The sequence below is a fragment of the Bufo bufo genome, chromosome 2 (assembly GCF_905171765.1).
Source record: "Bufo bufo chromosome 2, aBufBuf1.1, whole genome shotgun sequence".
Taxonomy (NCBI): domain Eukaryota; kingdom Metazoa; phylum Chordata; class Amphibia; order Anura; family Bufonidae; genus Bufo; species Bufo bufo.
The window spans coordinates 506882387-507170744 of NC_053390.1; the positions used below are offsets into that span (position 1 = coordinate 506882387).

At 44.1% G+C, this 288358-nt stretch overlaps 4 protein-coding genes across 6 annotated transcripts; 2 read left to right on the top strand and 2 right to left on the bottom strand.

The window, feature by feature from the left end:
- Window positions 1–19100: 19100 nt before the first annotated feature.
- DNAJA1 (DnaJ heat shock protein family (Hsp40) member A1) lies at window positions 19101–28683 on the bottom strand. The gene is made up of 9 exons (XM_040417841.1): window positions 28549–28683; window positions 23875–24033; window positions 23619–23799; window positions 23430–23534; window positions 22221–22448; window positions 21602–21716; window positions 21401–21516; window positions 21192–21292; window positions 19101–20486 (listed from the first exon to the last, which is right to left on the bottom strand). Exons 2-9 carry the CDS (start codon window positions 24004–24006, stop codon window positions 20265–20267), a joined length of 1200 nt encoding a protein of 399 aa, XP_040273775.1. The 5' UTR covers window positions 24007–24033; window positions 28549–28683; the 3' UTR covers window positions 19101–20264.
- A 106-nt stretch (window positions 28684–28789) lies between these two features.
- APTX (aprataxin) lies at window positions 28790–101626 on the top strand. The gene is made up of 9 exons (XM_040417842.1): window positions 28790–28861; window positions 33237–33341; window positions 61045–61186; window positions 62593–62639; window positions 65231–65533; window positions 74210–74272; window positions 79979–80205; window positions 97240–97343; window positions 100068–101626. The coding sequence occupies exons 2-9, from the start codon at window positions 33330–33332 to the stop codon at window positions 100217–100219; spliced, it is 1050 nt and encodes a 349-aa protein (XP_040273776.1). The 5' UTR covers window positions 28790–28861; window positions 33237–33329; the 3' UTR covers window positions 100220–101626.
- Window positions 101627–114597: 12971 nt separating this feature from the next.
- On the top strand, window positions 114598–115845 carry ACTL7A (actin like 7A). Its single transcript, XM_040419842.1, has one exon. The coding sequence runs from the start codon at window positions 114598–114600 to the stop codon at window positions 115843–115845; it is 1248 nt and encodes a 415-aa protein (XP_040275776.1).
- Window positions 115846–117097: 1252 nt separating this feature from the next.
- On the bottom strand, window positions 117098–236232 carry ELP1 (elongator acetyltransferase complex subunit 1). 3 transcript variants are annotated; one of them, XM_040417844.1, is made up of 37 exons: window positions 236173–236232; window positions 234951–235120; window positions 234402–234554; window positions 232136–232217; window positions 229119–229199; window positions 228921–229006; window positions 225993–226092; window positions 224277–224367; window positions 216679–216802; window positions 201372–201462; window positions 199581–199808; window positions 199067–199237; window positions 198880–198973; window positions 197069–197227; window positions 196862–196968; window positions 196436–196539; window positions 194351–194404; window positions 193561–193666; window positions 193350–193465; window positions 191807–191880; window positions 187928–188006; window positions 187759–187838; window positions 185022–185159; window positions 181519–181604; window positions 157094–157239; window positions 155600–155723; window positions 146150–146247; window positions 145703–145904; window positions 145557–145618; window positions 137876–137938; window positions 133752–133812; window positions 133536–133649; window positions 132464–132575; window positions 132263–132390; window positions 130747–130901; window positions 122232–122310; window positions 117098–117395 (listed from the first exon to the last, which is right to left on the bottom strand). In XM_040417844.1, exons 2-37 carry the CDS (start codon window positions 235098–235100, stop codon window positions 117328–117330), a joined length of 3966 nt encoding a protein of 1321 aa, XP_040273778.1. In that variant the 5' UTR covers window positions 235101–235120; window positions 236173–236232; the 3' UTR covers window positions 117098–117327. The 3 variants fall into 3 exon arrangements, with proteins under 3 accessions (XP_040273778.1, XP_040273777.1, XP_040273779.1); XM_040417843.1 differs by having other exon boundaries at window positions 196862–196971; XM_040417845.1 differs by lacking the exons at window positions 224277–224367; window positions 225993–226092; window positions 228921–229006; ... (3 more) ...; window positions 234951–235120; window positions 236173–236232 and adding an exon at window positions 201855–201950 and having other exon boundaries at window positions 196862–196971; window positions 216679–216792.
- Window positions 236233–288358: the final 52126 nt, after the last annotated feature.

Below are 288358 nucleotides of genomic sequence, written 5' to 3' on the forward strand. Positions count from 1 at the left end.
TTCAGACTGATCAGGATCCTGATCAGTCTTACAAATGCCATCAGTTGGCATACGTTTTGCCAGATCCGGCAGGCCGTTCCGGCGACGGAACTGCTTGCCGGATCACTCTGCCGCAAGTGTGAAAGTAGCCTTAGATCTTGGAAATCCTTTTTAGTGTCGGTGGCAGAAGTCTGGTATCCATCTATGCTCCCGGACGTCAAAGTGGTCTTGGACTTTCTTCAAATAGGCCTGGATGAGATACAATTGTCAGCATTAAGTGCCCTCATGGGAGTAAACTTGGCAGATCTAGAATATGTTAAAAGGTTTTTTAAATGGGCAAATAGAATTTGTCCTACTTTTAGAACAAAAGTACCTTTATGGGACTTAAATCTGGTCCTTTTGGTTTTGATGGAATCTCCCTTTGAGCCCCTTGCAAATATCTCATATAGGGTATTGTCCTTTAAAACTGCCTTCCTCCTGGCAATTACTACGGCCAGAAGAGTAGGAGAAATTCAGGCTCTCTCCATCTCCTCCCTATTTACGTTTTTGGAAGATAGAATAATCCTGAAGCACTCTTAGTTTTCTTCCTAAGGTAGTCTCAAAATTCCACTGCCAACAAGAAATTTCTCTTCCTTCCTTTTGTCCTCAGGCAGCTTTAGAAAAGGAAAAAAAGATTCCAAAACCTGGATGTCAGAAGATGTGTCTTACAGTATTTAGAGGCAACAAGAGACCTTAGAAAGTAAGATCAATTATTGTGATTGGACCATGTGATCTGACGTCACCACAGGTCCTTTAGCCGGCAGCTCATGATTAAAGAAGTAAGAAGAGACCGGCAGCTATGCGATCAAGAGGAGAAGGTGAGTTAATTATTTTTTAACCCTCAATTGACCACCTACTAAGCATTCTGTATTAAAGAATGCTATTATTTTCCCTTATAACCATGTTATAAGGGAAAATAATATCTACACAACACCGAACCCAAACCTGAACTTCTGTGAAGAAGTTCGGGTCTGGGTACCACAGTCACTTTTTTATCACGCGCGTGCAAAGCGCATTGCACCCGCGCGATAAAAACTGAACGGAACGCAATCGCAGTCAAAACTGACTGCAATTGGGTACCTACTCGCGCGGGTTTGCCGCAACGCATCCGGACCTTATCCGGACACGCTCGTGTGAACTCAGCCTAATACAGGTTATTTTAATTGCATTGCGAATTCAACTTAGAGCTGGGTTTCTAATGGTTGTATTGCTAGAATATAACAAAGATTGAGAATATAGTGCTATATTTGTTATGTTCGTCAATTCTAGCAATACAACCATTAGGAACTTAGCTCTAAGTTGAATTCGCAATGCGATTAATGCAGGTTATATTAATCGCATTGCGAATTCAACTTACCACACTCTGCATCAACTACGTAATTTTCCATGGGAGTTTTGCCATGGATCCCCCTCCGGCATGCCACAGTCCAGGTGTTAGTCCCCTTGAAACAACTTTTCCATCACTATTGTGGCCAGAAAGAGTCCCTGTGATTTTTAAAATTCGCCTATCTATTGAAGTCTATGGCGGTTCGCGAACATTTGCGTTTGCCGTTCTCGAACTGAAAATTTTATGTTCGCGTCATCTCTAGCCTTCAGCCCAAGATGCTGCCAATGCTCTGGTGGAATGAGCCTTCAGATTAGCAGGAGGAGCAATCCCCCTCTTTTTCATAAGAAAGAACAATACAAGACTTAATCCACCGAGCAATGGACGCCCTGATAGCTGCCATCCCCCGATTAAGTCCAAGATACTGAATCAACAGATGGTTTGACTTCTTCAGGTTCTTTGTAGATTCTAGGTACTGAAGCACACATCTGATTTCCAGGTTGTGGAATAACTTCTCTTTTTCTGAAACCGCCTGGGAACAAAAGGAAGGGAGAGATATTTCTTGTGGACAGTGGAATCTAGACACAACTTTAGGGAGCAATTCTGGGGCATGTCTCAAAACAATTCTATCCTCAAAAATTGTTAGGTAAGGTGGCATGATAGAAAAGGCCTGAATCTCCCCTATCCTCCTTGCCATTGTAATTGCAAACAAAAAAAACATCTTTAGTGTCAACATTCTCAAGGGTATATCACTGATAGGCTCAAAGGGGGGATGCATCAAAACAGAAAGGACCAGATTTAAGTCCCAAGGCTGAACAGAAGATCTAAGCTTTGGGCGTATTCTACATGCTCCTTTAAATAAGATCCAGGTCTGCCAATTTTGTCCCCATGAATGTGCTCAATTCTGCAACTTGAACCCTTAGAGTACTCACTGTCAGACCTTTGTCAAGGCCTGTTTGGAGGACGTCTAGGATCACTCCAATGTTTGGGGCTATGGAGGAGTCCCAGGCGCCATCCACAAACCGCAAGAAGGCTTCCCAGGATTTCAGGTAAATTTTCGAAGTTACCGGTTTCCTGCTCTGCATAAGGGCTCATGCACACGAACGTATTTTCTTTCCGTGTCCGTTCCGGGATTTTTGCAGATCGTATGCGGAACCATTCACTTCAATGGGTCCGCAAAAAAAAACGGAAGTTACTCTGTATGCATTCCGTTTCTGTTTGTCCGTTCCGCAAAAAAATAGAACATGTCCTATTATTGTCCGCATTACGGACAAGGATAGTACTGTACTATGAAGGACCAGCTGTTCCGTAAAATACGGAATGCACATGGATGTCATCCTTTTTTTTTTTTTTTTGAGGATCAATTTTTTGCGGGCCGCAAAAAACATAGTCATGTGCATGAGCCCTAAGAGTGGAGATTACCGCATCGGAAAGGCCCTTACTTCTCAAGATGGCCCTTTCAGCCTCCAGGCAGTTAAATGGTTTTGAGGAATCCTGGGATGAACCACCGGTCCCTGTGATAAGAGATCTGGAAGGAAACCTTTGGAATTAACACCTTAAGGACCAGGCTGTTTTTTGGAAACTTGACATGTCACTTTATGTGATGATCACTTTGGAATGCTTTTACTTATCCAAGCCATTCTGAGATTGTTTTCTCGCGACACATTGTACTTCATGATGGTGACAAATTTTAGTCGATATAATTCACCTTTTATTTATAAAAAAAAATCCCAAATTTACAGAAAATATGGAAATTAGCAATTTTCTAAATTTGAATTTCTCTGCTTTTAAGGCATAAGAGAGTTATTACCTTACATTCTCCATATGTCCACTTTCATGTTTGCATCATTTTGTGATTATAATTTTATTTTTTTAGGATCTAAGGCTTAGAATTTTAGAAGCAAATTTTTCAATTTTTAAGAAAACTTACAAAACCCATTTTTTTAAGGACCACTTCAATTCTAAAGTCACTTTGTGGGGCTTACATAGTGGAAAACACCCATAAATTACCCTATTGTAGAAACTACACCCCTCAAGTTATTCAAAACTGATTTTACAAACTTTTTATTTAACCCTTTAGGTGTTCCACAAGAATTAAAGGAAAAGGAGATGACATTTTTTTATTTTACTTTTTTGGCAGATTCTCCATTTTAATTCATTTTTCCTGTAACACATGAAGGGTTAACAGCCAAATAAAACTCAATATTTATTACCCTGATTCTGCAGCTTACAGAAACACCCCATATGTGGCCGTAAACTGCTGTACGGGAACATGGCAGAGGGCACAATTTGTGAAAGAAAAGCAATCATGTTTTTATGCCTCCATTTTCAATGCAAAAGGTGCACCACAAAGATATGCAACTGACAACACTGGCTAATCCCTCAGGATGATGATAAAAACTGAGACTTTAGACAATGTATTCCAGTCAGGAACACAATGGAGCCCTTTTCCACCACCGTCAAGGTATCTCAGTGTGGCATGGGTCCTACCACCAAACTACCTATGGTGTGTGAACATGGTCTGAAAGGTGCCACTTTATTTTAGTGATTTTTTTTATTTGTATGGAATGTGCCATTGCGTAATGCTGGTAACATTCTAGTGCACCTGGTAGCCTGTGTCACATGGCCTGTTATAGGTGGGGCTCGCAGCCTTATCCTTTCTCCCACTGCATGAGTGATCTCACTATGGAGGTATGTGGGAGTTTGGCTGTGAGTTGGATCTTAGTACCTTTCAGACCGTGTTCACATACCATAGGTAGTCGAGTGGTAGGACCCATACCACACTGAGATACCTTGACGGTGGTGCAAAAGGGCTCTGTTGTGTTCCTCACTGGAATACATTGGCTAAAGTCTCAGTCATCAGCCTGAGGGATTAGCCAGTATTGTCAGTTGCATATCTTTGTGGTGCACCTTTTGCAGTTATTTATGTATTTGTATATTTTCATCCACACACTATTCCATCTTGTGTAGGATGCCTTTGTGGTGCATGTGGTCCACTGCCGACATCCTCCCATTTTTGCTGGGGATTTGTTTGGGGTTTTTGACCATTTCCTCCCATTTAGGCCACTTTTATTTTAGTGATTTTTCTCCATTTTCAGAAAGCCAAATCTTTTTTATTTTTTGGGCGATCGTCTTAGTTAGGGTCTCATTTTTTGTGGGATGAGATGACTGGTACTATTTTGGGGTACATACTACTTTTTGATCGTTTGGTAGTACACTCTTTGTGATCTATGGTGACAAAATAAAAATAAAAATTGGCTTTTTTTTTTTTTACGGTGTTCACCAGACGCGTTAGATCATGTGATAATTTTATAGAGCAGGTTATTATGGATGCGGAGATACCTAAACCTAATGTTGTATTTATATATATATATATATATATATATATATATATAGCTGTGGGAGGAGAAGGTATAAATGGGCAGTGCACAGGTGCAGCCTAATTAAGTCAGCACTGCCTCTCACAATCTTAACCCTTAATAACCCCTTTGTACCAGGCACCAATCACTGGTGCACTGGTCCTTTGAATCTAAGAGTCCCGGCGCGCGCCCTAGAGAGCGAGGACGCACACGCCGAGACGCTGGAGTGCTGCCTGGGGGCATACGCTGTGAGCGCTCCGAGGCCAGCAGGGGACCCGGAGCGCTCAGTGTAACAGCGGCAGAGCGGAGAAGTATGCTGCCGGTCTTCCAGGCGCGTAGATGTAGCTGCCGTCCACGTGACTATGCGTACGTCACGTGATGCGGCACGCGCCGTATAAATTAGCGCATGCGCACCAGCTTGTAGGGCAGCCCAGACAGAGCTCAGCCTCACCGACGTCATCAGGGCAAAGCGCAGCACGGGCTGTCAGTGTAAAGTAGCTGGAGTGGGAGGAGCTATTAGTTAAACTACATCGGCTCCTGCAACTACACTCGTACTAAGGCTAGAGGGGGCAATAAGCGTCCCCTCCTGCATGGGACCCGAAAAGGGACATTATTGACAATCAGACCTATAGATCTAGATGGGGAAAGTGAGCGATGAACAGTAAATGACTATTAATAAATCATAACGTAAGTAGGAGAGGAAGGGGAGCTTGAAGGTAAGGGGGTGAATAGATAGTTGAAAGGGGCATGTAAAGATGACCCTTATTTTACTCAATTGACCACCCAATCTTGTTCGTGGGCAGAGGGCACTATTGGGTAGAAGGCATCGTTACGGATCACAGGAAACAGCCAAATTGTAGCTGTTCATTCAGACCATGAGGGTTGGTGGTTTTAAGTTTGAATTTCCACCAACATTCTCTCTGGAGGATCCGTTTATCCCAATCCCCCCCTCGTGGTGGCTTCCTGATTAATTCAATGCCTAAGAATGCGACGGCTGACGCCCGTCCGCCATGAGCGGAGTGAACGTGTCTCGCCACCGGGGTATCTGTTGTTGCGTATATCGCCAATGTGCTCACCCATACGTACCCGTAATTCCCTGCAGGTTTTGCCAACATATCGTATTCCGCACTCGCAGGTAAGGAGATGAATAACTCCTGCGGTGCGACAGTTGATGAAATCACGTATGTAATGGGTATAGCCTGTGGAGTCCAATACCAGTGATTTGCCCTGGGTGACAAATTTGCAAAAGCTACAATGGCCACACTTAAAGCATCCATTGACTGGTTTGTCCAGCCATGTCAGTTTTTTCGGTGGACTATAGTGACTATGGACAAATTGATCTCTGAGATTGGTACCTCTCCTGAAGGTCACGGACTGACCACATCAGCCAAATCCGGGTCCATCAGGAGGGTATCCCATTTGCGTCCGAGGATTTCTTTAATTTGAGTGGCCGCTGAGTCAAATGTGCCTATGACTCGTAGTCTTTTTTGTGGCTCATTTTTAAGGCCCCCAATAGGATGCAGAAGTGTAGTACGTGTCTCATGCCGTGCTCTCTGGTAGGCCTGTCTCAGTGTGTTATCGGGGTAGCCTCGTGCCCGGAAACGTCTTCTCAGCTCATTTGCCTGACTTTTAAACTGCCGTTGTTCCGAGCAATTACGTTTCAGCCTTAAATATTGACCCACTGGGATCCCCCGTTTTAGTGGGATAGGATGGCAGCTGTCCCATCTAAGCAGTGAATTCGTAGAGGTCTCTTTCCGATAGATCGTGGTCTGCAAACCCCCCATAGTGTCCCTGGATATAGATATGTCCAGGAAGGGGAGATTGTTACGTACAATTAGCGAGGTGAACCTGAGGTTAATGGTGTTGTGATTGAGCTCCTCCACCAACCTCTTAAAGTCCTCCTCTGACCCGCTCCACAGAATGAAAATATCATCTATGTAGCGGGCCCAGAGGATGATATATTCAGGAAACCAACTAGGTGTATCACCAAATACGATGGTCTCTTCCCACCAGCCCAGGAGCAGATTCGCATAAGACGGCGCGCATGAGCTGCCCATAGCGGTGCCCCTGAGCTGGTGGTATATCCGACCATCGAAGAGAAAGCAGTTGCTAGACAGCACAAAGTTTAGAAGATCGAGGACTAACTCGTTGTGTGCGGAGAACTGTCGGCCCCTGGCTCTCAAAAAATGTGCTGTAGCTAGAAGACCCTTATCGTGGGGGATGGAAGAATACAGAGCCTCAACATCGATTGATGCCAGGAACCAGCTGGGTTCTAGGCAGAGGTTTTCAAGTTTGGAGAGTAAATCACCCGTGTCTCTCACATAAAGAGGGTAGGGATTGTACAAACGGCCCCAATATCTATCTACGTAGATTCCGCTGTTCTGAGGCAGACTAGGGCTAAACGCCCTTCAAAGTCTGCGCCACTACAATTCTCCCACCCCCCTAACCATATAGTTGTTGTAGGAGTGGGGGTACTTCCTCTATTTAAGACCCTTGTCCCCTGATGAGCTATGGAGTCTTCCACAGTTAGAGGTTTTCTCCTTTAGATGCAGATATATTCCCATATGAAACGCGTAGGGAAATCGAGTATTTTGCTACATAAGCTTTCACCACCTTTACCATTTGATACACCCCGGGTCCATTTTCCCTGTCCCTGACAAGGCCACCTAGGGTAATTAGTTTAGGGTCAGGTTCCGGACGGGGCCACCCCTTGCGGGGATAGGACGCTGTGTTAGGAGGCTTACTTTAGGGCACAACAGGCCAAGTAGGGCATAAACAGGGATAGATTCTCCCTGTGGCCCTCCATCACAGAGTAACCATCCACCTGAGGATTTGTTCAAGCTTAAGACTACCACTGTTTGCGCACCGCGTCAGTGGGTCCAGATTGTCCTCCACCGGTAAGACCTACCCTTTTCTTTGCCTATTGGCATATCCACAGCCCTTTAGGCACACCGCTGTGGTCTTATCTTCATTTACGTTTATTGGTCTATCAGTCCCACTCCCACCCTGTTCAGGGGCGGCATTGTGGACTCCACCAAAGGCGACCTGGTACACCAGGTTCCCTGTTGTCTGTATTGTATGTCCGTAAGGGGTCCTTTTTTCCCATTACAGGGATCTTAATCTTTAACATTAAAAGTTAGGTTTTAACACGTTGCTGCCCCCTTGATTTCACATCCATATGGAACTCCCAGAAAACAAAAATTACTCTTACAGGTAATTGTTTTTCTTGAAACCCATGCGGACTAGGACCTCCCACCCAGGACAGGAAACCAGAAGAGATAAAATGGTTCACACCCTCACCGATTCTAATAAAACAGACTACCGGAGGCGTGCCAACCACCAAAAACAAGAAGGTTGAAAACAGAAACCAACACACAAAGTGGTAAAGAAGAGAACCAATCTGGTAAATTATATCTCTTCTAGGAAAGTAACTTTACCAGCTACTGTATATATTATATATATATCCCCTTTTTTTTTGTAGGGAGGGAAATTTTTTGGGGTGCAGTCATGGGATTCAAGAAAAACAATTACCGGTAAGAGTAATTATTGTTTTCCCCTCTCCCATGCGAGCATAAACTATAAGAAAGAAATTGGCTGCATCTGAGTCAAGATGCAGGCTGTAATGTCTAAAAAAAAAGTATGGGGAAAGCTCCAAAGTAGCAGCTCTGCATATCTGGGCCAGAGAAGCATCCGCTCTCTCCGTCCAACAGGCCGCCACAGATCTGGTGGAATGAGCCCCGAATGAGGAGTCAGGCTAAGAGAAGAATAAGCCAGGGAAATAGAATTCTTTACCCATCTAGCAATAACACTAGTAGAGACTTTGCGCCCTCTAGCTTTACCCAAAAACTGAATAGATGAAAATCTCATTCTCCAAGATGAAGTGGAGTCTAGGTAAAATACTAAACACCTTCTGACATCCAGGCAATGGAATCTTTCTTCCAACATATTAGTTGGATTTGGACAGAAGGAGGGAAGAATCACATCCTGACGTCTATGAAAATCGGAGAGCACCTTAGGCTGAAAGCGGTCTAATAAATCACCTTGTCCCCTAAAATGGTAGTATAGGGAGGAACAGCAGAGAGCCTGAATTTTTGAAACCTGTCTAGCAGATGTTATAGCTAAAAGGAAGCTCATTTTGAAAGTAATAATTTTAATAGAAATATCACTTAATGGTTTAAACGGCTTTTGCGATAGGGCCGAAAGGACAGAATTCAAATCCCAGGAGGGAGACAAGGGTCTTAAAAAAGGGTGCATTCTTAATGCTGCCGACAAGAATCCTTTAATCCATGGATGATCTGCTAAACTCTTTAAAAAAAAATAACTTAAAGCAGCTACCTGGACTTTCAATGAAGATGCTTTAAGATTCCCGTCTAGCCCTGCTTGAAAAAACGCTTTGGTATTTCAGGAGACTTAAAGGGGTCTGGGCTAGGTCCTAAGAAAGCTGAAAAAAACATTCCAAACTTTGTTACATTTTCTTGAGGTAACCACCTTCCTACTCTTCAGCATAGTGGAGACTACTTTGGCGGATAATGCCTTTCTAGACCAAACTTCCCTTTCAAAATCCACACCGAGAGATGGAGAATTTCTGGATTGGGATGGACTAGCGGACCCTGGAACAGAAGATCCTCTTTCAACAGAAGGGTCCACGGAGGCTCTACTGCCAACTTTAGCAGACTGGAGTACCAGGACCTCTTTGGCCACATTGGAGCTATCAGGATAACCGAGGCCCCCTCTCTTTCTATTTTCTTCAATACCTGGGGAATAAGGCAAAATGGAGGGAAGGCAAAATGGAGGGAAGGCATACCCTAACTCCTGGCTCCAGTCCTGTGCTAAGCAGTCTATTGCTAATGGGCCATCCAAATGGTTGAGGGAGAAGAACCTCTCTAATTTTCTGTTGGCTTTTGAGGCAAAAAGGTCCACCGTGGGAAGACCATATCTCTGGACTATTTGCAAAAAAATGTCTTTTAGACACCATTCTCCTTGTTTTAAGGAGACTCGACTTAGTAAGTCTGCTATGACGATCGCCTTCCTTTTATTAAATCTTTATTTTTTTTACTTCATACAAAAAGGTTTTAACAATCTTTTAGTTACATATCATTATATTTACCCACCCCTTCCTTATTCATTTACCACTCCCTCTCGGAAAGAAGGAAAGATTTAAGAAAAAATAAAAAAGGGGTTCCTCATATCTCCTGCCCCTCTCCCCGCCTACACCCCCCCCCCCTCGTACCACTCCCGGGGAATGCTATATTAACCATTTCTGACATGTTCTAACAAATATATGTTTTTTTCTTGATATTTGCCAGATGGAATTCCTCTCTCGCAAGTGAGATTCTAGTAAACTTCTCCCATTCCCTAACCGTGGGAACCGCAATACCTCCCCAATGTCCAATAATACATTTCCTAGCTTGAAAAAGGAGTTTGGAGGATATTTCGCGATGTTGTGTGGTATCCATTTTATCCATCACCCCAATATACATGTCTCAAATTGGCTTGGGACTTTAAACAGATGGTATTGCTCTATTCTGCCATTGACCTTTCCCCAGAACTCTTGAATCTTTATACACGTCCAGAGTATATGGACATCATCCACACCTTCCTCCCCGCATTTTAAACAACTAAAAACTTTAGTTTTATAACACTTCATTAATATCTTAGGGGAGTAGTAAAGGCAGTATAATATATTGAATTGGGTAATCCTGTGGGAAAAGTTCTTTGAAACCCTATTTTTTTCCTTTATGGCCAATTCCCCAAACTCTTCTTGCTGGGGGTTTATAACATCTTTCCATTTATACATTAAACTATTGACTGCTTTTTTATTGGTCTTTTGATGTAACAGACATTCGTATATTTTAGAAATTAATTCCCCCCCCCTGCTATCATAAGGATATTCATTAACAGCTGCGGAAGGGTATCAATTTGTGTGCCTTTTCCTAGCAAAGTTTGCAGTGCTTGTTTTAATTGCAGGTAGAACCTCAACTCTGTATTACCCAAGCCATACTCCTTTTTAAGATCTTCATACAGTATTATATCCCCCTGTCTCCATACCTGGCCCAGTTTGTACACTCCATGTTTCCACCAAATTTTCTGCTCAATTAACTTTAATTCTGTAAGGTGGGTATTATCCCACAATAAGGTGTCAGCATGGGATCAAAGCTGGGTCCACAGTACTCTTGCTTCCTTCCAAACCCTATCCATTATTTCAAATAACGGTATCTTACTACTTCCCTGTTGTGCCAAAATTCCCGCTTCTAATAATTGGAAGATATTACAATTGTCTAGCCGAAAATGTATCCCTGTAATCATGGACTTATATCTCTGCGTATTACTCCACGTTATCATGTTTTTTATATGGCCAGCAATAAAATAAAGTTCCAAATCTGGGACGGATAATCCTTGGATATACAATATTTGTGCTTTTATCCTTTGGTTTTTTTCCCCTCTCCATATTAAATCCATTAAGAGGCTATTATTTTAAATGTTTTATTTTTGGATTATTACCAGAGAGTTCCACAGTATATAGTCCAGGGTAGGTAGTAAACACATTTTAACCAAAGAAATACATCCTGCCATCGAGACATATATAATCTTTTAATGCATCTATTTTCTTCCTAGTTTCCTGTAGTTTAGGGGCTACGTTCAACTGAATGTAGTCCTTGGGGTTTGAGGTTATTTGAATGCCCAGGTATTTGACGGGTTCATTAGTCTTCTTAATTTCCAGTGCTCCTGGTATAAAATTGTTCAGGGGATCAATCGGGATACAGGCTGATTTAGATCAGTTTATGTTGAGCCCAGCATATTTACCATATTGGTCAAAAACCTGGAAAACTTTTACAAGTGATCTATGTGAGCCTACAAAACAGCATAATATCATCCGCATATAAAGCAATTTTTTCCTCTTGTTGACCAAACCTGAAACCCACAATTTCTTCGTCTTGCCTAATCATATCCGCTAACCGCTCTATTGCTATAGCAAAAAGCAGCGGGGAAAGGGGACATCCCTGTCTAACCCCCCCTGCGGATATTTATATTATCAGAGTATTCTCCATTTAATATCACTTTTGCTGAGATTTCTGTATATAGCAATCTTACCCATGATGTAAAATTGTCACCAAATCCCATCTTCTTCAGGAAGGGCCATTCTATAGTATCAAACGCTTTTGAGGCATCTATGGTAAAAATCAATCGTTCGCCGGAATTTGTGGGTTCAAGCTGGGTGTTCACAAAATAACACATAATATTGTCAGTTGTAGTTTTGCCTGCCATAAATCCCATCTGATCCTCATGAACAAACCCCGAGACCACACTTCTAAGTCTGATTGCCAGGATCTTGGCCAATATCTTATCAGTATTAATTAACAAGATGGGGCGATTTTGAATCCAGAAAAATTAGATCTCTCGGGTTTTAAAACCTGTGTAATTAGGGCCTCTCTTAATGAGTCTGGCAGTGTCCCTGCCGTCCTCGACTCATCCCACATTATTAATAATTTCGGGATTAATATTGGTTTATATTTGACATAGACTTAGAACGGATGCCGTCTATACCTGGGGCTTTATTCTAATCTGTAATCCCAGATAGTACTTTATCCACTTCCAAAGCATTTAAGGGGGCTTCCAGGGTTTCGTGTTCTGTTAACCTAGAGATAGTAATTCCCTCCAAAAACTGTTGTATTTGGGCCAAATTCTTAGATATATAGATAGAGATATATATATATACACACTGCTCAAAAAAATAAAGGGAACACTTAAACAACACAATGTAACTCCAAGTCAATCACACTTCTGTGAAATCAAACTGTCCACTTAGGAAGCAACACTGAGTGACAATCAATTTCACATGCTGTTGTGCAAATGGGATAGACAACAGGTGGAAATTATAGGCAATTAGCAAGACACCCCCAATAAAGGAGTGGTTCTGCAGGTGGTGACGTGACCACTTCTCAGTTCCTATGCTTCCTGGCTGATGTTTTGGTCACTTTTGAATGCTGGCGGTGCTTTCACTCTAGTGGTAGCATGAGACGGAGTCTACAACCCACACAAGTGGCTCAGGTAGTGCAGCTTATCCAGGATGGCACATCAATGCGAGCTGTGGCAAGGTTTGCTGTGTCTGTCAGCGTAGTGTCCAGAGCATGGAGGCGCTACCAGGAGACAGGCCAGTACATCAGGCGACGTGGAGGAGGCCAACAACCCAGCAGCAGGACCGCTACCTCCGCCTTTGTGCAAGGAGGAAGAGGAGGAGCACTGCTAGAGCCCTGCAAAATGACCTCCAGCAGGCCACAAATGTGCATGTGTCTGCTCAAACGGTCAGAAACAGACTCCATGAGGGCCCGACGTCCACAGGTGGGGGTTGTGCTTACAGCCCAACACCGTGCAGGACGTTTGGCATTTGCCAGAGAACACCAAGATTCGCAAATTCGCACACTGGCGCCCTGTGCTCTTCACCGATGAAAGCAGGTTCACACTGAGCACATGTGACAGAGTCTGGAGACGCCGTGGAGAATGTTCTGCTGCCTGCAACATCCTCCAGCATGACCGGTGTGGCATTTCTTTGGAGGGCCGCACAGCCCTCCATGTGCTTGCCAGAGGTAGCCTGACTGCCATTAGGTACCGAGATGAGATCCTCAGACCCCTTGTGAGACCATATGCTAGTGCGGTTAGCCATGCGTTCCTCCTAATGCAAGACAATGCTAGACCTCATGTGGCTGGAGTGTGTCAGCAGTTCCTGCAAGACAAAGGCATTGATGCTATGGACTGGCCCGCCCGTTCCCCAGACCTGAATCCAATTGAGCACATCACGTCTCGCTGTATCCACCAAGGTCACGTTGCACCACAGACTGTCCAGGAGTTGGCAGATGCTTTAGTCCAGGTCTGGGAGGAGATCCCTCAGGAGACCGTCCGCCACCTCATCAGGAGCATGCACAGGCGTTGTAGGGAGGTCATACAGGCACATGGAGGCTACACACACTACTGAGCCTCATTTTGACTTGTTTTAAGGACATTACATCAAAGTTAGATCAGCCTGTAGTGTGTTTTTCCACTTTAATTTTGAGGGTGACTCCAAATCCAGACCTCTATGGGTTAAAAAATTTGATTTCCATTTTTTTTTTTTGTGTGATTTTTGTTGTCAGCACATTCAACTATGTAAAGAACAAAGTATTTCAGAAGAATATTTAATTAACTCAGATCTAGGATATGTTAGGCCTCTTTCACACTTGCGTTGTCCGGATCCGGCGTGTACTCCACTTGCCGGAATTACACTCCGGACCCGGAAAAACGCAAGTGTACTGAAAGCATTTGAAGACGGAACCGTCTTCCAAATGCTTTCAGTGTTACTATGGCAGCCAGGACACTATTAAAGTCCTGGTTGCCATAGTAGAAGCGGGGGAGCGGTATACTTACAGTCCGTGCGGCTCCCGGGGCGCTCCAGAATGACGTCAGAGCGCCCCATGCGCATGGATGAGGTGATCCATGCGCTTGGGGCGCCCCGACGGTAAGTATGCTGCTCCCCCCACTACACTTTACCATGGCTGCCAGGACTTTAGCATCCCGGCAGCCATGGTAACCACTCTGAAAAAGCTAAATGTCGGGTCCGGCAATGCGCCGAAACGACGTTTAGCTTAAGGCCGGATCCGGATCAATGCCTTTCAATGGGCATTAATTCCGGATCCGGCCTTGCGGCAAGTATTCCGGATTTTTGGCCAGAGCAAAAAGCGCAGCATGCTGCGGTATTTTCTCCAGGAAAAAAAACGTTCTGTTCCGGAACTGAAGACATCCTGATGCATCCTGAACGGATTTCTCTCCATTCAGAATGCATTAGGATAATCCTGATCAGGATTCTTCCGGCATAGAGCCCCGACGACGGAACTCTATGCCGGAAGACAAGAACGCAAGTGTGAAAGAGCCCTTATTTTTGTGTTCCCTTTATTTTTTTGAGCAGTGTATATACACTCAGTAAAGAGTAATACTCTTTTACTTAGTGGACCATCGGTCACAAGAGGGACCAGTAGGTTACCAACACAAACCACTAATAAATATATATCTGTAACAACCCCACTCAATTCTTATGGTATAATTAGTGCAGCTAAATACACAGTCACTTGGTGTGCTTCCAATTAAGCAGTAAAAAAAAAAAAAATCTCTCATCCAATAATATAGATATGGCAGCTTTACATTTATACATCAAGCAATCCATTAGTAAGTAGCTCCATGCCGCACAGTTAGTGAATTAGCGCCAGTGAAGTCTCCGTCCTATTAGCATAGTCAATACAAATATAGTAACCATGCAGTTAGTAAGGATACACAATTAGGTCGTCCCAGGTACTAAGGCGTGACAGCTTTTGCAGTTGTATAGCAGGCAAACAGTAAGGTTAGTTCATATCATACCATAAACCTAATTAGCACGGCTTGAGCTCTCACACCAATTAGTATAGTTAACTCCGTTAAACAGACCCTGATGTCTCCACAGGTTGTGAAACCTAACAGTTTATGCGGTTATATTACAGACACATTAGTTGGATTAGTTCACACCGCTATTGCAATTCTTCCATACTCCATTTTTATCTCTATCTTTCAATGGCAGACCAGTTCTAATATACCGCTTTTCCACCTTTCCGTGTGGCACCCATCAGGTTGCCACAAACTCACCTCCAATCTGACGCAGTCTGCACCATTGAGGAGTCTCGAGCTTACCTGCAATTAGTAGGAGAAGAGTAGTTCTTACACCTATGTGGCAGCCAGCCAACATCCAGAGTTACCAAATTGCAGGCCAGGTAAGCAGAGGAAGAAAGAAGCAAATTCAGGGAACTCAAGGGGGCGGCTTGCTCCTGACAGGAGAGGGGGCGGCAAAAAAAAAAAAAAAGGCACTCCCTCCACCAACGATCAGTCTCCCAATATTGCCCAAGTCCAGTCTGCAGCAGCAGCCGCACAGCTCGGAGTCCGGATATCAGCAGCTTAACCCCCGCAACATCAAGGCATCAGGGGGACCAGACGACAAGGCAGCAGGACATAGGCAGCACCCCAGCATTGCAGGAGAGCAATAGACCACAGCTAGAGCGGCGTCCACGGCATCATCTCCACCAAGGTGCGGGCTGGAGCTCAACGGTCGGAAGGGAGGTGCACACGTCACCTACGTGTGTCCGCATGCATGCTCCTCCTCTGCGTGGTCTTTGTTCTCCTTCCCCTTCAAATGCACTGCTGACAGAAAAAGCCTTCTCTCCTCTGCTATATAAAATATCTTCTGGCATAGAAGTAAAAGGGAAGGGACTCTCAGTCCCCTTGACGGTTTATGTAGGCCACTGTTGTAGAATTGTCGGAATAGAAGACAATCTTCCTGTGTTTTAACTCTGGTATAGCCAACTTCAGTGCCATCTCTACTGCCTTTAACTCCTTGAAATTGGAGGATGCTTTCCTCATGTTCAAGTCCTATTTCCCCTGCCAGCACCTGTTCTGGGAGTGGGCCCCCCAACCCCAAGGACTGGCATCTTTGGTAATTCCAACCCCTGCGGATAGATTCTCTGGAATTGTCCACCACAACAGGTAAAGTCTCGTCTTGGATCAGTTTCCACCTTTTGTCAAAGGAAAAAGGGGGAGCAGTCCCATGATTTTAGGAGGTTTGCTTGAAGCTCTCTGGAGTGGATCTGTGCATAAGGTACTGCTTGAATCACTAATGTCATCTGCCCAAGTGCCACCATTGCTTCCCTGAAAGTACACTAGTAAAAAAGGAAGACTGACCATACTTGTTCACTGATTGACTCCTTCCTTGGAAGCGGAAGAAAACTTCTTTGCAGACGGGAATACAGCCAATTTCCTAAGAAAATGCAAACTTGAGAAGGAATTAGGCATGATTTTTTCCATCCTAGATTTTGCAAAGTGGAGCAGAGGAATTTGATATCTTTTTCGAGTGTCTCTTTTGATTGAGAATTGCACTAACGCAATTCCAGACAGTCTTCGGCTACTTTCACACTAGCGTTTGGAGCGGATCCGTCTGATGTTTCATCAGACGGATCCGCTCCGATAATGCAGACGTTTGCATCCATTCAGAACGGATCCGTCTGCATTATTACTTAGAAAATTTTCTAAAGTCTGAAAGTAGCCTGAGCGGATCCGTTCAGACTTTACATTGAAAGTCAATGGGGAACGGATCCGCTTGAAGATTGAGCCATATAGTGTCATCTTCAAGTGGATCCGTCCCCATTGACTTACATTGTAAGTGTGGACGGATCCGCTCGCCTCCGCACGGCCAAGCGGACACCCGAACGCTGCAAGCAGCGTTCAGGTGTCCGCTCACTGAGCGGAGGCTGAACGCTGGCAGGCGGATGCATTCTCAGTGGATCCGCCTCCACTGAGAATGCATTGGGGCCAGACGGATGCGTTCGGGGCCGCTCGTGAGCCCCTTCAAACGGAGCGCACGAGCGGACACCCGAACGCTAGTGTGAAAGTAGCCTTACAAAAGCTGCTACTTCTTTTGTAAAGACTCTGGGAGTCTGAGAAACCCCAAAGGGCAGCGCTCTGTTTTGGAGATGCAGTAACTCTCCCTGGACCCAGACTGCTGTTTTTAAAAACTTTTGGGAGGAAGCATGGATTGGAACATGGTAATATGCATCCTCCAAAACCAAGCAATCCTGGAAGAGGACATTTACAGATGATTTTATGGTTTTCATACAAAATTCTTTGTAGCCCAGAGATTTGTTGATTTTTTTTTTAGATTTAAAGTCATTCTGAATGTTCCATTGGGTTTCTTCACAAAGAATAGAGGCTTGAACAAAACAAAAAGATCTTTTCTTTTTTAGGAAATTTCTCCCCAGTCTGTCACCCTGCCTACTCATTTGTCTTTTAAAACTGGCCTGGGATTTATGGAAAAAAAGTGTTCTGAGGAACTGGGAAACCCTTCTTATCTGAGGCCCTCTCTTGGAGGTAATCAAGCGAGGAACCAAACAACCTAGAACCCTCACATGGAAGAGAGCAAAGTCTAGACTTACAGCCCAGATCCCCCTTCCATGATTTAAGCCAGATAGCTCATCTAGCTGCGTTAGACATGGCAGCTGCTCTGGCAGGAAAAACGGATCACATCAGTAGAGGCGTCCGCCAGGAAGTCCATGTTATTATGAACGGGGAAAAGCTATGCCTTTTACACCTGAGACCTTTAAAACCCTGGTCAAGAATAGATTTAGGTCGTTTTACATCCTCTAAATTGCAAGGTGGTTTTAACGGCTTTAAGTAAAGCTCGGAATCTTCTGGTGGAAAAAGCCCCCCCTGCTGAATCCTTATCTGAAGAGAAAAAAAATAAATAATAATCTGATCAGATTCTCTATCCTCGTCCTCCACAGAAAAATCTGAATCAGTCCTTATTGTAGGTAGACCTTTCTGGAGATCTTGGGCAATTCGACCGAGTGATTTAATAGAAGATTTAAGTTAGGACCGTACCAAGGCCATAATATTTCTGGATAAGCTGAGACTCCTCCATAACCAACATATATATACATGCTTGACAGAGGTTTAATAGAAGAGGCTGCTAATGCTACTCTACATCCTCCACATTCTTTAGGTTTAGCCTTTCCAGATTTCTGTGGTGTTTTTGCTACCTATAACAAAGCAAAACACCCAAAATTAGCAGAGGATAAAGCTCACCAGTAGTAGAGTCAAGCTTCCCCACTCCTCAGGACCAATACCAGGCTTCTGGGCCTTGAGGGCTCCAAGGGGTCGGCGCGTCCTGCATCACCTGGTTCCGACATGCTGGTGGAAACCCAGATGCCGCACAGCACTGTGTGCACACACAAGGCTGGCTGCCTTCTCCTGCTGCCAATTTATAAAACGAGTCTCTGCTCCTTTTAACCCTAGGCCTAAAACACCTAATCCAAAGCATGAGGATGCCCACACCTCTTCTGCCCTGGCACCCCGGCAATGACATCATTGAGCCGGAAGGGGCCGTCTCTGCACAAACGCCAGGGAAGCACGCACTGCCATCTTGGAAGCAGGATGCCAGGCACCCCGCTGCAATGGACCGGGAGCCGCCTGAACACCGCCACAGCGGCTCCCCAATGAGGCTTAGGAGGAGGTAGGAGGGAGAGAGCAGGCTCAGGCAGCAGCTCCCCCAGGAGACTGGCGCCACCAGGGATAGGTCCCTTTACGGTGTAGTAGACCCGGACCTCCTGAGGTGAGAACCAAGCAACGATAGGAGCCAGAGCTCCTCAGGTACCTCCTATCCAGAAGACAGGAAACCGTAACTGAGGTGTGGTGGGGGTGTGAACCATTTTATCTCTTCAGGTTTCCTGTCCTGGATGGGAGGTCCTAGTTGCATGTGTGCAGTCATGGGTGAGGGGGAAAACTCCTTGATAAATGCACCTTTTTGAAGGCATTGAATACAGAGATAATAAGTGAATACGGATGCTGTTCCATTTACTTCATAATTAGAATTTAATTAATAGGATGTCATTTTGACACTTTTTGCCCGTGTCAACAATCTGAAGCATGTAAATAATCCTGCACAACAGAAAACCAGTTATGCTTTATCAAGTAGTTAAAAAAAAAAAAAATTAGTATATTTATAGGTCTATAAATTAAGTCAATGTAAAAAGGTTGAATTCACAAGTACAAACTGAAAAATCCTTGGGATTATAGTCATAGTCTAGAAGTTAACATGCCATTTATTTTACCTGAATCCACAAGACATTTACATACTACTAGTGAAACTGTTGGGTACAGAGCTTAAAAGGAGCTATCCCACAAAATGTACTATACAATGAATAGGGCCATACCAAATGAAGTATTATTGCAATATACATGCAAAAAATTTATTGGGAGATTTATCAAAACCAGAGTAAAGGAAAACTGGCAACCAGTCAGATTCCACCTTGTTTTTCAAAGGAGCTCTGAAAAATGAAAGGTGGAATCTGATTGGTTGCCATGTGCATGTTTCCTTCACACCAGTTTTGATAAATCTCCCTATTGTTTGTATTTTCATGCACATTTTTTCTCTCTGGCAGTGCCCCGTGGTCTATTCTTCTAGTCCATGTTCTCCTGCATTTGGAGGTGAGCACCCATGCTCAGCAACATCCCTGCTCCTTTCCCTCCCCTCAGTACTGGCGTATGATCTCATAGCAAAGCAGATAAAGTCCAAACAACTTTTCTACTTTTAAATATTTCTATGAACTTGGCTTACTAGACAGTGGAGAGGGAAATTGTGAGGGCATTACATACCATATATATCTCTGGGGCTTGGGGATGAAGAAGTTAAGAGCTAACTAATGCATTTTAGGAGATGCGGTTGCTTGATGAGCCGCTGCTGCCCACCCACAGAATGATTTGTGGAATAACCCCTTTTAAGGCAAGTTCTTATCATATTAAAACACATAGAATATGCACTGGGATAAGAGTCTCTGTGTACAAACACATGTTCATCCAATTTCAGTACCGAAGAAGCCTAAACTCCATTGCTCAACAATGTTTTCTAAGCATCTTCAGCCCAGAACTGTATGCCAGAACTCAAGCCAAAGAACGCACTGCATGTTCATCTTGTCCACCAAGTTGTGAGCAATACTAGAAAACTAAAATTTCACTGCTTTGACCTAGGAGGTCTGGCACTGAACTCCACCTCTTGGGTGGTCCTCATCATCATCATGATATGCTTCTCCATTGTAATGTGAACGCCTCTGCTGAGATGGATCAAATTCCATGAGCTCAACTTGCTCCATATCTTCATTCTCTTCAGTGACTTTTCTTGAAGGTAGCAGCTTTTCTAACAAAGGAAGTCTGTCAGCTGAAATGAAGCCACTGGAAGGAAAGTTAACCTGCAAAGAGGGATGGGTGAAGCTAATTAATATGGCTAGCCATACGCACTTTTCAAAACTAAAGCAATTGGTGCAACAATGTAAAAAGTGGCTAAATATCTGCGCAAGCGACCTCAAAGCCCCCAACTTGCAACTTCTGGAAGCTGGCGTGCAGGACATGATCAATTTTCCCCAAAAGCTCAGATTACAATGCGCAAGCTACTTAACCCCTTCCCAACCACACCATGTAAATTAACAGGTGGATGTAATGGGCATTGTACCTGCAGCCCATTAATTTACATGGAGAGCGATGGCGTTGCACTCTTACATACAATGCCATTGGCAGGTTTGGGCTGTCACACATCTAGCCCGATCACGTACCGTGACAGGGAAGTGAAACAAACATAATGCGCCACAACTAAGGACGGAGTCTTGTGAAACATCACAGATTGGTGGGGAGGTCTTATGAACACAGTAGTCTAATGCTAATATTTGGAATATGGAAGAATAAAGTCTGAAAACCTGAACCGTTTTCCATATACCTTAGAGCAATAGATGTTGGTTTGTGTGCCCATGCTATTAAATTAAGGTGTACATTCAGAAGAAATACAAACCTGAGAACTATGGCAGCACCACCAAGCACAGCACCTAAGTGGTGCAGCTTATATACACTATGCCCATCCACTTAAAAAGGGCTAAATCAATAAAGCAGAAGAAATAACTCACCTGGAACTCAACAATAAGGCGTCCTTTTTCATATGGTCTGCGATAGAGTGGCATACCTTCATTTAACACACATTTAACATCTCCATGTTTGACAATCTGACCTAAAAAAAAAAAAAAAAATTAGCAGAGACATCATGTGTTACTTTTCAATGAGTTCTAGTGCTTTCTGTCTAGCCGTGGCATGAACCAGTTTGAGTCAATCTACTAACCAGGATGAGAAGTAATAATTATAGTCCTTGTATCCAGCGTCACTATGGGTTTTTGAAAGCCACACAGCGCCTCCACAAGCTCAATTTCCATGTGCATCAGAAGATCCTCTCCCCTCCTGCAGTACATTCAAGAAATACATTCATTTTTCCTATTCAGAATTTTAAAAAACAAGTGTTGGACGAGAAATTGCCATTTCATACCTAGTAAACACAGCATGATCCTTCAGATCCAATACAATAATGATATCTCCTGGCTCAAGGCCTGGCTCTTGGTCACCCTCTCCAGCGAATGTGATTTTCTGGCCATCCTTCATTCCTGTGTGAAAAGTGTAAAAGTAATTGGATAACAGTTTTAATATAAAAAAAATTTTTTTTCTTCTGACACCTTTGAAGTCTTATCGAGAGGCCAAAGAAAACTGTCATTTATTTTTTTGCCCTACAAGATGCACGTTTTGCATCTTGTGAAGAGATTACTAATGAGAGCTTCCATAATGAAAGACTGACTGCTCTGAGGTCTGATTGGGGCTCTAAGCTTAACGTCTTATCTGAGGGCTAATAAATATTTATTTTTCATTACTTTACCCAGTCTAAAACCTTACAGGGCGAAAAATAGTGTGTATATATTTAAAAATAAATGAACCAGCATATGAACTTTTAATTCTTTTTAGACTAACACCATTTTGATTAGAAGAGAACTTTTTTTTTAATGCCACAAAAATGGTGTTAAAATGCCAGCCCGAAAGCTTAGATAAAAAATTCTCAGTTCTATATGACAATCAAAAGCAGAAAGGATTATAACAACCAGTCTGCAGCCACAAACCTTTGTCAATATGAACTTCCAGAATCTTCTTTTCTCTGACAATCTTTCGTCCATTGCAGTTCTTACACCGGTCTTTTGGATTGATTCTCTCCCCTTGACCTTGACATTCTGGACATACAGATTGGATCTGCTGGACCATTCCTGGCCCTATTTGATGGATTCGAATTTGCATCCCAGAACCTCTGCAATTCACACAGCATTCCACAGCTCCTTTTCTACCACCACGACCTGAAATTAAAGTAAGCACATGCTACATAATCCCATGTAGAACTAAAGCTATAGCCCACTGACCATCCCAGGAAACAACCCAATATGAGCACTTCTCTGGCACTCTGCAGTCACTTTAGGAGCCTTCAGAAAGGAGCAGTCACCTCTGCGGACAGGTCTACTTTAGTAAATACTTTTATTCCCCATTAAATGTCAATTTATATCTTATTACAACTGTGCCTTGTGCTTTCCTTTCAGGGGAGCTACACAGGGCTCCTGGTTTCATGATGAGTGGGGGTCTCAGTGGCAGGACCCCCCCCCACTGACCTAATAGTTATCCCCTAGCCGGTGGATAGGGGATAACTTGTAACAGCTGGAATACCCCTTTAAGCTAGTTCAGGATTTGACAGTGACAGACAGCCTTCCATCTATGAGTGTGCTCCCAGAGCTAGTGGTCACTGATCAGACCACCTCCTTGGTGTCAAAGCCCAGAATGATTGATATAGTTTTGTGGGCAAAACCTGTATTTCATTTATCTATCGGCTCAGCTTCTCACGCTCTGTAACATGCTGTTTGCAGATTATTTTGGATTTTCACAATGACATGTACCCTTAAAAACAACTCCCCTTATAAGCTGAGGCACACACATTCTGCTAACACCCATTCAAAGCATGCATTGTTTCTGGCAGGAGCTTTGGAATCAGGTTACTCGGCACACTAAGATGATTGAATAAATTGAAAATTTAAGTTGTTTCCATCAGTTAGCTTTTTGGAGCAGTGAGAGGGTGGTCCCACTGCTCAGGAGACTCCCACCCTCCCCCTCAACTGACAGGGCCAAGCATAGTCTAGTCCTGTCAATCTTGCACTGTTGCTCCAAGTATCAGTGCAAATGCAGAGGATCTGCTGCTGCTACCCGGGCAGTGCAGACATGCCGCTGATGTCTGGGTACATCTGACACAGGAGCTCATCAACTAAGTTGAATTACTGTGCTTCACACCATACCTTCACATTTATCACAAATTGTGTTCTTCTGTAGAGCCAGTTTTCGTGTAGCCCCGTTATACAGATCTTCCAGTGATACGGAGAGCTGGTGGACCACGTTTTTACCTGCAAGTAATGATACCTTTGGTTAAAACAGTCTCAAGAAATCCTAAATCTTCTAGAAGACAGATGTGTGGATAAGCACATTACCTCTTCGTTCCCTCTGCATTCTTCCACCTCCACCGAAGAACATATCAAAGATGTCCATTGGTGATCCAAATCCACCACCTCCCATTCCTCCCTCTTTGATGGCCTGCTCACCACCTTTGTCATACAAATCTCGCTTCTTTGCATCAGAAAGTACTTCATAGGCTTGAGAAATCTGCTTGAACTATAAAACGCAGTACAATTACTATACAAGTCTCATAACTGTAAAACAGGTATGTCACTCAATAACGATACCAACCTTTTCCCCTTCATTGGGATTCTTGTCGGGATGGTACTTCAATGCAAGTTTTCTGTAGGCCTTTTTGAGCTCTTCCTGGGTGGCATTAGGTTTTACCCCCAGAACGTCATAGTACCCTGTTTCAACCACCATTTTTGCTTCAGGTATCTTCAAACGTTACTGAAAAAGAAGCATTTATTTCACAGCCAATGTTCTGATACTATAGTGAACTCATACAAGACATGAGCCGAAGTTATTACTTCTCGCAAGTCTAGTTTTGTGTCTGTGTCCCGCAAAAAAAAATAGAACATGTGCTATTATTGTCTACATTATAGACAAGGATAGGGATGTTCTACTAAGGGCTGGCCCTTTGCGCAAAATACAGAATGCACAAGACCGGTATCAGTGTTTTGCGGAGCTGCAAAACCATGGTCGTGTGTATCAGCCCACCAGACACCGTTACTATGGGGGAACAAAACAGGGGCACCAGTACTATTGCTATGGGGGCACAATTATTGTGAGATACAAAAAGGTGGCACTATTTTACTGTGGGCACTTTTCCTGTGTTGTGCACCACTAACACTGGGGTACAATATGGAGCTCCAGCACTACTGTTAGGGACATTGCTTGTGTCCCACTTTTTGGGTTGGGGAATAATTATAGTTAAACATTAGCCCTGGACATCAGCAGACACCCGATAACTATGGTGCTCCGGAGCAGACGTCATGTGTTAAAAGATGAAATGTACAGCCGCGATTTGTGGCATATTGCTACCTAAAAGGTGGGACCAGCCCGTCTCCAGAACCGCTATTTTCAGCAGTGCCATAGTGGCGAGTGGAGAGGTGGCAGTGCTTTCGCAGTCTGCTCTCCATTCACTATTATGGGACTTCTGGGAAAGGGTGCGGCAAGTGCACGTCTGCTCTCCCTTCCCTCCACTCCGGAGGCCCCGTTCTGGTGATAGGAACAGGTCCCACTCCTACCTGACATTTGTGGCTTATCCTAGTGATATACCACAAATCTTGAGATGGGAAAATCCCTTTAATTCTTCAGGTCGTTACAGTCATGCAGTTACCTGGACGTATTTAGATCATACATTCCCCAAGAGGCCATAAAAGGATGGTCCGATAAGGCTACTTCTCGTGTTTGATGCAGATCCGTCATGGACCTCCACAAACGCTTCCATTCAGATAATACAACCGCATGCATCCGTTCAGAACGGATCCGTTTGTATCTTTAACATAGCCAAAAGTCAATGGGGAACAGATCAGTTTTCTATTGTGCGTGCCAGACTGTCATAGAAAACGGATCCGTCCCCATTGATCCGTTTGACCCAGTTTCGGCAGACTGACACCAAAACACTACAAGCAGAGTTTTGGTGTCCGCCTCCAGTGCGGAATGGAGACTGAACGGAGGCAAACTGATGCATTCTGAGCGGATCCTTTTCCATTCAGAATGCATTAGGGAAAACTGATCCGTTGTGGACGCTTGTGAGAGCCCTGAACGGATCTCACTAACGGAAAGCTAAAACGCCAGTGTGAAAGTAGCCTTAACTGTACAGAAAAAAAAAAGGTGTATCGCTGACAGGGGCATCCCATAATAGCCCCTGCTCTAACGTAACGATCTAGTTACTACATGGTTGTAACCCCCTTCCAGGTAGACTGCAGAAGACACCACTGAAGACCCTCTGAAAGGACATGGGATGGTTGCTATGGAGAAAATGACCATTGTAAGAAAAAGGTACAAGTGGTACCAGATAGCAGTGCATTGTGGAAGCTCAGGTGACCGGATACCACCACTGCATGGTTCCCGGCCATACTGAGTTTAATTACCGTGGGGCCAGAAGGGCCACAGAAGGCTCTCATTAAACTAATGAAGACGGCACTGTTCAGAGGGTGTGTATTGTTAATGGCTGCACGGTACTGAAGGCGCCACATGAGCATTAAGGGTGGGTTCACATCACGTGTTGCTAGGTCACATGTTTGACAACAGGAGTCAGTCAGCTGTCTGTTGCCAAGGGCAACTGGCATCTATGTACACAAACAAGTGAATAGGGCTAAACTGCAATCCCACATACAGCCTGTGGAGGTGTGGTGCCATTTTTGGAAGAAAACATTCATTTAATGCTTTAGTGTTTCCAGAGATTCTGATATTGATGTCCTATCCTCATGATCAGCGCAGATCTGACAACCAGCACCCCCTCCACCGTAAAGCGGCTGTAGCGCCTATTCAAGTGCCAAAAACAGCTGAGTGATGGGGTGTTGGAACTCCACTGATCAGATATTAGATGGCTGGATTATATCTGCAAATCCCATCCAGACTGTGGCTCCACTGCAGCCTAAGGGTACATTCACACCATATAGGCTGCCATATCACAGATGTGGACCCACTCACTTGAATGGGTCAGCAATCCTCAAGATACGGCGCTGTGCAGAACGGAGGCACGGATCGGAAGCGCTTCCATTGGCTTTATGGTCCGTGCCTCAAGCTAGGACATGCTCCATCTTTTGCAGCCCCAATCAAGTCAATGAGTCCGCTCCGCAATATGGGATTCATACAGCCGGCTTACGTTCATGTGAATGTACATCAAGTCATCCTTCCGTGGACCAAGCTAAAGATGGCTGACATCAGCAGTCAGTACAGCATTCTCCTGACCAGTCCCAATGATTTCCATGCTCAGAGGCAGTTATGGCGGTTCATCCTCAGACAAAAAAAAACCCAAACACAACAACCTTGCCTGGCCGTACACATTAGTCTAAAGCTGAGGGAAACCATTTCAACTAAAACATTTGGAGGTTGAAATTTAAAAGGGTTTTGCAGTTTGTTTGAGAAGGCAGCAGTGCTCCAGCAGCGCCGCAGCCTTCTCACTGTTTACCGCAGGCCCAGTGACTTGTATCAACTGGCCTGGGCGGGGCTAAGCTCTGTTCACTTAAATGGAGCTTAGCCCCGCCCAGTGATACCAGTTGTGATGTCACTGGGCCTGTGGTAAACAGTGAGAAAGCCCCGTCCCTGCTGGAGCGCCGCTGCCTTCTCAAACAGCTGATCGGCAGGGGTCCCGGGTGTCGGACCCCCGCCAATCAGAAGCTGATGATCTATCCAGAGGATAGATCATCAGTTAAAACAAACTGCATTACCCCTTTAACAATCAACGACCATTTTAGCTGACCAATGACACAGCATTATTGTTACTGAAAAAGTCAGCCACGTTTAAAGGGAGTCTGTCAGCAGAAAAATGGGTATTAACCTGGCTGACATTAGTGATGTACTAATGTCAGCTGAACATAACTATATTAGTGCCACCTCACTGCCTAAAGCCTTTATTGATAAAAACAAACTTTTATAATATGCAAATGAGCCCCTAGCAGCAGGGTGGCATTTCACCTGCTCATAGTGGCTCCATTTGTCCACCTCTGGCCACGCCCCTTCTCTTGATTGACAGGGCTAGGGCAGCGCTGCTCTCCTCCCGCCGGCCATGTCTGCAGTGTAAATCTGAACGGCGCAGGCAGGGAAGGACGCTCGGCGGCTGCTGGCTTCCTCACTGCACCGAATACTGAACGGCACAAGAAACCCTTTAAAGGGGTTATCCCATCTTAAACAATGGGGGCATATCGCTAGGATATACCCCCATTGTCTGATAGGTGCGGGTCCCACCTCTGGGACCCGCACCTACAAGGAGAACGAAGCTCCCCGCATGCATGGCCACCGCTCCCATTCATTTCTATGGGGCCGACGGAAATAGCCGAGCCAGTGCTCGGCTATTTTCGGCGGCTCCATAGAAATTAATGGAGGGCAGCTGCGCATGCGCAGTGATCCCTCCAGGTTTCTCCGCTCCGTTCTCCTTGTAGGTGCGGGTCCCAGAGGTGGGACCCACACCTACCAGACAATGGGGGCATATCCTAGCGATATGCCCCTATTGTCCAAGATAGGATAACCCCTTTAATATTCTCATCTGACTGACACAAGTAGGGAGATTTATCACACTGGTGTAAAGTGGTTTAGTTGCCCATAGCAACCAGATTCCACCTTCCATTTTTCACAGCTCCTTTGGAAACTGAAAGGTGGAATCCAATTGGTCGCTATGGGCGACTAGGCCAGTTCTACTTTACACCAGTGTGCTAAATGACCCCCAAGGACTTTTCTCCATTGCCTGGTTTCACGGACTAACTTGTGGCCGGTCATATCTGAGAAGCGATCATTCACCAGCCTTACAGACATCAGGCAGGATCTGGAGGCCTCTCCGTCACTATAATGCACATGTTCAGCCACCATGTTGGGACCAGTGGTGGTCTCAGCCTCCAGTCAGACATACCCCCCTCCCTTCCCACACACATTATATACGTCATTGGGAACTAAATACGAGCTGGTTCCATAGGGATCGGCTAGGACATACACTAAGGTATAGGAGACGGAGAAAGGATCGGACCCCTCCCCCACCCGGCAAGTAGAGCTACAGCGGCCCCGGAAAGGCGTGCGGGAAAATGCGGCGGGATTTGGTCACGGCCAGTAGCGTAAACGGAGGGATAAGACCCCCGTATAGAATACCAGTACACTACAGGATAGAGATCTGGCGACCACCAGAGAATCACCCGTAAAAAACGGTGGCGACTGGGGAAAATGTCCGCGACACAAAACGAGCCGTACGGCGGGCTAATGACGAGATTACCAAGAAGCAGCCTCCCGCGCAACAGCCGCACTCACCTAACTGGCAGTGGCACACGAATCCGCCGTCCTTTCTCCTTCACCAGCAGCTTCTGGAAAGATCGAACAAGAGAGCCGCATCCGGGACCTTATGCGAAAGAGAGGCGGGCTGACAGAGCGTGACGTCAGGAATCCGGAACCGGCTCTCGCTCCGACACCGCCCATTGCACGGTCCCATTTGGAACGCAAAGTTCTAGGTGGTGACAGTTGGAACGCAACGTCGACACGTACGCGCTAAATTGTCGAGTGCTGAGGTGTAAATGGTGCTTAAGCTCCACCCCCTCGGGTTTGTCAGCAGAACACTAGGTAAGAGGTGAGTGGCCACGTGACTGAAAGAAACGTCTTCATTTATAGACTGTTATAATTAAAAGAATGGATGGAGCTTGTCGTGTGAGGGCACGTGTACAGTGGTTTCATAATGGGTGGTTGTGGCGTTACGGGCATGTTTACCAACCCGGCTGTCAACTAAGTCATGTGGACGTTTGTCTTTGAGCTACATCCGGGCAGGTTGTTTATTACCGGTTTACAAGCTGACAGGAGCTGTACATGATGTGGTGCAAAGGCAGCCATCATTGTCCTCCACGTGGGAGCATGGCAGGAAGGAGGGGTGGTCCTGGGGGTGGCTCAGCCATATTGGGCCCTGCTGACAGCATGCTGGAGTTTTCACATCACCTTCTCCATGAAGAAAACCACACTAGACGCTAGCTGGCTAAACTGGCTTAGTTGCCCATAGCAACCAATCAGGTTCCACCTTTCATTTTTTAAGGGCTTCTTTGGAAAATGAAAGATGGAATCTGATTGGTTGCTATGTGCAACTAGTTTTATTAAATCTTCCCCACTGTGTGCAAAACCGCCACAAAAATGGAAGTGACTACAAAATGTGTCTGAGGTATTATGATGTTTTTACAGCCCCCAAAAGCCAGTACAAATGCATGTGTGTAAATACCCTTATAGACAAGCAAATAACCACAAACCAGGAAAATACATCCCAACACCTATTTCAGGACTGCCTCTGAACTGTTCAGCCCTATGCCGGAGCCCAGTTTGCCCTGCTCTGTCATACTGGTTTCTTTTATAAATTGAGTTGAAAACCATTGTTTATAGCGACAGTTAGTGAACAAAAATATATTTTCTGACAGTAATATATGAATCTCTTGTGATAATTATTATCACTAGAGAAGTGGTCAGCATATTATCTGTAGGGAGAATGTAAAATGGAAACTTTATTGATAACAAGTATGCTCTCTGATTGATAGGGGGATTGATTACATGCACAGGAGTCCATGTTACGCTATCCGTATACAAATGCAGGTTTTCAAACCGATTTTTCACATTTGTTACTTGTGAATTTGCTCCTGATCTCACCTTTGCACTACAAATGATGAAAGTTGAAACCTGCACTAAAAATCTGCAATCCACATGGCAGGTCAATTTCTGGACTGAGAAAATATGCAATGTGTCATGAGATGTGGCAGATCTCATTTACTTTACTGGTACTGTATTATGCTGCAGAATACAGTGTAAAATGTCCTTCATTATCTGGTAAAATACTGGGTTTTCTGATGGAGCGCACTGACTATAATGGGACCTGGTTTCCATCAGGTGGCATTCTTTTTCATTCATTTGACAGAACCGGCCCTTCCATTATTTTCACTGTTCTGCTCCTATAATGGAACAGAACCACAGAAATAAAAACCTTACCTTTCCCCTGGTATCACATAAAGTTAGGCTTCTTTCAGACGGGCGTCCCAGATTTTTTCCGGATGTGTCCCGGGTGCATTGCTGGAAACCCGCGCGAGTGCGCACACAATTTCAGTCATTTATGACTGCGATTGCGTTGTTCAGTTTTTATCGCGCGGGTGCAATGCGTTTTGCACGCACGTGATAAAAAAAAAAACTGAATGTGGTACCCAGACCCGAACCCGGACTTCTTCACTGAAGTTTGGGTTAGGTGTTCTGTAGATTTTATTATTTTCCCTTATAACATGGTTATAAAGGAAAATAATAGCATTCTTAATACAGAATGCTTACTAAAATGTGGCTTGAGGGGTTAAAAAAATAAATAAAAATTAACTCACCTTATCCAATTGATCACGCAGCTGGCATCGTCTTCTTGCTTCTTCTTTCAGGACCTGCCAAAGGACCTTTGACGTAATCGTGAGCGCGGTGACGTCAGCGTAGGTCCTGCTGAATCTTCTATCTTCATTCAGCAGGACCTGCGCTGACGTCACCACGTGATGAGTGCGATTACGTCATCAAAGGTCCTTTGGCAGGTCCTCAAAGAAGAAGAAAGAAGACTATGCCGGCTGCGCGATCAAGTGGATGAGGTGAGTTAATTTTTCTTTTTTAACCCCTCAAGCAACATTTTACTAAGCATTCTGTATTAAAGGGATTCTGTCACCTCGTATAACCCAAATTCTGATTTTAAACTAGTCATGCTCCACAGCTTACCTTGAATCGGCTGTGCTGTTTTTTATTGTAATCCGTCCAGCAGTTTACCAGAAAAACGACTTTTATAAAACCCTGAAGGTGCCCAGAGGGGCGTTATGTTCCCCTTTGTGTGCCCAGTAACGCCCCTCTTACAGTGCCCAAAACGCCTTCCTCCAGAATCCCTAACCGCCCACAGCGTCTGATCCCTCTCCTCCCTGACGGCCGAGCGAAGTCTCGCGCGAGCATCGGACGTCACTGGGCTCGGCGCATGCCCAGTGACGACGATGAAGCTCCTGCCCTCAGTCTCCTGCAAATCGCCCTGGCGCAGCCCTCAGTGGGTACTGCGTCTGCGCGAGACTTCGCTCGGCCCCTCAGGGAGGGGGAGGAGAGGGATCAGACGCTGTGGGCGGTTAGGGATTCTGGAGGAAGGCGATGATGAACTGGCAAACCTCTGCACGAAGTCTGATTAGAAGAATGGCACGTAGCGATCTATTCTGTACTGCAAGTGAAATTGGACGTCACTTCCCAAGCCTAGTGCAGTAAACAGTGTGTACACAAACCATCAGAAGGTGTTTGCACGACACTGGGCTACGAGCCAGATGTCCAGCTACAGGTGGTCCATTTACCTTATGCAATGGATTTCAAAGGCTATAATGGTGCACAGCAAGATTTCAATGGAGGTTGGAATGTAGGTCTAATAGGCAAATTAGCGGCTCACCTGAGGGACCCCTATGGACTAGGTGCACTCCTCTAGAATCACCCAGATCCAGAATACAAAAATAGAAAATCGTATTTCAGGGGCACTCAAGTATCTGGGAGCTCTGGACAATAAAATATATCAAAGGTCAATATTTAATGTACACCAATATTATATAATATACAGTGTCTAAGACAAATAAAATGTAATATAAAATACAGTATAATAATACTACAAAAATAGCGACAAATTGAATAAAGTCCACTAATAAAACTTCATATAAAAACCGCTGGAAGTTGTTCTATGGTAGGAACAATAGCCGACATATAATGCACCTAATTGTGGTATCCGAAATATATAGGTTGCTGTAAAATGTCCCAGTGGAGCCATTGCCACCTGTTGAAGAGACGCTACTTAAAATATCCCGTATGAAAGTGGATCTCTAGCGAATAGATATGTCCATCTCCTCCTTATGAATAAATATCTCCAATCAAACGATACTAAAATTAGTGGATGTCATACATTACCACTACGCTTGTGGAAACTTGCCGGGTATCTTCTTTCCCCGCCGCTCGGACCAACTACGGCGTCCCGTGTGATCTCGCGGTCATAGTGCGGCATCCCACGTGACCCAGCGGCGTCTCATGTGACTAAGATGTGTCCACATGATCAGCGTGAGCTGCGCTAAGGGGAGTATAGTATTCGGCTGTGCGTTCCACTTGAGATTTGCGTTCCACTTAGGATTTGCGGACAAAGCTTCTGTAAATTTCTAGATGGAGATGTTCAGTTTGGCTTGCATAAATAGCAGCTTTAGAAAATGTCCATCATATAAAATGCCTGCTGGGCCACTCCGACAATACGCGTTTCGGGGTAACTCCCCTTCCTCAGTGGTAGTCACCCATATTGGTGTACATTAAATATTGACCTTTGATATATTTTATTGTCCAGAGCTCCCAGATACTTGAGTGGCCCTCAAATACGATTTTCTGGAATGTAGGTCTATCCTCTTCAGCGATGATAGGTGGAGATTGGTCTGGAGACCACATGGGCAACGCCATGGAGAGACCTTGACAAGGGAAAGTCACAACGGTCCTAGTCCCAGGATTATAGTGTTGGGTAGCATAATATATGGTAGGTGGACCCCTCTAACATTTTGGAGTTGCATTGATTTGGTCCAGGGACCAATGGTCTCCAAAGTGTCCTAGTAGCTTAAACCCAACACAAAAGCCACCCCTTATGAAAGTACCCTGTTCTGCTACACTGTGTATTCCCACATCATAAATAAATGCTTCTAATACTGTGCTATCATAATTCTTCTCTGAAAACCTTTCTTTTAAAGCTCCACTCTGCACCTCAAAGGGCTGTACTACACCAACAGATTATCTGGCCAATCATTGGTCAGATGGCCGTTTACACAAACAGATCTTTTGTTATACACACCAACTATTGGTCTGATTGGACAGAGAATGGTCAGATAATTTGTTGGTGTAATACAGCCCATAGTCTTTTCCCCTTGTATAGTTCCTTTTTACTTTTAAAAATTGTCCTTTTGTTTTTCCAGCATATCCCAGAGATGCTTCATGGGATTAAAGGGAGTCTGTCGCCTCATTTGGACATTATAGACCGCTTACTTAGCGTTCCGGCATAAGTTTAGATGAACCAAAAGGTACCTTTGTTGCATTCTTCTGCGGTTCACCTGCAGCAAAAACAGGCTTTTATTCATATGTAAATGAGGTCTCACAAGAGTCCAGGGGCGGCGTTAACTTCTTTGGAGCCCAGGCTGATCATCCTCTTTTGTTAATATCCCAGCCTCTGTCTCTGCCCGCCTTTCTCTTCCCTTGCATCTTCCTCCTCTCCCAGCGAAATCCCACGCCTACGCTCTGCCTCACTTGGCCGGGGCATGCGCACTGTAATGCCCACTGTGGGCACGGCATCGCTGTAGCTACTGTGCATGATCCAGCCCAGCCATGCCAACAGTGGGCATCGCAGTGCACATGCCCAGGCCAAGCGAGGCAGAGCGTAGGCGCGGGATTTCGCTGAGAGAGGAGAAGGAACACGAGGAGACATGAAGTATAGAGAGGAGGTGGGGGTGTGGCTGATGAGCAGCAGCACTTGTGTGCAGTTTCCATTACCACATTCCTACTTTACCACAGTCTTTCCTGTCCGTCCTCTCTGTACTTCATGTCTCCTCCTGAACTCCATTACTACAGAGATTCAGCTGAAGATCTTATCAGCTGTATTCAGAATCATCCCTGACAAGCAGAGCAGAGATGGCTAAAGTAGAACTTTGCGAGTTCGGTGACCCGGACCCAAACCCAAACTTTGCATCAAAAGTTTGGGTTCGAGTTTGGTGTTCGGGTATTTAATAAAGCTTGTTTAAAGGCTGAAGGGCAGCCAATCAACAAGCTTTTAAGCTGTGGGCACTTAGAAGTAGTGCAGGGACAGAAAGCAGGCAGCTGAAGTGAGGGAGAGTGTTAGGAATTTCATATTGCTATATATTCTGTGGGTGAGCTATAGCGATTTTTTTTAATTTTTTTTTTTTGTGGGTGCAATTAGGGCTGGGCGATATGGCCTAAAATCTATATTGCGATATATTTTAAAGCATGTGTGATATAACAATATATTGCGATATATTATTTTCTTCTGTATGTATACAAATTACATGGCCATCATCATCCATGTCCCCCAGCCAGCGCCATCAGCCCCATGCCATTGCCACCATCATAATGTCCCCCAGCCAGCGCCATCTGCCCCATGCCATTGCCACCATCATCCATGTCCCCCAGCCAGCGCCATCAGCCCCATGTCATTGCCACCATCCTCATGTCCCCTAGCCAGCGTCGTCAGCCCCCATGCCATTGCCACCATCATAATGTCCCCCAGCCAGCGCCATCAGCCCCATGCCATTGCCACCATCATGTCCCACAGCCAGCGCCATCAGCCCCATGCCATTGCCAACATCATCAGATCCCCCAGCCAGCGCCATCAGCCCCATGCTATTGCCAGTTTGCCACCATCATCATGTCCCACAGCCAGCGCCATCAACCCCATGCCATAGCCATCCACCCCCCGGTAGATTCGGACCCCTGCTAATATACTTACCTTTCGTGCAGGGTGCGCGGCTGGCTGATGGAGTCCGCAGGAGACGGACTGCGTCTTCATCCCAGCATGCACTGGGAGGGACCTGACGTCACACACAGTGTCAGCCAGCGCGCTGACAATGTGTGCACGCAAGGCCCTGGTCAGTGCAGCACGGTGCAGAGCCGGGAGGCCATGGAGCGGTGAGTGAGAAGCTTCTTCAATTCACTACCACTCTGTGGTCATCTATCGCGATATGGCTAAAATCTATATTGTTGCTCGAATTTATGGCGGTAATATCGTATATCTTTTATATCGCCCACCCCTAGGTGCAATGCACCATCTTTGCATCCCTGACACAGAAATATAATATTTAATCTGTATGTTAGCTCGGTGGGTGACATATACCCATTTTTTGTGTGAGGTACACCTGTACTACATACGTGACAGGGAAATTAATATAGTTAATCCGTCTGTTAGTTCGGTGGGTGACCTATACCCATTTTTTGTGTGAGGTACACCTTGCATGGATTAATATAGTTAATCAGTCTGTTAGACATATACCCACTTCTGGTGTGAGGTACACCTGTACTACATACGTGACAGGAAAATGAATATAGTTATTCCGTCTATTAGTTCGGTGGGTGACATATACTCATTTTTTGTGTGAGGTACACCTGCACTGCATCCGTGACAGGGAAATTAATATAGTTAATCCGTCTGTTAGTTTGGTGGGTGACATATACCCATTTTTGGTGTGAGATACATGTGCACTTTATACGTAAAAGGGAAATTAATATAGTTAATGTGACTGTTAGTTCGGCCGGTGACGTATAGCCATTTTTAGTGTGAGATACATGTGCACGTTATACGTGACAGGAAAATTAATATAGTTAATCTGTCTGTTAGTTCGATGGGTGACATCAAATAAGGGATGTGGCCCTGGTCGTGGTGCTGCTGGTGTTGGTGGAGCTCCTGTTGCAGGGAGAGGACGGGGTCGATCTGTGACAGCTACACGCCCAAATGAAACACCTTCCTCAGGTGCACGTAGACGAAAGAACGTTCAGGGTTATTTTGTAGCCCCGAATACCCGTGTACAAATGGTGAGGCCAGAACAAGTAGAGGCGGTAGTAGATTGGGTGGCTGATAGTGCCTCCAGTTCCTTCACATTGTCTCCCACCTGGTCCCCTGCTGAAATTGCAGAGTTGGCACCTGCAGCCCATGGGCATCTGTCTTTCACCTCACCCCCTTGCAAATCAGCTAAGCAGTCTGAGCCCCAAGTCATGCAGCATTCTCTTATGCTTTTTGATGGCAGGGTTTCCGTGGGACATCCACCTAGCCCTGCCCCAGAAGTGGAAGAGATTGAGTGCACTGATGCCCAACCACTTATGTTTCAGGATGTGGACATGGGAGGACCACCGCAGCACGTCTCTGATGATGACGAAACACAGGTGCCAACTGCTGCAGTGTGCAGACTGGCAAGGAGGGCAGGGATGTAGAGTCAGTGGAAGATGATGTGGAGGATGATGAGGTTCTAGACCCCACATGGAATCAAGGTCATGCGAGTGACGTGTGCAGTTCGGAGGAAGAGGTCATGGTCACACAGCGCCAGCCGCACAGCAAAAGAGGAAGCAGGGTGCAAAAGCAGAGTGGCTGTCCCCTAGCCAGTACGCCTGCTACTGCCCACCGTACCCATTGACTGAGCACGCCAAAGCCAGCTCCAATGAGTTCTCTGGCGTGGCAGTTCTTCAGACAATGTGCTGACGACAAGACGCGAGTGGTTTGCACGCTATGCAATCAAAGCCTGAAGCGAGGCATCAATGTTCTAAACCTGAGCACCACCTGCATGACCAGGCATCTAAATGCAAAGCACGAGCTGCATTGGAGTACACACCTCAAAAACCACGAAAGATCTCAGGGTCCTCCTGCTCCCTCTTCTGCTGTGGTCTCGGCCTCTTCCTCCCCCTCTGGAGTGACAGTGGCCCCTGACACCCCGCAAACAGGGGATGTGGCAGCAATACCACCTTCACCGTCACCAAGCATCTCCACACTGTCCCATGGAAGCGTTCAACTGTCCATCCCCCAAACACTGGAGAGAAAGAGGAAGTACCCCCCTCCCTACGCACCAACGATCCCTGGCCCTGAATGCCAGCATTTAAAATTCCTGGCCTTTGAAATGCTGTCATTCCGTCTGGTGGAGACAGAGACTTTTAAAAACCTTATTGCGGTGGCTGTCCCACAGTACGTGGTTCCCAGCTGCCACTACTTTTCCAGGCGAGCCATCCCTGCCCTGCACAACCAAGTGGCGGACAAAATCAGGTGTGCACTGCGCAACGCCATCTGTGGCAAGGTCCACATAACCACTGATATGTGGACCAGTAAGCACAAGCAGGGACGTTATATCTCCCTAACTGCACACTGGGTAAATGCAGTGGAGGCTGGGCCTGAGGCGGATAGCAGTTTGGCGCTTATTCTTCCGCCACCGAGGATTGCAGGACGTTTCTCGTTGCCTCCTCCTCCTTTACTGCCTCCTCATCCAGTCAGCGTAACACCTGCACCACCAACTTCAGCACAGCCAGGGGGAAACAAAGCAGGCTGTTTTGAAACTGATCTGTTTGGGGGAAAAACCCCACACCGCGCAGGAGCTGTGGACAGGCATGGAACAATGAGTGGTTGGTGCCACTGACTCTCAAGCTCGGCCTGGTGGTGTGCGATAACGGGCAAAATCTCATAGCCGCTCTGGGCCTAGCCGGTTTGATGTACATCCCTTGCCTGGCGCATGTGCTGAATTTGGTGGTGCAGAGGTTCCTGATAAATGACCCCGATATGTCAGAGCTGCTGTAGAAAGTGCGGCCCATCTGTGCGCACTTTTGGAGTTCTCACCCTGCTGCTGCTCGCCTGTCTGCGCTGCAGCGTAACTTCGGCCCTTCCCGCTCACCACCTCATATGCGACGTACTCACAAGGTGGAATTTCACCTTGCACATGCTGGAGAGACTGTGCGAACAGCAGCAGGCGATAGTGGAGTTTTAGCTGCAGCACGCACGGGTGAGTTGCTCTCCGGAACAGCACCACTTCACCACCAACGAGTGGGCCTCCATGCGGGACGTGTTTGCTGTGTTGCGCTGTTTCGAGTACTCCACCAACATAGCCAGTGCCGATGATGCAGTCCTCAGCGTTACTATCCCACTTCTATGTCTCCTTGAAAAAACACTTCGGGCGATGATGGAAGAGGATGTGGCACAAGAGGTAGAGGGATCATTTCCACGGTTATCAGGCCAGTCATTCACAGGTGGCTCGGAGGGTGGGTTCCTACACCAACAGAGCCCAGGTACACAGCTGTCCAGCCAGGGCACAGTTCTGGAGGATGAGAATGATGAGGAGGAGGAACCGTGTTCACAGCAGGGTGGCACCCAAAGCAGCTCATGAGCATCACTGGAGCATGGCTGGGGGGATACAGAGGACACAGACGATAAACAATTTCGGCCCTCCTTCCCCGGGCCACACACTCTGCCGGCCCGCGGGGTGGCCACCCGCGGCCGGTGTGTACATGCGCCACTCCGGATCCCTCCAGGTCCCGGCCGACCGTCGGTACCTCCCGGTCGGCCGGGCGCCGCAAAAATTTAGGCCCCGGCTTCGCGGCCTGCCAGGCCGCAAAATTCCGGCCTCGGTTGGAGGGGGTGGGAACTTCTCCAGGCGCGAATTCTTCCCGCCTGGAGGTCCCCCCGCCCCCAGGGGATCGCTGCACCGCCCCCCAGGCCGGATCCTTGTTAACATTTTGGGTACCGGCCATCTCCAGGGGCCGGCTCCAATCTAGAGGAGACCCTCTATGATCTGGGCCTGTATGGCTGGCCCCTTTACTGCCTCTCAGAGAGGCTGTGCGCCTGTATGGTGGCCCCCTTCTTGCCTCAGGCTGTGTTTAAAAAAAAAAAAAAGGGGTAAATAAATAACGGAATTCTTGTTGGCTGTGCAGGACGCTGCAGCCTGATCTCAGTAGTGCTGGCCGTATGCATGCCCCCCTTCCATAGGCGGTGTTGGGCAATATACTCTCTTGCCTAACGGTGTCCCTGACACGATTTCGGTGATCAGCTTCAATTAAGTCTATTCCGGTACCAGGAGAATGAATCAGATAAACACTGAAGACATGTCTACTTCCAATGCATTCTGGTTTATTTCACAATTGGCAAACAGTTATAATAGAGGGGGTTGAACTTCCTTGACATCCAATCATATGTTAGCATTAGTATTCGACCTATGGTATCGATCATACATGAGCTCTGCATTAACATAATAGATGACTCATAGTAACAGCATTTGACCAATCAGGTATATACACATAGGCTAGCAGACAGTTGAGCCAGATGACCTTATATGGTCGGACTGTTCAAACTTACAAACTAAGGAATGTATGGGTATTCTTGAAACAGCACAGGAAGTTTCACACATTCCTTAAGGGGGAAGGGACATTTTGTAAGTGCACTAACCAAATGTAATATGCGTTGCTGAATAAGACAAAATGGAGTCACATATATCCCTTCAATCCCCTCTTAGAACCTTATATACACTCACCTAAAGAATTATTAGGAACACCATACTAATACGGTGTTGGACCCCCTTTTGCCTTCAGAACTGCCTTAATTCTACGTGGCATTGATTCAACAAGGTGCTGATAGCATTCTTTAGAAATGTTGGCCCATATTGATAGGATAGCATCTTGCAGTTGATGGAGATTTGAGGGATGCTGTCACGGGGTTCCGAAGGTGCACTCGGTCCCCCATTGCCCGCAGAACTGTTGCTTAGCTTTTGGAATGAGGTTCTGTGTTTGACCTCATTCCCAGGGCGGCTTTACTAGCTGGGTGGCTCCTTGCTCCTAAGTCTGCCTTGAGCGCCGAGCTGATCACTCGGTGCTCGACTGGTTGGTCTGTCGGTCATGTGACGCTGGCCACGTCACATGACCCTCACTCCCCACTATAAATACAGGCAGCCTGCTGGCTACAGGTTGCCTGTTAATTTCTAGGTTCCTGGCTATTTGTTGGACTGCTGAATACTTACCTGATCCTGTTCCTTGACCATCCTTTTGCCTGATCCTCCTGTACTGCGCATCCGTCCTGGTATTGTGACCTCGGCTCCCACCTGACTACTCTCTTAGGACTCCTCTTGTACTTCTCTGCTCTCCTGGTATTTATGACCCCGGCTTCTCCTGACAATTCTCTGCTTGCTCCATTTGTACTTTGCAGCTTTCCTGGTATTGACTCGGTCCGTTCACGTCCTGTTGTTTGTCTGTCTGTCATCCCTGCACTTACTCCAAGTTAGGGATTGCCGTCCAGTTGTCCCCTGTCATTAGGACTCGCGAGGCAAGTAGGCAGGGCCAGGGGTAAGGGTGGAGCGCAGTGGTCACTTCCCTCCCCCCTGTGTGTGTGTGTACGCGACCGTTACAGATGCACACCCAGGGCACGAAGCTCCCGTTCCACCAGATCCCAAAGATGCTCTATTGGGTTGAGATCTGGTGACTGTGGGGGCCATTTTAGTACAGTGAACTCATTGTCATGTTCAAGAAACCTATTTGAAATGATTCGAGCTTTGTGACATGGTGCATTATCCTGCTGGAAGTAGCCATCAGAGGATGGGTACATGGTGGTCATGAAGGGATGGACATGGTCAACAACAATGCTCAGGTAGCCCGTGGCATTTAAACGATGCCCAATTGGCACTAAGGGGCCTAAAGTGTGCCCAGAAAACATCCCCCACACCATTACACCACCACCACCAGCCTGCACAGTGGTAACAACGCATGATGGATACATGTTCTCATTCTGTTTACGCCAAATTCGGACTCTACCATTTGAATGTCTCAACAGAAATCGAGACTCATCAGACCAGGCAACATTTTTCCAGTCTTCAACAGTCCAATTTTGGTGAGCTCATGCAAATTGTAGCCTCTTTTTCCTATTTGTAGTGGAAATGAGTGGTCCCCGGTGGGGTCTTCTGCTGTTGTAGCCCATCCGCCTCAAGGTTGTGCGTGTTGTGGCTTCACAAATGCTTTGCTGCATACCTCGGTTGTAACGAGTGGTTATTTCAGTCAACGTTGCTCTTCTATCAGCTTGAATCAGTCAGCCCATTCTCCTCTGACCTCTAGCATCCACAAGGCATTTTTGCCCACAGGGCTGCCGCATACTGGATGTTTTTCCCTTTTCACACCATTCTTTGTAAACCCTAGAAATGGTTGTGCGTGAAAATCCCAGTAACTGAGCAGATTGTGAAATACTCAGACCGGCCCGTCTGGCACCAACAACCATGCCATGCTCAAAATTGCTTAAATCACCTTTCTTTCCCATTCTGACATTCAGTTTGGAGTTCAGGATATTGTCTTGACCAGGACCACCCCCCTAAATGCATTGAAGCAACTGCCATGTGATTGGTTGACTAGATAATTGCATTAATAAGAAATAGAACAGGTGTTCCTAATAATTCTTTAGGTGAGTGTATATACCTTATACTATATGGTTCTTTCTCTGCTCTTCCTTGGTTTGCTTGTAAGCCTTTAGGTATTCCATATACCCTTCAGGAGTATAATCCTCAGGCTTTGTTGAGGTTGTGTTTACCTCTTCTACCTCTACCGGTGTATAGAGGAATGTCGAGTGTACGCCTCTTTCGGCCACCTTTTGACATATGGCTAGAAGTGAGGGCACACACTGTAGACAACAGCAGAGACACACTATTGCAGCGACCACGGAGAGTGCCACTCCTAAAACATATCTTATTTGACCAAAGTCAGGTATTCAGCCAAAAAGCCAGTCCCCCCAACCTTGGTCAACATCCTGTTTTATATGTTTTATCATCTCTTCTAATTGGCCTATTTTATCTTTTATTCCACGGGAGTGATCTGATAGATTGAAACAACACATCCCTGCGAACGCTGAGCATCCTACACCATGTTGGAGCAATAAATAGTCAATAGTTGCCCTATTCTGCAAGATAGCCTTTTTATATGATTGTATATCCAGCAGCATATCTTGCAGAACTGCACCAGTGACATTTATCTGTTTTACCATATAACAGGCAAGTTTTGATATTGTCCTGTGGTTATATATGGCCAAACCTGGTACCCCTATCAAAGATACCCCTAAACTCATATATTCTGATCTAGAGAGGAGATTCACATTATAATCACAATTTTCTGGTAACTGTAGGGAAGTGTCTCTCGTGTGTCGTGTCTGCATTGCTGGGAATAGTGGTATCATTGCTAATGTCAGGATATGTAGAGAGAATCTCTAAATCGCACATCCTCATACCTATGCTTCCGATATAACAACTGTTTTCAATTATCAGCATTTCTTATGATAAAACATGGCTATACAGCACTGTTATCAATCATTTGCTGTGCACTATAAAGAGGCAATTAGTATACAGTTTGATCAAAGAGCATAGGCCCACTTACCGCGACAAGGTTGCCTCTTGTTTAAGTGGGAACCTACTCTAACCATGGCGCAGAGCCGTGCGGCGACCACCACGCCTCCACACCGCTCCAGCAGGCAATGGGATCCAGCAGCCGCACAGCAGCCCCACTGTACAGTGAGGCCACCTGGGCCCCGGGTCCCATCACTCCACCAGCACGGCACAGAAGCAGAGACGGCCGCCGTCCAGCGCCGCATGTGAACTGGTGCAAAGAGCTCACCTGTTCACAGCCTCTCAGGAACTCCAACTGAGATGTGGTAGGAATTTATAGACCCTTTGCAGACTTCTGCTAATTAAAAAGCACCTGAGCCACATGGGGAAGAGTGCTGATTCAGGGGAGGGGGGAAAACTAAGTTTATAGCATAAATTGTATAGATATGTAGAGAGAATCTCTAAATCGCACATCCTCATACCTATGCTTCCGATATAACAACTGTTTTTAATTATCAGCATTTCTTATGATAAAACATGGCTATACAGCACTGTTATCAATCATTTGCTGTGCACTATAAAGAGGCAATTAGTATACAGTTTGATCAAAGAGCATAGGCCCACTTACCGCGACAAGGTTGCCTCTTAGTTTCTCCCCATGTGGCACAGGAGTCTTTTTTCCCCCATACTAAGTCAGCACTCCTCCCCATGTGGCACAGGTGCTCTTTACTTAATTCCTACCACATCTCAGTTGGAGTTCCTGAGAAGCTGTGAACAGGTGATCCCTTAGCACCAGTTCACATGCGGCGCTGGATGGCGGCCGTCACTGTTTCTGTGCTGTGCTGGTGGAGCTGTGGGATCCGAGGCCTAGGTGGCTCCGCTGTACAGCGGGGTAGCTGGTTGGCTGCTGGATCCCATTGCCTGCTGGAGCAGTGTGGAGACGCGGTGGTCGCCACACGGCACTGCGCTGCGGTTAGAGTAGGTTCCCACTTAACAAGAGGCAACCTTGTCGCGGTAAGTGGGCCTATGCTCTTTGATCAAACTGTATACTAATTGCCTCTTAATAGTGCACAGCAAATGATTGATATAACCGCTGTATAGCCATGTTTTATCATAAGAAATGCTGCTTATTACATACAGTAGTCAATAGTATAGGAATGAGGAGGTGCGATTTAGTTTCACTCTACAAACCATCATTGCTAATGTCAACCTAGCTATTGTACAGGGCCCCTCTGTAATATTGGCCGGTATGTATGTGTAACTAGTATTCCCACAGGCCAATACCCATCCTGTTGGTAGAGGTACATGTTTGTCTAGGGATGGTACTGTTTTTGTAATATTACATTGCATATTCTTTCCTGATATTATCTTTTTACAACTACCTAAATCTCTATCACAAATATTTGGCTTAGTCTTATTCTGCATTTTTGCTTGTATGCAGGGAGGCAATAGTGTCTCATCACAGGTAAAGTTATAACATATTTCTGCTGCTGTGACAAGACCTGTAATTACTTCTATCATATTACTTTGCAGAGTCTCATATGTAGGACAGTCATAACAAGCATGATAAGGATTTACATATCCATATTTAACATCATGATCCTCCAAATCTGTGTCATTCCATTGGGAACGTAGTAGCTCCGTCCATACATCTACTGGGGTGGGGACTGCTACCAGACATGTCTCCAAAATGTTAGATGCCGATAAAGTGGTTCGGAGACAAAAGTCAGTTAAGTTCAGAGTTTTGGCCAGGTACAGCCATAAGTTCTCCTTTGTCTTCCATGGACTGTCTTCCCCTCTGCATTCTGTTTTCAGGTATATCTGTCTGTTCCACAGCCATGGGACAGTAAGTAGGAGACACAAAACTGCAATTATTAAGGCACTGCATCTCAGCCATCTCGAGGAATTTCCCGACTGCGTCATCTCGTTGGGGGTCAAGGCTGTCTGCCTCCGTTAGTACCTCTGGGCCTCGTTGGAGGTCAGGGCTATCTGCCCCCATTAGTACCTCTCTTTTCTTCACCAACTTAATCCTTGTGGCGTGGATCCACGTGGGCGACTGTTAAGTGAGGACTGCTGTTCTGGTGATCGCGACTACCTCGTGGGTGGTCCATAGGTGAAGCTTCCTGGTTCCTTTCCCTTCTTTAAGATCTTGATCATCACCTGGTCGCCTATCCGGAATGGACGGGTTGAGTCCTGTGAAAGAGAAGGAGACTTGCAAGCAACTTATTTTTTTTTTGTCAGTTTTACTGAGGACCTTGATCAGACTATTACTCCTCTCTGATCAGGTCCAAGTCCCCTTCCTGCACTACCAGGGGGCATCTTGCCCATGGTGTGGGGAAAGGCCTACCCATGAGTATCTCAATGCTGTTTATGTCCTACTCTGTGGAAATGTGCTATTAAGATGGAAGCACTGTGTTGGGGAATACATACAGTGGGATGCGAAAGTTTGGGCAACCTTGTTAATCGTCATGATTTTCCTGTACAAATCGTTGGCTGTTACAATAAAAAATGTCAGTAAAATATATCATATAGGAGACACACACAGTGATATTTGAGAAGTGAAATGAAGTTTATTGGATTTACAGAAAGTGTGCTATAATTGTTTAAACAAAATTAGGCAGGTGCATAAATTTGGGCACCACAAAATAGAAATGAAATCAAAATTTAGTACATCCTCCTTTTGCAGAAATTACAGCCTCTAAACGCTTCCTGTAGGTTCCAATGAGAGTCTGGATTCTGGTTGAAGGTATTTTGGACCATTCCTCTTTACAAAACATCTTTATTTCATTCAGGTTTGATGGCTTCCGAGCATGGACAGCTCTCTTTAAGTCCCACCATAGATTTTCAATTATATTCAGGTCTGGGGACTGAGATGGCCATTCCAGAACATTGTACTTGTTCCTCTGCATAAATGCCTTAGTGGATTTTGAGCAGTGTTTAGGGTCGTTGTCTTGTTGAAAGATCCAGCCCCAGCGCAGCTTCAGCTTTGTCACTGATTCCTGGACATTGGTCTCCAGAATCTGCTGATACTGAGTGGAATCCATGCGTCCCTCAACTTTGACAAGATTCCCAGTCCCTGCACTGGCCACACAGCCCCACAGCATGATGGAACCACCACCATATTTTACTGTAGGTAGCAGGTGTTTTTCTTGGAATGCTGTGTTCTTTTTCCTCCATGCATAACGCTCCTTGTTATGGCCAAATAACTAAATTTTAGTTTCATCAGTCCACAGCACCTTATTCTAAAATGAAGCTGGCGTGTCCAAATGTGCTTTAGCCCACCTCAAGCGGCACTTTTTGTGCTGTGGGCGGAGAAAAGGCTTCCTCTGCATCACTCTCGCATACAGCATCTCCTTGTGTAAAGTGCGCTGAATGGTTGAACGATGCACAGTGACTCCATCTGCAGCAAGATGATGTTGTAGATCTTTGGTGCTGGTCTGTGGGTTGACTCTGACTGTTCTCACCATTCGTCGCATCTGTCTATCCGAGATTTTTCTTGGTCTGCCACTTCGAGCCTTAACTTGAACTGAGCCTGTGGTCTTCCATTTCCTCAATATGTTCCTAACTGTGGAAACAGACAGCTGAAATCTCTGAGACAGCTTTCTGTATCCTTCCCCTAAACCATGATGGTGAACAATCTTTGTCTTCAGGTCATTTGAGAGTTGTTTTGAGACCCCCATGTTGCTACTCTACAGAGAAAATTAAAAGAGGAGGGAAACTTACAATTGACCCCCTTAAATACTCTTTCTCATAATTGGATTCACCTGTGTATGTAGGTCAGGGGTCACTGAGCTTACCAAGCCAATTTGAGTTCCAATAATTAGTTCTAAAGGTTTTGGAATCAATAAAATGACAACAGTGCCCAAATTTATGCACCTGCCTAATTTTGTTTAAACAATTATAGCACACTTTCTGTAAATCCAATAAACTTAATTTCACTTCTCAAATATCACTGTGTGTGTCTCCTATATGATATATTTAACGGACATTTTTTATCATAACAACCAACGATTTATACAGGAAAATCATGACGATTAACAAGGTTGCCCAAACTTTCGCATCCCACTGTAACTTCCCCTCTTCGCAGACTAATCCTATCTCAGGATTTTTCTGCAATACTGGATAACACCAGTCTTGCTGTTCCTGTTCAGTGGCATGCCACTGAAGATCAGTAAGCATTTGCAACATCTCAGGGGTTGGAGGTGCCAAACATGGCATCTCCCAATGGTTATGCAAACCTGTGAGGTTGCATTTGGCCACTCATTTCGCCACCTTAACTTCCAGCGCATTGCCCTGTGAGACATGATCCTTACCATCTGCTGCCGTGAATCCTCTCCTCTGCCAAATCATACCATGGTCCCACACTACCCCATGTGTGTACCTACTCTCAGTATAGATGGTGACAGGTCTATCAGTATGTAGAATACATGTCCTAGTGAGTGCAATGAGCTCAGCTGCCTGCTGTGTTGAGTGTGGATGTCCTTGAGTAGGCCTACAACATCATGAGTGGTGTGCAAAATGGTGTAATGTCACATTGTGAAAGAATTTGTCAACTCTACCATCATAGCACAGGCTGCAAGAGAACACAGACATGCCGGCATCCCCTGAACAGGGGTGGGCATTACCTTTGAGAAAAACACACAAGGACGCAACTTGCCTCCGTTTTCTTGTGTCAGTACACCCGCCATGGTTTTACAATTTTGGCGTGCAAACATGTGGAAGGGCATATTATAGTCAGGGAGGCCCAGCCCTGGACTCGACATGAGTGAACATTTCAGACAATCAAATGCATTGTACATTTCAGAAGACCATTTAATAAGATCTGGATTTCCATCCAGAGTGGCTTGCCTCAAAACATTGTCGTAGTAAGAGCAATCAGGAATCCATTGTGTACAGTAATTTATCATACCAAGGAAAGATAACATTTCTTTCCTGGTGTGCGGGGCGACCAAACCCGCAATAGACTGGACTCTTTCTGCGCTGATTCTCCTTTCACCTTTTGTGAGGACAAAGCCCAAGTATTCAACCTGCATTTTACACCATTGCATTTTCTTAAGTGTCACTTTGTGACCACATCCTGACAACCATTGTAATCCATCCTGAATGCTGGCCTCCACTGACATGCTACACAGTAATAAATCATCGACATATTGCAGCAGCACAGAACCTTGGGGGGGTGTACCATGGTTCTAACATCGCTTGGAGGACTATGCTGTACACTACAGGTGAATCAGCATATCCCTGGGGCATTTCTGCACCAGGTCAGTTGACGTCTGTCAAAGGAAAAAGCAAAAAGTAGTCTGGTTATCTTATCAACTGCGATAGAAAAGAATGCATTTTTCAGATCCATCTCACTGAACCAAACAGCGTCTGCTGGAATGGCAGATAATAATTAAGTGACATCAGGTACAACAGGGGCTATAGGCACAATGATGTTGTTGATGGCCCCTAAATCCTGTACAAAGCGGGTAGTACCATCTGCCTTTGTCACTGGATTCACGGGCGTGCCGTAGGGTGAAATCACCTCTGCCAGGATTCCCTTTTGTAGGAATTCTTCTATCATTTTTTTTTATATAAGAATTTTTTTATTTTTCAAATCATAATATTAATACATAAACCAATATTAGTCACAACGGTGTACCCAGTATGACAATCATAAACATCATTTTGAAGAAGTTCTACACATCATCCTAAGTTCACCCCTGCAATAATAAGAGAAATGACTATATCAACCCCCCCCCCATTGGCTGTCGTCCACTCCATTCATTCAAGTATAGAATATTATCAGTATTAAATATAGCTATGTAGTTCTACGTGCAACTCTCCGTTTCCTTTCAATATCCTCATACACCCTGTACAGAATTATTAGGCAAATGAGTATTTTGACCACATCATCCTCTTTATGCATGTTGTCTTACTCCAAGCTGTATAGGCTCGAAAGCCTACTACCAATTAAGCATATTAGGTGATGTGCATCTCTGTAATGAGAAGGGGTGTGGTCTAATGATATCAACACCCTATATCAGGTGTGCATAATTATTAGGCAACTTCCTTTCCTTTGGCAAAATGGGTCAAAAGAAGGACTTGACAGGCTCAGAAAAGTCAAAAATAGTGAGATATCTTGCAGAGGGATGCAGCACTCTTAAAATTGCAAAGCTTCTGAAGCGTGATCATCGAACAATCAAGCGTTTCATTCAAAATAGTCAACAGGGTCGCAAGAAGCGTGTGGAAAAACCAAGGCGCAAAATAACTGCCCATGAACTGAGAAAAGTCAAGCGTGCAGCTGCCAAGATGCCACTTGCCACCAGTTTGGCCATATTTCAGAGCTGCAACATCACTGGAGTGCCCAAAAGCACAAGGTGTGCAATACTCAGAGACATGGCCAAGGTAAGAAAGGCTGAAAGACGACCACCACTGAACAAGACACACAAGCTGAAACGTCAAGACTGGGCCAAGAAATATCTCAAGACTGATTTTTCTAAGGTTTTATGGACTGATGAAATGAGAGTGAGTCTTGATGGGCCAGATGGATGGGCCCGTGGCTGGATTGGTAAAGGGCAGAGAGCTCCAGTCCGACTCAGACGCCAGCAAGGTGGAGGTGGAGTACTGGTTTGGGCTGGTATCATCAAAGATGAGCTTGTGGGGCCTTTTCGGGTTGAGGATGGAGTCAAGCTCAACTCCCAGTCCTACTGCCAGTTTCTGGAAGACACCTTCTTCAAGCAGTGGTACAGGAAGAAGTCTGCATCCTTCAAGAAAAACATGATTTTCATGCAGGACAATGCTCCATCACACGCGTCCAAGTACTCCACAGCGTGGCTGGCAAGAAAGGGTATAAAAGAAGAAAATCTAATGACATGGCCTCCTTGTTCACCTGATCGGAACCCCATTGAGAACCTGTGGTCCATCATCAAATGTGAGATTTACAAGGAGGGAAAACAGTACACCTCTCTGAACAGTGTCTGGGAGGCTGTGGTTGCTGCTGCACGCAATGTTGATGGTGAACAGATCAAAACACTGACAGAATCCTTGGATGGCAGGCTTTTGAGTGTCCTTGCAAAGAAAGGTGGCTATATTGGTCACTGATTTGTTTTTGTTTTGTTTTTAAATGTCAGAAATGTATATTTGTGAATGTTGAGATGTTATATTGGTTTCACTGGTAAAAATAAATAATTGAAATGGGTATATATTTGTTTTTTGTTAAGTTGCCTAATAATTATGCACAGTAATAGTCACCTGCACACACAGATATCCCCCCTAAAATAGCTAAAACTAAAAACAAACTAAAAACTACTTCCTAAAATATTCAGCTTTAATATTAATGAGTTTTTTGGGTTCATTGAGAACATGGTTGTTGTTCAATAATAAAATTAATCCTCAAAAATACAACTTGCCTAATAATTCTGCACTCCCTGTATATTCTAATTTGTTGAAGATATGAACCCCACTCCCTTGTCGAGGGCGGGGAGACAGAGCCCCAATACTTTATCAATATAACTTTAGCCACCATCGATCCCCTCATCCAAATCCGTCTGACCTCGGACGGGACTTCCACTTCTGACCCATAGTCTCCAAAGATCACTATCAAAATCCCTGGGTTATAGTTCATTGAAGACTCCTCCTGTAGGGCAGAGAAAACCTCATCCCAATATTTTCTTATTTTACTGCAGCTCCAAAGCAAATGGACGTAGTTTGCATTAACATATCCACACTTAGAGCAGCAACAATCCCGGTTTTTATTTTGAGGGAATTTTCCTTGTATTTTGGGCGTATAATACAATCTATGGAGAATCTTAAATTGAATTAACCTGTGCGCACTGGAAACTGTCGCCTTTCTCACGCTCCTGTAAATAGTGGGCCACTGTAGTGGGGGGCAATTCAGTTCTTGCTCCCACTTACTTGGGCTTTTAAAAGGTGTTACAGTTGCCAGTGCCATTTGGAGTTTAGCATATAATCTAGATATCTTCACCTTTTCGAACTTCTGAGCGTCACAAAAATCTAAAAATATATTCTCTCGTGAGAAGATACGACCCCTATTCCTAGAGGCTTCAAATATATGTTTCAAGCGTGCATACATAAATAAGTCTAATGGTGAACTATCGTTAAAACCAAATTCCAACAGTGTTTTAAAACGACCCATATAAAAGAGGTGAGACACTGTGTTGATACCATTACGTAACCAATAACCAAAATCTGTAATTTTGAAGAACTCCTCCAGCCCCCTGTTCTCCCACAGAGGGGTGAAAACAAACGGACCGGAAACTTTAAGAATCTCCTTCAGTCTGTTCCACACCCTCTGTAGCGAGCAAGGGATCAACAAGGACCTCCTCATTCCCATAAACCCAGTCTCCAAACATGCAAATATATTCTCTATTGGTTTATCAAAAACTTTAGTCAAATATCGTGAAAGTAAGCTCTCTTTCGAATAACAACAACGCTGAATCTGTGCGCATAACTAATAACCCTGAAAAAAAGGTAATGACAGCCCACCATCTGCCTCCGACAACCATAGATATCTCTGCTTTATACGCACTCTCTTCCTTCCCCAAATTAGATCGTTGATCAAAGTCTCCAGTCTATGAAAGAAGATATCATCGATCCAGATGGGGGAGGCGCACAACGGAAACAAGACTATGGGTATAATAATCATCTTAATGAGTGCAATTCGATCCGTCTGTGCCAATATCAATTTCCGCCAAGCGCTGACTTTGGCTCTGACTTTATTCAAAACCGGGGCCAAATTAAGCTCATAAAACCTATTTATAGGAACCCCAATCTTAACCCCCAAATAGTCCAAGGTATCATTCGGGACCAAGACACGAACTCTCTTCCCTTCATCTACAGCTTTCCGGTTCAGCGGGAGGAGCGATGACTTTGTCCAGTTGATCCTATAGCCTGATAGTTTACCATAGTCTTCTATTACCTCTATCACATAGGGGAGGATTTTCCATCCCTGATCCAGGAACAGAATCACGTCATCAGCATATAAGCTTATTTTATCGCTCACTCCCTCCACCCCGAAGCCATCTATACGGCTATCTGAGCGAATCCGACAAGCCAACGGTTCAATAAAAAGAGCGAAGAGGAGAGGAGACAGGGGACAACCCTGTCTCATCCCTCTCCGCATCATAACAGGGGAAGAACTAATACCGTTGATATTGATACATGCGACTGGATGTTCATATAACATTTGGGTCATTTCCAGAAACTGAATCCCAAGGCCAAAATGGGACATGGTAGCCCACAAAAAAGGCCACTCCATCCTGTCAAACGCCTTCGCGGCGTCTAAAGACAGGATGGAGTGGTCCATACTGCCCCCAACAGATAGATTCAAATAGACCCTGTATAGACTCATCTGTATTTGACGTCCCGGGATAAAGCCCGTCTGATTGGGGTGTACCAGACACGCTATAACCCTCTTCAGACGATTAGCCAAAATTTTTGCGAAAATCTTATAGTCCGTATTTAGGAGTGATATGGGTCTATATGACCCCATATCACATGGATCCTTCTCCTTTTTTAAGACCAAGATAATCACTGCCTCTCTAAATGATGGAGGTAAAGAGCCGCATGCGCGGGACTCATTCAGGACTAGAAGCAGGATCGGCAAGAGTGATTTGGCGTGGTACCTATATAATTCAAACGGCAATCCGTCTGGGCCGGGGGCTGATTAATATTTTAGGGAGGAAAGAGTCGCCTGGAGTTCCTCCAGAAGAATGGGGGAGTCCAAGAACTCTCTATCTTGAGAACATAACTGGGGGAGCTCTAATTTTTGAAGATATTGATCCATGTCAGTGCGACTGAACATAGACTCAGATTTATAAAGGATAGAATAATATCTCACAAATTCCTCCCTTATCTCCTCTGCAGATCTCACCCCAGCACCCTGTGAGTTCCTGATTTCTCTTATACTGGTAGTCTCTCTCTGGTTGGCCACCAAATGAGCCAAAAACCTGCCCGTTTTACCAGATTCGCAGAAACGATTCTGGCCTTGAAATAGGAGCTTATGTTGTGCTTTTTTATAGGGGAGCATCTTAAGCTGTAAGTTAGCCTCCTTTAACTGATTAATGGATTGCTCCGTGTAGGAGTCAATTAATGCGGCGCGTAGACTCCTTATTGTGTCTGTCAGTTGTTGTTCCCTGCGCCGTACTTCCATTCTAAACCTATTAATTTTACTGAAGTATAAGCCCCTTATATGGGCCTTCAAAGCGTCCCACACATTATGAATATGTGTTGATCCTACGTTGAGGCCCCAGAATTCCTGAATATCCTGGTCTATTCGGGATTGCTCCCCTATCACATCAAACCAGTGCAGGTTCAATTTAAAGACTCTACCTGTAGTTGGAGCCTCCGCAAATACAACAAGAACTGGGGAGTGATCCGAGATTCCATGGGGTTCATACCTCATTCTCAGGACGCGACCGCACAAATCCCGACTTGCGAAGGCCAGATCTATACGGGACATTGACCCGAATGACTGGCTAAAACATGAGAAGATTTTTTTATTGCCATAGAGGTGGCGCCAGATATCAACCAGCGCCAGCTCCTGGCACACAGCAATCAAAGGGGATCCAGTGCGGCCGCGCCCAGAGAACGACGAGAACCGGTCCAACTCAGAATCAGGTACTGCATTAAAGTCACCTGCCACTAATAGCGCACATTGATTTTTTGTGGATATATATTTGACTAACTGTAAAAAGACCGTTGCTTTAAATGGTGGGGGAATGTAAATAAAAGCCAATATGACCTCCTGCCCTTTCCAATACCCGTGAAGGAATACATATCTCCCTTCTTTATCAGTCAGACTATCTAGCGGTTGATATTCCATCCCACGATGAATATATACGCTAACACCTCTTGCATAAGAAGAGTAGCAGGCGTGGTACTCAAGAGAAGCCCATTTCCTTTTCAGTGTGTAAATCCTATCTAATGTAGCATGGGTCTCCAATAGTACCACAATCGCAGGCAGATGACGGACCACGAGATCAAATACCACCGTCCTCTTCACTCTGTCTCCCAGCCCTCTCACATTCCAGAATAGAATGTTACATGGCATATCCTATGAATAAAGGAATTTCCAAGACCCCCTTTCTTAACAGAGAGGCACGCATATCTACGCAGCAAACGACGGCAGCCAATCCCTCCCTTAAACCCACCCCCAAAAAAAAAACCTGCATGGTTGACAAGGCATTTCACAATACCTATCAACCTCTCTCCTTCCACCAAACCTCCCCCCCGCCACCTCCCCTCATTAACCTCCCTCCTCACCAACCTTCCGTACTTTTCATAGGCCCTTTAAATCCAACCATTGCACCGCCTCCGTCTGTGTGGAAAAGAAACGCACAGAATCATTGTATACCACTCTCAGTTTAGCGGGATATAGCATTGAATAGTTAATCTTAGCTGCGATCAATCTTTTTTTCACATCAAAAAAAGATCTTCTTTTATTTTGGGTCTCTCGCGAGAAATCGGGAAAAATTGATATCAGATTACCATTAAATTGTATGTCTGCTACTTCTCTTTTACGTCTAAGAACCCTTCTTCTATCATTAGCCTAAGTCCATCAAGTTTCTCTTTTTACAGCGGGTATTGTTTCTGGAACACTGAGATGACAATTGGTTTCGCAGTAGCTTTGTAAGGTGTGCAATCTATGAATCCTGTGTCATATTCATTTGAGGACCATAATGCAGGGTTAATGTTATTAAGCTCTGGGTGGTCCTGTATGTTTGCAAGAATTAGTGGCACTGGTGTAGAGACTGGAATGAGATCTGAGTGTACTCTTATGCCCTGAGTCTTTGCTGATACCTGCAAGTCAAGCTTAATGAACAAATCTCTCCCTAATAGGCTGACTGGGCAATCTAGTATAATGCTGAAGACATGATCTGTGATGTATTCCCTGTCCATGGTCTCGAGTAGTAGTGAGTCAGTTTTGAAAGTGTGTTTTTTTTTTGTTTTTTTTCAAAACCCCACTAATTCACATAGAAGGCTCACATTTCCTTCCTCCCATTCTGAGTCACGTAAGTCCACCCCTTTTAGTCGGATGCTTTGGTCCGTCCTCTGTCTGCCATTAGTATCCTAGCTGTCCAGAAGAACAGAGCTCTGATGTTAAGCACAACACTTAACATGTAACATGTAACTGCAAACATTGAAACAAACAGATCTGACAATATAGACATGAACACACAAAGGGCCCATAAAAACTTTTCATTGACTTCAATAAATAAAAATGTACAGCTTGATCAATGCTGTTGGTACCAATAAAAACCCAAAACTTCCAAGAAAAAGAAAATAAACTTCTCAATGCGCATATTTAAAAACAAATACCGTACTCCATACGCATTCATATACATTTTTTCATGTACTCTTTTTCATTAACAACTCATAACCACGCCCTTACACATAAAATATGAATTGCATTCACAGCTCTGCTACGTACATCTCAGTCTTCGTACTTTTTCAATTCCATATACAACTCAGAGCCACACCCATTGACATTCCACTGAATCATGTATCTTTCACCCAATCACACAATCTCTTTGTTACATTCCAAAATTTGCAGCACAGACAAACACAGCTTTCCTGGAAACAGATAGCCACACCACACCCAGAATTGCTGATGGTCTGTCACTGTAAAACAATATACATGTTAATCATACAGTCATTTTGTTAAAATTCAAATCATCTTATATGCCATGTGGTTTTTGGTTTAGTGTTATACACATCGCCCCTTATTCTATATAATTACCCTGCCCCATTTCCTTTGCCTTGCGTCTCTTATTTCAGGAATGTTCAAACAGGGGAAGTAAAGCAATACATCACAGGACGTTCAGCTGTCCCAAATGTTCCTCAAACTTTTACTCATATCTGAATAAGGACTTAGAATGGGTGCAACCTTAGATTGATAGGAGTGGACACTTCCAATTAGCATCAACACTGCAGGCACATTTTAAACCATTGGAACATACAATTTGGAAAGATCTAATCCAATACTGGAGCCCTGTCTGGAAGATCTTATAGATAACACAGGTTAGTATCTTCACATTCTGCTGATGCATTTACCAATTACCAGCCCCCCTCCCCCCCAACCCCCATATGTAGGTTAGTTGAATTCCTGAGCACAGGGGGGGGGGGGGGGGGGGTGAGATGGGAGGGAGTTCTCTCTGAGAGCACATTTCAGAGAAAACTGGAAAAGTTCTTGTGGAACTACAAGTGACATTTTGGAATTTACAGCAGATGTGGTGGGGGAAGGGATGCCACATGGCAACCTTTTCCTGTTCTTTGTTCCCTACCACACCCAAATCCTCCATCTTGTAATAAGAAATGCTGCTCATTTCATTTCTCTAACTTCAATTATCAATACACTTATGCATTAACTGTCCATCTTTTAGTGCGGTAATCTCTAATTCCAGGGCTATAAATCGTCACTATTTAAACAAACACAGATCATTAGGGCAACAAAACTTAACCAGTTCATTTCTGAACGTTTAACACAAGCCCTTTCTGTTTGCAGACGCTGAAACACTTTTTCCCTTGCCATGAATTAACTTCCTGACACTGCTGTGTTTTCTCACTCACCATAGCCCCCCTTCACAGGAGTTCTGATGTACACTGTCTGTAAGCTAATTTCACAGATTACAGCTTTTCATCCCTGTTGCCAGCCGGGCATAACATTCTGTTTCACATTTTAACTGTCAATTCTCACATCCTGCCAAATTGTCTACCCATGTGTTAACTAGGAAGTAATTTGAGGGACTAGACCGTGCAACATAAAGTTTACATGTTGGCAGTGATGGAAACAGAATGATTTCACAGTGGGATGTGACCGTACACTTACCACCCGGTCAACATCTCACACAGACAGATAATCTTAATACTTCTAAAATACTTATACTATATATACATAAGAGTTAATTCAAGCTTGTAACCTTCTTCTGTTCCCGGAACAGATTATTCATATAGTGCACTTTTTATATCTCACGATATGGACTCCCGGAGCCGCTTACAATTAACATTTGCGTGTCCCAGACATCGCAATCCACCGAAATCATAAATAGATGGTTCGACTTACTTGATTGAGATTTTGGTCATTGCTCCAGGTCCAAGAGGAGGACAAGAATTGATGTCTTTCACTATAGACCTGAAGAGGACCCTCCCAATCCCGGAACCGAGCCCCCAAGCTGTTGTTCAATATACTCTGTTGCCTAACGGTGTCCCTGACACATGATTTCGGTGATCAGCTTGAATTAAGTCTATTCCGGTACCGGGAGAATGAATCAGATAAACACTGAAGACATTTCTAGTTCCAATCCATTCTGGTTTATTTCACAGTTGGCAAACAGTTATAATAGAGGGGGTTGAGCTTCCTTGACATCCAATCATATGTTAGCATTAGTATTCGACCTATGGTATCGATCACACATGAGCTCTGCATTAACATAATAGATGACTCATAATAACAGCATTTGACCAATCAGGTATATACACATAGACTAGCAGACAGTTGAGCCAGATGACCTTATATGGTCGGACTGTTCAAACTTACAAACTAAGGAATGTATGGGTATTCTTGAAACAGCACAGGAAGTTTCACACATTCCTTAAGGGGGAAGGGACATTTTGTAAGTGCACTAACCAAATGTAATATACGTTGCTGAATAAGACAAAATGGAGTCACATATATCCCTTCAGGCGGCATGTCGCGCTCCCCGGCTGCAGTGCTGGCCAGGTGCATGTTCCCTTTCTAGGCGGACCCTTGCCCTCTCCCGGGATACGGCGCTGGCCAAGTGCATGCGCCCCCTTCTGCCCTTTCTATAGGCAGAATTCGTCACCCTCTCCAGTTATGGTGCTGGCCATGTGCATGACCCCCTTCCTAAGTGGAATACTGCACTCTCCCTGGCTGCGGGCTGGCCATGTGCATGACCCCCTTTAGGCGGAATACTGCACTCACCGGATACGGTGCTGGCCATGTGCACGACCCTCTTCCATAGGCGGAATGATGCACTCTCTCTGGATTCACTGCCGGCCATATGCATGACCTCCTTCCATAGGCGGAATGCTGCACTCTTACTGTATTCGCTGCCGGCCATGTGCACGACCCCCTTCCATAAGCGGTATGCTGCACTCACTGGATTCGCTGCCGGCCATGGGCATGCCTCCTTTCCTCAGGCGGCATACATACACTCTCACTGACTGGGGTTGTTCTCTCGCCGGTAAGTTGCTGGCCATGTGCATGACCCCCTTCCATGGGCGGTGTGCTGCACTCTCACTGGATACACTGCCGGCCATGGGCATGCCTCCTTTCCTCGGGCTGCATACGTACACTCTCACTCACGGTGGTTGTTTTCTCGCCGGTACGTTGCTGGCCATGTGCATGACCCCCTTCCATGGCGGGGTGCTTGCACTCTCACTGGATGCGATGCTGGCCATGTGCATAACCCCCCCTTCCTTCTCTGGGTGGAATACTGCACTCTCACCGGATACATTGCTGGCCATGAGCATGGCCCTTTTCCATGGGTGGAATGCTTGCACTCCCATTGGATACGGTGCTGGCCTGGTGCATGACCACCTCTCATTCCATGGGCGGAATTTTGCACACTCACGGGACTCACGGCTGTCCTTGTACATGCTGTGCTGGACTCGTCCCCCTTCATTGGCGGAGTAGTTGCACTCTCACGAAATTCGGTGTTGGGTGGATTATTGCACCATCACTTAATGCTAGGATAACCCTGTGCATGTTCCCCTTTCACTAGGCGGACCTCCTGCGTTCCTACTAGATACTGTACGGCCATGTGCATGGCCCCCTTCTGTGCGGCATATGGTATGTCCTACTCTGAAGTCGGTACTGGCCTTGGGCATCACCCCCTTTTGGGGCGGGCCTTTGCACTCTTACCGACTGCAGTTTGCCAGGTACATTTCCCCCCTTTCTGGGTGGACTGCTTGCGTTCCATCGCATGCCATACTAGTCTTGTGCATAACTCCCATCCGGGCGGCACTTTGCACTTCCGTAGATACTGTGGGACTCTGTGGCTGGCCCCCTTCGCTGAGTGACTATTTTGCAGTGAGCGTACGTTCTTGTGCGCTCTGCGTTGTTTGGGCCGTGTATGCCTTCTCCTCCCGTAGGTGGGTTGGCCTTCTCACTGCTTACGGGGCTGCTCGTACGTATGCCTCCCTTCCTCCTGCGACATACTTGTTTCTTTTGGGATACGATGCTTGCCGCAAGCCTTGCTTCCCCACTCCAGGTGGATACGGGACGACGTTGCTCGGGGGCCGACGGGACCAGTTTTGCCGGACTATTCTGCCCGTGTTACTGGTCTGTGCCTGATCACGTTGGGTTTTTTCCCGCTTACCCAGGCGATTCCAGCGGGCGCGTAAGTGTTCGCTCCCGGCCGTGCTTCGTCCAGGATCTGTATCAGACTTAGAGTTCTTACCTGGGGTTCCGCGGGAAGCTGGGCATTCCCCCACTCTGCCTTTCTCTCCCCATGGTTCTGTCCTTCTCCAGTCCGGCCTGGACCTGGGACTGGGACTCTGTTCCTTGAAGGGTCAAGTGTCGGCGCTGTCCATCCTCTTCCAGCGTTCCCTGGCCCCTCTTGGGCCTGTCAAGACCTTCTTCCACGGAGTGGCTCATTGGTTCCTCTGTACCGTCCCCCGGTACCGCCCTGGGGACTACATACTGTGCTCTCGGTGCTCCAAGCTTCCCCTTGGAGCCATTACAGAAGTTCTCTCTACTCCTTCTGTCCTGTACGGTTGTGTTTCGGTAACCATCGTGTCTCTCAGACGGGTGTCTGCATGACGGCCCTTCTTGTTCCGAGCATTCTGTCCTTCCCCAGGACAGGACAGTTCTCCATCCCGTCTCTTCCTTCCTTCTGAAGGTGGTATCTGCCTTTCATCTCAACGAGGCCATCGTCCTCCCCTTCCCACCCACGAAAAGACACTTCACCTATTGGATGTTGTTCGGGCCTTGCAGTTTTTACTTGGAGATCACCGGCTCTTGTCGGCGCTCAGACTCTTGTGGTTCTAGGAGGTCCGCGCAACGGTTTGACGACCTCCAGGGTGGCTTTCGCCCGCTTCATCAGAATGGTTATTGCTGAGGTTACCGCGCCAAGGGCAGGGTTCCGCCTTCGGGGGCGCCATTCATTCCACCAGAGCGGTCGGTGTCTCCTGGGCCGGAGACATTGGGCTTCGGCCGCGCAATTGTGCAAGACGGCCACCGGTCTTCCTTGCACGCCTTACCAAGTTCTACAGGGTGCATACTCAGGCTTCGGCGGATGCTGCCTTGGGCCGCCTGGTTTTGCAGGCGGCGGTTCCTTGATGCCTTCGGGTGCTTCTCCTTGGAGCTGTGGTCCCCCCCTCTTGGACTGCTCTCGAACGTCTCAAGGTCTCCTGTGTCCCCCAAGGAAAATGGGCGAGAAAACTCGATTTTTGTATAACTTACCAGTAAACTCTCTTTCTCGCTCTTCCTTGGGGGACACAGCACCCACCCATTCATTGTTTTTTCTACTCTGTTTCCGGACTTGGTTTACCCCTTTGGGTAGTTGGCTTGTTGATTCCACTTGAACATTGCCTTTTCTCACTACTTGGACACGCAACTGGCAGTCTCTCTCTCCAGGCTGAGGGTATAGCTGCTGGAGGAGGGGCTTAACAGTTTTCACTTAGTGTCACGCCTCCTAGGGAGCTGAGCTATTCCCAAGGTCTCCTGTGTCCCCCAAGGAAGAGCGAGAAAGAGATTTTACTGGTAAGTTATACAAAAATCGAGTTTTCTCGCCCATACAAAAATCTCGTTTTACAGCCATCTTAGTGCACCAAAGTTCGGGTCCCCATTGACTTCAATAGGGTTCGAGTTTGGGTCCCGAACCCAAACTTTGACCCGAAGTTCGGCCAAACCCGTCCTACCCAAACATCCACGGGTCCGCTCCTCCCTAATTAGGACAGGTTTTGTGTCTACTAATAGGACAGTGGCCATTTTGTTTTTCCTAATGATTGCTCCCTAGACAAAACAAGACATTATAACTAATGAAAGTTATTTGTGAATATATTTATAATAGTCATATTTAAGTATTTTCATTTTCTTAATTCCCATAGAACAGTATGACAAAATTAATACACTTTTCCCTCCCTCAAGCCTGTGCGCTTAAAACCCACTTTTCAGTACACTGCTGTCTTGGTGTATGGAGTACAAAGTCTTCAGTTTCTCAATGGGGTGGCAGCGCATATTGCTGCTCCTGCCTGTGCCCCTGGAGGTTTACAAAATTCTGGCATAGCACATGGCTACCCTGTAAACTAAAGATTATCCTTTCATGTAGAATCAGGGTGGTCTCCTATTGCATTCTTTTGTCAGTTTATTTCCATCCGTGTGGCAGTATTATTTCTCCTCTGTCATAAAAACCTAAAGAATACACCGTCTCCAAGCAACCGGCAGTAAAAATTTAACGCACACAAATGGTTGCCATTGGCTGTCTGTCTTGTTCACTGACCCACTGACTTGAATGCGAGATAAAAATCAGAGTATTGAGTAGTTTGACTGTTGGAGCGTTACAATGGATACAGCGCCCTGATATGAGTCTGATGTACAAAGGGCCATGAATGTGGCCTTTGGTAGCATTCACACCTCCTACTGCTATGGTACTTTACTGTCGCAGTTCTCGCAGTCAGTTTTTTTTTACTGTACTGATTGGGATTCAATGAACTACAGTTGAGATGTGTTGCACTTCAGGACATGATACCATTGCTTCTAAACTGCAGAATACTCACTTGATTGGTTTTGTTGCACTTTGTCTCGCAGTTTTTACTATTGGCTTTAACTGAACATTTTAAGAACCGGTACAAAGATTTAGTGCAGTTTTTGAGATCTAGAAAGCTAGACCATTGCCACCATGTGTGCATTTACCTGTTTTCTCACAATTTTCCATTTCAGGTCAATGCTACAATGCTTGATTGCTGGTTAGTAAGTAAGGAAAATACACGCTGCCGAATCAAACTGCCCCATGCTCAGCCAGTATTTATTGGGCGAGGGCCGGAGACACAAATAGTGGACAAGAAATGTTCCCGCCAGCAAGGTAATGTCAAAGAGGCTGTGCCATGATTAATGTAAAAAATGAAAATCAGACATCATATAGAACATGACTATCTTTCTAACAAAGCTAGAACCAACCCTGTACCTCATATGGATCCAGAGATCCTTTCTGCTGCAGCCCTCTCCCTATCACAACATAGGGGCGTGTCCCTTCTGATGCAGCTCTCTTCCTGTACCTGTCACAGTTTCTAATAATAGATAGGGCTGGTGGCAGTTGAAGGATAAAACAGAGCAGGTGCAACCCGCAGTAGGTGGACATGCAGATTACTATGCTGATTTGCATATTCAGGTACTGAAAGCCAAACATTTTAGGTAGCTATATATGAACGAATGAACTACATATGACCTGGGCACTAAGGCCCTGATTTTATCAACACATCATGATTTAAATGCATCCTCCGGCAGTCCATGCCCATGACTGAAATTTACTCCAGCTCGTAGCCAGTTTCTTGTGTAAATAATGATAAATGTACCAGGGCAGATGGCCTAACCCATGCCCCACCCCCACATGACTCCTTTTTGGAAACTGGCGAGAAAAATGGTAGTTGACTCGTGACCAAGTTTAATTGCAGTGGCAAAACTAGGTTTTGCAAACTTTTTATAGGGAACCTGTCATCACTTTATGCTGCCAATACTAATGGCAGCATAAAGTAGAGACAGGTGAGTTGATTTCAGCAGTCTGTTATTTTATAAGTTAAAAGTAAGTGGTTGCCGAGAACCAACATTACATTGCAGACTGGGCCTGGAAAAGTCACGGCCACCTGAGAAGAGTCATGGTTATTCATGAATTCCTGCTCTCCTGCCCTCCTGCTGATGACTGACAGTCTTCTACCTAGTTTCTCGCTTTCTCTCTAGGGGAGAACTGCCAACCATCAGCAGATGGGTGAGAGGGCAGGAGATTATGGATAACCATGATTCTTCTCCGGTAGACTGGACTCTTTTCAAGGCCTGGGCTGCAATGATTATGATGCTGGTTCTTGGCAACCACTGACTTTTAGCTCATAAATGACACACCACTGAAATCAGCATTTCTGTCACTGTTTTATGCTGCCCTCAGTGAGGTCAGCATACAGTTGATGACAGGTTCTCTTGAAGCCAGAACCAAGGGTTAGGGGAGTGCTAAATCTCCCCCTGTATAACAAGTGTATTTGTATACTGAATTGTGTACTTTTTATTCCCACTGGTATTGCACTTAAATACGGTCTCAAAGTACAATCGTAGAACTGCTAGGTCCGGATTTGGTGAGCTCTATCAGTGTAGGCAAGATGTATCATCTGTCACATAAAAACATAGGGAAACTTGTGCCTGATTCTGCATATGCTTTGTTTATTGCTATATTTTACATTCTCAGTCTGATGCCGCCATAAACCCAGCCTTTTGTTTTTGCAGTGCAATTGATATCAGATTGCAACAAAGGTTATGTGAAAGTCAGACAGGTAAGTTGTTTGTGCTGAAAATGATGCATGTAAAATGAAGTTACAAGAATTATTTGGATTTCAAAAATATATTCATCTAGTATGTAGACTGTGTTCTATTTCTGTCGTTTAAAGAAAGGAAATTCTATGCTTAAGGGGTAGAGACAGAAGATGAAATGGAGTTTGGTTGCTAGGAGCCTCGAATGCATTCACATAGCAACAGAAGCTATGCCGTCAGTTAAAGGCAATTGGGTCATTTTTTTAAAATGCGAGTGTAAGTTTTTAAAAGGGAAAATGTATTATGCTACTGGTTTACCAGTCTCCAAACTCAGAATTATCACGTCTGAAAAATCTGACGTGTATTTGCAGTGGAATCCATGGCAGCATTGATTTCTGCCACTGATTTACAGTTTGTCATACTGTGGATCTGAGCACAAGATTGACCCCGGTGTTGTCAGATGACCGTTTTTAGAGTTTCAAAAAAAATCTGCACAGAATCCTATTGAAATCACACATACTTACATTCAGCAAATTGCAGATCCGCAAAACACGTATAGTGGCGATGTACATTCCGCATTTTGCGGAACGGCTGGCCCCTAATAGAACAGTTCTATTCTACCCCCCCACACCATTACTGACCCACTGCCAAACCGGTCATGATGGAGGATGTTGCAGGCAGGAGAGCGCTCTCCACAGCGTCTCCAGACTCTGTCTCGTCTGTGACATGTGCTCAGTGCGAACCTGCTCTCATCCGTGAAGAGCACAGGGCGCCAATGTCTAATCTGCCAATCTTGGTGTTCTCTGGCAAATGCCAATCACCCTGCACGCTGTTGGGCCTTAAGCCCAACACCGACTTGTGAACGTCAGGCCCTCATACCACCCTCATGGAGTCTGTTTCTGACAGTTTGAGCAGACATATGGATATTAGTAGCCTGCTGGAGCTCATTTTGCAGGGCTCTGGTTCCTCCTTGCACAAAGGAGAAGGTAGTGTTCCTGCTGCTGGCTTGTTACCCTCCTACGGTCCCCTCCACGTCTCCTGGTATTTGTTCCATGCTCTGGACACTATGCTGACACACACAGCTAACCTGCTTGCCACAGCTCGCATTGATGTGCCATCCTGGATGAGCTGCACTACCTGAGCAACTTCTGTTGGTTACACCATCTCATGCAACTATAAGGGCTGTTTCACACGAGCGGATGCCGTGCGTGGCATCCGCTCCGTGAAAGAGTGCCAAGACCCAATGCAGACTGCAGAGGCACGGAGCATTAACATGACTGATAATGCTCCGTGCCTCTCTGTGATCTCTTTACTACGAAATCACAGTGACAACTTTATCTCACTGTGATTTCGTAGTAAAGAGATCACAGAGAGGCACGGAGCATTATCAGTCATGTTAATGCTCCGTGCTTCTGCATCGGGTCTTGGCACTCTTTCACGGAGCGGATGCCACGCACGGCATCCGCTCATGTGAAACAGCCCTAAGGGTAAGAGCAATGACAAAATGCAAAAGTGACCAAAACAGCCAAAAAGGATGAGAACAGAGAAATGGTCTGTGGTCACCACCTGTAGAATCACTCCTTTTATAGGTGTTGTCTTGCTAAATGCCTATCATTTCTACCTGTTGTAGCAGTATGTGTGTGTGTATATGTATGTATGTGTGTGTGTGCGTGTGTGTGTATATATATATATATATATATATATTATATAGTGTGTGTGTATGTGTATATATATATATATATATATATATATATATATATATATATATATATATATATACACATACACACACACTATATAATATATATATATATATATATATATATATATGACTGTCACATTTACTTTAGGGTTCATTCACACGACAGTACTTCTGGGTCCGCATCCGTTACGCAATTTTGTGGAACAAGTGTGCACCCATTCATTTCAATAGGGCCGCAAAAGATGTGTGCTGTCCGCATCCGTAGTTCTGTTCTGCGGCCCCGCAAAAAAGATAGAACATGTCCTATAGGTATTTCTATCATAGGGTCGGTACCCGTGTTTTGCGGATCAGCGGACCGCAAAACACTTAGTCTTGTGAATGTACTCTTAGTCATTAGGGGAGATTTATCACTAGCGTAAAGGAAAACTGACTTAGTTGCCACTAGCAACCAATCAGATTCCACCTTTCATTTTTCAGATCTCCTTTGGAAAATGAAACATGGAATCTGATTTGTTGCTATGGGCAACTAAGACAGTTTTCCTTTACACCAGTTTTGATAAATCTCCCCCACTGTTCTCTAATGGGGGAGTCAATTGATCACAATTTTAGACATCTGATTTGATATGTTCCATTTTGTATCTGCATTGATGTCAGTCAGTAATGATTTATGTTACCAACTTACCGTCTGTCCATCACGACTTGTGTGTGGAATGAAGGCAAACATGTCGTTTGCTTTTGGGCACTGCTCCAGGTATATTATGTAGAGCTGTTGGAGGAGTGCATTATATTCCTCATTGTTTTCATTAGCTGCCAAACCTCACCCTGTTTTCTGTACTCACTGGTAATAATTCAAATATTGAGATTTTTTTATAACGTAGATATTAATTTTAACATTTTACTACTTTTGCTTAGATGGGAACAAACCCAAGCAGTGTTGATTCGGTGGACATCGGCAAAGATCATGAAGCTAAGTTGAAGCCCGGCCATGTACTATATATTGTAAATAAATTGTATCCTTACTCAGTAGAGTTTATTCAAGAACCAGGAACCTCCAGAGCAGAAGAGGCCCCAGAAAATATAAAACGTGTAGACAAAAGATCCCACGAGGGTCCGCAAAATGATCACTTGGAAATGTCTAGAAAATGTCCAAAATCGCAAAGTGATGATTCAGTGGAAAGCAGCAAGAGTAAGGAAAAGCCACAGCGTATTCCTGAGGTAGGTTAACATGCAGGATTTTAAAAAGTTTAATTTTGGGTTGACTGTCAGTATAGAGCACATTGCAAGCACACATTTTATTTATTTTTTCATAAAAACATTTTCAGTGATATTGCTTCTTCTGAAACCCCCCGCAATTTTTAGTAAAGAATCAGGCCATATGATACCTCCTAGCCAACCAGCCAGAAATGCTGAGAAGAACCCAGCACACACTTCTTAGGCCCCTTTTCACACGGGCGAGATTTCCGCGCGGGTGCAATGCGTGAGGTGAACACATTGCACCCGCACTGAATCTGGACCTATTCATTTCTATAGGGCTGTGCACATGAGTGGTGATTTTCACGCATCACTTGTGCGTTGCGTGAAAATCACAGCATGCTCCTCTTTGTGCGTTTTTCACGTAACGCAGGCTCCATAGAAATGAATCGGGTTGCGAGAAAATCGCAAGCATCCGCAAGCAAGTGCGGAGCGATTTTCGCGCACGGTTGCTAGGTGACTATCGGGATGGGGACCCGATCATTATTATTTTCCCTTATAACATGGTCCTCTGGAGTGCATCGGGAGAGGAGGGGGCAGCGTTTACTCTCCTGAGCGCCGCTTCCGGGTCGGCGCATCGGTTCTGGGCCAGCCGGGGCTGTTGTTAATGGAGGTCTCGGCTTCTGTCCTATACATGCAGGGATTATGGGGCTCGTGCCCATCGCGGCCGCCCTACAAAACGGGCCAGAACTTCCTCCCCCAAAAGGTTTTCTGTGTCTCCCGTGTCCTCAGCCTCTCCTCCTCCTGCTAGAGAGTCTCACTCCGACATGTCCTCAGTTGAAGAGGCATGTTCCGAGGAGAGCGGGTCAGATGAGGATGTTGTCTCACCGGAGGGTCAATCGCCCAAACTATCCTCCATGGTGGACAATTTAATTATGGCAGTTATTGAGACGTTGCAGGTTGAAGATTGCATTCCGTCATCTGCCAGCTTGGGTTTTTCCTTTAGAAGGTCCCATCGCTCGCACAAGTGTTTCCCCGACCACCAGGAGTTTGATTCCTCTCTCTCCAAGGAGTGGAATTTTCCAGATAGACGTTTTACATTGCCAAAACGCTTTAAAGTCCTTTATTCTTTTCCAGAGGATTTGACTAAGAAATGGTCGGCTCCACCTATAGTGGACCCGCCAGTTTCCCGCTTGGCTGAACATACTTCTTTTTCTAAAATCAAAGATAAGAAGCTGGAAGCGTTTGCAAAATCTGCCTTTGAAGCAGTGGTCACAGCGCTGCAGCCGGTGTTTGCCTCTACATGGGTGAGCAAGGCTATAGAAGAGTGGGCAAGTAATTTACGTCAGGGTCTCGACTCGGGGGTCCCCTCGGGGGAACTTGCAGATGTGGCCCTGCAGCTCTTGCATGCCAGTGCATATATTTGTGAAGCATCTTTGGACACGGCCAGGTTTATGGCTCGCTCGTTAGCCCTGTTGGTGGCTATTCGCCGTACCCTATGGCTCTCATGCTGGGCGGCAGATATTGCTTCAAAAGCGGACTCTGACGGCCCTCCCCCTTTACCGGCGGCAGACTTTTTGGTAAGCGCCTGGATGAGATCATTTCGGATGCTACAGGTGGTAAGAGCACCCATTTACCACAGAACAGGGGGCGGTCTAATAAGTCAAAAAAGCATAGTTTTTGCAGCCCCAAGGGAGCGTCCGATAAGTCGGCCGCAGGCCAGAAGCGCAAGCCTTCCTTTAAGCCGCGGCCTTCCTGGCATTCTCGTCAACAGGGCTCCAAGTCCTTTAACCCTAAGAGAGCCGCTGCATGACGGGCGGCTCATGGCGCCCTCCGTTCGGGTGGGCGGCCAGCTTTATGTGTTTCGGCATGTTTGGCTCGCGTCTCAGATGCGTCGGTGAAGGAGGTCATTGCAGAGGGCTACGAGCTGGACTTCAAGGCCTCCGCTCCGTCCTGTTTTTTTTCCAGTAGTCTCCTCCGGCCTCTCCCGCAGATGATTGATTTTTATTATATTTTTTGGCCAATTCACACGCTGCTGCAGCAAGGTGTGATTGTTCTGGTTCCTGCGCAAGACCGTTTTCAGGGGTTTTACTCTAATCTCTTTGTGGTTCCCAAAAAAGAGGGGATGGTCCGTCCCGTTCTGGACCTCAAGGCGCGCAACCGTTTCCTTCGTGTTCGCAGATTCCGGATGGAGTCACTGAGGTCGGTCATTGCGTCCATGGAACCGGGGGAGTACCTGTCCTCGATAGATATCAAGGACGCTTATCTTCACGTGCCCATATGCGTCAGTTACTATTTGTTACTATCCTTCCTGATGTGTCAAATGCAATGGAGAGATCCAAGAACGATATTTGTTTGGCCTTTATTTTGGATGTAAAAAAACAACCCCAATTGGTTCCTATTCAGTTCTGAGACAAACTGATGAAATTCAGACTCTTGCCCTCTCCATAAGATCAGCACGTCATCAATAAATCGTAACCAAAGTACTATTGATGACGTGAATCGTTCCATGCAGTCCGAAAAAAACACCTCGCTCTCCCACCAGCCCAGGAAGAGGTTGGCCTAGGTCGGGCACAGGGACTCCCCATTGCCACACCCCTGAGCTTTTGGAAGATCTGGCCTGCAAATGAGAAGACATTATGTGTCAAAATAAGGTTGATTAATTCCATAAGGAAGATATTGTGACGTCGGCAATGTTCACCTCTTTGCCGAAGAAAAAACTGTATGGCTTGACATCCTTTATCGTGTGGGATGGAACTGTATAAAGCCTCTACATCAAGGCTAGCCAGCCAGGTTCCCTCCTCAAATTGAATCCCATCTAGTTGTTTTAAAACGTCCATTGTGTCTCTCACATAGGATGGGGCCCTTCCATAAATGGTCGTAAAATCGTATCGACATATGTGCTCATATTCGATGTTAGGCTCCCTATCCCAGACACAATAGGTCTGCCTTTTAGCAGTGTCAGCCCCTTATGCAGTTTTGGCATCCATGAATCAGTCTTAGGGCTCATGCACACGACCATATGTATTTTGCGGTCTGCAAAAAAATACGGACTACGCCTGTGTACATTCTGTATTTTGCGGAACGGAACAACTGGCCCCTGATAGACCAGTACTATCCTTATCCATAATACGGACAATAATAGGACATGTTCTATTTTTTGCGGAACAGAAATACGGACAAACGAAAACGGAATGCACATGGAGTAACTTCTATTTATTTATTTATTTATTTTTTTGTGGACCCATTGAAATGACTGGTTCCGCATACGGTCCGCAAAAAAAAACCCGGAACAGACACGGAAATGAAATATGTTCATGTGCATGAGCCCTTATTCTTCCAGCTCATCATACAGGTACTTGATCGGATTGAGATCTGGGGAATTTGGAGGCCAAGTCATCGCCATGAACTCTTAGTCATGCTGATCAAACCATTCCTGAACAGATTTTGCAATATGATAGTTATGATGCTGAAAGAAATCTTTATCATTAGGGAAAGGTTTACAAATGGTAATCATAAATACATTTTACATATTAATGATTACCATTTCTAAACTTTTCTAAATTACTATGAAAGTTAATAAATACATTTTTTTTTAAGCTGGAGTTGGTACTCTTCTACTGACTCTGACTCCAACTCCACTGGTGTCGGATTGTGCAGGGACACACGCCAGACTGATAACATCCATCTGGACCTTTACTGCAGGCTGCAGGCAATTCATCCATAAACTTATAGTAGAAATAATAGAGGAATGGCACAACATAGATTCATAGGAATAGATGCTCCAGAACTGTTATTACATGGAGAATACAAGTTGTAAGCGGTGACAGGTCCTCTTTAACCCCTTCACACATATGGAAGTAACTGTACATCCAGATTCCATGTAATTTAATCCAGTCGGGCGTACAGCTATGCCTAAAATGTTAAATGGGGCTGTGATACTATAAAGTATCACAGCCCTGGAGTCTCTACTCTCATAGAAAGCAGAGACACAGGAGAAGCCGGCAAGGGACCAATGAGAGTTGTCCCTTGCCGGCGATCGCTCTGATTGGTTAGTCTGTGCAGACTAACCAATCAGCGCGTAGGTGATGTAAATGTTGGTTTTGGGCTCCGATTTCCACAACTCCCCTTTTATGCCCCAGATGTCCCTGCAGTCCTCTTTTCGGTCCCCCCTCTGTGGGGCTGTGATGGCAGCGACACAGGAATGGAGCTGTTATAATCAGAAGCAGGTTTCAGCTATAACATATAGCTGACACTCTGCTGCAACCATAGCGACTGCTGATGTAAGGGGTTAACAGAGGAAGGGAGCTCCCTCTCTACCCCCATCGGGCCACCGCTCTTTGATGGCAGCGATCCACCGTCATGGAAGCCGTACACCTTACAAAGGAAGTCAATGGAAGCTCTTAGCGCACATATTTGATCAAACGTGTGTTGGGCCCATCTACCAGGCGTCAAGGTGGCTTACGGTGGGCCCGACACATGTTTGATCAAATATGTGCGCTAAGAGCTTCCATTGACTCATTTATAGTCGGTTTTGTACCACTTTTATTTAGAATGATCCCCATTTCTTAGCTCTATTGTTTGTGTGTATAATGGTGTGCAGTCATTTTCTTTTTTATAAAATACGATGTGTCACGAGAAAACAGTCTTTGAATCGCTTGGATAGGTAAAAGCGTTTCAGAGTTATTACTAGATAAAGTGACACATGTAAGATTTAAAAAATGATCCAAAAATGATCCAAACTGACTTTTGCTGGAAGGGGTTAATGTTCTCGTGATTACTTTACCTCTTACATTTCATATATAACTTACTCTGTAAATACTGGATTGTACTTGAGAACCTATTTTGCATAACCTTTGTACACATAGATGTACACTTGTACACTTTCACTGCTGGAATTGTAATAAAGAATGTTATGAAAAAGAGGGCAGGTTTTATCTGTCATTTAGGGCTCATGCACATGAACGTATTTTGTTTCCATGTCCGTTCAGGTTTTTTTTGCAGCCCATATTCGGAACCATTCATTTCAATGGGTCCGCAAAAAAACGGAATGTGCATCCCGTTTCCGTATGTCCATTCCGCAAAAGAATAGAACATGTCCTATTGTCCGCATTATGGACAAGGATAGGACTATTTTATTAGGGGCCAGCTATTCCGTTCTGCAAAATACGGAAGGCACACAGATGTCATCCATATTTTTTGAAGATCCGTCTTTTGCGTACCGCAAAATACATACGGTCGTGTGCATGAGCCCTTATACTTCTGTTACGTTCACATATACGTTTACAGAGGACCAGCCTGCCAGAGTTTACTGGATCTAGCCTAGCCACATAATACTGTGCACCTCCAAATCAGGGCTGTGGAGTCGGAGTCGAGGAGTCGGAGGCAATTTTGGGTACCTGGAGTCGGAGTCGGCAAAAAATGAACCGACTCCTACTAGATTTAAATTGGAATAAATCCAGCCCATTACAGTTATATGACAAATGGAAGGTGGACATTGAGGACCTGACGAAAGAGAATTGGGAGAAGATTCTCACTGATTTACCAACACTGTCATTAAGTGAATCTTCTAGGATTTCTCAATTGTATCTCCTACATAGGGTATATAGAACACCTACATTGCTATTAAGAATGGGTTATAGGATAGATGATAATTGTCCACGTTGTAACGTATCAGGTGCAAACTTGATTCATTTAATGTGGAACTGCCCACGTTTAAGGAGATATTGGGTGGAGGTGTTGGAACTCATCAATAGAGTCTTTCAAGTGAACTTGGAGGTCAATCCGTTAATATGTTTACTGGGCCTGGTGGAAGTGCAGAGTATCATGTGCAAAAAGAAATTGGCTATTAAGAGAGTATTATACCAGGCAAGAAAATGTATAGCATTTCACTGGATAGATGAGGTGGCCCCCACTTGCCAAGAAGTATTGAGTAGGGTGCATGCATTAGTTAAATTGGAGGAATATGTCTACCTAAAAAGGGATTCGAAGAAGAAATTTGAAGCAATTTGGTCTTCATGGATCTCGTATCATGAGCTATCTTAGATGTGACTGTACACTTTGACTGAAATGAAGGATTTGAAGGATATTGATGTGAAGGAATGGTGAAAGGTTGGATGATGGTTGATGTCTGAATGCTTATGTCATGGGGTTATATGAGGAATGTGGAAATCCATGAAGTTATATGCTCTGCCTTGGAAGATTGGACGGTGATGCCTTCAAGAAGAATACCATGAACTTACAACTATGGACCATACCTGAATTCTTCTTCTAAGTGACTGTGCTTTGGGAAAGGGGGGTGGGACAAGGGGGGGGGAGGAGGGGAGGGAGGGGTTATAGTTGTGTATTGTTAATGCACTTATTTGTAAAAACAAAATAAAAATTATTTGATCAAAAAAAAAGATTTAAATTGGAATAAAAAAACAAAAAGCAAGTTTAAATGTCCCAATTCACAAAAAGTTATAATTGATTACCGTATTTTTCGCCCTATAAGACGCACCTGCCCATAAGACGCACCTAGGTTTTTGAGGAGGAAAATAAGAAAAAAAATATTTTGAACCAAAAGGTGTGCTTTTGGTGGGTTTTGAACTAATGGTGGTCTGTGGATGGCACTGTTATGGGGGCATCTGTGGATGGCACTGTTATGGGGGCATCTGTGGATGGCACTGTTATGGGGGCATCTGTGGATGGCACTGTTATGGGGGCATCTGTGGATGGCACTGTTATGGGGGCATCTGTGGATGGCACTGTTATGGGGGCATCTGTGGATGGCACTGTTATGGGGGCATCTGTGGATGGCACTGTTATGGGGGCATCTGTCGATGGCACAGTCATGGGGGCATCTGTCGATGGCACAGTCATGGGGGCATCTGTCGATGGCACAGTCATGAGGGCATCTGTGGATGGCACAGTCATGGGGGCATCTGTGGATGGCACAGTCATGGGGGCATCTGTGGATGGCGCAGTCATGGCATCTGTGGATGGCGCAGTCATGGGGGCATCTGTGCATCTGTGGATGGCGCAGTCATGGGGGCATCTGTGGATGGCGCAGTCATGGGGGCATCTGTGGATGGCGCAGTCATGGGGGCATCTGTGGATGGCGCAGTCATGGGGGCATCTGTGGATGGCGCAGTCATGGGGGCATCTGTGGATGGCGCAGTCATGGGGGCATCTGTGGATGGCGCAGTCATGAGGGCATCTGTGGATGGCGCAGTCATGGGGGATCATTGTGAGGGCCTCTGTGGATGACACATATATAGCATCTTATCTTGTGTCATTCACAGATCCCCCCCCATAACAGTGTCCCTGTGTAGTGAATGGGGGCCGGCATCTGTTTCTGTAATGGCAGCGGGGCCCGATGCCTGCTTCATTCATAAAGTGGGCGGAGAAGGCGCGTGACGTAGTGAGCTACACTACGAGCGCCCACCTGGCCTCCTGACTGCCAAGAAGTTAGTAGCAAGTAGTACAGCGCTAGATTTAAGATGATTGGAATACTTTAACAATACCCACAAGTTAGATATGATTACTGTATACTACAGTGAGCGGGGCCCGGTGTAGTAGAAGACAGTGACTGTGAGCGGGGCCGGTGTAGTAGAATACAGGCCCCGCTGCCATTACAGAAACAGATGCCGGCCACCAGCCCCCTCCTCCCTCTCAGCCTATTCACTGGACGGTCGCAGCATTCGCCCCCATAAGACGCACTGCTATTTTCCCCCACTTTTGCGAAAAATACGGTACTTCTCTACTGTAAGAATAAAGGCCAATGCATGCAGTGCGTCACGTTACCGCAAAACGAACACGTTAAGTGACCGTGAAGAGGCATGCTTTTCATATGCTTCACTATATGGCATGAAACGCACAGTTAAGGAGCTGCAATACTTATACTTTCCATTGTGTTGTGTTCCGCTGTTACAGGGAACGCAACGCCCATGGTTAACCTAGCCTCTCACTGATAACTGATTAAGTAAATATGTTTTTTGCAGGACTAGATACTTGTATAAGTGAAGGGAATGTATAGTCAATAGCTCAACACTGAAGCTGTAAACCATTTGAAAAACTGCTGTCATTCAGCTAAGGCTATAAAAACTTGTAAACTCAGATTGTTAGCTTAAACTTTAAACATGACCATGGGATTCTACTAGGGAAATCATGTTTTACAATAAATGCCCCTTCCTGGATCCTCCCACTGCCCTATCTTCAGCAGAAGATCAGCACACAAAGGAGAAGGCAGCAGCTTCCTAGCCAGTAGTCCTGTGGTAATGACATGTATGTTGCCTTTATTTCCTTCAAGGAATGTATAAAATACATTTGCATATTAAATACAGAGGAGTCGGAAGTACCAAAAACTGAGGAGTCTGAGTCTGAGTTGGAGTCGGAGCATTTATCTACTCCACAGCCCTGCTCCAGACCCCAGTGACTGCTTTTCGGCATAAGTGAAAGGGTTTTCGCTGGACAAAAAACTTGTACATACACGACTATTTGTCTGGCTGGAAGCCGGCATTTATATCGGAAAGCAGCTGCATCCCATTATAGACAATGGTTCCTGCCATGCATGGTATTATCCAGCCTGATTTTTGTTTTTCCATAATTTTTATTGCTTTCATTGGTTATTATATTCATTAATATTTTTTTTCTTGGTTTTGGACCTTTTATGTATTTTTTTTTTTTTTTGCTAACTGCTACTTTTTGTTAACTGAATAGGTTAAAGGCCAAGGACACTGGAGTCAAGGATTAAAGGTTTCTATGCAGGATCCAGATATGCAGGTGACAACACTCATTTATATAGTAATGGCTCATGCAGACGGTTGTGTCCACATTTCGGGCAACTAAAAACGGATCCGCAAAGTAAAGATAACTTCTGTGTGTGTTCCATATTTTTCTCACTCCCATCCATAAAAAGAGCTATTCTGATTGTCCAATACAGACAGGAATAGGACCTGCTCTATAATTTGCGGAACAGACACAAGGATCCACAAAATAAATGGCAGAGACACAAAAAATGCCACGAATTAAGAAAAAAGGCACGTTGTTTACCCTGTATATCAGAACTGTCATATATTTTCAGCTAACATCTGTCACGACATGAAACCTATTGCCTGTGTAGATGTGCGCTTCTTCACTGATCGCAGTACAGATTGTCCTATCTTGATAGTTGCCCCCAATTTAGAGAAATTTGCCTAATTTAGAGAAATCAGTTTATGCTAATAAGCACCTTTTGTACCTGGAGCTCCGCTCACATTTTGTGCTGGCAGTGCTCCGCTACTTTGAGTGACAGGGCCAGGCGGCGTAGAGGTAACCACGCCTGACTCTGAAATCTTGCAGCTATGCATATAGTACAGGCTGGAGATCACCGGACAGACGGAATCTGTCTGCACACCTGCCCTGCAATCTTGAGCTAAATGCAAAACCGTGGGATTTCAGGCCCTGTCACTCAGAGTAGGGGCGCATGGCCGTGAACAGAGCTCCAGGTGCAACAGCAACATGCTCTTTGCACCAGAGGGTACATTTTCATAAACTAAAAAGGCTGATTTCACTGAATTGGCAACTATCAAGATGGGACAGCGTGTACTGAAATCAGTGGAGAAGTGCTTATCTATAAAGGGAGAAGGTTTTATCTGCAGGTATGTGGTGACAGATTCCCTTTAACCCTCAAAAACTCAAGTGCAAAATACGGCATATTAAGGATAGGTCATCAATATTAAAATCCCAGAAAACCCCTTTTAAGGAAACAGCATAGTACAGTGAGGTTGGGTGTTTCTGTACACCCGGGCACCTCTCGCAGTCTGAATGTGGCGACCAGCAGGACGGTATGAGGCAGGTTGGTGGAACCCACAGGTAGGACCCACAGCTATCAGACATACATGACATATTCTATTCATATGCCATACATGTTTGACCCAAGAATATCCTTTTAAAGGGGACCTGTCACCTCTCCTGACATGCCTGGTTTAATAGCTTCATGCATTCCTCATGTAATAACAATTCTGGAGCATCTATTCTTATGGCTCTATGTTCTGCCATTCCTTTATTATTTCTACTAGAAGTTATGAATGAATTGCTAGCAGTCAGCAGTAAGGGCACAGAGGGGTGGTAAGCAGTTGGGGTGGGGGGGGGGGGGGTGTACCTGCACCATCTTACAATGGCAGCACTGACTGGATAAGACTACTTTCACACTAGCGTTTGGTGCGGATCCGTCATGGATCTGCACAGACGGATCCGTTCAGATAATACAACCGCATGCATCCGTTGGCAGAATGGATCTGTTTGTATTATCTTTAACCCTTTCACGACTGCAATCTGTATATATACGTGATAGCTGCACATGCCCCGTGCAGCTACCACGTATATACACGTTCTGGCAGCTCTTTAATCCAAGCGCTGCAAAGCGCTTGGATTTAAGCTTCTGCCCCTGTCCTGCTGCTGTCACGGACAGCATACAGTGTGGTAATGCCGGCAAGGGGCCAATCAGAGTGGCCCCTTGCCGGCAATCGATCCGATTGGTTAGTCTGTGCAGACTAACCAATCGGATCGCGGCAGTGTTAAAATGCCGGTTTCAGGCTCTGATCTGCGCTCTGCAGATCACAGCCTGAAATCGGTAATGTGTCCTGAAGCCCCCTCTGTGCCCCCTCCTTGTTCATGTCCTGCCCCCGATGCGGTCCTGCCCCGATCTGTGCCCCCTCCTTGTTCTTGTCCTGCCCCCGATGCGGTCCGCCCCCTCCTGCACCGATCTGTGCCTCCTTCGTGTCGATCATCTTATCCTGCCCCCCCCCCGAAGCGGTCCGCCCCCTCCTGCCCCGATCTGTAAGTAAAATGCTGCCCCCCCCTCCCCCGTTTCCAGCGCTGCCCCCGATGCGGTCCCCCTTGTGTGTGTGTGATGGCGGCGGCTCCATTCCTGAGCCGCCGCCATCAGCAGCGTGTGTCAGCTCTATGCTGACACTGCTGTAACCCCATAGATGCCGCAGTAGCGGCATCCATGGGGGTAATAGAGGGAGGGGGCCCCCTCTCTCTCAACCATCAGGGCTGCTGCGATCGCAGCGCCCGATGGTTGCCATGGCAACCGGACGCTTTGCAAAGGCGTCCGGTTGCCATGGTATAGGTGTCCAGTGCTGCCACCTACAGGCATCTGATTGTATTATACTTTGCAATGCAAGAGCATTGCAAAGTATAGTACAACCATCAGCCCCACTGGATCTTCAAGATCCAAGAGGGAACTGATAAAAAAAAATGTGAAAATAATAAAAGTAAAAATAAATAAATAAAAATGTAAAAAATAAATTTCCTTTTCCTATAAAAAAAAAACCAAACAAACAGAAAACCACACATATTAGGTGTCACCGCGTCCGTAACGACCATCTCTATAAATATATCACATCATCAACCCCGTCCAATAAACACCATAAAAAATAAAAAATAAAAACGGTGTAAAAAAATAAGCCATTTTTGTCACCTTACATCACAAAAAGTGCAACACCAAGCGATCAAAAAAGGCGAATATACCCCAAAATAGTACCAATCAAACCGTTACCTCATCCCGCAAAAAATGAGCCCATATTTAAGACAATCGCCCAAAAAATAAATAAGCTATGGCTCTCAGACTATGGAGACACTAAAACATCATTTTTTTGGTTTCAGAAATGCTATTATTGTGTAAAACTTAAATAAATAAGAAAAAGTATACATATTAGGTATTGCCACATCCGTAACGATCTGCTCTATAAAACTGTCACATGACCTAACCCCTCAGATGAACGCTGTAAAAAAAAAAAAAAAAAAACTGTTCCAAAACAGCCAATTTTTTGGCCACCTTGTCCCATAAAGTGTAATAATGAATGATCAAAAAATCCTATGTACCCAAAAATGGTACCAATAAAAACCTCAACTCTTTCTGCAAAAAATGAGCCCCTGCACAAGACGATCGGTAGAAAAATAAAAAACATATGGCGTTCAGAAAACCAATCCAGCAAAATCTGCCTTCCAAAAACCATGCGGCGCTCCTTCCATTCTGCGCCCTGCCGTGCGCCCTTACATCAGTTTACGACCACATGTGGGGTGTTTCTGTAAACCGCAGAATCAGAGTAATAAATATTGAGTTTTGTTTGGCTGTTAACCCTTAATGTGTTAAAGAAAAAAATGTAATAAAATAGAAAATCTGCTAAAAAAGTGAAATTTAGAAATTTCATCTCCATTTTCCTTTAATTCTTGTGGAACACCTAAAGGGTTAATAATGTTTGTAAAATTGGTTTTGAATACCTTGAGGGGTGTAGTTTCTACAATGGGGTCATTTATGGGGTTATCCACTATGTAGGCCCCACAAAGTGACTTCAGACCTGAACTAGTTCTTAAAAAGTGGGTTTTGGAAATTTTCTTAAACATTTTAAGAATTGCTTCTAAACTTCTAAGCCTTCTAACGTCCTAAAAAAATAAAATAACATTTCCAAAATGATGCCAACATAAAGTAGACATATGGGGAATGTTATGTAATAAATATTTTATGAGGTATCACTTTCTGTTTTAGAAGCAGAGAAATTGACATTTAGAAAATTGCAAATTTTTACTTTTTTTTGGTAAATTTGGGATTTTTTTTAAAAAAAAGGAGATATATATTGACTCAAATTTATGACTGTCATGAAGTACAATGTGTCACGAGAAAACAATCTCAGAATGGCGTGGATAAGTAAAAGTGTTCCAAAGCTATTACCACTTAAAGTGACGCATGTCAGATTTGTAAATTTTGACCTGGACACTGGGGCATCAATGACCTTTGGTCATGAAAGGGTTAACATAGCCAAGACGGATCCGTCTTTAACACCATTGAAAGTCAATGGAGGACGGATCCGTTTTCTATTGTGCCAGATTGTGTCATAGAAAACGGATCCGTCCCCATTGACTTAAATTTTGTGTCAGAACGGATCTGTTTGGCTCAGTTTCGTCAGGCGGCGTTTTGGTGTCCGCCTCCAAAGCGGAATGGAGACTGAACGGAGGCAAACTGATGCATTCTGAGCGCATCCTTTTCCATTCAGAATGCACTAAGGGCAAAACTGATCCGTTTTGGACCGCTTGTGAGAGCCCTGAACGGATCTCGCAAACGGAAAGCCAAAACGCTAGTGTGAAAGTAGCCTAAAGTGAGGTTACTTTCACATTGGCGTTCTGGTTTCCGTTTGTGAGATCCGTTTCAGCGTTTTGGTGTCCGCCTGACAATGCGGAGGCAAACGGATCCGTTTTCACTGACACAATAGAAAACGGATCCGTCCCCTATTGACTTTCAATGGTGTTCAAGACGAATCCGTTTTGGTTATATTACAGACAATACAAACTGATCCGTTCTGAACAAATGCATGTGGTTGTATTATCTGAACGGAAGTGTTTGTGCGGATCCATGACGGATCCGCATCAAACGCGAGTGTAAAAGTAGCCTGAGACTGTGCAGGTACACCCCCCAACTGGTGAACACCCCTCTGTACCCTTAGGCCCCTTTCACACGAGCGAGTATTCAGCGCGGGTGCAATGCATGATGCGAATGCATTGCGCCCACATGAAATCCGGAACCATTAATTTCAATGGGGCTGTGTACATATGCGTTTGGTTTTCACGCATCACTTGAGCGTTGCATGAAAATCGCAGCATGTTCTATATTCTGCATTTTTCATGCAATGCAGGCCCTATAGAAGTTAATGGAGCTGCGTGAAAATCGCATCCATGCGGATGTGATGCGTTTTTCACAGATGGTTGCTAAGAGATGTTGTTTGTAAACCTTCTGTTTTTTATCATTCGTGTGAAAAACGCATTAAATCGCATTGCACCCGCGCGATAAAAACTGAACGTGATCGCAGACAAAACTGAATGACTTTGTTTGCGAAATCGCACATTTTTCACTGAACGCATTCCCAAAGCATCCGGACCTAATCTCGTCTGCAAGGGGCCTTACTGAAGGCTAATAGCAATTCATCCATAACTTCTTGTAGAAATAATAAAGGAATGGCACAACATAGAGCCATAAGGATAGATGTTCCAGAATTGTTATTACATGGGGGATGCATGAAGCTATTAAACCAGGCATGTCAGCAGTGGTGACAGGTCCTCTATACCCTTAGTGACCACCCATACGTGTTTTTACTGACGTAAACAAAGGGGGTTTTAGCTAAACGGCTGGCTTTGATCAATCATTACATGTACTTAAAATGGTGCATTAAAAACTATAACTTGTCCTGCAAAAAATAAGACCTCTTACAAGTACATTTAAAAAAAACTAAAAAAGTTCTAGCTCTTGGATTGCAATTTTTAAAAAATGTGCTTGGTCACTAAGGGGTTAAGATATGAGAAATTGTCAGTATTGCTGTTCATCATTTGATATCCAGAATCACAACCTTTCTTCATACTCCATCTTTTGTACTCAGTCTAATAAATGCACTGCAGTGGAGTAGATGCTGGCTTGTATTAGTTTTAACACTGTTTTATTGTTATTTAATGCAGGTTTTCAAAGATGATAAGGTTGTGGTAATTAAGGATAAATACCCCAAAGCGCGTTACCACTGGCTGGTCCTACCATGGCAATCTATCTCTAGCCTGAAGATGCTTCAGCCTGAGCATCTAGAGCTATTACAGCACATGCATGAGGTGGGGGAGAAGATTGCCCAGCAGCATTCAGCGCACAGCAAGGCACCATTTAGGCTAGGCTACCATGTTATTCCAAGCATGAGGTAAGAATATTTCACCATAAACTAGGCTTTTCTCATTTCTGACAATGAATTTCTGCACAAGTTAAAAGATGTTTTTTTATGCAAAGCTTGTACTCATTTACCCCTTCCTGATATCCACTGTATATGTATAGCAGATGTTGGGTCTTTAAAGATGGGAATAATGTATCAAAATATGACAAATACTATATAAATACTGCATCTTCTTCCTTTATCCACACTAACACTATGTAGCTGTGAAATCTGCAGTTTCAGAGAGAAAATAAAGCTCCAAAGTCACTTCAGGAAAGTATACTGCTCAACAGCTCTGACCACAAAAGTCTCTGCAGTACATGTATAAAGCGGGGAGTAATACATGACTGCAGGATCAGACTAGCTGGAGAGCTTCCCCTGTCAATCAGCTGTTTAAAGAGGCCGTGGCGCTTGTTTCTGCACACACGAGCGCCAGTGCCCTTTCAAACAGCTGATTGGCAGGGAGTCACTGATCTGCTATTGATGACCTATCCTGAGGATAGTACAAACAAACAGGTAACGGCACCATCTCCAGCGACTTCTTTATTGGACAGACTTCACAGAAAGTGTGCCATAAAAATAAACGGCAACGTGGGTGCTGCTCTACATCTACTATTCTTACTATCCTGAGGATAGGTCATCAATATACTAGCACTGAACAAAGCCCTTTAATTGTTTTTGTCATGTGACCTTCATCAGACCGTCATGTGGGATGATTCCACAACAATTTCCATAAGAGACTATAGCATACCGTCCAACTTTTAAAAATGTGTGTGACAATTTTTGTCATGCTAGGCCATACCTAGAACTTTGCCCCCTTTGTGCCAGCACACAGTAGTTAAGTCCACACTGTGCCCCTTTACAGTAGTTATACCCAACCTGTACCCCTCACAGTAGTTGTACCTAGATATGTGCCCCCCTCACAGTAGTTATGACCACAATGTGCCCCTCACAGTAGTTATGCCCAGATATGTGCCCCTTCATAGAAGTTATGCCCAGATATGCCCCCTTCATAGAAGTTATGCCCAGATGTGCCCCCCTTCACAGTAGTTATGCCCAGATGTGCACCACTTGACAGTAGTTATACCTAGATATGTGCACCCCTTCACAGTAGTTATGCCCACATATGCCTCTTCACAGTAGTTATGCCTAGATATGTGCACCCCTTCACAGTAGTTATGGCCAGATGTGCACCCCTTCACAGTAGTTAAGCCTAGATGTGCTCCCCTTTACAGTAGTTATGCTTAGGGTTGCATCAGGTATTAAAGTCTTGATACTTTTTCGATACTTTGATACCCAGTTCAATAAAATACCGGTATTGGCGTTTTTTCCCCCCGATAATAAGCTGCATTATTCGACAGCTTGTTATCGGTCACTATCAAAGAACATGGCACGCCATGTTCTCATAAGCAGCTGCACAGTGGAGAAAGAGGGAGAGCGTCCCTGTGGTAATGTGGAGCTGTGGTAATGGATACTGCATACAAGTGCTGCTGCCCATTATCCCCACCCTCCTCTCTGTACTTCATGTCTCCTCATGAACTCCATTCCTACAGAGATTCAGCTGAAGATCTTATCAGCTGTATTCAGGATCATAGTCCCTGACAAACACAGCAGAGAGGAGGCTGAGGTAGCTCAGTGTTGTAAAGTAACTTATGCTGCTGTGTGATTAGGACAGCAGCCATTTTATTTCCCCATATGATTTCCCCTTAGAGCCATTATAACTAACGAAAGATATTTGGGAATATATTGATAATAAAGTAATATTTAAGTATTTTCACTTTCTTAATTCCTGGAGAACCGCTTTAAGAGATCTCGCCTTACAAATTTGGAGAGATGTACGGCATTTAGATTGTCAGATTCTCCTCCTTCAGTTTTATGGCCAGAATATTGGCAACACTATCATAAAGGCCTCCTTAGCACAATGGATTAACTCCTTAAAGACCGGGGCTATTTCCATTTTTACATTTTGGATTTTTCCTCCCCACGTTCCAATAGCCAGAACTTTATTTTTTATTTTTCCGTTCATATAGTTATAGGGCTTATTTTTTGTGGGACAAGATGCATTTTGTAATGCCACCATTTAATTTACCATGTCTTGTATTAGAAAACGGGAAAATAATTCTGTGTGTGGCAAAATTGAAAGAAAACAGAATTCCGGCAAGGTTTTTGGGGTTTTGACATCACAGCGTTCACAATGTACGAAAAATGATCTGACATTCTTATTTTGTGGCTAAATACAAATGCAGCAATACCAAACTTGAATATTTTTGTTTTGTTTTACTACACAAAAAAAATTAAAACCTTTTGAAAAAATTTAAATTTTCTTTGCCTCACCATATTCTGACAACCATAACTTTTTTATATTTCAGTCTACAGAGCTGTAACAAACTGTAGTTTTTATTGGTACCATTTTTGTAGTATGTAAGACTTTTTGATCACTATTATTCAATTTTTTGGGGGGGGACAAGATCACACGTGTTAAATTTTTTTTTTCTCATTATGGTGTTCACTGCACAGGGATTTTTTAAATATACTTTAATAGTTCAGACATTTTCGGATGCAGCGATACCCAATATGTATTTTTTTTTTTATTGTTTTATATATTTATTATATATATACTAATAGAGATCTAATAGGGCGAATAGGATTTTTACACTCTCCATTCTGAGCTATGCCTCGTGCTTAGCTCAGCATGGAGAAAGCCATGACCGGCCTGGATCGCTTTAGCAGTGTCCAGGCTGCCATGGCAACCAATCGGAGCCCCGTGATTTCACTGCTGGGGGATCAGAAGGAAGAGGGAGCTGCACCCCTCTGCCTTCACTCACAGGTGCTGCGATCAGCGTTGATCGTGGCACCTGAGGGGTTAAATAACAGGGGCGGCGCGACCGGCGCTTCCTGTCAGTGCGGGTGGGTGTCGGCTATATGATACAGCCAGCACCCACCGTGTATGGAGCGAGCCCGCTGCAGAGGCCTGCTTAACCGCTTGCCGTCACACTAACGCCGAAAGGCGTGAGTGCGGCGGCTCCCTCAGATCTCGATGACGCCAATAGGCATCATCTCGTGAGACCCGAGATTTCCTGTGAACGCGCGCTCACAGGAGCGCGAGGTAAACGAGTTGATCTACAGCCTGCCAGCGGCGATCGTTCGCTGGCAGGCTGTAGATGCGATTTTTTTAACCCCAGAAAGGTATATCAGACGCTGTTTTGTTAACAGCGTCTGATATACCTGCTACCTGGTCCTCTGGTGGTCCCTTTTGCTTGGATCGACCACCAGAGGACACAGGCAGCTCTGTAAGTAGCACCAAGCACTACACTACACCCCCCCCCCCCCCCCCCGTCACTTATTAACCCCTTATTAACCCCTGATCACCCCATATAGACTCCCTGATCACCCCCCTGTCATTGATCACCCCCCTGTAAGGCTCCATTCCGACGTCCGTATGTGTTTTGCGGATCCGCAAAACACGGACACCGGCAATGTGCTGTCCGCATTTTGCGGATCCGCACATTGCCAGAACTATATAGAAAATGACTTTTCTTGTCCGCAATTGCGGAAATTCACATTTTTGTACCATAGTTTGTAAACGCTATAACTTTTACGCAAACCAATAAATATACACTTATTGGATTTTTTTTTTATCAAAGACATGTAGCACAATAAATTCTGACACAAACTTGTATAGAAATGTAATTATATTTGAACAATTTTACCAGTAAAAGTTAAAAATACACTTTTTTTGAGAAAATTGCGGTCTATTTTGATTTAATATCAGAAAAACGAAAAATGTCAGCAGCAATCAAATACCACCAAAAGAAAGCTGTATTTGTGAGAAGAAAAGGAGGTAAAATTCATTTGGGTGCCAAGTTGCATGACCGAGCAATAAACCGTTAAAGTTGTGAAGTGCCGATTTGTAAAAAAGGGCCTGGTCACTAGGGGGGTATAAACCTGTGGTCCTTAAGTGGTTAATAGACATACAGACGCATAACGCTGTGTGTGTGTGTGTGTGTATATATATATATATATATATATATATATATCACTATAGGTTAAGGGGTTAAAGATCTGATTAGGAGCTCATGCACAAGAACGTATTTTGTTTCCGTGTCCCTTCCATTTTTTTTTTGGGTGTTCCGTATTCACTTCATTGGGTCAGTATGGAAATTGCTCTGTTTCTGTATGTCCACATGGTAGTTCTGCAAAAAAGTTAAACTGTCCGTGCCACTAAATATTGTCTCACTGCTGGTCTAAAAAGGGACTTACAGTCAGGTCCATAAATATTGGGACATCAACACAATTCTAACATTTTTGACTCTATACACCACCACAATGGATATGAAATGAAACGAACAAGACGTTCTTTACCTGCAGACTGTCAGCTTTAATTTGAGGGTATTTACATCCAAATCAGGTGAACGGTGCAGGAATTACAACAGTTTGCATATGTACCTCCCACTTGTTAAGGGACCAAAAGTAATGGGACAATTAGCTTCTCAGCTATTCCACGGCCAGGTGTGTGTTATTCCCTCATTATCCCAATTACAATGAGCAGATAAAAGGTCCAGAGTTCATTTCAAGTGTGCTATTTGCATTTGGAATCTGTTACTGTCAACTCTCAAGATGAGATCCAAAGAGCTGTCACTATCAGTGAAGCAAGCCATCATTGGGCTGAAAAAAACAAAACAAACCCATCAGAGAGATAGCAAAAACATTAGGCGTGGCCAAAACAACTGTTTGGAACATTCTTAAAAAGAAGGAACGCACCAGTGAGCTCAGCAACACCAAAAGACCCGGAAGACCACGGAAAACAACTCTGGTGGATGACCGAACAATTCTTTCCCTGGTGAAGAAAACACCTTTCACAACAGTTGGCCAGATCAGGAACACTCTCCAGGAGGTAGGTGTATGTGTGTCAAAGTCAACAATCAAGAGAAGACTTCACCAGAGTGAATACAGACGGTTCACCACAAGATGTAAACCATTGGTGAGCCTCAAAAACAGGAAGGCCAGATTACAGTTTGCCAAACAAGATCTAAAAAAGCCTTCACAGTTCTGGAACAACATCCTATGGACAGATGAGACCAAGATCAACTTGTACCAGAGTTATGGGAAGAGAAGAGTATGGAGAAGGAAAGGAACTGCTCATGATCCTAAGCATACCACCTCATCAGTGAAGCATGGTGGCAGTACTGTCATGGCGTGGGCATGTATGGCTGCCAATGGAACTGGTTCTCTTGTATTTATTGATGATGTGACTGCTGACAAAAGCACCAGGATGAATTCTGAAGTGTTTTGGGCAATATTATCTGCTTATATTCAGCCAAATGCTTCAGAACTCATTGGATGGCGCTTCACAGAGCAGATGGACAATGACCCAAAGCATACTGCAAAAGCAACCAAAGAGTTTTTTAAGGGAAAGAAGTGGAATGTTATGCAATGGCCAAGTCAATCTCCTGACCTGAATCCGATTGAGCATGCATTTCACTTTCTGAAGACAAAACTGAAGGGAAAATGCCCCAAGAACAAGCAGGAACTGAAGACAGTTGCAGTAGAGGCCTGGCAGAGCATCACCAGGGATGAAACCCAGCATCTGGTGATGTCTGAGTTCCAGACTTCAGGCTGTAATTGACTGCAAAGGATTTGCAACCAAGTATTAAAAAGTAAAAGTTTGATTTATGATTATTATTCTGTCCCATTACTTTTGGTTCCTTAACAAGTGGGAGGCACATATGCAAACTGTTGTAATTCCTACACGGTTCACCGGATTTGGATGTAAATACCCTCAAATTAAAGCTGACAGTCTGCAGTTAAAGCACATCTTGTTTGTTTCATTTCAATAATCACAGCTAAGACGATATCCCGTCAGAGGGAATAATAACCACAGGTGGTATATAATCCAGTTAATGTAATCACAGGGAACGACCTGTTTAAAACGTAGCCTTTAATCTAATTTAGACATAAAATAACAAAACTCCCACAGACATACATAGAAAAAGAACAAAAAGAAGATATATCCTTGATGACATGGAAGATAATACTTGTAATCGTCCAAAAATACGGGTCAAAGATGGACAGAGTGGACAGAGATGGAGTCTAATCTGTCCCTATTCCTGGCCCTGGGCTAAGTAGCCCTGCCTATGAACGGAATAGCCGCCCTGATAAGGACGATCCCGTGTTCTGGAACCTCCTTGTGAACCTGGTTAGGCCCTGTGACCCTAGTGGATCCCTAATTTAGGGCCTGCTCTAGGTACACAAAACAAAAACAAAGTATAGATAATCGTATAGAAAGCAACAAACCAGCCACACCCCTGGATGCTCAGTGGCGTGGGTGGAAAGCTGCCAAATAATAAATATGTCATAAAGAATGCACAGGCAACCACAGGTGTGGCTATCTATGAATGTGCATCATCAATGGACGATATCACTGTGTAGACCCCACACACCAGATTCACTGTGCGACGTCAACACACCAAGAATCGCTGTTAACATTTGTACATACCAGTGTATAAATTAGGATGTATATACACGTTCGGCACCAGAAGCACTACATCTAGTATGCAATCAGGTGCCAGTGTCCCAACGCGTTTCACCCTGATTGATTGTCGGGTTCCTCAGGGGACATGTATCAAAGTACAATGCTGTAATTTGGCATCAATAAGAGGTAACCAAACCGGTGGCAAGGTCCTCAATTATGATGACACCGTTAGACCAGATCATTTACTGGTCGCATTATGTTCAATCACTTAATAGCTTAAGATAATCAAATACAGGGACCAAATCAGGGGGCCTATGGAGTTTACTCAAAAACAGTCATTCGCCAGTGTGGTTATATGTCCACATGTATATCCCGGCGATAAGTGAACATAGAAAATTCCCACATGAATAGTCAGAGTGACAACCTCCTACAAACAGTCACATATGTATGATGACATGTGTGATAGCATGGCAAACAGGTAACAAGATACTACTTGCGTGTCCAAATACGGCCAAGAATGGCCCAAGCTGTCTGTGGAGATAGTCATATGTCCACTGTCACTCCAGCCATAGCCCGCATCTGCACTGTTTGAGACATAAATGATAATCAGGATTAAAAGCCAGATAAGGCCAGAAACCAACCTTTTGTGGGTGGGAGGAAACAGCCCCCTGTTCTCCAAGGAACTCACAGTTAATGGTGCCTCACTGGTCCTGTGTGTGAGGTCGCCAAGCAGAGAAACCTGCTTGGTTTAAATAGCCCGCCCTTGAGAGATGGAGCAGGGGGCCGGATATCGCCCCGCCCCTCCCCTTTCATGCCTAAGGTTAGGCGTGGGCCTATGGCCAGCTCACACCTCCTATGGGCGTGCCCGTAATGCTGGGTAGATTCGGCCAGACCCCCTGTCATCTAGTGCTTAGTTTGTGTAGGGTGCCGCCCCCGTCCCATCACGCCCATACGGGGTGTGTCCCCATGGTGAGGGCGGACCTGTAATACAAGCCGGCCGGCGTCCGAGCCTCGCCGATGACGTCACCGGGCGCGCCCGATCACATGGTCACACTGTTGTAGCGTCCTAGTGCCGGAGCGCCGCCTGATGACGCCGGCCACCACCTCCGATCACGTGACAATAAGGTGTAAGATGACAGTGAGATACCTGTGATACAAGGTTCAAAATCGGGTTTTTTAAAGAAAAGCACAGTTATGCAGCAATCAAAAGGACCCAGTATAGATGTATTGACCCTAATTAGGGAAAAAAGGGCAGTTTGCGCAGTATGGATGCGCCGACCATGAACCAATTTAGTATAGATGATTACAGTGGGGACAACATTTGGGACAGGTATTCGTCCCTAGGGACACGGTACACATAATATACGCACCAGTGAGGGGGGGAAAACTAAAGATACTGCAGGCTAAATAAAGCTATTAATGAATACTCTATTATATCGTAGTGAATAGAGTATATATATATATATATATATATATATATGTATAAATTGATGTTCTACATGGGATAGATCAAAGCGGCACTGTAATGGGGGTGGCCACATATCCTCCCCTTTGAATTATTACAGTGCTCAGGATATATATGTCGACCCCATGTCAAATAGCATATGGCTGGCTAGAGAAAGCAGGAGTAATCGATATTTTCATTCAGTCCTGCAGGTGACATAGTGTTTAATCTGTGTATCCATTTTGACTCTTTCGGTCTCAGGATAGTGTCAATATCTCCTCCCCTGATGGAGTGTTTTACTGTTTCCACCATGGAGAAGTTTATAGCTTTCGGGTCTCCTCCATGTTTTAAAACCACATGTCTGGACAAAGGCTTATCCCGCTTATGGCGAATATCGCCAATATGCTCCAGGATCCTCTTTTTAAAGGCTCTACAAGTTTTGCCGATGTATCTAAGGCTGCATTTACATTGGGCCATATAGACCACGCCTGTTGTATTGCAATTTGCAAAGCCACGGGTCGTATACGTGTGGGTCTGTTCAGTGTTCGTGAAGGATTGGCCTACTGTTATGAAGGAATACGCCTTACATTTACCACACCTGTAGGTACCATTTCTCCTATCTGCTAGCCACGTACACGAAGGGGGGGCAGGTTCAAAATGGCTGTGTACCAGTTGATCCCCTATGCTTCGACCTCGCCTAAAGGTGATTGAGGGATGCTCCGGAAGAAGATCAGTCAGGTCAGCTTTAATCAGTGACCAGTATCGTCCGATGATTTGGCGGACTTGATTAGCTTCAGTGTCATATGTACCTATGATTCTGATCACTTCATCTGATGTTTTCTTTCTCCCTACAGAGTGGATTAATGCTGATCTATCAAGAGATCCAGCATGGCTCCAAGCTTCATAAAGGCAGTCCTCAGAATACCCCCTCTGTTTAAACCGGTGGAATAGAGTACTGGCTTGTTTGTCAAACTCGGTTGGGTCGGAACAGTTCCTGCGGATCCGCAGAAACTGTCCCTTAGGGATACCCTTTTTGAGTGGTTTGGGGTGAAAACTATCCCACCTCAATAAACTGTTTGTTGAGGTGGATTTGCGGAACAGGGTGGTTGTTAGGGGAACCCGACAGTCAATCAGGGTGAAACGCGTTGGGACACTGGCACCTGATTGCATACTAGATGTAGTGCTTCTGGTGCCGAACGTGTATATACATCCTAATTTATACACTGGTATGTACAAATGTTAACGGCGATTCTTGGTGTGTTGACGTCGCACAGTGAATCTGGTGTGTGGGGTCTACACAGTGATATCGTCCATTGATGATGCACATTCATAGATAGCCACACCTGTGGTTGCCTGTGCATTCTTTATGACATATTTATTATTTGGCAGCTTTCCACCCACGCCACTGAGCATCCAGGGGTGTGGCTGGTTTGTTGCTTTCTATACGATTATCTATACTTTGTTTTTGTTTTGTGTACCTAGAGCAGGCCCTAAATTAGGGATCCACTAGGGTCACAGGGCCTAACCAGGTTCACAAGGAGGTTCCAGAACACGGGATCGTCCTTATCAGGGCGGCTATTCCGTTCATAGGCAGGGCTACTTAGCCCAGGGCCAGGAATAGGGACAGATTAGACTCCATCTCTGTCCACTCCGTCCATCTTTGACCCGTATTTTTGGACGATTACAAGTATTATCTTCCATGTCATCAAGGATATATCTTCTTTTTGTTCTTTTTCTATGTATGTCTGTGGGAGTTTTGTTATTTTATGTCTAAATTAGATTAAAGGCTACGTTTTAAACAGGTCGTTCCCTGTGATTACATTGTTTCATTTCAAATCCATTATGGTGGTGTATAGAGCCAAAAATTTTAGAATTGTGTCGATGTCCCAATATTTATGGACCTGACTGTATGACTATTTTTATGACTAAAATAGCTGCAAGTCCCTTAAAAAATAACCCTCTGTCTGTTTCTCAGGGTTGTTCAGCTTTTGGCCGACAGTTGTGTGAAGATCCATTGAAATCCTAAATCCCTCATCTGTCATTGCTTTATAAGCCCTTGTACATATTTCAGTTTTTTACTGACGTGTGCTGTTCTCATTTTCTACAGCACACGCACCCACTGATTGTAATGTTTTTTTTTTTAATCATGGAGACATGCACTAGTTTGGTCCACGCAAAAAATTACAGACACAACACGGATGGCATCTGACCACTGATGGGAAATGCTCTGGAAATGTATTTTCGGCTGAGCAGCATCTCCACAATATGGATGACACACACCGAGAGTAAAAAATTGACACATGGGCCAAACACGGATGCTTTACAGACATCTTCAGGGATGTAACACAGACAGATTTTTTTCACAGATGTGAAATGGACAAGTAAATGTGAAGAAGGCCTATATCCCATATGTGTGAAGCCAGTAGATCAACTGGTAGTGGGACATTTGTTACCTGCTACAGCACAATATACCCACCCAAATACATTTTGCCCCTGCTGCATACCATCATGTTGTGTTTACTGTATCTGCTATTAACCACTTCCCGCAACTGTAACGCCGAAAGGCGTCATTGCGGCGGCTCCCCCAGGCTACGCTAACGCCAATAGGCGTCATCTCGCGTGAGCCGAGATTTCCTGTGAACGCGCGCACACAGGCGCGCGCGCTCACAGGAACGGAAGGTAAGAGAGTTGATCTCCAGCCTGCCAGCGGCGATCGTTCGCTGGCAGGCTGGAGATGTGTTTTTTTTAACCCCTAACAGGTATATTAGACGCTGTTTTGATAACAGCGTCTAATATACCTGCTACCTGGTCCTCTGGTGGTCCCCTTTGTTTGGATCGACCACCAGAGGACACAGGTAGCTCAGTAAAGTAGCACCAAGCACCACTACACTACACTACACCCCCCCCCCCGTCACTTATTAACCCCTTATTAGCCCCTGATCACCCCTGATCACCCCATATAGACTCCCTGATCACCCCCTGTCATTGATTACCCCCCTGTCATTGATCACCCCCCTGTAAAGCTCCATTCAGACGTCCGCATGATTTTTACGGATCCACTGATAGATGGATCGGATCCGCAAAACGCATCCGGACGTCTGAATGAAGCCTTACAGGGGCGTGATCAATGACTGTGGTGATCACCCCATATAGACTCCCTGATCACCCCCCTGTCATTGATTACCCCCCTGTCATTGATTACCCCCCTGTAAAGCTCCATTCAGACGTCCGCATGATTTTTACGGATCCACTGATAGATGGATCGGATCCGCAAAACGCATCCGGACGTCTGAATGAAGCCTTACAGGGGCATGATCAATGACTGTGGTGATCACCCCATATAGACTCCCTGATCACCCCCCTGTAAAGCTCCATTCAGATGTCCGCATGATTTTTACGGATGCACTGATAGATGGATCGGATCCGCAAAACGCATCCGGACGTCTGAATGAAGCCTTACAGGGGCATGATCAATGATTGTGGTGATCACCCCATATAGACTCCCTGATCACCCCCCTGTCATTGATTACACCCCTGTCATTGATCACCCCCCTGTAAAGCTCCATTCAGATGTCCGCATGATTTTTACGGATGCACTGATAGATGGATCGGATCCGCAAAACGCATACAGACGTCTGAATGAAGCCTTACAGGGGCATGATCAATGACTGTGGTGATCACCCCCCTGTCATTGATTACCCCCCTGTAAAGCTCCATTCAGATGTCCGCATGATTTTTACGGATGCACTGATAGATGGATCGGATCCGCAAAACGCATCCGGACGTCTGAATGAAGCCTTACAGGGGCGTGATCAATGACTGTGGTTATCACCCCATATAGACTCCCTGATCACCCCCCTGTCATTGATTACACCCCTGTCATTGATCACCCCCCTGTAAAGCTCCATTCAGATGTCCGCATGATTTTTACGGATCCACTGATAGATGGATCGGATCCGCAAAACGCATCCGGACGTCTGAATGAAGCCTTACAGGGGCATGATCAATGACTGTGGTGATCACCCCATATAGACTCCCTGATCACCCCCCTGTCATTGATTACCCCCCTGTCATTGATTACCCCCCTGTAAAGCTCCATTCAGATGTCCGCATGATTTTTACGGATCCACTGATAGATGGATCGGATCCGCAAAACGCATCCGGACGTCTGAATGAAGCCTTACAGGGGCGTGATCAATGACTGTGGTGATCACCCCATATAGACTCCCTGATCACCCCCCTGTCATTGATTACCCCCCTGTCATTGATTACCCCCCTGTAAAGCTCCATTCAGATGTCCGCATGATTTTTACGGATCCACTGATAGATGGATCGGATCCGCAAAACGCATCCGGACGTCTGAATGAAGCCTTACAGGGGCGTGATCAATGACTGTGGTGATCACCCCATATAGACTCCCTGATCACCCCCCTGTCATTGATTACCCCCCTGTAAAGCTCCATTCAGATGTCCGCATGATTTTTACGGATGCACTGATAGATGGATCGGATCCGCAAAACGCATACGGACGTCTGAATGAAGCCTTACACGGGCGTGATCAATGACTGTGGTTATCACCCCATATAGACTCCCTGATCACCCCCCTGTCATTGATCACCCCCCTGTCATTGATCACCCCCCCTGTCATTGATCACCCCCCTGTCATTGATCACCCCCCTGTCATTGATCACCCCCCTGTCATTGATCACCCCCCCTGTCATTGATCACCCCCCCTGTCATTGATCACCCCCCCTGTCATTGATCACCCCCCCTGTCATTGATCACCCCCCCTGTCATTGATCACCCCCCCTGTCATTGATCACCCCCCCTGTCATTGATCCCCCCCCTGTCATTGATTACCCCCCCTGTCATTGATCACCCCCCCTGTCATTGATCACCCCCCTGTCATTAATCACCCCTCTGTAAGGCTCCATTCAGACATTTTTTTGGCCCAAGTTAGCGGAATTATTATTTTTTTTTTCTTACAAAGTCTCATATTCCACTAACTTGTGTCAAAAAATGAAATCTCACATGAACTCACCATACCCCTCACGGAAACCAAATGCGTAAAATTTTTTAGACATTTATATTCCAGACTTCTTCTCACGCTTTAGGGCCCCTAGAATGCCAGGGCAGTATAAATACCCCACATGTGACCCCATTTCGGAAAGAAGACACCCCCAGGTATTCCGTGAGGGGCATATTGAGTCCATGAAAGATTGAAATTTTTGTCCCAAGTTAGCGGAAAGGGAGACTTTGTGAGAAAAAAATTAAAAATATCAATTTCCGCTAACTTGTGCCAAAAAAAAAAAATTTCTATGAACTCGCCATGCCCCTCATTGAATACCTTGGGGTGTCTTCTTTCCAAAATGGGGTCACATGTGGGGTATTTATACTGCCCTGGCATTCTAGGGGCCCCAAAGCGTGAGAAGAAGTCTGGTATCCAAATGTCTAAAAATGCCCTCCTAAAAGGAATTTGGGCACCTTTGCGCATCTAGGCTGCAATAAAGTGTCACACATCTGGTATCGCCGTACTCAGGAGAAGTTGGGGAATGTGTTTTGGGGTGTCATTTTACATATACCCATGCTGGGTGAGAGAAATATCTTGGTCAAATGCCAACTTTGTATAAAAAAATGGGAAAAGTTGTCTTTTGCCAAGATATTTCTCTCACCCAGCAAGGGTATATGTAAAATGACACCCCAAAACACATTCCCCAACTTCTCCTGAATACGGCGATACCACATGTGTGACACTTTTTTGCAGCCTAGGTGGGCAAAGGGGCCCATATTCCAAAGAGCACCTTTAGGATTTCACAGGTCATTTACCTACTTACCACACATTAGGGCCCCTGGAAAATGCCAGGGCAGTATAACTACCCCACAAGTGACCCCATTTTGGAAAGAAGACACCCCAAGGTATTCCGTGAGGGGCATGGCAAGTTCCTAGAATTTTTTATTTTTTGTCACAAGTTAGTGGAAAATGCAGATTTTTTTTTTTTTTTTTTTTTCATACAAAGTCTCATATTCCACTAACTTGTGACAAAAAATAAAAACTTCCATGAACTCACTATGCCCATCAGCGAATACCTTGGGGTCTCTTCTTTCCAAAATGGGGTCACTTGTGGGGTAGTTATACTGCCCTGGCATTCTAGGGGCCCAAATGTGTGGTAAGGAGTTTGAAATCAAATTCTGTAAAAAATGACCTGTGAAATCCGAAAGGTGCTCTTTGGAATATGGGCCCCTTTGCCCACCTAGGCTGCAAAAAAGTGTCACACATCTGGTATCCCCGTACTCAGGAGAAGGTGGGGAATGTGTTTTGGGGTGTCATTTTACATATACCCCTGCTGGGTGAGAGAAATATCTTGGCAAAAGACAACTTTTCCCATTTTTTTATACAAAGTTGGCATTTGACCAAGATATTTATCTCACCCAGCATGGGTATATGTAAAAAGACACCCCAAAACACATTCCTCAACTTCTCCTGAATACAGAGATACCAGATGTGTGACACTTTTTTGCAGCCTAGGTGGGCAAAGGGGCCCATATTCCAAAGAGCACCTTTCGGATTTCACAGGTCATTTTTTACAGAATTTGATTTCAAACTCCTTACCATACATTCGGGCCCCTAGAATGCCAGGGCAGTATAACTACCCCACAAGTGACCCCATTTTGGAAAGAAGAGACCCCAAGGTATTCGCTGATGGGCATAGTGAGTTCATGGAAGTTTTTATTTTTTGTCACAAGTTAGTGGAATATGAGACTTTGTATGAAAAAAAAAAAAAAAAAAAAAATCATCATTTTCCACTAACTTGTGACAAAAAATAAAAAATTCTAGGAACTTGCCATGCCCCTCACGGAATACCTTGGGGTGTCTTCTTTCCAAAATGGGGTCACTTGTGGGGTAGTTATACTGCCCTGGCATTCTAGGGGCCCAAATGTGTGGTAAGGAGTTTGAAATCAAATTCTGTAAAAAATGACCAGTGAAATCCGAAAGGTGCTCTTTGGAATATGGGCCCCTTTGCCCACCTAGGCTGCAAAAAAGTGTCACACATCTGGTATCTCCGTACTCAGGAGAAGGTGGGGAATGTGTTTTGGGGTGTCATTTTACATATACCCATGCTGGGTGAGAGAAATATCTTGGCAAAAGACAACTTTTCCCATTTTTTTATACAAAGTTGGCATTTGACCAAGATATTTATCTCACCCAGCATGGGTATATGTAAAATGACACCCCAAAACACATTCCTCAACTTCTCCTGAGTACGTAGATACCAGATGTGTGACACTTTTTTGCAGCCTAGGTGGGCAAAGGGGCCCATATTCCAAAGAGCACCTTTCGGATTTCACTGGTCATTTTTTACAGAATTTGATTTCAAACTCCTTACCACACATTTGGGCCCCTAGAATGCCAGGGCAGTATAACTACCCCACAAGTGACCCCATTTTGGAAAGAAGAGACCCCAAGGTATTTCGTGATGGGCATAATGAGTTCATGGAAGTTTTTATTTTTTGTCACAAGTTAGTGGAATATGAGACTTTGTAGGAAAAAAAATAAAATAAAAAAAAATCATCATTTTCCGCTAACTTGTGACAAAAAATAAAAAGTTCTATGAACTCACTATGCCCATCAGCGAATACCTTAGGGTGTGTACTTTCCGAAATGGGGTCATTTGTGGGGTGTTTGTACTGTCTGGGCATTGTAGAACCTCAGGAAACATGACAGGTGCTCAGAAAGTCAGAGCTGCTTCAAAAAGCGGAAATTCACATTTTTGTACCATAGTTTGTAAACGCTATAACTTTTACCCAAACCATTTTTTTTTTACCCAAACATTTTTTTTTTATCAAAGACATGTAGAACTATAAATTTAGAGCAAAATTTCTATATGGATCTCGTTTTTTTTGCAAAATTTTACAACTGAAAGTGAAAAATGTCATTTTTTTGCAAAAAAATCGTTAAATTTCGATTAATAACAAAAAAAGTAAAAATGTCAGCAGCAATGAAATACCACCAAATGAAAGCTCTATTAGTGAGAAGAAAAGGAGGTAAAATTCATTTGGGTGGTAAGTTGCATGACCGAGCAATAAACGGTGAAAGTAGTGTAGTGCCGATTTGTAAAAAAGGGCCTGGTCTTTAGGGGGGTATAAACCTGTGGTCCTTAAGTGGTTAACCCACTTGTGTGCTGCTGATGAACTCCAGGAATTGAAAATCTTTGGAAACCACACCCTTCATGTTCTCAGCACTGTGATAGCAGGGAATGGGACACGTGATCAGAATACAAAATGGGGAGGGGGGGGGTCATGTGACATGCCTGAAGCAAGATGAAACTGAGCATCTACCAAACTGGGAGCCATATTAACTGCTGCCAGCAGGCAGTGTAGTATTACATGGCAGTCTTCGAATGAATGCACAACCATACATGGTCAGCTCAAAACCGCCAGAACAGGACACACTGCCTACAGTTGCTCTTTGTTCTGGCTCATAGCCGGGGGAATTATTAATAGGGCATATAAACAAGGGTTGTCTTTAATTCTTTAAAGGGAATCTCTCACTTAATCTGAGCCTTTTAGACCGCTCAGATCAGGTTATAGACTCCTTTGCCCTCATTACAATGGTACCTTTATTTGTTCTGTCCCTCGCTGAGATCTTCAAAAATACTTTTTACATTTATGCTAATTAGGTTTGGCAAGTGCCCAGGCCCCTTTGGCAATGTGCCCAGAAAACCACACCTCTTTCACCCCTCTGGCCCGCCCTTATTTCCTATTATTACCTCCTCCTCTCCAACCAAGATCCTGCGCCGCAGGCGCATTCCAACTACCTGTTCCTCTGTCCATAATGGGCACAGCAGTGAGCAGGTGCCGGACAAGTGTGGAGCGGCGCAGGCGCAAGATCTTGGATGGAGAGGAGGAGGTAATAATAGGAAACAAGGGCATGAAAGAGGGGTTGTTTTCTGGGCACATCGCAAGATCTGAGTGGTCTAAAAGGCTCAGATTAGGTAACAGACTCCCTTTAATCAGTTTCTGCAGCTGAACCAACAGGAAAAACTGTGATACAATATCAAGCTTCATGTATTTTTTTTCCCCTCATTGAAATGATATATTTATTTTACAGCCATATTCACTTGCATGTCATCAGTCAAGATTTTGATTCTCCCTGCCTTAAAAATAAGAAACACTGGAACTCATTTACTACCGATTATTTTTTGGATTCTAAAGGTAAGAATTGAAAAGGCAGTTACTGATTTAAATGGGTATTCCCATCTCATACATTGGTGACATATTGCTAGGATATGCCACCAATGTCGGGTAGGTGCAGGTCCCACCCAAAATGGGCCCCCTAAAGTGAAGGAGAGAACACCGTACAAGCGCAGGTACCCTCCATTCACCACTTTGGTAGCTCGGCTATTTCCGGCAGTTCCGTAGCGCTGAATGGAAAGGTGGCAGTCCATGTCAATTCACAGCTATGGGACTTTAGAAAATAGCCGAGCTAGCTCTCACAGCTATTTTCAGAACTCCTATAGGTGTGAACTGAGAGAACCCCGTGCAAGTGTGGTGCACTCTCCTTTGCTTCAGGGGTCCCATTCTGGAGACAGGATCAGGTCCCAGAGGACCCGCACCTACCTGACATTGGTGGTATGCCGATTGGTGAAATATCCTATGTCTAAGATGGATATAACCCCAAAAATGAGATGTTAACAGGCTCATATGTACTCCTTTCTGGTCCTCAGCTTTGTCATGTGACCGACGCTCTGACTCTCCAGCTGACACAGCATTTATTGTCTGGACAGAAAGTCATTTTCTCTATTCATTCCTGTTGGAGCCTCAGTATCAGTCACATAGAAATGAATAGAGAAACTGACTTCCTGACCACACATAAGACGCTAGGGAAAATTTATCCATACTGGCATTCCCATATACCAGTCTTGATTCGCTGTGCACTTCGAGAAGGATGCATATAATTTATAAAGAGGCAGAAGCCTCTTAATAAATTAGGCGCATATCTAGCAGTCCATACACCAGAAATTAAATTCTATGCCAGCCAGTGACTGGCATAGACTTGAGCTATAAGTTACACCAGTTTCTGGCATAAGTGGTAGTAAATCTGGCAGGCTGTGATGGGCCTTTCCCTTTTTGCACCACTTTAGAAAAGCAGGAAGATGCTCAAAAAAGTTGCAAATTACAGAGCAAATATGTTGTCCAGCATAATTTGCCACAACCCCAACATACTGGTGGAAATGGCATTAAAACTCCCCTCACTTGACACAGCTGATGAGTAGAATAGACAGGACTATAGCCACAAGTAAGATGATTATCTTCATTGTAATTGAGTCGATCCTAAGCACAAAATATGCAATAGCAACACTTAGTTTTTTTATTAGGGCCTCAAAAATGCTTGACTTGATCAATGTTTTTGGAGTGGCCATGTTGGCGTATTGAAGGTCAACTCATTCACTTTAATTGAAGCTGAGTTGCAGTAAGTCTGTACAGCCACACAGTGGACAAAGCCTTGTTTCTGGTGCTGAAAATGGTTGATCAGTGGTAGTGCTGGTTATTGGACCACCATCACTCTCTAATATTGATGACCTACTCAGAGGATAGGTCATCAACATCTACAGACTGGAAAACCTTAAGGTATATTCACACAACGGCCATTTTCTTGCAAAAATGTGACTATGCCATTTATCTCAGTGGGCTTGCAGAAATCCATGCACTTGCTGTCATCATGACCTCATTCAAATTAAAGGAACTGATTTTCAGTCACAGAAATTGCTGCCTGTGAATATACCATTATAGAACTCAACTCTGAACAAAGGGGCACATTTATTAATACCAGCGTTTTTAGACGCCGCTCTTAATAAGACCCTGTGCTGACAGTGGATTGCCGAAGATATGTAGAAGCACTGGCCTGCCTCTACATAATGTCTGTGGATCCACCACTGATTCTAAATGTAAGCCAAACTTCCTTGCTGTCATACATTTAGACCATGTTCTATGCCTAAACCAGGCATAGAACATGATTAATGAGATGGTCCTGCACACCCCCTTTTTTTAGACCTGGCATGAGTGGGTAAGAAGTCATAGATTTTGCCGCAACATGGCGTGCAACAGATTCTGTGCCAGATATACGCTACCAAAGTGGCGTGTATCTGTTTGTAAACAACCCTCAAGGTGTTTGAGCTGTACTTTTCAAGTATGCCAGAATATCATTGGATTTCTGCTCCTTCTGAGTATAAGGCTTCGATTATGAATGGACTTGTAGTGCTACTGATTAATTTTAATCGAATGACAGCTGCTGACCACAAGATTGCATATGATTCATCTAAATCAACTAGAGTTGAGCGAACCTGCCTTTTGGCAGGTTCGAGTTCGGGGTTTAAGTGAATTATGTAATGGATTCTGTTCTCAAGGAATCCATGACTTAATTCAATGCCGGCATGCCGCATAATGTATGGCCAGCTCCGAGGTTTCCGTTCTGCTGGCCATACACTTGTACTATGACAGCATGCAAAACAGAATACCTCTAAAGGTATTCCGTTTGGAATGCTGGCATTGGATTACGTTATGGATTCCTTGAGAACAGAATTCATAACGTAATTCGCTTAAACCCCGAACTCTACATTGCACTATTTAAGGGGGTTGAATTGATATTTTTATGTATGGCTCACAACGGGTTAAAAATATAATTGAAGCCATACTTTCTCTCATCAATGTGCAGCCATTCCTTACTCCAGTCTCCACTTATTGATCCCGGCTAGACTGGACAAATGCCAAGAACGGCCCACTCGGCCAATCAATGGCCGTAGTGGTTGCCCACCTCAGCCAGTGATTTCTTGGCATTTCTGGTGTGTCTTGTACTGAAGATGTGCTGGTCCATATGTTTCACCTCTAAACTTCTTATATTAGTCTATCCATTTTTGTTCCCATTTTTTCATACTTCAGATGTTATGGACATGATAAAGTTAAAGGGAAAAGTGGCCGTGAAAGATGGAGCATCAGAGCTTCTGAAGACTTCCCTCCAATGTAATGTGTGCAAAATACAGCAAGCCACCATCCCTCAGTTAAAGGAACATTTAAAGAAACACTGGACCTAATACAGGACTGAATAAGTACCAGTGCTGGGACCTAGATTTTGGAAATACAATGTCAGCAGATCACATGCCTATCTTCTCTGGCTCATACTGACTCCTGGATTTAAAAGACTGGTTCACCATTTACAAATCACATGTAAACTTTATGTACTGTTACCACAGGTTGTTACCCAGGCAAAGCTTTGTTGTTTAGAATATTATTTCTTTATTTTAGTTAATCATGCCTTTTTAAGGCTACTTTCACATCTGCGCTTTCCCTTTCCACTATTGAGATCTGTCATAGGATCTTTATAGTGGCTGAAAACGCTTCCGTTTTGTCCCCATTCATTGTCAATGGGAACAAAACTGAACTGAATAAAAATGAGTGTACCAGAATGCATTGGTTGTTTGTTGCGTTTTTTTGTCCGCGATGTGGTGCAGAGCAAGACGGATCCGTCATGACTCACAATGTAAGTCAATGGTGTCGGATCTGTTTTCTCTGATACAAAAGAAAACGGATCCGTCTCCCATTGACTTTGTGGTTTTAGAGACTGATCCGTCTTGGCTATGTTAAAGATAATACAACCGGATCTGTTCAGAACTGATGCAGACGGTTGTGTTATTATGACAAAATCGTTTTTGCTGACCCATGACGGATCCAGAAAAAAACGCTGGTGTGAAAGTAGCCTTAGATGGATTGTTATGGCCAGCTAATAGCTAAAGACTGACATTGACACAGTTCCAGTCGCCACAACAAAGAACAAGACCTGCAACAATGTTGCACAATTTCATCTAAAACCTCCACGGCTTACATGCTTCGAGCTTTACCATCTATAAAAGCTCCAAACGTGTAAGCAGGTATCCTGTTTGTGCTTTTAATTACATTAACGTACATAGTGCTGGGAGTTTTCTCTGAAATTGTGAAACTACATGTCCCAGCATTCCTGTGCCACTCATCAATCCAGGCTGAAACATTCTGAGCTGTAGTTTCTGCAGGAGCTGGCTGTGGGTGACAGCCAACAATACACACAGGGTTAGAGGTTGTGAATCTTTGCCTTCTAGCTTGACTCAGCTTGTAGGTGTTAAAGCGGTTATGCCATGATTGATGTAAAAACAAAAATCAGACATCATGTAGCACATGACTGTCTCTTTCCAGCTAATCCTCCCATTCACTGCTCTCATTGCTTTCCTTGATTTATTTTAGACTGACCATGCAGATGGCAACTCTCTCCCTTTAACGGTCACAGCATCTAACAGATACAGCAGGTGTCAATTAAAGGATGGAGTCGAGCATGGGTGACCATTCTCATCCAGCTCAGTAAATGGACGTGCGTTATAATACAGATTAAGCACCACAACGGGAATATGTTTTGTTACAGAAAGTAAATGACAGATCTAACTAGTTTTTTATGCTGAAATTAAATAAAGATAACAAATTAAACAATGTTGGTACAGCTCCTTTAAATGTCACCACCATAAATATTTAGAATTTATTGAATTAGATAATTACATGACTTTCCTATTTCTTGACGTAAAGTCATGATTTTATGAAAGACACGTAGGCGAGTATTGCTATAGCTCTCTTTGCTGCTGTGGGTGTCTGTAAAGAAAAAACATCCTGAGATTAGCATATCACCATGGCAATAGGCCCTCCCCTTATAGCCCCTATATAGTGTCCATGCAATAGGAAATCCTCCTCTTTCTTGGCGGATGCCACGTCTACTTCTGCTTCAACACTGAACTCCAACCGAACTGAAGAAACTTGGAGAATAACACAGGAACTGAACGAAAAACTGCTATTCATCGGCTATTCATCCTGCGAAAACAGAAAAATACATGCAGAGGATATTATAGTCCCACTGGAGTCAATGACTCTGCAGAGTCAATAAATAATAATATACATAACACAACCTATACAAATTTATCATAGAAGTCACAATCCCAACTGGAAAAAACGGGGAGGGAGACTATAAAGATAGGGGTGGGCAATACTCGCCTCCGTGTCTTTCATAAAATCATGACTTTACGTCAAGAATAAAGGAACCGTGAGGTACGCGTCCTTGAGGTCGAGCTTCACCATCCAATCCCTGCGTAACAATAGGTCTCTGAGGAGGTGGATGCCCTCCATTTTGAAGTGTCGATAGCGGACAAACCTGTTTAAAGGTCGGAGGTTGATGACTGGTCGCATCTGACCTCCCTTCTTCTGTACCAGAAAGATGTTGCTGAGAACGCCGGAGTGTGAGTGTGGAGCCCGTTCGATCGCCTCTTTTAAGAAGAGGTCCGACAGTTCCCTGTCTATGCAACATTGGGCGACAACAGAGAGGACTTGAGGGTGCGGGGAAGGTAAGTGACGCGGTAAATCCACTAACTCTATGTGGAAACCGAGGATCGTGGTCAGGACCCAGCGGTCCGTGGTGATGCTTGTCCAAGCATGAGAAAAATGTCGGAGTCTGCCCCCAACACAAACCTGAGAAGAAATTAGAGTTATGGCACTTGCCAAAGGGTCGTCGTGAGTTGGTGGTTCCTCTGTAACCTCTTAATCGGCCTGGTGCGCCTCTGGAGGGGAAGAAACTTGACTGTTGCCTGGCCTGAAAGGCGGTTCTCTGGGGAAAGGGTCTATGGGTGTTCCATCGTCTGTAACCGATGGATCCAATATGCCTCTTTTTGCAAAAGTAATTTATTGCGATCTCCACCACGGCGAGGCAGTGGAACACCTTCAATCACCTGGTAACGCAATTGCGCTATAGTATGCTTTTTTTCATAAAAATGATACGGTATAGGGAGCAGTAGATTACCTTTTCTAATAGTGGATTTGCGTTTGCTCAACCTATCCTTCATTCTCATAGCGGTTTCCCCCACGTATAATAGTCCGCACGGACATTTCAAAATATATACGACAAACCTCCTGTCACACGTAAATACGCCTCTTATGGGGATTCTCTCTCCGGAATGTGGGTGTGAAAAGTGGGTCCCCCTAATCACACTTGAGCAATTTATACAAAGGGCGGATAATATTAAGGATAAAATAGTTAGGGCCGACATTGGCAGTAATAAACGCGATCTTAAACAGAGTGTATTATCTGGGGGACCCACTTTTCACACCCACATTCCGGAGAGAGAATCCCCATAAGAGGCGTATTTACGTGTGACAGTAGGTTTGTCATATATATTTTGAAATGTCCGTGCGGACTATTATACGTGGGGGAAACCGCTATGAGAATGAAGGATAGGTTGAGCAAACGCAAATCCACTATTAGAAAAGGTAATCTACTGCTCCCTATACCGTATCATTTTCATGAAAAAAAGCATACTATAGCGCAATTGCGTTACCAGGTGATTGAAGGTGTTCCACTCCCTCGCCGTGGTGGAGATCGCAATAAATTACTTTTGCAAAAAGAGGCATATTGGATCCATCGGTTACAGACTATGGATCCAAGAGGCCTAAACCGCGAGTACAATATCAGTAGTTTGATGTGATGTTTAAAATATAAAATTATGTTGTTTTTCTTGCAGCGGAATTAATTAGGAGACTTTTTTCATTTGAAATAATTGGAAACAAGTGAAAGCTATCCTGCCTGAGTATATCTGATCAGGGGGAGGAGTCAGTGGTATGATGTCAGTTCCTTTGTATTTTCTTTGTTATTTAAGATGTGTTTGAGGTTATGTGAATATAGTCTGATGAAAGCATGGACATGTGCTGAAACGCGTCACTAACGAAATAAGAAGTGACTGAAAAAAAAATTCTGCAATTGAAAATCAAGAGCGAGTGCCCGTCATTTTTTTACAGCGTTACTTTGGGATGCCTGCCCTTTGACACGTGCACCGCTGAAAAAACAAGGTGAGCAGTGCCGGCCATTTCACTTTAAACAGTCCTGTGTAATGTCATATCCTACACATCATGTGACCCCTGACGTTCAGTATTGTGGGTCAGATCACAGACACCTCCATGAGAAAACCATATAAGACTAATGGTGGAATAAATTGAAGATTTTCCTAGCTATTGTAACGGGAAATATAGATTTTATTGAAGACAGGAGGCGAACATTGTGCTTAACTTTCTTTTACTACTCCCATAGCAGCAAGAACTATTACAACAGGTGAATGAAAGTTTTTTCAAAACAGGTAATCAGTATGTAAATGAGGAATCACAGGTAGCCAATCAATAAGCATCCCAGTTTTTATATAAGGTGAAGAGAGCATAGACCCCTCCTCTTTCTTGATGACGACCAGAGAAGGAGTGGATCCGGTTTGAAGTAATCCGAATAATGCAATCATGGAATAGTCGTAGGTTTAGACGATAGGAAACTGGAGTAACAGGAACTTTTGAGGATGTATGAAACGGTGAATTATCCAGGATGTTCTAGTATCCTACGGAGATAAAATATATACAGTTAGGGTTGGGTTAATAGGGAGAGACAATGTTCGCCTCCTGTCTTCAATAAAATCTATATTTTCCGTTACAATAGCTAGGAAAGTCTTAAATTTTATTGCAACAGGAGGCTCTCATTGTGCAAGTTTAAAGCTAAGTAATAAAGATTCATAACATAGACACATGAGTCAGGTTTGAAATAAAACGTTTTAAAAGTGGATTCTGAAGACCAGTCTGCGGCCTTCAGAATATCAGAGAGGGAGCCTCCTTTTTTGAATACTTTAGTGGATACTGCGCCTCGAACTGAATGGGCACCAAAGATTGATGTGTTAATCCCAGCATCTGCATGGTGAGCTTAACCCATCTGGATAGCGTATGAGAGGATACCGGAAGATGTGGTTTACGAAAAGAGATAAGAAGTTGGCACGCTTGAGGGGTGCGTAGAGTTTGGGTCATAAGTTCATATGTCTTTAGACAACACATAATTTATTATGGGAGGGGAAAGCTGGGTAGAAGACCGTGTGTAGATTGGTTTTGATTTGTCTAACAATACGGAAGATTACTCCGTTAGGGGTAAAAGATCTGTTAGAGATGTCCAACGCTCTGATGTCTGAGACTCTCTTAATAGAGATTTTTCTCGGGGCGCCACAGTAATACCAGTGGGCCTGTGAGTTTAATTTGGGTGCGGCATATCTTGTTAATAGCTGTTTCAACTTCATGCCAGAAATGTCTTAGGGCAGGGCAAGTCCACCAGATGTGCGAGATGTTACCCACTCCAGTAGCACATCTCCAGCATTTATTGGAAGGAATTAAGTTAATTCTGTAAAGAAATTCTGGTGTTCGATACCATCTAGTAAGTATCTTGACCGAATTCTCTTGGACTTTCACACACCTAGAGAATCCATGGGAATGAGAAAGTATAAATGCCTTATCTGGGTCATCAATTGTGATATTCAGTTCTCTCTCCCATTCCCTCAAATAAGCTGGGGTTTGCTGGTCTCTCCCAGCTAGTAATTGTCTATAGATTAAAGAGAGATTCTGTTTCTGAACATTTCCCTCCTGTGGAATAAGGGCCGTCTGATTCTAGGACCAGATCTGGTAAGGAATTGAATATCATTTTCCCATTCCAGATCTGGATGTGTTGGAGCCACCATAGAAGAAGTTCTTCTTTGGCTTCTGGAGATAGGGGAATTTTGTTGGAATATTGTAGGCCTTCCCATAGATGTTGTGCCTTGAGTCGTTGAAGGGCCCTGTAGTGTAAGGGGGCGGGAAAGATGGCTTGTATGGAGGCCGATAACAGCCCTACTATCCGTGCAATAGTGCGTAGGGATACCAAATGTTTGTTTAATACTGATCGGATTTCCTTCCGAATCAGGGAGAGTTTCCTGGTAGGGAGATTTAGGAGAGCTGAAACAGTATTTATATTGAAACCTAGAAATTCTATTTCCTTGGATGGGGAAAGAATGGATTTCTTGGAATTGAGTAGGAACCCCAGATTGGTCAGAAGGGATAATGTCCACTGTGCATGAAGTCGAATTAGAGGAAAAGACTGTGCCATAATTAGGATGTCGTCCAAATAGATCAGTGTTTCCCAACCAGTGTGCCTCCAGCTGTTGCAAAACTACAACTCCCAGCATGCCTGGACACCCTTTGGCTGTGCGGGCATGCTGGGAGTTGTAGTTTTGCAACAGCTGGAGGCACACTGGTTGGGAAACACTGAAATAGATGATTAGACGTACACCCCGGGATCTTAATGATGAGATCACTGGTTTCATTAGCTTGGTGAAGCACCAAGGGGCCGATGATAGGCCGAATGGGAGGCAAGTAAATTGCCATTTTTGGTCATTCCAAAAGAATTGTAGGTAAGATTGATGGTGAGGGTGTATAGGAATTCGGTATTCTTTTTCTCCCTTGTCACTAGGAACAGTAAGATAGGCGTCTTTTAGGTCTTTCTTTATGAGCCAATCCTGAGGGAGTAACAAGTCCCTGAGAAGATGGATTCCCTCCATCTTGAAGTGATGGTAAGTTACAAAGTCGTTGAGGGTTCTTCAATTATGACCATTCTGTGACCCCCATCTTTCTTTTTTACTAGAAAGATGTTGCTGATGAAACCCGGTGATAGGAGGGGAACTTGGATGATGGCTCCTTTGTAGAAGAGATCTTTTATCTCTGATTCTATGAGGTTTTGGTCTGTGGTAGAGAAGAGTATTAGTTGAGGTATGTGGTTTTGGGATGGAGGGGATAGGAAATCTATTTGATAACCTGAGATAGTATTCAGGATCCATGAGTCTGAGGTTAGCGAAACCCAAGTCTGGAAAAAATGTTTCAGTCTTCCCCCTAAGGGTATGTGGGAATAGTTTAGGGTAGAAAAGCTTACCTGATGGTCTTGATCTAGGGAAGCCTCGATGGCCTCGGGCTCTCCATGGGCGTCCTCTGGTAGGAAAGAATGGTGTAGGTATGGCAGAAGATGTGGAGGTGGTAGGTCTGTTTTCTGTTTGGTAGGGGGCCTGTTGAGACTGTCTGAAGTATGAGGTTCGGCTGAAAAAGCGACCCTGCCTTTCCCAGCCCTGCCAAAAAATTTTGGTTGCCCTACTTTTCTAAGGGATGTTTTTGCTTTGTCGAGAGAGGTAAATACTCCGACAAATTTTCCAATTTCTTTAATGAGGGTGTCTCCGAAGAGAAGACCCTCTGCTGAGGAATCTGTTTCTGAGTTAGCCAGGTGAGAAAGCTGTTGGTCCAGCTTCATTAAGACATTTTGTCTTCTCTCTGCGCTAATGGCAGAATTAATATTGCCGAAGAAGCATATGGCTCTATGGGCCCAGCAGCGGAGTACTGCAGTATCTACTGGTTGGCCTGTAGCGGCAGCTTGTTCGGAAAGGTCTAGTATTTTTGTTAGAGGTCCTAATAGGTCTAGGAGTTTGTCTTGACATAATTTGAATGACCTGTCCAGGCCTCTTTTGGGATTTCTACCCGTTTTAGTTAGGTATTTGGTGATGATGGGGTCTAATTCCGGAGTCTGGGAAATTTTCTGAGGCAGGGTAGGTCTCGGACACTCCGCTTTCAATTTATTCCTGGAAGCTTTGTCTAGGGATTTGTTGACCCATAAAGAATTCAGAGATTTGAGCGTGGGGAACCCACTCCCCAGATCTGGGGTGTTTTATTTGGTCATGGCTGAAAAGGGGGATGACCTGACTATCTAGTATTAGGGAGTCCGAGACTGACTCGTCAGGATTATCTGATGAGTCCTCTTCAGAATAAAAAGTCAGACTCACTGGAAGGGGATATGGAAGACATTTCTTTGTAAGAGATGTTCTTAGCCCTCTTACTGGCTGTCATAGCCCGGCTATTAGTCTCCTCCCGGGCGGAGGGTCTTTTGTGGGATTTTTCGCCACCTTTATCATTACCGCTTAAGATATGTGGGTTTTCATTGGGTATTTGACCCGCCCCCATGGTCTGGGTTTTAGAAATATTTTATTAGGGTCGCTACAGAACCTCCTCTTTCTGGCAATCTTGCCTGATTTTTTCAATCCTTTAGCTAATTCCACGATGGAATCTTCTGCGGAAAGGAAGTTATCTGAAGGGGTAGAAGGGTAGACCTGAGGTGTTCTTTGGTCTATTACTAAAGAGATTTTGAAATGGAGTCTTGGAGAGAAACCATGGCAGATTGTATGGCCACTGATACTGATCTAGAAACAGATTGGTCCACCATATGTTGGATGGACTCCGTGGTTACTACCTCATAGTTAACCGGCATGGGTTGACTAGTCGGTTGTTCTTGTGAGGGATTCATGTTGCTAATGTGTGAGGAAATATAAGGGAAAGAAAAACTGGAGTAAATAGAGATATGTAAATGACATTAAACATTATATATATATATATATATATATATATATATATATATACACACATACACTCACCTAAAGAATTATTGGGAACTGTTCTATTTTTCATTAATGCAATTATATAGTCAACCAATCACATGGCAGTTGCTTTAATGCATTTAGGGGTGTGGTCCTGGTCAAGACAATCTCCTGAACGCCAAACTGAATGTCAGAATGGGAAAGAAAGGTGATTTAAGCAATTTTGAGCGTGGCATGGTTGTTGGTGCCAGACGGGCCGGTCTGAGTATTTCACAATCTGCTCAGTTACTGGGATTTTCACGCACAACCATTTCTAGGGTTTACAAAGAATGGTGTGAAAAGGGAAAAACATCCAGTATGCGGCAGTCCTGTGGGCAAAAATGCCTTGTGGATGCTAGAGGTCAGAGGAGAATGGGCCGACTGATTCAAGCTGATAGAAGAGCAACGTTGACTGAAATAACCACTCGTTACAACCGAGGTATGCAGCAAAGCATTTGTGAAGCCACAACAAGCACAACCTTGAGGCGGATGGGCTACAACAGCAGAAGACCCCACTGGGTACCACTCATCTCCACTACAAATAGGAAAAAGAGGCTACAATTTGCACAAGCTCACCAAAATTGGCCTGTTGAAGACTGGAAAAATGTTGCCTGGTCTGAGGAGTCTCGATTTCTGTTGAGACATTCAAATGGTAGAGTCCGCATTTGGCGTAAACAGAATGAGAACATGTATCCATCCTCTGATGGCTACTTCCAGCAGGATAATGCACCATGTCACAAAGCTCAAATCATTTCAAATTGGTTTCTTGAACAGGACAATGAGTTCACTGTACTAAAATGGCCCCCACAGTCACCAGATCTCAACCCAATAGAGCATCTTTGGGATGTGGTGGAACGGGAGCTTCGTGCCCTGGATGTGCATCCCTCAAATCTCCATCAACTGCAAGATGTTATCCTATCAATATGGGCCAACATTTCTAAAGAATGCTATCAGCACCTTGTTGAATCAATGCCACGTAGAATTAAGGCAGTTCTGAAGGCAAAAGGGGGTCCAACACCGTATTAGTATGGCGTTCCTAATAATTCTTTAGGTGAGTGTGTGTGTGTGTGTGTGTGTGTGTGTATATATATATATATATATATATATACACACATACGAGAGAGAGAGAGAAATGACTGTATTAGGTATACTTACAGAGGAAATAAGGTAAGTTATGTAATTAAGTGATTAATTAGTCGAGTGTATTCAGTGAGAGGTGTGGAGTATGCTCTGTGAGGTGAAGAGACGCACTCTGAGGAGAAATCGGGAGCGCGCGCGAATTACCATACAGATTAAGCAGAGCCCCCGAAATCTCGCGATATCCGGGAAGGTAAAATGGAGTGACAGAAAAGAGCAAAGATTATAATAGTGGTTAAAACAAAAAATTCCTATGCGCTAGTGGAAAAACGGCGATAGGGGATTCAATAGGCAACATATAGGTAATATGAATATAATTTAAACGATTAAAGCAAATAATTTGCAAATTTTTACCACAGAAAAGAATTATAATAGAAGAAAAAAAAATCTATACTTATCTCTTGTTTGGGAGCAGCAAGAAAGAGGAGGGGTCTATGCTCTCTTCACCTTATATAAACTAGGATGCTTATTGATTGGCTACCTGTGATTCCTCATTTACATACTGATTACCTGTTTTGAAAAAACTTTTCATTCACCTGTTGTAATAATTCTTGCAGCTATGGGAGTAGTAAAAGAAAGTTCTGCACAATAGGAGCCTCCTGTTGCAATAAAATTATATTTATTGTGGTTATTACATGTAAAGCAGACTTCCTCTCTTTACGTGATTTGTGGCACGGCTGCCTGTCTCTAGGTAATTTTGTTAATAAAGTAGCAGTAGTGATTGTTCTTTCCTATAAAGAGTGGTCAGAGATAACTGCCCTACAATTGCTTTGTATTGTTCTTTTTCTGATATGCAAATTAACAAAGGGCATCTCTATTGCACCAAAAGCCACATTCCTTATTACTCCCCACCCCCCAGCTTTAAAGGAGAGGGCCTGGAGATATAATCACGTTTGCTTATTTGCCTTGGGGATCTGCACGCGCACACAGCGTACAGGTCCGTGGAAAATTTTAAATGCATGTATTTCACAAAAGTATGATTTCCTATTCTAAAACAAAAGTAAGCATAAAAGCTGTAAACCACCTTTAATGTGACAACAAACACATGTATTCTAGTGGTTTTGCATCTACAATGAATATCTCCATCACTGCATCCTACCAATAATATACTGTATCCACTTCCCTGCCTACCTTCTGATTAGACACCACCTTAAATTTTAGATGTCATCTGATTATCATCAGTAACTGTTACTGCCCCCTCACATGAAGAGCTTGTCTGGTACAGCAAGTTCTGGTTCCTATATGGGTGACTTTAACCACCTCCGGACCGCCTAACGCAGGATCGCGTTCCGGAGGTGGCAGCGCTGCGCACAATCACGCATCTACGCGTCATCTCGCGAGACGCAAGATTTCCTGTGAACGCGCGCAAACAGGCGCACGCGCTCACAGGAACGGAAGGTAAGAGAGTTGATCTCCAGCCTGCCAGCGGCGATCGTTCGCTGGCAGGCTGGAGATGTGGTTTTTTTTTAACCCCTAACAGGTATATTAGACGCTGTTTTGATAACAGCGTCTAATATACCTGCTACCTGGTCCTCTGGTGGTCCCCTTTGTTTGGATCGACCACCAGAGGACACAGGTAGCTCAGTAAAGTAGCACCAAGCACCACTACACTACACTACACTACACTACACTACACTACACTACACTACACTACACCACACCCCCCCCCCCCGTCACTTATTAACCCCTTATTAGCCCCTGATCACCCTATATAGACTCCCTGATCACCCCCCTGTCATTGATCAACCCCCTGTAAATCTCCATTCAGATCTCCGCATGATTTTTACGGATCCACTGATAGATGGATCGGATCCACAAAACGCATACGGACGTCTGAATGAAGCCTTACAGGGGCGTGATCAATGACTGTGGTGATCACCCCATATAGACTCCCTGATCACCCCCCTGTCATTGATTACACCCCTGTCATTGATCAACCCCCTGTAAAGCTCCATTCAGATGTCCGCATGATTTTTACGGATCCACTGATAGATGGATCAGATCCGCAAAACGCATACGGACGTCTGAATGAAGCCTTACAGGGGCGTGATCAATGACTGTGGTTATCACCCCATATAGACTCCCTGATCACCCCCCTGTCATTGATTACACCCCTGTCATTGATCAACCCCCTGTAAAGCTCCATTCAGATGTCCGCATGATTTTTACGGATCCACTGATAGATGGATCGGATCCGCAAAACACATACAGGCATCTCCCTGGAGCCTTCCAGGGGGGGTGATCACCCCATATAGACTCCCTGATCACCCCCCTGTCATTGATCACCCCCCCCTGTCATGCTGCATTCAGATGTCCGTATGATTTTTACGGATCCACGGATACATGGATCGGATCCGCAAAACACATACGGACATCTGAATGGAGCCTTACAGTGGGGTGATCAATGACAGGGGGGTGATCACCCCATATAGACTCTCTGATCACCCCCCTGTCATTGATCACCACCCCTGTCATTGATCACCCCCCCTGTCATTGATCACCCCTCTGTAAGGCTCCATTCAGACATTTTTTTGGCCCAAGTTAGCGGAATTATTATTTTTTTTTCTTACAAAGTCTCATATTCCACTAACTTGTGTCAAAAACTAAAATCTCACATGAACTCACCATACCCCTCACGGAATCCAAATGCGTAAAATTTTTTAGACATTTATATTCCAGACTTATTCTCACACTTTCGGGCCCCTAGAATGCCAGAGCAGTATAAATACCCCACATGTGACCCCATTTCGGAAAGAAGACACCCCCAGGTATTCCGTGAGGGGCATATTGAGTCCATGAAAGATTGAAATTTTTGTCCCAAGTTAGCGGAAAGGGAGACTTTGTGAGGAAAAAAATAAAAAATATCAATTTCCGCTAACCTGTGCCAAAAAAAAAAAAAATTCTATGAACTCGCCATGCCCCTCATTGAATACCTTGGGGTGAGATAAATATCTTGGTCAAATGCCAACTTTGTATAAAAAAAATGGGAAAAGTTGTCTTTTGCCAAGATATTTCTCTCACCCAGCATGGGTATATGTAAAATGACACCCCAAAACACATTCCCCAACTTCTCCTGAGTACGGAGATACCAGATGTGTGACACTTTTTTGCAGCCTAGGTGGGCAAAGGGGCCCATATTCCAAAGAGCACCTTTCGGATTTCACAGGTCATTTACCTACTTACCACACATTAGGGCCCCTGGAAAATGCCAGGGCAGTATAACTACCCCACAAGTGACCCCATTTTGGAAAGAAGACACCCCAAGGTATTCCGTGAGGGGCATGGCGAGTTCCTAGAATTTTTTATTTTTTGTCACAAGTTAGTGGAAAATGATGATTTTATTTTATTTTTATTTTTTTCATACAAAGTCTCATATTCCACTAACTTGTGACAAAAAAAATAAAAACTTCCATGAACTCACTATGCCCATCAGCAAATACCTTGGGGTTTCTTCTTTCCAAAATGGGGTCACTTGTGGGGTAGTTATACTGCCCTGGCATTCTAGGGGCCCAAATGTGTGGTAAGGAGTTTGAAATCAAATTCTGTAAAAAATGACCAGTGAAATCCGAAAGGTGCTCTTTGGAATATGGGCCCCTTTGCACACCTAGGCTGCAAAAAAGTGTCACACATCTGGTATCTCCGTACTCAGGAGAAGTTGGGGAATGTGTTTTGGGGTAACATTTTACATATACCCATGCTGGGTGAGAGAAATATCTTGGCAAAAGACAACTTTTCCTATTTTTTTATACAAAGTTGGCATTTGACCAAGATATTTCTCTCACCCAGCATGGGTATATGTAAAAAGACACCCCAAAACACATTCCTCAACTTCTCCTGAATACAGAGATACCAGATGTGTGACACTTTTTTGCAGCCTAGGTGGGCAAAGGGGCCCATATTCCAAAGAGCACCTTTCGGATTTCACTGGTCATTTTTTACAGAATTTGATTTCAAACTCCTTACCACACATTTGGGCCCCTAGAATGCCAGGGCAGTATAACTACCCCACAAGTGACCCCATTTTGGAAAGAAGAGACCCCAAGGTATTTCGTGATGGGCATAGTGAGTTCATAGAACTTTTTATTTTTTGTCACAAGTTAGTGGAATATGAGACTTTGTAAGAAAAAAATAAATAAAAAAAATTCATCATTTTCCGCTAACTTGTGACAAAAAATAAAAAGTTCTATGAACTCACTATGCCCATCAGCGAATACCTTAGGGTGTGTACTTTGCGAAATGGGGTCATTTGTGGGGTGTTTGTACTGTCTGGCCATTGTAGAACCTCAGGAAACATGACAGGTGCTCAGAAAGTCAGAGCTGCTTCAAAAAGCGGAAATTCACATTTTTGTACCATAGTTTGTAAACGCTATAACTTTTACCCAAACATTTTTTTTTTATCAAAGACATGTAGAACAATAAATTTAGAGCAAAATTTATATATGGATCTCGTTTTTTTTGCAAAATTTTACAACTGAAAGTGAAAAATGTCATTTTTTTGCAAAAAAATCGTTAAATTTCGATTAATAACAAAAAAAGTAAAAATGTCAGCAGCAATGAAATACCACCAAATGAAAGCTCTATTAGTGAGAAGGAGGTAAAATTCATTTGGGTGGTAAGTTGCATGACCGAGCAATAAACGGTGAAAGTAGTGTAGGTCAGAAGTGTAAAAAGTGGCCTGGTCTTTCAGGGTGTTTAAGCACTGGGGGCTGAGGTGGTTAAAAATAAAATAAAAAAGTGTCATGAAATCACACTGAACAATGCAATAGTCCCAGTCTGATACAGAGAAAGAAAGTGAACAAGAAGTAATCATAATAAGAAATGCTATTGGTTTCTAAAGGTTAACTTGTAAGGTATTCCTGCTGTATTATTCCCATTATGATGTAGTAGCTGACTTGTGAAATATTGTATGTCGCTTCTCTGTGACATCATCGTAGTAGCAACATCTACCAACAAATTATTGTTGCTCAGTGGAATAAGATAATAAGGTCTGTACTATCATGACTTCTAAAGCAAGCTTGGAAGAAACTTTTTGGCCGACTGGTACTGCTCTGCCAGGTCTTGCAAAGAGAGCTCTGTTAGTTACCAATATTGCAAGCCCAGAGGTACAAAGCAAGGCAAGATCTAAAGTTCTGAAAGAAACCAGGCCAGTCATAATTGATATAGGAACAGGTTCTTGCAAAATTGGATATGCAGGGGACCCAAAACCTTCATTTGTTGTTTCGTCTACAGTGGTAAAACCTTTTAGAGAGACTTGCAAAACAGGAGGCATCCAAAAGGAATATTTAATTGGCAAAGAAAAAGAGTTTTTTCCTAATATCTCCCAAAAGCTTGTAAATCCTCTATGGCATGGTGCAATTGTGGACTGGGATTGCATTGAAGCCATGCTTGAATACCTGTTTGTTCAGGAGATGAAGATTACACCTGATGAGCATGCTGTTCTGCTGTCTGATCCTCCACTGAGCCCAATAACTAACAGAGAAAAATATATAGAGATGATGTTTGAGACCTTCAACGTCCCAGCTTTCCACATGGCCTATCAGCCAAGACTTGCTATGTATTCGTATGGAAGGACATCCAGCCTTGTTGTTGAATGTGGCCATGGTGTGTCTTATGCAGTCCCGATAAGTGAAGGACACGTTCTTACTAGTTTAACAAGCAGAGTAGATTATGCAGGAGCAGACATTACAAAATGCCTAATGGAGAATTTAAATGGAACTGGCCATAAATTTAACGTAGAGCACAGAGACATAATTGAAGACGTAAAAAACAAATTTTGCTATATTTCCTTTGACTTCAATAATGAGTTACGTTTGCCACAAAAAAAGTACCTAACAGAGTATAAACTTCCAGATGGACAGCGAATCATTATAGGAAAGGAAAGGTTTATATGCCCTGAAGTACTCTTCCGGCCATCCTTAATGGGTTCTCCTCAACCTGGTGTTCAAGACCTAACCATGACATCTATTAATAATTGTGATGCTAGCCTTAAGAACACCATGCTCAATAACATTTTGCTGTGTGGAGGCATTACTATGCTTGAAGGGTTTCCTGAGCGCTTTCAGAAGGAATTGAACCAGTTTTCATGTCATCAGAAACCTTGTGTTTTAGCTTGGCCTGAACGACAATTTTCTACCTGGAGGGGGGGCTCGGTATTGGCATCCCTAAAATCCTTCCAACAAGTTTGGTTGTACAGGAAGGAATATGAAGAACACGGTCCTTCCATCGTTTATAGACGATGCTTCTAAAGAAAGGAATATTCTCCACAATACTGTAGAATAAAAGAATCAAATAAAATGTACTTCCTGCATAAATGTTATTTACAGTTTATGGAATACTATACCATAAGGCCTCTTTCACATGAGCGTGACGGATTAGGTCCGGATGCGTTCAGTGAAACTCGCACCATTTTGCAAGCAAGTTCAGTCAGTTTTGTCTGCGATTGCGTTCAGTTTTTTCCGCGCGGGTGCAATGCGTTTTGATGCGTTTTTCACGCGCGTGATAAAAAACTGAAGGTTTACAAACAACATCTCTTAGCAACCATCAGTGAAAAACACATCGCACCCGCACTTGCTTGCGGATGAAATGCGTTTTTCACGCAGCCCCATTCACTTCTATGGAGCCAGGGCTGCGTGAAAAACGTAGAATATAGAACATGCTGCGATTTTCACGCAACGCAGAACTTATGCGTGAAAAACAACGCTCATGTGCACAGACCCATTGAAATGAATGGGTCAGGATTCAGTGCGGGTGCTATGCGTTCACGTCACGCATTGCACCCGCGCGGAAAACTCGCTCGTGTGAAAGGGGCCTAAGAGGAAACCAATCAATAGCTATACCATAGACATAGAATGCAAAGAAAATCAATAAATAATCACATACAAAATGTGGCCAATCTCTACACTTTCATTTTTCTTAGGGACAGTGGACTTTTTTTATGCATTTGGTATTAAGGTACTTCCACGTCAACCTTTTTTATTCAGGTTTTGAGATCCAGCACAGGTTCTTAAAACCTGAATAAAACACTTCTGTTTCATTTAATACATCTTGATGCATCCATTTAGTCCAGATCCGGTGTATTAAATAGACTGAACAAATCGCTTTAAAATCATTGTAAGTCAATAGGTGCCAGGTCCGTTTTTTTAGTTACTGAAAAAAACGGATGCAGCCCCATTGACTTGCATTGATTTTTATGCCAGATCTATTTTTTTTTTATTTCGCAGACCGAACACAAAACTGCAGCTTGCAACGATTTTGTGTCCGGTCAAAAAACTGAACAAACCGCAACGGAATGCATCCTGATCTGGTTTGTTCTGTTTTGTCTCCATTGAAAATGAATGGGGACAAAACAGAAGCGATTAGCCCCAGTTTTGAGATACTCTGTCGGATCTCAAAACCAGAAGGCATGTGTGAAAGTAGACTAACTTAGCTTCTCTGCTGTGACAAGTTTAACATTAGAACATCCTGGAGATGAAGGGAAACTAAAGCAACATAGGAAACAAAACTTTTTATTTTATTTTTATTAAAGATCGGTATAAAAAGAGCTACCTAACAAAGTAAAAGAAACATCAGTTTTCAAAAAATGTATTTTACGCTATAATACATAAACACATCATATATAAATAACATGCATAAACTGGGCAGACTTGTTGGCTCCCCAGTGACTGTTGGGACAGCGCTGGTGCCCTCATGTATTCGCACATATATATTTGTTGCAGTGTGACACAGTGTTAGTCAAGCAGGTCAAGCTTCCATTGTATGGTTTTACCAAGTTTTGGCGGGATGAGGAGTTCTGTTTCTGGAAAAGAAAAAAAGAAAATGTATATTTAATTGTTCTATTTTTTTTCAGTGTGGACAGATCATGGACCCATTCAAGCTGAATGGGTCTGCATCCATTTGCACCCGCCACATGGACGGTACCCATGCAAATTGTGGTCCCCAATGCACGGAATGGGCAGCATACGTTCATGTGCATGTGCCCTTACACAGTTTTTTTCAACCAAAGCCAAAAGTGGTTCCAGCAGGAAAGAAGTACACATTAGAGTCACATTATTATGACCACAGCTAATATCCAGAGTAACCACTATATGCAGCCCACACAGCCCTTAAGCCCTTTTGTCGCCAACTTTCATATCTCACATCAATGGTTAGCCATCTTGTCTGCTTTCTGAAAGGGCAGTGTGAGTTCAAGCTTTCTCAAGACAGAGAATCACTAACTAAAAAGTTAGGAATGCTTGCATGAACAATTCCCAGGTCGTACATTGAATAGGGAAGATAGAGACGTACCATGAAACATGCAGGCCAGCCTTTGAAAATGGACTAAGGCCTCATGCACACGACCGTGGTGTGTTTTGCGGTCCGCAAATCGCAGATCTGCAAAACACGGATGGCGTCTGTGCGCGTTCCGCAATTTGTGGAACGGCACGGACAGCCTTTAATATACATGCCTATTCTTGTCCGCAAAGGGCAGACAAGAATAGAGCATGTTATTTTTTTTTTTGCGGGGCCATGGAACGGAGCAACGGATGCAGACAGCACACGGAGTGCTGTCCGCATCTTTTGCGGCCCCATTGAAGTGAATAGGTTCGCATCCGAGCCGATGCAGACCAAAACAATGGCAGTGTGCATGAGGCCTAAATATGTTAAAGTTTTTTTTCCATCACAATTAATAGAAGGGGATACATTTTATATTCATTGTATGGAGTATACAGCTATAAAGTGATTGTATTGTGTATTATATATTTTATCCTATATGTTATGTTCTAAGAAACTGAAATCAATTAGAATTAATTATTGGTAATCAAGATATATTCTTTGAGTGTAGAGTGTGCGAAAACATTAGGAGTTAATTACCTCTTGGCTTAAAGGGATTCTGTCATGAGATTTGAGCCCTATAAGCTAAACATATGGCCAGGTCTGTACTAATAACAGGGGTTTTACGTTAACCCAGGGTGCCCGCCCGCACCCCTCGCCGTCTGGTGCCCAGTGCCGCCTTCCTCACCTCAGCCCCGCCTCCGCAATCCTCCCGTCCCTCTGCTAGATCCGGCGCCTGCGCACTAGGCTCAGCCTGATGCGCTGCGGACTCCTGGCAGCGGCTCTGTTGAGCGAAGTGCGCATGCGCATCAGGCGGCACATGCGCACTTAGCCTGATGCGCCGCAGACTCCTGGCAGCGGCTTCGTTGAGCGAAGTGCGCATGCGCCGCCTGATGCGCATGCGCACTTCGCTCAACAGAGCCGCTGCCAGGAGTCCGCGGCGCATCAGGCTAAGCCTAGTGCGCAGGTGCCGGATCTAGCAGAGGATTGCGGAGGCGGGGCTGAGGTGAGGAAGGCGGCGCTGGGCACCAGACGGCGAGGGGTGCGGGCGGGCACCCTGGGTTAACGTAAAACCCCTTGGGCACCTTAGGTAGGTGAGTGACAGCTTATAAAAACCAGTTTTTTGGGCTAATAGAGCCACAAGCAGGTTTAATAAGGGCAGTTTAGGATTCATGTTATTAGTACGGACCTGGCCATATGTTTAGCTTATAGGGCTCAAATCTCATGACAGAATCCCTTTAAGAATGTGTAGATAAGGGAGTTAAGTGTTTGGATAGCGTATGTCTTAGTATATCTAAGTGTCTTCCTTATCTTATTTATGTCAGAGGTTATCTTTTACAAAATTAAAAGAAAATAGAAGAGTTGATTTGTAATTACACCAACTCTTACATAGAACCCTAGTGCCCCCTTGTGGTAGAGTTGAGGTAAGAAAAAGGGTATGATATAATACAAAATGATGTCATAGTCAAGTGGAAGACCAAGTCAAGCTCCTTTTTCAGGAGAGAGATAAAAGATAGCATGAGGGGACACAAGGGGGAAGCCACTACACCCAAAAGGAAAGAAAGAAAGCCATTACAATACCCAAGAAAAAGACACACAAGAGGAAAGATCAGAGGAAAAAGAAGACTTGACCTGACTTTATTGCTGAACCTTGACGCTGATTTCTTCCAGACAGATTAATCCCGAATAGCTGGTATAGTATACATTTTCATCTGTATATTAGGCAACTGCCATATACACATATTTATTTATTTAAATAGACCATATTGTTCTTTGTAGGATCTAGATTGATTGGAGATAATTGTACCTGCAGCATCAATTATGTCTTTCCAATCTAGGGAGATTTATCTATACAATTGATATATCTACAATTGTGTGATCTCCAGAGAACTGATTGTAGTTCTAGTCAGATGGTCTAATTGAATTGATATATATTACATCACATTGTGAAAGCATACATTTACTTTGAATCAGGAAAATCTGTTTGCTGTGAGAAATCAAGTGTCAATCTTACGTTTTCTTGTGTCTTATTACGATACCAGTTTAATTATTAATTATATCTATATCCTATAGGTCATTTTGTCTTTTTGATTGCATATAATTGATTATTCTTGAATTGTCACCAATTTTATATATTTTTTTATTGCACTGAAATATTATTAATAAATATAAATATATTTTGTACACAACTGTCAAGCGCAGATCATGAGCTCTCGTTAGCTCTTGTTTTATTTGTGGAAATAAGTCGGAATCTCCTCTATTATAGATTGTAGCTTGTTTTTCCATAAATAAAATTAAACTGTTTTTCAGAGCAGTATAAATTTTCTGACAAAAGCAGTGAGTGATATGTGTGCAGACAGCCTATCACACAACTGATATACCTACTAAACCAGCTCACGACATGCAACTTCCTTCATGAGCTACGTAGTGCTGGTGTCAAAAGTAGGACGTGATCCTGATAATGTCATTTAACCGTATATAAAGCCTTGCTTTACATTTCCGATTCCTTTCGAATCTACTTCTGGCTTTGGCTGAAAAACCCTGCAGGAAAATCTGCTTCCAAACCTCCTTCAAAAAACTCAAAGGTCATCCTAGGGGTAGGTTTACACATACTTTTTTGCAAGTCTATTTTTAATGTGGGTAGGTGTTACTTTAAAGGGGTTTTCTTAGGATAGGTCATCTAATGATAACCTATCCTAAAAAATGGAAAATCTGATAAGTGCATGTCCCACCTCTGGAACCCACTGTGAATGGAGTGCAGCGTTTTCCATGCACTGCTATGGGACTTCAGAAAAAGCCAAGCACTGGCTTGGCTATTTTCAGAAGTCCCATAGCAACGAATGGAGGGCGAGCCGCGCATGCAGGGACAGTGTCCTCTCCGTTCACTGCTATGGGACTTCCGAAAATAGCAAAGTTCTCTACTCATGCTTGTGCTCCTCATAAATGATGGGGACATGGAGGTTGGGCCCGCATTTATCAGACATTTATGGCATATGCTATCAATATGCCATAAATGTCAGATGGGAAAACCCTTTTAAAGAGACTGGCAAAGATTAGCACAAAGGGGGAGATTTATCAATACTGGCGCTTTCTGCGCCTGTCTTGATATACCCTGTGCTGCCAAAGGTTGCACCTAATTTATGACAAGGCACACGCCTCATCATAAATTAGGCACATCCTCCAGCAGTCCATCCATAGATTTCTGGCTTCATTTACTGCAGAAAACTGGTATAGATGAAGAGAGAGAGAGAGATAGAGATAGAGATAGAGATAGAGATAGAGATAGAGATAGAGATAGAGATAGAGATAGAGATAGAGATAGAGATAGAGATAGAGATAGAGATAGAGATAGAGAGAGAGACCGCTGCCAGATACCTCTAGTGTTCTCCAGCGAGAACAAAAGAATCAGGCTTTGGAATTAAACGGCATCTGTCAGCAGATTTGTACCTATGAAACTGGTTGACATGTTGCCATTACACCTAGAGGCTCTGCAACTGTCACACACTCTGCACTTTAATTGACAGTACCAGATAGTGTAAAAGTGATCACACCTGCTTGGCCCTGTCAAAGTGCAGAGGGTGCAGCAGTTGCAGAGATAGCGGAGCCTCTAGGTGTAACAGTAACGCCCCTGTTGCTCCTAGAGGCTCATTTGCATATATTAAAACATCATTTTTCTCAGCAATGAAGGCACATATGTACATGGGACCAACACAGATGCCTTCAGCTGCCAAGCACACATGTAAAAGGTCAGCTAGTTTCATAGGTACAAATCTGCCAACAGATGCCCTTTAAACACTCCCAATCCTTCTTTCTCCCTCGTCGTCATCTGTTGGGGGACAGTCAGGAGCTTCCTGCCACAGTTGGGCAGTTCCGCCAAATACTTTGTCTATGGGGGACATTAAAAGAGTGTTCAGCAGATAAGAGGCATATGTTGTAAAACAACTGTAATTTTCTGTAGCCAAGAGTATACACACTGCTGGACTGGATTCTTAGGGCTGTATTACAACTGGCAGATTGTCTGACAGATCGCTAACAACATTCATAGTAACGCACGTTAGCCGTCTAATACTGCCGCCGATTACACGCTCGTTCATCGGGCAATCGTGATCTTTCAGCATGCTTAAATATCCAGCGACCGATCATGCTGTCTAATCACAATCTGCTGCAGGCAAACAACTAGTCAGTATAGGGACAAGCAATGGCATAACCATCTCTCCTCCCCATGCTGTGGAGGAGATCGCTGCATGTAATAGCAGTGGTCTCCTCCTCTAGCGAGCAGGCGATTGCCGGCAAGGAACAGTAAATGTAATACAGGCTTTACCTTGCTCTGCAGGTTTTATTGTTTTCTGTTGTTGATAAGAAGACATGATGCTATTAGCAGTTGAATGGGGTCCTAGTACCTGGAAAGAAAATAGCAACATAAGGCTCTTTTCACATTGCATTTATGTCCTCCATTTAACAGCCCTATTGTAACATACACACAGACAGGAGCCAAAAGTCATAATAATGTAACCCAGTGGATACTTTTAGCATGGTGGGCATTTAAACATGAACATGCATATAGCTTGTATGTGAGGATATGTGTGACTCTTTCCTGTCGTAGTTTTTCATTTGTTTTTGGAGGAGTCTAATAGAAAGCATTATAAGATTATTGGATTTAATCAGACTCTTTGGGGGTCATTTAATAAAGCCAAGCGACTGATCTGCCGAAGTTATATAGAGGCTCCGGCCTCTACATAACTTTGGTGCATCCACCGCCAATCTAAATCTAAAATACGTATGAGGGCTTGTTTTTTGTGGGACAAGTTTCACTTTCTAACATCACCATTTAATATTGCATACAATGTAGTGGGAAGCTGGAAAGAAATTTCTAATAGGGTAGAACTGGAAAGAAAACGCTATTGCACCATTATTTTATGCGTCTATTTTTAGCGGTGTTCCCTATGTGGTAAAACTGACCTGTTCCGTTCATTCTCTGGGTTAGAATGATTACAACGATATCACATTTATATAGTTTTCCTTGTGTTTTAATACTGAACAATAGATAAAAACTTAGGACAAATTTTTTTTTGGTGTGCCATATTCTGACCCTTATAACTTTTTGTAGATTTCCATCTACTGAGCTGTGTGGGGGCTTATTTTTTGTGGGGAGATCTGTTTTTATTAATAGCATGTTAGAGTTTGTAATTTTTTTTTTAACATTTTCTTTCCAATTGGCCATTTTGATTTATTTTTCTATTACTGCTTTCACAGTACAGGATAAATATGTTTATATTTTAATAGCTTGGGCGTTTTGGGATGGGGCGGTGCATATGGTCTTTATTTTTTATTGTTTATTTTTATTATGTTGAAAGGGGGTTATTTGAATGTTTACATTTCTTTTTAAACTGCTTTTTTCTTGAACATGCAATCTCCAGATTGCTTCTCCCTTACATTGCAATGAATTAGCATTCGTTAGAACTACAGCTGTAATATCCTCAAACTCTTTACAGAGACCCATGATATTAACACGAACGAACGGCTTCCCTGTTCCAACGCGAGGAAGCCATTCAGGCCCTGGGAGTGCAGAGCTTCCAGGGAAAGCTGCATCAGATGCCGTGGTCGCAAAACAAAGCATCTGCGGGTTTAAATGTCCACAATTGGCATTATCGCTCATAATAGACATTAGACCAGGGTGTCTGCTGTGTGAAACAAGAGATGACATGCACCACACATGTACGCCTCATGTCGTCAAGGGGTTAAAATGTTTCTTGGTCCTTGGTTCAGTGTTTACCTAACAACTTTCCAAGAAAAAAACAGCAGCCACCACACTCAGGAGCCATATCTGCGCCTTGCATTTATGCGTAAAGTTCCATGTCCCTGAAGGGTTAACAATTTCCTATTGTTTTGTTGCTGTGGAGTCAGTGTAACTTATCCACCTAGCTGCTTGCCCTGCTAAATCTTATATAGATCTGACAGACCTCTTGGATAGGTCAGTTGGATATACCTTGGATATGTCAATTGTCATAGCAGAGCAGAGAATGGCAGAGAACCCATGGTTGATTCTGCATTAGGAAGGGGAATCACACACTGCATCAGTGACTGTCAGTACAAAGGAGCAGAGGTCCCTCATGGACTGTAGAAGGAAAAAGCAGTCCAGGCTTGAAGCTGTCCTAATACATGAAAGTTACTTAAGGCAGTGGCATTCTGGACACACAGACCTCACATGCATGTAATACTGTGAGGGACATGTCCATATGAGAAAAGTCTGAAAGTAGTTGCAGGTTCTAAACTCTATATTAGTGGGTCTGAAAATGAGTGAAGAAATGAAGATTGCAGACTGAAACTTAGTGCATTTTTTTTTTTATTTAAAGCAATCATTAACATATGTGAAAACTGGATTTTTGTACTCACCGTAAAATCCTTTTCTCGTAGGATGCATTGAGGGACACAGCACCATGGGTATATGCCCAGCTGCCACTAGGAGGCTGACACTAGAAGTAAAAAGTGTTGGCTCCTCCTATCTAGGCTATACCCACTGCAGATGCAGGAGCAAACCAGTAGGTAGAAAAGCAGTAGGAGCACAAGAAAAAACTGTAAGCCAACAAGTCCTAAACCAGAAAGGACCAACAGAAAACTTAGCCAAAAAAGGGTGGGATCTGTGTCCCCCAATGCATCCTACGAGAAAAGGATTTTACAGCGAGTACAAAAATCTAGTTTTCTCTTGAATGCATTGGGGGACACGGCACCATGGGACGTCCTAAAGCAGTCCACAAGGGAGGGCAGCAATAAAACATCCATGCAACTAACTCACGGCTGCTTGCAGAACCCTGCAACCCAAACTGGCATCAGCAGAAGCCAAGGAGTGGATGTGATAAAATTTGGAAAACGTATGAACAGAGGCCCAAGTGGCGGCCTTGCATACCTGGGAAGCTGAGGCCTGATGTCTAACCGCCCAAGAAGCCCCGACCGCCCTAGTGGAATGAGCGGTCAAACAAAGGAACGAGGAACACGACCCTTGGCAACATAGGCCTCCTTAACTGCCGATCTAATCCAACGGGATATGGTGGCCTTGGAAGCTTGCAGGCCCTTGCGACAGGCCCTTGCGAGAACCCTCAGGGATCACAAAGAGGGAGTCTGACCGGCGAAAGGGCTGAGTCAACTGAAGATAGAAGAGAAGCACCCTAACAACATCCAAACGGTGAAGCGAACGCTCCCTAGGATGAGAGGGGTTAGGACAGAAGGATGGAAGGACAATCTCCTCATTAATGTGGAACGAGGACACCACCTTAGGGAAGAAGGAAGGCACCGGGCGCAGAACGACCTTATCCTGATGAAACACCAAGAAAGGGGATCTGCAAGAGAGCGCAGCAAGTTCAGAAACTCTGCGAAAAGAAGTAATCGCCACAAGAAAGGAGACATTAAACGAAACAAAGGAAAGAGAAATATCCTGTAACGGCTCAAAGGGAGAGGCCTGAAGAGCGTCCAAGACAATGTTGAAGTCCCACGGTTCCACAGGACGAAAAGGCAGAACGCAGTGAGCGACCCCCTGCAGAAAAGTTCTCACTTGAGGGCGAAAAGCCAGGGGTTTCTGGAAAAGAACAGATAGGGCCGAAATCTGACCCTTGAGAGAGGCCAAACGAAGACCCTTGTCAATGCCCGACTGGAGGAAGGATAAGACCCTGGGAATGGACAGGTAGAGAGGGTGAAACTGAGCAGCCTAACACCTGGAAAAATAAGTCTTCCAAGTACGATGATAAATTCTGGAAGACTGGGGGCTTGCATGCGTGGAGCATAGTCTGAATAACAGAATATGAGAGACCGCGGAACCTCAACAGCCACACCGTTAAACGCAGCTGATGTAAATTCGGGTGGAGTAGAGGACCTTGGGAAAGGAGGTCGGGACGCAGAGGGATGCGCCACGGTGTGTCTGCGAGTAGGAACAGAAGATCCACGTACCATGCTCGGCGAGGCCAGTCCGGGGCCACCAGAATCGCCGGAACCCGGGCCAACTTCAGGCGCTTGAGAACCCTGGGAAGGAGCGGAATGGGAGGAAAGAGGTAAACGAGACCAAACTGGGACCAAGGAAGGACCAGAGCATCTGAGGCCAGCGCCTGAGGGTCCCGAAGCCTTCACCAACAGGTCGTCCAGGTAGGGAATCACTGCCACCCCCCCCCCCCCCAGTGCGGAGGAGAGCGATTAGAGGGGCCAGGACGTTCATAAAGACCCTTGGGGCGGTCGCTAAGCCGAAGGGCAGAGCCACAAATTGGAAATGCAGAGAACCCACCGCAAAGCGTAGGAACTGCTGATAGGCCACGGCAATCGGAATATGGACGTCCTGTATGTTGATGGATGGGAAAATAATTGTATAGCCGGAGAGGCTATTCTACCAGACCCCAGGTACTGTGCCCCACGATGCAGAAGAAGCAGCGAAGAAGAGCAGGAACAGTCTGAATGGCGATCCAGGCTTTAGCTGCAAAATGGAGACTCTTCTCCCTCAGCTCAGCTCAGCTCAGCTCAGAGACGAGACCGCCCCATGACGGAAAAACCCGCGCCTAGCTGTGATAGGAGCAGGCAATCCATCCTGTATGTTGATGGATGACAAAAATACGCCCTCCTCCAGGGAGGCAATCACCGACCGGAGCGACTCCATGCGGAAGTGTTGGGTCCGAACCAGGCGGTTGAGTGCCTTCAAATCCAGGATAGGACGGAGGGAGCCGTCCTTTTTGGGGACCGTAAAAAGATTTGAGTAAAATCCCTGGAAGCGTTCCGACTCGGGGACAGGAACGATCACTCCGAGGGACTGAAGGTAATGAATGGCCCGGAAAAAATCTGCCGCCTTTACGGGAGACTTGGGGGGGCGTGACATGAAAAACAGACTTGCAGGAAGAGTGGAAAACTCTATTCTGTCGTCCACGCTTGCACGCCACAACTCCTGGATGTCGAGCAAGCGGCCCCCCACATGTGGTAAAGAGCAGTCATGCAGAAGACGCTTTCGCAGACTGGGGCTTTGAAGGCTTGGGGCGAGAGTGCCAGGCAGGTCTGGCCTTGAAGGAACGCCCCCCCCCCCCCCCCCCCCCCCCCTCCTGCACATTGAGAGTGTCTCTAACCACCTTAATGAGGTCCTGCATGGCTGCAGATAAAGTAGAACTCTGCTCTGATACAGAATCTGAGTCAGAGGTGTCCCCAGGAGCGTCAGAAGCGGCGGAAGACGAGACTTCGCCTCTCTCAGACTTGTCCAGGGAGTGACCCGAGGACTATTAGGAGGAGCGGGACGCGGCTGAGATCACTTAAGGTCTTTTACAGGACCTGGTGTCGGAGCGGGGGCGAGCCCCTTCAGCAGCATGGTCCATGTGAGGAGCAGAGACTGCCGCAATTTGAGCAGGCCAGCGGTCCAGTGACTGCACCATGGACCGGGACAGGCTGGCAAGGTCGCCTATGGCCTGGGACAGTGAGGCGGCCCAATCAGGAGGAACCGCTACCGCAGGGGGGGCCAGGGCGTCAGTAGGGGGCATGGGAGCAACGCACTGCGCGCAGAGCGAGTTAGGTTGCGGGGGAAAAGCTTTACTGCACTTAGAGCAAGCATAGAAAGTAGGTACCCAAATAGGCACTCAGGCTTTAGGGTCCGTACTAGCAGAGGACATGATGGCAAAAAGAAAATAATTGTATAGCCGGAGAGGCTATTCTACCAGACCCCAGGTACTGTGCCCCACGATGCAGAAGAAGCAGCGAAGAAGAGCAGGAACAGTCTGAATGGCGATCCAGGCTTTAGCTGCAAAATGGAGACTCTTCTCCCTCAGCTCAGCTCAGCTCAGCTCAGAGACGAGACCGCCCCATGACGGAAAAACCCGCGCCTAGCTGTGATAGGAGCAGGCAAAGAGGACCCTCCCAGAGTGAGGAGGAGTCAGGCCGAAGCCCGGGAAGAAGGAGGGGGCGATCCAGGCTTTAGCTGGAGAGTTAGCACTCAGAGAAGAGGGCCCAGCAGGGATTGCCCATAACCGAAATAAGCCCCTAGGAATAGCCAGCAATGACCCTCTGCCCCCTTGGGGGAAGACTATGGCCGAAATGAAGCTGCAGAGCCTGGGGGAAGAGCCCAAGGCCCCCCCAATGTCCAGCACATGCGTCCCCTGTGGCGTGCCCCAAAGCCCAATAGCCACCCTAAGTGCAGACGCCCTGGCCAAGAGGATCAGTGGTAAAGCGGGGGGAGAGGGGAGCTGTACTTACCCTCTGACGTCTTCAGGCGCAGCAGTGTCACCTCATCAGCAGACTTGACATGGAGCCCGTGGGAATGCTGGCAACCCACTGTGGCGGCAGTAATGGGGACTGGGTGACCAGCGGTACCGAAGTACGCGCCCGCAGAGGGTGCAACTAAAGTGGCAGCCCACGACGGAGCAGCCCCTGCAGCAGGAGAAAAACCTGCATGAAGAGAAAAAGAAAGAAAAAATAAAACAAAATAGCAGCAAGACCTGCAGGAAAAAAGCAGGTCGTGTCTGCCTCTTAAAGACACTAGAAAAAAAAATGGTTTGCTCCTGCATCTGCAGTGGCTATAGCCCAGATAGGAGGAGCCAACACTTTTTACTTCTAGTGGCAGCTGGGCATATACCCATGGTGCTGTGTCCCCCAATGCATTCAAGAGAAATACATTTTTCCATGTCAAACCTGTCCATAGCTCCAGGCACCCATTCTTTTTTCGGTGGAGCAGGAGTTTCTGGGTCACATGATTATTGCAGTGCCACCATGATAGATTCTCTTTAATAAATGTTCTGAATTATCAGACACTGCATATACCCAATGTAAGGCCACAATACAGCTCTATACTGTGCTGTCAAAAAGTGTTTGCCCTTTTCCCAATTTCTCTAATTTTTGCATTTGGTCACACTTGAATATTTCAGATTATTAAACTATTTTTAGTGTACGGCTCATGGCAACACTTGTCGTGGCCAGAATGGTAGAGTAGCGGTGATCCCATACAAATTAATGGGATTGCCTTTGCATATCACAAATTTTTTATCAAAGGACTCCTAAAAAGCTCAAATTTTATTTCTATCACTTAAAATGACCTCCTAGTGAGGTCTAGTTAAATATTAGCTTGTGTGAACTAAATCAAAATGGATACGAAAAAATAATCATGGGAGAAATTGGCACAGGTTTCTAGGGCAGAGGGGGTACACTAAAGGGAAAAGCTTTTCCTACAAATACCCAACCTATCCCTAAAGCCCAGAGGTGATCCCTCCGTCCTCCTGCCTGTGCTGACTTTCCCCTCTTACACCCTATAAACTTATAAATGCTTCCAAGTACCCCGACGCATTTCCCCAGTAAAGGTTCCTCAGGGGGTCAGTGTGGGAAGGCTAACATAGGTCAAACTTATTGTTAACATTTAACCATGGGTAGTTTAGATACTTTCAGATAAAACAAAAAATTATATGTTGAGATGAAGGTAGTTCCATCTGAAGTTCCCAGATAAAAACGTAACTGTTAAAAAATATTAAAAGTAGCCTTAGCTACTAAATGACTGCAAGCCATCACACGTTTGCAGTTGTTAGTACCAAGGGTTACAGTTACTTTTTCACATGGGTGATATAAATTTAGTCTTCGATAAAGCTACAATTTGTTTTCACTTGTGTTGTCTTTAGCTTATATTAAATTTAGTTGGATGATCTGAAACATTTAAATGTGACAAATCAGCAAAAATAGAAGAAATAAGTTAGGGGCAAATAGTTTTCTCCGTACTGTATGTAAGTTGTATAATTAGTACCAAATACAGGTTCTGATCTCATCCTATAAAATTACAAAAACCTTTACTAAATTTACAGCAGTAGCCAAAGTGGGAAGTTTCATTGTTTTACTAAGGTTCCATGTACACCACCATATCAGTTTGCAGTCCACAAACCGCACTTACGTAAAATACAGATGCAGTCCACGTGCCCTCCGCATTTTATTTGCAGACCCATTGTTTTCAATGGGTCCGGGGTCCGTATCTCTTTGCAGAACAGACATCAGGATGTGGAAAGCACACTGATCATCTGTGTGCTTTGCGCATCCACATGTCTGTTCCACAAAAAAAAACATAGAATGTGTCTTATACTTGTTTGTAAATGGGTCAAAATTTGCAGACCGCAAAACGTATACAGTTGTGTGCATGAGGACCAACACTGATGTTTGCATCACATTTGTGTGACAAAGAGCATCCATATTGGGTTCACTTTTGAATTACCCTCTGAGAAACTAATGGTAAATGTGTCACTTTCTTAGGGTGCTGGCACACAGTGCAGTTCTGACATGCATTCAAGATGCAGTTTTCAATTTAGCCAGTTTAGCAGCCTCGTTAACCCCTGTTATTCTGCATTGTGGGAATGCTTTAATTAATTTCAGTTAGCTACAATAAAAAAACTGCATCCTGAATGCATGTCAGAACTGCACTGTGTGCTAGCACCCTTAGGCCTCTTGCCCATGACCGTATGCCCTCCGAGATATACGGTCCGTGAGCGAGCCATATGTCCCGGAGGAGCATTGATCGTGCGCACGGGAGCACACAGCATCATAGATTACAATGATGCTGTGGACGTCAGGCCACCCGCGGGGCCATTGTCCCGCACTCATATGATCGTATGAGTCAGGGACAATAGCCCCGCAGGTGGCCCGACGTGCACAGCATCATTGTAATCTATGATGCTGTGCGCTCCCGTGCGCACGATCAATGCTCCTCCGGGACATATGGCCCGCTCACGGACCGTATACGGTCATGGGCAAGGGCCCTTCGTTTGTTCTCTGAAATGATAAAGCCCCAACTTATGGTAAAACTGTGCCAAATGTACATTTTGTGTGAAAATTCTTTTAAAGAAAACGTTTAGACTTACTGAAGGTACGGCATTTGGCTGTGCACATGGAGTCCAGATGTCCGGTATTGACGTTTCCAATAACTGGAGCAGTTCATGATAAAGGTGTTGCAGTTCTCCAGCGTCCGTATCATAAAGAAACAGGACCAGCACTTTCAAGAGACTGTTTATCTCCTCTACAAAAATACAAATCAGTAGAAAACAGCAAATTCCTTTTTATCCTTAATGCAAGACTGCATCAGTCAGTCATTTATTTATTTTTACTTCCGTCTTCAGTGAGGATACAGAATAAGAATTACTTTATTTTTGATGACCAAGCATAAAAGTTATGCCAGCTCAAAATGGTCCTTGACCTGTGTCAATGTCAACTTGAATTCCTGGTGACACAACTTGCCCTTGCGGGGGCTGCTATTAAACAGATTTAGCAGTCACGGTGACAGATCTAGTACTATAAAGGAGCCTGCAATAACCACTTCCCTGTCACTTTAATTTCTAAACGCACAGATCCAGTACTATGTCCATTATTATGAACTCCTTCAACATATGTGTTTTTGCAAGAAAAATCTTTGAACTCATGCGATACCCCAATCATTGCAAGTAAAGTCGAAAGGCAATCAATGCCATCCCCGCATTACGCTGTTGAGCGATAAAACAATGAGGTAACACCCCAACCCTTAACCACATTAGTGACTGCACATACATGGGTTTTTTTTTATAGTGGCTCTAACAGACGGGATAAAAAAAAAAAAAGCCAATCCTGTGGCACCTAAATGGTTTCAGAGGGAAGGGGCTCCTTCTGCCACCTCATTAGTCCTCCAGCAATATGATGGTGGGAGGGGGTGGGCTATGGTTTCTATGGCAGCTGGGGGGCTAACAACAACTTCTGGGTCTGCCACTTACAGAAGCCCATTAGGCCCTGCCAGAGGTAGATTGTAGAATGACTCTTTCAATGTAAAATAACAGGTATAATAATACACTGAACTGTGCCGGCATCCTCCATTGTACGCATTTTTTGCTGTGGATTGCCGTTGTCTGCGGACCGCACGCGGAGGAATTGCTCACCCGGTTATAGACGCGCTACAGTGTCTGAGTTTGAAGCATTTTCACCCGTTTATGCCACTTTTTTCAGTGAGTTTATAAAAGTGAATATAGAATAAAAAAACCATAATGGGTATCACTATATTCACACTGACCTAATCTCTACAATTGTCACATTGTTTATACCACAAGGTCGCTGACTGAAAGGTAGACAGTAAAAATACCACTTAAAAATAAGTTATCTGGCCGGTAAGTGACTATATCGGGTGTAAGGTGGAGACACTAAGAATATGAGGAGACGCCCCTGTTAGCTAGTTGGGGTATCTGAGCCCAACGCCATTGTTCGCTTTCTCCCTATATGATATCTGTTAATAATGGGAGTTCTGGGCTTTTTTTTTTTCAATACTCATTGTGAATGAGTGAACAATAACATAACAACGGTATAGTTCGGGGCATGGATGCTGTGATACCATTTATTTATTGTGATACCACAACTCACTTCTCATATTATCCACTACACGGACAATTTCTCCCAATGCTTCCAGAAGGGCCAAATCCTCTAGGGGACTACCTTCCTTCAGACTGTGCTTTTTGCGTTCGGCTTTTCGACGATTCTTAGATGATCTCCTGTACGGAGGAGGATAGGGTCACAAGTTTGACAATCAACGTATACACCATCTTTATTATTCTGACAACTTACGATGAAATTCTTGAATTACTGTGAGAATATTTCCCACTCATATCACTTGCTGTCATGATGCTGCTTGTGTCTGAGAACAGGTCAGATTCTAGGCCTCCTGGGAGTTCATCATCTAACCCAAGAAAAGATATATATCATTTCAGTGTCCAAACTAAAGTGTTGACAGTATTTTGTGTTACTAAACTAAAGGTAACTTTCAAGAACAAGTGAAAGGTTAAAGGGGTTGTCTCCCTTCTGCTAATGGCATTTATCATGTAGAGAAAGTTAATACAAGGCACTTACTAATGTATTGTGATTGTCCATATTGCCTCCTTTGCTGGCTGGATTTATTTTTCCATCACATTATAACCTATTTTCTTCCAGGGGTCATGGCCGCCATTGCAACGCAGATACAAGTTGGTCAGGATGGTAGCTGTTGCGCATGAGTGCTTATACGCACCCATGGTCCCGGCCGCCAGAGAGGCCGGCACTTATCCGTATAGTGTGCAAGCACGGCCACCACTGCTGGATTACTGGGTGGTCGTAACCATGGAAATTAGAAGTGTATAATGTAATTGAAAAATTTATCCAGCCAGCAAAGGAAGCAATATGGAGAATCACAATACATTAGTAAGTGTCTTGTATTAACTCTCTCTACATGATAAATACCATTTGCTGAAGTGACAAAACCCCCTTTAATGGAGAGAGACTCTCCAAATTACTGCAGGGGCCAGTGGCCATCTAACCAGTCGGGATCAGGAGACCCCAGTTCTGGGGAAAGACTTGGGTCTCAAAAGGTGGGACCGGCATTTATCAGTTAAACCATATTGTGTAAGTAGTGTAATGGCATGCATGCAGTGAGTGAGTGAGTGAGATCTATCAAAAGTGGAAGGAAACGTGGAGAAGCTGCCCATAGCACCCAGGTTCCAGAGTCTTCGGACTTCCTTTGTGCTAGTTCTGCTAAGCTGCCATGTGTCCAGAAGATCTACAGTTAATATTAACCTATATGTCGCTTATAATTTCCTAAAAAGTACGTACATCTGAATTAGTTTTAGACAGCATACATTTATAGGATCATAACATTTAGGCGTACCTAGTAAGCCTTGTCTTGCCATTTCTTTCATGTCTCGTACAACAAAAAGTCGCTGCTTGTAACAAATGAATGTTGTTTTCTGGATATCCAAGAATATTATATAATTTTTTTTAGCTATATCAAGAAAATATCAGAAGTTATCATCGTTATTACATACTATATTAAATACAGATACTATACGGGGTGCTTTAAGCTATTTAAGCTGAAGTTATTTACCTTCCAGTATCGCAGGCTTCATATTAGTCTCTATTATATCAAGACGTTTGTATTTGTGTATCTATGGGAAGAAATATAGTCACTAATAAACAAACATTTGAGCGATTGTCTAAGGTTATAACAACTTAACCACCTTTGTAAAATTCATGTCCTTAGGATAGGCCATCAATATAAGATAGGTGGGGGTACTGAGAGTTAGACCCTGACCTATCAGTTATTTAAAGGAACCGCGTCACCTTTAATATATGCCATGCACAGGTGGTTGAGACTAGGCAGCAATACTAGGCACTAGGCATAGTATGGAGCTATGCTACCAAACAATGATGAGGGTGTAGTACTCTCCTTTCAGACACTGACACCATGTGGAGAGTTGCCCTCCCCCAATCTAATATTGATGGATTAGGATAAGTTAGCCCTTTAAAGTGTACATTTAAGGTCAGTTTTACACACAGTCAGGGTCATTTATCAAACTGGTATAAAGTACAAATGGCTTAGTTGCCCATAGCAACTAATCAGATTCCACTTTTATTTTTGACAGATCCTTTGGAAAATGAAAGGTGGAATCTGATTGGTTGCTATGGGCAACTAAGCCTGTTCTACTTTACACCAGTGTGGAGGGGGCTGGCTAAAATGCAGTGGCCAGATGTTAGTCACTAAAAATTATTAATTTTTTATGATGTTATACATCAACAACACAAAAATTATTATTGATCATATAAAACGGGGTTCCCAACTGACCCACATATTTAGAAGGACTTCCCAACCAGAACAGCAAATTATAAACAAAGTACATCCAATGAAGGAGATAATATCCCAAGAGTAACCATGTCCAACAGAATCATACTTAGCAACAGGCCAGGCAAGTCCTCCTCCCTCTTATACATTCCCGTCCAGCGCAGTCATAGCTCTGCCACCTCCACTAGCCAGTAGACACACTTCACTAATATTTTCCATCCTGGTGAATCTGAACTTCATGAACATTGAGACACCTCACTGCATACTTTGGAGAATCCAGGAAGGTGGTAGTCCCTAATGCAATGATCTGCAGCTTAGCTTCATACACCATAGAATGTGGGACTTGTAACTGCCGTAGCCATTTCTTTCTGTCCAAGAATAGGGCCCTCTTCTTCCTAGATATTACATCCCAATCTTTGTAGCACCGCACTTTTACCTACACTTGGCAAGGTGGCCTGTCCAATACACCCAGAAGGCAGGAGACCCTATGTACTCTCTCCACCGCAAACAAATGGGACAGTCTCCTTACAAAATTTTTGGAGCAGACAGTTCTCAAACACTATATCAGGATCAGACCTTTCAACATGTTCAAGCACTCTAACTAGATGAAGAATATTGCAACGGGGACTACTTCCCAGGTCATTCATATCTGCAAATAACACAGTCACTTCTTGAGAATTTTTCTGGGTAACTCTTTGCAGTGGAGGTACAGTATCCTCAATTTCTCTCACTCTACCTTCCACCCACCTTCTGAAGATCCAAAAAGAAGAAAAGATCATATGTAATAAAGGCTTATATTTAGCCAAACTTCCAGATACAGAAAGAAAATAAATTCTTCAATAATCCAAACAAAAACGTGTGCTGCCTTCTTCTTTTTGGACTATATGCTTTGGGCTGTAAGAGGAAACTATACTCCACTTGAGTCCTAAGGAGTGCTGTCCAAGTCTGTATTTTTGACCTTCTGAATATCATGCTGGAAAATATAGACACAACTTGTCTAAATCCCAACTAGCTGACAGTTTAACCCTTTCTACCATTTTTGTTTTGCACTCCCTGCCTTCATATAGCCATATGAGGGCTTGTTTTTTGCAGGACAAGTTGTACTTTCCAACGCCACTATTTAATATTGCATATGATGTACTGGGAAGCGGGAAAAAAAATTCCTAATGGGGTGAAATTGGCAAAAAATAAAAATGACATTCCACCACAGTTTTATGTTTTTTTTTTCCATTTACGACGTTCGATAAAACTGACCAGTTACTTTCATTCTACAGGTCAGTACGAATCCGGCGATACCTTATATGGTTTTTCTCGCGATTTGATAGTGATAAAATAATAAAGTGGTGAGAAAAAAAAATCTTATTTTTGTAAAGGAAAAATAACTGCATAGAATATTCATATATAGGCTGTTAATATGTTCTCCCCGTGTTTGTGTGGGTTTCCTCCGGTTTCCTCCCACACTCTACAGACATACTGATAGGGACATAATAATAATCATAAATCAAACTTTCACTTTTTAATACTTGGTTGCAAATCATTTGTAGTCAATTGCAGCCTGAAGTCTGGAATGCATAGACATCACCAGACGCTGGGTTTCATCCCTGGTGATGCTCTGCCAGGCCTCTACTGCAACCGTCTTCAGTTCCTGCTTGTTCTTGGGGCATTTTCCCTTCAGTTTTGTCTTCAGCAAGTGAAATGCATGCTCAATCAGATTCAGGTCAGGTGATTGACTTGCCCATTGCATAACATTCCACTTCTTTCCCTTAAAAAACTCTTTGGTTGCTTTTGCAGTATGCTTTGGGTCATTGTCCATCTGCACTGTGAAGCGCCGTCCAATGAGTTCTGAAGCATTTGGCTGAATATGAGCAGATAATATTGCCTATTACACTTTAGAATTCATCCTGCTGCTTTTGTCAGCAGTCACATCATCAATAAATACAAGAGAACCAGTCCCATTGGCAGCCATACATGCCCACGCCATGACACTACCACCACCATGCTTCACTGATGAGGTGGTATGCTTAGGATCATGAGCAGTTCCTTTCCTTCTCCATACTCTTCTCTTCCCATCACTCTGGTACAAGTTGATCTTGGTCTCATCTGTCCATAGGATGTTGTTCCAGAACTGTGAAGGCTTTTTTAGATGTAGTTTGGCAAACTCTAATCTGGCCTTCCTGTTTTTGAGGCTCACCAATGGTTTACATCTTGTGGTGAACCCTCTGTATTCACTCTGGTGAAGTCTTCTCTTGATTGTTGACTTTGACTCACATACACCTACCTCTTGATCTGGCCAACTGTTGTGAAGGGTGTTTTCTTCACCAGGGAAAGAATTCTTAGGTCATCCACCACAGTTGTTTTCCGTGGTCTTCCGGGTCTTTTGGTGTTGCTGAGCTCACCGATGCGTTGCTTCTTTTTAAGAATGTTCCAAACAGTTGTTTTGGCCACGCCTAATGTTTTTGCTATCTCTCTGATGGGTTTGTTTAGTTTTTTTAGCCTAATGATGGCTTGCTTCACTGATAGTGACAGCTCTTTGGATCTCATCTTGAGAGTTGACAGCAACAGATTCCAAATGCAAATAGCACACTTGAAATTAACTCTGGACCTTTTATCTGCTCATTGTAATTGGGATAATGAGGGAATAACACACACCTGGCCATGGAACAGCTGAGAAGCCAATTGTCCCATTACTTTTGGTCCCTTAACAAGTGGGAGGCACAAATGCAAACTGTTGTAATTCCTACACCGTTCACCTGATTTGGATGTAAATACCCTCAAATTAAAGCTGACAGTCTGTAGCTAAAGCACATCTTGTTCACTTCATTTCGAATCCATTGTGGTGGTGTATAGAGCCAAAAATGTTAGAATTGTGTCAATGTCCCAATATCTATGGACCTGACTGTATGTGGTTAAAAACAGATGGTAGTGTCCCTTTTAAAACTGCATGTAAATAAGTATATACGTGTACGCCTTGTATCCACTAAGGCCCGCTGGATCTGCGCACTGGATCTGTGAGATGGACACAACTGATATAGGTGAACCGCACTTCAGTGCACAGATCCATCATCTATCCACTGATGGCACCAAACAGAAAAACCAAGTGTGCAGTGTTTTTCTGTCCGGTGCTATTTGCCATCTAGCATTACAACTGATGCTCCAGAAAACTATGGGATCAGTTCTGGCCTCAGTTCGCCTTCGGCGTTTTCCGCTTCATGCTGGAGGGGCACTGAAGCGGATCTCTGGACATATGTGAAGGAGGCCTTATATTAGTGAATGTAAAAGGACAGGAAACAGTAAGAATGCAAACCTAGCATATATTAAACCACATCATGTAAAGTTCTCCATTTACATATTCTAAAAGACAACAGTTTACAGAAATCAAAATATCATACCAAACGCAAGCAATCTTCCCAAAGAGCTCCTTCCAGCAGTAAAATAATTGCTTCTTCATAATCCTAAAATGAATTTAACATTGTTAAAGGGAACCGGTCACCGGTTTTTAACCATAAGAATCAACGGCATCCTGAGATAGTTCTCCTCCACCCTAATCATCCTAAGTTAAACACCTCCAAGTACTTCTTTTGCAGTCCACTTTTGCTTTTTTCAAGTTATGTAAATAAATGCTTACCTCATCACTTCCCATTCATAACCCCACCTCCCGTTATAAGAGTGACAGAATCTAACGGTCCTACCCTCCTCCCAAACTCACGTCCCAAATCCCGCACATGTGCAGAACCAGTCACCTCACTCACTGATGAAAAAAAAATCTAGAATATTCGCAATTACGAAGATCTATTACTATATTCTAGATCTTCGCGAATTCTCGAAGTGCCGATATTCGCGATAAAAACTTGTGTATAGAATATTTGTGATCAACACTACTACTGATCATATAATGTATACTGCGCAGAGTCAGAGAACGCTGGACTCCTCTCTGAAGCATGGAGGAGACAGGACTCAACTAAGGTTCATTTACATATAGGGCAGTAACATTTATTTTAAGTTTTTCTCTGAACTGATAGTTCGTTCAGAATTGATTTTAATATTATTGTTAATGTATTAAAAAGTATTTATATAAAAGTGAGTGGATAAATAGGCTTGGAAAGTGATAACTTCTCTTTCGGTGACGTCATCGGCACAGGCGCACTGAGGGACTGCTGAGGAGGCGAGCGTCCTTATCTCAGAGCGCCTGCGCCGAATTAACACAGGCGCGCGATTTTTGAAATGCTGACAGGGCTGGCCGGAGGAGGAGATCGCGGCTGGCCCTGTCAATCAACAGAAGGAGGGGACGGTTTTCTGCGGCTGCTACCAGCAAGTAGACGCCCTACTTGCTGGTAGAAAGGTAATTAGCATATCATAAAAGTACGTTTTTTGCAAAATCTACTGAACGAAAATTATTAATAACATAATGTATGGCAATATGGCAGGATAGGGATTATAAGTACACAAAAAAAAAAATGAGTTTAGTGGGGTGACAGAAGCCCTTTAACCACCTCCCGACCGCCTAACGCACGGATGCGTCCGGAAGGTGGTTGATTCATTCCTCCTGGACGCATCCGTGCGTCATCTCGCGAGACGCAAGATTTCCTGTGAACGCGCGCTCACAGGAACGGAAGGTAAGAGAGTTGATCTCCAGCCTGCCAGCGGCGATCGTTCGCTGGCAGGCTGGAGATGTGATTTTTTTTAACCCCTAACAGGTATATTAGACGCTGTTATGATAACAGCGTCTAATATAACTGCTACCTGGTCCTCTGGTGGTCCCCTTTGTTTGGATCGACCACCAGAGCACACAGGTAGCTCAGTAAAGTAGCACCAACCACCACTACACTACACCCCCCCCCCCGTCACTTATTAACCCCTTATTCACCCCTGATCACCCCATATTGACTCCCTGATCACCCCCCTGTCATTGATAACCCCCTGTAAGGCTCCATTCAGAGGTCCGTATGAATTTTACGGATCCACTGATAGATGGATCGGATCCGCAAAACACTTACGGACGTCTGAACGGAGCCTTACAGGGGAGTGATCAATGACGGAGGTGATCACCCCATATAGACTCCCTGATCACCCCCCGGTCATTGATAACCCCCTGTAAGGCTCCATTCAGAGGTCCGTATGAATTTTACGGATCCACTGATAGATGGATCGGATCCGCAAAAAACTTACGGACGTCTGAATGGAGCCTTACAGGGGAGTGATCAATGACTGTGGTGATCACCCCATATAGACTCCCTGATCACCCCCCTGTCATTGATCACCCCCCTGTAAGGCTGCATTTAGACGTCCGTATGAATTTTACGGATCCACTGATACATGGATCGGATCCGCAAAACACATACGGACATCTGAATGGAGCCTTACAGGGGGTGATCACCCCATATAGACTCCCTGTTCACCCCCTGTCATTGATCACCCCCCCTGTCAGGCTGCATTCAGATGTCCGTATGATTTTTACGGATCCACTGATACATGGATCGGATGCGCAAAACACATACGGACATCTGAATGGAGCCTTATAGGGGGGTGATCAATGACAGGGGGGTGATCACCCCATATAGACTCCCTGATCACCCCCCTGTCATTGATCACCCCCCTGTCAGGCTGCATTCAGATGTCCGTATGATTTTTACAAATCCACTGATACATGGATCGGATCCGCAAAACACGGACATCTGAATGGAGCCTTATAGGGGGGTGATCAATGACAGGGGGGGTGATCAATGACAGGGGGGTGATCACCCCATATAGACCCCCCTGTCATTGATCACCCCCCTGTCATTGATCACCCCCCTGTAAGGCTCCATTCAGACATTTTTTTGGCCCAAGTTAGCGGAAATTTTATTTTTTTTTCTTACAAAGTCTCATATTCCACTAACTTGTGTCAAAAAATAAAATCTCACATGAAGTCACCCTACCCCTCACGGAATCCAAATGCGTAAAATTATTTTAGACATTTATATTCCAGACTTCTTCTCACGCTTTAGGGCCCCTAGAATGCCAGGGCAGTATAAATACCCCACATGTGACCCCATTTCGGAAAGAAGACACCCCAAGGTATTCCGTGAGGGGCATATTGAGTCCATGAAAGATTGAAATTTTTGTCCCAAGTTAGCGGAAAGGGAGACTTTGTGAGAAAAAAATAAAAAATATCAATTTCCGCTAACTTGTGCCAAAAAAAATAAATTTCTATAAACTCGCCATGCCCCTCATTGAATACCTTGGGGTGTCTTCTTTCCAAAATGGGGTCACATGTGGGGTATTTATACTGCCCTAGCATTTTAGGGGCCCCAAAGCGTGAGAAGAAGTCTGGTATCCAAATGTCTAAAAATGCCCTCCTAAAAGGAATTTGGGCACCTTTGCGCATCTAGGCTGCTAAAAAGTATCACACATATGGTATCGCCGTACTCAGGAGAAGTTGGGGAATGTGTTTTGGGGTGTCATTTTACATATACCCATGCTGGGTGAGAGAAATATCTTGGTCAAATGCCAACTTTGTATAAAAAAAAAATGGGAAAAGTTGTCTTTTGCCAAGATATTTCTCTCACCCAGCATGGGTATATGTAAAATGACACCCCAAAACACATTCCCCAACTTCTCCTGAATACGGAGATACAACATGTGTGACACTTTTTTGCAGCCTAGGTGGGCAAAGGGGCCCACATTCCAAAGAGCAACTTTAGGATTTCTCAGGTCATTTACCTACTTACCACACATTAGGGCCCCTGGAAAATGCCAGGGCAGTATAACTACCCCACAAGTGACCCCATTTTGGAAAGAAGACACCCCAAGGTATTCCGTGAGGGGCATGGCGAGTTCCTAGAATTTTTTATTTTTTGTCACAAGTTAGTGGAAAATGATGATTTTTTTTTTTATTTTTTTTTTCTTACAAAGTCTCATATTCCACAAACTTGTGACAAAAAATAAAAACTTCCATGAACTCACTATGCCCATCAGCGAATACCTTGGGGTGTCTTCTTTCCAAAATGGGGTCACTTGTGGGGTAGTTATACTGCCCTGGCATTCTAGGGGCCCAAATGTGTGGTAAGGAGTTTGAAATCAAATTCTGTAAAAAATGCCCGGTGAAATCCGAAAGGTGCTCTTTGGAATGTGGGCCCCTTTGCCCACCTAGGCTGCAAAAAAGTGCCACACATGTGGTATCTCCGTATTCAGGAGAAGTTGGGGAATGTGTTTTGGGGTGTCATTTTACATATACCCACGCTGGGTGAGAGAAATATCTTGGCAAAAGATAACTTTTCCCATTTTTTTATACAAAGTTGTCTTTTGCCAAGATATTTCTCTCACCCAGCATGGGTATATGTAAAATGACACCCCAAAACACATTCCCCAACTTCTCCTGAATACGGAGATACCACATGTGTGACACTTTTTTGCAGCCTAGGTGGGCAAAGGGGCCCACATTCCAAAGAGCACCTTTCGGATTTCACCAGCCATTTTTTACAGAATTTGATTTCAAACTCCTTACCACACATTTGGGCCCCTAGAATGCCAGGGCAGTATAACTACCCCACAAGTGACCCCATTTTGGAAAGAAGACACCCCAAGGTATTCGCTGATGGGCATAGTGAGTTCATGGAAGTTTTTATTTTTTGTCACAAGTTAGTGGAATATGAGACTTTGTAAGAAAAAAAAAATAAATCATCATTTTCCGCTAACTTGTGACAAAAAATAAAAAGTTCTATGAACTCACTATGCCCATCAGCGAATACCTTAGGGTGTCTACTTTCCGAAATGGGGTCATTTGTGGAGTGTTTGTACTGTCTGGGCATTGTAGAACCTCAGGAAACATGACAGGTGCTCAGAAAGTCAGAGCTGCTTCAAAAAGCGGAAATTCACATTTTTGTACCATAGTTTGTAAACGCTGTAACTTTTACCCAAACCATTTTTTTTTTACCCAAACATTTTTTTTTTATCAAAGACATGTAGAACAATAAATTTAGAGCAAAATTTATATATGGATCTCGTTTTTTTTGCAAAATTTTACAACTGAAAGTGAAAAATTTCTATTTTTTGCAAAAAAATCGTTAAATTTCGATTAGTACCAAAAAATGTAAAAATGTCAGCAGCAATGAAATACCACCAAATGAAAGCTCTATTAGTGAGAAGAAAAGGAGGTAAAATTCATTTGGGTGGTAAGTTGCATGACCGAGCAATAAACGGTGAAAGTAGTGTAGGTCAGAAGTGTAAAAAGTGGCCTGGTCTTTCAGGGTGTTTAAGCTATGGGGGCTGAAGTGGTTAAGTAGACAATGCTTTACTTCATGCCACTCATACAGATTACTATTTAACATACCGTAAGTGGGCTCTGTTATATATACAGGAATGGAATAATTCAGCCACACAAGGGTCTGTCTGTCCTTATGGAGTGTAACGTCAACAGTGTTATCCACAGGATACCTGATAAATGTATGATCACTAAGGGGGCCACTGCTGGGATTCGGGAAATGGTGTCCAGGCCCCATCCCCCGTTCCTTTCTACTGTATAACAGCAGTGAGGTGGAGTTTGAATGGAGTGATGGTCATACATGCTTATTACCACCCCATTCAATGTCCTTTAGTTAGACAGCGACAGAGCTGTACATCAAATGGAACTGGGGGGGGGGGGGCAATAAAGAGGAAGGGCTGGGGCAAGGGACACCCATACTAGTGATCGGTGGTGGTCCCAACAAACATTTATCACCTGACCTGTAGATACATGCTTTTGTGGGCTATTCCCTTTTAGCATTTGCTTAGATAACATTTTTTGCTGATTGTTTTTTTAGGTATCCTTGGTCACTATCACCATATTGAAGTAAATCAGCATTCAGCGCTAACTGTTCTGGATGCAGGACTGCCAGAATATTTAGGATGTAGCTGAACTGATTATGTATACATGCATATGATGTACTAAATGTACTCTCACATAATGAGATACCTCCTGTCACATAAAATCACTACAATTAATGTTCTTATCATATGAAGCAATATAAACTATCCACATGCTATTATAGTAAGGCTACTTTCACACTCGCGTCCATGACTGATCTGTTCAGATAATACAACCGTCTGCATCCGTTCAGAACGGATCCGTTTGTATTATCTGTTAGGGCTCTTTCACACTTGCGTTCTTGTCTTCCGGCATAGAGTTCCGTCGTCGGGGCTCTATGCCGGAAGAATCCTGATCAGGATTATCCTAATGCATTCTGAATGGAGAGAAATCCGTTCAGGATGCATCAGGATGTCTTCAGTTCCGGAACGGAACGTTTTTTGGCCGGAGAAAATACCGCAGCATGCTGCGCTTTTTGCTCCGGCCAAAAATCCGGAACACTTGCCGCAAGGCCGGATCCGGAATTAATGCCCATTGAAAGGCATTGATCCGGATCCGGCCTTAAGCTAAACGTCGTTTCGGCGCATTGCCGGAGCCGACATTTAGCTTTTTCTGAATGGTTACCATGGCTGCCGGGACGCTAAAGTCCTGGCAGCCATGGTAAAGTGTAGTGGGGAGCGGGGAGCAGTATACTTACCGTCCGTGCGGCTCCCCGGGCGCTCCAGAGTGACGTCAGGGCGCCCCAAGCGCATGGATCATGTGATCACATGGATCACGTCATCCATGCGCATGGGGCGCTCTGACGTCATTCTGGAGCGCCCCGGGAGCCGCACGGACTGTAAGTATACTGCTCCCCCGCTCCCCACTACTACTATGGCAACCAGGACTTTAATAGCGTCCTGGGTGCCATAGTAACACTGAACGCATTTTGAAGACGGTTCCGTCTTCAAATGCTTTCAGTACACTTGCGTTTTTCCGGATCCGGAGTGTAATTCCGGCAAGTGGAGTACACGCCGGATCCGGACAACGCAAGTGTGAAAGAGCCCTAACATAGCCAAAACTGATCCGTCTTGAACACCATTGAAAGTCAATGGAGGACGGATCCATTTTCCATTGTGCCAGATTGTGTCAGATTGTGTCAGTGAAAACGGATCCGTCCCCATTGACTTACATTGTGTCAGAACAGATCCGTTTGGCTCAGTCTCGTCAGACGGACACCAAAACGTTGCAGGCAGCATTTTGGTGGCCACCTCCAGAGCAGAACGGAGGCACACTGATGCATTCTGAGCGGATCCTTTTCCATTCAGAATGCATTAGGGCAAAACTGATCCGTTTTGGTCCGCTTGTGAGAGCCCTGAACGGATCTCACACACGGAAACCAAAACGCGAGTGTGAAAGTAGCCGAAGCCATGAGTGATTTTTAGAAATGCATTTGTTGCACTATCCTCAATCTCCTTTATTTGCCAGACTACTACTGAATCTTGCAACACTACTTCTTATTTGGACTCCAGTAGCTTATCTAATGGAATTTGTCCTTTGAGGTGATAAGTATATATGAACACTTCTTTGCACACCCCTCAGTCCCTGGATTTTAATCTAATCAAATCAATATCTACATGAAGTTAACATATGCAACCTGAGTCCATTTGGTACTATTGGGTCTGTGAGTCATTATATTGTGAGTACCACTGGGAATACGAAGAACTGTTTGCCATATAGCACAGTAAAATCTGGTATATAATTAAAGAGGTTGGTCCATCAGGGACACTGATGGTGTATCTCTACAATATGCAATCAATGTCAGATAGGAGCGGGTCGCACGTGGGACCCACACTTATCTCCCACATCTGGGCCTGTGAAGCAAACAGAGCAGCTGCGCATGCGCAGCCACCCTCCATTCACCGCTATAGGACTTGTGAAAATAGCTGAGCACTTGCTCAGCTATTTGCGGCAGTCCCATGGTGTCAATAAATGGAGTGCACGCCATGCATGCACAGTGTGCTCTCCTTCACTTCGGGGGCCCTGTTCTGGAGATAGCAGCGGGTCTCAGAGGTGGGACCCGCACCTATCTGACCTTGATGGTATATCCTAACGATAAGCCATCAATGTCCCAAATGGGCCAAACTCCTTTAGGAAAAGCACTATTTATTACTGATCATAAATTCCACTTGGATATGTTCAACATTTTGAAAATACCACCAGATAAAAAAAAAAGATGGGTAACTATAGCAAACAATATAATACAGTACCTCAGCATACTGTTCTAGCAGTAAGGCTGCATTCTCATACTTCCTCTGTTCCACCAGTTTGCCTGGAAAGGAGACAAATAAACATATGTATAACAGCAGCAGGTCATGTCAGCAGCCATGTGCACGCATACTATTCCGCCACTCACCTGAAACGCTCCTAGCCAAAGCAGCCAGTCTGTCCTTGGAGTACTGTAATTGGAAAGCTATGGATAAAACATGCTGCCAGCTGCTACATGCAACAAAAGCATCAAGAGCCTTCTCAAGACTGCCGCAGCGGGCAAAGATGAGACCAGCTTGTTCATGGTGTTGTCTTGAAAGCAAATGGTCTCCATAAGCATCATTAATAGCCTGAAAAACAACAAATTACATTGTGTACTAGAAAGCAACCACTGACCAGTTCATAAAATATGAATTAAATTGGATCTGTCACCTGAACGCGCTAGTAGGCAGCAAATAACAGGGACAGATCTGCTCTCCTGTTAGTGCCGTTTGGCTAGGAGGAGCAATCATAGAATACGGGGGACACAAGGAGGTTGGCTGCTGTCAGCTAATAAAAATGAAGGAATATTTTCTACAACACTATGCTTACTCACTTTATATTCACCAGATCCAACCGGATGAAGTTTCAGGGCTTCAGTGTAGAGATTTTGATCTTTAACCAAGTTTAAGAACTCTATGAAATGCTCCGGCCCTGTGGTAACAAGAGGATTGCAAATGATACAGGTATATTCATGCTAGATTGGTAGTAGTCATAACTAACAAACATTGCGGAAGCCCTAGACCAGCTTATAACTGGTGCAACACCAGCTGTCAGAATCCATGACAAAAGTGGAGCACGAAGACGTCACATGGACCATATGCTGCAGAAATTACCACCATGCTATCATAATACCAACCATAGTGCTAGCCACAGACCCCTCAATTTCCTCTACTGCACACTGCAGGTCAGCATTAGATTTATCTTCACACGCACTTGCCTTTAAAGAGGTTGACCGAGATTTTGATAAATAGCCTATCCTCGGGATAGGTCATCAATATCAGATCGGGATCCGACCCCTGGCACCCCCACCGATCAGTTGTGTGAACAGACATCAGTGCTCCGGTGATTGCTGGAGCCTCTTCCTAGGCCAATGAAGTCACGTTCATTAGTCACATGGACGGGAGCAGCTCGGTACCATTCAAGCTGCAATATCAAGCATAGCCGCTATACAATGGACAGTAGTGCTTGGTAAGCTGCAGCACTCAATGGAGCACCGAAGTCCCTTCAAACAGCGATCTGCTGCCCAGAAACAATGCAACTGAATGAGGACGAGCGATAGCAATAGCGATCAGTCATCCTCATACATGTAAATCCAGAGCTTCACTTCCACTTAACAAGTGGCTGACTGGATGGGCCGACAAGCAGCAGATTGTCGGGAAAGAAATGTCTGCTACTCGTCAGCCCAGGTGATCTGTACAGACCAAGAAGTCTATTATTAGGCTTAGTGACTAGTGCAAAAACGGCAGGATTTAATTTTTTATATAGATATTGATATAGAAATTTCAAAATAAAAAAATAAAAAAAATCTTAAAAAGTTAAGCGGATACGCTAGTAAACAGAAAAAACGTATAGAAAAGTATTACTTGATGCACCATAGACTATAATTGGGCAAACGTAGTTCAAAAGTGCATACTTTTAACTGTTTGTCACGGTTTAAGTTTCTATACGTTTTTTGGCTTGACTGAATAATGTAGCATACCACGCTTTTCTGTCCTGCAAAAAAAAAAACTGATCGCTGCATTGCAGTGAATAAAAGACAAATGGAAACATTAAATATGGTATACATCCTTCCATTAAAAGTATCCTTTTTTCAGATAATGCATTCTAATTTTCTAACCTTTATTTAAAAAAAGAAAAAAGTTTCACAAAAAAAGTATGCTTTTTTTTGTTAAAAAAAATAAACTGACACAAAGGTATTGAAACTTATGCACATCCGTCAAGTATATACGTTAAAAAAATGATATATAACCACAAAAGTGCAGACGCTTGTATACTTTTGTTACTGTATGTTCAAACATATCCACTTGATGGCCTTAACATAAAAACATGACTTCATTTTCTGACGACACATTCCTTTAACCCCTTTAGCCATCGTGACATAACCGTACATATGTGAATGTGAGTGAATGTATGGAGTGGGCTTCTGCAGTGAGCCCATTCCATACGTGCCAGGTGCCACGTGTATAATACAGCAGGCATCCGGCCACAATGACTGAGAATGGTCATCACGCCAAACCTGTCAATTAACCGTTCAGATGCCACTATCAAAAGCGACTGCGGCATTTGTGAGGTTAGACAGAGGGAGGGGGCAGTGAAATTGCGGGGCTTCGATCAGTTAACACAACAGCCTGGACGCTGCTGAGGCTTCCCAGAAGAGTCATAGTAACCTCCCTGCTAAGCTGTGCAGGAGGCACAGGTCAGCAGGGGCGTGTCAAAATCCCATTCACCCTGGTTCTAGCCCCCTAAGGGCTAAAAGTTATTGTTAAAAAAAGTAAAAAATTATTTCAAATGACCCCACTTTCTCAATATTACACAAAGCAAAATATGTAAAAAAATAAAATAAAATAAAAAAATACACAGGTATGACCGCATCTGAAAATGTCTCAACTATTAAAATATAAAAATTATTTTCCTGCGCAGTGTACACTATAACGGAAAAAAAACGCAATTTGCCATTTTCTTGGTCACCTTATTCTTCCAAAAAAATGTAAACAGTGATCAAAAAGTTGTATGCACCCCAAAAAAATTGTACTAATAACAACTGCAGTTCGTTCCGCAAAAAACAAGCCTTCAAACAGCTCTTCGGACAGAAAAAGTTATGGCTGTCAGAAAATGGGGATGCAAAGAAAATTTTGATTTTTTTTCAAAAGGTTTTTATTTAAAAATAAATAAATAAATACTAAAACAAAAAAACAATACAAATTTGGTACCATCGTAATCGTATTCAGCTGCAGAATAAGGATGTCATGTCATTTTTAGCGCAAATTGAACGGAGTAATAGCAAAACCCTTTAGGAATTGTTGTTTTTATTTTTTTTTTCATTTTACCCCACAAATAATTTTTTCCCCCATTTGCCAATACAAGACATGGTAAATTAAATAGTGCTATTAAAAATTTAATCTTGTCCTGCAAGAAGTAAGTCCCCATATGGCTATATGAATGAAAAAAAAAAAAAAAAAAAAAAAAAAAAAAAAGTTATGGCTATTGGAATGTGGGGAGGAAAAAACTAAATTGCAAATAGAACATGGCCCTGGCACTTAAGGGGTTAAAGACATTGCTCCATTTTTTAAATCCAACGTGTCTGTTCTTAAGACAGAAAGTCATACTTCACAAAATAGTTAGTTAATGTATTTTTCGGCTCAATAAGATGCACTGCCATTTTTCCCCATTGCATGTGTACGTTGCAGGTTGTGATGCAGACAGACAGTGGTCTGCGATGTATCTGTGTCATGTACATCACACGCTTTTAGTGACCCTGACCTGTCATCTGCGCGCCGGGCGGGAAAATCATGGTTGAAGGAGCTGGGCGAGTCCGCTGCTGGAGGGTGACAGTTTCAGCGACTTTCCGTCAGTGCCCTGGGTGCCTGCTCTGCCTAAGCATGCCTCCCCACGAGCTTGCTCACCTACGACTGCTTAGGTACTAGTGTAAAGTATCCCCAAGTAAAGTGTTCCCCATAACAATGTGTCATTTGTAGATTCCCCCCCCCCCCCAGTGTGTCAGCAGGAGATCCCCCCCATAACAAAGGGTCATCTGCAGATCACCCCATAACAACAGATCCGTCCATAACAATGGGTCATCTGTAGATCCCCCCATAACAATATGTCAACGGCAGATCCACTCATGACAGTGTTCCATACACTGATATTTTCAGCTACAGCACGCCAATAACTATGAAGGATACAGAGCTGACAGTTTTCATTACTCTATTTTGTTGCAAAAAAATACCTGCTGCATAGATTTTGAAAGATGACAATGCAGAAAAGGCTATTATAACATTCCTTTGTTTACTTACCGTAAAATCCCTCTCTCTTCCATTCATTGGGAGCACACAGGACAGACCAAAGTATAGCTGCTGCCACTAGGAGGCGGACACCAAGTCTAAAAGTTTTCACTCCTCCCACAGGACTAAGCTAAATCAGCATGTTCCAAAGCAGTAGGAGAGGAAATAGAAGTCAAATAACAGAGAAACCAGAACAACATCAACCGAAAACTGACAAACCACAGTTAAACCACTCAACAAAGTACTACTCAGGGTGGGAGCTGTGTACCCCAATGAATGGAAATGGATTGTACGGTAAACAAAACTAAATTTTTCTCATCCATGTCATTGATGGACACATGATAGACCATGCAACGTCCCAAAGCAGTCCGTTGTGACCCACAGTAGCATCAGCGGATGCATAGATATGCACCCAATAGAGGCTTGGTGGTTTACCACCTAAGATGCCCCCATGTTGGAGTGAGCAGTAGCCCGGAAAGGGGCTGCCCTGCCCTGAAAGCCTCCGAAATGGCAAGACTAATCCAACGGGAGATGGTGGATTTAGACACAGCCAGACTCTTCCTGTCTATGAAGAGTGAATCTGACCTTCTAAATGTGGATGTGACCGAAAGATAAATGTGGACAGCTTTCACCACATCCAGGGCATGAGGATCTAATCCTTGGTCTGAGTTGGAGCTAAACAAAACAAGTGCAGAACAATATTCTTGTTAATGTGGAAAATTCGGTAGAGAAGAGGGAATCGAATGAAGGATCCTGATGGGGCAACAAGGGGGATTTAGAAGACAAAGCCACCAGTTTCAAAACTCTATGAACAGAGGTGACCGTAACAGGAGAGCAACCTTGAAAAAGAGAGAACATAAGTAGATGTCCTGCAGAGGATACCTTGTGAAGGCAGGCGGACTATTCCATCGTAGCTTTGCTGATACAGGTGAAGACCAAGTGGAGAGCTGACTCAACAGGTTTGAGGGACAATTTGGAAAAGGACTCTTGCTTCCTATCCTTTTGGTCAGAGAAGGAAGCTGCATCCTCCATGGGCAGTGTGGTAAATTTAGCCAGGCGGGAAACAGGAGGGTCCAAAATACTGGGTGCGGCCCACTTTTTAACAAGGCCCTCAGTAGTGAACATCCAAGCGTTTGGGCATGGCAAACAGACGGAATTTTGGGCCATGCCGAAAGTATGTTATTATACTCAGGAAATGTATTCAGGCCCATCTTGAACTCATTCCGTGATTTCACCATCACAACCAGTTCTGGCAAACAGTTCCATAGTCTCACTGCTCTTACAGTAAACAATCCTCTTCTATGCTGATGGAGTAACCTTCTTTCCTCTTGACATAGAAGATATCCTTTGAGCAATTCAGGAATGAGTTTGCCCTCCCCCATACAGCCTTTTATCAATTTTTGTTACAACACGCATTCCAGGCTCAGGCAAAGTCTATGTCGCTTACATGCACAACAGTTCCACTGTTACAACAGATTCTCACAAGTGACTCCTCGAGTGGACTAATATCATCCATATATAGGAATTTATTTGTTAAATTTGTGCAGCATGATCCCTTGGTGGTCAAACAAAAATGGGAGAGAGAGGTAGGTTATATTTCCCTTGGTGGTCAAAAAAAAATGGGAGAGGGAGGTTGGTTCTATTTCAGAGGATCAATGGAAAGCAGTACTGGCACTGACACCTCAGTCATCACTGTGAAAGGGTCAGAGTATGTCCCAATTATTTCTTATTCACCGGGTATATCGGACTCCATCCTTTCTATTCAAGATGCTTCCTGCCCTAGATGTTGGGAGAGTCCTGCATCCCTGATGCATATGTTCAGGGAATGTACTTATGAATTTGTGGACAGGTGTGTTAACCTGTATTAAAGAAATAGCAAAATGTGGTCCTGCCTAGTCTGAGGACGTGTGTGCTGGGAATATTGGACATTAAAAAACGAAATTCACGCTTGAGAGTGCAGCGTCTGCTCTTCCAGGCCAGGAAATAAATTGCTAAATACTGGCTTAGACACCAGCCTCCATCTGTGGCTGAATTTTGAACAGAATGGCTGAAATCCTCCGCCTGGAAAAAGGTGTATATATTAAAAGGCAATGCTTGGCCAAGTTTACCAAAATATGGGACAAATGGGAAGTATATAGGACCGCTGCGACATAGCTTGGTTTATAGTTTCAAAAGAACTAGATGATCTACTAGTTGAAGAAATAACTAAAATGACAATGAAAGGAGAAGTTATCATTATGGGAGATTTCAATCTTCCAGATATAAACTGGAAAACCAAAATAGCAAGTTCTACCAGGAGTACAGATATTCTAAATTCCCTACTGGGGTTATCTCTACAACAAGTGGTTGAGGAGCCAACCCGGAGGGAGGCCATTTTGGATTTGGTATTCACAAACGGGGATTCGGTATATGATGTCATTGTAGGCGAAACCTTGGGATCTAGTGATCACCAGTCAGTGTGGTTTAATATAAGAACTGTGAAAGAGTCCCACCACACAAAAACAAAAGTTTTAGATTTTAGAAAAACAGACTTTTCAAAAATGAAATTAGTCATAAATGAGTCCTTATCAGACTGGAACGGATTACATGGAGTCCAGGAGAAATGGGACTACTTAAAAGGTGCATTATTGAAGGCAACAGAAAATTGCATTAGACTCGTCAGTAAAAGCAAAAAAAGGAGGAGACCAATGTGGTACTCAGCAGAAGTGGCCCAAATCATTAAAAATAAAAAGCTAGCATTTTGTAATTATAAAAAAACCCAGAGCAATGAAGATAAGGAAATCTACAAGATTAGGCAGAGAGAGGCCAAGCAAGTTATAAGAACTTCTAAAGCGCAGGCAGAAGAAAAACTAGCTCAGTCTATAAAAAAAGGGGATAAGACATTCTTCAGATATATAAATGAAAAAAGGAAATTAAAACAAGGAATAACTAAATTAAAAACAAAGGACGGAAGGTATGTATAAGAGAATAAAGGGCTAGCCGACTGCCTTAATGAATACTTCTGTTCAGTTTTTACAAAAGAAAAAGGAGAAGGACCTCCACTAGAAAGAATGACTATTAAATCGTTTGATGCATGTATCTTTACAGAGGAAGATGTTCTAAGTTTGCTGTCTAAGGTGAAGACAGATAAGTCACAGGGGCCTGATGAGATACACCCAAAATTATTAAAAGAGCTTAGTGGTGAGCTGGCAAAACCGTTAACAGATTTATTTAACCAATCATTAGTAACAGGAGTCGTCCCGGAAGATTGGAAATTGGCAAATGTCGTGCCCATTCACAAGAAAGGTAGTAGGGAGGAATCGAGCAACTATAAACCAGTGAGTCTGACATCAATAGTAGGCAAATTAATGGAAACCCTATTAAAGGATAGGATTGTGGAACATCTAAAATCCCATGGATTGCAAGATGAAAAACAACATGGGTTTACTTCAGGGAGATCATGTCAAACAAATCTTATAGATTTTTTTGACTGGGTGAATAAAATAATAGACGGTGGAGGTGCAGTAGACATCGCATATCTAGATTTTAGTAAGGCTTTTGACACTGTCCCACATAGAAGACTTATCAATAAACTGCAGTCATTGAGCATGGACTCCCATATTGTTGAGTGGATTAGGCAGTGGCTGAGTGACAGACAACAGAGGGTTGTAGTCAATGGAGAACATTCAAAACAAGGTAATGTTACCAGTGGGGTTCCACAGGGATCTGTACTGGGACCGATTTTGTTTAATATCTTCATAAGTGATATTGCAAAAGGCCTCGCTGGTAAGGTTTGTCTTTTTGCTGATGACACAAAGATATGTAACAGGGTTGATGTTCCTGGAGGGAAACGCCAAATGGAAAAGGATTTAGGAAAACTAGAAGAATGGTCAGAACTCTGGAAACTGAAATTTAATGTGGATAAGTGCAAGATAATGCACCTGGGGCGTAAAAACCCAAGGGCAGAATATAGAATATTTGACACAGTCCTGACCTCAGTATCTGAGGAAAGGGATTTAGGAGTAATTATTTCAGAAGACTTAAAGGTGGGAAGACAATGTAATAGAGCAGCACGAAATGCCAGCAGAATGCTTGGATGTATAGGGAGAGGTATAAGCAGTAGAAAGAGTGAAGTGCTTATGCCGCTGTACAGAACACTGGTGAGACCTCACTTGGAGTATTGTGCGCAGTACTGGAGGCCATATCTCCAGAAGGATATAGATACTCTAGAGAGAGTTCAGAGAAGAGCTACTAAACTAGTACATGGATTGCAGGATAAAACTTACCAGGAAAGGTTAAAGGACCTTAATATGTATAGCTTGGAAGAAAGAAGAGACAGAGGGGATATGATAGAAACTTTTAAATACATAAAGGGAATCAACTCGGTAAAGGAAGAGAGCATATTTAAAAGAAGAAAAACTACCACAAGAGGACACAGTTTTAAATTAGAGGGGCAAAGGTTTAAAAGTAATATAAGGAAGTATTACTTTACTGAGAGAGTAGTGGATGCATGGAATAGCCTTCCTGCAGAAGTGGTAGCTGCAAATACAGTGAAGGGGTTTAAGCATGCATGGGATAGGCATAAGGCCATCCTTCATATAAGATAGGGCCGGGGGCTATCCATAGTATTCAGTATATTGGGCAGACTAGATGGGCCAAATGGTTCTTATCTGCCGACACATTCTATGTTTCTATGTTTCTATAGTTCTCTTGGTCGTGTTGGGAGGAGTGGTCTCAGAGATGCATGCGGTTTTGGAACATGCATACGCGTGACCAGAACTGGGAAGGGAAATTATGGTAGGTGACTTGAAGTGTAGGTGCTTACTGAACAGTTTATCTAGGAAGGGATGGAGCTCATACTTAGAGTGTCGGCAATATCTCCCTCGGTGCTCTGATACGCTATACCTATATTAGTGGTGTGGTACCCATCTCATCGCTGGATGGGGGGTGGGTGTTAGGGATAGGGGCAGTTTATTCTATACTAATATGTAATACAGTTGCAAGGGTAGTTTTCTGTATCATTTGATTGCATTAATCAAAAGTTGGACGTGATTTATGAAAAGGTCTCGATAACACTCTGAATGTCCAATGGGATTGTATGTACCTACTTCTTTATCCTCTGATGGGGTCTTTTTTTTATTTCTGTATATTGAAAAATTGTTAATAAAAACTATCCGATAAAAAAAAAAAAAAAAGAAGACAGAGGATATCCCCTTGTCATGCTTATAGTCCTTGGTATAAATAGATCATGGGAGAGATCCCTGTTTTGGCCTTAGATAAATTTATACATGGTTATTAGATCTCCCCTCAGTCGTCTTTTTTCTAAACTGAATAACCCTAATTTTGATAATGTTTCTGGGTACTGTAGTCCACCCATTCCAGTTATTACTTTCGTGGCCCAACTCTGAACCCGCTTTTCACTGAGATACTCCAGGATAGAAGTCAAGTGACCTTCACTATCCAGTGTACACTGATGCGGCATGACGTTTGGTCTGCCAATCATATGACTTTCTCCCCTTTTAGCCCCCTTAGATAAAGCGTGTTCAAATGCTTGCGAATTTGTGTGCAGGAGTGCACAGCCGCCTGCTGCACTGCTATCAATGTTCCTCAAGTGATTCTATCTCAGGCACTTATATATCTATAATATAGATATAATATAGATATATTTATAGCAGTGCAGCAACGGCCTTCTCCATGCTGAAACACGCTGTCTAAAGGGGCAGGTCTTCTGTAAGGTGGAAAAAAATTCCGCCTGCTGACTGTGCACTGCGTCCCAGCTCCAAATAGCAAACACTTACCTAAATTGCTTTTAAAATTTACAGACCTATAGTTTCCAAGCTCACTTTTTGAATATTGGCACCACATTTGCTATACACCAGACCTGTGGAACAGACCCTATTATTATAGAACCCTTAAATATTAGAAATAAGGGTGTGTCAATTACATTATTTAAGTAACTCAGGATGAGGAGGTGTATGCCATCTGGACCAGGTGATTTTTCTATAGACAAGACTATTACTTACCACATTTGCTGAGATGTCCAAGAGCTTTTTTATATCTTTTCAGGTGCTTGTCAATAGTATATCGCTGATAATTACTTTCCATTTTCTTTAGTGTGTTGAGGAATGGAAGATATTCCTTTGGGTCCTGTGACAAAAAAAAGGGAACACTAAGACTCATTGCCATTACAGCGGTTGATTTTTTTTCGATTCCTCACCATCCAGCAGTACCTATGAAGGAAGCTGTACTTTACTGTTCCCTTCAGTGACGTGTGCCCAAACAGCAGGAGACCAAATACTGACGTGCTGCTTAGGGACATGTCACCACTGAGGCCAGTCATTGGTTGCAATGGCGCACGTGACAGATGGGGACCAGAAGTCCACTGAATAAAGGGTGGGATTCACGGATCTGGAGTGAGGCATTTTTTGTACATATTGGGGGAGATTCATCAAAACTGGTGTAAATTAGAACTGGTTTAGTTGCCCATAGCAACCAATCAGATTCCATCTTTCATTTTTCAGTGCTCCTTTAGAAAATAAAAGGTGGAATCTGATTGGGTGCCATGGGCAACTAAGCCAGATTTCCTTTACACCAGTTTTGATAGATCTCCCCCAGTGTGTCTTACCACTAGCATTTTCTTTATGGAGTTTTTCCCTTATAGAGGAGGTGCTGGCAAAATACATGAAAAAATGCCAAAAGCTTCAGCATGCTGATTTTAGAAAAGAAGCAACAACAAAAAATGGCACTTAATGAACAAAAATGCTTGTTTGTGGTACATTTCATATTTCCAATTTACCCTCAGCTAACACCAGGAGCTTCATTTTTACCACAAAAACACAAGGGTGTAAAAAAATTTAACCAAAAACGTGTTAAAAGGGGTTAGTAAAAAAAAGTCAGACATTATCTTGTGTATGACATTCGCTTTCTAACAAAGCTAGAACCAGCCCTGTACCTCAAATGGAACCAGAGATCTCCCCATTCATTGCTCTGCTAGATTTACTTCTAGCTGGCAGCTAAAAGGAGCCTTGTCTATTCGGCTGCAGTTGAAAAATGGAACTGAACATGTGCGTCCACCTTAGTAAGGATGACAGCAAAATTAGAAAAAGAACAAACAGCAGGCGGTGCTATACAGATAAATTTCTGTGAGTAACTCACTGGCTATACTAAACTTTTAATTACATGCAATAATAAAAAGCATGGTTTAAAAACTATAGAACATTTTTCATGGGACACCCCCATTAAGCTGGTTTTCGCGAGGACAAGAATCTGTCAGTTTGAGTTAGGCCTGAGCTGGTTTTCCTATTAGCAGGGTAGCCTTACCATACAGCATGTAACCCCTACAATAAAGCAAGTATACCAGAAATCACTTTATGCAAGTATCACTGTATATTTCTGCTTCAAATTTTGTTCAAAGTTTCCTCCAAAAGTGGAGTTTTCCTTTAGACTTGACAATGCATCAATTGCCTGAATCTACAAATCATTACCTTTAACCATTAATAACCAAACAATCATTTCACCTTTTGTGATTTTTCGGCAACCATAACAACCAAATCAAAGTCATATGTGCCAAGAGAATGATCATAGAGCTCATTGACATCCACAAGGAACAGCAGGTACTTCAAGGCTTCCTCTGCACTCACGGCATCTGGACACGGTGGGCTCTCTGCAAAACGAATAAGGGTGTACCAGTGATTAGTTTGCTATGCAGCAGCTTGGAACCAGCTCTAAATATAGTAAGATTAATTAAGCATATTTAAATCTTCAGTTCTAAATAGGTAAGCTCACCAGGTGTGCCTTCTCCAGGGCTCAACCTGCTTCCTACCAAAAAAGCATCAAAATTATTCACCAAGGATATACAGAAATTGGCTGGCTCACGGTAAAACATTTATTAAAAAAAAAAAAAGCGCATAATTCTCTCACTCTATTATAAATAATAATCTAATTAATAAAAAAATTCATTAACACACATAACATATATAAAATAAGGTTCTATAAAGTGCATAAAAACAATCAATCAGTCTTGGTCCCATTTAATATCACATGCAGAGCTCTCGCATGTGTTGTTGCAAATGACGGCTTTACTGGCTACAAATAGTCTATTTAATAATGCACTCTTATACTGGGTGGTTCTTTGTGGATTTTGTTGCAATTGACTAAGTTCAAACCGTTGCGTTACTGCTATGTTGCTGCGTTCCTGATACTGAATATCCCAGTAGTAGATATTGTGGTTCATGTCTTAATAATATGCTTGCATGTCCTCAGTGCCTTTTTTTATGGGCTTTACCATAATCAGTTAGCATGCCATAAATCAGTATTTCTGCGTTCCCAATGATAAATATCGCAATGGTTAATATTATGACTTACGTTCGAACAGTCTGCTCATCTGTCACAGTAGTTAGTAATGCAGCTTATACTTTGACAGTCTTCTTGTAAGCTGTAGATACTTATTATGATATTGAGGGTAGATGTCTCTTACCCAGACTGCTTGGGTTTGCTGCAATGATGGCATCTGTGTTACTTTACCAGTCAAGATATTTCAGCGCGTGCGCTGTGTGCTCTTCCAGACACCGGACCTCCGGAGGTATTGTCCAAGAATACACTTGCGTTGATCGACAGGAATGAGATTAGAGGTGCATTAAAGTTATAATGATACAGTATTGCCGTCTAGCCAGACTCGTTTTGGAACCCAGTGTTCCTTCCTTAGTGGCAGAAAATGATTAGGATTGGGACCTTCCCTTTTTTTATATAATTAGATTAAGTTGCCTCAAAAATCTGGACTGGACCTCAAGACGGTTTGTGTCAGTTCTCATGTTGCAATTTTGCTATTACTATCGCTGCTGAATCACAGCCGGTATCATTGTTCTTATGCTCTCATAAAGTATGATGATTATATCTATTCTGATTTATACTATACAATACATCAGCCTTAATTATAAAATAAACTGAGAAATATAAAAGTACCAAAAATATAAGGGCTTGAAATGGTAGCCTGACAGCCACACTCTGATTCCTACATGTAAAACATATCTACAGATGGAGATAAGTTAAAACGTAACAAATTATTGATACTTCTGATGATATACCTTCCTCAATATTCAATTGCTGCAGAAAATGATCTGCTCATATCAAATTTCTCTATAGAAGTCTTTAAAAGGATGGAGGGGAGGATGCAGGGCAAGTTGATGCACTGGTATACAGCCTGGCATAGACATGCTGTGCATGCTGTCCTACCATCCCCATATGCTGATATTATATAAATCCAAAGACTTCCAACTCAGAGTTTGAACTATGTCGCAATAGAGACCGAAATCCCCCCTCCAATCTCTTGACCGATTGTGTAGCCATAAACTTCAGCCCCACTGGATCACTGCCATGATACATTTTAAATTGGTACAATAAATGTTTTTCGTTTCCTTTTTTTATATTGTTAATGTGCTCAGCAATTCTAGTTTTCAAAGGTCTTCCTGTACGACCTATATATTGCCTAGAACATGGGCATTCAATAATATAAGTTACTGCCATTGCATTACATGTTAAAATCTTTTATTTCCAACTTGAATTCATTAACTGTAGATCTAACTTCTTTTGTTTTTCTTCTGAAATTTCATAATTTTAGAATTAGAACATACTCTACATCTACAGGTGAAACTCGAAAAATTTGAATATCATGCAAAGTTCATTTATATCAGTAATGCAACTTAAAAGGTGAAACTAATATGAGATAAGCGCCTATAAAAAGGAGTTGGCGCCATTTTGGAGGAGGCACGCTATGGGTAATTGATTCTGCCTTGTAATCTATAGCACTGTTCGTAATAGCACTTGCACTTTATATTTTTGTACTTGATGTTGGAGCAGTATGAATTAGTACCATTGTGCCCCCCCCTCTGGTGATGTCGCCTTTTTCCCTGCACTTGCTTTTATTGCTATTTATTCTAATTTGTTAAATAAAATACAATATTGATTCCATGCGGTCTGGTAGTTCTTTTATAGGCGCTTTTATTTGATTTTGTACCATAGGCACGTGTGTGACTGACTATATATGGTAGTTTATTTTTTGCGGTATTGTGCCTTTGCTTATTGGTATTAATATACGAGATAGACTCATTACATGCAAAGCGAGATATTTCAAGCCTTTTATTTGTTATAATTTGGATGATTATGGCTTATAGCTTATAAAACCCCAAAGTCACAATCTCAGGGGGTATGGATTAATTGGCTCACTAGAGTGTGATACTTTGAGCCTAGAATATTGAACCTTTTCACAATATTCTAATTTTAAGTTGCATTAATGCAATAAATGAACTTTTGCGCGATAGAATTTTTTGGAGTTTTACCTGTATGAAACCCACTCAGTCGCTCAAGGTGTACAAATAGCCTTAAGTGGTTTTCTTCAAATAGTTGGGGCTACCTGAAGTGCCAGATTTGGGGCCTTTGTGAATACAACTGGAGGTTGGTCAGGTAATATAGTACCAAATAATTTATGTTCTTTCAGCAGATGCCAATGTTTTTTTATTTACTTTTTTTATATTTTTGTATTCTGTATTGAATGGTGCAATTATTTTAGATGTTTCTGTTGTATTATTTTCTATGTGTGTTTTTTCTTGGAAAAAGGTTGTTTTGTCCATGTGTCTGACTTTATTTAAGGACTCTTGTAATACTATGAGATATTCTTGATCTATAAACTGTAGTTTTGTCTGTTGCACTTCTAATTCAAATGGCATCTTAGTGCAATTCTTTTTAGCCGTCTAAATTGGCTCCTTGGCACTCCAAGTAGCCATCTTGGTAGATGACAACTATTATGTAGTATTAAGCTATTTTTGGATACTTCTTTGTGAAACGTACTACAGATGAACGAATTCCCAAACTGGATCTTCAAAACCAAAAATTCTACCTCTTTTCCAATTATCTGTGGTAGAAATGTGAGGTTCAGGTCGTTGTGATTTACTTCCTCTATAAATTCTCTAAGTTCAGAATATGACTTGTCCCAAATTAACAAAACATCGTCGATATAGCTACGCCAGGGCATCAGGCCAGTCCCCATTCTTGGAGTGATGTGTTCTTGTTCCCACGCTGCCATAAACAGGTTTGCATAACTGGGGGCGAACCAGGTGCCCATGGCGGTCCCAATCAACTGTAAATAACTGGAATCAAAAGAAAAATAATTGTGGGACAACACAAAATAAATTCCATCATAACTTTGATGCACATCTAATCTCTTTCCTGTCGATCAACGCAAGTGTATTCTTGAACAATACGTCCGGAGGTCCGTCGTCAGGAAGAGCGCACACGCTGAAATATCTTGGCTGGCAAAGTAACACAGATGCCATCATTGCAGCGAAACCCAAGCAGCCCGGGTAAGAGACATCTACCTGCAATATCATAATAAGTATCTACAGCTTACAAGTAGACTATTAAAGTATAGCTGCATCACTAACTATTGTGAAATATGAGCAGACTGTTCCCTGATCTGAACGTAAGTAACAATATTAACCATTGCAATATTTATCTTTGGAAATGCAGCAATATTGAGATATGGCATGCTAACTGATTATGGTAAAGCCCATAAAAAAGGCACTGACAACATGCAAGCATATTATTAAGACATGAACCGCAATATCTACTACTGGGATATTCAATATCAGGAACGCAGCAACATAGCAGTACCACTGCAGTAACGCAACGGTTTGAACTTAAAATAAATTGCAACAAAATCAACAAAGAACCACACAGTATAAGAGTGCATTATTAAATAGACAATTTGTAGCCAGTAAAGCCGTCATTTGCAACAACACATGCGAGAGCTCTGCATGTGATATTAAATGGGACCAAGACTGATTGTTTTTATGCACTTTATAGAACCTTATTTTATATGTTATGTATGTTAGACATTTTTTTATTAATTAGATTATTATTTATAATAGAGTGAGAGAATTATGCGCTTTTTATAATAAATATGATATTTTACCGTGAGCCAGACAATTTCTGTATACATATTTAAATCTTGGTTATCTATTCTCTCTAGACAATAAAGATATTTTCTGAAATATATATACTACAGAATATATGGTACATGGATACAACGAGGTTGCAATATCTTGTATATCAGCTAGATGGCGATGTACTGTATGTATCTAGACAAAATAATTCCTTTGTTTGTTTTCGTGGCTAAGAGCTACCTTGATTACTTCCAGATTCAGTGTTCTGGAGGCATATACAGTCAGGTCCATAAATATTGGGACATCGACACAATTCTAACATTTTTGGCTCTATACACCACCCCAATAGATTTGAAATAAAACAAACAAGATGTGCTTTAACTGCAGACTGTCAGCTTTAATTTGAGAGTATTTACATCCAAATCAGGTGAACGGTGTAGGAATTACAACAGTTTGCATATGTGCCTCCCACTTGTTAAGGAACCAAAAATAATGGGACAGAATAATCATCATAAATCAAACTTTCACTTTTTAATACTTGGTTGCAAATCCTTTGCAGTCAATTACAGCCTGAAGTCTGGAACGCAAAGACATCACCAGACGCTGGGTTTCATCCCTGGAGATGCTCTGCCAGGCCTCTACTGCAACTGTCTTCAGTTCCTGCTTGTTCTTGGGGCATTTTCCTTTCAGTTTTGTCTTCAGCAAGTGAAATGCATGCTCAATCGGATTCAGGTCAGATGATTGACTTGGCCATTGCATAACATTCCACTTCTTTCCCTTAAAAAACTCTTTGGTTGCTTTTGCAGTATGCTTTGGGTCATTGTCCATCTGCACTGTGAAGCGCCGTCCAATGAGTTCTGAAGCATTTGGCTGAATATGAGCAGATAATATTGCCCGAAAACCTTCAGAATTCATCCTGCTGCTTTTGTCAGCAGTCACATCACCAATAAATACAAGAGAACCAGTTCCATTGGCAGCCATACATGCCCACACCATGACACTACCACCACCATGCTTCACTGATGAGGTGGCATGCTTAGGATCATGAGCAGTTCCTTTCCTTCTCCATACTCTTCCCTTCTCATCACTCTGGTACAAGTTGATCTTTGTCTCATCTGTCCATAGGATGTTGTTCCAGAACTGTGAAGGCTTTTTTAGATGTCGTTTGGCAAACTCTAATCTGGCCTTCCTGTTTTTGAGGCTCACAAATGGTTTACATCTTGTGGTGTACCAGTTAAAGCACATCTTGTTCATTTCATTTCAAATCCATTGTGGTGGTGTATAGAGCCCAAAATTTTAGAATTGTGTTGATGTCCCAATATTATGGACCTGACTGTAGGTCCCTGTTATCATACAGGTCACAATCCTATGGTGTAAGGTTAACACCCAGGCCATGCTCTTTAACCCTTGTACCGGTACGTCATGTGTTGTTCCAATCACCGGCGGGCGGTGATCGGAACAAGGTGCCTGCTCATTGAGCAGGCACCTCGGCTAAATGCGCGGGGGGGGGTCCCGTCATCATCCCCCCCGCGTCGGCGATCGCCGCAAACCGCAAGTCAATTCAGACCTGCGGGTTGCGGCTTTTACCTTATGCGGCGGCGGTGATCGGAGGTGCCATCGGGTCCCCATGGGGCTGTGGGGGGGACCCGATGGCATGGAAGGCAGCGCGATGCCTTCCTGAGGCATCTGCGCTGCCTTCCGGTGAAGAGCCTGTGAGATCCAGCCCCCTGGATCTCACAGGTCCCAGAAGCTGTATGAGTAATGCACACAGTATTACTCATACAGCCAATGCATTCCAATACAGAAGTATTGGAATGCATTGTAAAGGAATATACCCCCAAAAGTTCAAGTCCCAAACTGGGACAAAAAATAAAGTGAAAAAAAAAGTTGAAAAAAGAAAGTTTTCCCCAAAAAATATTAAAAGTTTCAAGTAAAAATAAACAAAAATGTAATTTTCCCCAAATAAAGTTTTAAAAAATTGGTAAAAAAAAATAGGGGGGGAAAGTAAACATATTAGGTATCGCCGCGTTCGTATAGATCGGCTCTATAAAAATATCACATGACCTAACCTCTCAGATGAACACCGTAAAAAATAAAAAATAAAAACTGTGCTAAATAAACCATTTTTTGTCACTTTACATCACAAAAAGTGTAATAGTAAGCGATCAAAAAGTCAAATGCACCCCAAAATAGTGCCAGTCATCTCATCCCGCAAAAAATTAGACCCTACCTAAGGTAATCGCCCAAAAACTGAAAAAAACTATGGCTCTCAGAATATGGAGACACTAAAACATGATTTTTTTTTGTTTAAAAAATTATATTATTATTGTGTAAAACTTACATAAATAAAAAAAAAAAAGTATACATATTAGGTATCGCCGCATCCGTGACAACCTGGTCTATAAAAATATCACATGATCTAACCTGTCAGATGAATGTTGTAAATAACAAAAATAAAAACGGTGCCAAAACAGCTATTTCTTGTTATCTTGCTTCACAAAAAGTGTAATATAGAGCAACCAAAAATCATGTACCCTAAACTAGTACCAACAATACTGCAACCCTATCCCGTAGTTTCTAAAATGGGGCCACTTTTTTGGAGTTTCTACTCTAGGGGTGCATCTGGGGGCTTCAAATGGGACATGGTGTCAAAAAAACCAGTCCAGCAAAATCTGCCTTCCAAAAACCGTATGGCATTCCTTTCCTTCTGCGCCCTGCCGTGTGCCCGTACAGCTGTTTACGACCACATATCGGGTGTTTCTGTAAACTACAGAATCAGGGCCATAAATATTGAGTTTGGTTTGGCTGTTATAACCCTTGCTTTGTTACTGGGAAAAATGGATTAACCACCTCCGGACCGCTGTACGCACAGACGCGTCCTGGAGGTGGTTGTTTCATTCCGAGTGGACGCGCCGGCGCGTCCTCTCGCGAGACGCGAGATTTCGGTCACAGCCGGCCCGCGCATGCGCATCGCGGGCCGGCAAATGTTCGAGGAGAATTGCATCAGCAACCTGCCAGCCAATGATAGTCGCTGGCAGGTTGCTGATTTTTAAAAAATCGAATCACAAGCCATATAACAGATCATATTAGTAAATATGATCTGTTATATGGCTTGTCTGCTCCTGTGCTGGTCCTTTTCGTCGGTTGGATCCAGCACAGGAGCAGACTGAACTGTGAGTACACCAAACACTACACCTTAGCCCCAGATCACCCCCCTGCACCCCAATTAACCCTTTGATCACCCCTTTGATCGCCCCTGTCAATCACTAGTGAAAGGAAAAAAAGTGATCAGTGTAAACTGTCACTTTTTTTTTTCACTGGTATTGACTGTTAGGTTTTAGGGATAGTTTAGGCCCCTTGGTTAGGTAGTTAGCGTCAGTTAGCGCCCACCCCACCGCACCGCAGTCACTTTTATTCGCTGATTAGCGTATCGCTAATCAGCATTTGTACTTTTATAGTATCTGTAAGTGATCAAAACTGATCACGGTCAGATCTATAATAGTATTAGTGTCACTTTAGTTCGCCCTCCACCCAAAACGCAGTGTTTGCCCGATCAGGCCTGATCAGTCGCCCACACGTGCGTTCACCCACGCCCGCCCCACCGCAGTGACAAAAAATTATTATTTTTTGATCACTGCACATTCACTTTACACGCACTGCGGCGATAAAAAAAATCAGTTTTGATATTTTTTATCAACCGCAGCGGCCTCCGGTACTTCGCTAGCCTCCCCTTTGTAAGACAGGTTTGCTTTTTTTCTTGGGTAGTCTCAGGGAATACCCCTAAATTTAGTAGTCCAAAATGTCAAACAGGGGGTATTCTTCTGAAGAGGCCTACAGGATTCTGACCCAGTCGGATGAGGAGTGGGAACCCTCATCTGACGAATCTAGCGGGTCAGAATATGAACCTGTGGAAAGCAGTGGCTCTCTGACCCAAAGTTCGGACGAGGAGGTGGAGGTCCCTGGCAGCACCAGGCGTACCCGGCCCCGTGTCGCTAGACCACAGGTTAAGCAGGATCCGCTTCAAGAGCAGCAGAGTGGGGCTGTCGCTGCCGGATCACGTGGTGAGGCATACACCAGCAGCGCAGCCCTTCCTGGACCTAGTACCAGCACTGCCGTACAACCTGGTGAAGTAGCGAGCACCAGAAGGGCAGTTGAAGCTGGTACGGTGGCACGTGCAGTAGTTACCCCGTCGCAGCCACCGCGCAGACAGGCCCGTAGAGCCCCTAGAATCCCTGAGGTGCTGGCAAACCCTGATTGGCAGTCACCAACTTCAGCCGCACCTGTAGTTCCCCCTTTCACCGCCCAGTCTGGAGTTCGGGTTGAGACGGCTCAAATCGGTTCGGCCCTGGGATTTTTTTGAGCTGTTCTTGACTGCGGAGCTCTTGGACTTAGTCGTGGCAGAGACAAACCGGTATGCCACACAATTTATAACCGCAAACCCGGAAAGCTATTATGCCCAGCCTTTCCGGTGGAAACCAGTCCAAGTTTCCGAACTTAAAATTTTTCTGGGCCTTCTCCTCAACATGGGCCTGACAAAAAAGAATGAATTGCGGTCATATTGGTCCACGAACCCAATTCATCACATGCCCATGTTCTCTGCTGCTATGTCCAGGACACGATTTGAGACCATTCTGCGTTTTCTGCATTTTAGCGACAACACCACCTCCCGTCCCAGAGGCCACCCAGCTTTTGACCGGCTCCACAAAATTCGGCCCCTCATAGACCATTTCAACCAGAAATTTGCAGATTTGTATACCCCTGAGCAAAACATCTGCGTAGACGAGTCCCTAATACATTTTACCGGGCGCCTTGGCTTCAAACAATACATCCCAAGCAAGCGTGCCCGGTATGGGGTCAAATTGTATAAGCTCTGTGAAAGGGCCACAGGCTATACCCACAAATTTTGGATCTATGAGGGAAAAGATCAGACCCTGGAGCCGGTCGGTTGCCCTGACTACCTGGGGAGCAGTGGGAAGACAGTCTGGGACTTGGTGTCACCCTTATTCGGCAAGGGGTACCATCTTTATGTGGACAATTTTTACACAAGTGTGGCCCTCTTTAGGCATTTGTTTCTAGAACGGATTTGCGCCTGTGGCACCGCGCGAACTAGTCGCGTGGGCTTCCCCCAACGGCTTGTAACCACCCGTCTTGCAAGGGGGGAGAGGGCTGCCTTGTGTAACGAAGAACTGCTCGCGGTGAAATGGAGAGACAAGCGTGACGTTTACATGCTCTCCTCCATTCACGCAGACACGACAATCCAAATTGAAAGGGCAACCCGTGTCATTGAAAAGCCCCTCTCAGTCCACGACTATAATGCGCTCATGGGAGGGGTGGACTTCAATGACCAGATGTTGGCTCCCTATTTAGTTTCCCGCAGAACCAGACGCTGGTATAAGAAGGTGTCTGTATATTTAATTCAATTGGCGCTGTATAATAGTTTTGTTCTCTACAGTAAGGCTGGGAGAACAGGATCCTTCCTCAAATTCCAGGAAGAGATCATCGCGAACCTCCTTTACCCAGGAGGTTCCGTGGCCCCATCCACCAGTGTAGTTAGCCGTCTACACGAGCGACATTTCCCCAGTGTCGTTGCTGGTACCTCAACCCAACCGCCACCCCGAAAAAAATGTCGTGTCTGTAGCAGGAGTGGAATAAGGCGTGACACCCGCTATTTCTGTCCTGACTGCCCTGACCACCCTGCCCTATGCTTAGGTGAGTGTTTCCGGAAGTACCACACACAGGTACACCTAGCATAGGGATTGCATCTCACAGGACAGGCACACAGGGCTATTAGGGCCCTTTTACTCACAGCTGCTGCAAACCTCTCCTTTCACCTGGGATAAAGTGCATAACGTACTTCGCCACATCTTTGGGCGATTTGCGCTTTGCACATTGTCCCATGGGGAAGGAGAGGTTTGTTCTATAAAGGTAAAAAAAAGAAACAAAAAAAAAAATACCGGTAAGTAAAAAAGTTTAAAAAGTTTAAAAAAAGTTAATATGTTCTGTTCTAAAGTTAATAAAGTTATTGCGTTGCGGCCTGGTTTTTTCTTTTTTGTTTTGTTTTTTTTACCTTTCAGGTGGACCAACCGATCGACTAGCTGCAGCACTGATGTGCATTCTGACAGAAGCATTGCGCTGCTGTCAGATTACACGTAAGTCGGTGTATGCGGCGCTGCAAGACGAGATTTCTCCTCTGCAGTAAAAGATACGTTTGCCGAGGCATATGAGCTGAGGAGGTGGCGGTGTTCATATACTTTGGCAAACACTTTGTATATATAAAAAAAAAAATCCCGGCAATGATTTATTCATCCACATCGATTGATGTGAATGGAGAAATCGGGTTTGCCAGGGCATACGAGCTAAGTGGGTATGGATGTTGGGCGGAGCTCCTATGTCCTGGCAGACGCCTTTCCCCTCCTTTTTCTTTTTTTGGCAGAGATTTTTTCATCCACATTGATCGATGCGAATGAAGAAATCTGTGCCGTTCATTTTTTTCTTTCAGCCCAGAGGCTGAACGGAAAAAAAAAATCTCATTACCTGTATGCTCAATATAAGGAGAATAGCAGAAACTCCTAATGCTGGGCATACATGTAATGATTGCGGAGACCCTCAAATGCCAGGGCAGTACAAACACCCCACAAATAACACCATTTTGGAAAGAAGACACCCCAAGGTATTCGCTGAGGGGCATATTGAGTCCATGAAAGATTGAAATTTTTGTCCCAAGTTAGCGGAAAGGGAGACTTTGTGAGAACAAAATCAAAAAAATCAATTTCTGCTAACTTGTGCCCAAAAAAATTTTTTTCTATGAACTCGCCATGCCCCTCATTGAATACCTTGGGGTGTCTTCTTTCCAAAATGGGGTCACATGTGGGGTATTTATATTGCACTGGCATTTTAGGGGCCCCAAAGTGTGAGGAGAAGTCTGGTATCCAAATGTCTAAAAATGCCCTCCTCAAAGGAATTTGGGCACCTTTGCCCACCTAGGCTGCAAAAAAGTGTCACACATCTGGTATCTCTGTATTCAGGAGAAGTTGAGGAATGTGTTTTGGGGTGTCTTTTTACATATACCCATGCTGGGTGAGATAAATATCTTGGTCAAATGCCAACTTTGTATAAAAAAATGGGAAAAGTTGTCTTTTGCCAAGATATTTCTCTCACCCAGCATGGGTATATGTAAAATGACACCACAAAACACATTCCCCACCTTCTCCTGAGTACGGAGATACCAGATGTGTGACACTTTTTTGCAGCCTAGGTGGGCAAAGGGGGCCACATTCCAAAGAGCACCTTTCGGATTTCACAGGTCATTTACCTACTTACCACACATTAGGGCCCCTGGAAAATGCCAGGGCAGTATAACTACCCCACAAGTGACCCCACTTTGGAAAGAAGACACCCCAAGGTATTCCGTGAGGGGCATGGCAAGTTCCTAGAATTTTTTATTTTTTGTCACAAGTTAGTGGAAAATGATGATTTTTTTATTTTTTTTCATACAAAGTCTCATATTCCACTAACTTGTGACAAAAAATAAAAACTTCCATGAACTCACTATGCCCATCAGCGAATACCTTGGGGTCTCTTCTTTCCAAAATGGGGTCACTTGTGGGGTAGTTATACTGCCCTGGCATTCTAGGGGCCCAAATGTGTGGTAAGGAGTTTGAAATCAAATTCTGTAAAAAATGACCTGTGAAATCCGAAAGGTGCTCTTTGGAATATGGGCCCCTTTGCCCACCTAGGCTGCAAAAAAGTGTCACACATCTGGTATCCTCGTACTCAGGAGAAGGTGGGGAATGTGTTTTGGGGTGTCATTTTACATATACCCATGCTGGGTGAGAGAAATATCTTGGCAAAAGACAACTTCTCCCATTTTTTTATACAAAGTTGGCATTTGACCAAGATATTTCTCTCACCCAGCATGGGTATATGTAAAAAGACACCCCAAAACACATTCCCCACCTTCTCCTGAGTACGGAGATACAAGATGTGTGACACTTTTTTGCAGCCTAGGTGGGCAAAGGGGCCCATATTCCAAAGAGCACCTTTCGGATTTCACTGGTCATTTTTTACAGAATTTGATTTCAAACTCCTTACCACACATTTGGGCCCCTAGAATGCCAGGGCAGTATAACTACCCCACAAGTGACCCCATTTTGGAAAGAAGACACCCCAAGGTATTCGCTGATGGGCATAGTGAGTTCATGGAAGTTTTTATTTTTTGTCAAAAGTTAGTGGAATATGAGACTTTGTAAGAAAAAAAATCATCATTTTCCGCTAACTTGTGACAAAAAATAAAAAGTTCTATGAACTCACTATGCCCATCAGCGAATACCTTAGGGTGTCTACTTTCCGAAATGGGGTCATTTGTGGGGTGTTTGTACTGTCTGGGCATTGTAGAACCTCAGGAAACATGACAGGTGCTCAGAAAGTCAGAGCTGCTTCAAAAAGCGGAAATTCACATTTTTGTACCATAGTTTGTAAACGCTATAACTTTTACCCAAACCATTTTTTTTTTACCCAAACATTTTTTTTTTATCAAAGACATGTAGAACAATAAATTTAGAGCAAAATTTATATTTGGATGTCGTTTTTTTTGCAAAATTTTACAACTGAAAGTGAAAAATGTCATTTTTTTGCAAAAAAATCGTTACATTTCGATTAATAACAAAAAAAGTAAAAATTTTAGCAGCAATCAAATACCACCAAATGAAAGCTCTATTAGTGAGAAGAAAAGGAGGTAAAATTCATTTAGGTGGTAAGTTGCATGACCGAGCAATAAACGGTGAAAGTAGTGTAGGTCAGAAGTGTAAAAAGTGGCCTGGTCTTTCAGGGTGTTTAAGCACTGGGGGCTGAGGTGGTTAAAATTGATAATTTGCCCAAAAAAAATGTATTCTGAAATTTCATCTCCATTTGCCAATAAGTCTTGTGGAACACCTAAAGGGTTAACGACATTTGTAAAATCAGTTTTGAATACCTTGAGGGGTGTAGTTTCTTAGATGGGGTCACTTTTATGGAGTTTCTACTCTAGGGGTTCATCAGGGGGCTTCAAAAAAACAGTCCAGCAAAACCTACCTTCCAAAAACCGTATGGCATTCCTTTCCTTCTGCGCCCTGCCGTGTGCCTGTACAGCGGTTTACGACCACATATGGGGTGTTTCTGTAAACTACAGAATCAGGGCCATAAATATTGAGTTTGGTTTGGCTGTTAACCCTTGCTTTGTAACCGTAAAAAAATTATTAAAATGGAAAATCTGCCAAAAAAGTAACATTTTGAAATTGTATCTCTATTTTCCATTAATTTTTGTGGAACACCTAACAGGTTAGCAAAGTTTGTAAAATCTGTTTTGAATACCTTGAGGGGTGTAGTTTATAGAATGGGGTCATTTTTGGGTGGTTTCTATTATGTAAGCCTCGCAAAGTGACTTCAGACCTGAACTGGTCCCTAAAAATTGGGTTTTTGAAAATTTCAGAAAAATTTCAAGATTTGCTTCTAAACTTCTGAGGCTACTTTCACACTTGCGTTAGGAGCGGATCCGTCTGGTGTCTGTACAGACGGATCCGCTCCTATAATGCAAACGCTTGTATCCGTTCAGAACGGATCCGTCTGCATAACTTTTTTTTTCAGATCTGATTTTTCACTTCGTGAAAACTCAGATCCGACAGTATATTCTAACACAGAGGCGTTCCCATGGTGATGGGGACGCTTCAAGTTAGAATATACTAAAAGATCTGTGTACATGGCAGACACCCCCCCCCTCCCTCCCTCCCCTGTATTTAACTCATTGGTGGCCAGTGCGGCCGGCCCCTTCTCCCCCCCTGTTTTTAACTCATTGGTGGCCAGCAATGCGCCGCACAGACCTTTCACTTACCAGTAAGAGGAGCGCCCAGCCTGTCACAGACATCGCAGGTAAGTATAATGCTTCTAAAATTGCTAAGTAACCATGGCAGCCAGGAATGCAGTAGCGTCCTGGTTGCCATGGTTACCGATCGGAGTCCAAGCGATTAAACTGGGACTCCGATCGGAACTCTCCGCTGCCACCAATGATGGGGGGGTCGGTCATTTTAATTAGGGCGGGAAAGGGGGGGTCGGCAGCAGGTGGCAGTCATGTACACAGTTCTTTTAGTATACAGGGAGTGCAGAATTATTAGGCAAATGAGTATTTTGACCACATCATCCTCTTTATGCATGTTGTCTTACTCCAAGCTGTATAGGCTCGAAAGCCTACTACCAATTAAGCATATTAGGTGATGTGCATCTCTGTAATGAGAAGGGGTGTGGTCTAATGACATCAACACCCTATATTAGGTGTGCATAATTATTAGGCAACTTCCTTTCCTTTGGCAAAATGGGTCAAAAGAAGGACTTGACAGGGTCAGAAAAGTCAAAAATAGTGAGATATCTTGCAGAGGGATGCAGCACTCTTAAAATTGCAAAGCTTCTGAAGCGTGATCATCGAACAATCAAGCTTTTCATTCAAAATAGTCAACAGGGTCGCAAGAAGCGTGTGGAAAAACCAAGGCGCAAAATAACTGCCCATGAACTGAGAAAAGTCAAGCGTGCAGCTGCCAAGATGCCACTTGCCACCAGTTTGGCCATATTTCAGAGCTGCAACATCACTGGAGTGCCCAAAAGCACAAGGTGTGCAATACTCAGAGACATGGCCAAGGTAAGAAAGGCTGAAAGACGACCACCACTGAACAAGACACACAAGCTGAAACGTCAAGACTGGGCCAAGAAATATCTCAAGACTGATTTTTCTAAGGTTTTATGGACTGATGAAATGAGAGTGAGTCTTGATGGGCCAGATGGATGGGCCCGTGGCTGGATTGGTAAAGGGCAGAGAGCTCCAGTCCGACTCAGACGCCAGCAAGGTGGAGGTGGAGTACTGGTTTGGGCTGGTATCATCAAAGATGAGCTTGTGGGGCCTTTTCGGGTTGAGGATGGAGTCAAGCTCAACTCCCAGTCCTACTGCCAGTTTCTGGAAGACACCTTCTTCAAGCAGTGGTACAGGAAGAAGTCTGCATCCTTCAAGAAAAACATGATTTTCATGCAGGACAATGCTCCATCACACGCGTCCAAGTACTCCACAGCGTGGCTGGCAAGAAAGGGTATAAAAGAAGAAAATCTAATGACATGGCCTCCTTGTTCACCTGATCTGAACCCCATTGAGAACCTGTGGTCCATCATCAAATGTGAGATTTACAAGGAGGGAAAACAGTACACCTCTCTGAACAGTGTCTGGGAGGCTGTGGTTGCTGCTGCACGCAATGTTGATGTGAACAGATCAAAACACTGACAGAATCCTTGGATGGCAGGCTTTTGAGTGTCCTTGCAAAGAAAGGTGGCTATATTGGTCACCGATTTGTTTTTGTTTTGTTTTTGAATGTCAGAAATGTATATTTGTGAATGTTGAGATGTTATATTGGTTTCACTGGTAAAAATAAATAATTGAAATGGGTATATATTTGTTTTTTGTTAAGTTGCCTAATAATTATGCACAGTAATAGTCACCTGCACACACAGATATCCCACTAAAATAGCTAAAACTAAAAACAAACTAAAAACTACTTCCAAAAATATTCAGCTTTGATATTAATGAGTTTTTTGGGTTCATTGAGAACATGGTTGTTGTTCAATAATAAAATTAATCCTCAAAAATACAACTTGCCTAATAATTCTGCACTCCCTGTATTCTAACTTGAAGCGTCCCCATCACCATGGGAACGCCTGTGTTAGAATATACTGTCGGATCTGAGTTTCACGATCTAACTCAAATCCGATGGTATATTCTAACATAGAGGCGTTCCCATGGTGATGGGGACGCTTCAAGTTAAAATATACCATCGGATTGGAGAAAACTCCGATCTGATGGTATATTAATAGGGACTCCTGACTTTACATTGAAAGTCAATGGGGGATGGATCCGTTTGCAATTGCACCATATTGTGTCAACGTCACACGGATCAGTCCCCATTGACTTGCATTGTAAGTCTGGACGGATCCGTTTGGCTCCGCACGGCCAGGCGGACACCCGAACGCTGCAAGCTGCGTTCGGGTGTCCGCCTGCTGAGCGGAACGGAGGCCAAACGGTGCCAAACTGATGCATTCTGATGCGTTCAGGGCCGCTTGTGAGAGCCTTCAAACGGAACCCCGAACGCAAGTGTGAAAGTAGCCTAAGCCTTGTAACATCCCCAAAAAATAAAATATCATTCCAAAAGTGATCTAAACATTAAGTAGACATATGGGGAATGTAAAGTAACTATTTTTGGAGGTATTACTATGTATTATAGAAGTAGAGAAATTGAAACTTAGAAAATAGCAATTTTTTTTGTAAATTTGGTATTTTTTTTATAAATAAAAATGATTTTTTTTTTTACTTCATTTTACCAGTGTCATGAAGTACAATATATGACGAAAAAACAATCTCAGAATGGCCTGGATAAGTCAAAGCGTTTTAAAGTTATCAGCACTTAAAGTGACACTGGTCAGATTTGCAAAAAATGGCCTGGTCTTTAAGGTGAAATAGGGCTGAGTCCTTAAGGGGTTAATTAAAGGAATCTTCTGATCATTTTGGTCAGAAGAGGAAGTCTCAAATACCACCATGAGTCATGTCTTCTCATTTAAGGAACATTTTTTTTCCCCTAGAGAGAATTTTTATTTGGAGCAATGCAGACAGAATGGTCAGATCCTTTGTTTAGGGATCACACAAAAATCCTGCCATGACACTAGTTATAATCATTAATCAGACGGTGGACACTGCTAAGAGGTGAAAGGTGCATAGTACCAAGAGTACCATCCATATATTTGCAACACTAAATATTTTTATATCGAACAGTACCTGTTTTACATCTACACTCACCTAAAGAATTATTAGGAACACCATACTAATACGGTGTTGGACCCCCTTTTGCCTTTAGAACTGCCTTAATTCTACGTGGCATTGATTCAACAAGGTGCTGATAGCATTCTTTAGAAATGTTGGCCCATATTGATAGGATAGCATCTTGCAGTTGATGGAGATTTGAGGGATGCACATCCAGGGCACGAAGCTCCCGTTCCACCACATCCCAAAGATGCTCTATTGGGTTGAGATCTGGTGACTGTGGGGCGCCATTTTAGTACAGTGAGCTCATTGTCATGTTCAAGAAACCAATTTAAAATGATTCGAGCTTTGTGACATGGTGCATTATCCTGCTGGAAGTAGCCATCAGAGGATGGATACATGTTCTCATTCTGTTTACGCCAAATTCGGACTCTACCATTTGAATGTCTCAACAGAAATCGAGACTCATCAGACCAGGCAACATTTTTCCAGTCTTCAACAGTCCAATTTTGGTGAGCTCGTGCAAATTGTAGCCTCTTTTTCCTATTTGCAGTGGAGATGAGTGGTACCCAGTGGGGTCTTCTGCTGTTGTAGCCCATCCACCTCAAGGTTGTGCGTGTTGTGGCTTCACAAATGCTTTGCTGCATACCTCGGTTGTAACTAATGGTTATTTCAGTCAACGTTGCTCTTCTATCAGCTTGAATCAGTCGGCCCATTCTCCTCTGACCTCTAGCATCCACAAGGCATTTTTGCCCACAGGACTGCCGCATACTGGATGTTTTTCCCTTTTCACACCATTCTTTGTAAACCCTAGAAATGGTTGTGCGTGAAAATCCCAGTAACTGAGCAGATTGTGAAATACTCAGACCAGCCCGTCTGGCACCAACAACCATGCCACGCTCAAAATTGCTTAAATCACCTTTCTTTCCCATTTTGACATTCAGTTTGGAGTTCAGGAGATTGTCTTGACCAGGACCACACCCCTAAATGCATTGAAGCAACTGCCATGTGATTGGTTGACTAGATAATTGCATTAATGAGAAATAGAACAGGTGTTCCTAATAATTCTTTAGGGGAGTGTATATGTTGAATATAACTGTACCCAATATTGACAGGCACTGCAATATCGTATAAATTGTGTTGATTGCTTTTCTAGTAATAATACTGAAAATTGATCTGTTGCAGATAGATCATTGAATGTAAGCCATTGGGGTAGATCAGTCTCCTGGATGCATGGTCATTTGTATCTATGTAATTCATTAGTGCTAAGTTATTATGTTGGTGTTTTTTCTATAGGTATGAGTTACTCTCTTTTTTCTTTGGAATACAGAATAAAATTAGGTTATTTGGCACACCAGCTATTCTGGTATCTAATCAGTGAGCAGACCAATTTTTTGAAGGTTTCCAATAAGTTACATTACCTGTGATGCACTTCAGCTTTCCAAACCCCCCTTTCTTGAATGGGAGCAATGCAAGAGGAAAACGGTTACAGGAAATCAAATTCCCACCTGTGCTCCCCCAGTGCTGTCAGCTGAATACAGTCCTTCTAATCTAAAGTGCCATAATAAATGCAAATAGGGCTCTATTAGCAACCTTGGTATGTAATGTTTCCTTACTGCTGCAATATTCAAAAATTGCCCTCTACAGAGTAATAAGGAGGGAGTTGCAGAGAGCGATGAGCAGAAAGCAAAGCTATTAAATATTTTTTTCTGAACTGTATTCACTGAAGAAAATAAACTGTCAGATGAAATGCAGAATGTAAAAATTAATTCCCCATTAAAAGTGCCCTGTCTGACCCAGGAAGAAGTACAGCGGCATCTTAAAAAGATTAAAATGGACAAATCGCTGGGACCAGATGGCATACACCCCCGCATCCTAAGAGAATTAAGTAATGTCATAGCCAGACCGTTATTTCTTCGGCGCATAGCAAATGTAGTGCCAATATTCAAAAAGGGTCCAAAAACAGAGCCCGGAAACTATAGGCTGGTAAGTTTAACATCTGTCGTGGGTAAACTGTTTGAGGGTTTTCTAAGAGATGCTGCTATCTTGGAGTCCCCACACAGGAATATTATAATATTTTGAAAGAGTACTGTGCAAAGGGGGTAAAAGCTGAGTTTCTTTCTGACCAGGAAGCCAAATTCATCCTGCACACTGAGAGAATCCCAATGTTCTACTGTGTCCCCAAGATCCACAAGAACCTGGAAGCACCTCCAGGTCGCCCGATAGTGTCGGGGATTCAATCGATATCATGTAATCTATCCAAGTACATTGATCAATGGCTTCAACCTTATGTCAAGCGGGTGCCATCATACATCCGTGACACCACTGACATCATTAAAACATTGGAAGAAGTCAATTGGGTAGATGGGTGGATCTTGGGGACATTGGATGTTGGATCCCTCTACACAGTCATTGAACATACCAGGGGGACACAGGCACTATATGAGCAATTGTCAGGAGATGCTGGGCTCCCTGTGGAACAGTTAGAATTCCTACTAGATGGAGTGAGATACATTTTAGCCCATAATTATTTCTCCTTTGAGCAGGAGTTTTATCTGCAGTGTACCGGTACCGCCATGGGCACCAGATTCGCCCCCAGCTATGCCAACCTCTTTTTGGCTCAATGGGAGAGAGAGATCATCCTACCCAGGCTGGGGACGGATCTGGTGCTGTGGCGGCGGTACATTGATGATATCTTGTTCATTTGGTGTAACACTGTGGAATCTCTTGATGTATTCCTTAGTGACATCAACAAAAATGACAAGAATCTTGTATTTAGTCCGACTATCAGTCAAGAAAAAGTAGAGTTCTTGGAGAGATATGGATTAGGGATTGCAGACTGCAATGCAGTACGTTTTTCAAGCCCGTAGCCAAAAACAGCTTCATCAGATTTGCTAGCTGCCACCTTCCGCGGTGGCTGACCAACATACCAACAAGTCAGTTCCGCAGACTCAAGCGGAACTGTACAGTTGATAGCAAGTTTGATGAAGAGGCTGCTAGCTTGAAGAAACAATTGCTAGAAAGAGACTACCCAGTCCAGTTGATAGATAAATCATTGGAAAAAGTCAAGAAGATGGAACGAGAGGGGTTCTTTGAGATAGGGGCATCACAACCACGAGACGAAACACTAAGAATTATTCTTCCATTTAGCTCACAATATAGAGTGATGGAAAGAAGCATTCGCAAACATTGGGGACATCTGCTAAATGATAAACTAATTGGCCCACTTTTGAGCGATGTACCAAAAATAACGTACACAAGGGCAAACAATTTGGCAGGTAAAATAGCCCCAACTGTGAAAGGCAAAAAGGATAGGCAACAGCAACAAAAGAACAACTGGCTAACAACCAATGGATTTTTTAAATGTGGCAGATGCACAAATTGCAAGATTACAAGTTTCCCTAAAAAAACAAACTTGCGTAAAATCCACAACAAATTCCTTCAGTGTAGAGATACAGGAATGCCTCACCTGTGATTCTACCGATGTTATATATCTGTTGGAATGTGGGTGTAGGAAACAATATATAGGTAGGACCAAAAGGACACTCAAAAAAAGGGTAGCTGAACATGTGGCAAACATCAAGAAAGGTTTAGAAACACACTCCCTATCGAAACATTTTAAAATTCAACACAATTGTGACCCAACTGGCCTAAAATTCACTGCCATAGAGAGGGTCAAAAAAATGTGGAGAGGAGACAACCATATTGCACACATGTCACGACAGGAATCCCGCAGAATCTTCGAGTATGATACTATTATACCGAAGGGTCTAAATGCTGAGATGGAGGTTTTCGGTTTCCTGTGATTGCGGGGGGCTGTCCGGTGGGGATGAGATATCGCAGTTTGATCAATAATTTGACACCGTGATTCCCCTCCCCACGGGACGGCTCCTCTTACACAACTATCAATTACCCCATCAACACATGAATTTTGAGGAACAAATCATATAGCCACAGATAAGATTGAAATACATTGATGCGGTTTTGGTCCAAGTCCCTTGGGAGGGATCACTTTGCCCTATAGAACATTGGATTACAAAAACCGCATGTAAAACGCAGTTCACATGGCTGCGGTTTTGATGCGTTTTTTCCACTAAATGTATCCCTGACCTTGCAGCTCCACTCTGAGCACATTGTTTTAATGTTTTAACATTGTAGTTACTATGTGGGGAACAATATTTATTACCATGTCTTTTTAATTATGTTTTATGTTTTAAGTATAAATTGCAAAAGTGATGCAAATAGCAACCAAATCCACTCCACATATTGAAACAAGCTGAAAAAAAGCACAATTGTGGGAGGGTCAATACCATTTAAAAGGAGTGAGAATCCACTCACTCGGTGGCCACTGAGGAAGGGGTGTAAGACCCTGAAACGCGTCTGGCATTACAGAGTGAGCGTGGATTCAAGCTAAAGATTAAAGAAACTGGATACCAAGCTGTAAGCGCATGAGATTCACTTCCGAATTTGAAATTGCCGCCGCATAGCAGTGACGTCATCGAAGCGTCCGCCCGGAACCCCAGATCACCAGGTCACGTGGGACGCCACAGTCGGTCAGGTACGGCCACCTGGGAAATCAGCGCTGCGGCCAGGCAGCAAGGAGGGGAGAGACCGGGTGAGCGCAAGCGGCTGGATACTGTAAGTAACTGGGAAGTTTATCCAACTGCGCTCCACTGACCTATGAACATTGGATGTCAGTGTGTTAATTGGACATAGTCCATAGAATCACTGGTGTGTTCTCTGGATATCCAACACCACCATAGCTATTGGAACATACTGTGCGGTTATTTCCCTATTGCGTGTATGGACTATATGTGACTTTACCACACCTACAGTAGTTTGCACGCCTGTGCATATACAAATCTACATACTGGAGGGTGTACGCACTACCATTTGAATTGGGATATTGCCTGTATGGACTGTTTGTGATTTCACAATACCCACAGCAGTGTTCACGCCAGCGCTTATATGATTTTGCCATCAGTATTGACATACATGTAAATTTATAGGTTGTTACAGTATATGTTTTACGTATATTTTAGGGGTTTGTTTTTAGAATATTAAATCATATTCACCTAACCATCCAGTGTTTCCCATGTGTGTGTGCCCCCTCATCTTTCACACGTTTTGCTATCTTGGAGTACCTCAATGAAAATAAGCAAATAACGCCATATCAGCATGGCTTCATGAGGGATCGGTCATGTCAAACTAATTTAATCAGTTTCTATGAGAAGGTAAGTTCTAGACTTGACAGTGGCAAATCAATGGATGTCGTATATATGGACTTCTCCAAAGCATTTGACACTGTACCACACAAAAGGTTAGTATATAAAATGAGAATGCTTGGACTGGGAGAAAATGTCTGTAAGTGGGTAAGTAACTGGCTGAGTGATAGAAAACAGAGTGTGGTTATTAACGGTACACACGCAGATTGGGGTACCTCAGGGGTCAGTATTGGGCCCTATTCTCTTCAATATATTTATTAATGATCTTGTAGAAGGCTTGCACAGTAAAATATTAATTTTTGCAGATGACACTAAACTGTGTACAGTAATTGACACGGAAGAGGACAGTATACTGCTACAGAGGGATCTGGATAGATTGAAGGCTTGGGCAGATAAGTGGCAGATGAGGTTTAACACTGACAAATGTAAGGTTATGCACATGGGAAGGAATAATGCAAGTCACCCGTACATGCTAAAATGGTAAAACACTGGGTAACACTGACATGGAAAAGGACCTAGTGATTTTAGTGAACAGCAAACTAAGCTGTAAAAACCAGTGTCAGGCAGCTGCTGCCAAGGAGAATAAGCTAATGGTTTGCATCAAAAGGGGCATAGATGCCCATGATGAGCACATAGTCCTACCACTTTACAAATCACTAGTGAGACCACACATGGAGTACTGTGTACAGTTCTGGGCTCCTGTGAACAAGGCAGACATAGCAGAACTGGAGAGGGTACAGAGGAGGGCAACTAAAGTAATAACTGGAATAGGGGGGAAAACAGTACCATGAAAGATTATCAACATTAGAAAAAAGACGACTGAGGGGAGATCTAATTACCATGTATAAATATATCAGGGGTCAGTACAGAGATCTCTCCTATCATCTATTTATCCCCAGGACTGTGACAAGGGGACATCCTCTGCGTCTGGAGGAAAGAAGGTTTGTACACAAACATAGAAGAGGATTCTTTACGGTAAGAGCAGTGAGACTATGGAACTCTCTGCCTGAGGAGGTGGTGATGGTGAGTTCACTAAAAGAGTTCAAGAGGGGCCTGGATGTATTTCTGGAGTGTAATATTACAGGCTATAGCTACTAGAGAGGGGTCGTTGATCCAGAGAGTTATTCTGATTGCGTAATTCGAGTCACACAGGAATTTTTTTCCCCTTTAAGTGGGGAAAATTGGCTTCTACCTCAGTTTTTTTTTTTGCCTTCCTCTGGATCAACTTGCAGGATAACAGGCCGAACTGGATGGACAAATGTCTTTTTTCGGCCTTATATACTATGCTACTGTGTTACTTTTTTTTTATTACACAAATGAAATATTAGTTTTGGATTAGAACAATGGGATTGAGCTGCAGTACCAGATACACCCAAGATCACAGTTGCCATAGTTCTTCTTAAAGGGGTTGTCCCACGAAAAGGATTCTACATTTTGCAAACCAGCACCTGGATCTGAATACTTTTTTTTAATTGCATGTAATTAAAAACTTAGCATAGCCACTGAGTTATTCAATAACATGTATCTATATAGCGCCACCTGCAGTTTGTTTTTTTCTTATTTCTTTGACCTGCTCATTGAGATGGCCGCACATGCTCATTTCCATCCTTCAACTGCCTCCTGAGCTGTGATGGGGAGAGTTGAGACATGCCCCCTGAGCTGCAGCAGAACAGACACTCGGGATCCATGTGATGTACAGGGCTGGTTCTTGCTTTGTTAGAATGAGATTGTCATGTTCTATATGATTTTTTACATTAGCCATGGGATAACCTCTTTAATGTGGGGTACATCTATAAGTTTTAATTTGAGATGCTGCAGGTTTTTGTTAGTTGTACAAAGCCAATTTTATGTTCTATTTTCAAGTTTTATACTGCAGTTTTATTAGTGACTTTAACAAAATGAAGTAGAATACTATTTCTAAAGTTCACAACTGGGAGAAAATTACAGCAGACAAAGCTTACCTCTGAGCTCATGGACTTTCAAAAGAGCAGTTTCCAGCTCTGGGGTTGTCTTCCTGACATAAGACGTGAGTATAGATAAACAATATCTAAGCAGGAGAAAAAAAGCAAAAAGGCAATTAAAGAGATTAAAACCCAACAGTCACATTAAAATTGAAAAAGCTGTAGATTTTGAATTTATATCTCAAATAAAAAAAGTTGGCACACAACTTAGGTGACTAAAGTGCATTTTAACCCCTTAGTGACAAGCAATTTTAGCCTTTAAGACCAGAAACGTTTTTTACCCTCTGTGTTATAGCAGTCATAATATTCAAATTTTTTTCTTTAATTTAGTTGTATGATACCTTACATTTTGCAGGATGAACTGCGTTTTTATTTTTTTTGGGAGAGGAAAAAAAAAAAAATAATCTGCAAAAATAAATCCCAAAACACATTTTTTAGGATCTATTTATACAGAGTTCACAGTGTGGTATAACTTTATTCTACGGGTCAGTACGATTACGATGCCAAACTTATTATATTATGTCTTACTAATACAAACAACTATTTAACAAAATAATTTGTTTGTGTCGCTGCATTCCAACACCAATAGCATTTTTAAATTTGACACCGCATAACTGTGTGAGGGCTTGTTTTTCTTTAAAAAAATATTTGTCGTTTTCATTGGTACCATTTTTTATTGCTTTTTATTCTGTTTTTTGGTCGGTGAGATGAACAGAAAACAGAGTTAGTTCAACAATGTTTTCTGTGATCCATCAATAAGTCATTACAGATGCAGTAGATCAAGGATTGTCACTATCCCAAAAATAAATACTACCCAAGTTTACATGGATAGAAAGGGTGTGTGGTTGCAACATGGGGTGTGTTATTTGACACCAATGTTTAGATCATATAAAAATAATTTTTAAAACAAAATGCAGCCAAAAGTCTTGTGTGAACATGTGTAATGGAATGAGCCCTTATGGAGGACCAAATAACCACAAAGCCAGAAAAATACAACCCTCACACCTACCGTATTTTTTGCCCCATAAGACACACTTTTTTCCCCCCCAGCCTGCAGCCCGGCCTGCCTGCTAGCGCTTACTACAGGAGCCTGACGTGTACCGGTAAGTACGGTACACATGGGGAGCGGAGTTTAGATATGATGATTAACACTATGTATACCGTACATACTGAACGGCGGGACAGAGATCCCCCCCACCATTATAATGCCATCCACAGATCCCCCCCCCCCCCCACCATCACAATGCCATCCACAGATCCCCCCCCCCCACACCATCATAATGCCATCCACAGACCCCCCACACCATCATAATGCCATCCACAGACCCCCCACACCATCATAATGCCATCCACAGACCCCCCACCATCACAATGCCATCCACAGATCCCCCCCCCACTATCATAATGCCATCCACAGACCCCCCACACCATCATAATGCCATCCACAGACCCCCCACACCATCATAATGCCATCCACAGACCCCCCCACACCATCATAATGCCATCCACAGACCCCCCCACCATCATAATGCCATCCACAGCTCCCCCCCCCATAACAGTGCCCTCCACAAATCCCCCACCCCATAACAGTGCATCATCCACAGATCCCCCATAATAGTGTCATGCACAGACCGCCATTAGTTCAAACCCACCAAAAGCACACCTTTTGGTTAAAATTATTTTATTTCCTTTTTTCCTCCTCAAAAACTTAGGTGCGTCTTATAGGGCGAAAAATACGGTATATCACTGCTGTCTCTGAACCATGCTTGACTGTCAGATATTTTTTTCCATAGATGTATAAAAAAAGATATTCCTTTCTAGTGATAATGGTTATCGAAATTACTGTAGCATGTAACCTGTAGCACTACATAAGTGGTCTGTATATTTTACAGTAAAGCTTAAAGGGGTTGTCCAAGTTATTTTTTTGTTCTTTGTTCTATACTTCTAACTAAGCGAATGAAGATTGCCTTCAATCTAAAATATCTCAGGCAACAAACAAGCTAGAGCGACAGCCTTGGTTTTGATTGAAAACTGACAAAACCAGAGAGAGATACAGCCTTTCGAAATCTGGTTGGGAGTGAGAGCTGCCAGTTTGTGCAGCTCTCACTGGGATACGTTTCTTGTTTTAAAGTTTAGAAATTATAAGCAAGACCAAGATCCCAGCTAGCTAACTGTAGCCCATGAAACAGCTGTCAGAAGTGGCCCCCTTTTGTAGCCACACAGTCAAAACATTCCTTTTCTGCCTTAGCGAACTGCGTTTGTGATGATCGGTGGGTGAGGTTAAGGGCCTGATTTATTAAGTGTTGCGTACAAAAAAAAAATCTGGAACATTTTGGACTGTTCTTAAAGCAGAATATGAAATCTATATCTATGTCAAGAGTAGATTTGAACTAAAATTTACACCATTTTCTGGCTTTAGAATCAATACAAAAGTTTGCATGTTACACAAACAATATCAATGAACCTGGAGAACACTGAGGGAAGCAGCCATGCATGGCTTGGGCTGTGTTAACATCAGGCTTTTGTCCCGTGTTTAAGGTATAAACATGACAAACATTAAATGGGATCCATTGGATGCCATGCAGTGGAATCCATCAATATTCCATTATAAAAAAGACATGTTTGTTTAGCAAGTAGGATTGTCTGCAGGATGGTAAAATGTAGCATTATAGTATGCTTTTGCATCCTTTTGTTTCTAACATAATGTGAACACTGAATTACTATACAATTACAAAGCTAATCTTATTTAACAGAAATTAAACATATTGCACTTCATATCTTCGTTTTTTTAAATGATCTTTCTAACGCTAGAGGTGGTGTAAAATTCCAATGTACATATTATTATTGCAATTACCCCTAGGGGAACCTGACCGAGAAAAACACACGTCGGGGCTTGAAGGTGGTGATCTGCTGTTGTGTTTATCTTGGGTTATCTTGTTATATGGGTTTGTAATTACGTTACTCTTTACTGGTATTTTTGCACATCGGTGCTACTTTTCCAAGCATATATTATTATATTATTGTAGGTGATGGTATAGCAGCGATTGTGCATTTCTTAGGCCATTTGTATTTTACTTGGGTCCTTTATATGTTTGTACTTACTTTGATCTTTACCTAGATTTTTTTCTCATTGACGCTTCTTTCCCTACTTTTGCAAAAACAGGTCAAAATGCATTGCTATTTTTTCAGTTAAATTATAGCCACCATGATAGAAACGCAAAAGACACTCATTATAGTCAATGGGGTCTGTCATATGACAGATCCAGTACTGCTGTCATTAGCAGTTTTCTTTTCTTAAGACAGAACCAAAAAAAAGGAAATGCAAATGTAATCTTGGCCTGAAAATGTCAGCAGCATATAACAGGTCAAGATAAATTCCATAATCTGCAACATTTTCCATCATTTTGTTCTCCTCTCTTCCCACTGAATACACATACATATTTGGCTGAACTGAACGTATGTATGGCCACCTTATAAAAAAAATCTTAGCAACTTGCACATACTTTTGAGGATTTAGTTTTTGTATGGCTGTTCTCATTGCATCACAGATTATATCAACCTTCTTGGCTCCAGATTTCTGGAAAGAAGGGCCTGAAGATGCTGCACGAGTAGGGTACATTGTAGTAGTTACATCTTCCTCTCTGGAAACCAAGACAAACAATTAGAAATCGGGAATAGAAGCTTAAAGCAGCAAAAGCAGAATTTGAACAACTCATACAACGCAGAGGTCACTAGAATCAGTTTTCATATAGTCAGCCTGCTAATACGACATACAATAGTCCTTAAAAGGTTGTCTCACTTCAGCAAATGACATTTGTCATGTAGACAATGTTAATATAAGGCTAGTGCTCGGCGATTAATCAGAAGAAAAAAAAAACTACCCAAAGTGCAGCCCAATTAACCAACATAACCTTGACCATGTTGTTTATCTTGGTTGGGTTACATCCAGCTCCGCTCTACTTTGAGCCCCTCATCCACTCCCTTCAACGCCATCCCAACAAGTGAACAACACAGAAGGAGTGGTCTGAATTGAGCCATGTCCCTTGGGATAGAATATTGACACAGAAGTGCTCTCGCGTGAGGTACAAGCCGAGTGTGTTTTCCAAACATTGGGACGCACCTTGCATTCTGTGCCGAGCGCAGCGGGCCGGGATGAGTGGCAGAGCCCTTCAGCTGCTTTCAGATATGCACAATAACTGGAATCTTTCAGGGGAGGCTGCTCTCCTTGCACACAGCCCCGGTACATGGTTGTGATGATACAACCATCCTGTCGCTGCTATGCCTTCACATCATTCCATTCACCCTGAGACTCGCAAGTTTACCCAGGCGCTCAGCAAGCAGCAGAGCGTCTTGAGGTGGTGAAAGGCTCCATGCTTCTAGTGAGGGTCAGGTGAGGGGGCTTGTCCGGCAGCGGTGGGGAGGTAGAGAGCAAGACACATGGACCCAGCACTGCTGATGCCCTGTAGTTACTGCTTGGGCATATTAGTACCCATGCCCATCATACCAGCTTCGCCAGGGCAATCCTGAAGCTCCATCATAACAGCTTGGCTCTTGATGTCCTGTCATAACAGCTAGGTTGGAGCAGGCCTGATGCCTGGTCAGGAAAGCTTAGCCAGGACTGCCCTGTGGCTCCATCATACCAGCTTAGACAAGGCGCTTCTGATTACCAGTGTTAAATGGGTTGTGCAGGGACGAGAGGCAGTGTAATAAAGAGGAAGCAAGCCTCCTCTTCAAATCAGTGGGTGGAGGGGTGCTGGGTGTCAGACCCCTCCCATTTAGATATTGATAACAGAGGATAGGTCATCAGTATAAACTCCCTGCACAACCCCTTTAAGACTGTCCACTGCAGTCCTGAGGCTTGGTCACACGAGTCTTGACATTAGGCCAGAACAGCTTGGCCAGTGCATGCCAATATATCATTACTTGCATGCACTGCCTGGTGTATTGCTACAAAATCATCTTACATCTCTGAGCAGGACTTTTCACTGACCTGTGTGGTGGCAGGTGTCTTTCTGGTTATGACGGATATGAATATCTCTGTAGTGTTTATGGCATTGTGTATAGCGCTCTGTGTAAAGTGCAACGGAATCTAGGTAAGCATGGCACATATGTCTACATGTAGGCTCTGCCCCTACTTCTAAAAGTGAGTATACAGGGGCTCTGCTGCAATCTGCATGCATTTATTCTGTGTAGGCTCTGCAGCTATGTCTGAAACATTAGATACAGGCCCTACATGTATAGGTACGTTTATAAGTTGTCTAAAATAAAATATACCTTCGATATCTTACAGGTATGAGAGCAAAAAAGCAAAAACAAAGTCAGCATTCCTTTAACCGTAATAGAGGCAAAGTCCCAGTCCCCAGCAAGGCACTTAACGTATTGGGATTGTCCATATTGTCTCTGTCACTCGCTGGATTCATTTTTCCATCACATTATACACTGCTTGTTTGCGTGTTTATGACCACCCTGTAAATTCAGCAGCGGTGGTCATGCTTGCACACTATAGGAAAAGTGCTGGTCTCTCTGGTGGCGGGGACCATGGGAGTGCACATTTGCTGCAGCAGTGGCCGTAACTCCTGGATATGATCAGTGTATAATGTGATGGAAAAATGAATCAAACCAGTAAAGGAGACAATATGGACAATCCCAATACATTAGTAAGTGCTATGGCAAAAAAATATACAATGCAACAGTACTCTGCAAACCAAATAAAGTACAATAGTGGCAAGATATTAGAAAGTACTCTGGTGCAAATGCTACGCTAAGAAATTTGAGATGCTTGGCAAATCATTTTGTACAAAATTATTTGGGCCCGTCTGCTAAACGTCAAGGTGATCTCAGTAAGATGGGAACCTAACACTAAATACCACATTAACTGGTGCCATACTGGCCTACATTACATTCAAGGAATGCAGGTTCCACATGCATGCCGAGCCCACGTTATATTATGTCTCTTATGGTGCCAAAATGGCCTCCATTATATTCAGGGGATGCAGGCTCCTCATGCATGCCGAACCCACACTATATAATACCTCTTTGGTGCCGGCCTCCATTTTGTTCAAGGAATGCAGGTTCCACTAGCATGCATGAGGAGCCTGCATCCCCTGAATATAATGGACTGACTGACCCCCAATTTTTCTTTGCAATTAGTAGGTGCTATGTTTTAACTTTCTCTACATGATAAATGCCACTTACTGAAGTGAGACAACCCCTTTAATTATAGGTAGTTACAGCACTTACTTGATTTCCGTCAGAAACAAGTTTATATAATTTACAGAATCAATCTGCCTTACAAATAGCTCCACATTGTCCAAGAAGGCCTGCAAGACAACAAAAAAGAAAAGACGATTATTCAGTATTCCTACAGATAATTACATTAAAGACAGAAAAGTCAAACCGAAAGACATACCTTTGGATTGTGATCATAAATTAAGTTTAAGTTTATTCGTAGTTTCCGCATACATTCAAACGCATCTCTAAACTGACAACTGAAAAAAAATACATATTTCATAGTGAGAATTTCAAGGTTTTATTTTTGTGTATTTTAATATATTTGAGATACTACACTTGGGACATATGGTACAATGGTCCCCTAAACCTCTTAATACCGGGCATACTTGGGGCATATCCAGTGCATAAACCATGTTTTGAAGGAAATAAAATTTGTATTCTCTTTAAAACTATTTTTACACCAGTTTTCAGTTTCTGATACAAATCAGAAAAAAATGCCAAGAATAACACGTATTGTCAGCTATTAACATATAATGTTTGATATATTACATGGCTTTTGTATGGCAAGTTAATAGGCTTCAAGATTTGCTTCTACCCAACAGACCAGGAAATAAATAGGGTGGATTAACACATAGCTTCTTTTACTTTTTAACACTGTTGTTTTGCATCTTTTTTTTCCTGGTGGTTTTCCCTATACTTTCATTTTTCAAAAAGTTCTGCAACCAGATGTTAGCTATAATATGTAAGTATAAAGCACCCTTCTCTATTTTTCATAGCTTTTAATGCATTTTTTTTGCATCAGTGGCATTTTTTTGTAAACTGCAGCACGCTGGGATGGCTTCTTTTCCCGCATAGTTCCATGTATGTAAACGGTATTAACGATGAAGGACTCAATCTTTTCATCAAAAAGATTGTTGAGAAGCCAGGAGCTGTCCCTGCTGCTCAAGAAGCTCCCCCGCAGCCTGGACGTTTTGCCTGGCCCTGACAATCTGACAACTGTGCCACTGCTCTGAGTATTACGATAATTGATTCACTCATTTCTGAATATGTATGAATAACCCCCCCCCCACACATACACACAAAAGCATGTAAACACCGCACAAAAATCAGGCTTCTAAGAACCATGTTAAAATCATGGCATTTTAGCCTAGCAGTTCTGACAAGACAGCTGCCTTCCATATTGCGTGGGACTGAACAACACAACTAAGGAAGCAGAAATGGTGTAAACATAGTTCTCCACTGAAGAACGGGGCAGCATGATTTTTGTCCAGTCACTATTCTTGACCGGCTTGTGTTTATGGAGCTCCAGAATAAAACCAAAATGTCAATTTATGATTGAAGTAGGCAGAATTGGGTTTCCACTGGAAGCAACACTGAACAGCTTTTGGGCAGGCTATGATTTCATTTGTGTCATGGCTTCTGTTCATAACGGAAGCCATGATGCCGTGTTGATTCTGGGGTAGGACGGATACACTTGGTGCGTGGCAGCCCATGTTAATATTAGGATCTGTCAAGGCTCTTGTAGTTGTGGTGGTGACACATTGCATGATGCACTACTGATATCAAAAGTGACAGAACTAGTGACCTAGAAGAACAACATCTACACAGCCTAACAGCTTAGCTGAGCTTCTGGAAGGCTACATACACACAGGAGTGAATCTGATACAGACTTTTTGTGGCTTTGTCATAATAATAATAATAATAATAATAATGATAATAATAATAATAATAATAATCTTCATTTATCGTATTTTTCGCTTTATAAGATGCACCGGACTATAAGACGCACCCCAAGTCTAGATAAATATGGTGATTTGACTCGTGCTTGCCATGGGTCTTACCCTATGCATTGCACAGGGTGCAATCCAATATGAAAATCTGCTAAAAGAACTGCAGATGTTAAAATATGCACTGCAGGTCTATTTATGCATGACAAATCTCATCTTTTAGCTGGCACTGGATTTTCCAGACGCAAAATGGCACGTGTGCATGTGATGCAAAGTGATGGGGCAGTATGTGACAGGATGAATGTGGCTCTGGGTTATTATACAGACTGTAACTAAAATATGTAAGATTCTGTTCACATATGCGCTGAAGGTTACAACAATTTGGTCAGAACTGATGGCAAGGAGAATGCTGCATGCAGCACTATTCTTACCGTCAAACAAAAAACCAAAGCCGTTTTTATAATTTTTTTTACGGTGTTCACCTCAGGGTTTAGGTCATGTGGTATTTTTATAGAGCAGGGTTTTCCGGACGCGACAATACCTAATATGTCTACTTTTTTAAAAAAACTTTACGTTTAACATAAAAAAAGCATTTTTGAAACAAAAAAAAAAAAAAATCATGTTTTAGTCTGGGCCATTGTCTCATGTAGAGGCTCATTTTTTGCGGGATGAGGCGACTGTTTGAATGGTACTATTTTGGCGTACATACGACTTTTTTGATAACTTTTATTACCTTTTTTGGGAGGTAAGGTGGGCAAAATTTCAATTTCATCATAGTTTTATTATTTTTTATGGCGTTCACCGTGCAGGGAATGTAACATGACCGTTTTATAGATCAGGTCGTTACGGACGCGGTGATATATAACATGTGTAGGGAATTCGATTTTTGTAATCTTTAATCAGGGATAAATGTGTTTTTTAAATTTTTAGTTTTTTCACTTTTTTAAAAAAATTTTTTTTTACCCAGACCCACTTGGTTCTTGAAGATCCAGTGGGTCTGATGTCTGTATAATACACTACAGTACACTATATAGTGTACTGTACTGTATTTCACTTACTCTTTGTCTGAACAGATCTCTGCCTTTAGCACAGATCTGTTCAGCACCATGGACAGCAGGATGCCTGAGAAGGCATCCTGTTGCCATGGGAACCTTCCCCGTCTGCCACAACTGAGCAGACGGGGAAGGGGAGGGAGGAGGGCTCCCTCCCTCTGTGACCCCATCCTGTCCGGGGGCTGCAAAGGCAGCTCCCTTTCTGATCCCCACTTCCATACAACGGTCCCTACGGACCGCGGCATGGAAGAGGTTAAAACGGCTGACATCTGCATAGATGTCAGCCGTTTGAATCAGAGTGTCAGCAATGAGCTGACACTCTGATTCAACCGCTCAGTCATCCTGAAAATAAACGGGGGGCGGGCGGAAGATCGTGTGCCCGCCCCCCACACAAAAACACAGAGGGCTGCGGGGGGGGGGGGGGTTAACTTTCAAACATAGGCACTTTGAGGTTTCTGATCCCTGCGGACCAGGTATGAATTGACCTGCGGTTTGTAGCGATCGGCAGTGCGGGGGGGGGGGGGTCACAGGACCCCCCCTAGGCATTGTCACAGGGTGCCTTCTGAACGATTTTAGCAGGCACCCCGTTCTGATCACTGCCGGCCGTGCGGCAGTGATCAGAACTACACAGGATGTACGGGTACGCCCCGTGTCCTTAAGGGGTTAAAGGGGTTGTCCCATGAAAAATATTTTACAGTTTTCAAACCAGCACCTGGATCTGAATACTTTTGTAATTGCATGTAGTTTAAAACTTAGCATAGCCACAGAGATAATTAATAAAAATATATCTGTATAGCGCCACCTGCTGTTTGTTTTTCTGTTATTTCTTTGACCTGCTCACTAAGATGGCCGCACATGCTCAGTTTCATCCTTCAACTGCCTCCTGAGCTGTTATAGGGAGAGCTGAGACACGCCCCCTTAGCTTCAGCAGAAAAGACACTCCTCCTGAGCTGTGATGGGGAGAGCATGGACACGCCCCCTTAGCTGCAGCTCAAAAGACACTCCTCTTGAGCTGTGATAGGGGGAGCATGGACACGCCTCCTTAGCTGCAGCAGAAAAGACACTCCCCTTGAGTTGCCAGCTTAATATAAATCTAGCAGAGCAATGAATGGGGAGATCTCTGGATCCATGTGAGGTATGGGGCTGGTTCTAGCTATGATAGAAAGAGATTGTCATGCCCTACATGATGTCTGATTTTTATTTTTTTACATTAGTCTTAGGATAACCCCTTTAATATTGCATATTAAAAATTACCTAAAATATTAAAAAATCACTCACCTATCTAGCCACTTGCGGATCTGTGCCAGTACAAGAGCCCTGTGATGAATAGTTTCCAAGTTGCCTCGTGGCATCTGTAAAAAAAATAAAAAGAATCAGTCAACTGTATCTAACATGCTTTTTACCCAATAGATAATGGGGGTCTATATATTAAGACAGGTGCTGGCCTCTACATAACTTTGGCAGATCCACCGCCGCTTCTAAAGGGAGCTGGAGTAGATTTAGACCATTTTCTACGCATTAAACAGGTGTGGATAATGATGAATGAGAGGGACCTGCCGGCCCGTCCCCTTTCCCCGCCACTCCCACTTTTGTAGACCTGGCGCGACCGGAGAAAAGTCGCAGATTGTGGAACAAATAACCTGCGCCAGCAAGTACCTATTTGTAGATTGTATATATCGCCTCCTGTACACAGTGTACAACACACTTTGTAAAGCCAAAGTTTGCAAAGTATACACTAAATGATCCTAACAATACTGACATTGATTTTGTGCATGCTCATCTTTCCACTAGAACCTTGTCACAAGAATCGCTGGCGGGACGGTGGTCAGGGGACCCATGAGTTGGGAATACCCTTCTTTCTTTAATGTGGAAGTGGTCTCTGTTTTCAAGGACTGTTCTTTGTAGCAATGTGCTCCAGCTGGTAACAATAGCCTTGTGGGTCTGGGTTAACATGTTAAAATCTACTGACATCACTGTGTCACTTGTGTACTACTAATGAATAATTTTAAAGGTTTTTTTCCAGGAAAAATGCTTAAAAAAGGACTACTGTAAATACAAAAGACTCTTTACTCACCCGCACTGTTCCCTGCTGCTGCCATTCTGACACTGCTTGATTGTCATTAAAAATGAAGCTATGTGTATGGTTCTACATTTATTTTATGCGATTGTTTATTTACGATTCAATGGGAGTGATGTAACTCCTATGTATGTATTTATAAATCTTTTAAAAATAAAACAGAATTTTAAAGAAATGGCAGGAAAGGTGCACTCAGCTAATTACTGGCCTTAGCGGTGACGCTTTTCCTGTCATTTCCAGTGTGATGTGTCCGGACAGGAAGTGGAGAGCAGGGGGAACTGAAGCAGTGTCAGAATGGCAGCTGGGGATGGGGTGGAAAATCAGCAGAAGGGAGTAATTTTTATTTTTATTTTTTTTAACATCGTCCAGCCTGTTTTTATTTTTATAAAATCTCCATGGAGAACCCCTTTAATGAAGAAAACTTTAATGTGGGATCCTTGTAAAGAGTTTGCGGTGAAACGTCAGGCAGAACAGCTAAAAAGTAAGACCAATTCATAAAGTTTGTAAACACTTTACTTTCCCAATTGGAGACTCTGTCTCTTAGTTGTACCAGTTTCTAATAAGAAAAGACATGCAGTCCTAATGCAGGTACCTGCTAGTCTCTAGAGCAAGACAAGAGAAGTTCCTTGAGACTACTTCAAGCACACTGAACAAATACTGGTGTACAGGACAAGGTAAACATTGTGTCATTACTCGGTCATTGTTCTCTAAAGAAATACTGTAACATAGGGAATCAGAACTGACCTGTAAGATCACTTTAGTGTCTTGTGGAACTACAGTAACAATGCGAGATCCTCTTTCCACTTTTCGAACTGTCTCATCGTTGGAGATCGGTGTGCCATTTAGGAGTGCTTCTAGTGCTACAACGAGCAGTAGGAAAATTGGAGCAGCAAAGGTTGAGCATATTATTCCAGGAAATTACAAAAAAAATCAAAGTACAAATACAAGATATTACCTTTCCCTGATGTATCTCTCAGTGACACACATCGGCAGGTATGGGAGTGGTTAGTTAAGAGCAGGAAGTCATCATATATAGCAAAAGAGGTGATATTTGTAGCCACCTGAAATAGGGAATCCAGCAAAAGCAAATTACAACATACAAATACATAATGCAAATAACCAAAGGAGATGAAGACTGATTACCTATCTTCAGGATAGGTCATCAATATCGGATAGGTAGGAGGTCCAACTCCTCAGTGATCAGCTTTTTGAAGGGGTCACAGCGCTTGGATGAGAGCTGCAGACTCTTAATAGTTTACTAAGCAAAGCATCACACATTGTGTAGTGGCTGTGGGTTGTTTTGCAGCTCAGTCCCATTTACTTGAATGCTGCAGTAAGGATGAAGCACCACAGCTGATCCAACTATCAAATACTGATGACCTACCTGGAGGATAGGTCATCAATATTAAAGGGTCCATTCACACGTCCATGTGTGTTTTGCGGATCCACAAAACACAGACATCGGCGATGTGCGTTCCGCATTTTGCGGTCCGCACATCGCCGGCACTTAATAGAAAATGCTATTATTCTATTTTTTTGGGGAACGAAATTGCAGACCCGGAAGTGCGGGTCCGCAATTCCGGATCCGGCCAGCACATCGTGCTGCCCCATAGAAATGAATGGGTCCGCAATTCCGTTCCGCAAAATGCGGAACAAAATTGCGGACGTGTGAATGGACCCCAAGTCTCTGAAAGCCCTTTCACCTAAAAGAGCAAAAGATCTACACGAAAAAGAATAACACTTACCGCCAAATTATTGATGAAAAATCGTGATCTGTCAGTAATACCCAAAACAACTTCCTGCAAAAGAAAAAGTTAAACTTCATGGGACATACGTTTTTTTCAACCTAAGTAAATATGTAATTATGAAACAATGTATTATCGAAACAGTAATGGTTCAAGGGGTTGTCCACATTATATACAAATTTGGGCAAGCCATGTAAGAGGCATAAAATAACAAGTGAATGGGTGCTCGCCTGTTTTCTTTACTGTTTTTCTTTGAGGGCTGTGCTCCGGTCCACCTGCTGCTCTTCTTGGCTGCTGCTGCTATGATGTTCTGTGTACAGGTCACCACTGCAGCCAATCCCTGGCCTAAGCCATGCATGGGATGTCTCTTCTGAGGCCGGTGATTGGCTGCAGTGGTGACCTGCGTGCAAAGAACATCATTGTTTTTCTTTGTTTTTCTGACTGCAGCAGTGATGAGGACCAGAGCACATTGGAGGAAGTAGCAGAGGAGAAAGCGAGTGAGTATTCGTTATATTACGTACCAGGGATTGCCCAAGTTTTTATATACAGTAACTCAGACAACCCCTTTAACAACTATCAGTTGAACAGAATGACAAGCAATGAAACCATCTCCAGAGGCTCCACATAAACAGGCACAATCTACCAATAACCAGATGAAACAGAAGTTACATAGAGAAAAGCTTAACTTCTCATTAAAATTCAATACCCCATAGACTCTGCTACACAAGCCTTGTTATTTTTCAGAATATTCTGTTCGTTAATTTCTTAATATATTTAAATGGGCTGCAGTGAAATTTTCTGATACAGAGGTCTACATCTACTACATAGAGTTAAGTGGTAATTTTCTGACTGCCCACAGTCACCACTAGGGGGTGCAGTCATTTCCTTGAAGTGGTGGCTGAAAGCAGGTACTATTTTATTATTAAGCTCTTCCTTTATAGGGGATTTGGAGCTCTCTGTCTAAAAAGTACTATACATATACAATGCATCTTACAACTGTGGCGAGGAGGAGTGTGAATGGAGAGGCTTCAAGCATATCTGCTGACACTCTATTTAAAGTCTTTGGGAATGATAAAAGCAGCTAAGTACAGCTCTTGGCCATGTCTGCAAATCTCAAACTTTGAGTTGAGTGGCAGACTCCGCTAAGTTTCTGTTCAAACTCTTCACCATGGTCGTGTGATGAGGAGGAACAAGGGACCCCATTCTGGTGAAAGGCGGGGGTCCCAGGAGTGATACATTTTTCACCTAATCCCCTAAAAGTGAATCTCCAATTTGCATTAGTTTCTACAGGTCATTGTAAGGCCCTCTGCTCTTTATCATGTTCTTTTTTACTTATTATATTAATTTCATATTGTTTAAGGGCCCATTCACACGACCGTATTGACTTGAATGGGTCTGCGATCTGCAAGATACGGCAAAAGGTAGGACACATCCCATTTCTGTAGTACGGAGGCGCGGACCTGAAAGCCCACTGAAACACTCTGAAGCCCTTCTGTGGACTTTCAGCTCAGTGCCTCCGCATATCCTGCGGATTGTGGACCCATTTAAGTCAATGGGTCTGCATCCGCGATGTGGAGTTCTCAAGGCCATGCCCCTGTTTTGAAGACCACTATTTGCAGTCCGCAACACAGGCACGGTGACCCTACACATGTGTGAATGGGCCCTTAAGAGTGTGGGAGACAAACCCAATGAGGTAAGGGGAGAATATACAAACTTCATGCAGATGTTACCCTTAGTTGATTTGTTCCCAGGACCCCAGCACTACAAGGCAACAACGCTAACTACTGAGCACAGTCTTTGCTGAAGACCTCTAACCAGCACCTGCACTTCTTTTAGTTCATATTACTAAGCCCCTAGGAAACCTTCTTATTCTCACTTGTCTACTCCCCCCCCCCCATTTGGCTCTAATATCTAAAGTCTGAAAGTAACCAGTACCAGCTACAAGGACCTATTGTTTAAAGTCCCATCTGCTGAGTGTTATAGAGTTCGCTCCTTATGTCAGCAAGATGTCTGCTGTAAAAAGGCATTGTAGATGAAGGTTATAGTTTGTGAATTTCAGTCACGGTATGCATTGCATCATTGTACCTCTTCTTCTATTTCTGTGATTGCAGTTTGAATACAAGGATGTTGAAATTTTACATCTTGACCTGCTGCATCCTTCCAGGGTTCGATGACAGGTGATGGGGTCTCTGAAAAGATGAAGATGTTGGTCTAAATTAAAAAACTCTTATCGTTCAGTGTGATGATATCTAGCTGGATCGTCTTCATTACGCGAGTGGGATTTGTTACTTCTAATGTGACCTAATGCCAGAGTCAGCTGGGATTTTTTAACATTACAGCCAAAAGATGACAAATTAGGGATACCAACTCTGATACCTAAATTAGCATTGATGTTTTAGTGGGACAAAACACTTCAGTTTTTAATAATTTGTTGAAAGTGTAATAATCCTGGCCAGTGGATGTTGCACTGGCAATAAAGTCCTAGTAATAAAATGTCACCCCCATACTTACCCCAAAGATACTTCCAGACCTGTCCATCGGCTGTCTGTAGAGCACACGTCTTGGTCTTTGTGTTATAGAACACGCTGATTATATGTCCGTTAACAGATACAGTGGGTCTGCTTGTAAAAGAAAAAAAGTAAAAATAGAACATGCTAAATACATATGTACAATGATGAGAAAGTACATAACAGTCATATACAGCGCACGTTTACATACTGGACATCAACACTCTGGCCATCTATTGGGATCTTCAGGAGGTAAACAGTTGACTGTCTGGAATTCTCCCCTTGAATCACAACCAAAAAAGTGTCATCCTGCACCCATGTAAGATGGCGGAAGCAAAGAGGATGTGTGTTACACGATGGAACTTGAACTCTACAAACAGAAAAATAACTCAACTGAAGGAAACTGAGGTAAAATATAAAAAAAAGTGCAAGTTTGGTAATCTGACAACCAGTCATTACAAGCATCTCCATCTAGGTGTTTAAATGGAGGTTAACATTTTAAAATCGATTTTAGCCGCCAATCTGCTTAGGTGGTTAGTGGGAGAAGTGATCGGAACAAGCTGGGATCTTTCTTCAAGTTTCTCCTACAAACACAGAGCTAGCAGCTTCCAGACTTTAAATGGGTTGCCTGGCCTTAGAGCTTACAACTTCTGTGGTCCTCTCCTGTCCTCGGCCCGCTGCTGCTCTGTTCTCAGTCACTTCCCGTCCCCACAGGACTAGGAAGAGGCTTGGTCCCGTGTCCACTGCGGCCAACCACAGGCCTCAGCAATCACAGCAGCTTGAACTCTACGTCCCAGAAGTAATGTACCGTTCGAGCTGCCGTGACTGCTGAGGCCTGTGACTGGCCACAGTGGTCATAGAACCAAGCCTCTTCCTAGTTCTGCAGGGACCGGCTAGAACAAAACAGCAGCAGGGAACTGTGGATAGGTGAATGTGGTTTTTATGTTCAGGCAGACAGGGGAGGACCCCTAGGGATGTTGGACAATCCTTTAAAATAGTGCTGCCTCCTAAAATACTGCACCAAACTCTTGCCATTATTTTCTAGTGTGGCCAGCATGTAAAAGGGATTAGACATTACATACATATCCTTGGCAGCGAGAGGGTTAAAAGCATTAACTATATACTTCCACAATAAGTAAAGAGGTTATCCCGTTAGGACAACCCCTGTCCATATGAACTTTTAGGAGTCAGTCAGATCTGATTCCACACTACAGGTAGGTGCTATGTAATACTAAATATCGGCTGAAGTATAAGAGGTGGCCACCTACACATCTCCCCATCCATAACAGCTGATAGCTGGCATTACTGGTATGTAACCTACTGGGTTCTTATTTAGGGAAGGGGTTGTCCAGTATGCTACATTGTACCTTTCAAAACCTACACACTTTCTGCCCCATTTTAATGCTACAATAATTATGTGATAATAACTTCTGCTCTGTTCAGATTAGTGTTATCATACAGTGCTTCAATGGGTTCTCCGGTCATTTTAAGTAATTAGTCCTTTATAATATCCTGTGGAAAGATGATCGTTTAGTTAGTACTGCCTGTCCCTTGCTCCACTGATGCCGCCATCCCCACTGCACTCTCACAGGCATCGGGTTCTTCCGCATAGGATGTGTGCCCTCCTCTTGGTCCTGGTCAGCTGCACTACAATTATGCAGGGAAGCTTACGTGGAGGGAGGGACGGGTACCTACTGACTAAATGATCTTCCTTCCACATGATAGCACAAAAGACTGATTACCTAGAACAGGGATCAGCAACCTTCGGCTCTCCAGCTGCTGTGAAACTACAACTCCCAGAATGCACACTTACGCCGCTGTTCTTACAACTCCTGTAGAGGTGAAATGAGGATTCTGGGAGTTGTAGTTTCAGAACAGCTGGAGTGCCGGAGGTTGCTGATGCCTGACCTAGAATGACAAGCGAACCCCTTTAACAACTGTGCATTATGAAGTGTTGTCAGAACTTCTAAATGGGCCTGTGTATGATTGTGCATGTAACATCTTCCAGCACATAGAAATGACCTGCATCCTTTTTCCAGTACTGGCATTATAGAGTTTAGTTTATATCCATTTCCTGGTACTGCTTTCACAGTGGAATCTTTAATTGCCTCAATTCCTGCAAAAATAGGAAAAAAATAATGTGTATATTTCCAAAATACTATATAACAAGCATGTGGCTTCCAATATGCTCGGATCATTCTTTACTGACCATATCTGCAGATATATAGTGTATTGGCAGTATCAAGTACAACAAAGTCGCTGCTCTTGTCTGGATCTGAATGGAAAGCAAGGTTATTCACAGCAAGTGGAAACTGCATGTGAAATGTGCACATCGGAGGAGGGACCACAGACTGTCCAAAGGATGTCACCAAAACCTTATCTGTACCAAAAAAAGGGCAAATGCATTTCATTTAGGGTGTCAGTGAAAAACAACAGTCCATGTAGCTATAGATTAGCTATAGTAGGCATTTACATCTTTAATATAACCAACCTTCAATACAAAAATCCATATTGCTACAAGATTGGAACTCCTTTGTGGTCCAATACAATAAAAAGAGGAGAAGAACAAAGTCAAAGATGATAGTTTGCCACCGGTGAGGGAAACGGATAAGGATAGGACTTCATGAAAATAGGCGACTGCTTCCCCACATCGGCTGTCATTTACACACTGGACGCAATACACAAAATAAAGTGAGAAGACTATGAGCTTTAACGTTTCTTACCACCATCAATGATGGCCACATCAGCCTGTCCTCCTGGACCATGCCCACTGCAGTCTGTACTCCAGGTCCAGTCATAGCAAAGGTACCGCCATCCAGTGCATACAACATGCAGTCTGTACGAGATCTCAGGGTCCCACGCTACAGACACAACTCTCTCGTTTTCCTCACTCCCAAAAAGTAAACTTTGTTTCAGGTACCAATGATAATTTCCAGCCACCCAGAGTTGAACTAAGAAAGAAACATCATATAAACAGACGCAAAACTATTAGGAAAAGTCTATGTCATGAAAGAAGAATAAAGGCAAGACGTGTATGTAAAAATAGTACATTATGGCTACGGTATAGTAAGGCTAAGTTCTGCATCGGAGGCTGTGCTACTTTGTCATTTTCATTGCTCTGCTCCTAGAACAGAGAAGAACAATTAAAACAATCAACGGTGGCAAAGCGAACAAGCCTAAGACAATTGGAATGTATAAAGCCTCATGCAGAAGACCGTATTTTGTATCCACATCTGAGCCAAAATTTTTGCAGTTCACATATAGACCCATTCCTTTCTATGGGTTCGCAAAAAAACATCATCCGTGTGCTTTCTGCATCTGTGTGTCCGTCTTGCAAATGATAGAACGTTTCCTATTGTCCGTTTTGCAGACAAGAATAGCCATTTCTGTTAAATGTAACTGGGAAAAATGCAAATTACACTTAGAAGGTATCCATATTTTGCGGATCTGCGGTTTGCGGACTGCAAAACGGATACGGTCGGAAGCATGTAGCCTAAAGCAAACAGAGCTTTTCTTTCATATCATCATCCTCCACCTTTCCCACACAGTAATATGTATATACACATAATATATACTTTAAAACCATATATACTGCAGAAAATATATAGGGGGTCATTTATTAAGCTGAAATAGACCTATTTCAGGTGCAGATTGAGGCGCAACAGCTAGCTGCGCCGCAATCTGCGACTTCTCCAGCCAGGTCTAAAGGCGCGCCTTGGGCGGAGAAGGGGAAGGGGCAGCAGGCCCACCTCATTTACCATTTTCTATGCCTGTTTTAGGCTACTTTCACACCTGCGTTTAGGTGCGGATCCGTCTGGTATCTGCACAGACGGATCTGCACCCATAAGGCAAACGCTTCTATCCGTTCAGAACAGATCCGTTTGCATTACCATGATAATGCAAACGGATCCGTTTTGATTTACACTGAAAGTCAATGGGAGGCGGATCTGTTTTCAATTGCACCATATTGTGTCAGTGAAAACGGATCTGTCCCCATTGACTTACAATGTAAGTCAGGACGGATCCGTTTGGCTCTGCATCGTCAGGCGGACATCAAAACGCTGCAAGCAGTGTTTTGGTGTCCGCCTCCAGAGCAGAATGGAGGCAAATTGATGCATTCTGAGCGGATCCTTATCCATTCAGAATGCATTGGGGCTGAACTGATCAGTTTTGGGCCGCTTGTGAGAGCCCTGAAACGGATCTCACAAGCGGACCCAGAAACGCCAGTGTGAAAGTAGCCTTAGGCGTAGAAAAAAGGTGTAAATGTAAGACAGCAAGTAAGCCGTCTTACATTTCGAACTGACGGAGGATCCGCCTAAGTTATGGAGAGGCCTGAGCCAGCTTAGGGCTTTATTAAGACCGGCATCTAAAATGCTGGCCTTAATAAATGTGCCCCACAGATTTCATTTTCTATTGCCAAAAATTACGTCAAGTTAATCTAATCTTTCTTGTAAAATAAAAATGAGTGCGTCACATGACAATATGTGTCTATATTACTTTAATCTTGCATTTACCATAAGTATTGGGTTTTGAACCCTCCTTTCCTAGATCCTGAAGCCAAACAGCTAAAACTGTTGAATCGGAGTTCCACAGAAGTTCCCTCACCTGTTCCAAAAATAGTATAAAAGCATAAATATATTGTCCTGTTTTTTTTTTGTCTACACAATATATAACAAAACTAAGAATCCGCTCATCTAAGGAAAAAAAAAAAAATCATGTTATCCAGGCTTGCCTACTTTTGAGAAATTACTTTAAGAAGAACATGCCCATCCTCACACTCTAGAATTATAACTATATCAGCCTTCAAACAGACTAAATATAGTAAGCGCTGACTTAGTGGTTTGTAAAGTCAAGCCCAGCCCTTCCCTCACTATCACAGTCCAACACATTACAGTCAGTCCCAGTGTGCCCATGATAAGGCCACCCACATTACCTCCAATATTAGTGCCAGTCACAGGACCCCTAAAAAGTATATATTTTTTTTATTCAATTATTACCACAGCCTGTGCTAAGGAATGGTACAATTTGCTGTTGTAAAGCTTATTTTCGAATGCGTCAGACATGCTGAATAGGGGTCATCCGGGAACTCAGCCCTATAAACAGACAGCTTTTTTATGAATCCATTAGACCTGAAATGAAAAGTGTTGTTATTGGTGGGGCCGACCAATGCCTACTCTTGGCAGAGAGGTTGTTGTACATGTATATCCTCACTCCAGAGAAAAGACTGACTTCATTACCCAGAATCCATCTGGTCTCATGGGGACATGGTTAATGCAAACTAACTTACAATTCTTTCTTTTACACTATGCATACAACCCCTTATTTCCCACCTTTCCTCCACCCGTATTAATCAGTCTTGTATAGCTTTGTGTACTGATAACTGTTCGTCTGTTTGCTTTGTTTTCAGGACAGAAAATTAAAGCTCTTTTATAAGAGTAGAATTGTCCGACAAGCTTTCGTAGGAATGCTCATTCCCAATCATTGCCCCCTTTAAGGGGTCAGGTTCAGGTTTTTTAAATGCCGTTTTTGAAGCCAATACCAGGAGTGGATTCAAAATTGTCGAAAAAATCTGACGTGTCACTTTATATGGTAATAACTGTAGAGCTTGTTAAAAAATCATTTTCACCAGAAAATCCCTTTAAAGGGTTTCTGTCACCCTGCAAAACTCATTATTTTTTTTTGGATAGTTAGATTGCTCATAGTGCGATATAGCAGAATATAATGCTCTTACTTACTTTCATGCGGCCGATTCTTTATAAAACGAACTTTTATAATATGTAAATGAGGGCTCTACCAGCAAGTAGGGCGTCTACTTGCTGGTAGCTGCTGCAGAAATCCGCCCCCTCGCCGTGTTGATTGACAGGGCCAGCCGTGATCTCCTCCTCCGGCCGGCCCTGTCAGTAATTCAAAAATCGCGCGCCTCGCGTCATTCGGTGCAGGCGCTCTGAGATGAGGAGGCTCGTATCCTCAGCACTCCCTCAGTGCGCCTGCGCCGATGACATCACCAAAAGAGAAGACGTCATCGGCGCAGGCGCACTGAGGGAGTGCTGAGGATACGAGCCTCCTCATCTCAGAGCGCCTGCGCCGAATGACGCGAGGCGCGCGATTTTTGAATTACTGACAGGGCCGGCCGGAGGAGGAGATCACGGCTGGCCCTGTCAATCAACACGGCGAGGGGGCGGATTTCTGCAGCAGCTACCAGCAAGTAGACGCCCTACTTGCTGGTAGAGCCCTCATTTACATATTATAAAAGTTCGTTTTATAAAGATCGGCCGCATGAAAGTAAGTAAGAGCATTATATTCTGCTATATCGCACTATGAGCAATCTAACTATCCAAAAAAAAAAAAATGAGTTTTGCGGGGTGACAGAAACCCTTTAAAGTGTTAAATGAGCACCAGTCAACTTGTTATATTATTGACTGGTGCTCATCTCGGGCTGAACTTGGCCTACAGTCAGGTCCATAAATATTGGGACATCGACACAATTGTAACATTTTTGGCTCTATACACCACCACAATGGATATGAAATGAAACAAACAAGATGTGCTTTAAAGGGAACCTGTCACCGGGATTTTGTGCATAGAGCTGAGGACATGGGTTGCTAGATGGCCGCTAGCACATCTGCAATACCCAGTCCCCATAGCTCTGTGTGCTTTTATTGTGTTAAAAAAAAAACGATTTGATACATATGCAAGTTTACCTGAGAAGAGTCCTGTCCCTGACTCATCTCACGTACAGGACACATCTCAGGTTAATTTGTATATGTATCAAATCGGGGTTTTTTTACACAATAAAAGCACACAGAGCTATGGGGACTGGGTATTGCGGCTGTGCTAGCGGCGATCTAGCAACCCATGTCCTCAGCTCTATACACAAAATCCCGGTGACAGGTTCCCTTTAAATTCAGACTGTCATCTTTAATTTGAGGGTATTTACATCCAAATCAGGTGAACAGTGCAGGAATTACAACAGTTTGTATATGTGCCTCCCACTTGTTAAGGGACCAAAAGTAATGGGACAATCGGCTTCTCAGCTGTTCCATGGTCAGGTGTGTGTTATTCCCTCATTATCCCAATTACAATGAGCAGATAAAAGGTCCAGAGTTCATTTCTAGTGTGCTATTTGCATTTGGAATCTGTTGCTGTCAACTCTCAAGATGAGATCTAAAGAGCTGTCACTATCAGTGAAGCAAGCCATCATTAGGCTGAAAAAACTAAACAAACCCATCAGAGAGATAGCAAAAACATTAGGCATGGCCAAAACAACTGTTTGGAACATTCTTAAAAAGAAGGAACGCACTGGTGAGCTCAGCAACACCAAAAGACCCGGAAGACCACGGAAAACAACTGTGGTGGATGACCGAAGAATTCTTTCCCTGGTGAAGAAAACACCCTTCGCAACAGTTGGCCAGATCAAGAACACTCTCCAGGAGGTAGGTGTATGTGTGTCAAAGTCAACAATCAAGAGAAGACTTCAGAGTGAATGCAGAGGGTTCACCACAAGATGTAAACCATTGGTGAGCCTCAAAAATAGGAAGGCCAGATTAGAGTTTGCCAAACGACATCTAAAAAAGCCTTCACAGTTCTGGAACAACATCCTATGGACGGATGAGACCAAGATCAACTTGTACCAGAGTGATGGGAAGAGAAGAGTATGGAGAAGGAAAGGAACTGCTCATGATCCTAAGCATACCACTTCATCAGTGAAGCATGGTGGTGGTAGTGTCATGGCGTGGGCATGTATGGCTGCCAATGGAACTGGTTCTCTTGTATTTATTGATGATGTGACTGCTGACAAAAGCAGCAGGATGAATTCTTTAGTGTTTCAGGCAATATTATCTGCTCATATTCAGCCAAATGCTTCAGAACTCATTGGACGGCGCTTCACAGTGCAGATGAACAATCCCCCAAAGCATACTGCAAAAGCAACCAAAGAGTTTTTTTATGAATTTTTTAAAAGGCAGTGGCTCACTTTCCCGTAACTCTGGGGTGGTGCTCTAGTCTAATTGAATAAACCTTTCAAATGCAGTAAATATTGTTAGAAGACGACTGGCACTCCAACATATACTGATCACATGGACACAATGTATCAAAAATAGTGTAGTATTACATATATTTATTTATGTCACTCAACAAATAAAAACACACCTAAAACATCTTAAAAAGCATAAAAACCATGTATATAAATATGTGCACAATAAACTTCAAAACAAGGACAAATAATCCATATAATTAGTCACAGACCAAATGTGTATAGGTCATTCACAGTGGCGGATCCTTTGTATTATGGATCTTTGGCCGCCAATTTAATGGCGGTATTAGATGGATTCAATATAGTATAGTTGATATATATATATATATATATATATATATCTCTATCTATCTATATCTCGACCATTGGGTATTTCACAATCTTTCATGGGTTGAAAGGATGATGTGATTAGTCCATGTATACATAGATAAGCAATCCACAATCCTCTCTTACTCTCCGTCTGTGAACTGACAGTTCAAAGATCACTACGGCCAAATTGTTGCAGACGCTATATGAGCAAAGGCTGTTGGATACTTCCAATTTTGATATTTGGTTGTACAAATCATATACAGTTGCCGTTTGCTACAGCATTGCCATTTTCTGGGTATTTAGGAATCTGAGGCAATATGAGCACAATGGGTACAGTTTCGTCGGTAGACCCGCTGTGGCGTCCCACTTCAGTGGGCTTACCTGAAGTTGTGGTCAATACCGGTATGCTAGATGTTACGAGTGGGGTCAGTCATCTCAGCAAGAGGATTTCAGCCAGGTAACGAGGCTGTGCTGGGTGTCGGCGTCTCACGCCATGCTTGGTGTTGGTGTGTCACGTGATCCAATCTGAATCTTGCGGGAAGAAGTTCAAATCCAATGTTCTTATGTCTCCGATCCGGTTTAGTTTTGCTGAGCTTCAGACTTTCGCATGTTGTACTTTCAAATATTCTTTCCCATATATGGCAGTTTAGTCATTGAATGTATTATGCAGATACCAGATGTGTTTCGGGGAATGCTTTCCCCTTCTTCAGTGGCTACATTCAATGTTTGAAAGTCCGGTCTTTGATATCTTAATCTGGCTGATGTAAAAACATGGTCTGGATTTTTGTTATCCGCCTCTGTAGTTCTAGTGCTCGTGCGGTTTCAATGATTTATACATGCGATTTTTTTTTATGTATACATGCGTTTTAGAACGCATTGTACTGAAAGCACTAAATTCGAAGAAGAAGCTGTTAATATGTGTACACAATTCAGAATATCCAGAAAAGGTCATTGACAAAGCACTTAATAAAGTCAAAAATATGGAAAGAGAATCTTTTTTTACATCAAAACCCACACAAGAAATATAAAAAGAAACGGATTTTAGACTGATTTTACCTTACAACGCACAGTTCAAACAAATTGAACACATTATTAAACGGCATTGGCACTATGGTTTTGTCCTGAAAAATATAGGACTCATCACCTATACAAGAGCACCAAACCTAGGCTTAAAAGTGGCCCCCTCGATAAAGCACAAACACAAGAAGACATCACCAATGCAGAACTGGTTAAGATTGAATGGTTTTTATAGGTGCGGAAAATGTGTAGGTTGTAGAAGTACCAACTTTCCAAAAAGAACGAATAAGGTCTCTTCCACACAGAATTCTTTTTCCATGGAGATTAAACATCTCTTGACATGTAATTCTTCAAGTGTAGTCTATTTGGTCCAATGCCCATGCCAAAGACAATATATTGGCAGAACTAAGAGAGACCATTAAAAGGTTAGAATATCGGAACATCTAACCAATATAAAAAATGGATATGAAAAAAATTCATTATCCAAGCATTTTAATGAATCTCATAACAAAAACCATAAAGGCCTAACGTTTACAGTATTGGAAAAAAAAATAGAGAAACACTGGAGGGGAGGAAACCATATAGAAAGAATGTCGAGAGTAGAATCGAGACGAATCTATGATTTTGGAAGCCTCCTGCCAGCAGGCTTAAATGCTGGACTAGAAATTTTTGGCTTCCTATGACAATCCAGGTGTGACATATGTAGAATGGTACACGGTTCCCCCTACTTATGGGAGATCAGCACTGCATCATAAAATACATCTTATACTAGGATTTTTAATAGTTCATAAAATTTTAGGATATCCAATATCCGGTAAAATAAACACCGTTTTCATTGAAAAAAAATAGTATACGTTATGATGAGTGTGTAAATATATAAACATAAATATTATAATAAATATATATATATATATATATATATATATATATATATACACACACACATACATACATATATATATATATATATATATATATATACATACATATACATACATATACATACACACACACACACACACACACACACAGTACAGACCAAAAGTTTGGACACACCTCATTCAAAGAGTTTTCTTTATTTTCATGACTATAAAAATTGTAGATTCACACTGAAGGCATCAAAACTATGAATTAACACATGTGGAATTATATACATAACAAACAAGTGTGAAACAACTGAAAATATGTCATATTCTAGGTTCTTCAAAGTAGCCACCTTTTGCTTTGATTACTGCTTTGCACACTCTTGGCATTCTCTTGATGAGCTTCAAGAGGTAGTCCCCTGAAATGGTTTTCACTTCACAGGTGTGCCCTGTCAGGTTTAATAGGTGGGATTTCTTGCCTTATAAATGGGGTTGGGACCATCAGTTGCGTTGAGGAGAAGTCAGGTGGTTACACAGCTGATAGTCCTACTGAATAGACTGTTAGAATTTGTATTATGGCAAGAAAAAAGCAGCTAAGTAAAGAAAAACGAGTGGCCATCATTACTTTAAGAAATGAAGGTCAGTCAGCTGAAAAATTGGGAAAACTTTGAAAGTAAGGGCTATTTGACCATGAAGGAGAGTGATGGGGTGCTGCGCCAGATGACCTGGCCTCCACAGTCACCAGACCTGAACCCAATCGAGATGGTTTGGGGTGAGCTGGACCGCAGAGTGAAGGCAAAAGGGCCAAGTGCTAAGCATCTCTGGGAACTCCTTCCAGACTGTTGGAAGACCATTTCAGGGGACTACCTCTTGAAGCTCATCAAGAGAATGCCAAGAGTGTGCAAAGCAGTAATCAAAGCAAAAGGTGGCTACTTTGAAGAACCTAGAATATGACATATTTTCAGTTGTTTCCCACTTGTTTGTTATGTATATAATTCCACATGTGTTAATTCATAGTTTTGATGCCTTCGGTGTGAATCTACAATTTTCATAGTCATGAAAATAAAGAAAACTCTTTGAATGAGAAGGTGGGTCCAAACTTTTGGTCTGTACTGTATATATATTACACCATAGTAAAAAAGCATAAATACACTATGGAGTTTTATTTTATTTTATAATATAAACCCATTACTAAGGTCGAGTATTTATCTATGTATGTTGAGTACTTATCATCAGATTTACCCACTTAAACATTTTTATTACACTTTTATTGTATTTTTATTGCATTTTCATTGTATTTCTTTTATTGTGATAAATTTTCTAACCTATAGAATAGATGCAAAATATAATTTTGCAAATATAGACCAAAAAACGCATGTATAACGCATTGAAACCGCAAGGGCACTAGAACTACAGAAGCGGATAACAAAAATCCAGACCACGTTTTTACATCAGCCAGATTAAGATATCAAAGACCGGATTTGCAAACATTGAATGTAGCCACTGAAGAAGGGGAAAGCATTCCCTGAAACGCATCTGGTATCTGCATAAAACATTTAATGACTAAACTGCCATAGATGGGAAAGAATATTTGGAAGTACAACATGCGAAAGTCTGAAGCTCAGTAAAACTAAACCGGATCGGAGACATAAGAACATTGGATTTGAACTTCTTCCCGCGAGATTCAGAGTGGATCGCGTGACACACCAACACCGAGCATAGCGTGAGACGCCGACACCCAGCACAGCCTCGTTACCTGGCTAAAATCCTCTTGCTGAGATGACGGACCCCACTTGTAACATCTAGCATACCGGTATTGACCACAACTTCAGGTAAGCCCACTGAAGTGGGACGCCACAGCGGGTCTACCGACGAAACTGAGTAAAATACCCATTGTGCTCATATTGCCTCCGATTCCTAAATACCCATAAAACGGCAACTGTATATGATTTGTACAACCAAATATCAAAAGTGGAAGTATCCAACAGCCTTTGCTGATATAGCGTCTGCAACAATTTGGCCGTAGTGATCTTTGAACTGTCAGTTCACAGACGGAGAGTAAGAGAGGATTGTGGATTGCTTATCTATGTATACATGGCGTAAACACATCATCCTTTCAACCCATGAAAGATTGTGAAATACCCAATGGTCGATATATATCTATAAAATCAACTATACTATATTGAATCCATCTAATACCGCCATTAAATTGGTGGCCAAAGATCCATAATAAAAAGGATCTGCCACTATGAATGACCTATACACATTTGGTCTGTGACTAATTATACGGATTATTTGTCCTTGTTTGAAGTTTTTTGTGCACATATTTATATACATGGTTTTTATGCTTTTAGGATGTTTTAGGCGTGTTTTATTTGTTGAGTGACATAAATAAATATATGTAATACTACACTATTTTTGATACATTGTGTCCATGTGATCAGTATATGTTGGAGTGCCAGTCTTCTTCTGAGTTTTTTTTAAGGGAAAGAAGTGGAATGTTATGCAATGACCAAGTCAATCACCTAACCTGAATCCGATTGAGCATGCATTTCACTTGCTGAAGACAAAACTGAAGGGAAAATGCCCCAAGAACAAGCAGGAACTGAAGACAGTTGCAGTAGAGGCCTGGCAGAGCATCACCAAGGATGAAACCCAGTGTCTGGTAATGTCTATGCATTCCAGACTTCAGGCTGTAATTGACTGCAAAGGATTTGCAACCAAGTATTAAAAAGTGAAAGTTTGATTTATGATTATTATTCTGTCCCATTACTTTTGGCTCCTTAACAAGTGGGAGGCACATATGCAAACTATTGTAATTCCTACACCGTTCACCTGATTTGGATGTAAATACCCTCAAATTAAAGCTGACAGTCTGCAGTTAAAGGATAACTGTCACATTTAGACCCCAATTTCAATTTTCATATATGTAGTTACTAATAACATGATATTCCAGAATCAGTTACTATTAGACTAACTTACCCCATATTTAATAAGATTCAGCCCTTAGCAACCAGTCTGCATAAAACTGCAATTTCACTATTCAGTTAAGATGGCCGCCACTGCCCTCACCCTGAGGCTAATCCCGCCTGCCCTCACTAGCCAGTAACAATAGCCCCCCAAAAGTGTCAGTAACCAGAGCCCTCCTCCTTAAAGGGTTAATCTCCTGCAGCACAAAGGGGTCCTCTTACCACATGTTGCTTTCATTTATACACTGAGCAGATGACAGAGCTCCCTTCCCTGTTGTGCGCTGCTTCCACTCTGCATTCTCCAGCTCTGCTGAGTGAGGGAGCGTCTGCCAAGCGTAGGGACAGGGAGAAGTGCACACAGCCCAGGCACTGTTATCAGCTGCTGGGGAGGACCTGGCTTTAATCATTTACTTACAGTCCCTGGCTGTCAGTAATGTGACCTTGCACGCAGCGTGCTTCTGCGTCCTCCGTCCTTCAACAGATAGACGGACCATGCCTAGCAACACTATTTTAAGCACAGGTAAAAGTAGGCAGTACAGGGAACAAAAATGTGGAATTAAGGGGTAATTGAATACACAGTGAAAAGTTGAAATAGGGTCACCAAGGAGATATTAATCACCACAATCCAATACTCCAAAAAAAAAAAATAATACAACAGTTATCCTTTAAAGCACATCTTGTTAGTTTCATTTCAAATCCATTGTGGTGGTGTATAGAGCCAAAAATGTTAGATTTGTATCAATGTCCCAATATTTATGGACCTGACTGTATGTAAAAGGACCCTTATTCTAGCATCTTTGCTAGCCCGCGACATCTTAAACTCTGCTATCAAATCTAGCTGGTGCTTTTTTCTTTATGATTTATACTAGTATCTTTTTTCCATCAAAAACCACTGTTACTTATGAAGTTCACAGAAAAGTGAAGGTAACCTATTATCCTGTCACTCGATCATGTATTATGTTACTTGTGAATTACCCCTCCTGCAATTTCCTAGTCTGTGCTATTAGGATTGCATTTTCCAAGACAAAATATAATACAGTTAAATAAATAAAAAAGCCTGACTTTTCTCTGTATCTTAAAAGGACACTTCCATAAAAAAAATGTTTTAGCACATATTAACCGCCTCCGGACCGCCTAACGCAGGATTGCGTTCCGGAGGCGGTCGATTCATTCCTCCTAGACACGCCGGCGCGTCATCTCGCGAGATTTCCTGTGAACGCGCGCACACAGGCGCGCGCGTTCACAGGAACTGCAGGTAAACGAGCTCATCTACAGCCTGCCAGCGGCGATCATTCGCTGGCAGGCTGTAGATCCGATTTTTTTAACCCCTAAAAGGTATATTAGACGCTGTTTTGTTAACAGCGTCTAATATACCTGCTACCTGGTCCTCTGGTGGTCCCTTTTGCTTGGATTGACCACCAGAAGACACAGGCAGCTCTGTAAAGTAGCACCAAACACCACTACACTACATCCCCCCCCCTGTCACTTATTAACCCCTGATCACCCCATATTAGACTCCCTGATCACCCCCCTGTCATTGATCACCCCCCTGTAAGGCTCCATTCAGACGTCCGTATGTGTTTTGCGGATCCACGGATCGGATCCGCAAAACACATACGGACGTCTGAATGGAGCCTTACAAGGGGGTGATCACCCCATATAGACTCACTGATCACCCCCCTGTCAGGCTCCATTCAGACGCCCGTATGTGTTTTGCGGATCCACGGATCGGATCCGCAAAACACATACGGACGTCTGAATGGAGCCTTACAAGGGGGTGATCACCCCATATAGACTCACTGATCACCCCCCTGTCAGGCTCCATTCAGACGCCCGTATGTGTTTTGCGGATCCACGGATCCGCAAAACACAGACACCGCGGATCCGCAAAACACAGACACTGGCAATGTGCTTTCCGCATTTTGCGGATCCGCACATTGCCAGAACTATATAGAAAATGCCTTTTCTTGTCCGCAATTGCGGACAAGAATAGGACATGTTCTATAGGCTCTACAAAAAACGCAGTGTTCGCCCGATCAGGCCTGATCTTGTGCGCACACTTGCGTTCAGTCCTCCCCAACGCAGTGACAGAATATTAGTTTTTCTGATCACTGCAAAAACACCGTAAAATCGCTGCGTCGCTATAAAAAGATCACTTTTGAGGGGCATGGCGAGTTCATAGCAGATTTTTTATTTTTTTTTGTCACAAGTTAGCGGAAATAGATTTTTTTTTATAGTTTTTTTGTTTTTTTTCTTACAAAGTCTCATATTCCACTAACTTGTGACAAAAAATTAAATCTCACATGAACTCACCATACCCCTCACGGAATCCAAATGCGTAAAATTTTTTAGACATATTCCAGACTTCTTCTCACGCTTTAGGGCCCCTAAAATGCCAGGGCAGTATAAATACCCCACATGTGACCCCATTTTGGAAAGAAGACACCGCAAGGTATTTCGTGAGGGGCATGGCGAGTTCATGTAAAATTTTATTTTTTGTCACAAGTTAGTGGAATATGAGACTTTGTAAGAAAAAATTTAAATAAAAATATAATTTTCCGCTAACTTGTGCCAAAAAAAAATATTAAAAATTCTAGGAACTCGCCATGCCCCTCACGGAATACCTTGGGGGTGTCTTCTTTCCAAAATGGGGTGACTTGTGGGGCATTTATACTGCCCTGGCATTGTAGGGGACCTAAAGCGTGAGAAGTATTTTGGAATCCAAATACGTAGAAAATGCCCTGTGAAATCCTAAAGGTGCTCTTTAGAATTTTGGACCCTTTGCGCACCTAGGCTGCAAAAAAGTGTCACACATGTGGTATCGCCGTACTCAGGAGAAGTTGGGCAATGTGTTTTGGGGTGTCTTTTTACATATACCCATGCTGGGTGAGAAATATCTCTCTAAAATGACAACTTTGTATATAAAAAAAAAAAAAAAATATGGGAAAAGTTGACTTTTAGAGAGATATGTCTACTTTCCGAAATGGGGTCATTTGTGGGGTGTTTTTACTGTCTGGGCTTTGTAGAACCTCAGGAAACATGACAGGTGCTCAGAAAGTCAGAGCCGCTTCAAAATGCGGAAATTCACATTTTTGTACCATAGTTTGTAAACGCTATAACTTTTGCGCAAACCAATAAATATACACTTATTGCATTTTTTTTTATCAAAGACATGTAGAACAATAAATTTAGAAAAATTTATATAGAAACGTAGTTTTTTAAAAAAAAAAATTACAACAGAAAGTGAAAAATTTCATTTTTTTGCAAAAAATTCGATCAATTTTGATTAATAACAAAAAAAGTAAAAATGTCAGCAGCAATGAAATACCACCAAATGAAAGCTCTATTAGTGAGAAGAAAAGGAGGTAAAATTCATTTGGGTGGCAAGTTGTATGACCGCGCAATAAACGGTGAAAGTAGTGTAGTGCAGAATTGTAAAAAGTGGTCTGGTCATTAAGGGTGTTTAAGCTAGGGGAGCCGAGGTGGTTAACCAATGTGTGACTATTCTTTGTAATTATTTTCTATAAAATCAGGAGCATGCACAGTCTCCATCTTCCTCCTCCTCCCCCCCCCCCCCCCGCATAGTCAGGAGCACTGCATCTGAAGCTGCTAGGTCCCGCACACGTGCAGCCCCGCCCCTCTCCCATGAAGCCCAGCCCCTCACTAGCATCTTTTTTTCACCAGGAGCAGCTCCAGACTACGTTGTGGTTACAGGACCTGTGGTGATGTCACAGTCATGTGATCAGCCATGTGTGTGGGAGGAGTTAGGGGAACACAGTAGGACTGTGCTGGTGGAGAATGCAGAGTGCGTCAGGTGGGCGCCATGCATGGCAGCGTCAGGTGGGCGCCATGCATGGCAGCGTCAGGTGGGCGCCGTGCATGGCAGCGTCAGGTGGGTGCCGTGCATGGCAGCGTCAGGTGGGCGCCGTGCATGGCAGCAGTGGTCTTATGTTTATTTCTGCATGGGAGACTAGCAATGGTTTCCCTGCAGAAATATCAGCCTCATAACGTTATGTGGGCCTATGCATTATATATATGAATTACCGCAAAATTTTTACTCCTCCTCAGCTAAAAATACTCCTCAAAATTGTTAAGAGTAGTATTTTTACTCTTCTGGAAAAAATGTAGTGCAACCTCTGCTGTCAGCTGTATGTTGTCGCCCAAAAAATAAAAATAAAAATAAAATATGGTTGTCAGAAAATGGAAACACAAAAACATGATTTTTTTTTTTAAACTTTTTTTATTGTGTAAATACAAAATAAAAATAAAATAAAAATAGACATATTAGGTATCGCCACATCGTTACGACCTGCTCTATAAAATATCACATTATCTACTCTGTCAGGAGAACATTGTTAAAAAACAAAAAATAAAAACTGTGCCAGAACAGCCATTTTTTGGTTACCTTGCCTAGCAAAAGATATATATATATATATATATATATATATATATATATATATATATAATATAATAGAGGTGCAGGCCAATGGATCCGGCAACAAATCCAGGACAATATAAGAATTTTTAAAAATGGCAGCACTCTGAGTGAAAAGAAAAACACTTTTTTCACCCCAGTTTGGTGTACAAGGTTCAGGTTCGGGTTATGTATGAATTCCATTATGGATTCTGCTACCACGGACCATAACTAAGGGTCCATTCACACATCCGCATAACGGGTCCGCATCTGTTCCACAATTTTGCGGAAGGGGTGAGACCACAGGTGTGAATTAAGTGTTTGAGAGTGCGGACATTATCAAACTGGTGTAAAGTAGAACCGGCCTAGTTGCCCATAGCAACCAATCAGATTCTACCTTTCATTTTTTACAGCTTCATTAGAAAATGAAAGGTGGAATCTGATTGGTTGCTATGGTCAACTAAGCCAGTTCTACTTTACACCAGTTTTGATATATCTCCCCCACTATGTACTTCTATGTGTACTTATATGCATTGTGTGTCGTCACACTGTACTAGTCTGGGTGGGAAAAGTGACCGCTCACGGTGCGGACTGCACACAATACTGTGTTCAGAAGAGAGTGCATGTAGTGAGAGCTGTCAGTAATGAGATCTATATCCTGCTTATAACACCATGGTTCTGACTGTAGATCGCTGCACTAATGTTATCAGCAGAAATATCTATTGCTGTCCACAAATAATAGATTTTCTACAGAAGGGAAAGTGAGAAATAGATCTTTAGATTGGAGCATACTGTAAGACTCACCATGTGGATTGGAATTAAATCTTACAAGTTCCAGCAGCCTATATGTAAGTGGCTGCTAGCTGTGCTGTGTAACAGGATGTGGGGGCGGGGCAGCAGAGCTTGTGCTGGTGCATGTGAAATCCACAGGAACACCCACAGAGCCTCACAGGAGATGACAGCACTGAGCAAAATTCATAGAAGAGCATTTTTGAGAGCATGTGAAGCAAAGCTGTTACCAGTAAACAAACAAGTGTAATTTTATTATGTGCTGCATTATCGTAAGATATGGGGTTATTCGTTGTAAGTGCACAAAGGTGTCTATAACCTTTAACTCTCTCATTCACACCATCACTGCCATCAGAGAGAGGCCCCTCTAATTAAAAGAGCACATACACATATCACAAGACCTCCCCCATCAAAACTTAGCATGCCCCCCACTGCCCCACTCAGTTTACCAGTAGGCGTGCATCACAAATTCCTAAGCAGAACGGAATGCAAAGTGTGATGCCACAGATTTTGGACAAATGTAAACTCAGTAGCATAGAGTAGAAGTAGTAAAGTGGAATTTTAATCTAAAAACTGTAATAAAGTCTCCCTCTCTCGATTTTATTGACTTATATGTGGAACAGGCGTTTCATAAATATGAGGCTCATTCTGAACACCAGATTTATCAATGCATTAACACCACACAACTGGCATAGGCACATTACTAAATCCCCCTATACAGTTCTATGTCTGAATTACATTGCATCATAAAACTGTCTGGCTGAAGCCACCGCTAAGGGGATATCCATGCAAAGGAATCTATACAGTTACCATTGACTGCAATGGAAACTGTAAAACTCAACACTGATCTGTCCCTAGTGGAAGCTGCATGAAAATACAGTGTTTTTATGTGGGAACAGAAGAGGCAGTTCAGCACTGGGGCCCCCTCCCGTCACAGTAGTTGCATGGTATAACTGCATGAAAGTTACAACACTGACACTAATTGAAGCAATGCTCTTCCGTGGGCATCTTTATCTAGGCCTAGCAAGACAACAATAGATCTGTCATACTGTCATCTCAATTGTACACCTGCTATAATCATGAGGATAACCTTGCAGTTAACATCTTTCTCTCACAGGAGCAGTAAACTGACAATCGATTAACTATCTGCATAGGAGATGTTACCATTTTTGCTGACTGCTACAGAAAGGCAATATTTTGTATTAAGTTTTCAGTAAAATAGTACTGCTAAAATGAAAAAGAAAAAAACTGTTGCAAAGTCAAAAAACGGCTTGAATACAGAGTTTAAAAACATACTTCGTTTTGACAGAAATGACCCTTTAATATCAAATTAACCATATTTGTGCAAAATTAAATTCAGTTTAAAGAAGACAGACAGTCAGCTTTGTCTTAACACCAATGCATGTGAATGTATTAACTCTCTCTTACCTGAACTTCTCCTTTTGCAAAAGGTAGTGTGAATTCTCCATGTACAAGCCCATTCTTCTCAAAGAAAATCACATCATGCTTGTTGGGCTTGCTCTGAGTCGAAGCAATCAAACTACCTGAAGGCCTTGAAATTATAATAGAAAACAAAGGGATCGTCCCACGATTAACTTTCATTTATTGAGTTAGAGTTTGCAAAATATATTTTCTCGCTCGTGTCAATGGGGGACACAGAAGAACATGGGACGTTAAAGAGCAGTACCATGGGGAAGGAACAAGAACAGAATGAATCCAACGCCGGTCATAATGCCCCAAACAGAAATGCAAGGACACACCCGGAACCTGGAAAAGAGACAGGAATAATCATTCCCAGGAAGGCCAGCCAGAGAGCAGCTAAACACGGAGTGACTCCGGCTGGGCAGAAGAAAGAACATTCCAGGGAACATAAATCACGGCTTAAGAGACTGCAGAAGACTTCTGAGGAAGTGATATCCATGGGTCAGAACCCCAGGAAAAAGAATCACGCTACAACCATCAACAGACACAACATGGTGCGAGAAGAAAAAAAGGGAACCACTCAGTAGAAAACTGATTGAAAGAAGACTAACTAAAAATAGCGTCTGGATATCAAGGGACAGAGAAGTGCAGATGTGACAAAAATAAATAAATCCCCCCCACGGGGACGAAGTAGGGGTGCCAGAAGACAAGGCCCCAAAACCATAACAGGCTGCCAGAAGAGAAAACCACTCCATTGGGACCATGACGAACAAGGCAGGGCTAGAGAACCTGGATGACAGGCATGAAAATGGCCCACAAGAAAAAGCTCTTGAGGGAGTGAAGAAAGTCAATGGGAACCCAAACCACAAAAAAGGAGGGGAGTAACCTGGCAGCAAAAAAAACAGAGATGGCATAAATAGTACGCCGGAAAGGGGGTGTGGACACCAAACGCCACAAGTCCCAGAAAAAAAACTGGTAACAAAACCAATACCACCCGCGCAGGCACTCCACAGCAGAAAGGGGGCATACGAGAACCCAATGGCTATGGAAACTGGCCGAGCAGGCAGACAGTATCTGGAGAAAGTGCAACTACTTGCCCTGCGGAAGGGGAGAAGTAGAAGTGGCTGAAGCGGCTCAGTAGGGAACCAGCATTTAGGGGTGACAACACAGACAGTACGACCGCTCTACCAGGGGAGGGGAGCCATGCAAACAATTCACATATGCAAACTGAATAAGTGCAGACCCAAATCTCCAAGGAGGCAACGCGGATGCTGTCAATATAGTAGATGGTAGAGGCAATGCACTACGTGTGAAGGGAAGAAGGAGCAAAGCCAGCGCCATAGAAAATCGGCAGGTTATGCCATGCACAGAAAACCATACTAATACCCACGAGAAGTGAGCAAACCCACCAACTGCAGCATGTCATGGTATGGGCAGATGACAGCACTATATGGAATAAGAGCACCTGTCAGCCAGCGCCTCAGGAACACCATACATATAAGGCCTGGAGGATCTATTGCACCCGGTGATGGCAGAACATGAGCACAGTGCCACCTGTGAGAAGGAAATGTAGGCACAATCACAGCTACAACTAGCAAGAAGGTTCCACCCCTAGAAGGAGGAATAGTGCGCAGATACTGCACAAAACACCAGGATACGCCACATGGAGAAAGGGGATGCGGTAACAACGATGAACACAAATACTCCCCCTGGGACGGAGTCACACAGTAGTGGCCACAGAACAGGAGTAGCCATAAAATCTATGGCCAGCGCAAGGCTGCCTCATGGGGGGAGGCCATAGCACAACTAAGGTCTCTAGGGCCAGAGGAGAGGCTTCCCCTGAGAATGAGGCCAAACAGCAGTAGTCACCAAGAAAATGGTGCTAGCGCAATCCTCCACTTGAGAAGGAAGGAAAGTGGCAAGCAGTGCAGACGTTCCACCTACTGACTGAGAATGGACGCCGAGCGTGTTGAGTCAACAGCCTGTCAGCTACAGTCCTACCTGGAAGACAGAGGCTGCCACGTAGGCGCCCGACACCAATCCAATCCAAACAATGACTACCTGAGAAAGGGGATAGTATGGTGTAGTCACCGTATCCAGTAGTAGTGCCAAAATACCACCTATGACGGGGGATAAGGCGACTGTAGGGACCGAGTCTAGCAATAGGCCATCCATAGAACAGGATACAATGTGACAAGGAAGAAGTGAGAGTACCGTATATACTCGAGTATAAGACGAGTTTTTTGGCACATATTTTTGTGCTCAAAAAGCCCCCTTGTCTTATACTCGAGTCTAGGTCTGTATTATGGCAACTTACATTGCCATAATACAGACCATGACATGTTGGGGGCCGGAGAAGCTGTTACTTACCTTTACAGCTGCTCCGGTCAGCTCCCAGCACGTCCGCGCGGCACCTCTGTTAAGCTCCCAGTGTAAATCTCGCGAGACACGCGGGCCGCGAGATTTACACTGGGAGCAGACCGTGAGATTTACACCGGCAGTAAGTACCGGCCCCTGGACAGCCCCACTCCCCCCCTCCCCCTGGCCAAGTATGAAGTAGGGAGGGGGAGGGGGGGGGGACAAAAAAATAAAAATAAACAACCTGATAAATATTTTTTTAAAAATAATAATAAATAAATAAATGCCCAGTTGATGGGAGTCTGACTCCCTGTATTTAATGCAGAGTGTGTGTGTATATAATGCACACACTCTGCATTAAATACAGGGAGTCAGAGTCAGACTCCCATCAATCTGAGTCACCCTCTTGCAGATGTGTGTATATAATGTAGAGTGTGTGCATTATATACACATACACTCTGCATTATAGCTGCATTTCCCACCCTAGTCTTATACTAGAATCAATAATTTTTCCCATTTTTTGGGGGTAAAATTAGGGGCCTCAGCTTATATTCGGGTCGGCTTATACTCGAGTATATAGTTGCGGTAGTCAACGTTCAAGCGATTACTCCACCTGAGAAAGACGGAAAATGCAATAGGATGGAAAGCTTGCAGAGGTAGGGAATCACTGCACTGATGGAAAGAGGGGGACCCGACAAGATGTACCAGGTCCACTGGTAGTGTAAGCACTACTGGTTGTGCAACTACTCCGCCAATGGAAGGAGGGTAATGCTACAGGATCTACAGTATGCAATTGTGGTGCAACTAATCCACCTATGGAAGGGGGAAATCCAAAAGGACAGATGATAACCAGTATTGGTGCAATTACTCCGCCTGCGGAGGGGGTAATGCAACATGATGTATGGTATCCGGTGGAAGTGCAGTTACCCGCCTAATGAAGGAGGGTAATGCGATAGTCTATATAGGAACCAGTGGTAGTGCAACTACTCTATGGAAAGAGGGTAATACCACAAAATGTACAGTATCCGGAGTAAGTGCAAATACTCCTACTACGGAAGGAGAGGAATGCTAGCGGAAGTATAGGATCCAGTGATAGTTCAACTACTCCGCCTATGGAAGGAGGGTAATGCTACAGGACGTCCGGTATCCAGTAGTGGTGTAAATAGTCTTCCTATGGAAAGAGGACAATGCTAGAGAGTGATGATACAGAACAAATAGAATAGAGAGGCAAGTGCAAACACTCCGTCAATTGAAAAAGGAGGGTATTGATACAGGCTGAACGGCACTCAATGGAAGTGCAAGTACCCCACCCATGGAAGGAGGGTAAAGCTACAGGCTATACCGTATCCACTGGTAGTGCCATTACTCCGCCTATGGAAGGAGGGTAATGCTACAGGCTGTATAGAATCCAGTGGTGGAGCTATTACTCTGCCTATGGAAAGAGAATAATGGTACGGACTGTACGGTACCCAATGGAAGTGCTATTACACCGTCTATGTAAGAAGGGTAATGCTACAGGCTGTACAGTACCCAGTGGAAGTGCAATTACTCCACCTATGGAAGAATGGTAATGCGATAGGCTGTACAGTATCCAGTGGTAGTGCAAGTACTCCGCCTATGTAGGAAGGGTAATGCTACAGGCTGTACGGTATCCAGTGTAAGTGGAATTACTCCGCCTATGGAAGGAGGGTAATGCTACAGGCAGTACAACATCCAGTGTAAGTGCAATTACTCCGCCTAAGGAAGGAGGGTAATGCTACAGGCAGTACAGCATCCAGTGTAAGTGCAATTACTCCGCCTAAGGAAGGAGGGTAATGCTACAGGATGTACAGGGTCCAGTGGTAAGCACACATATTCCACCTAAGGAAGGAGGGGAAAGTGACAGGACCTACAGAATCCAGTAGTAGTGAAACGACTTCGCCTATAGAACTACAGGAAATGCGGTATTTAGCGGTAGTGCAAGACTACCGGACATATGTATCCAGTGGTAGTGCGAGCATCCAGCTGTAGTGGTAAGAACTCCGACTATGGAACGGTGGTGGGAAATAGGTCCAGAACAGGACCAGATAGCTCTGAGGGTTAATAATCTATATAGTTTTTAATTACAGCTGTCTCAAGTCCAGGAAGCATTTTGTCCAGCGCAGTAGTACTGAAGGCAAAGAAAGGGTTAAACCCAGGGGCGAAGTTTATTGGCCGCTGGTGGGAAGAAGAAATGGCGAAAATTTCGTGCTCTGATAGAACAGTTCCCGCCCCCGAAACAGTGGCCTATGTAGGCTGCAGAGCCGGGGCCTCGAGTACAGGCCGGGCCGACCGGAAGAACTTCCAGTTGGGGCGGCAAAGCAGGGAGGGAGAGCAAACCTGAGACATACCCCGGCCGGACAATAACCCGGCCAGGAGCTAGGGAACTGCCACGGGTAGCCAGATAGGGGGTAGGCCCCAGAGAAGCCGGGGACTCAATTACCAGCGGCCCCGGTGGAAGACATGGACCGGAACGCTGGGAATAAACAGAAGGTGGCCTGACATGAAGCCTCCCCCTTCCCTCCGCCAGGGGAGGGACATCTGCCAAAGCTGAGGCCTCAGGGGAAGGTAAACAGGCCTCCGTGGGGGATATTCACAGGGGAGAACCTGAGAATGGGGAGGGAGGAGGAATGGGGCCTTGGGGACAGAGAATACTCACCCGTCTGGCGTTTTCTGCCCCCCTGGCTCCAGCCTGGTCACCAGCTTCGGTGTGTAACCCCTTGGTGAGGGTAGCTACACCGGTAACAGAGGGGACTTAGCAGAGGCCGCACCTGGTGACCCGAAAGCTGGCGGGATACAGAGGCTTTAGGAACCTCTGGTCCTCCTTGCCTCCTGGAGACCGGGAACAAGCAGCGGGCTTGGGGACCCCCTGGATTTTGGGTGGGAACGCAGGCAGCTTGGAGACTGCCAGCAGCCCAGATAAAGATAAGAAAAAAAGAACAAAATAAATAATAAAAAAAATAATAATAATAATAAAAAAAAAATATATAAAAATAAAAAAAATAATAAAAAAAAATAAATAAAATCAGCAGACCTGCAAAGCAGGGAGGCCTGCCTCCTACGGACACTAAGTTAAAACTGATTAGCTCAGTGTCTGCAGGAGGGGTATAGCTGAGAGGAGGAGCGAACACTTTTTTTTTTGCTTAGCGTCGCCTCCTAGTGGCAGCAGCTATACCCATGTTCTTCTGTGTCCCCCAATGATACGAGCGAGAAATAAGCAGATAACTAAGACAGATAAAGCAAGTCCCTACATATAACAGTCAGTAATAGATTCTGGAAGCTGTAAATCACATTCTTTGAGGACAGGAGCTTCTTCAAAGTCCTGTATAGCGCACCGTACACCGGAAAACTAAAATGAGCTGCCTATACCGGACATTAAAGAAAGCAGCTCATCCTGGTCCAGGCAGAAAGCAGTGCAGGACAAGTAGTAACGCACTGTACTGTAAAGAGGAACAACTTGATAACAGATATAGGAGGAGACGCCAGGCGCTGTGCCGCGATCCAATCACAGCGAAGAGCGTCACAGCCAGGGAGGGAAAAAAAAAAATAACAAAAAAAACAAAACAACTCGCCTTCTCCCTGGCTGTGACGATCTCAGCTGTGAATGGATCGCGGCACAGCCAGGGAGAAGAAGACGCCCATTGAGAAACCCTGGCGTCTCCTCCTCCCTGTACCGATGCTCAGTATTAACATACTGAGCGGGAAAACTGCGGGGGGCACAGGAGCGATATTTTAAAAAAACAGGCAAGGCGGCAGCATCAGCGGGGGGTACCCCGCAAGTAAAAGGTATTTATCTAGAATAAATAAAAACCATTAAAAGGTCCTCTTTAAAGGGCTTCTGTCACCCCCAAAACACATTTTTCCTTTTTGGGCTTGTTAAAATCCTTATTAAACGACTATTCCCTATATAGGGCTCTTACCTTGGTCTGTGGCTTCGTTTAATTAAAAATCGATCTTTTAAAATATGCAAATGACTTCACTACCAGCAAGTAGGGCGTCTACGTGCTGGTAGCCGCCGCAAAAAAGCGCCCTCCTCCTGTTGATTGACAGGGCCAGCGAGTGCTTTCCGCCTCCGGCCAGCCCTGTCAGCATTTCAAATCTCGCGCCTGTCTTCATTCGGCGCAGGTGCTCTGAGAGAAGGAGGCTCGCCTCCTCAGCACTCCCTCAGTGCGCCTGCGCCGATGACGTCTTCTCTTTCGGTGACGTCATCGGCGCAGGCACACTGAGGGAGTGCGGAGGAGGCGAGCCTCCTTCTCTCAGAGCGCCTGCGCCGAATGAAGACAGGCGCGGGATTTGAAATGCTGAGAGGGCTAGCCGGAGGAGGAGAGCGCTTGCTGGCCCTGTCAATCAACAGGAGGAAGGGGCGGTTTTTTGCGGCGGCTACCAGCACGTAGACGCCCTACTTGCTGGTAGTGAAGTCATTTGCATATTTTAAAAGATCGATTTTTAATTAAACGAAGCCACAGACCAAGGTAAGAGCCCTATATAGGGAATAGTCGTTTAATAAGGATTTTAACAAGCCCAAAAATTAAAAATATGTGTTTTGGGGGGTGACAGAAGCCCTTTAAAACCTCATTCCTTCTGTGAAACATGGTGGTGGTAGTATCATGGTCTGTGCCCGTTTTGCTGCAACTGGACCAGAATGGTGTGCAATCATTGATGGAACAATAAATTCTGAAATATACCAGCAAATTCTAAAGGAAAAGGTCAGGACTAGATACAACACCTCAGCTCTAAGTAGCGGTGCAAGTGCACAGGCTCGGCCTCCGCTACCAGAGCAGCAACTGGATGAACATTTGCAAGAAGTTTGTATGTTTTATCTGTGTTTGCATGGGTTTCCTCGCACAGTCTAAAAACATATTGATAAAGAATTTAGACTGTGAATCCCACTGGGGATGGCAAGTGATGATAATGACTGTGAAATAGTGGAAGGAGCAGGTTACAGCGGCGTTGCTCCAAATGAACTGCATGGGAGCAGCACTGCAGTAACCAGCTCCATCTTCTACCGAAAAGGATGGAGCTGTGTCGAGCTGGAGCTACTGTAGAACAGCTGATCAGAGGGGAAACAAGGTGTCGGACCCCCGATGATCAGACATTGATTGCTTTTCATGAGAATAGGCAATTAAATATTAACGTTTTGGAAAACTCCTTTTAAAAAAAAAAGGATCAACTTGAACAGAAAAAAGGTGAAAACAATGTATTTTTGTTGTTCATAGGCTACTACTCACTTCCAAGATAGAGCCTGCTCCAAGCCTTCCACAGGTTCGCTGGTTGACTGTAAGGACAGTTCTCTGTTCCATACTCTTACCTTACGACAGCCTGTAAATCAATGCCGAAGAGCAGAGAGCTGGTAAACAGGTTTTATACAGAATACAGTTTGAACTGCAGCTCACCATCATCCAAAGCTGCAGTTTTCAGTGGGACTGGCCGACAATCTAATGTGTATGAGGATCCCCTGCCAGATCATGTCCGAGGAGAGGATCGACTGCATTCAATTTGATCCTTTTGTTCTCCAGGGATATAGCAGATGACACCAGAGGTGTCTGGCGTCAGCTTTCTCCTCTTTCCCCATTGTAAACACATACATGTTTGGCTGAACCGAACAGGTGTATGGCCACCCAAAATAAATAAATATTAGAAACTTGCACATACTTTTGAGGATTCCGTTTTTCCATCATCTCGGATAGAACAGATTATACCACATTATATCATAGACTATATCAACTTTCTTGGCTCCACATTTCTGGGAGAAGGGGCAAGTGAAGCCGCATGAGCATGGTATATTGGCCAGCTCAAGAGTGTACGTATATGGGGAGTCGAGAGAGACTACCACAGTTACAGTCCCTGTTACCAGCAGAGAAATAGCTGCATACATTTATTCCATCCGCACTGAAATGAATGATTATTACAGAACAGTTTCCATGTCCTCCATTCACTTCAACTGTACATGCCTCTATTAATAAGAAAGGCAGCTAATTAAACCCACAGGTCGACTCCCTGATGTACAAGCATGTATGTGGTGGTGGCTTATCTCCTGCCAAACACAATTCTACTGGCTGGAGAGTCAGGAAGGCCTCGTACACATTAGATAGTCGGCAGGTTCGACCAATTATAATCTTATGTATAATATAAGCGGAGTGCAAAAAGACGTAAAATAACCTAAGGGTATTCTCACATGGCAGATTTTTCCATAGGACTTATGGTATCGATTTACATTAAAATCATTTAAAAGGACTTTTGAAACCGAGAACATGAGTCTATGAAATTATGTTGATAGTATTGGATAGAACAGCACTAATAATTACTAAAGACTATGGGGGAGATTTATCAAACTGGTGTAAAGTAGAACTGGCTTAGTTGCCCATAGCAACCAATCAGATTCCTCATTTCATTTTCCAAAGGAGCTGTGAAAAATAAAAGGTGGAATCTGATTGGTTGCTATGGGCAACTAAGCCAGTTCAACTTTACACCAGTTTGATAAATCTCCCCCCTATATGCTATAGATGTTTATATTGCTGTCCAATATCACTTTTTAATATGAGAAAGTAATAAATGATACAAGGCCTACTGGATGATGTGGAATCCTGTCAGACAGTATCAATATCACTATTTACAAGATATGCAATATTATCCTATATAAAACACACAATAAAAAACTTTCATATGTGCCACAGGATAAACTCCTCTCGGAAACTCTTGAATTTCTAACAGGGATAGTAATAGTGCCCCATTGATGACCACTTGACTAGTAGAAATTTGTGGACCTGGGGCACTTGGAATATTTTCAGGTGTGCTACATGTTCGCATTTTGCAGGACATATAATGCAAGTGCCATAACAACACCTTATGCTTTCAAACCCATCATAAGTTCAATTTTCAGTACAGTGGGCACTTTGGGTGGTTAAACCAGTGAAAAAAAATGTCATAATTGTGGGCCTTCCTACCTGTCTCTGGGCATATGGCACTCACTGCAAAGAGCTGACCATCTTCTCTCCAAGTAACACGAGGTTTGCGGTCATCCCATGGCATAGCAGGTTGTACGCTCTAGAACAAAGGTGTTATGTTAATATATAAATCACAGCTTTCTGGAAAGAACTGTAACAAACCTAGACTGGATTCACACCCACATTTTATGCACATTTGTGATCCGTCTGAGATCCATTTTTTTTACACGGAAAAAAAGTCCTGCATGCAAAAAAAACGGATCTCAGACAAAAATGGCTCAAACAGATTCTAAAATGTGAAGAACTGATGCGTAGAATCCGTTTTTTCTTTCTGTTCTTCTGACAGATCAGAAGAACGGAAAATGAAACACTGATGTGAATCCAGCCTTAACTGTACTAATGGAAGTATTGGTAGTTAGCTTCACGCGGAGCTTTCTCTGTCAATGTGTGACAAAAAAAAAACAAAAAAAAAAAAACACATGTATTTTTTGTACAAGCCCCCACAAATGACCAAAGTGGGTGAAAATGAAGGCTTTAGGCTACTTTCACATTAGCGTTTTTCATTTCCGGCATAGAGTTCCATCCTAGGGGCTCTATACCGGAAAAGAACTGATCAGTTTTATTCTAATGCATTCTGAATTGAGAGCAATCTGTTCAGGATGCATCAGGATGTCTTCAGTTCAGTCATTTTGACTGATCAGGCAAAAGAGAAAACCGTAGCATGCGGTTTGATCTCCGGCAAAAAAAAACTGAAGACTTGCCTGAATGCCGGATCCGGCATTTTTTTTCCATAGGAATGTATTAAAGTCGGATCCGGCATTCAAAATACCGGAATGCCGGCTCCGTCCTTTCGGTCTGCGCATGCGCAGACCTTTAAAAATGAGGAAAAAAAAAATTAAATACTAGATCCGTTTTGCCTGATGACACCGGAAAACGGATCCGGTATTTCAATGCATTTTTCTGACTGATCGGGCATTTTTCAGACTGATCAGTCTGAAAAATGCCTGATCAATCAGAAAAAATGACATGCGTTTGCATACAGTTTGCCTGATCAGGCAGGCAGTTCAGGAACGGAACTGCCTGCCGGAATCAAACGACGCAAGTGTGAAAGTACCCTTAAAGATATTGTCCAGTTCTTTTAAATTGATAGCCAGTCAGATAAGGTGACGGGTGGATGTCTAAGACCTTGCATCCCCACCAATTAGCTGTTTCAGAGTAGCTTCAGTGCTGGCAGTATGTGCTGGAACTGCACAGTAAGGTCCCTTGTCTACTAGACAGAGCTAGTTACTGCAGCACTGCCCCCACTTAAGTGAATAGGAACAGCACTGCAGTAAAACAATGGACGGAGCTGTATGTTCCAGTGCCGAAGCTACTGCAGAACAGCTAATTGGCGGTGGTGGGTGGAGTCAGGCACAGCCAATCAGACACTGATGGCCTCTCCTGAGGATAATTTATCAATATAAAAGTACTGGACAACCCCTTTAATGCAGCAGTTCATTTGAATTCAGGAAGTGTGGCCACCACACCTCCACACATTGGGTCCCATCTCCTCTGACCAGCAAAACCATGTTAGGAGGTGACAATTTTAGGACCAGGAACATCCTGTTTTCTTTGACTGCCGTTGATTTGCAGAGGCTCCTATAATATTAATGCTCTTCTTAGAAGGGGTTCTCCGGGAATTAAGAAAATGAAAATACCTAAATATTACTTTAGTATAAATATATTCCCAAATACCTTTCATTAGCTATATTGGTTCATTTTGTCTAGGGAGCAATCATTAGGAGAAATAAAATGGCCACCGTCCTATTCGTACACAAAAAACCTGTCCTAGTCACACAGAAGGACAAATTACTCACAACACTGAGCTAAAGAGCTGCCTCATTCTCCTCTCTGCTCCACTTGTCAGGGATTATGATCCTGAATACAGATAAGATCTTCAGCTGAATCTCTGAAGGAAAGGAGCTCATTACGAGACATGAAGTACAGAGAGGATGGACAGGACAGACTGGCAACGGAGACTGCGTACAAGAGCTGCTGCTCATTACTCACATCTCCACCATCCTCTCTGTACTTCATGTCTCCTCAAACTACATTCCTACAGAGATTCAGCTGAAGCTTGTATTAAACTGTATTCAGGATCATAATCCCTGACAAGTAGATCAGAGAGGAGGATGAGGCAGCTCTTTACCTCAGTGTTGTGAAGTAACTTGTCCTCATGTGTGATTAGGACGGGTTTTTGGTGTACTAATAGGATGGCGACCATTTTGTTTCTCCTAATGATTGCTCCCTAGACAAAACAAACCATTATAACTAATGAAAAGGTATCCGGGAATCTATTTATAATAAAGTAATATTTATTTATTTTCATTTTCTTAATTCCCGGAGATCGCCTTTAAAGTGGAAACTCCAGCAGGAAAAAACGGACTACTCCCTTATTAATAAAAAATGAGATTTAAGGCCAAGCTCAACTGAAGCATGAATGTACTTGGGAAATAGCATAGCTAAACCAACCACAGCCTCCAGCTGTCACAGGCAAATCTCCGCACACTTGTGAAGATTGGCTTGCGTCATCCCCCATTCACTGGCATTGTTGGTAGGAAGTATTAATATTAGCCGTCAGTACTTCAGGTCAGAAATCACAGAAAGGAAAGGGAAGAAAAAGACACCAGTCCTCGGCTCTCTAACCAACAGAACTAGAGTAGATGCTTCCACCACACCACCACTGTTTCTTTCACAGAGCAATCTGATAATGTAAAGAGCATGATTGGTTACATAAACTATATTACTTATATATTGTATGGTTGTATAGCTGCACAGCTTTTACTGTTATTCAAGATTATTTGCTTTCATTGTACAGGGCAAGGCTTGACACAGATCAGAGCTTTCTTACGAATAAGCACATAAAGGAGTCATATGAGGATATACTACCGTTAGTCTCTGTCTGGCTGCCTGTTTTCCTTCAGATCCATGGAATTGGGTCTCTTTTTTGCCCCAACCAACTGTAATAAATTTCCCTGTAAAAAGTTAAAAAAATAAAATAAAAAAATAATAGAAGAATCACAATTTGCTTTGGATTTGTTAATACTTTGTCATGCCGAGGCTTCACATTACATGAACGTAAATTACCTTCTCCAAAATCTTCCTGATGAATCTGTATTTCAGCAATTGGTTCAAAGTCTTTTGTCATCAATATGAGGGTCTGTTGGCCTAGAACGACAAACATAAAACAACTGATTGTTCATGATGCCAAATAAATGGACCAAATATGTTCTGGGTGGATTTTAATTTGCGGCTAAGGCCTCATTCGCATGACCATATCCGTTTTGCAGTCCGCAACTTGCAGATCAGCGAAATATGTATGCGGTCCATCTGTCGTCCAAATTTTACAGGCATATTCTGTAAAATGCAGAATGGACATAAAGATGCGAAAAGCATACAGACGGTCCATATGCTTTCTGTATATGGAAGTCCTTTTCAGAAAAAAAGATAGAACATGTACTATACGTCCAGACCATGGACCCATTGAAGTCAATGCATCCACAAAAAATGTGGATGCAACATGGACAGTATCCACATTTTGAGGATCCACAATTTGCCGACCGCAAAATGCATACGATCATGTGCATGAGGCCTTACACTGATAAATGACACATCAAGAAACCAGATTTCTTAAAGGGGTTGTCTCATACACATAATAAATATAACTTAATGAGGTAACATTGATATAAGTAACTTACTAACATAGATGCATTAGCAGTAATGGCTCTGGTCCCCACTATCTTTCTTCTTCTTCCTCTTTATAGACTGCTCGTCTCTAGAGGTTATGACCACCGCTGCAGCGCAGCAGCAGTGGCCGCGATTGCGCACAGCAAGAAAAAAAAAAAAGCTGGCATTTCTGGTGGCCTGGAATTGATAGAGTAAGTGCGAATGGGACCGGGGGCATGTGCAGAAGCTCCCGTTCCTAGCCACCTCTCAAAGGCCACTGTCATTTTCTCCTAAAAGAAACAGACAGGGCCTGCTCTGATGAGACTGCTAGTGCTTCTCATAGTCTAGCAGCCTCACGAGCTAATGTAGTCAAGGGGTTGGATTATACACTGCTCAAAAAAATAAAGGGAACACAAAAATAACACATCCTAGATCTGAGTTAATTAAATATTCTTCTGAAATACTTTGTTCTTTACATAGTTGAATGTGCTGACAACAAAATCACACAAAAATAAAAAAATGGAAATCAAATTTTTTAACCCATGGAGGTCTGGATTTGGAGTCACACTCAAAATTAAAGTGGAAAAACACACTACAGGCTGATCCAACTTTGATGTAATGTCCTTAAAACAAGTCAAAATGAGGCTCAGTAGTGTGTGTGGCCTCCACGTGCCTGTATGACCTTCCTACAACGCCTGTGCATGCTCCTGATGAGGTGGCGGGCGGTCTCCTGAGGGATCTCCTCCCAGACCTGGACTAAAGCATCTGCCAACTCCTGGACAGTCTGTGGTGCAACGTGACGTTGGTGGATAGAGCGAGACATGATGTCCCAGATGTGCTCAATTGGATTCAGGTCTGGGGAACGGGTGGGCCAGTCCATAGCATCAATGCCTTCGTCTTGCAGGAACTGCTGACACACTCCAGCCACATGAGGTCTAGCATTGTCTTGCATTAGGAGGAACCCAGGGCCAACCGCACCAGCATACGGTCTCACAAGGGGTCTGAGGATCTCATCTCGGTACCTAATGGCAGTCAGGCTACCTCTGGCGAGCACATGGAGGGCTGTGCGGCCCTCCAAAGAAATGCCACCCCACACCATTACTGACCCAATGCCAAACCGGTCATGCTGGAGGATGTTGCAGGCAGCAGAACATTCTCCACAGCGTCTCCAGACTCTATCACGTCTGTCACATGTGCTCAGTGTGAACCTGCTTTCATCTGTGAAGAGCACAGGGCGCCAGTGGCGAATTTGCCAATCTTGGTGTTCTTTGGCAAATGCCAAACGTCCTGCACGGTGTTGGGCTGTAAGCACAACCCCCACCTGTGGACGTCGGGCCCTCATATCACCCTCATGGAGTCTGTTTCTGACCATTTGAGCAGACACATTCACATTTGTGGCCTGCTGGAGGTCATTTTGCAGGGCTCTGGCAGTGCTCCTCCTGTTCCTCCTTGCACAAAGGCGGAGGTAGCGGTCCTGCTGCTGGGTTGTTGCCCTCCTACGGCCTCCTCCACGTCTCCTGATGTACTGGCCTGTCTCCTGGTAGCGCCTCCATGCACTGGACACTACGCTGACAGACACAGCAAACCTTCTTGCCACAGCTTGCATTGATGTGCCATCCTGGATAAGCTGCACTACCTGAGCCACTTGTGTTGGTTGTAGACTTCGTCTCATGCTACCACTAGAGTGAAAGCACCGCCAGCATTCAAAAGTGACCAAAACATCAGCCAGGAAGCATAGGAACTGAGAAGTGGTCTGTAGTCACCACCTGCAGAACTACTCCTTTATTGGAGGTGTCTTGCTAATTGCCTATAATTTCCACCTGTTGTCTATCCCATTTGCACAACAGCATGTGAAATTGATGGTCACTCAGTGTTGCTTCCTAAGTGGACAGTTTGATTTCACAGAAGTGTGATTGACTTGGAGTTACATTGTGTTGTTTAAGTGTTCCCTTTATTTTTTTGAGCAGTGTAGTATCCCAGCACCGCGTGCCTGCTCCATCACTTACAGCAGAGGCACCACCCCCACTACAGCTCTCTAAAGAGCCTTCACAGCGCCCAATGTGATCCTTTCTCCCCGTTTAGTTTGCATACTATCAGAAGCACATCCCCTGTTTACAACCAGCAAGCATTTTAACGCCCACATAAAATCACATGCACATGGTGCGTATTAAGCACGGATTTTCATGCAGTGGTACATGGTCAATTCCATTGCTGGAATTACACAGTGTTTCCTCTATATTTTGCCGTGTTGAGGATCCCTCCTAATTATAGTGTAAAAACAGATGGAAAATAGTGCCACAATACATTTGCATGGCCCTTATGTAATTCAAGTTCAATATAAGGCCTTATTTAGGTGGTGACCTAAGGTTCACTTGACCGGCAGGGGGTCAAGTCTATAATATGGCTGTCGAAATGCGGATGCATAATAAGGTAAATACCTGTTATAAGAAGAACAAGTTCTTGATCAGGGCTCCAACTCATAGTAACAATTCCACTATCCACACTGCCAACACATTCCAGCTGTGAGGGGAAAAATAATTAGTACATACCATTTTTCTTTTTCAGTATGTTTCAGTGGTCAGAAAACGACACTAGACTATTAACCACTCCACTTCATTGAAGGGGTTAACCGGGAAATTCATATTGATGACTTATCTTCAGGATAGGTCATCACTATTAGATCAGCTGTATGAAGAGGCTGCAGTACTCCGTGAGCGCCTAGGCCTGTGACGTCACCACATATCGGTCACATGGCCTAGGCACAGCTCAGCCCCGTTCTAGAGAATGGAGCTGAGCTGCGATACCAAGCACAGCCGCTATACGATGTACGGCGCTGTGGATGGTCAGCTGTAAGGAGACTTGGTTAGCTTTAATGCTTCCCCAAACAGTTGATCAGTGAGGGTCCTGATCTTATACCCTGAGGATAGGACATCAATATGAAGATCCTGGGTAACTCTTTTAAACTACCAGGAAAGTTTTAATAAGTAGAAATGTTCTAATTTTCTGTTGTCTAAACCTGGGGTGCACCTTATGGTAAGTCATGTCTTCTAGTCCGAAAAATATGGTAACTTCCTTGACGCAAACAGGTCATTAAATCATCACACCCCATTAGGCTCTATTCATACCTTAGACAGTAAATTTTTATTTATTTTTTACGGTACGCATACATCTATGAGAGCTTGAAACTGCATGTACGCTACCTTTTATTGTCATAACCACATACTGCACGCATAAAGTAGGAACTGCTTGTCCACTGTATATTTTGATAGATTTGGCTACATGTAGTTAAAGGGGTATTCCCATTTAAGGGTCCTTTTTAACACTGATCGATATATCAGCCAATTTTCAGGAACAAACTACCGTAAACGTAACATGTACAATTGCCTCCAATGTATGGGAACGAGTGAATGATACAGTGATCGCTCGTCTCCACAGAAAAGCATTGTACCTCGGGAAGGGGGGGGGGGGATCTTCAGCACCTTTTATACAGGCTTTTCTACAAACGCTCATCCCTGATAATTGGTCCGATTATCAATCCATATAAAAGGACCTTTAGGCCTTGTCCACACTGTTTTTTGTATGTGGATTTCTGTGCGAGAAACTGCCTCCTATAGTTTTGAGTGGGAGTCTGTACTGCCGTTCATGCAGCCATGATTTATTTCAGCTATGTTTTCCAGATCACAACAAGAAAGGAAACATCCTTTTTTGGTGCTATTTTCACCAGAAACTGTGGCGGGTGTCTGCTTGCAGATTAGCTCCACTGAATAGGGCTAAAACCACAAGCAGATCTATCACATTCATCCTACTTAGGCCTCTTTCACACGACCGTTTTGCGGACCGTTTTTTGCGGTCCGTATACGGAACCATTGATTTCAATGGTTCCGCAAAAAAAACGGAATGTACTCCGTATGCATTCCGTTTCCGTATTTCCGTTTTTCCGTTCCGTTTTAACATAGAACATGTCCTATATTTGGCCGCAAATCACGTTCCGTGCCTCCATTAAAGTCTATGGGTCCGCAAAAAAACGGAATGCATACGGAAGTGCATCCGTAAGTCTTCCGTATCCGTTCCGTTTTTTGCGGATCCATCTATTGAAAATGTTATGCCCAGCCCAATTTTTTCTATGAAATTACTGTATACTGTATTTGCCATACGGAAAAACGGAACGGAAAAACGGAACGGAAACAAAAAACGGAACAACAGATCCGTTTAAAACGGACCGCAAAACACTGAAAAAGACATACTGTCGTGTGAAAGAGGCCTAAACCTGATCTTTCTGTGGCTGAATCCACATGGAGAGTGGAATTCCCACCATAATCCGGGCACAAAAAACTCAAATGGGGATCATTTACTATGACCCTCTATGGAGAAAAAAAAAGGGACAGTGGCGGGGTGTGGACGAGGCCATCAGGCCTGAAACATTTACTATAATATATTACTGAAATCTACTCCAGCTAGGAGCTGGAGTAGATTGCAGTCTAGGACCAGAGGATGCACCTAATTTATGATGAGGCCCACGCATCTTCCCACGGCGTGGGGGATATCAAAGACCAGTGTAAAACGCATAGTCTTTCATAAATGACCCCCAAAGGAACTCTCTTTAGACGCTTATCGCCAGAATGGGAGTGTACATCAAACCCTGTCATGCAAGGAAGAGGAATCTTTAGCTGGAGGTACATTTTAAAGACAACAAACAGCAATTACCTGACCAGTGTTCAGATTGCACAGAATGACATCACCTGTGGCAGTAGCAATGCACACAGACTGCTGATCAGGGACATCCTGTATCCCAACGACCTGACCACTTCCATCCTCTGGTAGAAAATTCTCAACTGTTAAAGAGACATCTGTAACGATCTGAGAAAAATACATAAGTGTATCAGTTATAAAAGTGATGCTCCGAATTGCAAATCTAAACTCTGATATATTGATGGTTAACCTCCGGCACTCCAGCTGTGGTAAAACGACAACTCCCAGCATGCACTCTTCTCAGAACCCCATAGAAATGAATGCAGCATGCTAGGAGTCGTAGTGTCGGAGGTCAGCCATCACTGGTATAGAGCTTCCTGTATATGCTCTTGTATTCTGCTGACAATGCTGTATTGGTGGCTGCAGGGTTTTCTAATTCATGATACTTTTCTATTATCCAAATTGCTCCTGGCCACAAAGGGGGCACTCCAGGTTATATTATAGACAACTGCTGATAATGCAAGAGGATGGACAAAAATAGGGACTCATTTAGAAATCAGTCACCTGCTCTGTATTGGGATCCAACTCCACAAAGCCATAGCTTGATCCGATGAGAACATTTCCAGTGTCTGTACGTACAGTAAAGCAGTGTGGAGTGCCAATATCTGGTGCTGAGCCACAGTGTAAAGACTTCAGTAACTTCAGGTTTCGCATATTGATTAATTATAGTAGACCTGTAAGGGGGTAAAAAAATAAAATAAAATCAATTACTTGAGTTATGACAACTTTTCGGTGACTGATATAGAACATGGAGAAATAGGGTGCCATATACAAAAGATCACCTAACACTCTTTGGAGCATCGGACACTAATGCTTAGGACTAGTGTTGTACAAACTTCAGCGTACAAGGATCTGGTTATCTAAGAATTCCGTTATGGGTTCTGCTACCACAGACCATAAGTTATGGATCCATATCAGTTCTTACATAACCCGAACCTTGTACGCCGAACTTGAAACCACAAGTTCACTCATCCCTACTTAGGATGTAAAAAGCTACCATGACCCAATCAATGGAATAGATACTTCTCTGATACACCATAAATTCTGTGCATATCCAAAACAGTACAATCAAAATCAAAGAAATGTTGGCAGCAGATCAATAAAGAACTGCATAGACCGCCATACTAAAAGCTGGACCCCAAGAACCGGTCCAGCTCACTGTAAGCGTATACGCACAGGGTGATCCTTATTTATGGACCGTCCTGAATGATGTACAAGCACGTGCAATATTCTGCAGCACCGCATTAAACGGCATGTGTATGCTATGGATCACCAGCCGAAAGCGATTTCCCAGATACAGATGATGGGGCTGCACCGACGTAGGTGTAAAACGTGGAAGTATTTTACAACGGTTGGTCCATTTCTGCATCGTATACACCACAACATGACTTTTATCAGGATGCATAAAGAAGTCACATCATCCTAAATACTGCATGAACAGCAGAGAATCCGTACAGGGAGAGCATCATGAGAAAATAATTCTACCGTAGGAGCATTAGACACTATATTACACAAGGTTCTCCAGGAATATAGTCAAAGACAATGGACTAGCACCTGACAGCAGACACCACTCGCCCCACTTTCTAAGGACCACAAGTTGATGACATCTATACAGTTCTTTCCACACATTTACTAAAGATAAATACACAACCACGAGCAGAAAAAAGCAGGTGCCCTTCCTCCACACTGTCACTGATGGGACTCAGGACAACAACCATTACTATACCTGTCCACGTTCCCTGCTTATACCACACCGTGACAGCAGACCGGGCTCAGCAATAAGGCGTCACACATAGCTCAGGTGTATTCTGTCTACCACTAAACGGTACGACACTAACGAGGAAGACATTTTTTCGGAGACCAGGGCTCCATGCTTACTTAGGGAATAACGTCACGTAAATGGCTACTTACGTCGGAGACAGACAAGTGGAAGCTGCTGTGCCTCTAGTGTACGCGCCGCTCCCCGACGTCTGCTGTGTGGCGCGTGCGCAGTGCGGGCTAGTGTTTCCAGAGATGTTGCTTGCTGGCACCTGGACGGGTATCTTCACCAGGGAGATTGCCTACAGAGCAGCTTCTCTAATGTACATTCCGTGTTCTCATGCCTTATTGTTGTCAAGATCTCTCCTTGCTGCTGAATGCAAATATTTGTCCTTATTGTGCATACCTCCTTGTCCTTATTTATGCATACCTGCCCAATTTTCAAAAGCCAGAGGAAGGACAATGGCAGCAGTGTGCGCAGCACTGCCCACAGGTTTCTTTTACACTGTTATGTCCCAACTAGTGTTGAGCAAACTTGTGTTTCTGGTTCGGCATACAAGGTTCGGTTTAGGCTACTCTCACTGGATCGGGCATCGATCATCCAAAACATTTCTGTTAGGCCTCATGCACACGACCGTTGTTTTATTCCGTGTCCGTTGTTCCGTTTTTCGTGATTTTCTACGGACCCATTGACTTTCAATGGGTCCGTTGAAAACTCTGCTAATGCACCGTTTGTCATCCGCGTCCGTGATACGTGGTTCCAGTCCGTCAAAAAAATATAACCTGTCCTATTTTTTCCACGGAAAACGGTTCGCGGACCCATTCAAGTCAATGGGACCGTGAAAAAACGTGGAGGCACACAAGATTGTCATCCGCGTGTCCGCGTCCGTTTTTTTACTATCATTTGCATGGCAAACTTGACTTAGATTTTTTTTTACTTTCCTTCATGTCTGGTGATCCTCCAAAAATAAAGGAAGACACACGGAAACAAAAACGGAAACGAATCACGGAACAACGGAACCCCATTTTGAGGAGCAGAACACAACAACGGTCGTGTGCATGAGGCCTTAGGCTGAATGCACATGGCCGTGAGCGGTCCGTGGTATCCCGGACTGGCATCCTGCTGACAGCAGGAGTGCACAGTGTCATTGGTTGCTATGACGCCATGCGCTTCATGCCGCCGCTGCACTACAGTAATACACTGGTATGATACGAGTGTATTACTGTAGTGCAGCGGCGGCATGAAGCGCACGGCGTCATAGCAACCAATGACGCCATGCGCTCCTGCTGTCAGCAGGATGTCAGGCCGGGATACCACGGACCGCTCACGGCCGTGTGCATTCGGCCTTACTGATAATACAACCATCTGCATCTGTTATGAACGGATCCGGTTGTATTATCTTTAACATTGCCAAGACGGATCCATCATGAACTCCATTGAAAGTCAAGGGAGGATGGATCCGTTTTCTATTGTGTCAGCATTATGTGTCATGCCGGATCCCTTTTGCTCCGCATCCCATGACGGAAAGAAAACCGCAGCATGAATGGAGGACATCATGTTGATCTAAGGCTACTTTCACACTCGCGTTTTGTGCAGATCCGTCTTGTATCTGCACAGACGAATCCGCACGAATAATGCAAATGCTTGTATCTGTTAATAACGGATCCGTTTGCATAATTCATTAAAAAAAAAAGTCTGTCAAAACGGATCCGTCTTGACTTACATTGAAAGTCAATGGGGGACGGATCCGTTTTCAATTGCACCATATTGTGTCGGATCAGTTAGGCTCTGCATAGTCAGACGGTCACAAAAACGCTGCAAGCTGCGTTTTAGTGACCGTCTAAAAAACGCAACGGATCCTTATACATTCAGAATGCATTGGGGCTTAATTGATCCGTTTTGGGCCGCTTGTGAGAGCCCTGAAACAGATCTCACAAGTGGACCCAGAAACGCCAGTGTGAAAGTAGCCTAAGCAGGACAGCGCACAGGACCGGCCGGGTAATGGTCTCCAGCTTGGGAGGTGTGATGATGTCACTGCATTGCCCCTGCTGCTGGGGAAAGCGCAGACCAGGGAATGGTGGAGTAGGGAGCAGACAGCCTCCTACTTCACCATTATATTCAACTACTGTATATCTGCATGCTCAGGACGCAAATACAGCTGGGACACACCTCAGCCTCCTCCAATTGATGGTTGGGAGGTATGATTATCTTCTATTGAACGCTGTGTTCATGCAGGATTTTCAGCCTACAGTGCCTTGCAAAAGTATTCGCCCCCCTTGACTTTTTCGTGCTTTGGTGCCTCACAACCTGGAATTAACATGGATTGTTAGAAGATTTGCATCATTTAATTTACAGAACATGCCCACAACTTTGAAGATGTTCGTTTTTTATTTATTGTGAAGCAAACAACAAATAGCACAAAATAACAGAAAAAGTCAATTTGCATAACTATTCACCCCCTAAAGTCAATACCTTGTAGAGCCACCTTTTGCGTCAAACACAGCTCCAGGTCACTTTGGATAAGTCTCTATGAGCTTGCCACATCTTACCACTGGGATTTTTGCCCATTCCTCCTTGCAGAACTGCTCCAGCTCCTTCAAGTTGGATGTTTGCCCTTGTGAACAGCAATCTTTAAGTCTGACCACAGATTTTCTATTGGATTGAGATCTGGGCTTTGACTAGGACATTCCAGCACATTTACATGTTTCCCCTTAAACCACTCAAGTGTTGCTTTAGCAGTGTGTTTGGGGTCATTGTCCTGCTGTAGGGTGGACCTCCGTCCTAGCCTCAGATCATGCACAAAGTGGTACAGGTATTCTCAAGAAAATCCCTGTATTTAGCACCATCCATCTTTCCCTCAACTCTGACCAGCTTCCCAGTCCCGGCTGCTGAAAAACATCCCCACAGCATGATGCTGCCACCGCCATGTTTCACTGTGGGGATGGTGTTCTTTGGGTCATGTGATGTGTTGGGTTTGCGCCAGACAGCGTTTTCTTTGATGGCCGAAAAGTTGAATTTTAGTCTCATCAGACCAGAGCACCTTCCTCCATACATTTTGGGAGTCTCCCACATGCCTTTTCGCAAACTCACAACGTGCCTTTTTGTTTTTAGCTGAAAGTAATTGCTTTCTTCTGGCCACTCTGCCATGAAGCCCAACTCTATGGAGCGTACGGCTTATTGTCGTTTTGGTGGGCGGCCGTCTCTTGGCCGGTTTGCTGTTGTGCCATGTTCTTTCCATTTGGTTATGATAGATTTGATGGTGCTCCTGGGGATCAACAAAGATTTGGATATTTTTTTATAACCTAACCCTGACTTGTACTTCTCAACAACATTGTCCCTTACTTGTTTGGAGAGTTCCTTGGTCTTCATGGCAGTGTTTGGTTAGTATTAACAAGGTCTGATTTGGACACAAATCAGAATCGGAACCTGCGCTGATTCAGATACGTTTGCAGATTATTGGGTGGGTATGTAGAGGAGGGGGTATTCACAGTGTTAGGTGTGTGTTTAAAGGAAAAGATATTCACAGTGATCTTTGGTGCGGTTACCTTATTTTGCAGGTAGTCTATCCGTGGAGTGTCCGTCTTTCTGGATCCGGTGGGTAGGTTTCCCAGGTGCCTTCAGGTTCAACCTCTAGCGTAGGTGATGCTCCGGCCGGTAGCAGATCACTCACGCGAGGGAACCCCAGTTGAAGTCCGGGAACTTGGCGTGTGACGTCACCGCACTGAGTATGGAAGCCTTCAGGGGACAAATTCAATCCGACGCGTTTCTGAGCCTAAACGGGCTCCTTCGTCAGGGATGGTAGAGTTTGTCAATCCTGAAAGTAAATAGGCTATTGTTCCCATGGCAACTACTAGTTTATTGGCACTAGGAACACTTAACCCCATCTGGTCCAGTCAGTATTTTATTCAAATGCAAACAGTTCAATTCCTTGGTTGAGGCCATATGGGGCCAGACTGTTTAATTTAAAAATCCATTTGCTTTCTTGTCTTGACATCTCTTTTAAGTAATCACCACCTCTCTTATTGACCGGTATTTTCTCAATACCTCCAAAGGTGGATCCCGTGAACTTGCTTGCGTGGTATTGAGCAAAGTGACGGGATAGTGGGTGTCCCTCAAATTTTTTATGTATATTGTTCACATGCTCTCTAATTCTAGTTTTTAGTTGTCTTTTAGTCCTTCCCACATAGATTTTTTGGCATGGGCATCTTATGAAGTATATGACTCCTGCTGTATTGCATGTCATATAGTGGTTTATTTTAAAAGCGGAGTCTTTTATTTTTATTTCTAACATAGCTCCTTTTGTGAATTTATTAATTAGTTTACTATGCCCGAATTGTAAACTAATTAATAAATTCACAAAAGGAGCTATGTTAGAAATAAAAATAAAAGACTCCGCTTTTAAAAAAAACCACTATATGACATGCAATACAGCAGGAGTCATATACTTCATAAGATGCCCATGCCAAAAAATCTATGTGGGAAGGACTAAAAGACAACTAAAAACTAGAATTAGAGAGCATGTGAACAATATACATAAAAAATTTGAGGGACACCCACTATCCCGTCACTTTGCTCAATACCACGCAAGCAAGTTCACGGGATCCACCTTTGGAGGTATTGAGAAAATACCGGTCAATAAGAGAGGTGGTGATTACTTAAAAGAGATGTCAAGACAAGAAAGCAAATGGATTTTTAAATTAAACAGTCTGGCCCCATATGGCCTCAACCAAGGAATTGAACTGTTTGCATTTGAATAAAATACTGACTGGACCAGATGGGGTTAAGTGTTCCTAGTGCCAATAAACTAGTAGTTGCCATGGGAACAATAGCCTATTTACTTTCAGGATTGACAAACTCTACCATCCCTGACGAAGGAGCCCGTTTAGGCTCAGAAACGCGTCGGATTGAATTTGTCCCCTGAAGGCTTCCATACTCAGTGCGGTGACGTCACACGCCAAGTTCCCGGACTTCAACTGGGGTTCCCTCGCGTGAGTGATCTGCTACCGGCCGGAGCATCACCTACGCTAGAGGTTGAACCTGAAGGCACCTGGGAAACCTACCCACCGGATCCAGAAAGACGGACACTCCACGGATAGACTACCTGCAAAATAAGGTAACCGCACCAAAGATCACTGTGAATATCTTTTCCTTTAAACACACACCTAACACTGTGAATACCCCCTCCTCTACATACCCACCCAATAATCTGCAAACGTATCTGAATCAGCGCAGGTTCCGATTCTGATTTGTGTCCAAATCAGACCTTGTTAATACTTTTACATTACGGTCGCTGCAGCAGACCGTGGCAGTGAACCTGCAGCGATTCTCTGCCTGATACGTAGTTTTGAGTGTATCTGGGAGCGCGGGTGGACTTGTATACTTTCTACAAACAGTGTTTGGTTAGTGATGCCTCTTCCTTAGGTGTTGCAGCCTCTGGTGTGTATATGTAATGACTGATCATGTGACACTTAGATTGCACACAGGTGACATCATTTCACTAATTATGTGACTTCTGAAGGTAATTGGTTGCACCAGAGCTTTTTATGGGCTTCCTAACAAAGGGGGTGAATACATACGCACATGCCAATTCTCTGTTTTCTATTTCTAAACAATAGTTTTATTTATATATTTTTCTCATTTCATCAACTTAGGGCTCTTTCACACTTGCGTTGTTCTTTTCCGGCATAGAGTTCCGTCGTCGGGGCTCTATGCCGGAAGAATCCTGATCAAGATTATCCCCATGCATTCTGAATGGAGAGAAATCCGTTCAGGATGCATCAGGATGTCTTCAGTTCAGGACCGGAACGTTTTTTTGGCCGGAGAAAATACCGCAGCATGCTGCGCTTTTTGCTCCGGTCAAAAATCCTGAACACTTGCCGCAAGGCCGGATCCGGAATTAATGCCCATTGAAAGGCATTAATCCGGATCCGGCCTTAAGCTAAACGTCGTTTCGGCGCATTACCGGATCCGACGTTTGGCTTTTTCTGAATGGTTACCATGGCTGCCAGGACACTAAAGTCCTGTTTGCCATGGTAAAGTGTAGTGGGGAGCGGGGGAGCAGTATACTTACCGTCCGTGCGGCTCCCGGGGCGCTTCAGAGTGACGTCAGGGCGCCCCCCACGCGCATGGATGACGTGATCGCATGGATCACTTCATCCATGCGCATGGGGCGCCCTGACGTCATTCTGGAGTGCCCCGGTAGCCGCACAGACGGTAAGTATACTGCTCCCCCGCTCCACACTACTACTATGGCAGCCAGGACTTTAATAGCGTCCTGGGTGCCATAGTAACACTGAACGCATTTTGAAGACGGATCCGTCTTCAAATGCTTCCAGTTCACTTGCGGTGTTACGGATCCGGCGGGCACCTCCGGCAAATGGAGTACACGACGGATCCGGACAACGCAAGTGTGAAAGATGCCTTAGACTATTGTATTCTGAATCCATCACATAAAATTCAGATTAACAAAACATTGAACTTAAGGCTGTAATGTAACAAAACACGAAAAAAGTCAAGGGGGGGTGAATACTTTTGCAAGGCACTGTATGTGCTAGCTAGACCAAATTAAATACCATATTTATTTATTCACATATTTTAACCCCTGAAAGGGGTTTGCCAAGTTTTTAAGTTATCCTCTATCCTGATAACTAGCTTGTCGCTGAGGGTCCGATCACTAGGACCTCCAGCGATCACGAGAATGGGGGTCCTATTCCCCTTTGTGATGGAGTGGCAGGCTGTGCATGCACACTGATTAACTCTATAGGAGAGGGAGATAGACAAGTAAAGTGCTCCCCTAGAGAATGAATGGACCTAGGAAGAAGCAGCGGCCTCTTCAAACAGCTTATCGGCAGGGGTGCCAGGAGACTGTATGTATTTTGCGGTCCGCAAAATACGGGTGACAACTGTGTTGAATCTGCTTTTTGCGGACCCATTGACTTCTATGGATCTTTGGTCCATATTTGCACCCAAGTATAGGATGTCTTTTGAGGAACGGACATACAGATGCGGAAAGCACACGGAAGACATTGCTACAGAGGACAGGTGTAGTAGAGAATTCTCCTTTAATGGGATTGAAACTTGGTTGGGGGAATCCCTGCTCTTCTTCCTGCTGCCTTTGACCCAGCTAATAGCTCTTGGGACAGAGGTCACTTAGCTCGGACCTACAGAACCCTGTTAACCTACTTTGGTCCCAGTGCTGCTGAAAGGCGGGCATTCCCTGTAGTGCTCTGGTCCTCCCTCCCTCTCCTGTTTCACTCACTGTTTGTGGACTAGCAGGTGGGCAGCGGCTGCTGATGCTGTGCAAAGTCAAAGACCGGGAGTGACAACAGTGTCCAAAAATTGTCATTGGATGTAACGCTGCATACTGATGGGGAAGTATTGGTTCAAGTGGGACAGTCCGAGTATGAAGGGACCTATTCATTGCAAAATGCAATGAGGGGAACACATGGTGGCATAGTTCTTGTCATTGCACTTCTCTGGGTAATAGGTGTCCACGATCCAGCATGAAGAAGCTTCTGGTCTTGCATGAGACAGAAGAGTGCATCCGGATTGGTGGGCAGTCTAACTGCCATCCATGGAGAACCTATAAAAGAAGAAGAAATGCGAGTTAGAGCGCATGCACATAAATACAGAAGAAAGCTCCCAACCCCACCCATCCCTTAAAAAAATATATATATACAGGGTGGCCCCCAAAAAAGTAGCCTGCTTCCAATATCTCCAAATCAAACTGCCTAATAGTAAATCTCTCTTAGGCCTCTTTCACACGGGCGTGTGCTTTCCGTTGCCGTATTGCGGACCGCATTTGCGGATCCACAATACACGGGTGCAGTTCTGTGGGCATTCCACATCACGGATGCGGACCCATTCACTTCAATGGGTCCGCAAATCCGGAGATGCAGAATGGTGCGGAACGGAACCCGTGGGGTTTTGTCCCGTACTTCCGTTGCGCAAAAAGATGGAACATGTCCTATCTTTTTGCGGAACGGCTGGATCGCGGACCCATTAAAGTGGATGCTTTGGGGCCCTGACCCAGAAGGGGCCCATCCAGGTGGAGGAGGACTAAAACAGGGCTCGACAAATCCCAGGCGCCATGGCGACTAGGAATTTTGTCCTGGCGCCTGGGTATTTGCCCCTGCTTGAAAATAGGCCCAGCAGCCGGGCGCAGCCACTGGAGGGTTCGAACCGCGAGCAAAATGAAACCTTTTTTATTGTTTTTAATCACTTGCGCCCAGGCTCGGACTGCCACCCTGCCTGGACCCCTCAGCTTTCGGCTCCATCGTGGTTTGGCCACTCTCTCTCGCCGTCTATCGGTCGCAGCATGCTGAAGTCGCTGTGCATCATCTCCAGGGCAGTTGAAAGTGGCGAAGCCTTTACCGGAGCCCGGCCGGTACTTATGTGATAACTGTCCGGCAGACATCAGAGCCCGTGTCCCGGTGAGAGAGGGGGAAGATGAGTTAGTGCAGGGGAGGCAGAGCGGGAGCACAGGTAGCGGCGCTGCATTCGCTGACAAGTGGAGGAAAGACAATCAGCCCATCATCATTCCTCCTGCTGTATACAGCAGGGGACATGATCGGGCAGCGCAACATCCCAGGACACCAAGTGCTGCCAGGTCCCTGCACGGCCGTCTCTGCGGCGGTAAATGATGCGCTCTGCACTTATCCGCCAGGCTCAAAGTTTGTAATGTCTGCCTGCTACGGCCATGAACCCAGCGGGGAGCTGCATACCTGCTGCCGTCATTAGGCCGGAGGTCCTGCTAGCCACAACTGGTGGCCATTCCTGCACCGTGCTCCATCCCTGCAGTTACCATTCGGCCATTTCTTAGTTCTTTCCCTTTCTAGGAAAGCTGGGTGACAGCCTGTATACCACACAGAAAGCCGGGTGGCAGCTCCTAGGAGAGCTGTGTGGTATACAGGCTGTCTGTCACCCAGCTTTCCTGGTCTCCTGAAGAGAATATATCTCAGTATAGGAACATTTAGATACATTATCATATGATTTACCCATTCAGGAGTCTTGGAAAGCCGGGTTGCAGCTCCTATGAGAACTAAGACTACTGAATGGCCAAATCATCTGATGACTTCTCTATATGTTCCCGTACTGAGATATGTTCTCCTCAGGAAAGCTGGGTGACAGGCTGTATACCACACAGTTCTCCTAGGAGCTGCCATAAGACTCCTGAATGGCTAAATCATCTGATAACTTCTCTATATGCGCCCGTACTGAGATATATTCTCCTCAGGAAAGCTGGGTGACAGGCTGTATACCACACAGTTCTCCTAGGAGCTGCCATAAGACTCCTGAATGGCTAAATCATCTGATAACTTCTCTATATGCGCCCGTACTGAGATATATTCTCCTCAGGAAAGCTGGGTGACAGGCTGTATACCACACAGTTCTCCTAGGAGCTGCCATAAGACTCCTGAATGGCTAAATCATCTGATAACTTCTCTATATGTTCCCGTACTGAGATATGTTCTCCTCAGGACTAGGAGACCAGGAAAGCTTGGTGACAATCCATGAGAGAGCTGGAAGGCCCCTCAGTATTCCTAGGGTAATTCCAAAGGAAATATTTTCCACAGAGGATTACCTGTTGTGGATTTTTATCAAACTCTACATGTAGCGTGTGGATTTGCTGTGGAATTCAGCCACGATCAGTTACACGTGGTGAAATCATATATTACCACTGTGCGGATTTGAAATGTGCACAGTAGGTTCATTTCCGTGTGGATTTTATGAAGTGTGAGGATTTTTGGTAAAATCTTATCAATTTTGCTGGTATTTGCTGCAATACGCTGTGGATTTCATAGCTGCAGTTCTATGAGATGAATGAGCCCGGACCAAACATCCTGGGGAAGGGATCTCAGTTCTGTCAGCTGCAGCACAGGATTATACACACAGTGACGTCACAGCGCAGGGATTATACACACAGTGACGTCACAGCGCAGGGATTATACACACAGTGACGTCACAGCGCAGGGATTATACACACAGTGACGTCACAGCGCAGGGATTATACACACAGTGACGTCACAGCGCAGGGATTATGCACACAGTGACGTCACAGCGCAGGGATTATACACACAGTGACGTCACAGCGCAGGGATTATACACACAGTGACATCACAGCGCAGGGATTATACACACAGTGACGTCACAGCGCAGGGATTATACACACAGTGACGTCACAGCGCAGGGATTATACACACAGTGACGTCACAGCGCAGGGATTATACACACAGTGACGTCACAGCGCAGGGATTATACACACATTGACGTCACAGCGCAGGGATTATACACACTGTGATGTCACAGCGCAGGGATTATACACACTGTGACGTCACAGCGCAGGGATTATACATACAGTGACGTCACAGCGCAGGGATTATACACACAGTGACGTTACAGCGCAGGGATTATACTCACTGTGACGTCACAGCGCAGGGATTATACATACAGTGACATCACAGCGCAGGGATTATACACACAGTGACGTCACAGTGCACTGATAAACACTGAAGAGATGCGGCACACAGTGACGTCACAGTACACTGATAAACACTGAAGAGATGCGGCACACAGTGACGTCACAGTACACTGATAAACACTGAAGGCCCCTTTCACAAGGGCGAGATTTCCGCGCGGGTGCAATGCGTGACGTGAACGCATAGCACCCGCACTGAATCCTGACCTATTCATTTCAATGTGTCTGTGTACATGAGCGTTTTTTTTCACGCATCAGTTCTGCGTTGTGTGAAAAACGCAGCATGTTCTATATTCTGCGTTTTTCACGCAGCCCTGGCCCCATAGAAGTGAATGGGGCTTCAGTGAAAAATGCATTGCATCCGCAAGCAAGTGCGGGTGCGATTCGTTTTTCACTGATGGTTGATAAGAGATGTTGTTTGTAAACCTTCAGTTTTTTATCATGTGCGTGAAAAACGCATCAAAACGCATTGCATCTGCGCGGAAAAAACGGAACAACTGAATGTAATCGCAGACAAAACTGACTGAACTTACTTGCAAAGTGGTGCGAGTTTCACTTAACGCACCCTGAACGCATCCGGCCCCAATCCGCAACGCCCGTGACGTCACAGTACACTGATAAACACTGAAGAGATGCGGCACACAGTGACGTCACAGTACACTGATAAACACTGAAGAGATGCGGCACACAGTGACGTCACAGTACACTGATAATAATATGAAGAGATGCGGCACACAGTGACGTCACAGTACACTGATAATAAACAATATGAAGAGATGCGGCACACAGTGACGTCACAGTACACTGATAATAAACAATATGAAGAGATGCGGCACACAGTGACGTCACAGTACACTGATAATAATATGAAGAGATGCGGCACACAGTGACGTCACAGTACACTGATAATAAACAATATGAAGAGATGCGGCACACAGTGACGTCACAGTACACTGATAATAATATGAAGAGATGCGGCACACAGTGACGTCACAGTACACTGATAATAAACAATATGAAGAGATGCGGCACACAGTGACGTCACAGTACACTGATAATAAACAATATGAAGAGATGCGGCACACAGTGACGTCACAGTACACTGATAATAATATGAGGAGATGCGGCACACAGTGACGTCACAGTACACTGATAAACAATATGAAGAGATGCGGCACACAGTGACGTCACAGTACACTGATAATAAACAATATGAAGAGATGCGGCACACAGTGACGTCACAGTACACTGATAAACAATATGAAGAGATGCGGCACACAGTGACGTCACAGTACACTGATAATAAACAATATGAAGAGATGCGGCACACAGTGACGTCACAGTACACTGATAAACAATATGAAGAGATGCGGCACACAGTGACGTCACAGTACACTGATAATAAACAATATGAAGAGATGCGGCACACAGTGACGTCACAGTACACTGATAAACAATATGAAGAGATGCGGCACACAGTGACGTCACAGTACACTGATAATAAACAATATGAAGAGATGCGGCACACAGTGACGTCACAGTACACTGATAATAATATGAAGAGATGCGGCACACAGTGACGTCACAGTACACTGATAATAATATGAAGAGATGCGGCACACAGTGACGTCACAGTACACTGATAAACAATATGAAGAGATGCGGCACACAGTGACGTCACAGTACACTGATAATAAACAATATGAAGAGATGCGGCACACAGTGACGTCACAGTACACTGATAATAATATGAAGAGATGCGGCACACAGTGACGTCACAGTACACTGATAATAAACAATATGAAGAGATGCGGCACACAGTGACGTCACAGTACACTGATAATAATATGAAGAGATGCGGCACACAGTGACGTCACAGTACACTGATAAACAATATGAAGAGATGCGGCACACAGTGACGTCACAGTACACTGATAATAAACAATATGAAGAGATGCGGCACACAGTGACGTCACAGTACACTGATAATAATATGAAGAGATGCGGCACACAGTGACGTCACAGTACACTGATAATAAACAATATGAAGAGATGCGGCACACAGTGACGTCACAGTACACTGATAAACAATATGAAGAGATGCGGCACACAGTGACGTCACAGTACACTGATAATAAACAATGCCCATGTTGTTTGGTTCTAGACTTCTTTATATGTTAATTCAAGAGGTGTTATTTTTGTCGCTGAAAAGAAGGCTTTATAAGGTAAAAAAAAAAAAAAACTGCTCCTAACATTTTTAGCTGGCTCCTAGATCCCAAGGAAATTGAGCTTCTTTGGGGCGTTTTGTCGCGCGTTCCCGTACATAGACTTTCGGGAACGCGCGACAATGGGCGTTCGCTTGTCTCTGTATGCACGCTTGTAAACGCCCGTACAATCGCGCATACACAGCGCTCCTTTCAGAACGCTCAGGTGTGAACCCAGGGTAAAAGATTTTGTCAGGACCCCTAAACAGTATTACACAATGAAATGATATACAGTGACAGTATAGACAGTGTAGAAAACGGATGGAACAGCTGCTGAGCTTGGTCTGAGAGAGCGATCTTTACTAGCCACAGGAATGGGGGGCCCCATTCAAAAATTTGCTGTGGGGCCCAGTCATTTCTAGCTACACCACTGCTCCCATTGATAAGAGGCTGTGTGGGTGCAGCTTCAAAGTGAAAGTGAAAATCTCAGCATGCATCACAGCAAGCATCTTCAAAGTAGTGATCACATGACATCCCTGGCCAAACAAAACAAATCATGTTTTTTCTGTGTCACAATTTTCTGAAAGCTATACTTTTTCTTTTTTTTCTGCCAATCATCTTGTACACGGGCTAATTTTTTGCAGGAACAGTTGATGTTTACTCTTTATGGGTCAAGGTGACCAAAATAATTAGTTGTTTTGACACAGTTTTTATTTTATTGTTTTACGCCATTCACCTAAGGGGCTAGACCATGTGATATTTTTATAGAGCAGGTCGTTACAAATGCAGCGATACCTAATATGTCTACTTAAATCAGTTTTACACAATGAAAGCATTTTTGAGAAAAATTTAATGTTTTAGTGTATCTTTTTTCTGAAAGATGTTTTTTTTTTTTTTGGGTGATTGTCTTATGTAGGGCCTTATTTTTGGCAGGATGAGATGATGGTTTTATTGGTACTATTTTGGGGTACATATGACTTTTTGATCGCTTTATATTACGCTTTTTGTTAGGCAAGGTAACCAAAAATGCCTGTTCTGGCACAGTTTTTATTTTTATTTTTTTACAGTGTTCATCTGGCAGGTTAGATCATGTGCTATTTTTATAGAGCAGGTTGTTACAGACGCGATTATATCAAATATGTCTACTTTATTTGTTTGTTTTAGTTTTACATAATAAAGCATCTCATTTTTTGCAGGAAGAGTGATATTTTGATTAGTCCCAATTTTGGGTACATAATATTTTTTGATCATTAAATATTACACTTTATAGGGCAAATAGACCAATAAAATTGATTGTTTTGGCACACTTTTTATTTAATTTTTTTACTGCATTTACCTTTTGTGATATTTTTAAAGAGCAAGTCGTTACGGACGCAGCGATACCTAATTTGTCTATTTTTTTATTTATTTTGGCTTTACACAATTAAAGTATTTTATAAAAAAAAATTTTTGTGTCTCCATTTTCTGAAGGCCATATTTTTTTGATTTCTTATGTAGGGGCTCATTTTTTTTTCAGGGTGAGGTGACGGTTTGATTGGTACTATTTTGGGGTACATACGACTTTTTTGATCTCTTTTAATACCTTTTTTGGGAAGTGAATTGGGAAAAATTTCAATTCCATCAGTTTTCTCTTTGGGGTTCACCGTGCAGGGAAAGTTATGTGATCCTTTTATAGATCAGATCGTTATGGATACGATGATACCAGACATGTTTAGTGTATATAAATTTTTTATTTTTATTTTGAATCAATTATAAATGTGTGGTTATAAGAAGAAATTTTATTTATTTATTTTTTACATTTTTTTCACTTTTATTTAATTTTTTTTACCCAGACCCATTTGGTTCTTAAAGATCCAGTGGGTCTGATGGTTTACAATACACTGCAGTACACTGTATAGTGTACTGCAGTGCATTGTCAGTCACAGTAAGCCTAATCAGGCTCCTGCCTATACCAAGGCAAGCCGGATGCCTGTGAAGGCGTCTGGTTGCCATGGTAATCCTCGGGATGCTGCCACAGCAGCACAGCGCCCGATGGGGGAGGGAGCTCCCTCTCTTTGTTAATCCATCAAGCATCGGGCCGCTTCCACAGCACAGCAGCAGCCCGATGAGAGAGGGAGGGAGCTCCCTCCATCACTTAACCCCTTCCATACAGTGGTCCCTATTAACTGCAGCATGGAAGGGGTTAAACGGGTGACACCAGTAGTTGTCTAGGGTAACCGCTCTCTAGAAATTTATGAGTCATTTGGGAGGAACTACAGTTCACTATACACTTTGATAAGAATAAGATTTCATTTTTAGATACCTGGGTCCTACTAGGGGAGAATAGGCATATTCACACTGACCTTTTCATTAAAAGCACTGATCGGAACAGTCTACTTTCCTTTACTAGTAGTCATCCAGAATCTACAAAAAAATCTATCCCCTTTTCACAATATCAGCGGGTTAAGCGGATTGTCAGTAATCCAGATACCCTGACAACACGATTAGAAGAAATGACTCATAAATTTCTAGAGAGGAGTTACCCTAGACAACTACTGGATGAACAGAGGAATAGACTTGAAGGTCTACAAGAGGTTAAATCCATAAAATCATCACGGATTCCACTGGTGGTTAAATATCACCCTTGGATTCAAAGGGTTAAAAGCATAGTCAATAAACATTGGCAGATAGTTTTCGAGATCCTATCCCCAAATTGATGAATTTCAGAGACCCCCGTTGATGTGCTTTAAAAGAGCAGAAAATCTGCGTGACAACATTATTAGAGCAGATATAGGCAGTAACAAGATTAGCCCTAGACAGACTACATTATCCACCCCCAGACAGGGTACATTCCCATTCTTGAATTGTGTGAATTGTTCGAGTGTCATCACGGGTGGTTATTTCTCACACCCGCATTCTGGTGAACAAATCCCTATTAGAGGGGCTTCACCTGCGATAGTCGATTTGCAATTTATATCCTCAAATGTCCCTGCGGTTTATTGTATGTGGGGGAAACCTCCATGAGAATTAAAGATCGATTGAGCAAGCATAAATCGACAATTAGAAAGGAGAATTTGTTACTCCCACTACCGTACCATTTCCATCAAAAGGGACATACTATATCACAACTACGCTATCAGGTCATTGAAGGTGTCACATTACCTCAACGCGGTGGTGACAGAAATAAATTGCTTCTAAAAAGAGAGGCATATTGGATCCATCGGTTACAAACCATGGATCCGAAAGGCCTAAATCGAGACTACAATGTTAGTAGTTTCATGTGATGCGATTATCTGTAACTATGTTTCCCTTTTGTTTTTTTCTATAGCGAAACTAGATGTTTCGGAAAATACACTTCACCTGTGGGATTGTGTTGATGTCACGAGGGTATCTAGAACCACGCCTGACTCCGTTATACCCGGGGTCAGGAAGTCGCAGCGGTTGGCTGCGCGCTCTATGTAAGATAGGTCTGTTTCCTTATGGTAGCTTTCTAGGTTTGCTTTGCAAACCCTTTTGGCTCACTCAGGGATCCGTAGCTCCTTCTCCTCAGTTGTTCCTTGTCCAGCACTCCCAACCTCCTTATATTCCCCTCTCACACTTCTCTGGTTGCCAGATATAGAGCTTCCTGCCTGGACATCTATTCTGACCCTCTGGAGCTGTGTTGCTGCGTTCTCTGGTTGTTGGTCCAGAAGGCTACCCTCCGGATCCCTGTTGGACCTTTGTGGTCTGCTGTGGTCGCCCACCTGGGTGTATGTGTTTGTCTGTATCGTCTGTCCTCTCCCTGATGTTTCCCTCTTAGTGTCAGTGGTGCGAACTAGCGATCCCACCCGCCCATTCACTATCTAGGGCTCATTTTAGGGAAAGCCAGGGTTTAGGCACGTGATCGCCGCACGGGTGAGGAACCCGTCTAGGGACGTCAGGGCAGTCAGGTGCCAGCCGCAAGGTGAGTCAGGGGTCACCACCTTTCCCTCTCCCTTGGGCAGGGCTTTCCCTTTTCCCTCCCTGTGCGTGTCGCCGGTCATTACATTATATCTGGCCCTTATTTTGTGTAGGTAAAAAAAATATATATTTTTTTTTACCTACTTAGAATCCAGTATGGATCAAATTGCTGCTCTGTCCAAACAGTTTCATGGCCTGTCTTTGGAGGTGGCAGGATTGAAGGCGTCGGTCCTCCAGCAACAGCAGCAATTACAACTGACCGCAAACCCAGCGGTTGCTACTGGTAACCAGGTTGTTGCGGAACCCAAGGTCCCTCTCCCTGACAGATTTTCTGGGGAAAGGGACAAGTTTTTGACATTCCGTGAGGCCTGTAAATGATATTTTAAACTGCGCCCTTACTCCTCTGGTAATGAAGAACAGCGGGTGGGGGTTGTTATTTCCCTGCTGCAGGGGGACCCGCAGTCCTGGGCGTTCTCTTTACCTACTGATTCCCAGGCTCTTCGGTCAGTGGATGAGTTTTTCGGGGCCTTGGGTCTCATATATGACGACCCTGACCGAGTCGCACTGGCTGAATCAAGATTACGGAGACTCCTACAAGGAGAGCGGCCGGTAGAGGAGTGTTGCTCTGACTTCCGTAGGTGGGCTACGGATACCCAATGGAACGACCCGGCTCTCAGGAGTCAGTTCTGCTCTGGGTTATCCGAAAGGGTTAAGGATGCGCTTGCATTATATGAGACCCCCTTTTCCCTTGATGCGGTTATGTCCCTTTCTATCCGAATAGATAGACGCCTTAGGGACAGGTTGAAAAAACCGGAGCCATTGGTAACCCCTCCCAAGCAGCAGTTAGTCTGTACAGACTTAGACGAGCCTATGCAGCTAGGAGGAACTACTCGTCAGGTCCGTCCTTCTGAGGCTCGCCGTAGGCGTGTTTTTTTTGTTTTTTTTTGTGGGGAGAGGGGTCATTTCATTAATGTCTGTCCTTCTTTCCTCAGAAACAAAAGACCGTCGGAAAACTACTAACCCCAGGCTGTGTGGAGGATGTCAGCCGGGGGGTATACGTTTCCTCCATACGTACATCGCAATTTGTGTTACCAGCGGTTATTGTTTTTGGTGATAAGACGGAGACTATTTCTTTCTTTCTAGACAGTGGAGCAGGGGTAAATTTGATAGATGCCCATTTTGCCCGCACTATGGGTTTGTCTCTCTGTACGCTACAGAGACCTATTCCCATATTCGCTATTGATTCTGCTCCTCTGTCTCAGAGAAACCTTACCCACATTGTTCATAATTTACACCTTCGGGTAGGGACCACCATAACGAGATGCTTTCATGTTATATTCTGGAGGGGCTTCCCACTCCGGTAGTGCTGGGTCTTCCCTGGTTGGTAGCGCACAATCCAGTGGTGGATTGGCAGGCCAGGGAGATATTGGAGTGGAGTGAGCAGTGCAGAGAAAATTGCTTAAATAGCAATTGCTTAGTCGCCTCCATAACTACCCTACCTACATTTATTTCGGATTTTGAGGACGTTTTTTCTGAAAAGGGTTGTCAGAAGTTACCACCTCATCGTCCTTATGATTGCCCGGTTAACCTTATTCCCGGCGCAATATTACCCAAGACCAGGTTATATAATCTTTCAGGTCCAGAGAGACAAGCCATGAAAGATTATATCTCCGAGAGCTTGGCTAAGGGACACATCAGACCCTCTTCTTCACCCGTGGCTGCAGGGTTTTTCTTCGTTAAAAAGAAAGATGGGGGCCTGCGTCCTTGCCTAGATTTTCGCGAATTAAATCGGATAACCATCCGAGACCCATACCCTCTTCCTCTCATTCCTGACCTGTTTAACCAGATTGCGGGTGCTAGGTGGTTCTCCAAACTTGATCTTAGGGGGGCCTACAATCTGGTTCATATTAAGGAGGGGGATGAGTGGAAGACAGCTTTTAACACCCCTGAGGGGCATTATGAAAATCTTGTTATGCCTTTCGGTCTGACCAATGCTCCTGCCGTCTTTCAACATTTCGTTAATGACATTTTTAGTCATCTAATCGGCAGGTTTGTGGTAATATACCTAGATGATATTTTAATTTATTCGTCTGATCTGAGAACACATGAGGTGCATGTCAGACAAGTACTGCAGGTCCTACGGACGAATAAATTATATGCTAAAATTTAAAAATGTGTCTTCGCCGTTCAGGAGATACAATTCCTAGGTTATTTTTTATCTGCTTCAGGTTTCCGTATGGATCCTAGGAAGGTCCAGGCAATTTTAGATTGGGATCTTCCTGAGAACCTCAAAGCACTGCAACGGTTCTTGGGCTTCTCGAATTTCTATAGGAAATTCATTAAAAATTATTCACTTATTGTAAAACCCCTTACTGACATGACTAAGAAGGGGACTGATTTTTCTAAATGGTCTGACGCCGCTAAAGTTGCTTTTTCCTCTCTAAAAGAGAGGTTTACCTCAGCACCTGTACTAGTCCAACCTGATGTCTCTCAGCCTTTTATTGTTGAAGTCGATGCGTCAGAGGTGGGAGTGGGGGCGGTGCTGTCTCAGGGTCCGTCTCCTGGCGAATGGCGTCCTTGTGCTTTCTTTTCTAAAAAACTATCTGCCGCAGAAAAGAACTACGATATTGGCAATAGGGAACTATTAGCTATTAAACTAGCGTTTGAAGAATGGCGTCACTTTTTAGAGGGGGCAGTCCACCCGGTCACTGTGATTACGGACCACAAAAATCTTCTGTACCTCGAATCAGCTAAGCGTCTCATTCTAGACAAGCTAGGTGGTCGCTATTTTTTACCAGGTTTAACTTTGTGATTACCTATCGTCCTGGGGCAAAGAATACCAAGGCTGATGCACTCGTTGTTTCCCTGGAGGGGGTAATGTGAGTGATCCGGTGCCCATTCTTCAAAGAGGAGTGGTTGTTTCTGCGGTACACTCTGTTCTGGAGGGGAAGGTGTTAGAGGCCCAGGGGGACGCACCGGTCTCTTGCCCCTCAGAGAAATTGTTTGTACCGTTGAACCTGCGTTTCGAATTATTAAAAGAACATCATAATTCGGCACTTGCCGGGCACCCGGGTAGTAAAGCAACCTTGGAGCTATTGTCTCGTCGTTTTTGGTGGCCAAGGTTGCGTCAGGATGTATTGGATTTTGTGTCTTCTTGTTTCACATACACGTCCTGCAGGGTCTCTATTACCACTCGTCATTCCCAATAGACCATGGACACATCTGTCAATGGATTTTATCACTGACTTACCTTTGTCTGCGGGTAAAAAAGTTATTTTGGTAGTAGTGGACAGGTTTAGCAAAATGGTACACTTCATTGCGTTACCCGCACTACCTAATGCTAAGACTCTTGCTCAGGTATTCGTCAGTTAAATCGTGAAGCTTCACGGAGTCCCCTCCGATGTTGTTTCGGATCGGGGTACCCAGTTTATTTCTAAATTTTGGAAAGCTTTTTGTTCCCGTTTGGGGGTACACTTGTCCTTTTCCTCAGCTTTCCATCCTCAGTCGAATGGACAGACTGAGCGTACCAACCAAAACCAAATGTGTGGTTGTCTACTAGGAATATTAAATTGAAGGTTCCCTCTTGGAAACTGGGTCCTAGGTTTATTGTTCCTTACAAAATTGTAGCCATCGTCAACCCCGTGGCTTTTCGCCTGGAGTTACCTCAGACTTTTAAAATCCATAATGTCTTTCATAAGTCGTTACTCAAGAAATATGGTCCACCTCTAGAAACGTCACCGCTGCCACCCCCTCCTGTTGTTGTGGATGGTAATCTAGAATTTCAGATATCCAAAATTGTTAATTCTCGTCGGGTCCGCCGCTCTCTTCAATATCTGGTGCATTGGAGAGGTTACGGTCCCGAGGAAAGAATGTGGGTTCCTGCGTCTGAGGTAAACGCTGACAGGCTAGTTCGGGTTTTTCATGCCTCTCATCCTGAGAGACCTGGTCCTGAGTGTCCGGAGGCCCCTCGTAGAGAGGGGGGTACTGTCACGAGGGTATCTAGAACCACGCCTGACTCCGTTATACCCGGGGTCAGGAAGTCGCAGCGGTTGGCTGCGCGCTCTATGTAAGATAGGGCTGTTTCCTTATGGTAGCTTTCTGGGTTTGCTTTGCAAACCCTTTTGGCTCACTCAGGGATCCGTAGCTCCTTCTCCTCAGCTGTTCCTTGTCCAGCACTCCCAACCTCCTTATATTCCCCTCTCACACTTCTCTGGTTGCCAGATATAGAGCTTCCTGCCTGGACATCTATTCTGACCCTCTGGAGCTGTGTTGCTGCGTTCTCTGGTTGTTGGTCCAGAACGCTACCCTCCGGATCCCTGTTGGACCTTTGTGGTCTGCTGTGGTCGCCCACCTGGGTGTATGTGTTTGTCTGTATTGTCTGTCCTCTCCCTGGTGTTTCCCTCTTAGTGTCAGTGGTGCGGACTAGCGATCCCCCCGACCCGTTCACTATCTAGGGCTCATTTTAGGGAAAGCCAGGGTTTATGCACGTGATCGCCGCACGGGTGAGGAACCCGTCTAGGGACGTCAGGGCAGTCAGGTGCCAGCCGCAAGGTGAGTCAGGGGTCACCACCTTTCCTTCTCCCTTGGGCAGGGCATTCCCTTTTCCCTCCCTGTGCGTGTCGCCGGTCATTACAGTTGATTTACATATACTCCGCAGACATTCAGCTGTGGGAGGAGTCTATTGAAACAATGTGATGTCATTTCCTTTGTCTTTATTTGCATATATATCAGAGCTATTGGTAAGATGTATACACCAGTCTGATGAAAGCACTTAGTTGCTGAAACGCGTCACTATGATGTAATATGTGACTGAATAAATCTACAAGATTATTCATCAAGCGAGTGCCGGTCTTGTTCTTCACGAATTATCTATTGGGATTCCTGCCCGCAGACACGTGCACCGCCAAACTCTTTGAGCAGTGTCGACCTTATTTGGATTGCATAGTGTATATGTGACAGTGGGGTGACTGCATAGTGTATATTGTGTAAATGTGACAGTGAGGGTGGCTGCATAGTGTATATTGTGTATATGTGATAGTGGGGGTGACTGCATGGTGTATATTGTGTAAATGTGACAGTGGGGGTGACTGCATAGTGTATATTGTGTAAATGTGACAGTGGGGGTGGCTGCATAGTGTATATTGTGTAAATGTGACAGTGGGGGTGGCTGCATAGTGTATATTGTGTAAATGTGACAGTGGGGGTGGCTGCATAGTGTATATTGTGTATATGTGACAGTGGGGGTGGCTGCATAGTGTATATTGTGTATATGTGACAGTGGGGGTGGCTGCATAGTGTATATTGTGTATATGTGACAGTGGGGGTGGCTGCATAGTGTATATTGTGTATATGTGACAGTGGGGGTGGCTGCATAGTGTATATTGTGTATATGTGACAGTGGGGGTGGCTGCATAGTGTATATTGTGTATATGTGACAGTGGGGGTGGCTGCATAGTGTATATTGTGTAAATGTGACAGTGGGGGTGACTGCATAGTGTATATGTGACAGTGGGGGTAACTGCATAGTGTATATTGTGTAAATGTGACAGTGGGGGTGACTGCATAGTGTATATTGTGTAAATGTGACAGTGGGGGTGACTGCATAGTGTATATTGTGTAAATGTGACAGTGGGGGTAACTGCATAGTGTATATTGTGTATATGTGACAGTGGGGGTGGCTGCATAGTGTATATTGTGTAAATGTGACAGTGGGGGTGGCTGCATAGTGTATATTGTGTATATGTGACAGTGGGGGTGACTGCATAGTGTATATTGTGTATATGTGACAGTGAGGGTGGCTGCATAGTGTATATTGTGTAAATGTGACAGTGGGGGTGGCTGCATAGTGTATATTGTGTATATGTGACAGTGGGGATGGCTGCATAGTGTATATTGTGTAAATGTGACAGTGGGGGTAACTGCATAGTGTATATTGTGTAAATGTGACAGTAGGGATGGCTGCATAGTGTATATTGTGTATTTGTGATCGGATCGGCTAGCAGATGATGAGTCCTAACCTTAGCAGTGGGAGTGTGGCGGAACTGCTTATGTAAGGATAGCCTAAAGGGGGCCACCTTGAAGGAGGATGTGTGAGTTGAGGGCTGTGGGTGGGAGGGTGAGCTGAGCTGAAGACCGCGTCACCCAGGAGCTCGCTGTTCCCACCTTTGTAGTGCTGCAGGCGCCTCCCCTCACACAAATGCGGCGTCTGCCACGCCTATACTTGTGATCGGATCGGCTAGCAGATGATGAGCCCTAACCTTAGCAGTGGGGGTGTGGCGGAACTGCTTGTGTAAGGATAGACACGGATGGTACAAAGGACTCATGTTACGGACTTACAGTAATAACTTCTGAAAAGCACAAGACATTTCGGAACAGGGATTAGGAATGTACCTGGTATAGCATGAAGACTGCCAACGACCTAGTTTCTTTATGATGTGCGCCGGGGTGCCATTTTTTGAAGCTGCGGAAGCTGCGCCTATCCTAAAGGAATGCCCCATGATTGACCGCGGGTTTACCTTTAGCTTGGAGAGGAGGATCCGTACATGCTTTAGGAAAACTTGAATGCTGAGGGGAACGGAGCCAAGAGCTAGTAGGGGAGATCGAGCTGGGGCCTGTACGATGGTGTCGGACCATTCCCGTAGGACCGCTACCGGGCACCAGGCATTCCCGGTGGGGAAATATCTCACTTCTACGGTTTCCCCCGGCCGTGCCGTCTTCGAATGCTGTAGGGAGAGTGAGAATGCGGAACCCACCTGAACGAGATGTCCCTTCTGGAGGTAACCAGGGGAGGAGCTTGGGCATGTGAACTCGCCTGGGCGTAGGAAACCGTAGAAGCTGAGATACATCGCTGTCTTGATGAGTAGACTGATATGGTGTCCGAAAGGCTCGTTGTCTAGCATGTGAGACAGGGATTTGAACATTTCCCCTGTGATGGGTTCCCGTGACTCCTTGGGTCTGACCGTTGTACATAGAATTCCCTTAAGGATGGCTTTGATGGGGTGTGCCAAAAATAACTATGGTCTGTCGGGGTACATGCTGTACCAGAAATGCTGGATACCGGTTAGGTATAATTTGATGGTGCTGTGGGACAGTTTAAGAGTCTTATGGCAGTATGCTATGAATGCTAGGATGTAAGACACATGGTCTAGGTGAGCCTGTGGAAATAGGTGTTTGGACGTGGTGAAATGTCCCCAGGCCGTGTTGTAATTCCTCTGCGTGTTTTTGGACAGGGACTGATTAATGAGTGACCTAGCCACTTCCAAGTGGTGCCTCAATCCATGTGGAGGAGGTTGTAAACTGGTGTTGGAGTCGGGCATGGGTCTGCGTCTGGAGAAACCTGGAAGAAAGACTGTATGTTAAGTCTTGACAAGGCATCAGCGGCCAGATTTGCCTTCCCGGCAATGTGCGCGACTTCAAAATTGAAATGATGTTGTAATGCCAACCACACGAAGCGCCTTAGGAAGGCCATGACCTTCCCGGATGCTGATCTCCCTTTGTTGACCAGATCGACCACTACCATGTTATCGGAAATGAATAGTACCGTACCCCAGGCCTGTGCTGCTGCGACTATGGGGTAAATCTCAAATAGAGGCGATGACCCTGAAAACCCCGGGATGCAGGATACCTCTGCCGGCCAAGCGCTAGCTATCCAGTGCCCACCATAAATAGCCTCAAACCCAACTGATGATGAGGCGTCTGTGTGCACGACAGGAGAGTTGTTGGAGACACTGGGTATGAATAATGAGACTCCGTTCCAGTGTGTCAAGAACTGATCCCACATTACCAGATCTGCCTTGGCCTGGTGGTCGAGATAAATGATCGAATTTTGATCCGCTGCCTCGGGCAACAAGTGAAGGAGTCTGGAAATGAACGATCTACCCTGGGGGATGATCCTCATTGCGAAATTAAGCATCCCTAAAACACTTTGCAGATTGACCCTGGACGTGACCCCCCCTTGGAGCAAGGTGCGCACCGCGGTTCTTATTCTAGACAGCTTGTCTGCTGGTAGACTGGCCTGACCGGATGCAGTGTCTAGCTGGATTCCTAAAAAGGTGATCCTGGTGCTGGGCCAGTCCGTTTTGTAATCAGCCACAGGTACGTGAAGTTCCCTGAAAACCCGTGTCAGAGTATTGAGATCAACAGGTGATCGTGAAGGGGGTTCGATCAGCAGGAAATCGTCTAAGTAATGTATCACGTGGTATGCATGGAATTTGTGCTGCAAGATCCAGTGCAGGCACCTGGCGAATTGATCAAAAAGCCATGGACTGGATCTAGACCCAAATGTTAACTTGTTGGCGAAATAATAACTCCCCTCCCATTTGACTCCGTGCCATTGCCATAACTGAGGTGATATAGGAAGGAGTTTAAAGGCATCCGTGATGTCAGCTTTGGATAGCCATGCTTGTTGACCTAAGGACAGAATGACCTGGATGGCTTCGTCTATGGAGGAATATTTCATTGAAAATTCTTCTGCTGGGATAAGCGAGTTGAGACTAGGTGTGGATAAAGAATGGGGCGCTGGCAAGTCATAAATCAATCTTTTTTTATTATTAAACTTCCCGGTGACTACCGCTATGGGGTTGATCCTGAAGGTTTCAAACGGGGGTTTGATGAATGGACCGATGAGGTATCCCTTGGCTAGTTCGGCCTGAATCAGCTGCGACACCACCTCGGGGTTGTTAAAGGCAGATTGGAGGATCCTACATTCGAACGAAGTCTGGGGAATGGCGACCTGTCCTGTGTGAAACCCTGATGAACAACCACCGATTACAAATTTGACCCATGCTATGTCTGGATGACCCGCCAGGTGACGCGCAAGCATATCAATGTTTACCACGCTTAGTCATGCGGGGTTGTGCCCTTTCTGTGGGCAAGCGATGCCCTGTAGCAATTCGCGCAAAGATGCAAAAGGCGGCACTTATTGTAGAAGCAGCTGCCAGCATTGAAATTGTTACAGATCTGTGACTTCCCCAAGTATCTGATGGGCCGACCTAACTTGTCCACCCCCATGGCAGTTTTGGACTGCAATGCATCCGGGGAGTTTTTAGGGATAGGAAAGTCAAGTCGCGCGCTGGCATTAGTGCACAATTCTTCTGAATGGGAATAAGACCCACAATTGACACATGCCGGCAATTTCAGCCCGGCGAAGTGTCGACAGAACAGCTCAGTGTCCACGACTGCTCAATCTACAGTATGCTGGAACTGGGTAAGTAAAGCGGCCGCTTTGGCGGAGAACGAGCGATGATATTCATAGAAGGCGGTGCCCCCGCACTTGTGACCAAGGTCCACCACCTTATAGAGGTACAGATCTAACTCCTCTCTGCGTTTTGGGGACACTGAGCATGACGTCTCTATATAAGCTGAAAGCTAGGACGAATTCGGTGACACTGAGCTTCCTGTTTAATCGGTTGTCTCTAGATTTCAATATGACCGACACTTCGCCGCATGCGATTGTTTTGTTGTCTGGTACTTCGTGGGTGGCTATTAATAATGAGGCTAAGTTAATGTCCTTAACCTTCGAGAATGTCCTTCCTCAGATTAGCAGGAATGAAGTGAGATGGGGATATGCTGGGGAAATTGGGTGGGGTATGGACGCCCGTGCCGGCGGAAGTAGATGGAACCACCGGACCCTGACTGTCATCAGTGGGATTGGAAGCCCTGCTTTCTACGACCTCGAGTCTGGCCTGAAAGCTGGACATGGACGAGGCCATGTTATTGATGGCAGCGTGCAGCTGACTGATAGAGGTTTGTATGGTATTCATGGTGACCACGTCTTGGCTGGGGCCCGAATCCGCCTGGAGAAGACGAAACAGTTCGGTCTTCCTGGCTGATGCGGGAAAAGGGATGCCTCTTCGCAGGAGTTCGGCTGATAGTTTAGGAATGGTCCAGGATCTGAGGGAATGGGAGTGATCCCTGTCAGACATCAGGTCGAGACTTCTCTGGGAATCGACCGTGCCTTGGCTCCTTTGATCCTGTGACGGTTCCATCTAGAACATTGTGAGACATGAAGGCCCTGTTGCCCGAATGTAGCGCTCATGCATGCACTAGTGCGCCCGGGAACTAATCACCTGTGAAATTCTACCAACGTGCGCCCGTACTAGGTGGTGACATGGAATGCAATGCGTGCTCTTTAGCCCTGAACATTGTGAGTGGGGTGACCCCGGTATGAACTGAAATGGATGCGACGTGACATGAAATGATGCATAAACTGAAGGTATGGCGTTTTTTTTTATTTTTTTTATTGCGCCTGTAGTCGTGACAGGATTTTGCTGAGTCCTTGGACGTGAAGGACCGTGTCTGCCTGTAGACGTGACAGGACTTAAATCGTGTCCAAGACCGTGTGGAACTGATGTTTGCCTGCAGACGTGACAGGACTTAAATCGTGTCCTGAGTGCGTGAAGGACTACTGGTGCCTGAAGACGTGACAGGGCTTGACCTTCGGATCCGAAGGCGTGACGGATCTGCGCGCGTGCGCGAAGCGTACTTGGGTACCAAGTGAAGACAGACAGAGATATGAGCCCGTCAATAGATGGTGATGCGACACTTGCGCCCCTGTGATGAGGGGGCGCCGATGATTGGTGTAGAATACCCGGGCTGTGCTGCCCCCTATGGAAATGTCCCCTACGCGAACTATCATGCAGCAGGGTAATGTCAACATTTATCTCTACTTCCCTTCTCCCCCCCCCCCCCCCCACAGGCCAATAATCCCTTTTTTTTTTTTTTTCTTTACCTTCAATTATTCACTGAGACTGGCGCCCTGTAAAGAAAGTGTACTTAGATGATAGAGTCCCAGAATTAGCGGTACCACGGCCCTACCATCCGCAGACAATACCTTATACACACCCACAATGAGCGCTCCTTAAGTAAAAGATGCCGATCTGCCACTTGAGACAACCTGTGAAAGAAAACATGTGAAGAGGCGGGTTGATGCGCCGCAAGGATCGGGCGTGTGCGTGCCAGTGATCCAGCTACCGCCGGTGAGTATGCTCGTGTGCGCCGTCTCGCCCCCCCCCCACTTACCCTCCGTGTGTACCGATGTACGGCCCCCCGCTTCGGCTGCCCGCCTCATACTTACCCACCGGAGGAAGTATCGGGGAACCGCGTTCCACGCCGACGCCTGAGCAGGAGAATCTCGGAAGTGACGTCCTGTCTGAGCTGAGCTGAAGACCACGTCACCCAGGAGCTCGCTGTTCCCACCTTTGTAGTGCTGCAGGCGCCTCCCCTCACACATATGCGGCGTCTGCCACGCCTATACATGTGACAGTGGGGGTGGCTGCATAGTGTATATTGTGTAAATGTGACAGTGGGGGTAACTGCATAGTGTATATTGTGTATATGTGACAGTGGGGGTGGCTGCATAGTGTATATTGTGTAAATGTGACAGTGAGGGTGACTGCATAGTGTATATTGTGTATATGTGACAGTGGGGGTGACTGCATAGTGTATACTGTGTAAATGTGACAGTAGGGGTGACTACATAGTGTATATTGTGTAAATGTGACAGTGGGGGTGACTGCATTCTGTATATGTGACAGTGGGGGTGACTGCATAGTGTATATGTGACAGTGGGGGTAACTGCATAGTGTATATTGTGTATATGTGACAGTGGGCAGGGCTCCAGATGGCGACAAAAATGGCCGCCAATGCGACTTAAAATTGCTAAATGGCGACAAGACTTTGTTGTCTTGTCGCCATTTTCGCCTAGACCCTCCGCTGCTCTGCCGCTTTCACATTAAACTGACATGGCACGCACTGCTGTCAGTGCGTGCCATGTTCTTCTCAACAGTACAGGGGAGAAGGAGGCAGTCCCTCCCCCCTGCACCGCTGCTGCTGCTGCCACCAATGGGCTGATAGAAGTGAGGAGGAGGGGCTGTGGCCGACACCCAGCCTCTATGACTGCGCGCTGCGATCCGCACTATTAACCCCTCAGGTGCGGCAGTCATAGAAGCTGGGTGCCGGGTATGGGATATGGCTGGCACCCGCAGCGCAGCCTGCGTTTGTATTCAGGCATAAACTATATTCATTGGTGGCACAGTGCACCGAACCCCAACCCCAGTATTATAAAACAGAATCATTGGTGGCGCAGTGCGCCCACAAACCCCCTTCCCCCCCCAGTAATATAATCATTGGTGGCAGTGGCAGTTCCGATCGGAGCCTCAGCAGTGTAAGCCGTTACCATGGCAGCCAGGACGCTACTGAAGCCCTGGTTGCCATAGTCTGCTCCCTGCTGCTGTGTGTACTATGCACAGAGCAGCAGGGAGAGTGTGAGATCCTATTCACCCTGATAGAGATCTATCAGGGTGAATAGGACAAGGGATGAAATATCCCAGGTTCTAGCCCCTAAGGGGGGAAATAGTTTTCTCGCCCATTTCCTTGGGGGACACAGGAGACCTTGGGTATAGCTCAGATCCCTAGGAGGCGTGACACTAAGTGAAAACTGTTAAGCCCCTCCTCCAGCAGCTGTATCCTCAGCCTGGAGAGAGAGACTACCAGTTTTTTGCTTAGTGTCCAAGGAGGCACTCCTTATATTTTTTATTTTATTTTATTTTTATTTTTTACTCTGGATCTTTTATTTTTTCAGGGACAACAGAGACGCCTCAACCTCTCTGTTTCTCCCGGGGTCGAGTTGCGCCAGTGACGGTCATCCGCACTGCTGCCTCCCCCACAGAAGACAAGGTGGACCAGGGCAGCCTGGTTTCCCTGCATCCCGCCAGCTTAAGGGTCGCCCACACTCCAAGTCCCTCTTCCAGCGTCCTGCCACTGCGGTGCCAGTCGCTGAAGGGGCGACCCTACTGGAATGGACCGAGCGTGAAGACTGCAGGATGGTGAGAGGTGGCTGCTCCAGCATTCCCCCCCCTCCCCTCCAGCCTGCCCGTCCGCACTGCTACTTGGGTTCTCTGCAGGATCCTCACTCTTGTGCCCCAAGCACTATGTTACCAGAAGCGCTGCTGAGTGCAGGGGCTGTGGTCGGCACTTCATTCTGGGACGGCACGGCTCTCAGGATCGCAGGGCGGGGAAAGCCATCAGGGGTTAATTATCGGCCGAATTATGACACGGGGGGTCGAGCGCCTCGTTCCTCAGCTCCGCCAGGACTCCTGGCGGGCTGCTGCTGCTGCTATTACCGTCGGCGCCGCTGTTCCGGCGCTTCATTTACTAGAGCGCACCTCAGGGGTTAATTTTGCCACGAGCAGCACCCACCAGCAGCATCGGCGGGGGCAGGGCGGGGCCTATCTTCCCGCGCACCGCTCTCTTCCTGACGCTCTTCTAACCACCGCAGCTCCAACTCTGAGGAGAAAGAATCTGCTGGCTGCTGCTGCTGTTCTCGTCACCTCTGGGGACCTCCCGCCATCTGGCACTCTGCTCCATCGCTTACTGAGGCTCCTGGTAGGACTGTTAACTTCCTCCCAATGCAGTGGCCCTAGCCCGGACTTTGGCCCTCCCTTCCTGGGTTTTATATTAGATACTCACCAACATGTCAGATCCCACAGGGGCCCCTAAGCCCTGGTACCATGCCTGTACCGCCTAAAGAGAACCCTTTCCACGTGGGCAATCTGATCCGCATTGCCTTGCATGTCAGGCCCCAATGCAGGATCCGCCACCCGCCGTGCCGCCCCCCCGTCCTCTCTGGTCTGCCTGACTGGGTTATGTCCCTGTCCCAGGCCGTGGAAAGCCTCACTCACATAGTAGGCCGCCTGGTTGATAAACCGCCTACCCCGCAGGCTGCCACACCCCCCTGCCGCCCCCACTGGTTCCCTCGCTCCCGAATCTTCTAGGGCCAGGGACTCTCAGAAGCGCTCCAGTACAGAGCACGCATCCTCCTCAGATGCGTCTCTCTCTCTGCCACGCGTGAGGACTCAGTCGGGCCTCTCCTCCCCTCTGAGGTAGAACTGGTGGATTCGGATTGGGACATGGACTCAGCGCTGCCGTCCAAACTAGCCTCCGCAGTGGGTCACCGCATCGCTAATATTCGTGATACCTTTAAGATGACCCTCCCAGCACTGACCAGGCTGGTGTGTCCTTTTTCCGCCCCAAACAGGCGTCCAAAGTTTTTCCTCTCCACGACGATTTCTCTTCGGTGGTCTCTAAAGCTTGGGCTCGCCCTGACTCCCGCTTTACTTCCCCCAAAAAGCTGGACATATTACCCATTTCCAGCTGATTGTGTTGCCACGTGGGCGTCCCCGCCTAAGGTTGACCCTCCCGTGGCCCGCCTGTCTAAGAGCACGGCCATTCCTGTAGCAGACGGCACCTCACTTCATTCCACTGAGGACCATCGTATGGAGTCCCTCTCCACAGCCATATTTGCTGCCTCGGGTTCAGCCCTCAGACCGGTCTTTGCCTCCGCCTGGGCGGGTAAAGCGGTCTCCGAATGGGGCTCGCAGCTTGAACAGGAATTGGGGTCGGACGTCCCAATTCAAGACCTCCGATCCTTAGCTCAAATGATAGTTCAGGCAGGAAAGTTTATCTGTGAGGCTTCTCTCGATGCGGGTGCTCTCATAGCTCGCTCGTCTGCCTTAGCCATTTCCGTCAGGAGGGAACTTTGGTCAAAGGTTTGGGCGGCGGACGCCGCCTCCAAGCGTTCTCTTACTGGGCTGCCATTCACGGGCTCCCGTTTATTCGGGACCTGTCTGGACGAGATCATCTCAGAAGCCACGGGTGGCAAGAGCACCCATCTTCGCCAGTCCAGACCCAAGGGCGCCTCTCGGGGCCGCTCTGGTTCATCTCGCTTTCGGTCCTTCCGCAGGTCCTCCGGACCTTGATCCACAGCTGGTCCTTCCTCTGGCCCCTCCCAGGATAGGCGCAAGAAGCCCTTTTTTCGGGTGCAGCCCACCTGGCGCAAGTCACATGCTGCCCGTCGCTCCACGGCCAAGCAACCCTCCGCCTGAAGGTGCGCCCCCACCCACCCGGGTGGGGGGCCACCTTCTCCTTTTCAGGGACATCTGGCAGGCTCATATCTCCGATGCCTGGGCACTCGAAATTGTATCCTCCGGATACAAAATCGAGTTCGCTTCTCTCCCGCCGGATCGTTTCTTTCGGTCCTGTTCTCCGCGGGACCTCGAATGTGCGGCCGCCTTTTCTGCAGCCATTCAAGCCTTACTAGACAAGGGAGTCATCGTTCCCGTGCCTCCGGGGGACCGATTCAAGGGGTTCTACTCAAACCTTTTCGTGGTCCCCTTAAAACGGCTAAACCGTTTTCTCCACCTTCGGCAGTTCCGGATGGAGTCCCTCCGATCCGCGGTGGCTTCCCTGTCATTCGACATTCAGGATGCCTACCTCCACGTTCTGGTCGCTCGGTGTCACCATCGTTTCCTTCGCTTTGCAGTGGGGAACGATCACTATCAGTTTGTCGCCCTTCCCTTCGGCCTGGCGACGGCTCCTCGGGTGTTCACCAAGGTCCTGGCTCCAGTCCTGGCTTTGCTCCGCTCCAGGGGTGTTTTTCTGCTGCCTTACTTGGACAACGTCCTCATCAAGGCGCCCTCCTTTTCTCAGACGTCCGACAGCGTGGACCTCACTCTGGAGACCCTGGGGCAGTTCGGTTGGCTTCTCAACCTTCCCAAGTCTTCCCTGATTCCCTCCAGACGGTTGATCTTCCTGGAGATGCTGCTGGATACAGGCGGCGGAGGTCCGTCTTCCAACGGACAAGCGTCTGGCCCTCCATCGGTCGGTTCTCAATCTTCTTCTCCACCGCCGCCCGACCTTCCGATCCAGCATGCGGGTGCTGGGACAAATGGTTGCCTGCTTCGAGGCGATTCCATTCGCACAGTTTCATTCCCGCACTTTTCAAAGGGCTATCCTCTCTGCCTCACCGGAGTCTGGACTGGCCCTTCCTTCTAACTCCCCAAGTTCAGGCCTCCCTCCGCTGGTGGTTGCAGACCCTTCTCCAGGGGAAATCCTTCCTTACAATGACATGGCAGGTGGTTACCACCGACGCCAGTCTGCAGGGTTGGGGGGGGGTGTTTCCTCCCCGGTCCGTCCAGGGCACTTGGTCTCCATCGGAGTCCAAGCTTCAGATCAACGTCCTGGAATTGAGGGCGATCTTCTTGTCGCTCCGATACTGGACTCCCCTGCTAAAAGGCCGTCCGCGTCCAATCGGACAATGCCACGGCCATGGCATACATAAACCAGCTCACATTCCGGCCCTGTCAGCGATTTATCTTCCAGGGGTGGAGGGGCTTAACAGTTTTCACTTAGTGTCACGCCTCCTAGGGAGCTGAGCTATACCCAAGGTCTCCTGTGTCCCCCAAGGAAGAGCAAGAAAGAGATTTTACTGGTAAGTTATACAAAAATCTCGTTATTAAATAAAAAGTAAAAAAAAAAAAAAAAAAAAAAGGTTAAAAAACAAACACCTAAATATTAAGTTTAAATCACGCCCTTGCCCAATTTTACATATAAAATATATAAACAATTTAAAAATTACATATCGCCACGCCCAAAAAAGTGCGAACTATTAAAATATTTAAAAATATCTCCTATGTGGTGAACGCCGTAACATTTTTTTGTCACCTTGTCCCGACAAAAATTAGGTTAGGACTGTTCTATTATGGTACAGACATTTTTTGGTGTTTTATTTTTTTCACGTGGTAGAGAAATCGACTAAAAATTTTGGTATCGTGACAACCCTAGGTTAGATGTGTTTGGTTTTTTATTATACCGTAATTATATATATTTTAAATTTGGCGACTAAAAAATTTAATTTGACGACTAAATTCTTCAGGTTAGGAGCCAATGGCTTCTTGATATTTTTTTTTGTTTTGAGCCCTGACTAGGGGTGGCTGCATAGTATATATTGTGTATATGTGACAGTGGGGGTGACTGCATTGTGTATATGTGACAGTGGGGGTGACTTCATAGTGTATATTGTGTATATGTGACAGTGGGGGGGACGTGACTGCATAGTGTATATGTGACAGTGGGGGGGGGGCAGTGACTGCATAGTGTATATTGTGTATACGTGACAGTGGGGGTGACTGCATAGTGTATATTGTGTATATGTGACAGTGTAGGGGGGCAGTGACTGCATAGTGTATATTGTGTATATGTAACATGGGGGTGACCGCATAGTGTATGTTGTGTATATGTGACAGTGGGGGTGACTGCATAGTGTATATTGTGTATATGTGACAGTGGACGGGGCAGTGATTGCATAGTGTATATTGTGTATATGTGACAGTGGGTGGGGGCAGTGACTGCATAGTGTATATTGTGTATATGTGACAGTGGGGGTGACTGCATAGTGTATATTGTGTATATGTGACAGTGTGGGGGGCAGTGACTGCATAGTGTATATGTGACAGTGGGGTGACTGCATAGTGTATATTGTGTAAATCTGACAGTGGGGTGACTGCATAGTGTATATTGTGTATATGTGACAGTGGGGGTGACTGCATAGTGTATATTGTGTATATGTGATAGTGGGGGTGTCACGGACGTTCCCGTGCCAGGAGATCAGTCAGACTGGCAACACATGGTTTGATCTGACAGGTTCCTTGTGGATCAATTCGTGTCTGTGTTGTTTCTGGTAATGGCCTCACCCCTTACCTCAGGTGTTGCTTATGTGGTCATTTTACCTTCTCTATTTATTGTGGCTTCTCCCACCATGCTGTGCAATTTATAGCTTCAGGCTTGTTGTGGATTGCTGGTGTTTGGATCTCTTTAGAGTTCCTGTGATTCCATAGCCACAGTGATGTGCACCTACATACAGGGTTGTGCTGACTCAATCACCCACATTTTTTCTTTGTAGTATATATTGGAGGCGTGGCGATCTCCATGCAGTCATGCACACCTGACCAGTCAATCTGTCCTGGAGGCTGGTTTTAAAGTCAGTATAAAACTGAGTCTGCTTATATAGAACCTACCAGTAGCCATTTGGCTCCAGGAGAAGTATATGGTGGGCTCAGCATGCATGTTGGTACTTGCATCCCTGGATCCGATGAAAGCTGTAATGGCACCGGACGGGGTTAAAAGCAGAGTGTGCTTGGCGTGCATGCTGACCTGCATTTCCTGGACTTTGTGTGGCTGTCATGGCCCATAAACAGGTAGGAACTAGTGTTAGGGACCACTCATAGAGGCGACCTTGACGTGGTGAGTGGCTTATTACACTTTGGCCAAAATGTACACCAATGCCTCATCCAGCATGGAGGCAGGGCAGAATGCTGGTTGCAGAGTGCTATCACATTTGTATTTTGCGTTTGTATATGTATTTCGCCATAGTGATGTGCACCTACATACAGGGTTGTGCTGACTCAATCACCCACATTTTTTCTTTATAGCCATTTGAAGTTAAGTGTCTCCTTCCCCTGTTGTTTATTGTTGGGGTTTTCTTTTGTTGCTCTTTTCCCTGCCATTTGTGTTTTGGCCTGAGGGAGACTCCTGTTCATCCTACCGTTTGGAGGAACAGGTTGTCTCTTGTCCTGACATTAGTACCAGGGTTCTACAGGGTTAGTTAGGAATTTAGGTTCCTGTGTATGAACTTGCCTATCTCTGGGGTCAGTTCATACTTGCAGTCAGTCAGGACTTTGATTAGGGTTTCTCTATTAGGTGACCTGCTCCTTTTCCTAGTTTCCAGGCCTTATTCCCTCACGCCTTTTCACAACTACGTTCGGTGTGGGTTTCCCTCCCACACCGAAGCGTGACATTATAAACCGCCAAAACCATCATTTTTTGCTTGTTCCAATACAGCCATGGATCCTATTGCTGAACTGGCCAGACAGCTGCAGGGACTTTCTTTGGAGGAAGCTGACCTCCGCACGACCGTCTCGCAGATCCAGAGACCACAGGCTGCTAGTCCTAGTGGTGGTTACCAGGCCTGTCTCGAGCCTAAAGTTTTGTGCTTTTTCTCTGCCGACCGGATCGCAGTCCCTCCGTTTGGTGGATGAATTTTTCAGAGCTCTGGGTCTCATTTATGATGACCCAGACCGGACCTTCCTGGCCGAGACCAAGTTACGTGACCTTCGTCAGGGAAAGCGTTCTGCTGAGATCTGTTGCTCTGAGTTTAGGAGGTGGGCTACGGATACTGAGTGGAACGATCCTGCCCTCCCTAGTCAGTTCTGTCAAGGATTATAAGAGAGGCTGAAGGACGCTTTGGCATTTCATGAGAATCCTGAGTATTTGGAAGCCGCTATGTCTCTTGCTGTGCGCATTGATAGACGCCTGAGAGAGAGATCTAGGGGACCCCACTCTCAGGATGTACTATCACATAACTTACCGTCTTCCTCTGACAATTTGGGTGAAGATACTCCTGAGTTTAGGTCTTGGGACAAACCCATGCAATTAGGGGGAGCTATTCCTGGATCTGCTTTCAAGAGTATTAGTCATAGGAAGGGTGTGTGTTTCTTCTGCGGACAAAAGGGACATTTTAGCAATATATGTCCATGCATTCAGCGTCAAAAAGAAAAGGGGGCGTCTAATTCCCATCTGACTCTTGGAGGGGTAAGAGTGGAGTCAGAGAACGTGCATTTGTCTTTGACTGGTAGTACCCGATTTCTCCTGACTGCCGAGCTAGAGTCCAAGACTGTGGGGATTGAGGTGTTTATCGACAGTGGGGCAGGGGTGAATCTGAATGATGGTCAGTTCGTCCGTATGCACGGGTTGTCACCGAGTGCATTAGAGAAAAACATATCTGTTTTTGCCATTGATTCTGTACCTCTAACTCAGAAGTGTTTCAGATGGTGCGTGACATCCAATTAAGAGTTGGTGACTTTTATCAGGAGTTCATCTCGTGTTTTGTGATGAACGGTCTCCCTGTTCTGTTGGTTCTGGGTTTACCGTGGTTAAGCAAGCATAATCCAACCATCGATTGGCAAGCTAGACAGATTCTAGATTGCGGTGATTATTGCTTTGATATTTGTCTGAATACGTCTTTTTCTGCTTTAACCACTAAAGCATTATGCTCTTTTATATCTGATGTACAGTATTTTCTGAAAGTGGATGCCAGGATTTACCTCCGCATCGAGAATATGATTGTCCTATCAACCTTATTCCTGGAGCTAAGTTGCCAAAATCTATGTTGTATAATCTTTCTGGACCCGAAAGAACGGCCATGAGAGAGGATATTACCGAGAGTTTGTCTAAAGGACACATAAATAGACCTTCCAAATCTCCTGTGGTAGCAGGGTTTTTCTTTGTTAAAAAAAAAAGGACGGAACCCTTGGGCCATGTCTGGATTTCCGTGAGCTCAATCAGATTACTGTCCGTGATCCTTACCCCCCTTCCTTTGATTCCTGATTTGTTCAACCAGATTGTTGGTGCCAAGGTGTTCTCCAAGTTGGACTTAAGGGGGGCATATAATCTGGTCAGGATCAAGGAAGGGGATGAATGGAAGATGGCTTTTAATACCCCAGAGGGTCATTTTGAGAACCTGGTCATGCCTTTTGGGTTGACCAATGCTCCCGCGGTTTTCCAGCATTTTGTGAATGACATTTTCCATCACCTGGTGGGGAGGTTTGTTGTTGTGTATTTGGATGACATGCTAATTTATTCTCCAGACGTGGAGACTCATCAGGATCATGTTAGACAGGTGTTACAGATCCTAAGAGATAATAAATTGTATGCTAAATTGGAGAAGTGTGTTTTTGCTGTACAGGAGGGTGCAGTATTTGGGCTACCTGTTGTCATCTTTGGGTTTTCGTATGGATACAGAGAAAGTCTGTGCTGTATTGGACTGGGATCGACCTGAAAATCTGAAGGCACTTATGCGGTTTTTGGGGTTAACCAAATATTACCGAAAATGTATTAAGAACTATTCAACAGTGGTAAAATAAAAGGAGAGACAGGAGGCAGCGCCTCGTGTGTAGAACCGTATAATAAATATTAAAACAACAATGCACTGATTGTGCTTACCGTATTGGGTTGTGAGAGGTCACAACTCCTAGGATCGCTTGTGCTGGTAAAAGCCCGTCCAGCTTGCGGGGATGACTGCTGCTGCTGCCCAGGTTCTTACCCGTTTGTCGTGGAGCACGATATCCGGGGTATGGAGAATAATGGATAGGTTATGGATAGGTGATAATTTATAACCTATCCATTATTCAACAGTGGTGAGACCCTTAACTAACATGACTAAGAAAGAGACGGATGTCTCAGTATGGTCCGATTCAGAATTGCGAGCCTTTTCTGCGGTTAAGGAGTGTTTAGCTTCTGCCCCTATATTGGTGCAGCCGGATGTGTCACAGCCTTTCATTGTGGAGGTTGACGTGTCCGAGGTGGGGGTCGGAGCAGTCTTGTCACCTGGTAAATGGCGCCCATGTGCATTCTTCTCTAAAAAAAAACTCTCTGCCGCAGAGAGAAATTACGATGTGGGTAACTGATATTATTTGCTGGCCATTAAGTTGGCTTTTGAGGAATGGCGTCATTGGTTGGAGGGTGCGATTCATCCGATCATGGTGTTCACAGATCACAAAAATCTGGCTTACCTGAAATCGGCTAAATGACTGAACGCGAGGCAGGCCAGATGGTCTTTGTTTTTCACCAGATTGTTTCATTTTCACTTATCGTCCGGGGTTAAGAACGTCAAGGCAGATGCCTTATCACGTTGTTTTCCTGGAGGTGGTGATTTTTAAAATCCTAGGCCAATACTGACGGAGGGGGTGGTGATATTCGCTCTATACCCTGACCTAGAGGTGAAGGTGTTAGAGGCTCAGGGAGACGCACCGGATTCTTGTCCCTCTGGGAAATTGTTTGTTCTATCTGAATTGCGTCTCAAGGTGTTTGAGGAACATCACTGTGCGGTTCTTACAGGACACCCTGGGAGCTGATCCACTGCTAACCTCATTTCTCGTTGATTTTGGTGGCCGGGGTTGCGTAAGTGTGTTCAGGACTATGTGTCAGCCTGTAGCACTTGTGCATGAGCTAAGGTGACACATACTCTGCCTTCCGGATCTCTATTTCCGTTGCCCATCCCATCCAGACCATGGACTCATGTGTCCATGGATTATTATTATTTTTTTATAACTTTCTTTATTTGGATGTTAAAGGCAAATAGCATACATTTAAGAAATCACATTGTATGCAGTATACAACTATGTCTCAGGCATATCACATCATGTACATCCTTTTATAGCATATGATTACATTTTATAAAGATATTCATGTCAGTTCTTATATCCCCCCCCCCCCCCCAGAACATCCCCCCCAACACATGTTGCTCATGTTGATCCTAAACATCACCTCTGAAACCTTCTAACCTCATGATTCTATATGTGACTTCTCTCCTATATCTCAAGTAGTCCTAGTGTGCCCTTGACTTTTGCTTCCAGATACCACTTGGTTTGCACAAAGGGGGACATCAATTCTTTGATTTCCTCTTTCGTTAAAATATGCTCAACGAGTTTCCTCCATTTTTTTATGAATTTTGCCACTGCCTTCTCCCTACTTTTACCAGCTTCCAGCCTTTCCAAATAAAGTATCCTTCTCACCAGACCTATAACTTCTTCCTTTGTAGGAGATGTATTAGTCAGCCAATGACACAATAAACACTTCTTTACCGCCATGAGGACAATATGCACCCCTGGTTCCGCAACTCCTTTCCCCTGGGATTCATCTTGTCCCACTGGGATATTTTGAAATATACACTGCTGGGGTTCTACCTTTTACCTCTACATCCCAAACCTCCCTGATAAAGGAAATTATTTCTTCCCACAGTGGTTTGATATGTGCACAACTCCACAACCCGTGTAAAAGATCTGCTTTTGGTTGTGAGCATTTAGGGCATTTTCTAAGATAGTGAGCTGGGGCATTAGAGTATGAAAGGTTAAAAGCATAAGTTGCTTTATGTAAGATTCTCAGTTGCGATTATCGCCACTGTTCGCTTTGGATTGCCTTTCTAATATATTCTAAACCCTCTCTCATTTTGACGGCTAGGTCTGCAACCTTGATGTCTTTTTCCCAATGTGCAAACACATTTTTTACCAAACCTATAGAACTCGTGCCGCGAATACGTCTATATAAGTCTGCAAGTGAAGTCATGCCCTCACTTCCCCCCAGAAGAGCTGCAAACCAGATCATTCTGTCGGCATCCCCCATAGAGGTCGACTGAGCTTTTCAATAAGCTGTAAGCTGATAGAATGGTAATGAGTGCGAAGCGACAAGCTGGTACTTGTTCACTAATTGCTCCCATGTCATCAGTTTATGATCCGAGGCTACCATTATGTCATTCAGTGCGCGGATGCCTTTCTCCCTCCATTTTTTGTACATCTTATTCTCTCTTCCCTGTGGGAAGGCAGGGAGAGACCACAGGGGCATCTGGGGCGACATATAAATTGGGAGCTAATACAATTTCCTGATCGCTTTCCACGCCATTATTTGTGTCTCTGAGTAGAATGGATTGCTTAATTTCGACTGGAAGATCTTTAAGCCTGGTGTGTATAAGGGCTACTAAATCCCACGGTTGTGCCAATTCTTGCTCAACCCTACCAGCTGAGAAATAAGTCGTATTCCAAACCCAATCTTTTACATGTCGGAATAAGGCCGCCAGATTATATAACCTAATGTCGGGCATATTCAGGCCTCCCTCCCATTTCAGTAAACAAAGCCTCTCCCCATCAGAGACAATGGTAGCTCTTTCCATTTATCAAGTTCTTTGACTATCTTATTAATAAGCGGTGGGTAGTTTAAAGAGTAAATTATGGACGCTGTTCTACCTATTTTAATCCCCAGGTATGTGATGTAATCCCTACGTATCTCTACCCCAACTTGGGATATGGATGGTATGTTTTTGTCTCCCAGAAATAAGAGCTGACTTTTAGACACATTTATTTTGTAACCTGTTACTCCGCTATAATTATGGAATACTTTGAGAATCGCCTTCAGATGTGAGCGCACAGGTCATCAGCAAAACATGTGAGTTTCAATATTTCTTTTCCCACCTTAATCCCCTCATATACATTGGACCGTAAAAGGTACAAGGCCAGTGGTTCCAGAGCTAGGTCGAATAATAAGGGCGACAAAGGACACCCTGCCTTGTTCCCTTATAGAAACATAGAATGTGTCGGCAGATAAGAACCATTTGGCCCATCTAGTCTGCCCAATATATCTGAATCCTATTAATAGTCCCTGGCCCTATCTTATATGAAGGATAGCCTTATGCCTATCCCATGCATGCTTAAACCCCTTCACTGTATTTGCAGCTACCACTTCTGCAGGAAGGCTATTCCATGCATCCACTACTCTCTCAGTAAAGTAATACTTCCTTATATTACTTTTAAACCTTTGCCCCTCTAATTTAAAACTGTGTCCTCTTGTGGTAGTTTTTCTTCTTTTAAATATGCTCTCCTCCTTTACCGAGTTGATTCCCTTTATGTATTTAAAAGTTTCTATCATATCCCCTCTGTCTCTTCTTTCTTCCAAGCTATACATGTTAAGGTCCTTTAACCTTTCCTGGTAAGTTTTATCCTGCAATCCATGTACTAGTTTAGTAGCTCTTCTCTGAACTCTCTCTAGAGTATCTATATCCTTCTGGAGATATGGCCTCCAGTACTGCGCACAATACTCCAAGTGAGGTCTCACCAGTGTTCTGTACAGCGGCATAAGCACTTCACTCTTTCTACTGCTTATACCTCTCCCTATACATCCAAGCATTCTGCTGGCATTTCGTGCTGCTCTATTACATTGTCTTCCCACCTTTAAGTCTTCTGAAATAATTACTCCTAAATCCCTTTCCTCAGATACTGAGGTCAGGACTGTGTCAAATATTCTATATTCTGCCCTTGGGTTTTTATGCCCCAGGTGCATTATCTTGCACTTATCCACATTAAATTTCAGTTGCCAGAGTTCTGACCATTCTTCTAGTTTTCCTAAATCCTTTTCCATTTGGCGTTTCCCTCCAGGAACATCAACCCTGTTACATATCTTTGTGTCATCAGCAAAAAGACAAACCTTACCATAGAGGCCTTTTGCAATATCACTTATGAAGATATTAAACAAAATTGGTCCCAGTACAGATCCCTGTGAAACCCCACTGGTAACATGACCTTGTTTTGAATGTTCTCCATTGACTACAACCCTCTGCTGTCTGTCACTCAGCCACTGCCTAATCCACTCAACAATATGGGAGTCCATGCTCAATGACTGCAGTTTATTGATAAGTCTTCTATGTGGGACAGTGTCAAAAGCCTTACTAAAATCTAAATATGCGATGTCTACTGCACCTCCACCGTCTATTATTTTAGTCACCCAGTCAAAAAAATCTATAAGATTTGTTTGACATGATCTCCCTGAAGTAAACCCATGTTGTTTTTCATCTTGCAATCCATGGGATTTTAGATGTTCCACAATCCTATCCTTTAATAGGGTTTCCATTAATTTGCCTACTATTGATGTCAGACTCACTGGTCTATAGTTGCTCGATTCCTCCCTACTACCTTTCTTGTGAATGGGCACGACATTTGCCAATTTCCAATCTTCCGGGACGACTCCTGTTACTAATGATTGGTTAAATAAATCTGTTAGCGGTTTTGCCAGCTCACCACTAAGCTCTTTTAATAATTTTGGGTGTATCTCATCAGGCCCCTGTGACTTATTTGTCTTCACCTTAGACAGCAAACTTAGAACATCTTCCTCTGTAAAGATACATGCATCAAATGATTTATTAGTCATCCTTTCTAGTGGAGGTCCTTCTCCTTTTTCTTTTGTAAAAACTGAACAGAAGTATTCATTAAGGCAGTCGGCTAGCCCTTTATTCTCTTCTACATACCTTCCGTCCTTTGTTTTTAATTTAGTTATTCCCTGTTTTAATTTCCTTTTTTCATTTATATATCTGAAGAATGTCTTATCCCCTTTTTTCATAGACTGAGCTAGTTTTTCTTCTGCCGTATGGTATCAGACAGAAAGCCCGGGACGTGTATCCTCGCTTGAGGGTCTGTATATAAAGCTGTGAGATAATTCCGAAAGGTACCTTTCAGAGCCATCGCATTCAGCCATATCCAGCTAACATTGTCGAATGCTTTTTCGGCATCGACTGCCAGGAGGGCCTGTGTGGCATTCGACTTCCTTCCCTGCAGACTGTCCTGCACTGCCAGTACTTTTCTAATATTTTCTACTGCGGAGCGACCTTTAATGAATCCCACCTGGTGTTCCCCGATCAGGTCTGGCATAAATGACGCTAGTCTATTGGCTAATATTTTAGATGCCAGTTTGAGATCTTAATTAATCATAGAGATTGGTCTAAGTGATTCCGGGCTTGTCAAATCTTTCCATATTTTTGGGATTAGTTTAATATATGCCACATTACTGGAGGGCGGTCCCCCCCCCCCCCCCCCCCCCGGATTACCCCATTAACCACCTCAGCCCCCAGTGCTTAAACACCCTGAAAGACCAGGCCACTTTTTACACTTCTGACCTACACTACTTTCACCGTTTATTGCTCGGTCATGCAACTTACCACCCAAATGAATTTTACCTCCTTTTCTTCTCGCTAATAGAGCTTTCATTTGGTGGTATTTTATTGCTGCTGACATTTTTACTTTTTTTGTTATTAATCGAAATTTAACGATTTTTTTGCAAAAAAATGAAATTTTTCACTTTCAGTTGTAAAATTTTGCAAAAAAAACGAGATCCATATATAAATTTTGCTCTAAATTTATTGTTCTACATGTCTTTGATAAAAAAAAATGTTTGGGTAAAAAAAAAATGGTTTGGGTAAAAAAAATTCTAGGAACTCGCCATGCCCCTCACGGAATACCTTGGGGTGTCTTCTTTCCAAAATGGGGTCACTTGTGGGGTAGTTATACTGCCCTGGCATTCTAGGGGCCCAAATGTGTGGTAAGGAGTTTGAAATCAAATTCTGTAAAAACTGACCAGTGAAATCCGAAAGGTGCTCTTTGTAATATGGGCCCCTTTGCCCACCTAGGCTGCAAAAAAGTGTCACACATCTGGTATCTCTGTATTCAGGAGAAGTTGAGGAATGTGTTTTGGGGTGTCTTTTTACATATACCCATGCTGGGTGAGATAAATATCTTGGTCAAATGCCAACTTTGTATAAAAAAATGGGAAAAGTTGTCTTTTGCCAAGATATTTCTCTCACCCAGCATGGGTATATGTAAAATGACACCCCAAAACACATTCCCCAACTTCTCCTGAGTACGGAGATATCAGATGTGTGACACTTTTTTGCAGCCTAGGTGGGCAAAGGGGCCCATATTACAAAGAGCACCTTTCGGATTTCACTGGTCAGTTTTTACAGAATTTGATTTCAAACTCCTTACCATACATTTGGGCCCCTAGAATGCCAGGGCAGTATAACTACCCCACAAGTGACCCCATTTTGGAAAGAAGAGACCCCAAGGTATTCGCTGATGGGCATAGTGAGTTCATGGAAGTTTTTATTTTTTGTCACAAGTTAGTGGAATATGAGACTTTGTATGAAAAAAAAAACATCATTTTCCACTAACTTGTGACAAAAAATAAAAAATTCTAGGAACTCGCCATGCCCCTCACGGAATACCTTGGGGTGTCTTCTTTCCAAAATGGGGTCACTTGTGGGGTAGTTATACTGCCCTGGCATTCTAGGGGCCCAAATGTGTGGTAAGGAGTTTGAAATCAAATTCTGTAAAAACTGACCAGTGAAATCCGAAAGGTGCTCTTTGTAATATGGGCCCCTTTGCCCACCTAGGCTGCAAAAAAGTGTCACACATCTGGTATCTCTGTACTCAGGAGAAGTTGGGGAATGTGTTTTGGGGTGTCATTTTACATATACCCATGCTGGGTGAGAGAAATATCTTGGCAAAAGACAACTTTTCCCATTTTTTTTATACAAAGTTGGCATTTGACCAAGATATTTATCTCACCCAGCATGGGTATATGTAAAAAGACACCCCAAAACACATTCCTCAACTTCTCCTGAATACAGAGATACCAGATGTGTGACACTTTTTTGCAGCCTAGGTGGGCAAAGGGGCCCATATTCCAAAGAGCACCTTTCGGATTTCACTGGTCAGTTTTTACAGAATTTGATTTCAAACTCCTTACCACACATTTGGGCCCCTAGAATGCCAGGGCAGTATAACTACCCCACAAGTGACCCCATTTTGGAAAGAAGAGACCCCAAGGTATTCGCTGATGGGCATAGTGAGTTCATGGAAGTTTTTATTTTTTGTCACAAGTTAGTGGAATATGAGACTTTGTATGAAAAAAAAAATCAAAAAAAAAAATCATCATTTTCCACTAACTTGTGACAAAAAATAAAAAATTCTAGGAACTTGCCATGCCCCTCACGGAATACCTTAGGGTGTCTTCTTTCCAAAATGGGGTCACTTGTGGGGTAGTTATACTGCCCTGGCATTTTCCAGGGGCCCTAATGTGTGGTAAGTAGGTAAATGACCTGTGAAATCCGAAAGGTGCTCTTTGGAATGTGGGCCCCTTTGCCCACCTAGGCTGCAAAAAAGTGGCACACATGTGGTATCGCCGTATTCAGGAGAAGTTGGAGAATGTGTTTTGTGGTGTCATTTTACATATACCCATGCTGGGTGAGAGAAATATCTTGGCAAAAGACAACTTTTCCCATTTTTTTATACAAAGTTGGCATTTGACCAAGATAATTATCTCACCCAGCATGGGTATATGCAAAATGACACCCAAAAACACATTCTCCAACTTCTCCTGAATACGGAGATACCACATGTGTGACACTTTTTTGCAGCCTAGGTGGGCAAAGGGGCCCAAATTCCTTTTAGGAGGGCATTTTTAGACATTTGGATACCAGACTTCTTCTCACGCTTTGGGGCCCCTAAAATGCCAGGGCAGTATAAATACCCCACATGTGACCCCATTTTGTAAAGAAGACACCCCAAGGTATTCAATGAGGGGCATGGCGAGTTCATAGAAAAAAAAAATTTTGGCACAAGTTAGCGGAAATTGATTTTTTTGATTTTTTTTCTCACAAAGTCTCCCTTTCCGCTAACTTGGGACAAAAATTTCAATCTTTCATGGACTCAATATGCCCCTCAGCGAATACCTTGGGGTGTCTTCTTTCCAAAATGGTGTTATTTGTGGGGTGTTTGTACTGCCCTGGCATTTGAGGGTCTCCGCAATCATTACATGTATGGTCAGCATTAGGAGTTTCTGCTATTCTCCTTATATTGAGCATACGGGTAATGAGATATTTTTTGAACGGCACAGTTTTCTTCATTCGCATCGATCAATGTGGATGAAAAAATCTCTGCCAAAAAAAGAAAAAGGAGGGGAAAGGCGTCTGCCAGGACATAGGAGCTCCGCCCAACATCCATACCCACTTAGCTCGTATGCCCTGGCAAACCAGATTTCTCCATTCACATCAATCGATGTGGATGAATAAATCCTTGCCGGGATTTTTTTTTTTTATATACAAAGTGTTTGCCAAAGCATAGGAACACCGCCACCTCCTCAGCTCATATGCCTCGGCAAACGTATCTTTTACTGCAGAGGAGAAATCTCGTCTTGCAGCTCCGCATACACCGACTTGCGTGTAATCTGACAGCAGCGCAATGCTTCTGTCCGAATGCACATCAGTGCTGCAGCTAGTCGATCGGTTGGTCCACCTGGAAGGTAAAAAAAAAAAAAAAAAAAGAAAAAACCAGGCCGCAACACAATAATTTTATTAACTTTGGAAGAGAACATATTAACTTTAACTTTTTGAACTAAACATTAACCTTTTTGCTTACTGGTGTTTTTTTTTTTTTTTTTTACCTTTATAGAACAAACCTCTCCTTCCCCATGGGACAATGTGCAAAGCGCAAATCGCCCAAAGATGTGGCGAAGTACGTTATGCACTTTATCCCAGGTGAAAGGAGAGGTTTGCAGCAGCTGTGAGAGAAAGGGCCCTAATAGCCCTGTGTGCCTGTCCTGGTGAGATGTGATCCCTATGCTAGGTGTACCTGTGTGTGGTACTTCCGGAAACACTCTCCTAAGCATAGGGCAGGGTGGTCCGGACAGTCAGGACAGAAATAGCGGGTGTCACGCCTTATTCCACTCCTGCTACAGACACAACATTTTTTTCGGGGTGGCGGTTGGGTTGAGGTACCAGCAACGACACTGGGGAAATGTCGCTCGTGTAGACGGCTAACTACACTGGTGGATGGGGCCACGGAACCTCCTGGATAAAGGAGGTTCTCGATGATCTCTTCCTGGAATTTGAGGAAGGATCGTGTTCTCCCAGCCTTACTGTAGAGAACAAAACTATTATACAGCGCCAATTGAATTAAATATACAGACACCTTCTTATACCAGCGTCTGGTTCTGCCGGAAACTAAATAGGGAGCCAACATCTGGTCATTGAAGTCCACCCCTCCCATGAGCGCATTATAGTCGTGGACTGAGAGGGGCTTTTCAATGACACGGGTTGCCCTTTCAATTTGGATTGTCATGTCTGCGTGAATGGAGGAGAGCATGTAAACGTCACGCTTGTCTCTCCATTTCACCGCGAGCAGTTCTTCGTTACACAAGGCAGCCCTCTCCCCCCTTGCAAGACGGGTGGTTACAAGCCGTTGGGGGAAGCCCACGCGACTAGTTCGCGCGGTGCCACAGGCGCAAATCCGTTCTATAAACAAATGCCTAAAGAGGGCCACACTTGTGTAAAAATTGTCCACATAAAGATGGTACCCCTTGCCGAATAAGGGTGACACCAAGTCCCAGACTGTCTTCCCACTGCTCCCCAGGTAGTTAGGGCAACCGACCGGCTCCAGGGTCTGATCTTTTCCCTCATAGATCCGAAGTTTGTGGGTATAGCCTGTGGCCCTTTCACAGAGCTTATACAATTTGACCCCATACCGGGCACGCTTGCTTGGGATGTATTGTTTGAAGCCAAGGCGCCCGGTAAAATGTATTAGGGACTCGTCTACGCAGATGTTTTGCTCAGGGGTATACAAATCTGCAAATTTCTGGTTGAAATCGTCTATGAGGGGCCGAATTTTGTGGAGCCGGTCAAAAGCTGGGTGGCCTCTGGGACGGGAGGTGGTGTTGTCGCTAAAGTGCAGGAAACGGAGGATGGCCTCAAATCGTGCCCTGGACATAGCAGCAGAGAACATGGGCATGTGATGAATCGGGTTTGTGGACCAATATGACCGCAATTCATGCTTTTTGGTTAGACCCATGTTGAGGAGAAGGCCCAGAAAAATTTTAAGTTCGGAAACTTGGACTGGTTTCCACCGGAAAGGCTGGGCATAAAAGCTTCCCGGGTTTGAGGTTATAAATTGTGTGGCATACCGGTTTGTCTCTGCCACGACTAAGTCCAAGAGCTCCGCAGTCAAGAACAGCTCAAAAAATCCCAGGGCCGTACTGATCTGAGCCGTCTCAACCCGAACTCCAGACTGGGCGGTGAAAGGGGGAACTAATGGTGCGGCTGAAGTTCGTGACTGCCAATCAGGGTTTGCCAGCACCTCAGGGATTCTAGGGGCTCTACGGGCCTGTCTGTGCGGTGGCTGCGACGGGGTAACTAGTGCACGTGCCACCGTACCAGCTTCAACTGCCCTTCTGGTGCTCGCTACTTCACCATGTTGTACGGCAGTGCTGGTACTAGGTCCAGGGAGGGCTGCGCTGCTGGTGTATGCCTCACCACGTGATCCGGCAGCGACAGCCCCACTCTGCTGCTCTTGAAGCGGATCCTGCACAACCTGTGGTCTAGCGACACGGGGCCGGGTACGCCTGGTGCTGCCAGGGACCTCAACCTCCTCGTCCGAACTTTGGGTCAGAGAGCCACTGCTTTCTACAGGTTCATATTCTGACCCGCTAGATTCGTCAGATGAGGGTTCCCATTCCTCATCCGACTGGGTCAGAATCCTGTAGGCCTCTTCAGAAGAATACCCCCTGTTTGACATTTTGGACTACTAAATTTAGGGGTATTCCCTGAGACTACCCAAGAAAAAAAGCAAGCCTGTCTTACAAAGGGAAGGCTAGCGAAGTACCGGAGGCCGCTGCGGTTGATAAAAAATATCAAAACTGATTTTTTTTATCGCCGCAGAGCGTGTAAAGTGAATGTGCAGTGATCAAAAAAAAATAATTTTTTGTCACTGCGTGGGGCGGGCGTGGGTGAACGCACGTGTGGGCGACCGATCAGGCCTGATTGGGCAAACACTGCGTTTTGGGTGGAGGGCGAGCTAAGGTGACACTAATACTATTATAGATCTGACCGTGATCAGTTTTGATCACTTACAGATACTATAAAAGTACAAATGCTGATTAGCGATACGCTAAACAGCGAATAAAAGTGACTGCGGTGCGGTGGGCTGGGCGCTAACTGATCCCTAAACTACCTAACCAAGGGGCCTAAACTAATCCTAAACCTAACAGCCAATACTAGTGGGAAAAAAAAGTGTCAGTTTACACTGATCACTTTTTGTCTTTCACTAAGTGATTGACAGGGGGCGATCAAGGGGTTAATTTGGATGATGGGGGTGATGGATGGTGATCAGGGGCTAAGGGTAGTGTTTTGTGTGTACTCACAGTGATGTCTGCTCCTCTGCTGGATCCAACCGACGAAAAGTACCAGCAGAGAAGCAGAGAAGCCATATAACAGATCATATTTACTAATATGATCTGTTATCTGGCTTGTGATTCGATTTTTTAAAAATCAGCAACCTGCCAGCGACGATCATTGGCTGGCAGGTTGCTGATGCAATAGTCCTTTAACTTTTGCCGGCCCGCGATGCGCATGCGCGGGCCGGCTGTGACCGAAATCTCGCGTCTCGCGAGAGGACGCGCCGGCGCGTCCAGGAGGAATGAAACAACCACCTCCAGGACGCGTCTGTGCGAACAGCGGTCCGGAGGTGGTTAAACAAGGCAGCCAGCGTAGACACTATCTCAGGTCCCAGGGCCTTGTAAAATTCTGCCGGAAACCCATCAGGGCCCGGCGATTTCCCATTTTGTAGGGATTTAATCATCTGTTGTATCTCTGCCTCCGTTATCTCCGTGTTAAGACTATCTAATGCCTCATCTGACAAAGTTTGCAGTTTTGTTAAAAGTTCCCTAGCTTTCTGTCTGTCATAGGACTCCTGGGAATACATGGAAGTGAAGTAGTTTTTCATTATTTCTAACAGCTTCCTAGGGTGGGAGTGTAGATCCCCTTTCTCGTCTCTTAGGGGATATATTTTCAAACGTAGAGCATGCGGGCGTGTAAAATTCGCCAGCAATTTGCCCGCCTTGTTGCCATGTTTGAAGAGAGCAGCCTGTTTACAGTCCGCAAACCATTTAACTTTTCCCTCCTGAAAGTAATCATAGTTATGTTTGGCGGTGACCCATTTCACCTTATTTTTGTCTGATGGGTCATCAAGATATTCTGTATATGCAAGCCAAACTTGCTGTATGGCCTGTTCATATTTCCTCTGCATTTCCCTTTTCTTCCCTATTGTGTATGACATTATACGCCCTCTCAACACCCCTTTAGTGGTTTCCCAGAACAGCTCAGGTTTTGGTCTATGGGATTCGTTGTCCGAGAGTACTCCCACCACCACCCCTTTAATCTGTCTATAAAGTCCTCATTTGTCAGCAGGTGATTTGGCATTCTCCAAACCTGATCCGAGCCCCTTGGTAGAGTTTCCGCCGTCTCAATCCATAGTGGAGCATGGTCCGATATCAATAAATCTGCTAGTTCGGCTTTTTGTGTTCTCGGAACCAGGTCCGCGGACACCATTATATAGTCTATTCTTGACCATGATTGCTGAGAGTGAGAGTAGTGGGAGTACTCCCTGTCTGCCGAGTGATGATGCCTCCATATATCAACTAAGTCAGTTGCTTCTAGCAATGGGGTCAATGTATGGGATCCCTCTGGGTTTTGCACGAGTTTACTTTGTCCCACCTGCTTTCTGTCTTCTACACTGTTTCGTACCCTATTAAAGTCGCCTGCCACTATCATAGGACGGCCCTTGTTTTGCAAAACTGAAGTTTCCAGTGCCTGGTAAAAACCTGATTGGGCCGAATTAGGGGAATATATATTATACAGGAGCGGTTGCCCGCCCACCAAGTTTAGCTCCACTTTCAGCATTCTTCCTTCCCTGTCAGCTTCACTATTTTTCAGGGTGTACTGTAGATTCTTATGAAGGAGCAGCATCACCCCTGCCTACTGACGGCGATCCTAGTACCTGGCCTACCCACTGTTTGTGCATTCTCTAGAAGTCTTCCTCCTCCAGGTGTGTCTCCTTTAGCAGGGCTATATCCGCTTTCAGTTTTTTAAGATGTCGCAGTACCATATTGCGTTTGGTCTGTGAATGCAGACCTTTTACGTTCCATGTCACAATTCTCATATAGGCACCTGACTTAGAGCTATCTCTGGAGACACACCTAGAGAAGGTCCAGACCGTCTATCTCTGATTTGTAAAAGAGAGTACATGTCAGCAATGAGCAACAACAAGAACAATTCCCAACTTAGGATCCCCCCCTCCCTTCCCCTCCCCAACAATGAACATATGAAACGTTCAAAAACGATATCCATCTCATAGTGTTGACTTCTCTTTTTTCGCGCAACATCCGGAACTATCGTAATTCCGTATCTCACTCAAATAACTTGTCAGAACAATAAATTCCGAGAAAATCTCCTACACCCAAAGCCCTCTACAACTCTTTTGTGCATAATCACAATAGCGAACCACTCAATTCCCCTCCATTCAGATTCAGCAATGAAATTTTTTTTATTTTATATCTCTCTCCCCTCTTCTTTTTCCTCACTCTCATTGCTAATGCGACCAATCTCCCCCTCCAGCCCCCACATACAATGAACCGAGTGAAACCTGATTATGTTACTCTCAATCATAAGGAAGGTGTCCAGGGTTGTCTATCAGCCACCAGTTGGACAGCCCTAGTAGACATAAGTCCTCAGGACCTCTATCCTTTTAGCCCTGGGAGTCATCCGTGGCCTCCACGAACGTCGGGGATCTCTGGTGGTGTTGAAAATCCGGGAATCTCTCCTTTCTGCGGCGGTGCATAGACCCTGACAGTCTCCTATCTCTCATTTGGCTTGATTCCGCTTCCATGTCTTCCTCCATTGCTCCCATAGCCTCTTTAGGAGTAAGGTAGGTATCAATGCAGCCATCTTGGCGAAAAACCCTCAATGTGGCAGGGAACAGCAAAGCGAATTTGATTTTCTTCTTGACTAGGGTGGAGCAAATTTGTGAGAAGGCTCTTCTGCGCTTAGTAACTTCCACCGAGTAGTCACTGGAGAGGAACACTTTTGAACCCCTCAACATGAGCGGGTGTTGAGCTCCTTTATATTTCTTCAAGATCGCCTCCTTGGCGGCATAATTTAAATATTTCGCAATGGCCGGCCTTGGCCTCGGACGGCCCCAGTCTATGAGCCCTCTCAACTGTGTATTTGCCTTGGAGCCCAAGGGCTTGAGGAAGTTCCACCGTGAAAATTTGGGGCAGTTGTGATGGCGGAATATCTTCTGGTAATCCCACCACACGAAGATTACTTCTTCTGGATCGGTTCTCCAGATCTTGTAGCTTATCTTTAAGTGCCTGGTTGTTAGACAGCACCTCTCGTACCCGTACTTGGGTTTTTTCCAGCTCCTCTTCCATCAGAGCTACTCTTTGCTCCAACTCAGTTATCTGAGTGGAGTGTTGGGACACCTCCGTTTGAATCTGGAGGAGCGCTGCCGAGAACGTG

Excerpts from the sequence above, each read along its gene's own strand:
- ELP1 (XM_040417843.1), bottom strand. The coding sequence starts at position 235,100 with ATGCGAAACCTGAAGTTACTGAAGTCTTTACACTGTGGCTCAGCACCA. Across the intron at positions 191,881-193,349 it reads ACACTAAAGTGATCTTACAG|ATGCCACGAGGCAACTTGGA; the intron begins GTCAGTTCTGAT and ends TTTTTTTTACAG. Across the intron at positions 181,605-185,021 it reads CAAAAACTAAATCCTCAAAA|ATATTGTTTATCTATACTCA; the intron begins GTATGTGCAAGT and ends TCTCCTGCTTAG.
- APTX (XM_040417842.1), top strand. Across the intron at positions 62,640-65,230 it reads GTTATGTGAAAGTCAGACAG|ATGGGAACAAACCCAAGCAG; the intron begins GTAAGTTGTTTG and ends ACTTTTGCTTAG. Across the intron at positions 65,534-74,209 it reads AGCCACAGCGTATTCCTGAG|GTTAAAGGCCAAGGACACTG; the intron begins GTAGGTTAACAT and ends TTAACTGAATAG.
- ACTL7A (XM_040419842.1), top strand. The coding sequence starts at position 114,598 with ATGACTTCTAAAGCAAGCTTGGAAGAAACTTTTTGGCCGACTGGTACT.
- DNAJA1 (XM_040417841.1), bottom strand. The coding sequence starts at position 24,006 with ATGGTGGTTGAAACAGGGTACTATGACGTTCTGGGGGTAAAACCTAAT. Across the intron at positions 21,717-22,220 it reads GGAAGTTCATATTGACAAAG|GAATGAAGGATGGCCAGAAA; the intron begins GTTTGTGGCTGC and ends CTTTTCACACAG. Across the intron at positions 21,517-21,601 it reads GATCATGCTGTGTTTACTAG|GAGGGGAGAGGATCTTCTGA; the intron begins GTATGAAATGGC and ends AATGTACTGCAG.